Source organism: Liolophura sinensis, chromosome 8 (assembly GCF_032854445.1).
Source record: "Liolophura sinensis isolate JHLJ2023 chromosome 8, CUHK_Ljap_v2, whole genome shotgun sequence".
In the NCBI taxonomy this organism is placed as follows: Eukaryota; Metazoa; Mollusca; class Polyplacophora; order Chitonida; family Chitonidae; genus Liolophura; species Liolophura sinensis.
Genome location: NC_088302.1, coordinates 27,084,665 through 27,303,390, shown reverse-complemented (window position 1 = coordinate 27,303,390; position 218,726 = coordinate 27,084,665). Strand labels below are relative to the sequence as shown.

The 218,726-nt window shown below is 40.5% G+C and overlaps 6 protein-coding genes across 8 annotated transcripts; 4 read left to right on the top strand and 2 right to left on the bottom strand.

Moving 5' to 3' along the window:
- Positions 1–3,853: 3,853 nt before the first annotated feature.
- On the bottom strand, positions 3,854–31,477 carry LOC135472949 (tRNA modification GTPase GTPBP3, mitochondrial-like). 2 transcript variants are annotated; one of them, XM_064752693.1, is made up of 10 exons: positions 31,241–31,477; positions 18,025–18,378; positions 15,608–15,743; positions 12,835–12,988; positions 8,172–8,244; positions 7,744–7,887; positions 6,887–7,052; positions 5,635–5,755; positions 5,390–5,430; positions 3,854–4,286 (listed from the first exon to the last, which is right to left on the bottom strand). In XM_064752693.1, the coding sequence occupies exons 2-10, from the start codon at positions 18,362–18,364 to the stop codon at positions 4,055–4,057; spliced, it is 1,407 nt and encodes a 468-aa protein (XP_064608763.1). In that variant the 5' UTR covers positions 18,365–18,378; positions 31,241–31,477; the 3' UTR covers positions 3,854–4,054. The 2 variants fall into 2 exon arrangements, with proteins under 2 accessions (XP_064608763.1, XP_064608762.1); XM_064752692.1 differs by having other exon boundaries at positions 3,855–4,286; positions 5,390–5,755; positions 31,241–31,476.
- Positions 31,478–42,152: 10,675 nt separating this feature from the next.
- LOC135473373 (uncharacterized) lies at positions 42,153–58,970 on the top strand. Its single transcript, XM_064753222.1, has 9 exons — positions 42,153–42,277; positions 45,200–45,298; positions 48,169–48,274; positions 51,740–52,115; positions 52,972–53,045; positions 53,557–53,682; positions 54,587–55,138; positions 55,506–55,642; positions 56,339–58,970. The coding sequence occupies exons 2-9, from the start codon at positions 45,227–45,229 to the stop codon at positions 58,370–58,372; spliced, it is 3,477 nt and encodes a 1,158-aa protein (XP_064609292.1). The 5' UTR covers positions 42,153–42,277; positions 45,200–45,226; the 3' UTR covers positions 58,373–58,970.
- Positions 58,971–68,836: 9,866 nt separating this feature from the next.
- LOC135472924 (calcium/calmodulin-dependent protein kinase type IV-like) lies at positions 68,837–93,627 on the top strand. The gene is made up of 12 exons (XM_064752656.1): positions 68,837–68,996; positions 70,569–70,647; positions 72,672–72,734; positions 74,767–74,849; positions 76,921–76,993; positions 79,096–79,134; positions 80,920–80,971; positions 81,836–81,910; positions 84,512–84,587; positions 88,390–88,507; positions 90,829–90,987; positions 93,399–93,627. The coding sequence occupies exons 1-12, from the start codon at positions 68,899–68,901 to the stop codon at positions 93,516–93,518; spliced, it is 1,035 nt and encodes a 344-aa protein (XP_064608726.1). The 5' UTR covers positions 68,837–68,898; the 3' UTR covers positions 93,519–93,627.
- Positions 93,628–102,264: 8,637 nt separating this feature from the next.
- Positions 102,265–115,117, top strand: LOC135472335 (TIMELESS-interacting protein-like). The gene is made up of 9 exons (XM_064751797.1): positions 102,265–102,344; positions 103,614–103,796; positions 105,836–105,929; positions 106,712–106,787; positions 107,356–107,478; positions 107,885–107,992; positions 109,519–109,695; positions 112,045–112,135; positions 114,643–115,117. Exons 2-9 carry the CDS (start codon positions 103,655–103,657, stop codon positions 115,107–115,109), a joined length of 1,278 nt encoding a protein of 425 aa, XP_064607867.1. The 5' UTR covers positions 102,265–102,344; positions 103,614–103,654; the 3' UTR covers positions 115,110–115,117.
- Positions 115,118–118,951: 3,834 nt separating this feature from the next.
- On the bottom strand, positions 118,952–134,031 carry LOC135472336 (alpha- and gamma-adaptin-binding protein p34-like). The gene is made up of 9 exons (XM_064751798.1): positions 133,968–134,031; positions 132,668–132,858; positions 131,766–131,865; positions 131,106–131,204; positions 128,374–128,454; positions 127,039–127,437; positions 121,393–121,500; positions 120,302–120,351; positions 118,952–119,090 (listed from the first exon to the last, which is right to left on the bottom strand). The coding sequence occupies exons 1-9, from the start codon at positions 134,029–134,031 to the stop codon at positions 119,019–119,021; spliced, it is 1,164 nt and encodes a 387-aa protein (XP_064607868.1). The 3' UTR covers positions 118,952–119,018.
- A 99-nt stretch (positions 134,032–134,130) lies between these two features.
- On the top strand, positions 134,131–187,759 carry LOC135472424 (IQ domain-containing protein H-like). 2 transcript variants are annotated; one of them, XM_064751920.1, is made up of 24 exons: positions 134,131–134,322; positions 135,851–135,964; positions 138,281–138,459; positions 139,390–139,477; positions 139,766–139,885; positions 140,479–140,556; positions 142,825–143,002; positions 143,809–144,023; positions 149,701–149,733; positions 153,645–153,781; positions 154,959–155,036; positions 155,734–155,842; positions 156,999–157,226; positions 172,381–172,531; positions 173,123–173,298; positions 175,067–175,339; positions 176,127–176,315; positions 177,780–177,900; positions 179,907–180,181; positions 181,231–181,413; positions 182,272–182,397; positions 183,971–184,032; positions 184,311–184,419; positions 186,727–187,759. In XM_064751920.1, the coding sequence occupies exons 1-24, from the start codon at positions 134,269–134,271 to the stop codon at positions 186,865–186,867; spliced, it is 3,417 nt and encodes a 1,138-aa protein (XP_064607990.1). In that variant the 5' UTR covers positions 134,131–134,268; the 3' UTR covers positions 186,868–187,759. The 2 variants fall into 2 exon arrangements, with proteins under 2 accessions (XP_064607990.1, XP_064607991.1); XM_064751921.1 differs by lacking the exon at positions 186,727–187,759 and having other exon boundaries at positions 183,971–184,036; positions 184,311–184,397.
- Positions 187,760–218,726: the final 30,967 nt, after the last annotated feature.

Genomic DNA, 218,726 nt, shown 5'->3' with positions numbered 1-218,726 from the left:
ATTCATCCACAGCGTGGGGTAAGTTGAGCCGCCACATAAAAAGCCTCTATGTCCTCTATGTATTACTAAATATGCTGTTTTATTTCAGCAGTGTTACATTTACTAAACTGCAAGTATTTCCGTTTGGTTCTTTTAGTGTCAGACTAGACTGGCATTGTTATGCATAGTTTGTAATGTCGTCAAAATGACAGATAAGCAATAATTAAAAAGGAAATGCCTTGAAGGGCATAACAGAAAATCAGACTTCCAAGCACATGTTTTACGAAGATTGAGTTATTCGCATACAGTTAAAGGTGCCTAGTATATTCTGTACTTCACAGGGAATTTGTGCAGAGTAGATCTTCGGGCAGATTCCTTAAGTATGGTAGGCTGGGGGAGTATTTGAACAACCTTACCAGTTGTGAAACAGGTTACCTGATGACAAACAAAACCACGCTCATTTGCTCAGATGCTTGTGAAAGATCGCACATTTATAAGCACATTTTCAGTTTGCGTGTTTCACACTTATACTAACCAGTGTTGATCTGAAATAATTTATATTCACTCTGTTAATAACTAGGATATTTCTAGGCCTATATGACTGACAACACCAAAAATGTGCTGTATGAAGAAGTTCCACAAATAACAGATATCAACATCAGAATATGTCATAAATAGCCTATGGGGTACGTTGATCCATGGCTTATCTTACCCCGTGATGAATGGCTCATCATACCCCACCTTGGCACACAACTACTTTTTTCTTGTCGCCCACCTCACCAGTGCACCTCTGTTTCAAGTTTTGATCATTTGAGGTGCATGTAATTGTGAGTTTTTACGATCTGGAACACAGTTCTGGCTGTACGCACGGTGATGGAAGTTGTCGACAAATTACGGTATTTATCAAGATGCCTTATCAGATTTTAACACGGTCAGAAAAATTTAACTTGATTTTAATACTTGTGACTGAAAAGTGAAAATGGTGCGCCGTTGTCTGGATGCATGTTTTGAGCTGACAGATGCTTGCCATTATTGAACCATTTTGTAATATGATATCATGTTTAGTGTAGTGCATGTAATAATGGTTTAGATTTAAATATTGAGAGATGTGAAGGTGCAAAAGAAGAACTGATGGTTGGAAATTGACCTTTCTATGTTGGAGAATAAACCTCACCCACGAGAGAGATCTTGGCTGATATTTCGGCACCAGTGTTCAGGAAGCCAGCGCAGTCGTCTCCACATGCACATCGTGAATTTTTCCAGGTTGGCCTAGATTTTGAAACTGAACAGATGATTATGGGTTTACAAATTTTTCCATTCGTGTTATGTAAAAATATGTCTTTTGAAATGTGAGCAAAGTGTTGTCAACTCGTACACGAAATGTCGCGCATTGACATAGGTTGAAGAGAACTTTCATTGTTGCACTTGGTACTGTTACATGTAGCTCTAACCATGCAACATCTTCAGGGCGCATGTGTTGCTAGTTGCACATCAGTACAAGTTGTACAAAAGTACCGATAACTTTGCTGCTGTTGATTGACTTTTTATTCTGATGAAGAGGTCCACCCTGTGTAACTGCGTTCGTCATGTAAAATACATTTTATTAACTTGACAACTGAAATGTCATGAATTTTATGCAAGATACAATGTTATGTAGAAAAAAATTCGTGGGAAATTCATAATAAAAGGTAAAATAAAAATTCGCCTTTGATTGGCCTTTTGTGTTTTGTGATGCCAGTTGATACGCTTGTCTAGTGATCATTGAACATACAAGACACTGAGGGGGAAAAAAAGGTATATACATATACACATTGGACAGTTAAAAATGGGAGCATAATGCGCCATGTTTCTGTCCTAACGCTGGTGGTTTACTCCGGGCACTTTATCCTGCTTCCATTGAATATGCTCATATTGTGTTTGTCCCCTGTCTGGGACACGAATATTTTAAAAGTATACATGCCACGTTATGTAAGCTCATGTACATGTTACATCAGGAAAAGCAGTGTCAGAAAAAATCATGTCTTAAATGAAGGGTATTTCGTGTACTGGTAACTTTCAATTATTCAACATAAAACGTGAAAAAACTGAAGAAAAGTCAGGCGTCTAATGCACCATAAGCTGGATTTTAACTCTGATATGTAGTAAAATGGATACAACAGACTAAATTGATTTTATTTGATATATTGATGTTTTACACCATCCTTAAGAATATTTCACTAATATGACGGCGGCGAGCCCTAGGAAATCGGGCAGACCCCAAGGGAAACCAGGACCATCCACAGGTTACTGGCAAACCTTTCCACGTACGGCCGGTGTGGCGTTGACCCATAATTATCCATTCATTCACGTACGACCGGAGGTGAAGCCAACATGAGCTGGACTTGCACAGCACAGCGACCTTACAGGTGAGAGTCGTATATGTTCATCGCCGACCAGAGTCTTTGCTTGAGTCACTCCAAAGGTCGTTTTGCACTCGGCACATCCAAGGCCGTTTTAGACACGACTCGATTAAACACAACTCTCGTCGAACGCACCATAATCCTGGTCGCCATGGTATGAGTGAAATATACTCGAGGAAGACGTAAAACACCAATCAAATAAATGAATGAACAAAGAATTAGAATATCAACAACTATAGATCGAAAACTGCATGACAATCCTGGATAAGCGTCTGACACACAGGAACAGCCAAAGCGGACATCATGCGCTGATGAAGTCACAAATAGTAGTGTAAACATGTATCTTAACACCTTTCCTTTTAAAACAAAAAAACAAGAATTCAGCTGAAATAGAGAACTGTTCACGTCAAAGTCTGCATTCATACATCCACTCAAGGTCACTGTCTGTGGGCTTGGCGTCTGCATAAGTTGGTTTGGGATCGCTTTTTCCGGAGTTTCAGGTACTTTCGCCAAGTTTAATCGTTGTTACAGCTTCTGGCAGAGCTTAAATGTTGGTTAGTGATTTTAGCAGGCTCCGTGGATTTCGTCATAGGCGCTCGAAGTTATCTCCCTTTATTAGTCAGTCAAACATTAATATAAATATGAAGAGGCGCGAAATACCGTGGGCAAGAAATCACGAAAGGACAATAAAAAAAACCCCTTTGTTTCTCAATTGTAATCGCACGTGCTCGCACTGGACACACCTCTTTCCTCATCCCAGTCAATTTAACAGCTCAAATTCCGCGTGAATATCACTCCTTAAGGAAATGCCCACAGTCTATAAACTCCATTGTTTACCCGGGCTCTAAACCATTTATAGTCTCTTCAATAAATGGCGGAGCGCCGGAAAAAAAAACCCCATAGACTTGATAGATTTTGGACATTTCCTTCAAAGGTGTTATTCACTGGGAATTCGAGCCGTTTAATGCAATGGGATTAGGAAAGATGTGTCTAGTGCGAGCAGGTGCGATAACAATCGAGACACAAGGTTTTTTTGCAGAACGGTTGTAATACTTTACCTGTCTAACCAGTTTAAGGTTTGTCTGTTCCAGAGACTGTCCCAGAGACAGTGCCTCCAGTTGGCCGACCATTCTATAATTATTGCCACTTTACTTCAAAAGCACACATTAATAGCATTATGTTGTAGTGACGAGAAGGAAGAACTATTTTGCCATTTTTGCACTCTTAAGGTCGTCTTGTCATTGTTTTACACACAAACCTATTTACGTACATTTAATCAAAATGGTTCGTCAAATCGAATTGAAATTCGGTGTGTCGTTTCACATCTATGAGTTGCAGTTAGTTCGAGTTTCGTACTGTTTCGTTTATTTTTCACCTACATGTAGGCTACATATACTTACGACATTTTTCTTTCAGTTTAGGAAGTCTCTGAAACCGATGGGCACATGTATAGGGACAGTAATATATCCAGACTGATTGTTTATTTTGATTATACATTGCAATCCAGAATATTTCCCTCCTAATGACAGTGATCAGGTTTATGGGTGGAGAAATTCAGGCAGAGCACAGGAGAAGTCAACAGCAACTTTCTTTCAAACCGTTACATGTAGACTTGCTTCACAACTCCTGGTCTAACCAGCATAGAATACTAAGAATTATTCATAAGTGTAAACAATTTATTTTCCGATGCAAAAATCTCGAAAAATGACATCAAGGATATCCTCAGGGCTAATCTTGCCAATCACTTTGCCCAACTCCTGGGCTGCTTTCTTCAAATTTTCCGCGGCGAGAACAACATCATCGTCTTGACTCTCCAGGTAACCTGTCAGGTGACGGGAACAAAGCGTCAGATGCGTTCTGTGGCGGGCCTGTGTTAGCCTGGGGCCTCCTGACAGCGGGTTACCACACCTGACGAATACAAATGATTTATAGTTGATGAAATATCCTTTATTTTTTAACATTTAAGGGATGAAATATTATAGAGTTGAAGTACATACGTTAAAGTAAGACTTCAGGGAAAACTACTGGTAAACTACAAAAGACACACAAATGCATGTACAGTCAAACCTCACTATAACGTCCTTTAATATCACGCCACAAAGTCTTATCATCATGACCATCAACGGCCTGGTACATGTAAAACAAATCTCATAATGCTTCGCAGAAGCTTCTACACTGGGTTAACGCCATCCGCAAGACTCATTCATGAAACATTTATCCCCCCATGCCCTTCCTCCATTATACAGCCAGCAACAAATGCCAGTGATCCAGAATGCTGATCAGTGCAAACAACGCATTCGGTCATTGTAGCCGAGTAGTTTCCAAAATTGTCCACACTAGCCTATATAGGACCAAATAATGTACACGGCAATGATATTTTTTTTCAATGCCCAAAGCTTTGCGCACAGCCAGACCACTGTGGCAACCAAACTAATTTATAACTTTAACTGGTACAGATTGGTCAGTGTGCATGTGGAATAAGTTTGATAAACCTTTGTACAACGGTACCAGACACAGTATGCACAAAGAAAATGCCAGTCAATGTAGTACGGGCAACATACAGGCACTTACCACTACTGCAATATCGGTATCATTAAAAAATTAAAAAATCCCGATTTTAATGCATTATTTGGGAATAAGTTAGTGTAAACAAAGTTCGGAAATCATGTGTTAAAACCATATGGCCTGAATCATAGTATGCAATCCCCAGTATTCATTACACGTTTCACAGTAAGTTGTAGCTGGGGGTGTAAGGACGGGAAAACTAATTGTCGTAATGCATTTGTTCAGGTGTGACAGACGGCGCCGAGTCTGTCAGTGTAGCGGAAGCTAGTGACAATGGATTAGGAATATTTCTACCAAGTGGTGGTGCGGGGCAATAGCAAAGGATGGCTGTCTTTACAGCATCTCGGGTCACAGAAACTTACCCTCGACAGAAATTTAATTAACTATCGTACTGTATTGAAGCTAAACAAAAATCTATATCTTTATCAGTCATAAAATGTACTCACAATTCTTTCACTCGAAGAAGCAACATCTGTAAAAATGTGTCCAAGCCTTGCCCAGTAACACAGGACACCACACAAACAGGAAAGCTTTCAAACTGAACGTGTAGCTGCTCAAGCCTTTTCACGTCATCGATGGAAAGCAGGTCACATTTATTAATCACAAGAATTAAATCTTTCAGATTAGGATTGCTTTCCTTAAGATGTTCTTCAGTCCCCGAAGCACAAGTCTTGGACAGCATTTTTGTGTCGCTGAGGCCTAGGGTATTAAGATACGTCTGAACATGATAGTCCAATGTGTTGCTTGTAAGAGTACAAGGTAGACTTGAGTCCGCATCCACCACAAGTATCTTCAGGTCTGACTGTTCAGCTCTAGGAAAGAAAGTGTTCAGAAAAAGCAGCATGTTAAGATGTGTTATTAGTGCATCTATTACAACAAAAATGGTCATTTATTTTATCTGAACGTGGCCTCAGCGCCGTACTGCAGATTCTTTCACTTCTACGATGGTCAGTTTTATGAGTGAAGGACAGGATGATCGGTACAAACCACCGATCTTCGGCAAGGTACTGACGAACTCTTGAGAATCTGTGATGTACAGAAATGCAAGCCATATTGGTAAAACTGCAGAAACGGCCACACGATCTTAGTTCGCCACTTATTATCTCCAGGGTCCCCGGACAGTGACAGTGAGGGAACTTACAATTCCCTGTTCAATGTAACGCCCGGTTTGAAGTAGATGGTCGTTAAATACTGGTCATTCACTCCGGTTCCATTTACCAGTGTACATGTCCCATTTCCTTTTGAACATGACCACAACCTTAGAATTGACATGAACCTATATGTATGTTTTATTTTGTTACATTTGATAGACATTAATGAGCAGAGGCTGTGTCAAGCAAGTCATCCTATTATTGGAGAGAGTGAAAACAAAGACTTATGAAAGATGCTAGCGTCCACTGGACATTTCGCTACGTATACATCGAACGCTTGAGTTTTTTAACACGCGTTTAGAACAAAACGGACAATAGGGTGCGGAAATGGGGCTCATGTCGTATGCGCACCAACGACGGCAATTTCCACACGACAAGACAAAACAAAAACAAAGGCGAATGTACAAAAGCTCCCGCGGGTATGTGCAGTTTGCAAGTTGTACCCGCAAGACTTGTCTACATCCTCGCGCGCATGGGCGGACAGCACATACCCGCGTGAGTTTTTATACAATTGCGCTAGTTTTATCTCTTTTACAGACGTGTGAACGTCATGTTCTTGCGCGAGTTTTGGTTCATTTCCACGAAATTTTTTAACTTTTATTCTTTTGCGAGTATGCGACATTTCGTAAGCAGGTACATGTGGAAAATGTATCACTACCAAATTAGAGAAACGTTCCACAAGGGGGACATTGTGTATACATTGTAAATGAAATGTAGGAGACAATGTGCATGACGTTTCGACGGGTGATGTAATGGAACATTATTCATGCAGGCATAGTACACGAAGCTCACCTGTTCAATGCCCTTCTCACTCCTTCCTTCTCAATGGAATCTTCCGTGTCCCGTAACCCTGCGGTGTCACCGATCACTACAGGGTATCCACCTATGTTGAGGGAGGTCTCGATCACATCTCTTGTTGTCCCTGCTATTGGTGATACAATTGCTGCCGGCCTTCGACCTGTTTATCAAAAAGAGCATTATAATGCGTTCTTAATATTCAATTATGCATTCAAACATCTTAGCGGTGAAATTTCTGTTGATGATAACTATTTTCTTACGGCGTTTTCATTCCACAGGCATATCATGTCGAAGGGATATAATACTGTCACGGTGTCCATCTTGTCCATCAGCTTGATTAGAAATATTCTGGCCCTTGGGTGTTGACTGTACACCAGTTTGATAAAAACTGGACGTTTAAGGGCAACTGTATGTGAACAAAAATGTATTATCCAGACAGGAACACAAATGTTTTCACATTCAAGATAGTGTATTCAAAAAGCAGGCATTGCTCGGTAGTCTAACTGTCCCACTTCATACCTGAAGCCCTTAGCCAATACAGCTTTGGTTACAAATCAGGTTCCAACCGGGTCAGCTTATTTATTTATTTCTTTGATTGTCTTCCGCCACACTCAAGAATATTTAACTTTTACGATGGCAACGAGTATTATGCAGGGAGGAAACCTGTCAGATCTCACTGAAAGCCCACGACAATCCGCAAGCTACACTGTCAACAAAAAAGAGAAGTAGCTGCCATGAGTTGGACTTGAACTCATATGCAGCGACCGCATTGGTCGTCAGTTTTAAATGCTGTTTTAATAGCTCTCATTTAGAATGGGACAGTGGGTCTCTTTGAGTGCACATGTACTTACATATAGCATTTAGAAGAGAACTCTTGCCCACATTTGGCTGCCCCAGGATTGCCACGTGAACACCTGAGCGAAGTCGTTCCCCTTGCTGACTGTCTGACAGATGGGCATCAATGCTGGCTTTCAGATCATGGATATCTTTCTCAGCTTGAATTCACAAAACACAAACATTACTCTGATGTATTTCTCAAAGAAACCAAAATTCATGAACACTCATTAACATTTCCTTTCACAAAATACAGAAAATGGTCTTCACACTTACACACATACCAAACACTGTACTCAAATGGTCAAAGTTTAAAACACAATAATTAAGGTTCGGTACAAACCGCTACAAGTCAAAGCATTTGTGTTCACGCATGTAAGGAGATATTTATTTTCATAACTGATATATTGGGTTTCTCTAAATGGAAGTCACCTCGCTCTATTACCTTGAACCATGACATTATGTTCAATGTTGTCTTCTTCTTCAAAATCAATGAAAGCTTCAACATTTGCCAAAGACTGAAATGACACATAAAACTCATGAGTAAAATTAGAACACGTATGTACATGTGGTACGTGTAAATGACAATTAAACTAGCTGGATGAAAAAAAAAGCAACGGAAAATATACAAAAGGAAAGGTTTAAGAAACGTAGGGCGTGAAGTTGAATTTGACAATCTGTTTTGCGTCAGAAAATTCGTGCCCATGAGTATTCCATGATGTGTTTGTCCATGCACACCATTCGCCATTACAGAAAATTACCACAGGAAAGGTTTAAGAAACATAGGGCGTGAAGTTGAATTTGACAATCTGTTTTGCGTCATAAAATTCGTGCCCAAGAGTATTCCATGATGTGTTTGTCCATGCACACCATTCGCCATTACAGAAAATTCCCACAGGAAAGGTTTAAGAAACGTAGGGCGTGAAGTTGAATTTGACAATCTGTTGTACGTCATAAAATTCGTACCCATGAGTATTCCATGATGTGTTTGTCCATGCAGACCATTCGCCATTACAGACAATTACCACAGGCAATTACATGTCTTATGTTTGTCCCCTGACGACGGTAATTCACAGCATATACATGTGTAAGTGTAAGCCTTCAGTTCACTGCTGTTAAGGGTGACCAGAATTTGTTATCTATAGGCATAAAGGTCAAAGCCAGTATTTTATGACCCTTCTGGGTCATCGACTCCTCCCCCCTCCCCCTGTTTTCCACTCGGGCTCTGAGGCCCCCATCAAAGCCAGTACATCTATCCATGACTATACCGTATTTCAAGGATACACCTTGCCTACTGTCGTCATTTACTATTTCGTTGTTCCTGAAGTAGTTGCCATAGGAACAACATCTAGTTATGGTTGTCACGACATCTCAGAATTTGCAATATGAGTGAATTTGATATACAGTCAAACCTGTTGTATGCGGCCAGTGAAGGGACACGTGAAAAGTGGCCGCATATGACAGTTGGCAACATAAGACAGGTTGTGAAGACCAAGCCAAATCACAACTGAGTTAAGTTTCAGGAAATCTACACATGTAGGCCTACATAATAATCTTATACACAATTGTTAAAGCACTAATCTGGTCAGCTACACAAATTTCATAGAAATATAACAATTGTAGTAAAATAATAACTCAATAGTTTCAAGTTTTGTGGGGTAGACCTATGGATTTCACGCATTTAACAGCCGATTACAAAAAGAGTTTCAGGTGAGGGCACGCATGACAGGAGAACTTTCTTCCCGTCATTGACAAGCCCTAAACAGCCATGTACTAGTTTGGCCTACGTAGCTATAAATGACAATTCTAACAAAGTTTTGGACTGTAAATGGCAGACTGCTGAGATGTTCAATCATACTTGCCATTACCGGTGAAACAACAACATGTATAAGTGAAGGAAGATCAATTTCTCCATGTGTTCAGTACAGGCAATATTTTGGCCACGCGAATTGAAAACACAACACCATTTGCCTGCAAAGATAATGGCCAAGTAAGCCAGACAATTTGTCAAAGATACCATTCATGGGAGGAACCACAGGAGGTCAGATTATATCCGATTATGTCCGAGTCTGCCCGCTGTTTATGGCATTCATAGCGCGGACCTCAGCATGGAGCTAATCCACTGCCACAGTGCAGGGGTGTCCGGACAACAACCAGCTAGGCCTGATTAAAGAAAAATAGTGTTCACTGCTATTGAGCAATAATGTTCACACTTCACTTCTCATCACAAAGTGGTAGGTTGTAACTTTCAATCACTACAAAAACTATTGAAGTCAGGTGGTCGCGATTTTGAAATTTTTGAATGTCCGATGCAGCAATCATCATTACTGTTGAAAGTCCCGGCCGCTCAGGACAGGCTGATATAGAATTTGGTGGCAAAATATATTGGCCGCTGGACGCGTTGGACAGGTGCCCGCATATTACAGGTCATTTAACATGGAAAATTGTTTGGTCGCGGCACAGAGTAGCCGCTTACGGCAGTTGGACGCTGATTAGGTACAGGTGGCCGAAGGTACAGGTTTGACTGTATTTGATAATGATGTGAATAAGCATAGTGCTAGTACTGATAGTGTTCAGAGTACTCAGGCTCATGGAGAGATAAAAGCTGGCGATAGGCGTCGAAGTAAACCTACCAAAATATACTTGCCCGCTTAAAAAACGCACCAACATGAATCCATGAAAATACCATGATAGTTTGAGAATAACAACAGAATGTCCATGGTTACGAGTTAGGGGAGCTGCGAAGGTGTTGTCAGGTTTGACAGCCTTTGTGTGAGTCGTCACCAAAACGCAACAGAGAAGAGTACTGGGAAACATGTTTTTACATCTAAAAAGCACAAAAAATTTAAAAACGTAACTTTTGGGCGCACAAATGGGATATAAATGGAAGCCTTTCAAAGGCTATCCGCATATTCGCTGTAGCAGCGGATTAGCACTGAGGACGCAATGACGCGATTTACACCCGAGGAACGGGAGCGCGACGTTGCTTGGACTGAAGTTGGCTTGAGCAGCAAGGTTTGGATATCACGACAGTACCATCACAAGACTGAACCAGCGATTTCAGCAGGCGGAACGTACCACAAACGTCTACACTGCTCGCTGAGGCACAGACAATGGTTAATTCAATGGTGTCATGGCGTTCCCTTCTCAGGAACCTCAGGAACGCCGACAGATGTACACGTATATGTGTCGGGCGATGGAGCGGCGGAGGTGTGATGGTTTCGGGCGGTATCACTTTTCATCACACCGTTCTATGTATGCACTGGTTGTGTTAATGCAGTTTACGTTAGGGACGCCACTTTGAGACGTTACGCTGTCCCGTTTTTGTCAACACCAAAGAGTAGCATACTTTCCAATAGGACCAAGCCAGAGGACACCTAGACATCTTCGCACAGAATAATGTACCTGTTGCCATGACCTCCCTTACCTCCAGATCTATCCCCTTTTGAACACCAGTGGAACTACCTGGGACACCGCAATGTTAAAATCGCCAACGTAAGAGAACTCGCAATTATCCTACAATGTGAATGTCGTAGGATACCACAAGCTGATGGGCTCCATGTGAAGGCGTTGTGTGGCATGTAATGCAAACAGAGGTGGTCATACCCGGTCTTTGGACCTTTTGTGTGTTCCATATTCTACTGTGGTGTGTTCAGTCTAGAGGCAAACGTGTCCATGTCTGATGTACCAAAAATTTCTGTTATACTGTTAAACAAAGATGTGTTTAGCATCCATTCCTTACTATCATCAAATACTCAAAACTTTGTGTCAGTCTCAACATTCTTTACCCCAGGAATATGACTGGCACTTAGCCATAAATCCTTCCGAAAGAAAATTTTTCAGAATACCAGCTATCGCCAGTGAAATATAAGTTTGACTTACAGCAGCTACAGCTTCTTTTATCAGCATTTGTCCACTCCTCTGATGGCAGGTCACACTAATGGCCTCTGTAATGTCCGCCTAAAAAGGACGGCGTCTCAAGGGTGTGTAACCTCGGCCCTTCAACTGAACCCAGCTAAATCCATGAAAGGGTTCTGAAGCTTCGACGGAATCCACGACCAATGTTGGGATGAACCAGCTTTCCCCACACTTTGTTCACTTCAGTCATCTCATGTACAGTACAGCCGGATCCTAGCCGAATATCCTAAGCCCATCGTCACTGGACCATACACGGACGGTCCGGCCATCATACGCGGACACCTGATACACTCCCTGCTGCCATCCGAATGTTCATGGTGGGCCCGTCATGGTACCATCCAGAGGGTATCATCCTGCTGTCCTGATCAGAACTTGCCAGTGTTCATGCTGTGTTTGCACCTTGGTTTGTACTTGTTTGGATACATCTGATCCAAACAGTTGGTCTGTGGCTGGTAAGGATGAAGCGCACAAATGGCTGCACTTCGAACGAAGGTCTGGCTTTATGAATTCCCTTCTACACATATTCATTTCTATGTTGGCGTACATTAAAAGGCTGATGTCTTCCATAACCGTTGCAATTAACTTGCTATTGTCCACTTGAGTGCCACCTGTTGCTGTGGTTTCAACTGATTCTGAATTTGTGCGAGACCAATAGTTCCTTTCACAAGATGGCCTTGAACTTTAAGCAGTTTGTTATCCTGTGACCGATTGACAGGTTTCAAATTGTCACACAGGAGAATTTATCTAGATAACAGAAATTAATGCGGAAGATTAATGCGGTCGTGTAACAATAAACTACAACGTGGAAGTAACGGCCATTTTGAAACGGTGCGCGGAAAATCCAGATTCGCGTGTCATATGAGAGCGGAAATACGCATACCGAAAAATTTCTGATTCGCCGGTATGGATAATGAGTTCAAAAGCTAGTCCTCAAGATTAAACCCACAGTCTGCAGGGGAATGACCTTTGAAGACTAGTGCCACTAGTATCCTTTGACGTGGAGTTCTGAGAGTTGCAGCGACTTCTTTGAGAGGCGGATATGAACTGAGTGTGTTGGAGTCTGACAAGACTGTCAGAATTTTGAAATAGCACACTGAGTGTTAAACAGTAGAACCAGAGGCTGACTCATACCTTCACGTAATTAAATTAACTAGTCCTTTTCTTAACTGCACACATATTACAGAAACTACCTTGATTAATACTTCTCTCCACTCATTGTACATCTGGCCAAGTTCTCCTTCCACGAGTCTCAGTGCTTGCTTACGCTGGCTCTCTGTCTCAGCTTCAATCAGATCAGCTAACCCCTCTACCTCCGTCAAATCCAGCTTCCCATTCAAAAAGGCCCTACACAAATGACAAGCAACAGGTACATTACACTCATGTATCGATGCGCATTGTACTAAAGGAAGAATTTTGAATATACAGTTTCACAACAGCACCGCCGCCATCTATGGGATCTTTGTTCATTCGAAGAGGAAAGAAAAATAAAGGGTACAGGGTACTGCATTACAAGGGATAGGGGGCATTTCCGTTCGTCTTGTGCATAGTAATTGGATGTTGCTCAGTTGATTCCAAATTGCCATCTAGCATGCAATTGTCACTGAGGATTTTATTGCCCACAAAATTGGATGATTCTCCCAGCGTTCACTGTTAAGTGATTTTCTGACATCAGTGCTGATTCACTTGCATCACTGAGCAATTTGATTTCTTGACCCTAATGGCCTTTGGTTACAGCTACATGTAATGTAGACATGTAATTACGAGATTCGTAATGCATTTGCCGCGATGTATTACGATAGCACAATAATAGTACACTATGCTACCCAAACCAATGTTGAACCCCTTACACAAAAGATGGAAAAATTAACAACACACCATGTCATTAAATAAAACTCAAGAAGATATGGTAGTAATCATCTCAATTTCACACAAACATATTCCGCAGCAATCCGTGTGCAGTCAAATGTGACAACTCAAATTTTGTCTTACCGAGTTCTTTCTCTTGGCCTAATTTTTGCATTTATGACCACTTTTATTACAGTAATCTACAGTAGTCATGATCGGCATTCAAATCTCTTTGTTATACATGTAGCCCGAATTCTTGTGGTGTCGTTCTAAATTTTCCCATTCATCTCACCACGTTGGCGAAAAAAGGTTTTCTTCGGTGACCAGCGCTCGTGGAAATAAGCAGAGTTTGTAGTTATGATAAGCGTTTTGCCTCTACGTATTCTCTATATGCTCATGAAGAGTGCTCATGTTCTCAGACATCAGTATACATCCTTATGTATTATCTTTAGTGGTATTATTTAAGCATCAATTTTAACACTGCGTGGAGCTACAGCCAGACAGGAAGGCCCAATATATGTTTAAGCCTTGCCTTCTCCAAAGCTGTTTCGGGACACTGAACCCAGCCATCCCATTGGAGGCGCTACCTCACTGAACCCAGCCATCCCATTGGGGGCGCTACCTCACACCTCACTGAACCCAACCATCCCATTGGGGGCGCTACATCACACCTCACTGAACCCAACCATCCCATTGGGGGCGCTACATCACACCTCACTGAACCCAACCATCCCAATGAGGGCGCTACCTCACACCTTTTGTTTTGATAAAAGATTACTCTGGCATGTAATCCTCTAATATTTTAAATAGTTGGCATAAGTGGAATAAACATGAGGTCTATACATATTTTTCCCTCAAAGATTTAACATATCTGGTAGTAATTTCCAGAAAACTGAGAAAAATTTTCGGTACATTCATCAGTAATTATTTGAAGATTATATCAATTAAAGCTTAAAGAAAAGAAAAACAGTTGCAGCGCTTGCATCACAGAACAGTTATCTGGGAAATATTTCGAAGGATGACTGCATTTCGGACATTTATTTTAGCAGCAAATAAATATTTGTAGAGCTAAATATCTCGGTGAGATATTCAATTATTATCACACATCAGAGAAAATACTCTGCTTTTCATTGGACAACAACAGTCAAGTGGGGGTACAGATATACTCTCGAGTCCTTCAAACGACGTCAAATGTGTCTGCTGAGTAGGTTATCTCCCTTCGTCGGGTTGTGATAACAAAGGTCACATCGCTGAAGCGATTCACCTATACATCGGTCTTTTGCACTGCACTGATGGGACTTTGCAGGATAAATTCGTTACATAGTTACTTGGTGATAGGATATGGAAATATATGGTGTCAGTAACCTTCATATTGGGGTGATTACTGACACTATATATTTCCGTATCCTATCACTGATGTGGAGGTGTCCAAATGGAAACCATTCCTCAAAAACTAGATGATCTCCAAAACTAGTTTTGTGAAACTCCAAACTGAGCGATCATCCATTTCCAGTTTTGGATTTCCAAACAGAAGGTCTTCAAAAACTAAGAATGATCATAGGCAAGGTACAGGTGCAGTGAAACAAGTTTAGATTTCCGATCATTGAAACTGAGCGAGGAATCATTTGCTTGCTATCTGAAATGACCCTCAGTTCAAAGACTTCCAAACGCACATCTACATGTAGACTTGCTATACCTTCTAGAGTTTAACCTCCCTTTGGGTGTCTTGGGTTTTGGATCTGCGTAGGCTTCACCGTCCCACTGGACCAATATCTACTGTAATGAATGTCGTCAGCGCCTTTTATACCTTCCGAGCCGAACACAGACAGATTTGATGGGTTGACAGTCAAGGAGCCCCGACCTGATTGGTCTGACAGCAACCTGCGGATAATCGTGGGTTTTCCTCGGGCTCGGCCCGGTTTTCTCCCACCATAATGCTGGCCACCATTGTATAAATGAATTATTCTTGAGCACGACGTAAAATACCAACGAAATCAAATAAATCATAGGTGGTAAACATGCTTCAACAGTTCCCAACCTTAAATTATTATAACTGGAACGCAGATATAAATATTCCAGCTCATCCAACAACAAATCTGTCATCGTTTTGACTCTCACCGTTTAGTAAACTCTCCTTGTTCAGCATGACGAAATTCCTGTAACTCTCCAAGAGCTTCTAGCATGGCTGCCACAACTGCAGGTCCGCCGTGCACATGAAATTCTACACAGTCTTCTCCTGTATAACTACGAGGACCTGTGTACACGAACGGAACAGTTAATTATCACCTTTCTTCACCAGATACAGCACCAGATACAGCTCATGGCAGCTCTGATATGACGATTTCAAATTGCTTTCTCTTTAACCAATATAATAAAACTTTTGTTCTTTTTTTTTTTGTTGAACATTTAAATTATAGTGATGAGCAATAAAAAAGGCTTTCTTAAAAGAAAATGCATTTATCCAAGAACAAGCATTAGTAACTCGGGGAAACAACATTTCTTGTATCTGTATCTGGCATATACCCCAAAGGCAAGTGATACAACAAATCACCAGATTAACGCACCAGTCCTATTATCACAGTGTTTCAAATCAATTTTAGCTGCCAGTTATCTGCTCCATACGACACACTTCCGGTTAGTTTAATTCTTTCATTGCTTTGAAATACTAAATAGTATTACTACAACGCCTGAAGTAAATCTTACACGCCTCAGGTAAATCTTACATGCCTCTGGCTAATATTACGAAGGAGATGTGATCACTTCAGATTTTGATAATATCATCTCCGGTTTGTTCAACTTGATCTTCGGCCCTTAGGTCTAGCGTATCTTGATAAGTGTATGTCTTTTCATTGTAACATCAATTCTATAATGCAAGGTCGAGGTAAAAATATGTTCTACAATGATATTGACGGAATAGACTTCCATCCCCTCAGTCAGTGCCATTTAAAAATCTTAAAAAAAAAAAAAAGGTGTTGGTCGTAAATCAAATCCCGTAAGCACGTCTACGAATGGCCAGGCCACGGGCTATAATTTGACAAATGTCTCATCATTCCGGCTTGTATGGTTTTCATTCTACAGGTGAAATATCATTAAGACGTACAACATACAGAGTAAAACCAGAGCTGCGACGACAGTATGATAGCTGGCAAATGGTCACGTAACAGATGAAATATGGCCTCTTGGCAATTCATCTCAGTAAAAAAAATTTTTCTAACTGTTCATGTAAATGCATAAATACTAGCAATTACCGCACGCTCGAGCACTGAAGCCCTCTTTAAGTCCAAATCCTTTTTCTAAACTGAAACCGGAGTCATATGACAAGACCAGAGTACTGCATCGAAATAATGATGCCTTCATTTGGAGTCTTTCAGAGAAGACAACAGGATACTAGGAAACGACCGACAACTAGTATCAACTAACCTCGCTCAGATCATTTCGAATGAAGAAGGCCTCACCATGACCGATACTAGACGTTGTCGTGGAAGCTTGTGAAGAGCCGTATCCACATAACCGTACAGCGTTTTCTCACGCGCCATCGTGTTTTCTGCCAACACGAAACAATTTGACTGACTTCGTATTCGCGTCTGTGTAAAGGTATACTCTCTTTCCAACCACTGGAGTAAACATGGAAGGTTGTGGGCCAATCGATGTTAGACCAGGTGACCTTAGCTCGTTTCAAAGGCAGGCAACCTTAGCTCCTTTCAAGGGCAGGTGACCATATCTTCTTTCAAAAGCACAATCCCGTGAAGTGATCAAAGTTGGTGTAAAGCGCACTGAAAGCCCATCGAAATAGTTTTGAAATTTTGTGTGAATGGGTCTTCCAAAAGACACTGAATTGCATTCCGCTGAACCATCTGGGGAATTCCACTTGCAGCTGACTTCAGTGTAAACACAAGTTTGAGTTCACTTCAATGAAACAAAATGATGATCAATTCAAAATGAATAAGAATTTGAAATAAAATAAGACTGTAAAAATGTCATGGTTTTTTTAGCACAGACTTTATGCATCGGTATGGGTTTGATGGCGAGCCGTTTCCATTTCAGTAGAGCTACATGTAGGCCTACAGTGAGTGAGTGAATGCTTAGGGTTTACCGTCGTACTTAACAATTTTTCAGTCACATGACCACAAAGGAGTCCTTAGAGTGCATGCAATGTGCCTCCTTGTTGCAGGATGGATTTCCACCGCTCTTTTATCTAGTGCTGTTCACTGAGACGACTTGCCGAAGTCGTTGCACTGCATCCTTAATGCTGAACACCAAGCGAGGAAGCTACAACTTCCTTTTTTTTTAAGGTCCTAGGTGTGACCCGCTTAAAGAACATTGGGGCCGATCAGGCCTACGAAGGAAAAAACAGACTTATCAAACCACACCTTGCTGTACCTCCCCGATCATGAGAAGCAAATAATTACTAGAAACCGTAACCCATCAGGTAAATTATAGAGTGAACAAGTCCTTTTGTCGTTGACGTCTATTTAGTGTTTGTAGTGCCAATAGCTAATGCCAAACTTCTAACTAAAAGAATCATATTGTCTCACCTGGGAACCACAGCATCAGGCCTCTGTCTATTGCTTCTTGGGTCTGTGGTCTGTACAGCAGTCTAAGTGTTGCTTTTCGTTCAGGTGGTAATTTTTTCAGCCTTCCTAACTGCCTAATTGCCTCAGCAGCTTTGCTGCCTGATATCCTAAGAACAGCCAATCCAGCCTTACCAGGGGCAGAAGATACAGCAAAAATAGTACACATCCTAGCGTCATGGTGACTCAAAGCAGCACAGGTTTGAAATAGCTGTCTAAGTTTGTTGCGGGCCAAGAATGAAGATCCAAATGTCCTTTGTGCGAACATCATGGCTTCAGTTGGATGTTTTATTCCAGTCTTCATTCAAACCACAGGCACTGTAATACATGAACAAACGTACATGTGTGAAATGATAGTAAAGGCTGAGTCGGCATATACAGTAAATTTAAAAGCTAATAACTCACAAATGAATAATAAAAATTTAACACACTCATTTATGACAATTATGATATCGTGTCATTTCAGTGCCATTTAATGCTTATACTTTGTAAGAATTCTCAAGGCTGTGCAGAAACTAAAAGTTTACAGTCCATCTTGCATGGTTCCAAAATGGTTATCGTCAAAATCATATTTCCACCTTAAATAAGAAACCTCACACATATTTGTACTCTTACATCTATGGAGAGAGCGGGTCGTAAGGCGCTGGTGGTTTTAAAACGCGCTGGCCTTTCAGTCCCTAGGACACACACGGTGCAGGTTAAAATCTGACCTTGGACAGTAAATTTGTTGATTACTTATACACTGCCCTCAGTGAGCACTTCGGTTTCCTTCACACAATAAACTGACAAATATATAACAAGGGGAAAATTCTAGAATGACAGCGGCAATATTTCAACTATACTGTGGTGAGAAGAATGAGAACCATCCAAAATCGGATGAAATAGTAAACTGGCGCTTTTTCATTCAGCTAAAATGGAACAAAAATCAACTTTGTTAAGTCACATTATATGTATAAAATAATAAAAGGCTTTCTCAACTTTCTACATTCTGTTATATTCCAACTGTAAACTTCATGTTATTTTCAAGGGAAATCATCATTTCATCAGCTTATCATAAGGCGCGCGCACGCGCGCACACACACACACACACACACACACACACACACACGGTTTACGGACTGGATTCGAGCGCCTGTAATTATGTGGTAACTCCGTAAACACAGCTTTAAGCTACAAATAACAAATGCGCTGAATACAGAAAATACAATAAAAATATAGACCATATGTACTGATTTTGAATCGACATCTGTCATTTTGATGGAATGTCAATTTCAGACCTTAAATCAGAATGTCTCCCGATCATACTAGCTTTAGCCATCATACCTGACAAATGTCACCAAAACGTCATTTTCGCATTTCGCATTTTCTTAAAACAGAAATGTCGTGAGATTTCGCAGTAAACGGGTGCTCGGTACTAACTTTCGCTCAACAGCCTATGCTTTAGCCTGGCGTTAGTGCATTGTTACATCAGATGTCAGATCTGTGACGATACGCCTGTATTGTACAGAAAAAGTTGTCTCCCATGAAAGGCGCTGTATCAGTGTTTACTTATTTGATTGGTGTTTTACCCCGTGCTCAAGAATATTTCACTTATATGGCCTCAGACCCCCATTAATTTTCCATAAGCAACAATGTTAACGTCTAGCGCTGTAGCTCAGTCCCAAACATTCCGGGGACAATAAGCTTTGGTGCATACCTGGCCCAGCCTGTGAGAAAGAAGCCATAAAAATCTTAACATAGGTTGACCGTCAAAATCTGGACCTTTCCATGCCGGCAGCTGGTAGGCGTGTCTAGCAACGCCAAGGGGACGTCACTCGCAGCCTCATCACTACCTCACACCTTGTGTCCTCTCACCCAGAATTTCAAACTTTCATCAATAAAGCTCATACCTCCTCAAAGTTTAGACAGTTTCCAGCATTTTAATACCAAGCATGCACCTGTGCACCAAAAATGGACGACTGGGAGCAAAAAAAAGACTTTATACCCTAAAATTCACAGAACTGCAATCGTCCCTACCGAAAAACGGAAGTTGTAATGGGGGTCTGTGTCCATATGACGGCGGCCAGCATTATGGTGGAAGGAAACCGGGCAGAGCCCGGGGAAAACCCACGACCACTGCTGATCCGCAGGTTGCTTGCAGACTTTCCGGAGAGGAAGCCAGCATGAACTGGACTTGAACTCACAACGGCCGCATTGGTGAGAGGCTCCTGGGTAATTACGCTGCGCTGGCGCGCTAACCAAATGAGCCACGGAGGCCCCCCGCTGTATCAGTGATGTGCGTCTGCAGTAAAAGTTGGTGAGTCTGTTTAATTGTTATTGCGTTGATTCTTGAGCAAATAACAAACGAAGCTAATGAAACATGGCGACAGAAGTCGGTGGACATTAATCAGTGACAAACCCACAACATTCCTCATACAGAATTGTCCGTTGTCACTTTAACAACGTCTGAAAGACCGGGAGCAGCGATCGGACATGTGTTGTTGTTGTGACTCTGAGTACGCTACACACTGCTGTGATGTACATACTAAATAATTTGGACAAAAATAGCTACTCTTGTGATAAACTGTGTCTGAACTTTTTGCAACAGAACTTGTTATAATCCGCATGTGCTTTAGTGACTGTGTTCATACGTATGTTAGCGTAAAACAGCTGTTTTCACTGCGTTTGTGACTACGACCCGAAATGTATGGAAGCCGGTAACGACCATAACAATCCGGGTGCATTGTTCAGACACCAATAAACCTTCCGTTCCCGCCTAAACTGGATCTGAAAGATAATCTAGCAACCAACCGGAAGCTTTTCAAGAGGATCTGGGAAAATCAGGAAATGAATCAGGGAACAGCTACCTTTCTGACATGTATTGGACCACACGCTTTGAATGTCTTTGATGGACTGACCCCGATGGATGACGAGGATTCTGAAAATGTTACTTTTTGTTACACGAAAGCTTGACATTTTGCATGGGGCAAACCAATGAAACTGACAAGCGCTACTGTTTCCAGAAAAGAGCTCACGAATCTACTGAAAACACTGACAGTTATGCAGCTTTGCGTACAATAGCTAGAGCCTGCAACTATAGTGCCCTGGAAGATGATTTAATCGGAGATAGAATTGTCGTTAGTATTGTGGATAATACTACCAGTCGAAAACTGCATCAGCAAGCAAATCTCACACTATAAAAGTGCATAGACATATGACGGGCACGTGAAACAACAAGTCTTCCAGGTTAGCGAAATGACACAAGAGGGGTTAGAGTTTGTTATCAAGAAAAATAAAGCCCAACCAGCACAAAAATAATCTGGCTCAACAAATAAACAAGGACAAAGGAAACTGCTGGCATGCAAGTTTTGTGGATTGAAACATATCTGCAAAAAGAAATCCTGTCCAGCCTGGGTGAAAAACTGTGAGAATTGTGCAGGTGAAAATCACTTTAGCGCAAAATGCCCTCAGAAAACTAGCCAAAAGAAGTCGTGGAAACTGATGTCGTAAAGTCTACACTGCAGACGATGAGTATTCTACAGATGAAGAATTTGTTCTTACAGTGGAACAAGTTAAGGTACTGGGTGAAAGAAAAGCCCAGAGGAATATTATTGCTGTCATGAAAGCTGAAAAGGAAAACACTGTAAATATTCTGCCACTAGCAGTCTACTGTACATTAATGTCTTCCCTCACTCAAGTCTTCAACATCTTGAGACAACAAATATAACGTTGTTGATGCACAACAAAACAACAACCAAGCCAGCCGGTTAAAGACGTGTCAGTCTACGAAACCCCAAGACTCAGAAGAAGTACAGCTCTGAGTTTCCTGTGGTTGATGGAGATGTCGAGCTGATTCTCAGATCGAGTGCCATTCTGCAGATGGGGTTAGTGACTGTGATCACTGAAAACATTCCAGCAAAGCCTGTTTCTGATGCAAACGCAGACCGGGTATGTGATCTAAAAAAAATATCCTTCAAACCAGTTTTGACATGGGACAGAATCGAGACTGATTTAACTGATCTGTTTGAGGGAGAAGGCGAGCTGTGTGATAAACTTGACCTGAATGTAGACCCTGACTGCCATTCTTACTGCCATTAAGAATAAAGTGACAGCTGAATTGGACAGGCATACTGAACTTGATATTGTTGCTCCAAAAGATATTCTTACCGAATTCATCTCTGGTGTCTGTCACCAAGCCATGTGGTAAATTGGGCCTCTGCATTGACACTAGACCCCTGAATAAAGCTCTTAAGCAATGGACGATCTACTACCAGACCTGGCCAAAGCCAAAGTGTTCTCGACAGTAAATGCCAAAAATGGATTTTGACATATAAAGCTAACCGAGGACAGCAGCTACTTGACTACGCTTGACCATGGAGTCGCTACAGATGGAAACGCATTCCCTTTGGAATCTCTCCAGCACCAGAGGGATTCCAACGTCGAATGGACCTTAAAGGCACGAAACCTCCCCACAATGATGTTCTTATTTATGGAGTCGGAGATAGAGATGAATAGGCCAATTGAGATTATGACGAGAAATCCCTTGCAGTGTTGAATAGCTGCTGAGAGAAAAACATCAAACTCAATTAATCCAAGGCTGAGTTCAACAAGAAACAAATCAAGTACATGGGTCGTATGATTACGTCTGATGGACTGCGAATATATCCAGACAAAGTCAGTTCTATAACATACATGCCAACTCCTACAGACAAGGTTACTTGGCATTATTAATTACGTCCAGAAGTTTGATCCAGTGCAAAAGTGATCCTCTGCCAGAACTACTCAGATCTGAAACTGTATTTCACTGGGATGATCAGTACAGGGACTTGCTTTGTAAAATATCAGGGACATATACTTGGAGATCTCTTAAAAATCTCAAATCGAGAAGGAGTTACTTGCTGTTCTGTTTGGAATGACGAGATTTGAGAATTACATCTATTGCCGGATTGTCCATGTAGAGAGTGACCAGAAACCTTTGGAAATCATACGCTAGAAACGTGTATTGAGCGCACCGAAAAGACTACAGCGTATGCCACTCACACTACAGAAATATGACCCTGAAGCGGTGTACAACAAAGGTGTGGAGATGTATGTTGCAGACACCCTTAGCAGAGCATTCTTAACTCACAATGTACAGACTGAACAGAAAGAAGACATCTTTCTTTTGGAGAGTGGACCATCAGCTGAGGAGACATGCTACAGATATAAGCGTCATGTGTGACATTCATATACCATTCGTAGTCCTTTCCGTCAGAAAGAGGACACTGAAACAGATTCAGCAAGCCACTAACCCCGACACCACACCTGTGAAGCTAATTCAAGTTATCCTTCGTGAATGGCCTGAACCAAAGGGCCCCTTGAATCCTGTTGCACAAGTGTATTTTCTTTCAGAGAGGGCTGTCTGTACAAAATGATGTCATCTTTACGGATGAACGAGTGGTTATTCTCTTTTCACTGTGTTGTGACCTCATTTCGAGAATTCACTCGAGTCTTATTGGTCTTCAAGGATGCTTAAGAAGAGTACGAGAAATTTACATGAATCGAGACACTGATGAATTTGCTGCCAAACGCAGTGTTTGCAGCCCGCAGCCCAACGGTATAGTGGAAAGCTCTGTCAAGATAGCTAAGCGGATTATGAAGAACGCCTTACTGGATGAAAAGAACGTCTATCTTGGACTTTTAGACTGACACAATCTGAATATCCCCAGCTCAACGACTGGAGGAAGAACTAGAACTTCGTTGCTAATAGCAACTAGGCTGCTTGAACCTAAGATTCCAGAACCAGCACCCGAGAGACTTGAATATCTTAAAGGAAAGCTGAGAACCTGTCTCTTCTCAAGGATAGAGATGTGGTGCCAGTCAAGCCAGAGGGACGTGGAAAAAAATGAGTGAAGCAAGGGTTGAAGGTCAAGTCGAGGTAAGATCCTACCACGTGCAAACAGAGGACGGACGTGTTTACAGAAAGAACAGAAAACACCTAAGAAACTGCCTGACATACCGAGAATACATCTTCCTACACAGAATAGAAGTCCCGAGTGCTTCAAACGCCAGATCGTAACTTGAACACCAACACAAGTCCATTCAGCACCGGTTAAAAGTCCACCTGCTTCCGACATCGTAACAAACCGAGGCACGCCAGCACAGTGCCTATGTGGAACACTTGTGGTGGTTAACAACATTTAATGTTAACTTCTGAACTTTCAGTGTTACGTTATGCTCTGTGGACCTGGACTTTTAATTTCACGTTATCTTCAGAGTTGAATTTGTTTAATCGCAAAACTTTGTGAGAATAATTTTAATGGAAGGACAAAAGTCAAACTTGTTTTGTTATGAAAAGAGGGATGTAACGATGTGCCGGTATTGTAAAGAAAGAGTAGTCTCCCCTGAGTGGTGCTGTATCATTATGCGAGTCTGCAGTAAAAGTTAGCTAGTCTGTTTGATAGGTCTTGGGTTGGTTCTTAAGCAAACAACAAACAAAGTTAACCAAATAATCTTCACTCGTGAAGCTAACCTAGTGGAGCAGTTTTACCATCGGTTTCACTGAAATTCTGCATTGAAAATCATGTCTCCATTCACAGTAACCAAAAGTAAAAACAATATTAAAATTGAAAATGCGAAATAGAAAATGTCACTTCAAAATGTTGCCGTTTTATTCGCCGTGAAAAGCAGCTGCAAAAAACCATAACTTCATGTAAGGGTATATTATGTGACACATATATTCAATCTTCATGACATTTTTGATGAAAAGAAAATATTGCAATTAATTTAACTGACTTGTATTATAATTCAAATAATTATTGCTGTTAAATTTTAAATCATATATGTACATTTTCAATGTATAATGTACATAAATGATCATTTAAACTTATCGTCAGCTTTTCAAAAATTTAATTTCAATAGAAAGCGCTCAGAACAACTCTTGAATTGTGTTCCATAGTTGGCTAAGAGATGTCTTTTGATGTGCCAAAAAATTCAGAGCTGTCTATCTGTCAACATGGTGAACTGTACCGCTAGTACTTTTTTAAGATATCACCCCTAATGTTTTGCTTAACACTGCTTTCCCTGTTATTGGATACTGACTCCTCAGAGTACAAAATAAGCTACACCTGTACTTTGTACAGGCAAGTTAATGACCATTTTCAATATCATTTGCTACATAAGACCCCTAGACTTCAGAGCAGAAATTCAAATACACGTAACATATATGTATGTATCACAGAAGCACAACTGCGCAGCCACATTGAGTTCATATTACTTTGAGGAATTCAACAGTCCAAGCAATGACTTTCTACCTAACCTCTGATATGAATATCTTATTAGACAATTAGACAATTACTTTAAAAAACAAAGCAAAACATGGAAAACTCCTTAGCCGTGCTCTGCATGGGGACCGGAATTAGGGGCAAAACAATCTTCATCTATCAGAACAGAGTCACCTTGAGCCAACCTGTATGAACACAGTACAAATCTACCACACAAGTGCTTGTGATACCTTTTAAAGTACCGTTAAATATTCGTGGCATCAAGACTGACAATTTCCACTTTAACAAGTCAGACTAAGATGCAAAAAAAGCATTTTGTAATCCTCAAAGGTGCTCTACCCATATTGTTGGAAAATTCTGACAACAGAAATGTCAAATCAATCATTTAAAGTTTATTGTTTATGTTCGTTGTATCTTTAAAAAGACAGGTTTGAGAAATTTAGAAATAAATGCTTGTACTGGTCCATGTCAATGTAATTAGCATACGATTAGGTGAATCTAATAATAATCTATTGATCATTAATACACATGTACGCTGTGTACACTCACTGTCTGATGGGGATTATCTTGATTTTTTTTTTTTTTTTTTTTTTTTTTGATTGGTGTTTTACGCCGTACTCAAGAATATTTCACTTATACGACGGCGGCCAGCATTATAGTGGGTGGAAAACAGGCAGAACCCGGGGGAAACCCACAACCATCCGCAGGTAGCTGACAGACCTTCCCACATACGGCCGGAGAGAAAGCCAGCATGAGCTGGACTTGAGCTCACAGCGACGGGGATTATCTTGAGGTCTTTGTTGTGGCATGTTTAAACCAAGATATTCCAGACCATGGACATCCTGGCACCTTGCCCATACGATAACGAGGTGAAAGATAACCTGGGAAGGTATAGGGAAATGAACAACACTGGACGATATTCTGAGAAGCACGGCTGATAACAACCAAGAAATTATATCACGTATATAAGACAACGGAACAAAGTGCACATAGTATATAAAATTGTCAACATCAACAAAACCTGGTTTTGGACTTAAGAGACCGTGAAGCCGAGTTTTGCATCAACTCCCATGTTATTTATACAATGTTTTCATAAAACCGTGTGTGAGCGGGTATGCATGTTGGCGCGATTAAAATGGCAAATGCCTGGATGTCCGCTGTTTCAAATACATGTATGATGTCTATTCTACCACGCTGACCAGCCTGGATAGCACAGTTGTTAGAGCATCCGCTTCAGGACCAGTAGATCCAGGATCAACCCTTGATCGAGTCACACCTAAGTTGTAACTTCCTCACTTGGCGTTCAGCAGGAAGGGGATAGTGCAACCACTGGTTGACCTGTATCAGTATAATGGCTCGGGCGGGGCGGCTTACTTGCCTTCGGTAAGTTATCTCAGTGAAGCAGCACTAAATAAAAGAGCGGTGGAAATCCGTCCTGCAACAAGGAGGCACATTACACGTACATGCACCCTAAGGATTCCTTCGTCGTCATATGACTGAAAAATTGTTGAGTACGACGTTAAACCCCAAGCACTCACTCTACCACGCTGTTTATTGTGGGCCGTGCGCAAATATTCTGTAAGGCGGATCGGATGATAGAGACCACGTGATCTCCTTAGTAACAAACAACGTGGGTCAAATGCTTTAACATTGGGCGGCAATTTTGTTTTAGACGTGAAAGGGTGGTCACGTGACCTCCAACTTCCGACCCGTCTTACAGAATACATACTAAACAGAGATGACCTTTCAAACAACACCCAGTGTGTCACGCAATAATATCATTTCATGCTGTTTATGTCTATAAATAAAAGAATATGAGTTTGTTTACTTGTTAGATTTGCCTTTTTATGATTTATATAAAGGTGAACTACTGAAATTTCCTCCAGCGATAAAAGTGTTATTTCGCACACTTTGTATATATCACTACTGTTTTTACATTTCTGATATTATGCATCTAGACGCCATAACGTGGGAAAAGAAACATTTGTTTCATGACGTTCGAATCTGAGCTCAGAGGTATGATGTCATAATACATGTACAGTGCATTTTTACATTCCTACGGCACACGACAATAAGATACAACGTCATACATACATAGCTTTGAAATATCTAGGTCAACTGCAATGGACTAAGCTTGCCGCTGACTGGTCTAAAATGCACGACCTCTGCGAGGACATGGAAAGAGAACGGGAGCAAAAAAATATACCGTTTTTGTCACATTTTCTTTATTTTTAGGGGATAGAATAGACTTTAACACCTTTGACTCGTCAAATTTCTCGACTGGTGCACATTCTCAGGATTTGACTCCATTACAAAACAAGCATCGCTAATAAACCCTTAAACATATGGAGACCCTTAAGAGTACTTGTACTATGCATGTTACATTTGGCTGAAAATGCCCAGATCTGTTCACGTTTTGCCTCTACATTAAACGTACAGCTCAAAAACCAACCTATCAGAAAACGAGGAACATACACAAACTTTCTAGCCCTGGATAACTATGTTTGCTTCCTTACGTTTGGTTTTCACATTGTCATGGTTTTCTCCCATTGACTCGTGTAGGATGGCCAGTAAAATGTTGAAAAATAGTCTATTACCAACTGCTGCCCCACCACCTCCAACTCTACAAGTAATATTAATGACACTGATATCACCTGTTATTCCACACCTCAACACATTCTGGTGAACATATAAAATGACATTGAAATCACACAAAATGACACTGATATCACATGAAATGACACTCATGTCACATGTCATTCCACAAGTGCTACATGTACAACATACCCTAGGGAACAAGGCTCCATTGGGCATAAAAATGAATATAACACTGATATCACATGTAATAACACTGATGTCACATGTAATAACACTGAAGTCACATGTAATAACACTGAAGTCACATGTAATAACACTGATGTCACATGTAATAACACTGATGTCACATGTAATAACACTGATATCACATGTAATGACAGTGATAATGTTTTATCACTTGTCACTCTACTCTACAACACACCCTAACATACAAATATTGCTTCTTTATAGATACAGACTGACAGTGATTTCACATGGATTGACACTGACATTACCTGTCATTCCACCCTACAGCACACCCTAGAAACCAATCCTATGCTAGAGATATGAATGAATGAATGAATGAATAAATGTTTGGTGTTTATAACATCATACTTAACAATTTTTCAGTCATATTATAATGTCAAGGAGTCATTACAGGTTAGGTGTGTGTACATACTGCGTCTTCTTGTGGCAGGGCAGGGCAGGCCAACATGCTGCCACCACTGAAGTATCATGCCAAAGACACCAGGCATCACCCAGTCACATTATACTGACACCGGGTCATCCAGTCCTGCCTAACCTATCAGTGCTTAGCACCAACTGAGGCCACAACAAGTACAACTTTGAAAGTCTGTGGTATGACCCAACATGGGTTTGATCCTAGGTCTCCCGACTTTGAGGTTGATGCGCTAACTGTTAGGCCACTGAAGCGATCTAGGGATATGGAATGACGGTGCTATATCATATAGAATGACAAATATATCACCTAGCTGTCATTCCACTCTATTACACACCATAGCAGCAAATGTTACTCTTGGGATGTGGAATGCCACAGATATCACCAAGTTGTCATTTCACCGTACACAAAGCTCTAGGAACCAATTCTATTCCATGGATATGGAATGACAGTCGCATGACGTTGATCACCTGTCATTCCACACTATAACACCATAGCAACAAATACTATTCTAGGGATATATAATAACAGTGATATCACAGGGAATGATAGTGATATCACATGAAATGACACTGATATCACATGGCATGACACCGGTATCACTTGCTACTCTACTTATATCTGTGGATATATGAAATGACACTGATACCACCTGTTACTTTATAATATGTACACTCCCACGGTTGTTCACGAATTTCTCACTGTATTAAGTGACTTCATGCTTTTACATTCAATTTCTTCGTGCACATCACCACTAGGCATTTAATCACCAGCCATTCTGCTAGGAAATGCATACTCAACGATAAAGGGCTGACATAAAAAGAGGGAATAAATGGGTCACCATTCGGAAACCTTTTGCACACTACATTTTATAAGCTATATTAATTCGCAAGTGGAGAGTTTCCTACTAAATCCTTGCTGTAATATCAATGCTAGAATAGTGGACCTTATACTAAAATTGGAAAATCAGACTTTGGATTTTATTTTCTTCCATGCATGGCGTCTAAGCACATTTATACTTTTTTTGGCATACAGTCATATTTTCTGCATGCTTGGCATACAAAAACCATACAAGCAGGCAGGGCTGCCCACCGCTGGAACTAATATTATTCTGGGGATAAGGAATGACACCAATATCACATGGAATGTCACTGATATCACATGGAATGACACTGATATCACATGGAAAGACACTGGTATCACCTGTCAATCCACATTATAACACACCATAGCAGCAAATGTTACTCTAAGAACATGGAATGATATTGACATCACCTGTCATACCACACTTCAAAACACAAACAATATGTTTGTATGTTACCTGTTAATAATGATTACTTTGAACCTTTCACTGGTGTGCTGTATGTTCAGGTGTTATGTGGCCTGTATCTAACATCAGTAGACTCTCAATTCCCACTGTAACAAGGGATACGGAGGTGTGTTGAAGCACCAGCTGAGTTTTCAGATCATTAAGGGTATCCTGATGTCAGATATCAACAAATTTACTTTTGACCATAACTTGCCAAAGGTTTATAATATACTAAAGATTGCCCAACAATAAAAGGCCAGCTCAAAATAACTATTATCAAACAGTGAGTATATATACAATATATATAAAACCACCAGAAATTAAAGTATAAGAAATTTAAAATATGAAGTAAGGTTCATCTCACAAACAAGCGAAAATTATGCGTAAAAATACTTGCATTTATGTTTACAGATTTTTTTAAGAGAGTTAAAAGGCATTCAAATATCTGAATACTATGGTGGGCTTTATGAGCCATACTAGCAGCGTCTACATGTAGGAACTCTTACGTAACATCACGTTTTGTTACAGGTGTTCACCAGAATGAAGGACTTTTGGGGAACATTACTTTACTTCAGTAATCTTTTACTCATGGGTACAAAGAATTTAAAAAAGCTTTTTTAAAAAAGGCTGAAACTTATTTCATTTTTGCAAAACAAAAAGCATCTGTCATTTTGTATAAAGTAAAAGGTCTCAATCAGATCTCTCATTTTAAAAGTTTAAAAAAGTGGCTGAGGTGTACCTGTGGTACATGCTCACTTAATTATATTTAAAAACTATCAAAGTTTCTAAGGTACATCATTAACTTTTTTTAAGTTTCAAAGTTTCTGAGGTGAAGCCTACCTGAGATACAATCTTCTAAGAACTGATTTTCTTTTCAAGGTTACTGTAGTGCATTTGAGGTATCGGTACATTTTCTCATATTGAAAAACTGCTCTAAGTTCCTGAGGTATATGGCTGGGGTGTATTTGAGATACAGTGCACATCAGATACAGTGCACCTCAGATGACACTGATGGGGAGTACACCTCATCTGCACCTCATACTAAGGTGTACACCTCATGTCGACTGGGAGGGAGCTGCGTCATTAAGTTTAAAACTTAAAAACTTCTGCATATTTTCGTCCATGCCATTTTTTTTACAAGTAATGTTATACAATTAAAAAGGATTTAACAAGCGTATAGTCTTGATATGATCTGTGTACTCTATATATTCTGAGGAGTATTTTGATGAGTTGGTTAATTGTTGTGCTGCCTAAAACAAGAGACAAAGATACAAATGGCACCAAAGGATACCCTCAGCGTCATTATTATAAATTATATCAAGACCTATGCCAGGTGCATGAGTAATAGTTTTCGTTGTGCCTCATACAACTTACCATGTTGTCAGCTCTGGGCTACCACAGAAAATAAAAGTACGTTTGCACGCTGCATCAGATGGTGGACTTCCATGTCAGGGAATTCTCACGATCTCTGGTTGGTCAATAAGGGGAATTCCCTGTTAGTTGATTTGCCACTTTTGAAGAGACGATCGAGGCTACCAGCGGAAAGTCAAGGATTGGGCCCCTGTTTCTGAATCAGTCGATATCTGGGTCCCTTAAACAACAACTCCATTTTCTTAGCCGCTGTTTCGACACAAATTAAAAGGCCAAAATACACAAATAAAAATAGCAAATACAAACTGTAATATCGTCTATAAGCGTATACAGATGGCAGCCATCTTCGAGTTAAGTTTTTGTATTACCCACTGGGTCTCATATTAGAGGTGTCATAAGCTGGGCAGAGGCCCTTGGCTGGTAAGGGTATACAACGGGCGATATACACAAACTTACGTCAATGATGGCTGCCATTGCAAACCATCTATATCTACGCGCCACAACTGTTTATGTGCACATCTAATAGCTGCGCCCATGTAGCACAACACTAGACAGATGTTCAACACCAATACAAAGTTCACTCTGCCTTTGACACACGAAGCCTTGTGTGACTAATATGAAACAGACAAAGCCTGACCGAAAGTAGTTTGTAGACCTACATATACATCTAGAAAGTTTTAGGCAAATTAAAATAAAATATTGTCTACATTTACAGGAACTGAAATAGTGAACAAAGAATTTGTCAATATATATTAGTGTTGTTGCTTGTGATGTATCTCTCTATTCTTTAATTTGTATGTTCTTTAGACTATTGTCAAGGAAAACTCTTTCGCTTATGACTGGCTGTTCCATCAGCCTCACACCTTCCTGCAGCATGGATAATTAAAATTGGGCCGACAGGGTAAAAAAATAATAATTTGAAAAAGTCATTTGATGTATTTATTTATTTATTTGATTAATGCTCTACGCCGTACTTAAGAATATTTCCATTTATACTACGGCTGGTTTCATTTACCCGTAAAATTGACCGACACCATGTAAGAGAGCAATTTTTATGTACGGCATTAAAACAACTGCACAATTAGTTAAATAAGAATATAACAAGGTACCACATAAATTCGCTGCATGTGCAAAATACATGCATTTAACAAAGGAGTTTATAGTGAGAACATTACAACCTCCGATCCTGCTAATCATGTTGCATACACCAGAGAAACATGTATACACCTCAAACAGATTTTATTAAGTCTAACTACTTATAATATATAATCATTTATTACTTGATTTCAAAATCTCTATAATGTGTATGAAGACATACGAAGTAGTAGATGAAAACAAGTTTGTAATAAAATTAAATACATCCATATTACTTGTACTGGTTATATAATGTGTGTATCTGATTTATTTATTTATTTGATTGGAGTTTTATGCTGTACCATGTTTGTTTAACCATGATAGTAGCCAACATTATGTCTGGAAAAAAAAAACAGGGACGTTTGTCTGAATTATATTGAAATTCAGACAGTATTCTATTATATAAAAAAAAAACAACTGTAATCTAAGTATTCAATATAAAAACAATAAAAAACTTAAACACAGTATGATTGACATATACATGTAGAAATGCCGACAATAAAAAGACATCATCTGATGGCATTTACACTTAACTTGCTGCACCATGCATTTTTCGTCTCTGCGTCTTTCAACATGGTAAAAGTAACTAAACATTATGTTTTTTGTACCCTTTTTTTTTGTTGCCTGTGGCCGTAGATGAGATTTAAGGCCTATATGAAGATCTACGTTTTATGGCGTAAGTTATAGTGTGTACTGTTTTCACCTTAACAGAAAAAATAATAATAATAAAAAAAGCAGTAACTTTGTGACTAATACTGAGTGGAAATGTCTAGTCAAACTTTCCATTCCAAAAACATCAATTAACTTTGAACTTAAGTTATGTTAAACTCCGTGACTGAGCCGATTTGCACGTGATTTGCCAGGATACCTCGACGCTGACGGGTATGTGAATTGAACTTACACGGTACATATAGGTCTCTCTTAGCTGGGCTGGGCCTTCGGCATCGCCTCACCACGTTCGGTATATAAAAATAGGCAAAGCCCAGCTCCACCAGTGAAGATGACACCTGATTTCACAATGTACTAACGTATTGCTTGGTATGTTTATTCTGTGATTAAGATGGACGTTTCTTATTTATTTATGCGTTTTTTGTTTGTTTGTTTGTTCGTTTGTTTTTTGTTGTTTTGTTTTTTTTGTTGTTTTTTTGTTTGTTTCTTTCTTCCTTTTTGGGGCTTTTTTTCTTTCTTTTTTGTTGTATGTTTTTTTTTGTTTTGTCTCTTTATGTATGTATGTATTTTGATACCGCTCAGATATGTGAATTCATGCCAGATCTGAGTACAATACTTTACACAGGAAACATGATTACTTCACCATTATTGTGCATAGTGAAGCATACAAAGTATGTTTTGACCTTGTGCATAAATTTATATTAATACAGTGGGACTTGATGATCATGATTTGCATGTTTCTTTTGTCTACAAAGATGCAGGCACCCAATGTGGGGCATTTTTGTAGGCGCATTTTGATCATAGTTCACCTCTGAGGTACATGTAGTTATACTAGAAATCATCTGATCATCTTTCTGATATATTCTCATCTGATTCACGGAATTCCTCATCTAGTCCTATCCATATAGACAGACCTTAACCCAGTTTTCTACAGGATCAAGCCATTGTCCTGGGGGATTCCCTGTCAAAAATGGAGAGAAGCCAGTTTTGCAGAATGGTCTATCTAGATGCATTTACAAGATAACCCTCTCATTCCCGTGGTAAACACCAGAGATTGTTGGGAAGTCTAAATTCCCAGCTCTTAAAATGGCACTGGGCCCTGGCCCAGAAGTATCTGCGGAGACCATGATAGAACTCCTAAGATAAGACTTTGACTCAGCTTGTTGTATCCCCCATAACTTCTTTCTGAATACACCCCAACCGAAGGAAAAGTCATTGGAGTACCTGGTCAGACTCGATTTGGAACTGTGTAAAAAGGTAATAATAGAGGTGGCATATTCAGGGTGATGCGAAAAAACACCCGTTTACACCAGTTTCTTGTGTTCAACAAAAGTTTCAGTGTTCACAATATGTCTGTAGTCCGTTTCCTAAAGAGCTCATATCCCTCCTTCTGTGAGCTTTTGGAAAGGTGTGATGGAGGTGGAGAATGATGACTCCAGGTTCCAGTCACGCCCAGAGGTCCTCGGTGGAACGGGCAACACCTGAGTTACCTAGTGACCTTGTAAATTGAAGCAATCCCACAGAAAGTATTAGGGGCGTGTACGATGCTGTTGAACACCTTTGCTCTGATAGTACCCTGTGCTTAGCACGTCAACGGTTCTATTGCTCATTTGTGGCGTCTGCCGTCTTGAAAGACAGCAAACAAAATGGGCGATGTAAGTCGAAAAGGCAGAAAAGGCTCCTCTGGATCCATTCTCCCATCTGCTCCCACTCGAGCTTGTTTGTATAGACTATTTATCTGTAGAACCAGATGATGGTGGTGTTTTAGAAGGTTCTTGCCATCAAGGACCATTTCCCCAAATATTCGATCGTTGTCCCAACAAAAGACTAGGAGGCCAACACAGTTGCCAAGGCTTTATAGGAAAATCTTATTCGTTATTATGGTTACACGCAAATATCTGTTGACTGATCAGGGTTCAGGACTTCGAATCCAAAGTCATCGAAAATGTGTGCAACATGGCTGGGATGATGAAGATTAGAACATGACCATATAATCCTCAAGGGGCCTCCGTGGCTCAGTTGGTTAGCGCGCTAGCGCAGCGTAATGACCCAGGAGTCCTCTCACCAATGCGGACGCTGTGAGTTCAAGTCAAGCTCATGCTGGCTTCCTCTCCGAACGTACGTGGGAAGGTCTGCCAGCAACCTGCGGATGGTCGTGGGTTTCCCGCCGTCGTATAAGTGAAATATTCTTGAGTACGGCGGAAACACCAGTCAAATAATAAATAAATAAATAAGTAAAATATAATCCTCAATGTAGTGGGGTAACAGACAGGTTAAAGCTATTAGACGGGCTGGAAGTAATAACAAATAGCCAAAAATGCTGGGGTGAATTTGTGGGTCCAATTGCTCATGCACAGAATAGTATTGTGCATAGCACTTCAGGCTACATCCCATGTTACCTCATGTTCGGACGTCACGCTTGACTGCCTATTGATCTCCTGTTTGGCACGGTCTCTGACAAGCGTAGCCCATATTCGCTTCAGAAGTGTGTAACGAATATTTTTCCAGGAATTTTTGTCATCTTCAGACAACCATCCGATCTCCCGATCTAACTGGTCAAACCCCACAAGGAGGATGCGCCCCAATAAACATACGATCGCAACCTCCTCTTGTCAATTGGTTTATTAACGCTGGATACCACAACAGATGAGCCTGACATGTATCGGTGCCTCGTCAACCTAAAACAAGAATCATTACACGGGTTTTATCTTGACAGTGGGGCGCGCTGGGTATTTGTGGCTCACAGTTTACATACAAATGTTAAAGGGAGGCATTAAACATTTAGCCCAGGTGTGTGTATTCACAACAGCTAATCCCCATTAGTGAGTTAATAGCCCTAGTCTGTGTGAACTAAGGAAAATATGACAGTGGTTCAAACCACTGTGTCACTGTAACTCACAATCATCTGTCCCGACCGCATGAATTCTCGTGTCGCAGCCGGTTGGCCTATCAGTCGACTTGGCTATGCTGTACACGCTTGTCCAGGACCTAATACAACTCAGGTATCTTTCAAAATATTTGTTGTGAAACTGTTTATATTGTATATGGTTTCCAGAGTGCTAATTAAGAGGTGTACACATAGGGGTAAGAATAGATTTAGTCATACGATAGCTTCAGGAAAGCACACAGTGGGTAGGACCCAATGCTTAGAGTTGTCAATGCTCTGCAGGGCACAATCCCGGCAGGTCTTCACATGATGGCGTCACTCGACCAGGCCTCTGCGGCCGACAAAATAGGTAGACGGTTTTTTTTAATGGGTTTTTTTTTTAAGTGGAATTAGTTAAATTAATATTTTTTAAAATGCAGTTTGCATTCTAACATAGCAAAAATATTCTGTCTAGGGACATTTAGTATGCAAAAAAATAAATTCGTCGGGGTTCTCCTTTATGAGAGGCCAGGGATACATCGGATATATATGAACAGCTTCATCTTGTCTCTTCAGTATTTTTTCTTAATGCAGCATCTCCTACACTTTTTGTATTGTTCTGAAACTCAAGAGGTATAAGTGTCCACGGCATACCCCTTGGAGATGTGCAAATGCATTTATATTAGCACTCACCTGATTATTTTCAGGTATCCCAACAGAATCTGAATAGACTGCATATTCAACTGCTCATACAGTTTACTGGAACACGAATATTTTGCAAGTGTTGGGGGTGGATATCTGATATGGAGTGTGCATGTGTGTTTTTCCAGTTAAGTAATTATTTGGATCATACCTGTACATGTATACAAATTTCAATAGTGTTGAATAGTCGGGGAGTTATGTCTGGATCGCTGGAATAAGCGGTTATTTTCCATTAACAACATTGTTCATATTGTATATTTATGTACAATGTTTCATAGTGCACCGCTTATGGCTATTTTCGGAAGTCTTAGGTCAGTCATCATGACGTCATCGAACTTTGTGGCAACCTGGTTTCAAACCTGAGGGAAAAACCTCCACCTCTCGGTAATCTTTGTCTAACTGTGGGCTCTAGTTTGGTTCCCTTACGTATTCTGGGTACTTTGTAAGTGACATCTGAAGCGATTAGTGCCATCTGATGGCGGATCAGGTGCAGGGAACCAGCCAAACTGTGGATCCAGCATTCGCCCAGACAGGTCCCGACATGACGTCGGCATATCGTACGATATGTTTACGTCACAATCACGTCACGTGATGCTACATGCGGCGCAGGGGCCTTACTAGCATGACTAGACAGGCGTCGATGGACGTCAGTCATACTCGATCTGTTAAACCAAGTCTGAATCAGTACGTGTACATACGGTTATGCATGCTGCTTGTGGTGGACGAGGGAAACGGGTTAAGTAACATACAATGTAGGTAGGCTAATGATCAGTGTAATAGGTACCTCTTCTGATGAAGAGAAGGGGCAACAGTAATCAACCATCAAGTATAGGGCCTAAGCTCCTATACTGCTTTATAAAGATATAAATCATTCAACATCGTTAAATTGCGCTATGTAGACTGTTCAGTCATGGCTTTTATAGTGTTCCATGCATGGTTGATGATGACGGGATATGGAAAGAACTAGAGTCTTATGTAGACATTTCTGAGGTGGTGAAAAATGTCACAGATTTAACGAAGTAGTTCCAGTTTCAGAGTGTACTGCCGCAATGTTTTTTAGCATGTCCGTATGGTTTTCTTATATCTGGGTATGAAAAATCCGCCTAAAATAATTAAACAATATCGTTATTGTGAAGAAATACTTAGTTCATAAAATACCGGACAAATGTTTTTTTTTGTTTTTTTTTTTACAAAATTTATTGAGTGTTGTCTCTTCGCACTCTGTAGCTGCCTGATACATAACCGTCTTTTTCAACTCTCAGAACTGCCTGGTATACACTTAATTTGATAGACCTAAACGTGATGGTCATGTACTCGGTAGTAAGCGTCAGTACTGCGCAGTACGTAAGTGCATCGTAAATATTGAGCCTCATTCGTGTGGCTAATAACTTATAATCCACTGAACAATAACCGTACAGACACCCTTTAAAACCCATAGACGTCGCAATCCAAACAGAATTAACACTAACAGAAATAGGTAATGTGCTGTATAGCTACAAACCGCGAACTTTTTGCGCCCCCGCGAAAGGCGCCAGTCGCGAGTCGAATGGCGCGAATCTTCGAATGGCGGTTTAATTCCGCGGCCTGGGTGAGCTTCGCGCCCCCTCCTTATTTGCCGGAGGCCCGACGGCCGTGGGGATTGCAGAGTCGCTGTATATGCCACAACAGCATGCGCTCATAATATCCGCGGGAAAACCTCACTATGCTGCATTTCCTTCTCGAGTGATGGTGTGGTATTGCTTCTGATGTCATGAGCGTACCATAGTCAGACTGTCTTGTGTTGTTAGATTTAGTTGTGTGTGAAAGTAAACCTCTGTACCAAAAAAATACAACTATCTGTATGGAGTCCCAGATGTGTAGTTGTCTCAAGGAACAGGTTTGGTTGGCGTCAGTCAACGTTGATAAATCTGGACGCATTTTAACTACAGATATATTTCGGAAACCAGCCGACTGTCTTTATTTAAGCCCTAATCACTCCAGGCACGCACTGGAAAGTATCCCTTTTCTACTGGTTAAAGGGATGTGCACTATTGCCATCAATCCATCTATTCGGAATGAGCGAAAGTGGAAGGGATTAACTGACCCAATATCCCCCACCCACTTTACCCACCTCTAACGCTCAAAACCCCAACCCCGCCAGGTTCTTTCGGATTATAATCAAATAAAACTGACTGTTCATTTTCCATGAGAAGGTTTCATCATTCCGCCCCGAATCACCTTTTAGTTTCCGTGCAGGCTGCGTGCAGGCTAGTTCTTGTGTAGGCCCATGGAAGGCCCGGATGGCCTACGTACAGCATATAATTACACTTCGCATCATTGTGTCATCCGACCTTAAGACAAGTGACTAAAGATGTGCTTACGGTACATACATTTTATTACTTTAGCCTATTTCTGTAAGTGGGGGCCTCTGTGGCTCAGTTGGTTAAGCGCGCTAGCGCAGCGTATAATGACCTAGGAGCCTCTCACCAATGCGGTCGCTTTGAGTTCAAGTCCAGCTCATGCTGGGTTCCTCTCCAGCCGTACGTAGGAAGGTCCGACAGCAACCTGCGGATGGTCGTGGGTTTCCCTCGGGCTCTGCCCGGTTTCCTCCCACCACAATGCTGGCCGCCGTCGATCGTATAAGTGAAATATTCTTGAGTACGGTGTAAAACACCAATCAAATAAATAAATAAAAAAAACCATTTCTTTTAGCCATTCGCCTGTCATACTCGCTACCAACATTGCCTTTACCCAATCAACATTTTCAAAATGGGCCGATGCGGGGCCAAATGTTTTTTTCTATTGGGCCGTTACGGCGACGTACCGGCATGAACACTGGTTTCAAATTGGGCCTGTATGTATATAAAAAAAAACCCGAACGGGACACACGTAGGCCTACAAACATACGATTCTTGACTGATGATAAGTCAATGACTATATATATTCCGGAACACATATGACTTTGGATGAATACAGTGATTCACATTTGAACACTAATCAAATACAAAAAATAAACAATACTAGATTTGGGTTTATGGTGTTAGGCCATTCTTTTGTAGATGTATGTGTTGCACATTATATTATTCAAGAGAAAATAACAATGAAATATTAAAACAAAAGTGTTCTGGAAGATTGCACTGCAAGCCGATGATTTTTTTTAATTCGAAACAATACGCACATTTCAGAAAAATACATTGACCAATACCCTATTATAACCACTAGGGCCTATAAAGCATGAACTACATGCATATCACAAAAAAAGGGAAATAATGATGTGATAGTAATTTATTTATTCCAGTTGAATGGATATTAGATAGCTTGTTATTTTTCATGGCTTTCTTCCTTCCTGTCCTGGTTTGCATTTCCCAAGTCTGTTATCTTCAATTTGTCTGTCTGTCTTCTCCCTCCAAGGCTTATGGAGTACGTTCATTTTCTTCTATATAGATCCTAAAATAAAGAAATAAACAAAAAACTGCACTCATATAAAGAGTTCTCACATCCCTATTTTTAGTGAACGTTAATTTGTGTTTCTTCGTCTGTGCTTCTGAAATTTCAACTTGTGTCTCGGTTTATATACAAGCCAATAGAGATGGTAAACTACTTCTGAGTCATGGTCTTCTTTTGAGACAGGAATTTCACAAGGTGCATGTACATACTCGCCTTACTGGCGCAGTTAAATTGAACATTTGACTTCATGTGAGATTAATTTGGTCTTGTCATCGCCAATATTTAATAGATGCTTGTTAATTTTACTAATTTATTTTCCATCTATTATAACATCAACAGTAATTTACACATTCTATATTTCAGCTTAATCTATATGTGGATACTCGCTAGCACATGGACGTTGGTGTTGTTTTAATGAAAGATATCCTTACGTCTAACACTTTTCTGCAAAATACACCAGATGTGAAGGGGGCATTTCACTACCAATTTATATATGTGCAAAAAATGGCCATAGACATGGGAAGGGGGGGGGGGCGGCATGGGGGCCTATAGCCCTCCCAATATTTGGCTAGCCTTTGTGGAGGTCTGGAGAAAATATTTATGACGTGACTAAACAGGACTTTAACGCAGGTTCAGACAAACCAAAACTTTTAATTTTAGTCAAGGTGACAAGAACATGTGATTAGGAGATGAAGTTATTCCACATGCTTTAAAAAGCAGTGTATAATAATAGCAAGTGTCCAAATAACGACTTTTATTTCTCTGATACGGCTTTCCAAACTTTTCCTTGTCATGCCGGTAACCAACGCTGTGAGCGAAAGATCATTCAGTGCTCTTCGTCGCCTGAAAACATGGCTGCGGGATACATTGACACAATACAGGCTGAACTGGTGGCTGTTATTACATGTCCACTGGGACGTTATCTATGAGCTGGATCTGAAACAAATAGCCAATGAATTCATTGGTAGAAACACAAGTCGGCAGTCAGTGTTTACCAGACGATCCTAATCTGTGCAGTTGATACCTGATGTTCGCTCACTTGTACACCTAAATTTTAATTATTTGTAACAACTGCAAAACAAAAAAAGAAAAAGAAAATGCTTAGTTGACTTAGTACAACGTTAATTACAAAAAGTCCACTGAACTTGTTGACTTTTTTTTCCAGGAGAAAACACATGCACGGTGTGAGAAAAGATGCCTTTTGACAATAGAATTTTTGTCGCTGTGCAAGTGCGAGGTTGCATCTCCAGCCGTCTGGGACCCTGGAGCTTCCGGGGCCTAGACGCGGCCCCTGGACCCTCGCATAGTTTTGACAGTCAATCCGCCATTAGCCCCCCCCCCCCGCGATTACCCCCCCCCCCCCCCCCCCCCCGCAACATGAAAATTGGACTACGGCCTTGCAGAAATGACAAAATTATGTCAGGAAAGTCAGCCCACTATAGAGCCGATATGACGGTCTGTCCAATACTGGGAGACTTATCTCATGTTTATAGGCCTTCTGGCCCATATTTGCTTTAAAACGGCGTTTTTGCTACAAAAGTTCTTTCGTCCTTGACGGTATAGCCTTTATATGTCTGATATTGGCCTGTAGAAACCACCGGCCCTGTAAGATGATGTTTAATGTGCGGAGACCACTGCCTGAATTAGAACTATACTTTATACCCAATATTAAAAAGCTCAAAGCCGATTTCTTGCCTGTATAAATATTATATCATAAGCATCTGATATAGCCTACACAGGGCTCGTGTCTATGTCATGACTTGACATTGCACAGAGAACATTTGAGGCTGCAAAACACGTGACCGTTTGCGCTGACTTGTCATCTTTTGTGCTAAAGATCCATTATATGCCTCAGCCACTGAAAAGTTGTTGAATTTGGAACTTGGTGATAAGTCATGTGTTTATTGGTTATTCTCTGTCCAATGACGTCATGAAAGTTTCGTACTCAAGCTGCGTCATTTTATCTCGTTGACTTTCTGTAGGCAAAACAAAAATATATGAATAAGTTAAATAGTTTGATTATAACTGAAAAAGATGAAATTTTGTTGTAGTTATGTTGCCTTGGCCTCAGCGAAGGAGTACATGTATACATGTACGAAAGTACGGATAACCAAACTGTACCTGACAAAAACAAACGGGGATAGAAAGGTCAGCTCAGCTTGTGAAGTTTTACAGCCACCTCTAATTTCAGGCGTACGTAGGGAATTTCTCGGACTGTTATCATTCTTGCGAGAAAGACAAAGGTATTCCAAGATTCTCTTTATGTAAATGTAGTGACTGTCATGCTATTTACTTACGCATTTGCTGGGGGGGGGGGGGGGATTATATTAACTCTATTTTTATGTATACTGTGTTATGTTTACTGTCTTATGTATACTTACTTAACCCTAGCTGTTGACTATTTCAGCTACCCTATTTCTTGTAATTTTTGGGACACCACGTCTGTGCTTTATAGCCAGTATATATGTAACTGTAGCAGGAATATTTAGGTTTGACCATCTAATGAACCACATGCTCATATCTTAACTTTTCCAAAAAGCTGGAAAACGTGATATTCTGCTTTCAGCACTACTAATATCTGTCCCCAAAAAATTAGAGGATACTCTCTTTAGACTGGGCTGACGGAGTATGATAGCCACAGAGGCAAGCAATGGTAAAGCATACACCATTTCACGCCATGTCAGATAAGTCCAGTCAGGGGCCTCCGTGGCTCAGTCGGTTAGCGCGCTAGCGCAGCGTAATGACCCAGGAGCCTCTCACCAATGCGGTCGCTGTGAGTTCAAGTCCAACTCATGCTGGCTTCCTCTCCGGCCGTAAGTGGGAAGGTCTGCCAGCAACCTGCGGATGGTCGTGGGTTTCCCCCGGGCTCTGCCTGGTTTCCACCCACCATAATGTTGGCCGCCGTCGTATAAGTGAAATATTCTTGAGTACGGCGTAAAACACCAATCAAAAAAAAAAAAAAAGATAAGTCCAGTCTAAACAATGTCTGCAGTCCAAAACAGGTGTTAACTGTAGTTGCTGAATTTAACTCTCACATTAAGCAACACCAAGTGTTGGAAGAGTTATGGAGAGAAACTGCTTGTAATGTATTGAATTGATAAATGAATTGATGAAGATGCGGTATAGAACATTTACCGCATCTTCACACGTGCATTAAAATTTCCCTAGCATAAATCGATGTCAAACAAGTGGTCACCATAATCAGCTAACCTGTTCTAAGTCTCGCTGAAACAAAAATGATTCATGACAACCCCACAAATTCTGCAACTAGTGTCAACTGGGGTTCTTACAAGTACCTCTCAGCTTGCCCGCACACGCAACATCCCAAGTATATTCCACTTGATAATGACACACCAGCCCCGTATTCACAACAATGTAACCTGTTTCAAAGACTGCCATTAGGCTTGTCTTCTCAGGGTGAATGCACATGCGCCATCCAGGAAAGAGAACTTTTTCAAGACCTAGAACTGTGTTGAAGGCAAAATGGCTGCTACTTCAGCAGTGACCGTCATGTGATTTTGGAGCTGATGTGTCATTACCGAGTGGAGTATACCTGAAATTTTGCTGGTGAGGGCAAGCTGAGAGAAAAAGGCCACACATGGCACATGTTTTGGACTGCATGTATCATTTAGAAAGGACTGATTGGACATGGCGTGAATTGGTACACGGTTAACTAACTCTGTGGCTAGCTCAGTATATTTGAGAGGAGTCGAAATAGCCACCTGGGGCTACTGTACACTGTAATTACGTCAGATTACAGAGCTAGGGGTTTATTTAGCTCCATGAGCTGACACCTGATTTAACATTGTACTAACATAACAAGCAGGTCAGCTTCAACCAATTCTCAAATGAAATATATGGTGTTGGAAGCAGAAAAACTTGCTTCCTGCCCAAAAGCTTTGGAAATACAAGCGCTGATCTACATGTAGCCCTAGGTTTATGTAGAAACATAGCCCTATATGCAAGCATAGTGTTGTCATCCGCTGCATGATGTGGTTGTCCGTAATCCCTGTCCATCCCTGTCCACGTGAGAAGTAGAGAAGGTTACGAAAATTCCAAACATGGCATGTGAGTGACAGATGGTGCTTGTAGGTCATGTACACTAAGAAGTTTTTGCATGTCACAAGGTGAAGCATGTCACTAAACTGACATACAGAAATGGACAGAGGTTACGGATAGCCATGTAATGCAGTGGACAATAACAGTATGTTGAGAACAGCACACTATATTTCAACATAAACATAGCCCCTTAGCAGTGATCTGGTATACGGTATTTATATGCTAATGGCGAGTTCAAACCCATCTAAACATGTCTGCATCTACATTTTGTAGGGTCTGGTCAATATATGGAGTAAATCCATTGTGTTTTAACTGCCAGGCTCCCGTCCTCATGGGGAAATGAAAGCCTTGTTTCTATTCTACAATCGCCTGTAAAAACATGTCATGTTACGTGCTCGCAGGTCATCCAGGCAGTGGAGTCAAATTTTGCCTTGTTGCCTTGGCAGGAGGAGTTGGGGCGGGGGGGGGGGTGGGGGGGGGTGTAGTGCTTGGTGTATTGAACACACAACATTTGGATGAAATGAGCATGATTGATATAGGGACAGTAGGAGAATAATTGGAAGTGAGACACCATGATTTTAAAATCTGGTTTAATCTACAGTTGATTAAACTGAGTGATGTGTTAATGTACATTTTAATAAATAGGCACCTTAATTTTCATTCTTAAATCATAAACGTGCTTTAAGCAGTTCATTATGCAATGTTTTATAATTTGTATAATTTGAGCATATTATCATCCTCTGAAAATGTCTATTTATATATATATATATATATATATATATGTGTGTGTGTGTGTGTGTATATAGGGGCCTCCGTGGCTCAGGTTGTTAGCGCGCTAGTGCAGGGTAATGACCCAGCAGCCTCTCACCAATGCGGTTGCTTTGAGTTCAAGTCCAGCTCATGCTGGCTTCCTCTCAGGCCGTACATGGGATTAAGGTCTGCAAGCAATCTGCAGATGGTCGTGGGTTTCCCCTGGGCTCTGCCCGGTTTCCTCCCACCATAATGCTGGCCGCCGTCGTATAAATGAAATATTCTTGAGTACGGCATAAAACACCAATCAAGTAAATAAATAAATCTGTATATATATATATGTATATCATATGCAGATACTGTACCTTTCATGATGTGATAAAATGGCATCTCCTGAGCCCCGCAATTCAGCCCGAGGAAAATGGACATTCGTGAACAGGCAAGGGGAGGAAGAGGTGAGTTGGACTGCCATCTTGGACATGTCTGATGAGTAAGTTGAGCGTTTGCAGGTAAATTAAGGGGGGCTTTATAGAAAATGCCACATGTGTTGGGTGTTCCATGTGTTGATTTTCAAATTTGAGTATTTTCACATGTGAGTAAGAGTAATTATGCAATTTAATGAAACCATTTAAAATATTTAATATTAGGTTGTGGAATCTATCTGCCTGAAGAGAAAGAATGACAAAAATAATAATTAATAATAATATAATATAATAATATTAATAAATTAATAACTGAAGTAATCATCCCTTCAAAGACTACTGAAAACTAAATTTAAAACTGCCTGTAAACTACTTATTATTTTAGATTGTAAAATTATTTAGATTGTTTTATTTACTAAATAAAACGCAGTTAAATCCTTGAATTCTATGGTGGGAATTATTGACCATATTTATCAAGTTGGACCCTGTGCGTCAGCATCCAATGACCGGGAAAGCAATGTTAAACAGAATGTTAGGGGTGATATGTTGAAAAACAATGCAGGTATTGAGATCAAGGTGTGCAAATCATATAGAACACAATAACACAAGGGGAATGTTCCATCGTTGATTCGGTGTGTAAATAGGCCCTATATGATATTAAATACCGTAATTTACTGAATTTCTCACTCAGTGTAGTGTGTATTAGAATAGATGTCAAACAAAATGTTAGGGATGGTATCTCAAAAAGGACAACACGTATTTAGCTCAGAGTTTGTTCGTGTATAGAGCGCAATAGCACGAGGGGGATATTCCATCCTTGATTCAGTGTGTGCCAGGGTTCGCACAGTCCTCGAAACTACATGTACTTGAATTCCAGGAAAATCGAAATTCCGTTTAAAGTAGGCTACCAAGTACTTGAAAATCCTGGAAAAAAAATTCCTGGGAACTCCTTGAAAACTCCGATTTGGGGTGGAAAGAAATGTTTGTTGTGTACATCATTCGTTCAAAACGAGAGAAAACTGAATTCGTAGAGTAAATTTTTCTAAATTAAATTAAGACGTTTCTGAGCCGATTGGCCGTTGCAGCATTACCCATGGTCCAATTTCCGTTACCTAGCCACTGCACGTCCACAAGTGTTACTTGGGCTCTAAGCAATAAAATGGGTCATTATGTATCGAACAGAGATGGTGTCTTGATTTTTATTCGTTATCCTAGTAGCATGCACTATTTTACTTATCCTGTTAAAAACAAAACCAGGTCAAAATAAAGGTGATCTAAGTACTTGGAGGTGACATAAGTGCGCTGTTCGTAGTTTTTCTCCTTATACTATGCATGCTTGGTTGGTCGGTCGGTCAGTGATAACATCTGGCTGTGTCACGAAGACCTAATACTGTAAGAAAAAAAATAAACAAAAGTCAAATCAGCAGAATCTTAAGAACTTCCATGCAGAGAGAAATTTAGAAGTTTATTTGATTGTGGAAAAAAAAGGAAGGCAAGAAGTCTATTAAAGTAAAGATATTATTATAGATTTCTACAATTTTGTCTGTCAAATAAGCAACCCCACTTTAAAGGTGGAGAAAACATGAAAAATGACAAAGTTCAGATGAAAGAGTGTGAAAAGTTATTTCCAAATGTGGTCTTCAATATATTTTTTTATTTTTCCTTCAGGATGAAAAGACACTTGAAAATAATTTTTGTATGGTGGGTATTTGGGACCACCTTTTGGTATTTATAGCCTTTGTTTAGTAATGTCATAAATGAGATTGTAACACAGGTTTAATAAATATTTTGCACTAGAATTTGTTCTTTTCAGCTAACAAATGTATTAAACCTCAATTTGGATCATATATATATATTTTTTCATGTGTTCATAAATATTATCATAATTTAGGTTAAATGCATATGTTTTGATATAAACAACAAATTTACATTCAAATAAATTTATTAGACAAACATCACATTGCATTACTTTTAGAATATTATAATGCAACAACGATAAATGCCAAAAGTTGGTCCCAAATACCCACCATACAAAAATATTTTCAAATACCCTTTTCTCTTGACAAAAAAAATCCCCCAAAATATTAAAGATAATATTTGCAAATAAGTTTTGACGCTTTTTTCTCTGATTTGGCAACATTTTTATGTTTTGTTCTCCTTTAAAGGTACCAGCACCAGCATCCACATGTAATGTGACAGCATGCATATCAAATTGGGCAAGAAATAACTCAAAAGGTTAAATTTAAAAAAAAAAAAAAAAGCCTTTTCTCATGGAAAATAACATAGAAAAGGTATATTTAAAAGAAAACTGCATTATTAAATAAACAGTATGTGTGTGTAAGGTTATTATTTGAGATATGCAAAACTTTGACTAGATGTGCACTGGTCATTTTTTTATAGAAAATCTCTTGTATAACCTCTTTAAAACCTACGTAAAATCTCTTCTTGAAAATTGCAAGTTGGTCCTGAAGGTCAAAGTTTGACAAAACGTTAGGGGTGGTATCTAATTGGAGAGCAACAGGCAAGCTCTTTGGTAACCTTGCTACCAAATCTAAGCTTTTTACTTTCATTGTCACCAGAAATTCTTATGATGTTTGAAACCTATGCTAGACTAAGCATGCTAAGTGTAATATATGTATATCTATTTGTGTGAAAAGAGCTATTTCAACATTAAATGTGGTTTATAATTAAAGACGAAGTGGCCAAAGATGCATGTAGCTCTCCATAGAATTAAAACATTTGCAGTGTTTACATTGGAAAGTTAGCTCTGAATGTACATGTATTGTAAATGTACATGTTTTTTTCAGTAGTTTTTTTTTTTCACTAATGCTTATCTTTTCCTGACTTTTTTGTTATTTTTTTTAATTTCTTTTTTATTCTTATAGAAACTGTATTTTCTGCAGGTTGTAGAGGATGACACATCAAGCACAAGCTCCGCTTCTTCTGCGGAGTTTGTGAAGGTGGATGGGGAGGAAGTGTCTTATCATCAGAAGGCTTACAACACCACTGGTAAGTTTATATCTCCAGTAGTTCTTTATATGTGTATATTATATACATATAGTATAATTCCGTATTGGACCATGTGCCTCAAAGCTGTATGTAAATGGGTTCACATTTGTAACCGCATGTGCATCGAGGATATTGCACGGTAAAGGTTGAATACCAGAAATATTTTTCAAGTGAAAGGTGCAAATCATAACTGATAGGACAAGTAGCCTGTAATGGATTATCAAGCTACCTTTCCGAAAAAAAATATGTATGGTATTCAACTTTCATTGTGCAATATTCAGTGTATCATTTATATGTGTAATGTTTTTTAGATGTAGGCTGCCACAGGATGTGTTAACTTGTCAGTAGGTGGCCCATGACTCATTTCTTTTGCTGCTGTGAGACCTGCGTGGTTGGTTGGATATAGTGGTGTCAACAGCACGGTGTATGTGAAGCATTCAGGGAATAAATGAACTGACAGTTGTTGTGGTAACCAGTCATGTGGGTAAATTGAATGCATGGTACTATGTCATGAATATGGAATATACATCCCAGAGTTCACTCCAGGGAACAGTTCTGGGTAGACTTATAGCAAGTGACAAATTCAGAGCCTAAGACTAGATCCCTGTAGAGAGTATGACTGATATTGTTTTGGTGTGGTGGTACATGAACGAGATAATCTGTGGGATGAGACCAAGATCTGAGAACGTGAAAGTTGGACACATGATTCTCTATACACAGCTTTACCAGGTATCTGCCAGGCAACATGTATCTCCATGAGGTTGGTGTGTAGCATGAAGAAGTCTCTCAATGGCTTGGTACCTAAAGCCAGACGTATAGCCAGAATGTTTAGAAGATGCCGACAATGAGGCTGTTCCCAAGGGCTCACCCATATGTCGTAAAGAGGATTCACTAGTCGGTCAAAAATTTTAGCATTTAGGAAATAGCAAACTGTCACTCACTGTGTTTATTAGTAGTGCCTCCATGGGTAATCTTCCTGGTGGTCCGACACAAGGAGGCTACCTTATTCTGGTGACATAAGGCTAGAGGAACTTTTCCCCATCATCCCCATTGCCTGAAACTCCATACGTGCACGGTAGGTGGTCAGGAATACCCTTGTGAATGAGATGTCAGCCATGACTGATGCCATTTACACTGCCATTCACCTGTCAGTGTTGTTGTCTGAATTCTGGACTGATAATCGCAACCAACGAATACATGTAATACCCCTGACCTTTGATTACTGTTTCAGTGGTCCAAAACTCCCACCCAGTTACATGTAACAGACTGCCCAACAAAGCATGGGTCATTTGAGGAAAGATTATTCAGTAAAGATCATTGTGTAGTTCCATAAAATGGAAGTTACCTTAAAAGAATTAAAGTCATCTTACCCCATCTGCCATTGCAGGAACAGTAGGCTAGCACTATTAGGATATGCTACTGCACCCAGTCCACCGCATCTGTATGAAACACTAGTGCCAAGACCAGACACTTGTTCATCAACAGATGAAAGTAGTCATTTGTAGTGAAAGTAACAGTCAGTAGATAACATGTGAACAGTCACTGGTGTGCCTTATAAGTAGTACAGACCTACCTCTGAACCATAATAATAAAACTATTATTTCACATCGCTATAAAGTTTGTCAGAAATAAACAATAAATTTTGCATTCCTAACATTTATATCATCTGCCGGTCTTAAGGAAACAGTATCAGTGTAGACAACATAACAGTACATATACATGTGGCGCTAAGTCTTTTCCACCAATTATGCAAGTGGAGGTAACTCCATATACTACAAGTATATACTACAAGTGCGGGTAAAGAAAAAAGGTACACATTGACAAAGCCAACGCGTCACTCTGTGACAGGTTTCAACACTGAGTTTTATGAAAAATAATACTGCATCTATGTTATAACTACCTTATAAACTAAATAGCCAAGTATGGCAGTTACATGTAGTCAGAATGAAAAAATTTACAACACATGTGTTATGAGGTCATCGCAGGTAAACCAGGTATGGCTCCATGACACTGGCTATACCACTGTCCTTTGCCAGTTTGTTTGCGTGACAGACCTATTCATCTGCAATTGATGTAGATATATATATCATGGCAACACACACACACACACACACACACACACACACACACACACACACACACACACACACACACACACACACACACATATATATGCTCCTCTAATTTTGCAACTTTGAGTTTCTGCGAAACTTCTGTCAGGACTGTACAAGGCTCCAAAAGTTAGGAAAACAGGCAAAAACTGTCATGGCTGTAGGCAATATGTCTATCTCGTGATGTTTAATTGTGAACAAACATGTATATATGCACTAATATCTGTGGTCCATTAACTAATGCCATGGGTGTGGTGTGGTGTAGTGGTGAGAGGAGCTTGCCTTTCAACTGCCAGGACACACAAGGTGTGGGGTTGAATCCGACCTTGAATAGGAAATTTTTAGATTCCTCCCATCTCATGGGTTGTGAGGCCATGGTGACATGTTCGTTTATGTCTGCTTAATTACCTTCCATCAATATGGTGTGCATATCTGTATGTCACACATGGGTAAGTTTGTCAGTAACTTGTTACAGGTCAGTAGTTTACACTGGGCACTTCAGTTTCCTCCACCCATAAAAGATTTGTGAGCCTGGCAAACTCCGATCAGATAGCTATATAGGTTCAGGTACAGTAGTAGACATGGTAAGTCAACAAGAAGATTGGGGCCTCCGTGGCTCAGTTGGTTAGCGTGCTGGCGCAGCGTAATGACCCAGGAGTCTCTCACCAATGTGGTCACTGTGAGTTCAAGTTCAGCTCATGCTGGCTTCCTCTCCGGCCGTACGTGGGAAGGTCTTCCAGCAGCCTGTGGATGGTCATGGGTTTCCCCCGGGCTGTGCCCGGTTTCCACCCACTATAATGCTGACTGCCGTCGTATAAGTGAAATATTCTTGAGTACGGTGTAAAACACCAATCAAATAAAAAAATAAATCAGCAAGATCTCATGAAGGCTATACATTATTACTTCCCAGGACAGAAAAGCTCAGGGTCCATTTACTATATACATGAAAGTAGTTTGTGTTTTTCATGCCAAACATGCCAGCACCAATATACATGTATTAGTAAACTGTTACATTTTTGTTCTTGCTTAAAAAAAATCGTAGAGTAAACATGTGATCACCTGTACAGGTTACATGTGAAGTGAGAACTAATGTCATTCCCAGAGATGCCAGAACTAGGAGTCAGAAATGTTATGTCAGTAACATTGAAAACAGTGTTAACTATTGCATATGTATCTTTAGAAAGTCCTGCTGTGTTGAGCCCAGGTTTAACATGTATGTAAAGCATAATAAACTTGAGGTGGATATTCCTTATGTACGTGTACATGTAGTTTGTTTACTAGTTAGTGTCTCCTCATCTTGTACTTCACTTGAGTTGACTCTTTGTTTGTTAGTTTGTTTTTTTCTCCCTAAAAGATGTGTCTAGTCCTAATGGTGATAAGACATGTGAGCCAGTGTCTAACATACCTCATCACACAGACCTTGGTAGTTGTGGAGAGACAGGTGTGTCAGAAGTCAGACAAGGCAACCTGGGCGCCATCATTTTTCCTGCCTCTTCGATGGAGGATGCATCCACAGCTCCAGGATATGTGTCAGAGCTTTGTTCCAGTGCTAATCTGTCGTTATCTGAGGAGGAATCTGATGTGGAAATCCTCACAAAGGAGCCAAATCAGGAGGCTGCAGGGAGTGGTAGCGAGGAGATATGTAGTGAGGACATTAAGCATGGGGAGGTGAGAAGTGGGGGCCTGCTCCTGCAGCCTCTGCAGATGTCTCAACCAGCCTCCCATGTGAGGTAAGCCTGAATTTGTAATTTTGTATAAAGATAAAGATATATAGGCAGTTTCATTTTTGAGGAACCCCAAATCTCAGGCAGGGAGTGGGGGGGGGGTGGGGGAGGGAGAAGTTTTCCATGGTGGATGGGGTTAGCACGCCAGGGCGGCCCGATGACTCAGGAACCTCTCTCCAAAGCGGTCACTGAGTTCACGTCCAGTTCATGCTGGTCTTCCAACAACCTGATGATGGTCGTGGGGTCTCCCTGGGCTCTGCCCGGTTTCCTCCCACCATAATGCTGGCCGCTGTTGTATAAGTGATATATTCTTGAGTAGAGCATAAAACACCAATCAAATCAATAAATAAATAAATCAAACCAAGTCTTAGGATGAAAGTACATGTATATCAGTTTCTAGATAAAAGGTCTGTACTGCGGGAGTTTTGTCAAATTTTCTCTGACATGTAAGTAGTGTAAATGTGATAATGTATAAATCAGTTAATTCCCCACTTAGCTGCATGTAAAGTGGTCTTATAGAGAAACATATCATATGTGTTGTTCAGCTTAGGCTTTAGCTCCTCTGGGGTGCCTGATAATCTACTTGATGAGGTATCTGATAAAATGGCTGCCTGAAAAGCTTCAGTTTTATTCTCACACTAAAGGGCAAGGTTTCTTACTCCATTTTAATCTGCAATTTTATTTGTGAAATATTCTTTATTACAACAGATGCCAGTGAAATTGAAACATTATTCAAAAGGTTTAATGGAAATGAATGCTGTAAATGTTATCTTCTTGCCAGTCACATACACATACAGCTGTACCTTCACTGACAAATTTTTATAGGTAGAGAATTTAGGTAAATATATCTGATCTGTTAAAGTGCTCCATTGTGTGAGGATTTGCCACAGTTCCGTTTAGTCCTCGTGCCCAGTTCTTTCTCGTTCACAGATTCAGGTAAGCCTTAGCCTCAACATAAACCGTAAGCATTAAAGATATTAGAAATAAAGCTTCAGTATAGGTGATTTGTGAACTAGTATTTTACTGAACATGCAATCTGTCTGAGCAGTGTAGAATGCCACAGTTCACAGCAGTGGCCCTTAACCATTGACCAAGTTGTGCTACACTGCCCTCTTACACACAGCAGTGGTCCTTAACCATTGACCAAGTTGTGCTACACTGCCCTCTTACACACAGCAGTGGCCCTTAACCATTGACCAAGCTGTGCTACAGTGCCCTTTTAACACACAGCAGTAGCCCTTATCCATTGACCAGGTTGTCACAATTGTGCCACACTGTCCCATGAGGCACAGCTGTAGTCCTTAACCAATGACCAGGTTGTGCACACTGCTCCCTTTAATCACAGCAGTAGCCCTTAACCACTGGCCCTTATCCACATTTTCAAAAGACACATTGCACATTGCCTGTCTTTGACTGAGTGTGACATGTAAGCTGTGTAACTTTACAGATTCTGACTTTTCCAACCTGGATTCCCATCCCAGCTCTGAGGTGTCCGAATCAGAGGAGCTGTCCCATCCAACAGATGTCAACTCTTGTCCCCCTGTTCACCCAGGCTGTTGTTTTGGCGACCATGGTTAGTGAAATCAGTAAAAATTTTGCTTAAATCAGTAACATGTCTTTAGCTGTTTGGCAGCATAACTGTAATGTTTTCAAAAAATGCAGATGGCGTACCCTAGATGGTCACATAAGAACTGTTCTAAAGAATTTATTTATTTATTTATTTGATTGGTGTTTTACGCCTTACTGAAGAGTATTTCGCTTATACCACAAAGGCCAGCATTATTCTAGATAATATGTACATACAAGACATAGAAAGAGATTTGCGTGCTGTGGTTGATGTCATTGTCTGGGCCATACTATTATGTCACCCTTAATTTCTGGTAGGTTTATCAGAATATTATATATAACATAAGGTAATACTTTCTGCTTGATGCCGAATCCGATTCGACCTTTTTCGATTTCGATTTCAGTGGTCTCATCAGGGTAATTTTAATATTACTTCATACGCACAGAGGTACATATATATGTATTTAAGCTAACTGTTCGTGCAAAAGAAATGAAGTGATGTTAATCGCAATTTATTAGGCATCACTGGTGTGGATCTACTCAAAATGCTGTGTTGTCATCACATTTAGCATACAATCACATTGAAACAATGCAAAGGGACCAGACCTGGGGATGCTTAGGTCACCAGCAGAATCCTGGTTTATGCAGGAATACAATTACAGTATATTAAAGACGTACAGCGTACAGCGTAACCAGATGTGGTTATCAGATCTTGTTAATTTACCTCAGTCAGGGTTATATTCTGTTGATGTAAATGTATAAATAGTAGCAATCTCACACCTCCAAGCACTCCCTGTGTGTACCCACTAGATTACTGATCATTGTGCAGTGGTGTCCTTTGTATTATGGGATATATTAATTTTGAAAGTTAAAAGGACCTCTCTGTATTCTGTGTTTGTTTTTTCGTATAGGTTATGTTGCTGACACAGAAGAGAGACAAGGCCCTCTCAGGACGTTGCAGGATGATGAGGATGGTGGACAAGAGGATTCAGGCAGGATTAATCCTCATCTGAACAGTGCTCCTGATACTGGCCAGGATGATATCAGCAATGACACTGATCGTGGGGAACATAATGGTGGTGGAAATCACAATGAAGCAGGTGTTAACGAAGAAGTTGGTAATGATGGTTTTCAAGTCATTGATGACAATGGTAATGATGTAGCTGACCCCATCGAAGATGACAGTATAAACCATGAGATTGCTGATGATGCAGACACTGGGACTGAGTCAGGTGTTGAAGATGACCGGATTGAGTCTGACCAGAGCGATGGCCTTCCTGCTGATGAGGATGAGGATGACCTGTCCTTCTCTAACATTGGTCTTGAGAATCTGTCTCTTCATGAGGTTAACTACACTCGTCACTACATCCACCAGCCTAACAAATACCTGAGCGGTACCCTCAGTCTGGTTGTCATCATGGCAGGCTGGATGGCACTTGGGCTTGGCATTGGGCACTTATTAGGTATGCTTGGAACATTTTCATTGGATATTTTGTTGACCCTTGTATCGGTGAAGCTTTGAGCCTCTTGTGTCATTAGACCCTGTTAAATTATCTACATGTACTAACGTTCGAAACACTCTTAAAGGTGAACTGTAAAAGTTTTTAATCTGAATGTGAAAGTTCTTATTTACTTCATCTAACTTTATTTGAAGACCATAGCCTTCTACCAATTATGAATATGGCACTCTGGTTTAAATAAGGCACCCTGGTTTCCTCCACCCCCACTGCCATCCTCTAAGTGAAAAGTGTTGGGTCCAGCAGATGTGTTTAACCAATTCCAGGTCTATAATAGTCCTCAACGCACATGCTGTGTTTTGTACTGTTCCAGGTTCCTCAAAACAGAAAGCAAACCACAGCCTAAACCAAGTGTCTGATGCTCACATCAATGAACTCCATCAAACTCAGGACAATCTGTTTTTGTGCCTTCACAAAAAGGGTGACATCCTCAACACACTGCGAAGAGAGGTGGGTTTACTACTTAAAGATGCCTAGTAGTTATTACTTCTCGAGGACCTTTGACTAAAGGGTGTTGTGGTAGTCGAGTGTGCCATTCATTATCAAAATATCTAGAGAAAATGGGCAATACTCCTGATGACAAACAATATCAGTGCGGTCCATAAAGCCCATCATACAATCAAAACTCAGTAAGGAAAAAGCCCCCAAAAAGAAAAAAAAATAAAGGTATTTTCGGACAGAATTTGCAGTGGTCTTTTTACTGGTACTTAAATCAATGTATGAAAATAGCAAACATGTCATATCTCTTGTGGTGAGTAGGGAGCACGCTTCAGTTACTTTGTTTAAATGGGAGTGGGTTGGCGGTGACCAAGTGCTTAAGCTGTTTCCTTTCCAGAGGCAAGTACAAAGGATGTGCTGCTTCAAACCTGGCCTTGGACAGGGATTTTGTTCTTCCGCTGATTAAGTAAATAAAAAAATTCTAAGGAACATCTAAAGAGCATGGGCGAAACATTTTATACATGGTTTACGCCAAATTTACTGTACCAGCTGTTGCATGTACCTTGGCTTTAAAGTGGATCTATGCCAGGTAAAAAGACTTCTTTCAAAAATACAGTAATGTTTACCATACCATTTGGATAAAAATTCGTTCACAGAACTTTATTGTAACATGCATTTTATTTGATGTTATGTAAATGTCTCTGACAGAGGCGTGAATGGGACTCCCTGGAAACTGAACTCACCAGCATGTGGGAGGCAAGCGGGGAAGCCATCAGCCAGCTGAGTAATGAAGTGAAAAACTGGAAGATCAAGGTGAACGAATTACAACAAGCAAAGGTGGATCTAGAGTCAGAGATTGTGCGTTTGAGGTACCAGAAACACCCAGGCAATAGGGAAATTAACACGGATAGGGCAGAATTGGCGGGAGACGAAGAAGTTAAAGACAAACGGGATGTTCTTAGGAGCAAAGGCTATGCCCCTGAGACTCTCACGAATCAAGAGAAGCTTAGTTCTATACCCAAGGCGACAAAAGAATGGGAGAACGAGACTGCTAAGCTGAAGCAAGACCTTTTCCTAGCTCAGGGCAGGGCAGCCATGTGGCAGCAGTTGTACCTCACAGAGCGAAACAGAAAGCCACCAATGGTGACAACACCAGACGTGTTCTCTTGTCTCATGATGCTCACGCCTCGTATTAATTTCTCTGATGTTGTACAGACCCTCAACAACTCAGTTGTCAAAAATTTCATGGAATTTCCAAACATCTCACTGGTTAAAAGCTATCTTAATGATTCTTTTGAAAGTAAGAGGATTTTTTCCAAAATAACAGAGTTTCAAGCTTTATTTAAAGAACTGTCTAAACTGTGGATAAAATGGAGCTCACCACAAACTGGGAGTGATTTTGAAAAAAAGGCAAAACGAGAAAGGAACATTTATGAAAGTAAATGGAAGAAGGAAGAGTCCGAACACCAACAGCACACATGGGTAGAGAATATCAGGCAGTTCCTCAACGAAACGCAGAAGTCTGTAGCAGAAGTGAGCCATGAAATTGAGAAAAAATGGAAGCGAATGAAAGACTTGTCGAGGGATTTGTGGAAAAAGCACCAGCCAGCATTCAGCAAGTGGCAGAAAAAACTTAGTCATCGAATATCATACATAGGAGAAAAAATCAGAGAAAAGTTGGAAAAGAAGTCACGCGCCTGGTTCAAGAGAAGGACAACGCACCATAAAGGGACTAAACACAATCCTAGTAACAAAAATGACCAGCAACATCGAAAAAGGCAGAAAGGGAAAACGCACAAAAACGGCTCAAGTGAGAAACAAGATAAAAGATTGATTAGGAATCAGCGTCGAGTCCTGCAAAAAGCTTTTAAGATGTTGGTAAAAAAGATTAAGAGGCTAAATATGAAGTCTTATACACGCCAAGGAATCAATGGTGTAGGACGTATGGTTGCTGAGATTAATACTTTCCGAGTTACCCATGGGCACAGTTATCAAAATAATCCAAGGATGGAGCTGTGGATAAACTGCCAGTTAAAATGGTGGGAATCAAAAGTACTAATGGAGAAGTTTGCTTACAGTGACTGCGGGAAGGCCTTGTTTAAGTGGCAGATAAAGGTTGAGAAAATGGATGGGAAGAGGCGGAAAGAGGAGATGTGGAGAAAGACTAACCAAAAAGGTTTCAGCAAGAGATGCCGCAACAAAGGTACAGGTTGTGACAAGGGGTGGCAACATAAACGAGACAAGAATGTACCGAGGCATGGGGAATGGAGAGAGGACCATAACGATAGGGGTTTTGAAGGAAGAAAACGTCAAAGGGACCAGGAAGAGCATCTGAAAAGGCAATACACAGACAAAAAGTCAGAACATACTGGGAAAAAACAGGGCGCACCGACACGTAACGTAACAGAAGGAAACTACCTTACCAAGTCAAGTAGCTGGTACTTTAAGCAAAAGCGCCATAAGATGCATGGTGTCGAGGACTCTTGGTACGTCCGGAAAATGCAACACCAAAAGAAGCTGAGAGAGAGAGAAAGCCCAGACGGATCATGGATGTTTCGTCGAGCGGATGACCGAGACTTCCATCGGAAGCGTCCGGATGACTGGTACTTTCGGCGATCGGAGAGAGGGCGAAGGAAGACTGTCTACAGGGACAACTTGGGAGAATCATTTTACGGGACCAACTATGACACTGGCGAGAGTTACGAGTATTATAACGGTTACGGCTTTACTATTTGCTATTAGTGCTTAGGTGGTGGGGCTGATCCGACATATACAAGCCCTATTAAACTGTTTCAGAAGTCTTCTTTGCACATAATCTTCCGAGACTATCGGTAGAAAGCCTGTACTCAATTTCACTAAGTAAATCTGCTTTCTAGTACATGCCTGAAAGTTTTCCAAAGGTTACACATTTGTAAATATAGATGCGATTTTTTCCTGCTTAAGCTAACACTTCATGTTTTGTTTTGCTTCAAGTTTGTTGTTTTACCGGAGTGATTTTATTTTCGTATTTTCTGTTCTATTGAGTGTGATTTTTCCACATGTATGAATACTTAAGAGTTGTGGAATACTATTTAATGATTGAAATTCTGTTGTTTTGTTTTTTTTTTGTGATGTTAAAGACGTTTTAATTTAGTGCTTACTCGACGGGTGTTGTTAACTTTCTGGGTTATTATGGAATTTCTTGTTTCCGAACGACCACTGATCTGGTGTTTTTTTCTATATGAAGTAGCATTTTGTTTGAGTATAGTTTATTTTTATGATTTAATTGTTGCTTAAAAAAACAATTGGATTATATATATATATATATAAAAACTGAGACAGGAGGGTGAGGTTAGGGGTAGCAGTCGATATATTAAGCTTTTTATTTCTCGAATGGCTACGGTGTAATAAGTATCAGGAAATTATGTCATTAATGTTGTACTTCTATATATATATATATATATATATATATATATATATATATATAAAGAAATGGAGAAAGATCCCCCCTGGTGAGGACAATTTACATAGGAAAAATAATAATAAAACGCCTTCTCAACTTTCTACATTCTGTTATATTCCTGAGAAGGCGTTTTATTATTTTTTTTTTCTATATAAATTCTCCTTACCGGGAATATAACAGAATGTAGAAAGTTGAGAAGGAGTTTTATTATTTTTTATATATATCTATATATATATATATATATATATATATATATATATATGTATTCGTTATTGGTATTAAAGGAACAGCTTTTCATTTGACCATAACTGATTGTAATTCAACGTTCTCTACGTCATCGTATTGATTTTCTTTGTTACTGTATTCCATAGTGTGTCCATTTATGATGTAAAGATCAGCAGTCTTAAAGTAAACAATCAAGAATATGTTTATTGTATTTCACAGTGTCAACTTATGATGTAAAGACCAGCGGTCTTAAAATAAACAGTCAAGAATGTGTTAATTTTTTCCCATAGGCTGCCTATTTATGACGTAAAGATCAGCGGTCTTAAAGTGAACAATCAAGAATGTGTTTATTGTATTCCATAGAGTGCGTACGATGTAAAGATCAGCAGTCTTAAAATAAACAATGAAAAATGCATTACTGTATTCCATAAAGTGTCAATTCATTAGGTAAAGATCAATAATCTTAAAATAAACAACCAAGAATGTGTTACTGTATTCTATAAAGTGTCATTTTATGATGTAAAGATCAGCAGTCAAGCACAATCAAGAATGAAGATGATGTAAATAATCACCAACATGTGCGTGGTATCGTGTATGACAACGACACGATTAGATACAGTGTTGGGTTTCTGGCAATACTGGTACAGTTTACCCGAAATATCCCCTGCTGGTACCCGTTCGACCTTTAGTTAAAAGTTACCAGATGAAACTTGTAGTTTAACGTATTAGTTTACCTATTCAAATTTGAAGATACAAGTCACTTCTGGCTTCTGCCTTCTAACTAAAAGTCTCTAGTAAGAGTTATGTATAACCGAATTATTCTCACAGTGATAACTAAAAGTCTCTAGTTATCGTCACGGCCGAGACGGTGTCCAAAAGAAAATTCATGTCAAGTAAGTCGGCGGAACGAAAAGACCACCTGCCAAAACTTAGATGCCATTTTAACAGTTTCATTCCAAGGTGAACAGAAATTTTTTCTATCATTACCATCTGGCCACCTGCTTGACGCGTGAACTCGTCTGTGCTTGTTCTATTCATTCCTTCAAGAGTCTCCTTTACAACAGAGTAGTTTTGTAACACAGAATCTAGCGACCCTGTCATGACTGTCTATCCTGTAGGGCAGACTTCTCTCCGGTTCAGATTCTCAGCTGTATGGAGCGGGATGTCCTCCAAAAATTCCATTATGCTATTTGCTGCTATGCTTTATGGCAAAATGCCTGATGCCCCGTGCTTAGTGTGATTCATTCTTCATGTGCTTTATACTTCGTGCGGAAATGCATGTGGCCTTGTGTCACCTGGATACCAAATGTGATACCTTGTGATACATGCTTGTTTTAGGTAAACTAATTCTAAAATGCTCCCTTCTTCGTACTCTGAGGGTGAGCATTTGGTTCTCTACTATGAAAATACGATGGAGCCGGAAATGATGTCAAAAAGCAACAAGGAGGGCTGTCAAACAACTACTTCATCCTGGACTAGTAGCTAGAGATATAGTTTGATCTGCTATATTCATGGCTGTTCAAATTTGAGTTCTACATCATAATGATTCAGACCGACACCGATAGCACAGTTTGTAGAGCGTCCGCTTCGGAAGGTAGACCCAGGGTCAATCCTGGGTCGAGTCACACCTAAGACCGTGAAAAGGAAGGTAACTTCCTGGCTTGGCGTTCAGCATGAAGTGGGGTAGTGCAACGACTGGTTGAACCGTATCAGTATAACGAATCGGTTTACCTGGCTTCGGTAAAATAAAAGAGCAGTGTAAATCCGTCCTGCAACATGGACGCACATTGCATGCTCTGTCGTTGTATCACTGGAAATGTTAAGTACGACGTTAACCCCCAAGCACTCACATAATGATTCAGCAGCAGTCAACAACATTTAAAAAAATGTTCGTAACATCCTTTTGAGGTAATTACATTGCACATCTTTGCAAACCCATTCGAAAAGTACTAGCTAAATGTTTATTTCAGGCAAGTATTTGTACTTCAAGTTAATTTTGGGGCGATTGTAGATATTTACAACATGGTCGACCCGATTGTAATTTCTGATTGTGAGTTACTACTGCCGTAGCTTACAATAAGAGGGTGTCGATTGTAAGCTATGGCTATACGAACGAGATCTTGGTGATTTACAGTCAACTTAGGCCTACGATCCCTTTGTACAAGCCTTTGGTAACACCTGAGAGGAAATATGGCATCGCTATCAGGAAGTACTTGTCATTGTCCAAACTGTTGAGCCTCTTCTAACAGTCCATCAACGGAGCGGTTCCTTCTGAAATCTCAGCCTGTTTCAGTGACCTGTATGGAAACGACATTGACACCAATAAGCTGCCCGTTCTGTTGTAGATGCTGTCATAGCTTTTTGTTGCCAGAAGAAAGATGAAGTATTTTTCACGCCTGAAACAGTTACAAGGATAACCGCTTTAGCAGAGCTTCTGACAATGACCTGAAAGGGTCAGGGACATGTTTAACTACTTTACATTACCAATAATGTCCGCTAGGTACTACAGAACGATCCTTCTCTGCCCTCAGAAGAATTCACTCCTACCTGGGAAATATTCAGATACAGGAAAGACAGAACAATGTTCTTCTGCATGCGCACAAGCATCTCTGACAGAAGTGGCAAGGCGCCATGAGTCGTCAAATTCTCGTACAGAGCTATTTTTCGAAACATTTTAAAGTGTTTGGAAGTACTTTAACTGATAACCAACTAAATGTACCGACTGCGGCTTTTTAGTACCGGCAAACCCTTTATAATTATTAAGGCTGTAGTACATCACGAAAGCTCCATAACTGTTAAAAATACATCTCGAAAAAAATGCAGATATCCTTGTATATGATAAATAAAATACCGCTGGAACTTTATCTTATCTGTTCTTAGGTTGGCCAAACCAAAAATAGTCGATGGCAATAACATAAATTGACCAAAAAAGGGACGTTTTCAGGATCTCCTCTACTGCGCGCGCCATGTGGTTAACTCACAAACTGCTATGGTATAGGCTCAAAAAATGTAATTATTTTTGATGTACAGCCGTGATTGCCATGGACCCTTTGGGTGCTGCGAGTCTCACAAACAGGTTAGTTAATTACATAGACCACCCGGTTGACGTTGATTTATGCCAGAGAAGATTTAATGCTCGTGTGAACAGCGGTAAATGTTCCATACCGCCATTGCGACCCATTTAGGCCTGTTTCTCCTTAATTCACGCAAATGAGTTGGTCAATAAGGGTTATACCACTCCTCAACCAACATGTCTTGGGCAAAAAGTCAGGTGAATAACATTAGCCGACGGCTTCGTGGTTGTCTTTACAATCTTTTTATTTCATTCCGTTAATTCCATGAAGTCGCTTTTGTGGCCTACTCGCAAATATCACGACGTCGTTATTTTACACGAACAGCTTTTGTTTTCGTGCGCGGCGCATGTGCACCTGTGGTTGACCTTTCGTGCAACGGTACATTAACTCCCTCACAAAACTTCAATTTCTTTTAACACAACTGGCACTTCATACTTCTACTTCATTCTACAATAAGTTTTCTATACTATCTCCCTTGTCCTGAAACGCAGATTACAGCCAGCCAGCCAGCCAGCCAGCCGTAACCGTAGTGTCAGGAATTCCACCGAAAACCCTGAGGTAAGCATCTGAATTCCTTTAATACTGCGTCAGTAAACGTGCGGTAGAGGTTGAAACAAACGTAAATACTTTGTTCAGGTGACATAGAATAAATGATGGTTAGATATCAAGATAGTGAGGGTCAAGAAAACAAAGGGTCGAGGGAGACTACTTTGGTGAGCAAACATCTGTCCTTATCCTTACTTTGCGGAGTTACTTCCGTTGAATTAAATTTTTGGGTAACATTTTGTTACAATCGATCTATATGATCAGCTTCTTAAATTATACATAAACCAAAGGTTAAACTCACTTCAAAACTGAGAGAAAAACCCTATTTGTACTTTTGTTACAAACAGAGGGCAAGAAGCCTCTTTAACAAGTTTACGGGGGAATGTTCGTATGCAGAATTCTACACGTGTTGTTGTTGTAATTTCGAAAAAACTATAAAGTCATAGTAAATCAATAAACATAGTTTAGCGAACGAGACAAAGTCGTTTGTCTCGTTGTGTCCATGTCATTTATCAAGTTTTCGCTGTGTTACTGTAAGAGAGTGGTACTCGATATTTTCTCTTTTAATTATCCGGAATCACAGCTACTTACTTCTACTTGGAGTTATGCCTAGGATTGCTGTAGATGTTTATCCAGCACAGAATTATGGGTCAATCACGCTATCCCATCCGGCAGATTGCCGATGTCGGCCATGTTTGTTAAATCCACAACGAGGTAGATTTACCTCGACTACTTTGATGAAGTGTGGTAAACGACTGAGATAGCCTTTCGCATTTTATTGTTCACATGTTAAATTAATTATCTGAAATGGGAAGAAAGATAATCTCGCGAGTGAAATTACCTTTTGTAAAGGCATTTCTGGTAACAGGATAAATACCACAGTTGTGACCGAACAGAGCTAGTTGTGTCATGAGTGTTGATGGGTTGATTTTCAGCTACTAGAGGGCGCCGATGTTCGGAGCCCACCAAGTATGAATTGGGCTGCAGACGGAAGATCGGCACTCGGGACTTCGCCTGAGTCAACTGCTCAACCGAAGCTGCGAGTATGGAACTTTTCCCCGTAGAGAAGACTCGGGGTGCTATCGGTAGGCCTACATTATAATCGGGGTGTTACCCGGACGTTATTCTCGGGGTAGACGATTGACTGTCCTTACCAGTAACGTAGTTGAGGTTCCATAGAATATATCCAGAAGTTTGCCTAAAATCCCGGATATGGTTGACGTTCCTGGATATATCCAGAAATTTGCCTAAGATTCCGGATATGGTTGACGGATATATCCAGAAGTTTGCCTAAAATACCGGATATGGCTGACGTTTCTGGATATGTCCAGAAGTTTGCTTAAAATCCCGGATATGGTAGACGTTTCTGGATATATACGGAAATTTGGCTAAAATCCCGAATATGGTTAATATTTTTGGATATATCCAGAAATTTGCCTAAAGTCCCGGAGTACACAATCGACTGAACATGTTCACTGTACAAACAGATTGGATAGAAATTAACTGGATATGAATGACATGAGCAAGCGGACGTGCACATGGACGGGGTCCAGATACACGGTTTAAAAAGACGGGAAAATTATTGTCATTTACCAGAAGTCACACATATTACGAGTTGCTCTGCTGTACATTACCCGGATTATACATTATAAATGGAGTTATAATTGGACCTACATCTGGTGTCTGTTCATTGCTCCATTCCGGTTATAGGAACTGGTGATGCCAGAAGTGAATTATACAGTATTTCACGATTTGTCATAATCGTCACCTCGACCCGGTCAACCTTATATATTCCATCTACTGAAACATATACTTGGAGTATAGGTTGACCTAGCTCTGAGATCGGTTAGACATCTTCACAGCTGAGCTTCCACATTATCTCTGAAAGCTAACCTGGAAAGCATGAAACAGATTTCAGGTTTAAGGTTGACCGTAACAATATACAAAACACAGTTCAGTTATTAATTGGGGTTAAAATGTCATGGTTTGTGTCAGTAACCTACACTGTTGTTAGCCCCAGGCTCGACGGGAGCGGAAACATCGGTTCAGCCTACAAGCCGGTCCGAGATCTGGTCTGGGCATTGTTGATAAACGGTAATGGGTATCGACTCAAAACCGATATAGATCGCATGCTATTGATTTTCTCTATTCAGCGGCTATAATATGTCAAGACTGAATCAACATGGCACAAATCAGAGATCTCCGCTCGATTGCCGGCTCAAAAGGGGGGAAGTAGTTCAAAGCAAAAGCATTTGGGGTTGGACATAATGATAAGCAACTTCTGCCTGCTAAATACTTCTCTTGATTGAGTTCTGGGAGCTTTAAGAGATGCTCTCAAGTCAAAAATCCCAAAATCCCATAAATCTTTCAATGATTACCGTAACTTCTCCCATAAATCATTCAAAAATTCTGAAACCAGCTACCATGCGCAAAGTAATGTCCAAATTGAAACCATTTGCTTAATCACTAGTAATCCACGTGAAAAGAAAGTGACACAGTCCCTCAGCCAATAAATAATTTAAAACTCAACAACCCAATTGTGTTGATTACACCGACAAAATTCTTCAACGAAAAGGCATCCCATTAATATTTGGGTTACCATCTTGTTTAGATTACACTACAGTTTACAAAAGGAATTATTCATCATAGACACAGATGTCAACGAGGTCCCTTGTTACGTGAATGTCAGGACGCTTGCTTTAAACAGAACATGTGATACACACTATTACAACACTGAATCCTTTGTTTTATACACATTTATACAAAAGTTGGTAACTGTACAGAACTCTCAATATTATCCTTGAACATCTTCTCTATTTCATCAGCTTTACCAACGCCATCAATCAACTGGTGGGCTACAATTGTAGCACCATTTAACAAAAATCTCCTGCTGTAGTATTCTGCCATTTTACAACTAGACCAACCAACGCGTTTTATGTTGTCGTCACACCTATAGCGAACGTCAGAGCACAAACCGCCCGTAAACTGTGGTGAGTTTCACCCTCATAAATTCCTAAAACTGCCAAATATGTTCCTAACCTGTTATGGATAACTGAATAGGTAATGGGCTGGCAAAAAACACGCCCATTTTCCGATATACGTCTAAAGAGGAAATCTACTTCCCCAGACTTTCTGACATACTTATCAAGGACGACAACTAGTCTGGTAATCTCCTGTGTTAAAAATCAAGGATACATCGCTGGAATTTCAAACTATCTGTGAGCATGCAGACGTGTATCCTTCACCTCATCGCCGAACGACGACGGCAATCGACGGTAGAGAGTTGATAGTTTCAGATATCATCTCTTTCCCCTTTCTTAAATACTGTGACATGAGAGAGTTTCCGTGAAGTCGGTAATACTCCAGATTGCAGAGAAAACTATAAAAGTTTAGTCAGAGATGGGGCAATATTTCAGCACTGTATTTGAGAATAGAGTTACTTGTACAATCACAACCAGACGCTTTTCTTGTGCTTAAATTTTTAAATAAATAAGTTATCTCCTTTTCATAGGTTTGTATGCAATGAAGTCGTGAGTTTGTAACGCATGTAATAGGGGGAAGATCTGGGAATGTTTGCGGTAGAATGGAATGGAAGGCAAAGGAGCTGCAGAATTCATTAGCTTTGTCGGTGTTTTTCGACACATTTTTACCGTTAAGATTAAAAGGAGAAATTGGGGGCTTTGCTTTTAGGGCCTAATAAAGATTTCATCACTGACCAATACGTTTTTATTTATCTAGTTGGGGGTTGGATAATTTAAGTTTTAAATTTTCGGAGTAACGCAATATTGTTTTACGTTTAGCAGTATTATAGCTTCACGTCTGGCAATATACAGGGTGTCCCAGAAGTCGAGCACCATTTAGGTTGAGGTTGAATGCTTGAGCTACAGAGCGGTGTGTTGCCCCATCTCTTCCAAACATAAACACCAATTCAACTTTTCTTGCACTGTTAGTTTATTAGCCATAACTAACTGTGAAAGAGGGAAAAAAATCGGGTAGCTTCATGAAAGCCTGCGGGACTTGAAGGCAAAGCTGTCGGGTAGCCCCATGAAAGCGTGCAAGACTTGAAGGCAAAGCTGTCTGGTAGCTCCATAAAAGCGTGCGGGACTTGGAAAGCATGGCTGTCGGGAAGCTCCATGAAGGCGTACGGGAATCGAGCAGAATGTTGTTTTAGAAACTGAGAAAGTCATTAATATTTTGGTCAGTTCTGGCGAGTTTCCTGTCTGGACTTTCTGTCACACGAAAGAATACATTGCCATCATGGGTCCAAGCGCTATGAACCTTGTCTTACTTTTTCAGGCTAAGTAAAGTTTTAAATGAAGAAAAGCGGAACTTCGTTATACCCTCGTTGACATACACATTTGAAAAGAAGGGCGTCATGAGCAGAGATTTTTATGATTGCAATAACTCTGTTGGTTTGCGATATGATGTAAATTTCGCAATGATTTGCGTTTTCTGTTTGCCAATAAAATCTGATCTTGAAATGTCACTTTTGGAGATGGTTACATTTACGGGTCTGGCTAATCTACAAATTTCATCATCTGTAGTTTCATGTTCCAGTAGAGTGAGTCTGCTGTCTGTTCAACATTCACGGTCAAAAGACAAAGCATTTGCTTCTTTAAGCACTTTTAATTCCGGTGTGGTTTCATCTAGAGCAGTTTTCAAACAGGGCACTTTCGCAGCAAGTTTCACTATTTGGCCGTGGTATTTTTCTATAAGCTTATCTCTATCACATAATTTCTCAACAGAAGTCTTTAAATCAGTAGGGAGAAAGGATATTTTTGAGTCACTTTCTTTCTTAACTTCCATGACTTGATTCATTTTTGAATTTACAAGGCCTGTCGGATTGGACTAATGTTAGGATTGGACTGATAAGCAGACTTTTCAAAATCTCGCTAGTCATCTTTTTAAAATCCCCCACAATATCACAGCCTTGCAATAGAACAACTATCCCACCTCATCGAAAATATAGCAGAGCTCAAACCGACACGTCTGCTCTTCTGGTCATCTTGACTTCATACGCCGCTGCGTATGGTGCATGATGGTGCAAAACTCACAGTGCAATTTAAGGACATTTTTAATTTGATTTTGGAGACAAAACTACATTGGTTGGATTGGCCAGTTTCAGGGATTCACAAAAAAGTGAAAAATTGTATCAGTCAAAACATAAGAATGCCTTCGGAATATGCTCGAATGAACGCTTTGTAAACATACGAAAAGGTTGAAGAATTACTATACCGGTGTTGAAAGCTATGCTTATTTTAAACTGATTTAAGAGCAAATATATACAGGAAACATTTAACAAATAATGCATGATGCAAATATATTATATGATGTATATAAGAGACACTAGGTATACAATACAAACTTGGATGTTGGTGTTAGTATAAAAAGAGGCCATACGAAAATGCACACAAAAATGAACTAATGTATACATTGAAGAGTTAAAAAAGTTAAATAATAATGTTAAATAGTTAAAAATAAAACACCTTTTACGCTTATTTTAAAAACTTTTTTAGTTTTAATTATACTATGATTTACTTACACTGCATAAATGTACTGTACACATAGGCCTATGTATAACCTGTTCCAGGAGCGTATAGGCATACGTAAATTGAAGTTCTGTAAATTTCATTTTAAAAATTTATCAGAAAACATGTGTAGGTTGTAATACAGTCAGCTTGACACTGCATTTTGTAGCAGTTATTTTCCAGTAACAACATTGTGTACATTGTATATTTATGTGCAATGTTCCATAGCATAGACCTAATAGTTATGTTTAGAATTCGCAAGTCAACTATCTTGACGTACCCGAACTTTGCAGCATGGTTTAAACCTGGGGAAAAAAACCTCCACCTCCTTCACGAAGAAAGTACGCATGGTTTGATGACGTCACATTGCCAAGCGCTTGGGCGACAACGAACGGTAGCAACGAGTTTACGGCGTTTGAGAGTAAACAGCGAAACGACAAAACTTAGAGCAACATGCCTCGAAATCAAGCTCCGGGTGGCTACTGGATATATGAGAGCATTAAAGACGTCTTTTTCGAAGAGAGATACAACCTTGGAGTGGAGCTTGGCAAGTGAGTGAAAAACATTGGTGTCTTAGCCTTCGCTTAGTAATCGCACGCAGTTCGTTATGTCCTGCCGGCTTAGTTACGCCGCCACTCAGCACTATAACCAATGCAGGTGGGGAGTCCCTAATCCGAATGATGAATAGGTCTGCGCGAGCGCATTGATTTCCATTACTATTTATGCTGTAAAATTGTCAACTTCCGCCACAACATGCAGCTTGCACTTTTGTCTTCATCATATTAAGAAGAATAGATTATGGCCAAATACGCACTCCACTTACATGTACATGTACCTTCAGTTGGTCAAATCCATGCTACATGTATAACATCTCCCCTTCCAATTGCCACACACGATTTTGTGATGGTAATCGGACTAACCAACAACCTATAATATCTGTGAGGCAGTATTATCCAATCAGTGCTCTGTGATTGCTCTCTGGTACAAAGTACAGGGCCTGGCATAGATTACAGGTACAGTTCATGTCATACCTCAAGACCGGCCCGGATAGCACAGTTGGTAGAGCGTCCGCTTCAGGACCGGTAGATCCAGGATCAATCCTTGATCGAGTCACACCTAAGACTTTAAAAGAGGAAGTTGTAACTTCATCGCTTGGCGTTCAGCATGAAGGGGATAGTGCAACGACTGGTTGACCCGTATCAGTATAATGGCTCGGGCGGGGCGGCTTACTTGCCTTCGGTAAGTCGTCTCAGTGAAGCAGCACTAAATAAAAGAGCGGTGGAAATCCGTCCTGCATCAAGGAGGCACATTACACGTACATGCACCCTAATGATTCCTTCGTCGTCATATGACTGAAAAATTGTTGAGTACGACTCCAAGCACTCACTCACTCACTCACTCATACCTCAAGCGTGGGAGTCCAATCACACCGAAAACAATGATGAGTGGTGCTATGTTAAAATGTGCTGAATTTATCAAGCTTAGGTTTTGCACACATTAATAAAGCACAATATTAAACACAAGAGGAATGCTCCATTGTTGATTCACTGTGTGCATATTAAATACATTGAAGTACAAATGTCATGACTTAATGTATTGTGTATTACATGTAGAGTACAAAGCACATTGGCAATAGGGGGAAATGTTTTGTTGCTGGTACTCTGGAGATATTTATTACCGTAAATTACCAAATTCATAATGTCAGTACTTTACTTACATGTATATATTGAGCAGGAGTTTTGCATTCATATGTCTTCTACAGGTGAGCTCTTTAGTTGCCTTGCAACCAAATATACCTGTTAGTTTTCTTGAGACTTTTTGTATTGAAAGGCATGTCACAGCAATAACATGTCAATACTTTGTTTTGATCACACAAAGCACTCATCGTTTGCAAACTGCTATGCTGTTCACCCAGCTTCCACCACATGGAATTTATTATAGTGAACTTCAGCTGCCCTACTGTAGGCCCATTTTAGTGGGAATTAAATGAATGCAAATACATTTCAGACTGGTTTGTCACTTGATGTGGACAGTTTCCTTCACTACGTCTTACTAGACCCTTATTTCTTGTCTCAGTCTTGTGTGTTTGTAATCATTCTGATATCATATGTATATGATTTCAGGGGTGGGACTGCCAAGGTGTTCATATGTCAAAACAAAGCAAGTGGTGAAAACTGGGCGGTGAAAATCATTGAGAAAAAGGTAACAAACGTGAACATTTAAGTTACTTACCTGCCTCTGACTGTTAAGGCCAGTATCCACTGCACGCCTCGTTGTACGATGCACGATGCGTGCTGCAATATTACAAAATAGAACAGTACTTTGTTATGTATAACCATTTTGCACTCGGTGTATGAAGTGCCGCTTGATAGCTTTGCTCCTATTTTAAACCAATCATTTTTTGCCAGTACAATTGTTTGTCCCTTTGTGGTCTGTTTGTTGCTATGGTTGGCGAAGGCAGCCATCTTGTATCAACAACCTGCTAGTTTGTCATTGGAAACGTTCAGCAAACATCTTGCAACGTTCTGCAAATTGGCATTAAAGGAAATTAATTGTGAATCTTTTTGGTTCACATTTCATTCATCTCACTGACTCTCACACTAGCACCGTACAACTCCAACTTTTCTTATACTGGATGAGTATTATTTCTTTCTGGACGCTTATAAAGATAGGTCATATAATCATTTTATTTGATCAGTGTAAGAATGACATTGGTTCAGATTTCAGGCTCATTCATTAACAGATGTGTCCTGGAATGACACCATAAACAGGATCCACCCTTCTGCTGACATCTGGAGATTATGACTATCCATGTACCGGCTCTTCTGGCTTTACTGGTGAACTTAACTCTGAGATCGGTTAGCCATGTTCCCAGCTTAGCTTCCACATTAACTGTGCAGAACTGTTACATTCACTAACCTGGAAGTTGGTCCTGTCATCTGCCCGATCTTCAAAGTGCCAATGCTGTACGCCACAAAATACATCATACATCGTTAAATGTCCTTTTTATCTACCATTGTATGTTGACATGGCATGCTATGTGTGGTGTCTCTAGTAGTTATGGTTAAAGCACCATTTACAGTAATTGGCAGTAATTACAGATATTCAGACTTCATATGTTTTGACACGAAAACATACCTTATTCAAAATAAGGTATGAAGTAGGGCGTCTCTAAATCTGACTTAATGCATAGATGGAAATATTAATTGCATTTAACTTTGTTGGCATGTCCGTTTGTGTGGGAGATCTTTATCTTTTTTACAGTGCATTATTTGAAAGGGCCCAAGAACGCCCCATGACTGATACAAATTATTGATTTAAAAATTCATGTATTCATTTTTTTATATAGCTTTTCTGAATAAGTAGGCCAATGTTTTGTTTGTTTGATAATCTAATTAGCAAGTCTTCGGTTTCCATATGTCTTTTAGCCAGCTATGAACTAGCCTGAAATTCATCTCCACCTGATAGTCCCAGTAGTATGATATTTTCACCGGTCATATTATGTCACAAGTTTAATGGTGGTGGCTTAAAAACAGAAGCACCAGTACTGTTCTTATGCAATGTCCCATACAATAAGGTCATTATCCAAAGAGTCAATATTAATATTAGACTCAAAGATAAGAGTCCATCATAACTTTTTGCTGAAGTATTTATTATCGCTATCTACTCGATTGTCACATGGTGGAAATGAAAGTTTTCAATTTTAAATGGATTGCACAATAGCACCAGGGAGATGTTCCATCATGGATGCTCTCCATGCATATTAATTACTATAAATTACCGACTTCGTGGCTTCAGTCACTGGCGAGCTCTTTGATGAATGAGTGAGTGAGTGCTTGGGGTTTAACGTCGTACTCAACAATTTTTCAGTCATATGACGACGAAGGAATCCTTACGGTGCATGTACGTGTGATGTGCCTCCTTGTTGCAGGACGGATTTCCACCGCTCTTTTATTTAAGTAAGCGGCCCCGCCCGAGCCATTATACTGATACGGGTCAACCAGTTGTTGCACTATCCCCTTCATGCTAAAAGCCAAGCGAGGAAGTTACAACTTCCTCTTTTAAAGTCTTAGGTGTGACTCGATCAAGGATTGATCCTGGATCTACCTGTTCCAAAGGGGACGCTCTACCAACTGTGCTATCCGGGCCGGTAGCTCTTTGGTAGCCTTGCTAGTAAATTTAAGGTAAACTTGTTAATGGGATTGTTTTCATTTTGCCTTTTTCAGATTGATAAGAAAATTGTTAGAACAGAAACCGGAATTTTGCTTAAGCTTAACCATCCAAATGTGGTAAGTACAAGAATAGGCTTTTCAGAAATACATGTACATGTATGTAGAGAATCTTCAATGAGTGACCCTTTAGTGTCAAACTTATTAAACGAAAGGATAAAAATTTTGTTTTGCTCGAAAAAGTAAATTTTTGACTCGAGTCAAATTTATTAAACTAGAGTTAAAAATTTAATTTGTTTTGAGCCACTGGTGTGAAACAGATGAAAGTTTTGGCTCGAGCTAAATAAATTTAATATTTCAGGGTCACAAGTTGAAAAGTCTGTTTATCCCATGAATGTAACATTGAAAAAAAAAAACATAAAAAATTATACCTTGAATCAGCTAGATTATTTTTTGTCTTACATCTCTGTTACAAAAACGGGCAGAAGCGCAAATTAACTTAAATATGTGAGGTCAGTCATTCGTCCTCACACCAAAGCACATTTGTGCACAGGATGAAAAATACACGTTCACCACACAGAGTTCAACTTCGGGACTGCCCTTACAGCCCAAAAGTTGGGGCATTTTTTACATTACGTAAATTTTCGTCTGTCGGTTACTGTTGTTTACTTTCGCACGGGCTAAGTCAACACCAAGATGACAGAAGAGGGTGATGACCTTTTTGCCGTTTCATTACCCTATGGGGTAATGGTCTTAATGCACTTCATGTGGGGTGAAGTCACAGGCAGCAAGGTGTGCATGTCTCCCGACTAGCCCATGTACATTTCAAATTACACCCATGAATTAAACCAAAGAAAGTATCAAGTCAGACGAGCAAATTCGAAACACTGTGTTGATCCGTGACCATGACAAAAAAACTATGTGCAAATTCTACAATCTGCACTGCAGACCTCAAAACGGCGAATGCATGATTGTTTGGATAGCGTGAAAGTGATGTCGCAGCATTATGTTGTGAACGGTTGTCTATTCAGAGCCATGGTATACAACAAATAGTTGTACACGTGTATTTCATGGATTTTCTCTTGACATCATTGTAACCAAAGCAGATAAAAATAATTGTCTAGAACCACTCTTCCGACATCAAAGAAGCTCAAAGGTATATATCAAGAAATTAAAAACATTGACATCAAGGCAATGCACCGACTGGCTCTTAACCTCATCAATAAACTACCGTGCACCACAAAGGAGTTGTCAGCCGCAATACACTCAAATACAATATATGATGCCTGCAAGGAGAAGACAAAGTCAAAAATTTGAACATTCCAAGGGATACAGCACTCCCGTCATATCACGTTACTGCCCTCCACACCAGTCTACCTTATGATGAAATACTACACGCCTTAAAACTAGACTTGGGGGTCTCTCACCAGTGCAGTCGCTGTGAGTTCAAGTCCAGCTCATGTTGGCTTCCTCTCCGGCCGTAACTGGGAAGGTCTGCAGCAGCCTGCGGATGGTCATGGGTTTCCCCCGGGCTCTGTCCGGTTTCCTCCCACCATAATGCTGGCCACCGTCATATAAGTGAAATATTCTTGAGTACGGCGTAAAACACCAGTCAAATAAATAAATCCTGGCAGACAGCATTATGTTGGATGGAAACCGGGCAGCGCCCGGGGGGAAACCCACGGCCATCCGCAGGCAAACCTTCCCACATACGGCCGGAGAGGAACCCAGCATGAGCTGGACTTGAACTCACAGCGACCTAATTGGTGAGGTGCACCTGGGTCATTACACTGCGCCAGCATGCTAACCAACTGAGCCACGGAGGCCCCAGGTGAATATTGATACATCCATGCATACATACATACTTTCATCCATGCATACATGTACATACATACATACATACATACATACCTGCATACATATATACTCACATCCATGCATACATTCCATGCATACATACATACATCCATGCATACATGTGTACATGCATGTATTTTAAGAGATATTAAAATGGACACGTTAAAAAAAAATTTATATTGCAGTTTATGGCTCAGTACAGATGACAGTTTTGATCACAACAACTTTATGTCCCTGAAGGGAGAATTGTTTGAATGAACAGATTAACATGGTGAGAATTTTGCTGTCATTACAGATCCGTTTGAAGGAAATCTATGAAACTCATTCTACAATCTACTTGGTGTTGGAGCTGGTAACAGGTGGGGAACTGTTTGACAGGTACATTTGTATTCTTACATGTACAGATGAGGTAAAGAATGAATGAATGATTATGGCTTAACGCCACATCGTCAATATTTCAGCCATGAGATGAGGTAAAGAGAGAATCTGTGTGTTCACATGGTATCATAATTGACACCAATCTGGGATAATTGGTGCTTATTATACCCTCCATAACAAAGTTAAAGGAGGGGTGGGGGTGGGGTGGGGGAGTGTGTACTGGAATCACCCAGTCTGCATGTAGACACGATTTTGCACATGCATCTCCTCCCAAACTGCTCCACCGATATTGATGAATCATATCATACATGTTGCCAGTCATTTGATTCAGGGTCACATAATCTGGAAGATGGTGGTCCACGGTGACATGCTAGCAGACGTTGTATTAGAAGATAAGTTGTATTATGGCCAAACTCTCTGTGTTTATAATATGATGTTCGCTCAGGTTTCAGTGATCGGGATAAGAGGACTTCAGCAAGCTTGGTCAAACTGGTAATGTTTGCACTTCTATATCAATAACACACAGATGTCCGCTTTGATCGGTAGTCTGCAATTATCATGTCGTCTATCGCCATCTTGCAGATCATGTGATCTGGAAACGCATGCTTGCGCATTGGTGACTACTTGAAAGGAGATAGCTTTCGTTCGCCGCACACAGCAAGGCATCATGCATGAATGAAAGAAGTCATGAAACACTTCAGATATTTGGCCACCAAAGGCAAAAGCTTACAGAGAAGTTTTTTTTTTTTTTTTTTTTTTTTTGATTGGTGTTTTACGCCGTACTCAAGAATATTTCACTTATAGGACGGCGGCCAGCATTATGGTGGGTGGAATCCGCAGGTTGCTGGCAGACCTTCTCACGTACGGCCGACAGCATGAGCTGGACTTGAACTCATAGCGACCGCATTGGTGAGAGACTCCTGGGTCATTACGCTGCGCTAGCGCTTTAACCGACTGAGCCACGGGGGCCCCTACAGAGAAGTTCACCGTAGATGAGAGTTACGTGTTTAAGACAAGTGCCATGAATGAATTTTTCCTAAGCGCATAGCTCTTGTATGCGAAGTGCTTTAGGATTTAGCGTAATACCGATTCCATGTATCCCATCCCATGCGACTCTTACTGAACTACTGAACCTATTTTCATAAAACTTCGTTTACATCTAAGATCTTCCCTATAATCTAAATCTGTGCATGCTTAAATTTAATTACCATCTCGTAATTATTTTCATAATGATATTCAGCATATCACAGTATTCAATGTTATTTTCATAATTACTCTCATTCAGGTACTTAGTGCATAATAGATTTTCATGTACTCATGTATTTTCTTCTGACTGCTACATTTCTCCATTCAAACTGAATGTACCAGGAGTGCAGTCAACACGAGTGGCCCATGAAGCAATCTATATGAAGCCAAACTAAGAAACATGAGTTCCTGTCATTTCTTCTAAGGTTTTCTTAATTTTTTCCCCCTCTATTTTGGAAATGTTGGCAGATGGAAGGGGGCATGCTTGGGGTGTTTCGGACATACAAATTCTAGTATTTGAAATTGCTGAAGGCAACATTTTGGTGTTCGCAAAATTTCTAGAACGTAACCTTGGATGTTACGCTATATTCAGTTTTCATCCAAATATACATGTATGCACTTGACTTGCCAGTAGTTGTATATTACTAATTAATGAGAATTTGACATGGGCAGAAGTGGTCATTTTTTGGTTGGAGGTCAGTTAAAAGGTCAGCTACAAAGGTTTTGATCTGAAACTGAAAGTTATTCATTGTGATAATTACATTATTAGACAATTGCACAGATTCACATTTAAAATAGTTAAGGAGATTTCTTGCCACAATATGGCTGCAATATTGACAAACTGGTGATGAGGAATAATCCTTCATTCATTAACATTGCGTTGATTTGAGCATAAATTGGAAACGTTGCCGTTCACCTTTTAATATGAATGCTCATTTTTTTTCATATTGACTGAAACCAATATATGAATGTATTGTTAAATAATACAAACATATTCGAATAGAAAATTGTAACGTTTAGTTCTGTTTATTGTTTCCTCTTGTAGAATTGTCAGCAGAGGACATTATTCAGAGAAAGATGCGGCTCTCTGCGTAAAGGAAATGTTAACAGGTGTAAAGGTAAATTAGGATTGTGGCATGTAGAGTGGAAAAATCATATAGTAAATGACTGATTCTTAACAATTTAGCTATTTGGGAATGTATATGTGTATGCAAGTCAAGTTTTCATATACGATAAAAGTTTCAAGAGCCTCACTCCCACTGACAGTAAGCTACACAGAAAATTGAAATCTGATGAGGGACCTACCTTTCACTGTCTCTGATGTCAACCCTGGCCTCTTTCCTTTCTGCATAGATTTTGTTGGTACTGTAACCAGTTCCATTTGTATGGTTTGAGGAGATCAAGTTACCCCTTTAGCACAGGCTTTATGGTTTCCTTGTTGATTAACTTGCAGCAGTTTAGAATCAGTGTAGTATGCTGAACCATTGTGCAAGAGTGTGTGTGTTTTGGCTGGCTTCAGCGTTTGTTTATACTAAGATCATAGCCCTATTCTTCACGTTTAATACTGATTGAGGCAGTCAGTCAGTGGATACATGTTTTGCTCTCATTGATTTAAGCACTTCTGGCAAGCATACTCTGCCTAAAGGCCTTGCACCTACTGCAAACCAGTCTCATCAAGTTTGAAGTTGGACTTGATGGTAACTGGATTACATGCAAGTTGGTCTTGCTTGTTTTGTTACCACTACACTGTCAGGAATTCTGATGCTCCAGCCCCGTGAAACTGACCACCATCATATAAGTGAAAAAAATCTTTATATGACATTTATCTATCAACATTCAACATTCATAGATAGGTACATGTAAATACACGGTGGACTAGGTGTTGTATCAGTGATTGTAGGGATAAACACACTATAGGTTTGGCATCTGCATGTAGTATCCCCCTCCCTGCCCCTGGGAATTTGCAATCTTCTCATCAGGGAAATACATGTAACTTGACATAAAAAAAATTTTAGCCACTCTTCAACAGTGAACTCCGCAAATTAAGCAAAGCATGAGTTCTTGTAGAAATTTTTACAAACGTGACTGTGAAATCTGGAATTGCATTTTGTTTTTCAGCGACTTTTTGGGGATTAATCACATGCTACAAGGTTTGGAAATGATGTTTACCAGAAATCATTACATGTTTAACTGAAAGGCAGTGACAGGCATATGAAGGCATTCAACTTAAAAGAAGGTGGTTTTCTACAGATGCAAGCAGTAGAATACAGTGTAGATTGATTCTGAGAAAACTAAGTTGTGGATCCTCCACATATTGACCTTTGAAAAGGAGTATTGGTGCCATTTTACAAGTCCTCCACATTATATATTCATCATATGTAGTGTGTACGTTTATATCATTGCAGTACATTTGTGGAGGGTGGTCTGACTTTTAATAAGGGATTCCCAGGGTCACTGAAGTCATGGCAAAAATCTTTGTGACTGATGAACAAAAATTATTTTACTCTCAATTTTATGGTATGTGTCCTGTATAATGTCTTGGCTGTAACTTTATTGTTGGTTTTGTACATGTACTTTTATATCCCTAACCTACTTCTGCAAAAAAATTCTGCACATTGCTGATGAATTGCCTGTGAGTCTTTGTCGATCTCCATTCCATATTCCCTGAGTAGGCGGTGGCTTTTGGAATTTTTGCATCAATCTGACTTATCCATTTCCTAAATGCAGCAACATTGGATCTGTTTTTGGGTGTTACACTTGTTTGCATACATGTAACCTGCTTGCACATGTATGCCTATTTACACTTCACATTTCTGTACCAGCGCTTGTTGCTCAGCACGTGTTGGTTCTAGGCCCTATCCTTCCCGTTCGACTTCGGCTCTTGCATTTTGCAATCCATTCTTAGGTCGTGCATGTAGCTTATGTCATTAAACCCCAGCATATAAATCTGTGTTGACGTTCAACTAGAGGGAAAACGATGTTAAACCAAATGTTAGAGGCGGTATCATAAAAAGCACAGCGTGTATTTACCTCAGGATTTCCAGACATGTGGAGCACAGTACAACACCTACATTTCTAGGTGTGTTTTAATATACATGTATAGCGTGCGAAATGCTGGCAACAAGTGCCTCACTTTTGTACAGTTATTAGTAATTTTATTTCTTTTAGCAATCCCATCTGTATTCATGTATCACAGGTTTTCTGTTCTTATCCATTACAGTATCTACATGATAATGGAGTAGTACATCGAGATCTCAAGGTAAGTTATGGTTAGTATGGACATTAATACCTGGGGTTTAATTGAAGGTTATCCCCAAAGCATTTTAAATATTTTTTTTATTATTAAAGAACCAAATACATGTATGTTATTTGCTTAATGAAGACAACATTACAATGTTATAAAGGAATCCAGGATAAAAGCTCCTTTTTTCTGGGTGTGTTGGGGACAGTATGTATACATGTTGATACATGTAATGCTGGCAGCTGTCGTTTAAGTGGATATTCTTGAGTAGGGCGCAAACACCAATGAAATAAGTAAATAAATAAATTTGTGATTGTTAGAAAAACATGTCGTTGCTATTACCCGACTGACCCATTAAAAATGTGTAGGCCCAAACTATTCACAGTTATGGATTTTTTTCTTTTCTATCATTAAAAACACTAAAGAAAAAGTGATCAAAGTCGATCATTCAACATCCTAAAATTTAGGGGAGACAAGGATCCAGGGGCTGCCTATAGACCCCAAGCAAATGGCCTGGCCTTTCAGATAAATGTTTGAGGTGATTTTTTGGTAACTAAAGTCATAGTAAGAAGGTAGTATAAACTGATCTTTCGGTGGCATGTCATACTGTAGTTATTAGGGTCATGAGGCAGAGAAACTATTATCCCAGTCAAATAGTCAAGGGTTTAGGTGCCAGAGTTTTGGCCTTTCACATAGGCGGAGATGTGTACTTTTGGATAGGGCATGATCTTCAGAACCATACTCCTTACAAGCGCATACGTCACTCCCTAAGTTCACTTTACACGATCACTGCCACCACTAGCAAATTTTAAGCAGCAATATTGACCAGTACAGATGTCACTGGGGCACGTGGGGATGTGGTAGGAAGTGAAATGTAAAATCTCTTTCTCAACTTGTTTCTGTTCATACTTGATGCACATGCATTTCTCTTTATCTAAATTATGTTCAAAATGATTCTAATTGACTACCTGACACAGTTTTATTGGTGAGGGCTGAATACAGGTGGGCGCAAGGAAAGCAATGATTTTTATAATAAAGCTTATTTGAGCCCACGTGCATTGCACAGGCTCTAAAGTTCAAGTTTGTCTAATGGTGGCTGTGATGTAAACGAGCATAGTTAGCGGCACTGTGAGGAGTATGCTACAAGACTGGCGGGCTGCTAATGAATAAACATGAGGCTACTGAAATTGTAGTGCGCTTATTTGGGTAGGTCTGTACTTTCACAGGGGACACACTATAAGTGACCAAGGTGCAAGGTGGCAAACCTCTGGCATTACTCCAAGAAAAGTAAATACCAGGATACATGCCTCAGCCATAGTATCATGCAGGACTATTGGTTTCTTAAGTCTTGTATAAACAGTACTTGTATAGACAGTTATGTTGTCAGTTTTAAACAAAATAAGCCACATCAGGATTCTGGGGTCAACAGTGGAGCCAAGTGAGATTTGTACAAAAATTTATGAAATTTGTCTATAAATAACCTGAAGTGAATATCAGGTGAAGCAATTTTTTTTGTTCTCTACTCCAGGAAAATGAAAAAATAAGGTGCATAGCACTATTTGTGGAAAGTTACAGTCACAGAATACGTTAAATGTACAGTATCAGAAATAAGAATTTATCTCCCACAAGAACTACATTTTAGGAAAATGAGTAACCTCCACTTTCAGAGAGCACAAAAACGAGAAGTAATTTAAAACCTGATGTTTGATAGCGTGAATATTAAGCAGCCCTTTCAAAACCTCAAACATTGACTTAAAAGTGTTAATTGATATGCATTTAATATTTTTCTGTCTTCAATTTCAGCCTGAAAATTTTCTGTATGAAAAACCAACAGCTGAATCCAAGTTGAAAGTAGGTGCGTTATATAAAGCCATTGAGCAGCTTGAAATATTGTGAAATGCATATGTTAGAGGTGGTGGTTTTGTATCTTATTTCCTCTGCAAAGAGGGTTAAGATTTTGCTTGCTTTTATTTGTTTGTCTGCAACTTTACAGAAAGAGCTATGCATGGATTTGATAAACTTTCCTCTGTATCATTACGTAAAAATACCTGAAAAGGGTACATTGTTTTCATTGCAGGATTTAAATGGTCTTTCTATTGACGTTCATTGTTACCATTCGTTGTTCGTTCGTTGTTCATTGTCACCCATTAAGGTTTTGCGTCATTGGTCATATTAAGCATATTAGGGTTAGCATTGAGTAAAGTTTAAGTTTTTTTGTTCATCTGATTACAGTTTTTTGTTTATATTGAGCATTACCTCTCATGCATTGGAAGTAGCATACACTTTTTAAGCTTTTCTCTTTGACTCAAATTTATCAAGTTTCCCTGTTCGACCACACAGGTATAGGGATAGCATATGCATGGTGAATTTTTGTAAGCTTTACTGTTCATCTCCTTGGAACACATGTACGTGAACTTAAGAAAAGTGACTTACATACAGGAGGCAAGGTTAAGCTTTTATCTTTTGGTGCTATGTATTTTTGATAGTATCCAAAAAGACATGTATAATCTACATGAGGGTGCAAGTTGCTGGTGAACAGATGGCATTAGGGCACTTCAGAGGGTTGAAAGAGCTTTTGTTAATAGTTTTCTTTCTCTTTAAGCTTTTTGCTTTAGCACTGCACATGTAATAGTAGTGAAATGTCTTACCAGTGCAAAGATTAACACACATGTAATCTTTGACAAAAATTACACATAGCGTGGGTTGCTCTCTATTACAGCGGACTTTGGACTCTCTACCATAATTCGACCTCAGGTGGACCTGAAGACTGTGTGTGGTACACCAGGATACTGTGGTAAGTAAAAGTAGACAAAAACCATTTTAGCAATGGTGGTTTGCAGGCTGATTTTTTTAATAACCTGGTTTCATCAACGCATCTTGTTTATTTTAGTTAAAATGTCTGAAGTACTTTTCAAGTTAAGTTTCATGGAGCTGATGTCATCAGATATCTGGTTGCTACAGAACACAGGGTGCGTTCCAATACAGCAATCTGATTATTCTATGTTTTTCAAGTATAGACGTCAACCAATGTGGTCGCTGTGAGTTCAAATCCAGCTCTTGCTGGCTTCCACTTCGGGCGTACATGGGAAAGTCTTCCTGCAACCTGTGGATGGTCATGGGTTTCCCCCGGGCTCTGCCCATTGTCCTCCCACCACAATGCTGGCCGCCATCGTATAAGTGAAATATTCTTGGTATGGCGTATAACACCAGTCAATCAAAATAAATAAATAAATAAATGTATAGAGAGATGATATCTGGTGGTATTGTGTGTGTCAGCTAGACCCAGTTCTTGATTTGTACAGAACTTGGTAACCACATGTATTTTGATAAAATACAACAATTTGATAGACAGTGATCTAGTTTGATTCAATACAAAAGGATTTTAATTATTATTATAATTTGATTAATTGTAAAAGTGTAGATTTTGTTAGAGATGTACAATACAGCCGGATCCTAACCATCAATCCTACATCCATTGTGACGAGAGGAAATGCTGGTGGGCGGCCCATGGTCACCGAACAATACTCCATGACGCAATCCTTCGCCGAGCATGACGGCTCTATACAACCTTGGCAGTGTTTCACAATTTGACAACAGACTTGGCTTATCAGTTGATAAATTTACCACAGTTTCATTTTAGATACAAAATTAAGCAGGAATATTTTACTTTGGTCTGTGTGATGTGTCAGCCTGCGCGTTTATATACAACAAAAGGCGCTTTGAAAAACCTATATGTAATGAGTCATATCGGTGCATCACACAAGGCCTGCAATATGCAAAATTCAAACCACTGATATTTGTTAATGTTTTTCCTTTTAATCTCGAGTCCATGAAATTTCACAAGTGTCAATCCTACTGTTTATTAATTTTATAAGTTTGCGCAAGACAAGCTCAATCATATGTAGCCTTTATATACATGTACGCATGAACACATGCAATGTAAACCCTAGATACATATACATGTATCTTTTGAGCTATTAAATGTATTACATATTTTAAGAATATTCCTCTACCTATCAATGTATAAATTATGAAAATACACCTAAGAAAGTAAAAATCAAAATGGAGATTTAGAATAGCTCAAATAATCACCTTTCACCACACATCAGCCTTGTCTCTGCAGTTGTTACCTTCTATAATTTATAGAGCAAGTCGCATTATTTATAACTTTAAAATCATTTTAACAATTTAAGTAGTACTGGCATTAACTGTCTGGCATTAACTGTTTAAAACTTGATTGTGCAATAATACAAAGCCTAGAGTATAAGTGAGATATAAACTTGCAAATGAATGAATGTCATAAAATGATACACTGCGTTGTTGCCACCATGCACAGACTGTTGGCGGATCGTGTGCCGACCCTACCCCTATGGTAAGCAGAGGATGACGGGGTGTTTGATCAGAGACGGGCCAGGGTGGGCGTATGCTATGTATAGTGGCCATATGATACTTGGACTATCCGGTCACAATGGGTGTATATAGGATTGATGGTTAAGATCCAGCTGTACTGTATTTTCATGAACTGACATGGAAATAAGTTCAATTGAGGTGAATGCAATATAAGTCTAACTGCAGCAGATTAAATTTCATATTTGGTATGGAGGCTCATATTGAGGTGAACAGGATTCCTATTTAAATTGGGGCTATTTCAGTCAAATTTCCATGACGAAATAAAAGTATACATTTTCAAATTTAAAACAGTGAAATAGACGTTAAACAGGTTTGGAAAAAGATTTCATATTTGGTATGGACTTTGTAGATTCATATTGAAATTGGCGCTGTTTCAGTCAGATTTTCCTGGCAATGGACTGGAAGTATGATAGGTTTGGAAGTACGACATATAACAAAAACTAACCTGGAAACTGTGCAAGGGGAGCTCGAGAGTCCACTAGCAGAATTATGGCAATTGGCCCTATATATGGTCACCTAAGAGTGTGCAAAGAGTGCCTCTCTGGTGTTGACAAAATAATGTCTGCATATGTTTAAAAATGAATATATCATTAAAATATCACCATTCCAACTCTCAAATATATGTCATGATATATTTGGTGGATAAAACATTAAATATTTTTTAAGCTTTTTAAAAACATTAAGACCCAATTACCCTTTTTTGAACATGGCTGTCACAATCATTTTTTAAAATTATTTATTGTCTTTCTTAAACCAATTATTGTTCTTTTTGGTGGTAAGCTGGTTCTTGTCAGATGTCATTTCTGGTGGAAATTTACAAGACGACATGAAGTGGTCGTTTGAAATTGTGGCTTGTTGCATTGCATGTTGTGGTATAGGAATCAGCCAAGGAAGTAGTTTACTTGTAATCTTTACTCATCAGACAATGTCAGAAAATTTAGCCTTTATGTAGAAATACATGTATATGTATTGATTTTTTTTTCAGCTCCAGAAGTTCTCAGTGGTACAACCTATGGCCAGGCAGTGGACATGTGGAGCATTGGAGTGATTACCTACATCTTGTAAGCTAAGCTCTCTTATAGATCTGCCAATAAACTCAGGATGTAGAATTCCTGTAAATTTGCAGTTAACCGGGCTTCATCTACATGTACATGTGTCAATTTCCCAGGTAAAAAGTACATAGAGCCGAAGACATGTTTTCTGGCAATTCTGAAGTCCTCGTGTCTGTTACGAGAGGATATAGCATGTACATTGTAAAGCTTAAGTGATATCAATATCCCTATCGAAATATCCTGTTAATATCCTGAAAGATCCGTGTTTACAGGTATAGTGACATATAGCTTTTCATGTTTCTTAGATACCTGACAGGGTCAAAAAAACACACATACACAATTTGGGTGCATTTGCGAAACAGGTAAACAGTTGTAACAGGGGATGTACCCACTTAAAAAAGTGGGTGCATATTGTGCAAGAGACATTCAACAAACATCACCGTGGGTTTCACATTGCAACATCCCTTTGTTCCTTTGTATATTTCTTTAGTAGCAGAGTTGGACGACTTGATGTATTTCGCCTGAAAGTTTGGTACTGGTATATTCTTTGTGGACAGCTGTTTTGAAATATTTGTTCCGTAAAGGATTAGTGTCCGGATTTAGCTACTGGTCCTAATGATAACAAGTATAACCTGTTTAAACAGTATGTTATCTACAGGGCCTGTGAAAAACTTTGTACTGCCCTGTGTGGGTGATGTCATAGATGGCAAACCCAAATCTAGCTGGCCCAAATAATCAAAGAATTGGTATTAGAACAATATTAGAACAACATAGTGGACGACATAGTAATTCTGGTTTATGACCCTGACATCTCTGGCCAGACTTCAGATTCCAAGTTTTCAGATGTTGAATTTGATCTTTGTTCAAGCATGTCCAAATGCACTGGCAATGTGGACTTGTTAGCTATAGCTTTATCCTGTGTTACACTGTGCATTTCGTGTGTTTATCTCAGTTAGATATTTATATTAATACTTATTTACTATTCTTTCCCTCTGTCCGCTTCACAATAAATTTCATTCTATTTCTCCAGAGGGATTCGAAGTTAATACCTATATGTAATAACAACTACTGGTATATGTTATTGTCAGCATTCCGAATGACCTATGCCTACAATAAGTCAGTTTTCAGTTCAGTAGTATTTTATTGTACACATGTAAAGTTGTTTTTATATATATGTGTGGAAATCTTTTGTACTTATGTAGAAATGTTTTGGCTGCACACGCAAATAAAAATTGATTTTACGCTTGTATGCAAGATTTGTACATATGTACAGAAGTTTCCACATACCGAGACTATAGATACAGTTGCCCACACGTACAAAAGGATTGGATACATACAAGTTTGTGTATGGGAACAACTTAAGCAGTGTTTTCAGGCCTTGGATTTGTACTTGTTGTACTTGTACTTGATGTCTTGTATAACATTGCATAACACATGTGTAGGAATGTTTCAAGTTAGAAGGTGTTAAAGGAGATGTGATGTCATCCTGCTGTGTCATCTGAAAATGTTTCTTTTTGACATAATTGGGGCATAGGTGTGACGTAACAAAATGTAATTATAGCTGTTATCCAGCAATGTTGTCAAGGTCCGCGCTACTAGTCCTTTACCACTTCTGGTTATTTATTTATTTATTTGATTGGTGTTTTACGCCGTAGTCAAGAATATTTTTACTTAAACGACGGCAGCCAGCATTATGGTGGGAGGAAACCGGGCAGAGCCCAGGGGAAGCCCACAACCATCCACAAGTTGCTGGCAGACCTTTTCACATATTGCTGGCACTTCTGGTAGCCTGATATCTATAAAGTTGAAGATAATGGGAAAATCAGCAAAAAAAGATTGGCAGGAATTAACTGGATTTGAACTTAAGGCAGCTAGATACATTGTCCATTGGGGCTTGGGTGGAGACCAGTGCAATGAAAACAAACAATGCTCTCACATATCAGTGCTGGGCTGTGTGTATAGAGACTGATCCTTTGATCTCTGAACTGATACGGTTGATACCAAAAATAATTCTTGCAGATTTGTAATCTTGAGGTTGTGGATTGCCAGATAGTATGTTTGTTTAATCCTTTTAAGCAGTTTTTAGAGTTGACCTATTTTTGAGCTAATTTCATTGGTTAGTTACAGCCCGATTTAAATAGCTATAAGCAATGTTTTTTTGGAATGGTGGTATGGTGATTCACATAGAAACTGTAAACGAAAATTTATCTTGAAATAGCAGTGAAGGAAATGCTGACATTTCACCGATACGTAAATGATAAATACAAATTATTTTATTTCACTATTTACTAGGTTTTGATAGCCAATTTCAGTCCATGCAACCCTCTAGATTAAAGTTTTATTTTAAGGTCAACTAGTCTCAGTTTTCCCCACATCTTCAGGAGATTTTATGGGCATGATGAATATGGCTTGAAGATGTACATGTATTAACCTCTTAATTCTGGGATAATATATGATTTTTTTTATTCTTAAAAATTATCAGGTCTTGAATTTGCAAGATTACCAGGTTTTTGACTTGACCAATTTTGTACAGGTATCAGATTCAATAAGTTTTTCATGAAGCCACCACAGTAAGATTTGATATTTGGGTCAACTGACTTTAGTTTTCACTACTTCCTCATTAAACAAAATGGGCTTGATGAACATTGTTTGGAGATGTAGGTGTGGAAGTGTTTTTTCTTCAAAATTGTCAGGTTTGGGATTAAGTCAATGTCTATATAATTGTATTCATTGCCTCATACAGACGAGAATTCCCATAGTATATGTAGGCTAAGTTTTTATGTTTAGGTGAACTAGTCTTGTAGGTTTCGCTACATCTTAAGCTTAAATATGAAGATGCTTTGAAGATGTGCACTTTTTAAATCTGAAATAATACATGAATTTGGGCAAAAATACCACAATGTTGTCTTCTAAATTTCTTTTTGAGTTAGACATCCAGTTATTCAGCTGCTTTTCAAACTGAAACACTGATAGGTAAGCTGCCTTGTTTCTGGTAACCCTTATTTGTTTACTTCTGTTGGAATGCACTGTCCATGTTGATTTTACTGACTCAGTTGTACTGATAAATGATACAGATTTGTTGTTATTGTTAAAGTTAGGAACCCCATGGTCATACTTCATCTGAAGTCACTTAGACTCCGCTTTTACCTGATATTGGATTGCACGCTCAAACTGTGTTCCTGTTGCCTGTGACTTTTTATAGGGAGACATGTTACTCAGGAGAGGTTTTCGTGGTCTTTTAATATATACATATATGGATATGGACATTTATATGGACATAAAACAAATTTGAGGAGGGCACTTGGCTGATTTAGCTAAAGTGCTGTACGTTTTTGTCCCAGCAGTTTGATCCCAATACAAATAGGGTGTGATCGATTGGGGCATCGAGTTGTGTATTTAGGATAGTTTTTTACACACAAGGCTTGTATCCAGCTATGACCGGTTTGGTTTCAACTTTGTCAGAGCAACTGTTAGTTACCTCACAAAGGGAAGTGTTCCACTTAAGGCTGCTGTAGTTTTCATGTCATAAAAATCAAAATGCATCAAAAATTCAATTATTTTTTTATAGGAGTTAACCCATCATGGAAGTACATAAAGTAATTATGAAACACAATTTACCAAAACTATCCCATGAAAGTATATTACCCTGGCAAGAATGCTTGTTTACCATTCGTAGGTGTATCTCAGTATTTCTTTGTTTCTGTTTGAATTGTATAAAGTTTTCACGAACTGTGATGTTTAATATGTGTTTTCGAAGTGTGGTAGTATATATTATGAAGTTCAGTTTAAGTGTGTATTGTGTTTGTTACAGATTATGTGGCTATGAACCATTCTTTGGGGAGACAGAGCGTGAACTGTTTAGAAATATTCGTAAATGTAATTACAAGTTTGATTCCCCTTGGTGGAGTGGAGTGTCTATTAATGCTCGGGTAAGTTTTCAAAGTAAAACCAACAATTTTAGTTGAAATATACTAAAAGTCAATTGGAATTACAAAATAGTCCCAAGACTTTCACTTGTTTTATTTCAGCTTTTTTTTTTATCCATTGGATAATGCATGTTAAAAAGACACTTCATATATCTTGTACTAAAAATGTCTGTTCAATAATGAATACATACATGCAGTTTTATTTTTCATACCATTTATGGTTAGTGTTTTGTTAAGGAGTGTTTTCCAATACGTTCATGACATTGATTGTTAGTCTATCTTTAAGGAGTGTTTTCCAATACGTTCATGACATTGAAGGTTAGTCTGTCATTAAGGAGTGTTTTCCAATACATTCATGACATTGAGGGTTAGTCTGTTGTTATGGTGTGTTTTCCAATACATTCATGACATTGAGGGTTAGTCTATCGTTTAGGAGTGTTTTCCAATACGTTCATGACATTGATTGTTAGTCTATCTTTAAGGAGTGTTTTCCAATACGTTCATGACATTGAAGGTTAGTCTGTCATTAAGGAGTGTTTTCCAATACATTCATGACATTGAGGGTTATTCTGTTAAGGAGTGTTTTCAATTCATTCATGACATTGAGGGTTAGCCTATCGTTAAGGAGTGTTTTCCAGTACGTTCAGGACATTGCGGGTTAGTCTATCGTTAAGGAGTGTTTTCCAATACATTCATGACATTGAGGGTTAGTCTGTCGCTAAGGAGTGTTTTCCAATACGTTCATGACATTGAGGATTAGCCTATCGTTAAGGAGTGTTTTCCAATACATTCATGACATTGAGGGTTATTCTGTTAAGGAGTGTTTTCCAATACATTCATGACATTGAGGGTTAGTCTATCGTTAAGGAGTGTTTTCCAATACATTCATGACATTGAGGGTTATTCTGTTAAGGAGTGTTTTCCAATACATTCATGACATTGAGGGTTAGTCTATTGTTAAGGAGTGTTTTCCAATACATTCATGACATTGAGGGTTATTCTGTTAAGGAGTGTTTTCCAATATGTTCATGACATTGAGGGTTAGTCTATTGTTAAGGAGTGTTTTCCAATACATTCATGACATTGAGGGTAAGTCTATCGTTTAGGAGTGTTTTCCAATACATTCATGACATTGAGGGTTAGCCTGTCGTTAAGGTGTGTTTTCCAGTACATTCATGACATTGAGGGTTAGTCTATCGTTAAGGAGTGTTTTCCAATACATTCATGACATTGAGGGTTAGCCTATCGTTAAGGAGTGTTTTCCAATACGTTCAGGACATTGATTGTTAGTCTATCGTTAAGGAGTGTTTTCCAATACATTCATGACATTGAGGGTTAGTCTGTCGTTAAGGAGTGTTTTCCAATATGTTCAGGACATTGAGGGTTAGTCTTTTGTTAAGGAGTGTTTTCCAATATGTTCAGGACATTGATTGTTAGTCTGTTGTTAAGGAGTGTTTTCCAATACATTCAGGACATTGATGGTTAGTCTGTTGTTAAGGAGTGTTTTCCAATACATTCATGACATTGATTGTTAGTCTGTTGTTAAGGTGTGTTTTCCAATACATTCATGACATTGAAGGTTAGTCTATCGTTTAGGAGTGTTTTCCAATACATTCATGACATTGAGGGTTAGTCTATCGTTAAGGTGTGTTTTCCAATACATTCATGACATTGAGGGTTAGTCTATCGTTAAGGAGTGTTTTCCAATACATTCAGGACATTGAGGGTTAGTCTATCGTTAAGGAGTGTTTTCCAATACATTCATGACATTGAGGGTTAGTCTGTTGTTAAGGAGTGTTTTCCAATATGTTCAGGACATTGATTGTTAGTCTGTTGTTAAGGAGTGTTTTCCAATACATTCATGACATTGAGGATTAGTCTGTTGTTAAGGAGTGTTTTCCAATACATTCATGACATTGATGGTTAGTCTGTTGTTAAGGAGTGTTTTCCAGTACCTTCAGGACATTGAGAGTTAGTCTGTTGTTAAGGAGTGTTTTCCAATACCTTCAGGACATTGAGGGTTAGTCTGTTAGCAAATACTGATATTAAGTCATATTTTATATTTAAGATTTTAGCTAAATTCAGCAGCCAATGCAGTTCTCCAAAGTCAAAGTGTGACAGCAACAGTTTTAATATTATGTTGCTAGGCCAAGTACAAAATTGAAGACTTGGTTTAAAGTTTAATCAGAACAGTTGTTCAAAACTGTTTTAAAATTTAATACCAGATTAAACTTTAAACCAATTTTGAACAACCATGCCCAGGAGACTAGGGGTCTATTTGTTTTTTTTGTCTCTATAAAGACTAATACTAGATGCCTTTACAGGACTTGATAGAGAGACTGTTAGTAGTCGACCCAAAGAAGAGATTGACAGCTGATCAGGCTCTACTTCATCCCTGGGTCAAGGGTGTGGCTGCCAAGAGTGAACACATGAAACTGGCTCATCATCAACTCAAGGAGTTCAATGCAAAACGAAAACTTAAGGTATTCTTTTTCCAGATATGTAGTCTACAGATTCATCTGTGAAATTTGAACCTTTTTACTCCTCAGTGTCCTACCTAAGGCAAAGAGTATTGACCCTATCTATCCTCATTTTTACAACGCCCGTATCTCTGAACCAACATGTATTGAAAGGAAATTCATGAACTTTTGCTGAAATGACAGTTATGACCATTCATGTGCCTCTTGGCCTTTCCAGGTCTGTCCTTGCATTGATTTGCACATTTGTGTAGATGTAACTCATGCATGTATTTCAATTAAATTAAACATTAAGGTCTATTTTCAGCAATTTTTGATATTTACCTTCCTCAATGTGAACTGCTGAACCGCTGAACTGCAAAATCCAGTTGGCCCATTCTACAGGGCACATTGTGGAACGAAGTAGAGCTTTAAATCTTCTTTAAACCAGTTACACATGGCAAATTCTGGTGTGCGTTAAAAGAGAATAGGACCTTTATTACCTTTCCTGCACTCTTACCACTCCCGATGCATCGTGTGTGCACACCACGATTTTGAAGAGAGAAGAGTCAACACTATATCAGATTTACTGCATTTAGCTAGTCTGAAATGGATTTTAAACATGTATGAGTGATTGAAAGCATCCTTTTCTCTTCAGTTCTCAACAGTTGGCATGTGCTGCTGTGTCATAGTGGATTTAAAGACACACTTCGTTTTGCAATGCTTTGCCGAATGGACCGACTGGTGTTTTTATTTATTTGTTTATTTCACTTATACAATGGAGGTCAGCATTAGGGTGGGAGGAAATTGGGCAGAGCCCAGGGGAAATGCACAACAATCTGCAGGTTGTTGGCAGACATTCCTACGTGTGGCCAGAGAAGAAGTCAGCATGAACTAGACTTGAACTCACAGCGACCACATTGGTGGGAGGTTCCTGTGTCAGTGTGCCATGCTGGCGTGCTAACCCCATCGGCCATGGAGGCCCCTGGATTTTTAGCTAGCCTGTACAAACTTTGGTGTCAAATAATGGAGAAAACAATGTTAAACAAAATGTTAGGGGTGGTATCTTGAAAAGTACTGCAGGTATTGAGCTCAGGGTTTACACACATGTAGAGCAGAATAGCACGAGGGGGATATTCCATTCGGTGTGCACTTATTAAGTACCGTAAATTACTGAATTCCTGACTTAGTGCATTGTGTATTAGAGTCACTGGTAAACAAAATGTTAGGGTTGGTGTATTAGTACAGTAACTTAAAAAGTATTGTATGTATTGACCTGAAGTTTTACATGCCTATAAAGCATACTGACATAACAGGGATATTCCATCTTTGATGCTCTGTGAGCATATTATTCACGACTTCAGTTCTTTATGCATTGAGCTGAAGTTTTGCATTCATGTGTCTCATGCAGGCGAGCTCTTTGGTAGCCTTGCTACCAGTTCTATGTTTAATTTATTGATTAAACGTTGAAGCAGATAAATACATCTCAGTGTTTAATTTAACTGAAATACCCTTGCTCTTGTTGTCTTCTGGAGCCAAATGGAATATGCTGGGCTGAGAAATGCTGAAGATGAAAACAATCACATTTTCTGAAGGTGAAAAAGTTTAAGATCCCAAACATTGGTGAAACTAGTGACCACTATTTTGATAGAATGATAAACAATATAATAGGATAAATGACATTAGACATCAAAATTATTTGATATGAAATATCCTAAAATTTTCAGCTATAAAGAGTTAAGTATTGTTTGGTTGCCTGGCACCATGATCACGAGGCTGTCTTAGACATAATTCAGACAGTATTCAGTATTCAAGACAAAATTAAAAGATAAAATGTAAATTCGTAAATAATGCTGCAAATCTGACAGAAGTCTTAGAAACTACAAAGTCTTGATCGTGTGACCCAATTTCCATAAAAACCAATGAACTTGAGTATGACCTATAAAATCCATCAAGTAAATACTACAGAATGAAGAAGAAACCCGGAGACATGTATATACATATATAATATTGGCATATGATATCCAGTTAATTAAAAGGTGGGTATGCCTCAACAGGATTTGTTTACTTATTTATTTATTTAATCATTGTTTTCTGCCCTACTCAAGCACCTATACAACAGCGGCAACAGGGTTTGGGCATGGTTCAGCATAACATGGGGAGCAACTTGCTCTGGGTGTAAATTCCTGTTTTGCATTCTTTTGTCTGGAAAATATCTATTACCACAGAAAAATAACCTACGAACCGTTTGCTCAATGAGAAGAGATGTCACTTAGGTTAGAATCGAGCATCAGAAACGTGTCTCCTGTTACATCAGAGAGCAGCTGTAGTGTAACAAGGGAGGTAATTTAGTGGCAACCCATAGTCGTGTATAAAAGCTCCATTTCAGACCTATAATCCTGCTGTAAATTGTATGTGTTTGTTTGCTTGTTTTTCAGGCTGCAACTGGGAGTGCGCTGGTAGCTGCCCGTGTTGCTCAGAAGATCAATGTTACAGATATTTTCAGTGTGCCAGAGAAGGATAAAAATACCCCTGTATCTAAACTCCTGTCAGCATGACATCTCACTGGAACACATAGGTGGGACAATGAAGTAGAGCAGTATGACATTTCACGAAATATGTACGTGTATAAAAGGATAAGCTCAGAGTTCTTCTTTTAATGTGCTTTAAATTTTAAGAAAGACATTCACTGTCAATGAGATATTTTTTTAAATATGTTTGATCTGTGCTGAAATATGTATATATATGTATTTACCCTACCTTTTCAGACAGGTAGGGTAAATATATGTGTATTTTCAGACACTGTATAGTGTAATGAGTTGCCAGGGCTGTTGACATTAAACCCCAAGCATACATACATGTACACTCGATTAGGTGTATATTCCGTGTATCTTTCAACAAACACTTTCAGCATTCCACTGGGTTCCCCTGACTTTTGACATGCTTTGTAAGGAATTAACTCATTTGGATAAAAATAGACATTGCCCCTTACCCACCTGTGATATCATAAAATAAGCAGAGAGCGGAGGACTGGGAGAATTGATTCTATTTTAGAATGATCTGAAGGGACTGAATGAGAGCAGTCTGAAAGTAGTTTTATCACTGTGTATAGCTTTAGAAGGTAACATTTGTCCTGAATAGCAGCCAGACACATGGTTTCCCATTTCTTAATGTTGTAAAATATTCAGTTTGTTTTGGATGGAATTTTATGTCTTGACATGAAATATTTTGTTTTGAATGAAATTTAGAAATTATTTTGCACCTGGGATTAAGATGTGTCGAGGTGCGAAATGTTCTCTTTTTTTTCTCTTTTTATATATTTTGACTGCTTTTGTCATACTGTGAGCTTGGGGCCCAAAAACAGAGAAAGCAATGTTAAAGTAAACATTGGGGGTGGGTATGTGAACAAGTGCTCCATGTAATGAGCACAGGTTTTGGATGCATGTAGAGTGCATTAACACTAACATTCAGGAGGATATTTTGTCTTTGATGCTCTTTGTGCATGACAATAAATGACAAAATTCACGACTTCTGGTTTTGCATTCATGTATCTCTTGCTACCATATCTAAATTTTTGCATCAAGTTGAACTGAAAGGCATTTTTAGAGTTAATATTTGTTGTTTTGAATTTTTTTTCACTTTGGCAATCCATTGTCGTGGACAAAAGAACATGATATCATTATCATACAGAAGTTTTATTTTGTGGGTGTGTCTTTCCACAGATAACATGTACTGTATGTGCACTGTATATATTATTGCACAATTCATTCACTCAGTTGTAAATTTTTTTTTTTATTATTATTTTTTTTTAATGAATTCTCTGGTATAAATATCATTTCTGTCATTACATTTATGTCACCAAAGGAGGCTAATTACTAGACCGACCACTGGGGCCTTATGAAAACTGTACTTTAAAGCCATTTTAGCTCCCAAGAATAAAGCTGAGAAGCTTTTATGTTCTTTTTTATGTTAGGCCAGACCATATATCATTTAAATGATTACTTGGAGTTTGATGTTTACACAAGATTATAGATTTTTTGTTAAGGTTTTGTTTTTTCATGCTACATTGTTTCTGAATGTTATTTACACTGTAGTATTTGTAGTTTTATCAACTGTGATATTTAAATTTGCTGATGTCGGAAGTACATAAAGCTAGGTATATGGAAGATCCATGTTATGTTTGATTTCTCTATGAATATTCTCAACAACCAGGAATCCAGGATTTGACTATGGAAGCTCCTATAAGTTTTATGTAAAGGAGTGTTTTTTGCAGTATATAAGATATATACTGGGATGTGACATTATGGGCATTTGGACAAAGTGTGAGTGGGTAGACCATTGATAACTATATATACAAAACTAATTTGATTTTTTTTTTTTACATATTTTTGTTAGAAAATAAATGGTGGTTAAATTTTGAATTATGTGATGAATTTCATGAGCCATAGATTTATCTGTTGTGTCAAACAAAGTTCTTGTGCTCTTGGATGGAATTATTGCCACATTTCTACACTCCTCTGTTCTCAGTGTGCTGTCCTCAACATAATGTTGATGTCCGCTGCATGACGTTGTCCATAACACCTGTCCATTTCTCTGTCAGATGTATGTCAGTTTAGTGCTATGCTACACCTTTCAAACGTGCACTGGACCAAAACTTCTCCGTGTCCTTGGCTAAACAGATCATGCGCCATGTTTTACATGTCACAGTTACTTATACCTTATTACAGGTACACAAACAATTCCGGTAAAAGAAAATATAGTGATCATCGCTCATGTTACATGGCGTTTGCGATAAAATAAAAATACAAACGACGCTGCACTAAGAACTTGTACATTTGCATGGTCTGCAACAGTTATACCATGTTCATGCAGAGACTCGTACCCTTCCTTCCACTACATCTGCTGAAAGTTTCTCAGTTCTTATACATAAGGCAAATGAACATATTCCAGGATAACATATGGAAACAACCGCAGCGCCGTGAGCTTGGACATGCTGTTGTTGTAAACCTGTTAAACAAACCATGAAGATTTACCTCAGAGTTTCATTCTGTGTGTATGAAGACACCCCTCCACTTCCACCAAACAAACTGTATTTTACTTGTCTTACTGGGATTACGCCACTTTTTACTCGTATCAGAAAACCTACGTTCTTTCAACGATCATACAACTGATAGATTCGAATGGTAACTACTGAAAGTTAACTACTGTTGCATAAAGCCTAGGCTTGTTCATGACTTCAAGATTGCTATTGGATGAAAATGCCATGTGACCAAAAAAACTGTTTTTTTTTGTTTTGTTTTTTTTTTGCCAATAATTTCTGCACTATAAAAAGTTTTTATGTGGGAAAGAGCCCTATGTGATGCAGTTGTGAACGCTGACAGTTTTGGGAAAACCGGAAGTGGGGAGGCCTATATCTGCTTAACAAATGAAGCTGGAGACTTACAATATCATCATAACTGGGCAACAAAGGAGACAAATTTCACATAACCAGAAGTGACGTTAGCAAAACCAGAAGTAGGGCTTGAAGAAATGAAATGGCCATTATTGCATGTTTCAAAACTCAACATTTTTGAAGCGAAAACACGGTTGAATTATGTCAAGCTGAAAATCGCTGAGTGAAAAGGGCTAACTGTACTGTAGTCCGAAAATCGTTGAGCTGGCTTGATGTGGCTATATAAAATCGTAAAAAGCCTGTTTAATATATTTGGGTTATTTCCTTTCATATGCTGTATAGTACATTTGAAATGCATTCACGTCTAGGGTGAAACTACTAATATTGTAATTAGGCTACCTGACGTGGGTTGACATCTGCATCACACACCCAGTCCTTTTTCTTCCCTGCAATGTATATTTTTGTCGCAAAGTACTGCAATTTTCCCATAGAAATAGTGGTAACGCTGAAAATTGCTGCGTGCCAAGCGCAATTTATCCTGTGTCTGCATGTGTGAAATTACGTTGAGCTGTGTTAATAAATGCAAGGTTTGTTGGGTTTCAGTAATTGTCAAAAGACAGAATTACTCAGTAAATTTGACGCATGGACATGTTACGTTCTAGAAATTAATCCGGTCCCCGTAAGTTCAGGTCCAGCCTATTCTGGCTTCATCTCTGGCCATCACGTGGGAAGGGCTGTCACAACCTGTGGATGGTCGTGTGTTTCCCCCGGGCTGGGCACGGTTTCCTATGCTGGCCGCCGTCGTATAGATGAAATATTCTTGAATATGGCGCAAAAAAAAAAAACAAAAAAAAAAAAAAAACGATCAAATAAATAAATACACTGTTCATGTATAATGTACGCTTTCTATTAAATGTACTAAACCTTTGCTGTGACGTCACGCTATTGTCTGCGCAGTTGATTATGCAAAGACAATAGCGCAGACAATTATGCTTTCCGTTTTCCTGTCAGATGGCGTTTTGTTTGCGTTTGTTGCGACGTCAATCCATTGTCTAACTGATCATAAGAATGTCACATGAAAAAGTCGTTTCTGATCAACATGAGATTTATTCTATTCTTCGCCTTCATTTCAAATACACCAAATGTTGCCAGTGTGAGAAAAGGCAGAGTGGCGTCATCAATTCTCTTATGTACAGCAAATATGTACAGCATAGGTGAGTTTGTACTAAGGTGAACTGGTGGATTTTATTTGTGGCATTCTGATTACGAACATTTTGAATATCTCGAGGCCTGGTTATTTCAATGTGATTGTATAATCTACCATCAGACTTCCCCAGATTATATATAAGGTTCAATCTGTTCAGATTTACTTTCCCACAACACTGATCATAGACATAGTCACTGTCCATAATCTTACACATCCAGTGTATGCTGGTGTAATAATCTATATAGAGTACAACCGACTGGAATCCCACTGGCTAAAAGCTCTAACGCTCTTGTATTAAAACTTTTAACATCGTCACGAAAGATCAACCATGCCACGTATTATATTCCACCACATAAATTCACTATAAACCAATACAAAAAAAGTACCCGTGCCATTTTGACCCGGGGGATGTTAGGCCTACAGTGCATCCGACGAACCTCATACACCGGCTTTTAATTTCACTTGGGACGCCGAAATATATACCATGAATTCCTCGAAATTAGTAATCTTTGCCCAATGTTGAATCTCTCGTTATGTACATGTATGTATTACATACCATTTTTTTGGTTGAAAGGCCCTCTTTTTGATTTTGTATTTTATGTTGACTGCAGTGAAACTGATGACGTTTAACTGCTTTATGGTGTCGGTTGCCCTGAAAGACGCTTACTATTCAATGCCTGTTTCACCAAAACTTAGAAATTACCACCGATTCCAATGGAAAGGAGATAATTTCCAATATACCTGCTTTCCTAATGTAGTAGCAAGTTGTCCGAGAATGTTAACGGCCTCTCACCAATGCGGTCGCTGTGAGTTCAAGTCCAGCTTATGCTGGCTTCCTCTGGCCGTAAGTGGGAAGGTCTGACAGCAACCTGCAGATGGTCGTGGGTTTTCCCACCGGGCTCTGCCCGGTTTCCTCACACCATAATGCTGGCCGCCGTCGTATAAGAGAAATATTCTTGAGTACGGCGTAAAACACCAATCAAATAAATAAATAGAATGTTAACGAAATTGTTAAAAGTGTATTCTACTTTCAGAAAAAATGGACAGGTAATGTGGAATACATGTATATTGACCCGTATAACTGGGAGGGTTAACACTGCATAATTGAAAAGTTGATCCAGCATAATTGTTCAACTTCCTGGGGAAGGTAGACCCCTAAAACGGAGTATGTTAATCCAGGATAATTGCCCAACCGTATGGGGAAGGTAGATCCCTGTACCTGGGAGAGATGAGCCAGTACAATTACCCCCCTGGCCACTTATTTTATATACGGAGTAGGAATGTAGGGTTAATGTACATGCGTATAGGCTGTTCGGGGGACTGTATACACTACACTCGACAGTGTACTTTGGTAGACATGATTTAATGAAACATAACTTTATCAAAGCATATGACAGCCACACAACAACAATAATATGCACAGCAACATTTGTTTTGTAAGTGTACACAGAATTCAGGAAAAATCATTTTATTAGCGTGCATATCTGAGATGTCCTGTTAATTTGCGACCACTTTCGTGAACCTCTAGCCATGATCTTTGTATAAACCACAACCCTCCGGTTGTGCCGACCCGCTTCGAAGAACACGATGTAAAACACGATGAAGAAAGTAACACTCGGAAAACCGCGACGTCATCATATGCATATTCATTAGTCTGGAGAAGTGGCCGTGCATTTTCGACCAGGCGTATCCTTTGGCGCTTAAATCAAGTGGGGGCTACCAGCTGCAGGTCTGTCAATGGGACTCTGTCGAGGGAAGCCCCTGTCTCACAGGAAGTGTATTCTAAGCCGCACGTTACGTACGTGTATGTGATGTTGTCCATGTGACGAGGCTATGTTATTTCCTGACAGGCGACCTGTATTAAAGCTCAAGACACTGTGCATACAGTTCAGAAGAGAATGTCTGGATCATATTGGGCGTATCAGCAATATCATCACTACACCAGTCTGTACTTGCAAAATTTGGTTGTAGACGTAGATAATTGTAATTGCACATTATCAAACAGGGGCCATTATCACCATGCACCATGCACCATGCACCATCAAGAAATTGTGAACACACAGACAAATCAAGCAACTCATTCTCTCTCCCCCTTTTATACTCAAATTTATCGCACTGATTCAACATTCTCATTCTGTTTTATCTAAATAATAATGTGGTTTGCTTGTTGTCTTCACTGACACTATAAATCCGCCAAATGTCCATTTTTACTGGAACTTCATGAAATATATTTTACTCCGCGGACATGTTACATTTCATGTAAACGCCCCACAGTAATGCCTTAATTTTTAAACACTGCGGTGAGCAGTGTAAAGATGTAAACATATAGGGTATCACAAAGTGCAAACTTGAATTTCATTTCTAATAAATAAATACATCTTGTGACAGTATAATTTTGGCACAATTACTTAAACGTATATATAATATACATATATATATATATATATATATATATATATATATATATATATATATATCCAAAATATTACCATTAAATTCTCACCATTACCCTTTTTAAAATTATTTTCTCAGGATAATACGAAACGCATTCATGCATAACAGTACTTCATTGGAAATGCAAGCCCGAAATTAACAGCTAGGTTTCATTGAAGTTGCAGTTTCTACATGCATTTATGATAAAGGGCTTGAAAGCTTGGACAGAAAATTGGACTGAAGTATTACAACATTTACATTTGTCGTGGCATTACCTGACAGGCATTTCGCCTCGGTTAATAGTTGTTTCAAGTTCTTAGATTTCTGATTGCTTTAAAAAATTTTAACCGAGTTAAAATTTTTAAAGGTGGTGTTATGATGGCTGTTAGCCGCAATCTAGACCGCGACCTTCGTTCCCCCACAGAACACGCGGTGTGCAATACGAGAATTCACAATGTCACACACCTCTGCCATAAACGTGACAAGGACGTCGTAAGTCAGGTTTTTGGCAGCTACCTATGTGAGGATGGAATTAAAACGTCTTGTGATGCCTACCATGCGTCCACAGCTGTCGTTCACGTGCGACGAGTGTGGCGGATTGAAAACCCATTCCACTCGAGTGTGGTACAGACATCCGCTCACCTTATCTTCCACATTGATGGGATCAGCTTCGAGATAGGCCCCACCGAAATTTGTGCCACTATCAGACCGGAACTGCTTGACCTTACCTCGAACAGCCAGAAATCTTCGAAGCGCGTTAATGAATGCCGAGGACAACTTGAATGTGTATTGCTCTCGTGACCAAATATGAGAACATGATTGCCCAGCGTTTGCTGCTTGACCTCTTGTACGTGTGGAGACTATATGTTCCACTGACCTAACATGTCAACACCAACATACATGTATATAAAAGGAGGTGCTGGCGTCAGGCGCTCTGGGGGTAAATCCGCCATTTTCTGCGCCGAAACGTTCATCAATTCCTCGATGCGGATTACTGGTGTTCGGCGCTATTTCTCTAAGAGCATATACTTGACAGAGATCGGCCCCAAAGTCAATCTCTTTCGTGACAGAGACGCTTAGTTCTCTAACAACACTTAGAAATCCTGCTCTCAAGCTCGTTTCAGACTTGCTGTTATTCACTCTCTTGAGCAGTTAACTCTTTCTTCAGTAGGAATTGTTGTCACCACAGGGGTATTGGATACAGGGCTGAAATGTTTGTCTGAGGCCCGCTATACACATTTGCTTTTTGTGGATTGTATGTCGGAGCTGTAGGGGTTAACACTGTTCTTTAGAACGGAAAAATGTCTAAAGGCACGCTGGTTGTGGAAACGTCTTTTCTCAGTACTGGTTGATACAGACATGTAAGTGCCCTTGGCGTTTCCATATCGTATGTTGAGTCATCAACATGTGTGTGTATATACATTCATGTTTACAACTGCTGATGTGTTTGCGTGAATAACTTCACTGCCTATATTGTCTGACTTGTGGTGCTTGCCCACATATTCACGTGTGTGCTCCACAAGACTCTTCAGTCAGCCTTTCCAAAGAGTCGCCTTTGTTAATTTCCTTGTAAGGATAGAACCAATATCTGATGCGCTACTGCTTCGACTTCCGTAAGATTTGGCTTCTTACTGCCCTGCGAAACAGTTTCCAAGTTCACTCCCTCTCTCATTTCTATTTTCATTAATTTCATCTAGGCCTAATAGGAAAAGTGCAGAAGATGAACCTAAGTGCTCCTCAGAGAAATCTTCTCCAGGTTATCCCCGCATACTATTTATGAATTTGTTTACTCATACAAATGTTTTGCACATTGAAGTCGGTTGTTTATTAGCGATTAAGCAGACCGACAATGCAAAGAAAGGACTGGCTGCATGCATGGCGTCTTGATCTTGGAATCATACGAAGAAAGCAGAAAATACACGTACATGTGTAATATTAAATTTTCTATGAAAATCATGTGAGTTGTTCATGATTCTTAACAAGCATCCTTTATGTCCTCCATGCAATAATAAACGAAATCTCCAGGAATTACACATTTTTACAAATGTTGAGCAAAGGGTAATGAATTTAATGGATTTATCGGCTTATTGCATGAGAAATTCTCCTTCTATCTCTTACCTCCACGGTATATCATGATTATGGCGATTTAATTTATGTCGAAACAGCGGCTAGGAAAATGTCGTTTATCAAGGGCCGAGGCAGTCACGGGGCTCATTTACGGAAAGGGGCCCATTCGCATACCTGTCGCTGGTAGCCTCGTTAGCTTAAATCTACAAATGTTTCGCCGCGAAACAAAGCTGGCTGATATGTTCGTTGGAGTGGGGCGAACACGGCACGGTTGTGTCAGAAATGGTAAGCACCGAACGTAAGGTTAAGTCATTTTCTATCTTACCTGGAGCTCAAATATTGATATTAACCCAAAATACGCCGGGTATCAGTGAGTACGACGAGCGCGCTGTTGAGGGCTGCGTGATGTCTTTGTTTTGTACCAGGCGATGACTCACCGCTCCACTGCATCTCGCTCCAAGTTGTGCAAGTTCACTTGCACAACATCATATTTTTTGAAACTGATAATTCGCATATTTGCTGTACGAATGTGTAGAGTAAGTCAAGTGCCAGCAAATGTTCATATTTCAGCCTGAAATTCAGGCCTCGAATTCAAAGTTTGGCCTTGGCAGCTTGTCATTTTTCTAGGGTATCAAGGTCTGTCGATAAGACGGCAAGTAGTAGCCCCAGATGGCTGTTTGATCTCTTTACGTATACTGGGCTGGCGGGGTATTATAGCCACAGTGGCAACCCATGGTAAACCATACACCGATTCACGTCATGTCTGATGAGGCCTTCTTAAACGATGGCTGCAATACAAAACGGGACTGTTTTTCAAAAAGGGCGTAGAATGGCTGCAATACGCACCTGTCAAAACATTATGCACGTTTCAGTAACCCGCTACAGAAAATGGATCAGAGAAGTATTCACATGCATAACTGCCTTTCGTCAAAAACTTATGTTACTGTTGTTGTTTTCTCTACATCAGAGTGTGTACATTTGTGACTTTTTTGATTGAAGAGTTTCAGTTCCTGTCCAAAATTAGGTCGCTTATTAGATCAGAAGTTAAAAAAAGATAGTCCATCGTAAACACCCCAAGTCTTACTACCATTATTTACTACAAAGCAAACATTTTTAGCGTAACATAATTTTGTTTACGCACACATCAAGAAAAATCGTGTAATTTCTATCAAATTGTATTAAAAATTAATTTGAAGAACAAAGATACTTTAAAATCTGCTATAAAGTCATCAGCTCAAGAAATGGGAACAAGGTTACCGCTACAGTTTGTAAACCTATAATGCGTGTTGTGGAATAAACACAGTAAACCTAGCATGCCACATGATCGCAAGTCCAGGAAGGCATGCCATTGGAATGGCATAAAGTATAGCTGTTTGGAATGCTGTTCTTTCAAGATCTTTGAAATCTGGCTGTGCACACACAGTGTTAGTGTTTGCAGATTTGTTAGCACATCTCATCTGGATCCATCTTCACTAAGTTTGTTTAAATCTGCTTAGGATGAGAGGATTTGTCCTTTGAGAGGCTATTGGCACTTTACACTATCCTTTCTTGCAGAGGCCATGTCATAGGTGAAAAGGCTTTGTTACAAGAGTATCATGGAGTCTGTAGATCTGCAAATGGAGGATATATTTGAGGTGGGTGAGGCAGACGAGGATCTTTTCACCAATCATACTTCCATCCCTGATCTGCCGCCAGCAGTGGGCCTGGGGGATGCCACTGATGCCGTACCTAATATTGGTGAGTCCTTTCCACAGCACATGTAAGCTGTAGTGGATACATGTCTATATACATATACCTGTATGCTATTTGAAAGCACTTTCATACGCCTTTAATCATTTTGTACTTTTTTTTGTACTTTTGTAAATATTGAAATTGTCCCTAACAGGAACTTGTGGATGGGTGCGGGTTTCTCGTGGGGTCAGTTTCCTTAGATTAGTAATATTCATTGCTGGCGGCTGTAGTGTAAAACACCAATCAAACTAGAACTACCTGCAGTTGCCCAGTTTCCAAGCAGTCTTTCAACTTCTTCAGTAGAGATCAGTTTGTGGCATTGTAAGAGTCGATCAGCAATGAAGTGATGCTGATTTAGTATAACACACAGCCCCTTTTGGGAAGTCACGCAGAGTTGGCCAGGTAGTTAAAGGATGTATGATTGTCCAGTTACCCTCTAAGCCGAGATTAATTAAAGCGGCTTAAATAAAGTTCAGTACTTCTAAAAAAGGATGTGATAGAGGTTCATAAAAGTCATTTTTCCATGTACTGATTAACTCTCCCTGGAGGCAATTGGGGGTTTTTTTGTGTGCTTTTACCATCCACTGATTAACTTATTTATTTATTTAAATGGTGTTTTACACCTTACTCAAGAATATTTCACTTACACGATGGCGGCCAGCATTATGGTGGGTGGAAACCAGGCAGAGCCCGGATGAAACCGACGACCATTCGCAGGTTGCTGGAAGACCTTCCCACGTACGACCGGAGAGGATCACTGATTAAAGTAATTATCTCTGCCTATATGAACTCAATTGAAGCTGACCTATATGATATTGCAAACTGACAATCAGCACAAATTACTGTTGTTAAATGTGTTTAAGGATGCCTGGCAAAAACTGTGTCCAGTGAAGTGAGGATGCCCAGAAAACTTACAACTAGGAGCATTAATCTAGACACCTCAAAATATGTGCAATTAGTCTTGACATCATTTTGAAACTACAAATATATTCATATTCATGAATCAATATACAGTGGTCATGCGTAAATTACTATAAAAGGACATGTCAACAATGATGCAGGTAGAAAGGTAAAGAAAAAAATATGGAACTATTTTAATTATTTAAAGTCATTAAACACCTATATACAGAGAAACTAGATGAATGAAACCGTGCTTTATTGAAATTATCGTGACATATTATTCCAAACATGTCCAAAAAAAAAAAAAAAAAAAAAAAATTTCATTGCATAAAAACAGTTCAAGACAAAAGTCTGATAAGCGAAATCACTCTAATGACCAGGGTAGGAGTTACGCAGAATTTACAGCAAAAATCAGCTAATGAGAAGATGAAGAGACCCTTAAATAGTGAATTACCTGATGGAATGTTAGCTTTGATAATCATAAAATAGAGAGGCCACATATTTATAGAGATTCACCAATGCAGTCGCTGTGAGTTCAAGTCCAGCTCATGCTGGCTTCCTCTCTGGCCGTATGTGAGTAGGTCTGGCAACAACCTGAAAATGGTTGTGGGTTTCCCCTCGGGCTGTGCCTGGTTTCCTCCCACCGTAATGCTGGCCGTCATCGTATTAGTGAAATATTCTTGAGTATGGCGTAAAACACCAGTCAAATAAATAAATAAATATTTATAGAGATGAAATACACGGCATAGTGCTACCTTTTATGTATTAATGACAATGGCTTATCACTTGTTCCACAACGATTAGGGCTGGATCTCAACGGCCTGAAGTCCTGTATGTGGTAACCACACATCAGAAATTACAGAGACGAAATTACACACTATGTGCTAAGCCCAGGTTCACTGTTCAGCATATTCTGCTTGCCTTAAAAGGGCTGAAGCTATCAACACCACCTAAAATCAGAGGGAAAGTATTTTGGACATTCAGATTCCAGTTTCCTTTTTGAAGGTACATCTCCTGAGAACCAGTGATGCGCTGATTGTTCCCATCAACAATGTCACACAGTAAACCCATGTCGTGTAAATAAATAAATATCACTTTGTAGATGTCATGTGAATAAATACGAGTATACACGTTGTCCTTTACAGAGAATGATGCGGTGTTGGCTAGGTTACGGGATTTGTCTAAAGGAGCCGCAAAACGAACTGTCCAGCGAGTTCAGCCAAAACTGGATGCTGCAAGGTGAGTTCAGTTACCAGGGGTATGCCTTTGATAACCATTCTTTCAGTTTTTAGAAATACGCTTTTATATATGGAGACATGGATGCGCTTCAGTGGCCTAATGCTTTTTGGTTTTGAACAAAATCCAATATGGCTGCCAAGTTACGCGACCAAATCTTTCCAGAGAGAATAGTAGCACAACTTCAGATTGTTTCGCAAAAGCAGTTTTATCACCAAAACCCATTCAAAGGTATGGCAGACATTAGAGACTTGGAATAGAACCTAAGTAAGTTCACATGCTGGCTTCCTCTCTGGTCTTCTGTGGGAAGGTCTCTCCAGGGCTCTACCCACTTTCTTCTTCTCACCATAACGCTGTCTGCCTTCCTCTCTGGTCTTCTGTGGGAAGGTCTCTCCAGGGCTCTACCCACTTTCTTCTTCTCACCATAACGCTGTCTGCCTTCCTCTCTGGTCTTCTGTGGGAAGGTCTCTCCAGGGCTCTACCCACTTTCTTCTTCTCACCATAACGCTGTCTGCCTTCCTCTCTGGTCTTCTGTGGGAAGGTCTCTCCAGGGCTCTACCCACTTTCTTCTTCTCACCATAATGCTGTCTGCCATTGAATAAGTGAAATATTCTTGAGTATGGTATAAAACACAAATCAAATAAAAAAATACACAAGCTCAAGATGTGTTTCATTATTATAGTGAAATCCCACGTACTTAGCATCTCCGTTAGTTGCAAGGACTGCTGATACACATATAAATTAACTTAATTGCGTGTCTTAATGTCTTTCATGTACATTTGTAGATTGACGGGAGACAGAGGTATTGGTGTTCTACCCAAGGTTTTCAGAGATGTGAGGCTCAAAGGAAAAGGTCATGAGGTAAGAGAATTCTTGTGAGCAAGGCCATCATTAAAAAGTTGTTTGTTGTGGGTGACAAGGCATTGTTCTGATAAAGGTTGGGCTGGTAAATTTTTTTGTTCCATGTTGGAAAACTTTCGGTAAATGCCTGTACGTTACTTGTGATGCAATAAATTTGTCTGTCTGTCAGGACTTTGTGCTCTACATTTGACCCAAAATATGTCACCAGGCTGTGGTAGCAGAGTTCGTTCACGCTAGGAAGTCTACCGGATTTTCATAAGCTACAGGAAGTTGAGACGGAGGTTTAAACAACGGCTGAAAGCGAAGCGCAAATGTTGCTCATGGTGTAATTCATTTCCTTTTTTTAACAGGCCGCTTCGGCAGCCTAAAGGTTATAGTGTCTGCCTAGAAATCGAGAGACTGTGGATCAAAAGCGGATTGGGTCAAATCAAAGACTTAAAGAATGGTATTTGTTGCTGACTACATGTGATTTGATGTCTGACAATATCCTTGTCAGGTTTTAATAAGATTTATTTGCACCTCAGCCCAAAAGCTGAGAAGTTAAAATTGTTTTCATCTGTTTATGTAGGCAGAAGATGTACAGAAGGTGATGAGGTATTTGGAACATTGGACACACCGACTATTCCCAAAAATGCCCTTTGATGAAGTTTTGGAACGAATCGAAAAACTAGGTACCAAGAGAGAAGTTCAGGTAATGTTAAGAACTGAGGTGCCAATTCCATGATTTAGTGAAGTTGAGAAATACTTTCAGTGACACAACCATTTCCACTACATGGCCCTGGTGCCATTAGGGGCTATGTTACAAAAGTGTATTGTTTAGTTTATATGCCTAACTGCACTGTCTGCAGAATTGGGACCACTTTCACAGAGTCGTACATATACAGTAATAATCAGACGTACAGGACAGTGGTACAGTAATAGTGACGTACAACATACTGTACGACAATGGTACGATAAAAAATATGTCGCTTTGTGAATCTGGGCCGAACACTGTTTTGTAATCTGCAGAACTGCACATTTAGCTAAATCTTCAGTAATTGGTCTGCATACCTTTGTAGTCATAATCTCCAGACCTGCATTACTCTGTTAAACTGCAGACATACATTAAAAGGATGAGGCTCGACATCCCAGTTGAGAACGAAGAGAATGCTGTAATAGATGAAACTGAGGACATCTTCAATTCAAGTAATAGTAACCAGAAACAGGTGAGAATTCAGTGTGTTGATAAGCTTCGTATTTTACAAGACGAGTGCCTATTTTCATCCTGTGGTTAAACCAGAAGTCAGTTACCTAAAAGTATGCAACTTCCATGTGGCTGGTCCCTGCGGCACAATACACTTGTTACGTCGTCTTAGAAGCTCGCGCCACCTGGTGGAGAAAAATGCCAACCTCGTGGGCGGAAATTGTGAACTGAATCATGTGAAATCTAATCGTAAACGTCTGATACAAGAACTGGCTGCACCTTGAAACCGAAACTCCATATTTAACAACTACAATTTCGATAATCATTGTTGGCATGCAGTTGTAAACCCGTTGACTATTTTTGTATTTCCAAGCAACTCTGTAACAATTACTATCGAAGACCTTACCCTTTTACAAAACTTTCTGTTATCGTAATTTTTTTAAGTCTTTCAACACAGTCGCGTTTGGATCCCATCATGCATCAGCTCCACAGTAGAGAGAGAAAAAATGCGTGGCTGCGCAGATACGTCACCTAATGTATTAGAGATGGAAGAAAAGTAAAGTGTTTTGGCGACTAGATATAGGGAAGTTGTATACTTCTGGGTAATGGTCCCAATCACTCACTCACTCACTCTAGGTAATGGACTCCTTTTTAAACATACATGTACATCCTTAAAATGAGATTTATCATATAGTTTAGTATAATGGGATGTTTAGTTCACTTCCATCATTTTCATTTTACCATTCATTAACTGATTTCCCTATAAATGGTTGTTAAGACCAGTGTGGTTTCCTACCCATAGCTGCTGAATAAACAATTCCCAAAACTAATAGCAGTATGGATGAGATGCCCATTGTAATATATTCATGATGTTGAAATCAAAAGAGTGGACTAAAAAATATCTTCATATGTGTTTCAGCTTATATCACTCTTAGTGTGGAAGAACAGCAACATGTGGATGGTCATGGGTTTCCCCCAGGTCCTGCTCGGTTTCCTCCCACCATAATGCTGGCCGGCGTCATATAAGCGAAATGTTCTTGATTGTGGCGTAAAACGCCAATCAAATAGATAAATAAAATGGTGTGGAATAAATACAACAGTTCAACGCTTCACTGATTAAAAATGTCCTCAAACAGGCTAGTATGTTTTCAAAAGCTTTCTATAAATATTGCATTTCAAACTGTAAAATGACCTTGAAAGATAAGTTTTTAAAAAGAGGGTGGTGTGTATGCACGCTCTTGTCACCTTGTCGTTTTTGATTCAGCAGAATCTTGTGTGAAAGTTAGCTGTCAATATTGTTACGATATTGATCAACGCTCTGTTGATCTTGCTGTCATGTCAAAGAGGGCAAAGCCTGTTGATAAGACTTGACTAGAGAGTTCACTCATTGTTTTTAGAAGACACTGATTTGCAGAAAATCTCAAATGTCTGTGTAAAGAAAGCTGCGCAAGAGAAAAACGGTAGGTGGCAAAGCTTCTTTTCCAAAGACTGGTGGTTTATTCAGGCAATGCAGTTTCCTAAGCTTTCAACTGTTTTGATATGTTGCAGACTGAGAATGTGGGAAATATTGGGGAGGATGAGGAAGAGGTCTTAGATGAACTGATGAGGGAGGAGGATGGACAGAGGAATCAATCACAGCTAAACCCGCTCACCTCTCTCAGCACACACTCAACCTGCCAATCCACTCCACTTGCCTCAGCAGCTCTCGGTGATACTTCTTCAGGGGTAAGCTGTCGAACATATTGTGGCTTTATTTGATGTTGATTCTGATTCCCCCCCCTCCCCCCGCCCCCCGCTAACCCCCGCAGTATAACTGAAAATTTAGAACACTATTGCTCTATATTTTTATAGTGGAAATATAAAGCCGTGAACTGTCAGATGGTTGTAGTGTTATGCAGGCCTCCGTGTTCCAATACTTACTATATTTTTCAGATCCTTCCATATTTTCCTATATTTGCTGAAGACTTCTTAAATTTCCACCAAAAGCAGCTCAGGTTTCATTGTTAACCCTCTTGCCGCTTTATAACTCCCTGTGGGCTACACCAGGCACCTAATTCTTATTGTATATCATACTTGTAATATCTGCATCAAATTACAGTTATTGCAAATGAAAGGGGTACTTCTACTGCAATAGGTAAGTGGGAAGGTCTGTAGCAGCCTGCGGATCGTCGTTGGTTTCCCCCGGGCTCTGCACGGTTTCCTCCCACCATAATGCTGGCCGCCGTCGTATAAGTGAAATATTCTTGAGTACGGCGTAAAACACGAATCAACTAAATAAAATAAATCTGCTGTAATAGTACTGTATTAATCTGAATCTTGACGTAACCTCTAACGTTGTTCACTCAAAGTCAGATATACGTCAGCAGACATCTGGAAGTAGTCTTCATGTAGTCTAAAATAACAGCACAATTTTTTCGAGTTCAAAATAGGAGCCAATAAATGTTTTTCGATAGGATGAGAAGCTTACTCTATAGATTTGAACCTGAATTCAAGATGAAATAGCTGATTGAGTTGTTGAACTGTAATGGATTGACTACATTGCTGTGACATTTGACATTAGCATGCCACAATAAAATCTTTCCTTTAATTCCAGAACTCTGTTGTTGTTGCTCAAATTTACAAGCAAACTGATTCCCGTGCTTCCGGCATTTCATCGGTCCAAAAGAGGCAGCAAAATATTTTTACAAAAATGTCTTCACATTAGCAATCTTTTCATTAGTTTTGGATGTGTTTCAGTTTAATCATCCTCTGTAGATGCTCAGAACAGCTACCTCTGCTTTGGCTGTCAAACAGCCATTGCCTTGTTATGAACAGGTGGCATTTTCGAGAGTTTGCTAGCTCACTCATTGGTCCACAGGAGAGACACAGCCAATGAGATAGCCTGTATCTTAGTGAGATTCACTAGAAACCAGCACATGCTGTTGTTTACTTTTGTTTCGCTTTTACGTGCATGCCGAAGATCGATTAAACTAAAGACTAATGAACTCCCACTATGTTAACATATCACGCCTTAATTCACCAGATTTGTGTACACATGTAAAGCCCCTGTTGTCCCTCCCTGCTGTTAAAAGCTTTAGCTTGGCCTGCCACCTTTTCTTATTCCAACTCAAGCTATCACATCAAAGATTTCATTATCAGCAGGCCAGCGATTATTTCGACCACTGCTGTATTTCATTATTTGTCAGTCAGTTTATGCGGAAGAGTTTGTTTGCAATGTCAGATAAAACCAGCAGTTAAGTAATTCATTTCAAAATTAGAAAACTAGTCCACAGTTTATTTTGATCTCATCATTATAGAGATTCTAGTGTTCATATGTTTTCAAAGTTATCATGACGAACAACAACAATGCCCATTTGAAATACCGTGTAAAGAGTCGAACAGAACATGCATTATGGCCATGCTTATGATCGTACTCTCTTAATGAGAGGAGGCATAGTTATGAAATTTGAGAACAGTTGGTCATTTTGAAATTTATTTTTGTGTCTTTCTGACGGGAACCCAAGCAGATTCCCGTAAATTTGGTTTATGGGAGTCATGACAATAATCGGATTCACCGTCGGAAGTTAAGTCCTGTATGTTTAATAAATTGATGTGATTTTTGTCTGGGATTCGTTTTCTGGGATAAATATTTCATTTTTGGTACAGTTGTCCTGGTAACCACATACCTATCATCAAAACCCATCAAGATTCTCTTCATTACTGATCAGAGTGCTGCTGGTATTCTTTTATACATTTCAAACAAATGCTTTTGTTGAGACGTATGTTGTTCACCAGAACCCTTGTTGAGAATGTTTTCAGAAAAACGCAAAGAGGTCATTTGCATGGATTTGACGTGAAATGACCGTATAATAAAATCCTGCTCTAATACTACATGGTCTACCAGTTAAATAATGGGTGATAGGTTCTGTTTTATGGGTGCCGTGGTTCACATCTTGTGATATGGACATGAGAATTGCTCTTGTTTACACGGTCTCCCAGTCTGCTGGGTCAAAATACATGTAGATTTATGTCTGTTTATCTAGGTATTTTTTCTTTTTTTTTTTTCAATTGAAACTGTTTTTTAACGTTTTTCAGGGACTCACGGCAAAGCAGCTTGAAAGAATTGAAGCAAACAAGCGCAGAGCCCAAGAGCGTCGCCAAGCCAAACTGGGGCAAAAACCACCAGGTACACATATACGGTTTAAAGGTGAAACATCCAGGATTCCCTGGGACGTTCCATGTGTGATGCCCTGCATGTGTGTTAATTAACCATAAATTACAAAATTCATGACCTGGTCTCATTTATTTACATGTTACAAGGATCAGTGACAAGGTAAATGTCAAGGTTGTTGTCACAAAAAGCACAGTTGTCGTCATATGGCACTTTTCAGGAATGCATGTTCAAACTGAAGAGGAGTTAATCCTCTGAGGTTGTGATGTGCTGTGTTCCAGCATCTGATCTGTAGCTGGCGGACACGAGCGACATGCTAAATCATACTTTGGCATCACAGGTCCGGCTGTCATAAGTCTTGGCAGACTGGTAGTATCGATGCCATACAAGTTTAGTAATCCATTACTATTCAAGTTTTTTTTCCCGGACCACTTTGTGGAAAGAAGGGAAACTTTGAAATCTTGGTTCATGCAACATTCCATCTGGTGCTCCACCTGCTATATAAGTGTGATAACTAAAATGCGCTTAAAGGAATTACTTTTAGACTGCTTTTATGCCCCACTGTTGTTGAAACGATTGTTGGAATTGCTTTTGGTCAAAGTTCTGTGATTTAAGATTTCTGCCATTGGCCATGTTAAATCTGATTCATGTGTCTATGACTTACCAATACTGTGAGTGCAATATCAACCCTCTCAATTCACAGTTCTTCCTAAGCCCAAATAGCCCCAAGAAAAGTCTGAAGAGTATCTATAAGCTGGATAGCTGTTTCCAGCGCACATTATCATGATTTCATAGCTGCGGGATGGACAAATCCATGTGACCGTGTTAAAGCATTATGACCCTCAGCCGTTACACACAGTTCAACAAAATCAGATCTTTCATGTAGAAGCATTCAGCTTCTTTCTCTGTCATAGTGTGTGAAATTCTTGTAAAAATGTTTACAAAGTTTTTCATGGCACTTATAGCTTCTGTGGGTGCAACCCTTTCACTTTCCTACATCTGGGAAAACGGTGTCAAATAATTAAGTGTGTCCTATTTAGCAGTACCAAACAGAAGAAACTCTAAATTTGACACACTTTACAAGAATAGAAAATCTGGCTGATTGGATCAGTTCAGAGTAAATTATTGCTTAGTGATAAGGTTGTTCAGTAAAACTTACAATCCCTGGACTACTTCAAGAGAAATACCTTAGATTCCTATCTATGTTAGTCTTTATGACATATACCTCGTTTTGAAATTTTTTTCTACAAATTGCTCAGAGTGACTGTTGTTGGATTTATGGACTTCTGGCTTCCCCAGAAGTTTTGCTCTATGACATGGGTACCCACAAGATGATGATGGGTTTACAGTGTGGACACATGGGTCATTCAAATTACACTTCTTGATAACAAGGATACCTCAAACCAAATTGTTGGAAATTTGTGAAACAAAATTTCCTGAATTCAACAAAAAATTCTTAGAGTGGAAGCCCTCACAAATTTTGCATTTTGCAACTTCTCTGGGAACTTGCACCAAGTGACATTTCTTCATTTGGTTTGTCCCTGTACAAAGCCTTGTTCTATTTTTAGACTATCACTGATGAATGCCACCCCCTACTGTGAAAGTGTAGGCATTTAGGCCTAAATGACAACAAATTTAGACACCTTAAACCACATTTTATACTTGAATTAAGTTCAATTATATTTACATCACAAGAGTCATGATCTTGCTCACAAGATTTTCTTTGCTGTGGCGAATTTTTGGCATTTACATTGGCAATTGCTGATTGCCAAGGTGAATTAAGTGGCTTGGATAAATTGAAACGGAATCTTAGAATTGTTTTCCAATCTTATCATTGTTGTGATGAATTTGGGATTGCTTTTAATCCCTGATTAAACATTGAACAAAGTATTTTGATGTTGTCTGTCAATATTTCAGTCCATCTGTAGGTTACCAAAGTATATTCAGAACTGCTGCATGTATTGTTTTAACAATTTATTGAATATACAATGAAAGTTGTATATTCAGTTAAGGTAGCTTGCTATATTTAACTTGAAATGCTTCGATTTTTTGAAGATTGTGTAATGATAGAAGTTATAAGAGAAAGTAATAATATGGAGGGAAAAAATGGGGATCACAGAAATACCCTTCATGTGGGTTGTTTACTCCTGCATGCTACGTACAGCAATACGACATACATGCACACTGTATTTCCCAGATATATGTATACAAATATGTATTCAGTACCTGAATGAAAAAAATCCAAGAAAAAATGGATAATGGAACTACATTTTTTGTCTTAACCGAGTGCAAAATGCCTTTCTATTGGCATAATGGTATACCTGAAGAAGTGCAAATTGGACATACTACGTTGCCTTAGTGACCTCTTCAGTTTCCATTTGGGCAGAAAGTATATATTTGAACTGTAAAGAGCTACTTCAAAGTGATTGTTGCAAGATTGAAGGTAACTGTAATAGGTCCTAGAGGATAATTTGGCTTTTGTGCCAATTTTCTCAGCTTTCTGTTTATTATATATTGTGTAGGTCCCAACGTTGCTCAGGTCAACTCCTTCCTGGTGGATCCCTGTCCAGTATCAAACACAGGCAGTCCGGTTCTGCCAGCAAGTCCTAGAGGGAGTCCTGACAAAGACAGTTCAGGATGTCTCAACGGTGATGGAGTAACAGGTACGGAGCGACCAGGATCTATCAAGGCTGATGAAGTGGCCCCTATAGATCAACCAGGATCTCTCAAGGCCAATGAACTGACGAGTACGGATCAGCCAGGATATATCAAGGCTGATGAACTCGCCAGTACGGATCAGCCAGGATATATCAAGGCTGATGAACTGGTCAGTACAGATCAACCAGGATGTATCAAGGCTGATGTACTGGTCAGTACAGATCAACCAGGATCTCTCTGTGCCGATGAACTGACCAGTACAGATCAACCAGGATCTCTCAAGGCTGATGAACTGGCCAGTAAGGATCAACCAGGATCTTTTCAAGGCTGATGAATTGGCCAGTGCACACCAGCTAATGGGCAGTTTTTGGCTGACATAAAAGATAATGGTGTAGAGAATGTAAAAAATAAGTGTCCCATCACTCAACAAATCCATGATAATCGCATCTAACGACAACACATAGTAAGGAGTTCTCTCTGCTGATCATAGTGCAAACAAGTGTGGCAGATCCAGCGGAAAAGCGGAGATGGATTAAAATGAGGCAACAGTCGACAGTAGACCTCCAATTTTGCCTGTTTGAGCATTCTTGGTTGAGTCACACTATGTTTAGTGTAGGAGTTCCTCTCTTGTTTAATTTGGAAACTCATGTTTTTAATTTGTGAAAATAGTGCTGGTAATTTCCACCAATTTTATCCTGAAGGCCAACTTTGGCCAAAGGGTCATTGTGCATGTATGTCCATTCGTTCTCCAAAATATGTTCAAGACTGATTAAGGTATCATAAAATTTATTAAACTTATTTATCTTTGCACCGGTAGAGAGCCTATTGCAGTTGTAACGTATTTTACATGTACTTTCTTTCTTGTGGTTCAGTGTACATCTAGCTAGAGCCGTGTCTTCAGCTCATTTGGACAGGTGGTATCAGATTTCAGTGGGTAAAAATTTACTTGAAATTGTGTAACACATGCATTTGAAAATTTCTAAAGTGTTAATGCTATTGGCTTGGCATGATAAAAGTTCGAATAAGTGCATGTGTTTCTTTCATATGCCTCTAGATCGTCAGAAAGGCCGCATTTAAACTGTTTAACTCCATAATCACTGCACTAGAAGTTGACGCACAAGTTTGTTGTGCCAATGTTTGCAAATTGTTCTGGAATTCACCTATGGTGTATAATTTTTTAGTGCTGTAACCAAGGTGACCTGGGAGCTAGGTAAACTGGACATTAGACCATAATGTTGTAATTATCACAAATGTACCTGGCCCATCGGCAGTAAGCCAAACTCTGCAAATTGGCAGCACATGGCATTATTCAGAAAAAGATAAAACTTATTGAATGATTGGATTGAAATCAAATGAGATACACAATTGAAAGAGTGATTGACAAAATGTTTCACAGTCTTTTCTTTAATTTTTGTGTTAGTAATAAACAGAAAGGAAGTGTAATGAACTATTCTTTAAAAAGGCACTCTTAATTTTGGGAAGAGCAGTTGAGTCCACCATAGAAATGGAGTCACGATTCAAAAATCGTGGTTTGCGCAGTTTTGATGCTATACGAGTATATGCAGGGATTTCATTTGTGTTAATTGCGATGTTACGGTCTTTGTTATTCCTGCATGATGACGTGATATAATTTCTTTAGTAAGTGTTACGATTCAGAGCGGTTAATATGGAAAGCTAAGCTAGGAACATGGACAACTGATCTCAGAGCTAGCTGCACATCTGCTTCTTTGCAGCAGCTGTCCGGAATTTGTGTTTGTGCCGTCCTGTCACAACAGTCAAGCCAGAAGACGGCCACTTCACTAGTTTATGGCTGCATACATAGTCAAGGTTATGTGCAACTGAGGTTGAATCTTTCTTGTGTGACATGTTACATGATTCAGACGTTGTAGCTTGAACATTCTGCTGGTTTTGGTATGGTTGCTGTCGGAGTTGTTTCCGCATTAGGAGTTCGCACAACACTGACAATGAGGTCACTGGCTATATATCAAAATAAAGTGCATGTTTCATGATTGCCAGTATGCAAATTTGCCCAGTCGTGATATATGTGTCAACAGTGACAGGTAAGATTATTTTTTGCCTTTTGTCTGCAAAAATCACAGCATGGACAGGTATAATATACATGGAAATTTAGAACCCTTTGATTGTAAGTTTTCACTTTAAACGCAATTTGAGGTTATCTGCTGGTGAGTTGGAAGTAGGGATTCGCCGGATGTTAAATGCAGTCTTAGTTTTGTAGATGACTGGCGATGTATTTTAAGGGATACTTTTTTTTTTAAAGCACCATAAGAATGATCTCGTGTGTTAATGTGGTCTTGTCATGGTGTCTTTTGAGCTGGGTAGCTTAAGTTTGCATAGGGAAATACATGGATACACCCTTTTGCTCTCATTGTTCGGTGCTGCATAAAGGGTTCAGCACTCGTGTGGCCGTTCAGAGTCTAATATTCGTGAAAGTCAACTTGTCTTAAGTATTGTATATACTTGTAGGGCAGTTTGTCAACTTGCCAAAGGTGTGTGGTTTACACAGGGCCCTCTGGTTTCGTACACCCATAAAATTGATAGCAAAAATTCTTGTGTGGTGTTGAACAACAATTAAATACTTTGATACCATTGCTGTAAATTTCCATATATGTTAGAGATGGGTGGAAGACTTGCCAAATAGACCCTGCAAGGCATGGTGGGAAAAACAGATTTCAAATTTCTATCTTGAGTTCTAGCCTTGAATGTTAAAAACACAAAGTGCTTTTGTGGGTCAATCCTTGAAGACCCACACAAATCTGTATGTACCATTTTTGCAACAATTCTTAGCATAGGGCTGTCTGCTTTAAATATCTTGAAGAATCGGAATGCTCTGGATAGAAAATTTAATGTTTTCACATTTTATTTCATAGTTTTTTTTTTTCTTCATACATAGTATCGTGTGTAGGTTAAGGAATTTATCTGATATCTTAAAGTCACCTTTTGTTTGCCAAGACTGTAATAACTTTTGTTTGTATTGCATACATGTTCATTCGTGACCAATTCAGTTACAAATGCGAATCAATACACCTCGTTCCTACATCATAAGTTCACTTTATGACCATTTAGATTTTGTAAAGATATTGTAAGCAGAGAAATGGCCAACCGCTGTTGTGATATGTGGGAGTCTGGCAGTATGTGAACAAGGATGGAAGAGTGATGGATTGTAGAAAGGATGTGAATGGAGATTTTTCTTGTCATTAAACAGAAAAAAAAAGACAACTGCTGTTTTTTTATCTTGGATATTTTATTTGTCGAAAGGGGAGTGGTTTGTTTCTCAGTGGGTAGGGCATACAAGGTGTGGGTTCAAACCTGTCCATGGACAAGCAATTTATGCACCCCCTCACGTCTACAGAGTTTGGTGAACATACATGTTGATGTTCATGCGGTTATTTGGGCAATCCAACATGTCAAGCACCACTTGTCTTCCACCAGTAAGTTTGTCAGTGACTTGGCCAAAACGGACTGCCATCATGCAGCAGTATTTAGGATACCGTCATGACACTAAGCATATTTCGCTTATATTAGAAAAATCAAGTGTCTTTACAGCACAGATTCAAATGAAGAGTAAACAGGAGTGGAATTTATGGTCTTCGGCCGCTTCGATACACCAAACGGGAACCTTGGTTCTACAAGACAACAGAATACAGGAATGTTCAATAATCTTCCCTCACAATGTTGTGTACATGGAGTTTCTGATAACATCAACACTAAGCGAGATTCGCCATGCTTATCTCTGGGTTTTCATACTTCTAATCCTCTTCACTACTGCAGGTCACCTAGTCCCTGGCACTGATGGACTCTGCAGAATCAAAGTAGTAGCATGAAAGATGAATGAACAGTCTTCTGTAGAGTTTGACATGCTTTTATAGTTATTACTGTTCCCTCTCACAAGGTTAGAAAAGCTGCTATAAATACAGCTAGGCATGATGGTCTGTTTGTTTGGCGTTTCCTGGGCATGATGGTGTAACGATGTTTGTTAACTGCTGGAGTCATAAAAGCTTAGAGCACTTCAACTCTAAATGCGAACATTCTTCGCAAAGCTGTTAAACATGCTATTTGACATATATTAGAGCGACGTAGTTCAAAAATTTGAGATGATGATTGGCTTGTCCCATTTAAATACATCATTCATTTTTTGTCTCCAGCTATGTGTATACTCCAATGAATGAGAATTTTTATGGAAATTCCCGTAGATACAGGCCAACAGTCCTTCAAAGCTGTGTTAATCACTGTCAACAAGTCCATCAATTTCATCTTCATCACCACCAATAGCCTTCCAGAATGACACGGCCACCTGTGAAAACAATTGGATTTTTATACAGAATGAAAAACTTTGGGAAATCCCTTCAAAGAATTTCCATTGATAACTTGATAATACATTAAAACTGGTCATGGATGCATTCAACTATACAATTTTGTCACTCCACATGCACACACACATGCATTTGCTAAGCTGGTACGGCACAACAGCACAGTGCAAACGTGGACTTTCACTCTAATCTGCAGTGTCATGTACAAACACAATTCACACACAGTACCAGTTTATAGATGTAGACATACTGATCTGATCTGACTTTTCATCAAATTTTTATTTCATTCCCAATACACACCCGTCACTCTGTCTTCAACTACATTTCTATTTTTCACAGTATTAATTCATGCAATGCCTCTTGTACCAGCTTGCTATAATGTAATTCCTGCCTTTCTGCTGAATTATCATGCTTAGATTTTTTTATTAACTACCTACATGCATTTTAAACCTACAAAACTACACGTACATAAGCATATGTATTCTTTACTGTTCACATTTTCTGTTGATGGCGCAAACATAAAAGCCCAAATATAGATAGACAACTATGACTTCAATACTCAGAGTTACTTTTCTTGTACTTTATGCAGAACAGATATGTTGAACCACTACATGTATTTACTAAAAATGCTGTGTGTTTCCCAAAACGTTACAGAAGTTGTTACAGCTTTTGTGTTGACACCTGCTAGGCGACCCAGTTTCAACTCCTTATGTCCACAAATCAGAGTTAAAATATAACTGAAAAAATTGACACTTTATGCAATTCAGAGTCAGCTGTGGGGCATTGGTCCCTGGTCCTATGGTCTTACCCAAATCAGTTCTAGGCTAGTCTGTTGACAAAATAAATGTATTTAGCAAGCACCCGTACCCCTGTATAACACACACAGATGTTGAGAACGGAAGCTGTTACTGAATGTCAGTCATGTTAAAAAAACATTTAGGTTTCCTTGTGACAAAACTTGTACAAGACACTGTTTTGTAGACCACAACTTTCTGTTTTGTTTAGATTCAGTTATTACATGGGTAAATATCACAGCAGCACATTTAAACAACAGAAAATGTATGAGAGTGAGGGCAGTGGGGATGGAAAGAGGGGATGAAAATAGAGTGAGTCAGTGAGTGCTCGGGGTTTAACATCGTACTTAATAATTTTTCAGTTGTATGACGATGAATGAAAATAGATGATAGAGATTTACCTTTTCAGCATAAGCTTTCCTTTGCTCAGGGGGCAGGCCTTCTGCTTTCTCTGAATGATAAAATCAGACTGTACATGAACTTTGCCAATAAAAATTTTACCGACTGAATTATTACCAATTAAAATACAACATCACTTCAAGTCTCGGAAGACAAGAAATGAATAGGCTATTCACCTTCCTCTTTATTATACCAACATGGTTGTTCGCAGTGTTTTAGATAATTACACAAGGAGACAACAAATCTTCTGTGGCTCAGACAACTCATTTTCTTCATCTACATGCATATGCAGGTATGTGTATGTCAGGTGGGTGACATAGACCTCAACAGTTTATTTTCATAAAATTTTATGCTAGAACAGTCAATGTACAGATAAAATGTCCATTGAAAGTGAGATCCAAGACTCCATCTGTGACATCTACTTGATTGTGGATGCCGAGCGAAATGGCACAATGAAAGCTATCAAATGCATGCCTTTTCAATAAATAATCAATGGTGTCTAGATTTTCTGAAAGGCAATGAGGTCAACAAATAAAGGTATGACTCGATTCAGTATTGAACCCTAGATCTATACATGTACTGTTTACAAGGCAGATGCCCTAGCCCAGCCACTGCAGCCCAGCATTGTAATTGCGGCTTGTTCAGCCAGGCAAGGAAGGAGAATTTGGATACGCGCACATTAGAGAAATCATACATTTGTTTTATACAGGGACATCAGGGCAGTGTTGTATGACCAGTGAGAACAAGATCACTGCCCACGAACCCTTTATTTGATTTTTTTTTTTTTTTTTTTGATTGGTGTTTTACGCCGTACTCAAGAATATTTCACTTATACGACGGCGGCCAGCATTATGGTGGGTGGAAACCGGGCAGAGCCCGGGGGAAACCCACGACCATCCGCAGGTTCCCTTTATTTGAGTTCAACTTTATCTTTATCACCTTGCAGGAAAAAAAAAATGTCCTAAAATGCACATGTTGTAAAATATATGAAATATAATTGTAAAATCCAGCCTCCCACTTCTGATTTCTGCCAGTATCTCATTGAAAGGCCTGCATGCACCATGCCCTTGATATTTGGTTAACACTTAATTACCTTTCATAATTCTGAGTTTCTCAAACAATTGTTCAAAAGATTCTTTCCCTGGATCCTCATTTCCCAGAGCAGCCAAGAACGTCATATCATCGTTGTCCACTAAGGAATCTGCAAAGACAAGTATTTCCACAAGCAGTAGAATATGTGAGTGTGCAAATCAGTAATAAGAAAAGACATGCACTGTCTGATAGCGGTAAGGGTACAGAAGAGAGCTGAAACTCTGGTGTTACATGAAAGTATAATCGATAGTGACTAAATAACTGTTTCACTGACGCACAAAACCAGAAACAACCTCACTCCCAATTACTTAAAAGAACTCTTTTATGTCCAAGACAAATGTACATAGCATGTAACTGTAAGCTATTAAACTGATACTATCCAACTCCCCACAGGGGCCTCCGTGGCTCAGTCGGTTAAAGCGCTAGCGCAGCGTAATGACCCAGGAGTCTCTCACCAATGCGGTCGCTGTGAGTTCAAGTCCAGCTCATGCTGGCTTCCTCTCCGGCCGTACGTGAGAAGGTCTGTCAGCAACCTGCGGATGGTCGTGGGTTTCCCCCGGGCTCTGCCCGGTTTCCACCCACCATAATGCTGGCCGCCGTCGTATAAGTGAAATATTCTTGAGTACGGCGTAAAACACCAATCAAAAAAAAAAAAAAAAAAAAAAAAAAAAATCCAACTCCCCACAGTGATGACTTATTATTCGATTACACGTACTTCAGAGACAGGCATCCATTAAAAGCAGTCACCCTCTACATAGACCTCTCTCTATGATAGATCATTTGAATCTATTGACCTGATTCTCAATCAAAAGACACCTGGTTGTCTGATGCGAGAGAAAAGAGACATAATCAATGTCATCATATGAATGCAAAATACCTTGGCAGATGAAAAGAAGAATTTTCATTGGTTGAACTGGAGGTATGTCTTCATTCAAATATGCATAACTTTACCAGAGGCATTGTAGTAGTATTGACTACTGGGTCCCATATTTCCAACAAAATAAAAACTACTTCAGCAATGCCTGATATCACCAACTGCCCACAAGTGAACCACAAATGGTTTCCACACTTAAAACTGGTCTCCATCAACAAATTAGGTAACATTTGGCTCCGTGTTCAGCCAATCTGTTTAGCATGTTATTGCTTGCGATGGTAAGGTCATTTCCATAAAGTTAATTAGCCATTTGAATCAGATTTGTTAGCTCTTTCAGCAGAGGTTGTTCACTACAAGCCTCTGCATGAGGAGAGTAACAGAGACCTTATTTTTTTCAAAATCCGGCATCAATGGAGCAGCGTTCCTGTAAAAATCTGTCAACAAAAAGAAGCCGTCCTATTATGTACAGAATCTCTGTGTAATCCATCAGATACACGTACATGATAAGGTCGCACACAAAATTCATTGAAACTGGTGATAGCTGTGTCATATTAAACATTTTCTGTATAAAATACATGACCAAATTCACAATCATGACATCAGAATACAGATAAACTTTTCCTAGGACCGACAGACTGCAAGTAGCATAAATATCAAGCCTGGCTGCACTTTGTACAGCGTAACCTGGTCATCATTCTTGTGAAAACTGCATAACCACACTTTTATTGTCGCAAAAAAACATAAGGCCTGCCTTGTGTGTATTTTAAACTGTACAAACATTAAATGCTAACTGCAGGCAAACTAGTTCTAACTCCATTCATGTCATTATGACTACCCCGACATGCTTTTTAACAGACAGGTCAGCTGGTGATGTGTCTTGGATGGTTTGGTTTGCAGCAAGCAGAAAAAACTTCCACAGTTTGTCAGTAGGAAGGCATTTACCCTACCAACATTTTCACGATTCTGTTAGTCTGTGATTACTGGCTGTTCTCAACATACGGATTCCTTGTGATGCCCACTCGGCTAGCCCTTTACAGTTGGCTCTTAATACATATGCTACAAAGACTCTCCAATACTGGTCAGGACACCAGATTTCTTTTCTGAGACGTAAGTTCCCATGAAAAAGTTGCTGGGTATGCATGCCTCTCTATGTAACTGAAAAAAAAATGGCCATCTGTGTCTGACAGGCAATATACAGCCTCTAACACAAACCAGTCGTTCTTCAAAGACTTAATATCCACACTCCATCTGTCTTTTCAGGGTTCTCTTCGAGGTGACTGACTGAACATCAGGATTTTATGAATCTTGACCGGATCAGAAATCATTACAGTCTCTCGCTTACTCACACTGGCTTGTTCTTAATTCTGACTTTCCTCTACCTCATGAACTACATCTAACATCCCAGCTTGCTAAGTCACTTATTTCCTGTCCAGAGTGACCATCTTCTTGTTTTCCCTTGTAAATGGCTTACCCATGAATTCTGTCACCTGGACAAATGCTCTGACCTATCAATAATATGGTGTGTACATTTTCAGAATACTCAAAAATCCTTGTCTTTTGGTACAACTTGGTTAAATCTAACTTCGAGACCATGTTAAACCCGGAGCACCACCAGTTCCCGTCACAATTGTCATCAGTACCAGTACACCAGAAAAGTGATCTCAATGCAGCCTACTAGAATACAAGATGGAACTGTCCTCCTTCCTCATGGTACATTTTTAGGAAGGGTTCTGCCGTGTCCAGAAAAGCTGCTTTTACCTGAACTAGGGTTTCTTCTCAACCACTGTCCTGTAATCATCAATGATCTATTAAATACACATCTACACACTGTATCTCCATTGGCCAAGGTGTGAAGAGACTGATCAAGGGCAAGCGCTACCTTTGAGAAAGTCATAGAGGATTTTACTTTCCAATGAATTTAGCCACGTGATTCACATGGTTTAACACCTTTATGGCAGAAATTCCATTTTTTATTCACTGTGTTTAAAGGCAGTGATGTGAGTGATTAGCATTCATTTTACAGTGTCCAAACTGTCTACATTTGTTAGCCTACCCATAAAAAGAGACATTGTCACACAAGTGCTATATTATCCTACATACTGTGTTACAAATATATTGAGTTTAACAGGTTTGTCTATAATGATGGCCCTAATTTACATATATTACAGAGCATCACGTGTAAGAACATCTAGTACATCTAAATATGGACCATCAAATTATGGCACAGAGTCTGTATTTGTCACCAAATCTTGTCCACATACAGTAAATAAAATAAGTGAGTACAGGAAATGAAGAAAATACATTTCTTTATAATGGTGGAAACAAAATGGCTGCCTTTGTTGAAGGAAATCATTTTAGCAATAACTCCACATCTGAAAATGTTCAGAAGTACTTGGAAGTTTACCAAGTTTCATGCTTTTAAGATAAAATGCACAATTGGCTTCATATTTTGCCCACATCACCTTGACTAGACGGATTATACATGTACATATCCACATACATGTACCATCAAAACATCTCAATGTGTCACAGGCCATGATGGATTACCAAGTCATATACATGCACAGATCTGGATGGATTCTCACCACCTGAAGTCACCTCCATCATCAATACATGTACATCAGAATGTGACATGGGCCTTGATGGATCATTAACACCAAGTCAGATATACATGTAATACCATCAATATGTCAGAAGTGTTGAAGGCCATTATGGATCATTACCGACAAGCCAAATATACCATCAATACATCAGAAGTGTCAAAGGCCATGATGGATCATTAACACCAAGTCAGATATACATGTAATACCATCAATACGTCAGAAGTGTCGAAGACCATGATGGATCATTACCGACAAGCCAAATATACCATCAATACATCAGAAGTGTCAAAGGCCATGATGGGTCACCATGTCAGATATACATGTAATACCATCAATACGTCAGAAGTGTCGAAGACCATGATGGATCATTACCGACAAGCCAAATATACCATCAACACATCAGAAGTGTCAAAGGCCATGATGGATCATTACCGACAAGCCAAATATACCATCAATACATCAGAAGTGTCAAAGGCCATGATGGATCATTACCGACAAGCCAAATATACCATCAATACATCAGAAGTGTCAAAGGCCATGATGGATCATTAACACCAAGTCAGATATACATGTAATACCATCAATACGTCAGAAGTGTCGAAGACCATGATGGATCATTACCGACAAGCCAAATATACCATCAATACATCAGAAGTGTCAAAGGCCATGATGGGTCACCATGTCAGATATACATGTAATACCATCAATACGTCAGAAGTGTCGAAGACCATGATGGATCATTACCGACAAGCCAAATATACCATCAATACATCAGAAGTGTCAAAGGCCATGATGGATCATTACCGACAAGCCAAATATACCATCAATACATCAGAAGTGTCAAAGGCCATGATGGATCATTACCGACAAGCCAAATATACCATCAATACATCAGAAGTGTCAAAGGCCATGATGGATCATTACCGACAAGCCAAATATACCATCAATACATCAGAAGTGTCAAAGGCCATGATGGATCATTACCGACAAGCCAAATATACCATCAATACATCAGAAGTGTCAAAGGCCATGTTGAATCATTACCGACAAGCCAAATATACCATCAATACATCAGAAGTGTCAAAGGCCATGATGGATCATTACTGACAAGCCAAATATACCATCAATACATCAGAAGTGTCAAAGGCCATGATGGATCATTACCGACAAGCCAAATATACCATCAATACATCAGAAGTGTCAAAGGCCATGATGGATCATTACCGACAAGCCACATATACCATCAATACATCAGAAGTGTCAAAAGGCCATGTTGAATCATTACCGACAAGCCAAATATACCATCAATACATCAGAAGTGTCAAAGGCCATGATGGATCATTACCGACAAGCCAAATATACCATCAATACATCAGAAGTGTCAAAGGCCATGATGGATCATTACCGACAAGCCAAATATACCATCAATACATCAGAAGTGTCAAAGGCCATGATGGATCATTACCGACAAGCCAAATATACCATCAATACATCAGAAGTGTCAAAGGCCATGATGGATCATTACCGACAAGCCAAATATACCATCAATACATCAGAAGTGTCAAAGGCCATGATGGATCATTACCGACAAGCCAAATATACCATCAATACATCAGAAGTGTCAAAAGGCCATGTTGAATCATTACCGACTAGTTAGATATGCCAGTCAGATTATAATATGTAAATGAATTCAAGACGTGGATTAGTGATTATACCAGGATATGATGTACTGTTAAACTATTCCTTGGTGTGTTATATTGCAACATGTATCAGGACTACAGACATGGCAGAAGGCAAAAAAAGTCTGTATATTTAATGGACTCTCCACAAGTTGATAAATACTACTGTATTTCACCTAACTAGTTTGGCCAATAGTTCAAATACAAACAGTCTGGAACTGAAAAAAAAAAACATATTAAAGACAACAAAACCCCCTCCATCTGAATGTGTTACATGCCATCTTACACATTCATTGAATGTTGTTTCTTCCCATTAGATCTCATGGCAATAAAACTGGTTATATACACATACATCACATCATCTTGACTGATTGCAGCCTGGAGGTGATATCGTGATTTAGAACTAAATGGCACACATCTAAATATGTAAATGTACATGTAGATGTCACCTTTACTTTCAGGTTTGAAGGTATTTAATATTTAACACCTACCTATTATTTGCTCACTTGAAGGTCCCTCACATGCCTTCCTATCTTTTTCAAAGTCATTTTTCTTCTGTCCATCTCTTAAGAAATCACTTCCCACAAGCAGATCATTTCCAGTTGCTGAGGAAGTCACACTGTCCTCATTCAATTCTGTGGACCCTGAACATACATGTACAGGCGTTTTACCTTCACCAATGCTGCTAACACAGGTAAAAGATCTCTCTTCTGTATATGTGTTAGTATTGTGGGAATCTGTGGCTTGTGAGTGTCGCACTGGTTCACAGCTCACAAAATCCTGAAAGTCTTCTTCAGATGGGCTGGAATTGTCAGCAGTACTATTTGACTTTGAACTGAACTCCTCTTGCATAAGCTGTTTGAAATAAGCACTTCTCACATCAGGTCTGTCTGAAAGTACATGTACACAAACATAATGAGGCCATCATAAACCTTGGCACATAGACACGCAGATAACTACAGGCGTCTTCATGCCATGGGTATAGTGAAAACATGTGTTGTCAGAATGTCAATGGTACACTTAGTTTTGAGCAATTGAGCAATCTGCTAACTGCTGGTTGCGTGCAAACACACATAAATCTTGTAGATTTTGGCCCAGGTAGTAAGTACTAAACTACTCCGTTTCAGTGAGTGTTAAAACCAGTCTGATTTTCCCAGTACAAGCACTTTGTATCGCTGAATCCTATAAAAATTGAAATGATTTGGATGTTCTGATTGTTCAACTTGGTTGTGTGTGACAAGTTGGTACTACAATTCCCATCGTGGGAATACTCCTTAACCAGTGCTAACCCGATAATGACGAGCCTTGTTTCGTACCTCTTTAAAAACCTTTAAATGCTGTGCTTTTCAGGACTTCAAAACATGTCAAAGACAAGGCTCAGTGGTATCAGGGTGTTACATAACAACCACCTCTACATTGATGTTAAACCCTTCAATACATGTACACCACACTCATGCAAACTCAACATATTGATGCATGCCTGATTGACAAGCACAACATGGTATTAGAAGACAAAATCTGAAAATAGGAAAAACTACATATAGTGTGTCTACATATAGTATATATACTATAGAGTTTTGATGAAAAATGGCAAGAAGTGGTACCACTTCACTCACCTTTCATGACAAGATTTGGCCAGGTACACATAGTGTGTCTACATATAGTATATATACTATAGAGTTTTGACGAAAAATGGCATGAAGTGGTACCACTTCACTCACCTTTCAAGACAAGATTTGGCCAGGTACATATAGTGTGTCTACATCTAGTATATATACTATAGAGCTTTGATGAAAAATGGCATGAAGTGGTACCACTTCACTCACCTTTCATGACAAGATTTGGCCAGGTGTGAGCGTGTAGAGCCTGGACAACCCTCTTGATCCCTGTGGTTTCCTTAAAGTCATCTGGAAAAAGATCCCATGTGAATAATCATACATATATTAGAACAGCATCCAGTGTTTTCATACTGCCTCTGTCAAGCCAGTATTGGCCTAGGGGGTACCGTATTGGACTGAGGCTGAAGGTCAGTATGGTGACCCTAAGGCGACGCAATACCAGGGCAATGTGAAAATTTCAAGAGTAACGGAATTTATACAGCAAAAGCAATGCCTAAAACAGTTGCAATTTGCGACAGGGTTCAGCCCCCAAAATTCGCCCCAAACTGTAGATTTTTGAGACAAATAAGTGTAATAAAATATTGCTTTTGGCACTTTAACTTACAAACCTCAAAACAACTATATACAGACAATATATCTTTCAGAATCGGGCAAAGTGAGTAACAGTACGCTATCGGTGTTCTCCTTGGGCTGATTTTAATCTTACATCACAATCATATTTTGCAGTTTTCTGTTAAATTTCAGAAGTTTTTGGACTCATGACTATCATGTAAAGCTGTGCATTTTTTCAGTTTTCAAGGGAACTTTTTAAATCAAAATTTCAACGTCTTGGTGCCAGTCACGAAAAAGATTATACCAGTAACATCGACTCCAATTGTAGCACTTTTAAGATCAAGATAAAATTGTCCCCAAAGTATACAAGATAGGAACAGGTTCATGATCTGAAGGCCAAGCAAACCAGATAAGGCAAATCTGGTAAAACCGCCAGAGAAACCAGGTCATTGCTCTCCTACATGCAGGTAGGCCTGCTCACAAAAATTGTAGCCCTAAATAAAAGTTTTCTTATTACAAGAAATAGGTAAAGCTCTTGAAAAGCACAGTCACAGAGATGCTATGTACAAGAAACTGTAGCCCTGCATGGAAGCTTTCCAAAGAAGATGCGTTTATCAGAGAAAAGAAAGTGAAGTTTATATAACTGGTAATTTTTTTCACTGAAAGTCTATCAATCAAAATGACTAAAAAACACTCACAAAGCCAATAAAACTGAAACCAATAAAAAAAGTTTAACCTTCCATCATTAGGCCCTATGCAGACACCATCCATGATGCCTTAAACATGAAGGCAAAACCAATATATAAAAAAAAAACCCATAGCTTTCTATTGCTGTATGTTGGAGCTAAAAAAAAAAAAGCTTAACCTTCAATCCGGGTATGGACATACATGTACCACAAAATGAAATTCAGGGTTTTTGAGTTGATTCAGCTCATGGAGAACATAGATGGTTCACCTAATTGAGAAGTTCGTAAAACTGCATTACGTTCAAGAGAGGTGACACATTCAAACACAGACCTCTAAACTAAAATAAAGTACAATGGCACTGTCATACACAGATATCACATTCAACTTAGATTGTGCTAACATCTTAACCATTAATGCATTGAGACAGGTCAAAATTATTATTCTGTCACAAATATGACCGTTTATGATATGCATATATATTGCAGAGCAGTGAACTTCATATGTTGTATAGTGGTAAATCATTGTGATTGTAACAGACGTCACTGTGGGCAGTGGTCTTTATATGCAAATCACAAATTGGCAATCCATGTACAATGGGTGGGAACTGCAACCCTGTGAATGCCTAATTTTGTTGACAAGGGCATAATAAAAAAGGTTCAACCTTCTCATCAGTACGTCCTATGTACACATCATCCATGATCCCTTAAACATGAGAGCAAAAAAAAAAAATATATATGTACATGTATCCATCATTGCTTGTTTGAGCTAAAAAAAAAAAGCTTAGCCATCCATAGGAAACTATACATTTACACACCATACCTTAGACCAGGGGCCTTAAGAAAAAGATTAACCCTCAATCCATGTATGACAACCCAATATACAGGAGCTAAAAAAAAAGCTTAACCTTCAATCCATGTATAAGAGTCTTTTATACATGATTTTTAAAAATAGCTCAACCTTCAATCAATGTATTAGTCCATTATACAGGAGCTACTGCTAACACTGCCACTTTTGCCCCCTCTCACAATATCTCTCCTTATTTTGTACAGGTGAGCTGAAAATGACCTCATCAGTCTATATTTTCTGCAAAATGTCAGTTAAGAGAATTATGAGGGAAAATATGTCACTGGTCCAAACTGTTTTGCCATACAAGATAACATATGAGGCTGAGCTTAATTACAACACAATACAGTGTCTTACATCTCAAACTTTGCCTTGTCTATCAGTGAAATATTCTTGAGTACGGCATGAAACACCAATCAAATAAATAAATAGATCTAGAAAACAAGGGGAGGTAATCCAGTGAAAAAAGTCAGCCATGTTTCTAACCGACTTAGGAACTGACGAGTGGGTTGATGTTCGAAGGGAAACCCCACATAAAATTGAATATTCGATTGTTCAATCAGCCACATACATGTGCCTGTCAGTAGACATCTGAAAGTCTCAACTTTATTTAAACGTCTAAAATAACAGCATAATTTTTTTCGATGTTCACGATATGTCTCTTTAAATGAAAAGAAAACTCCCAAATGATCTTCACACTCAAAATAATTAAAATTTAAACAGATTCTGTTGACCAAATTACGGATTTTTGTAAATGGGCATGAAATTCTTATGCATGGTCACTGCTTTAATTATCTAAAACAACATCATTTAATTAATATGTGTACAGTCAATCTGAAGTTTTTCTAGACTGGTACCTTCCTCCTCACTGTCGCTGTTCGTTCCCTCTGGGCTCAACTCAACTAGCTCAAAGGAATGCTGAATACAAAACTTCTGAGCAGTTAATCTGTCTACAGCTGCAAAATACATGAACAATGTATACACTCACATGTAATTTTTGGGCAATGATTTGGCCTAAAGCTTCAAACACATGCACATTTATACATTGTATGTAGGCAACTGCTTGACCTCATAATGCATAGTGCATTACGGTGAACAAGTCCTTAGCTGCACAAGACATACACATTACCACTTGCGTTATTAACATGATTAAGTTTGGAATTTTGTACTTTTTAACTTGGATCTGGATTAGGACTTCACAGCAGGAAGAATTCACCGTAGGAGGCTACACTGCACTTGGTTTAATCACTGTTTGACTGTATATCGCGTTCCTAAGTGGCACAATGACCCAGGAACTTCTCACCGATGCGGTCCTCGTGAGATCAAGTCCAGCTCATGCTCAGATCTGCCTGGCTTCCGCCCACCATAATTCTACCTGCCATTGTATAATTGAAATATTCTTGAGTACGGCATAAAACACAAATCAAATAAATAAATAAAATACTATGTATCAATTAGCGCATATAACAATAAAGACTTTCCTCCGCCCAGCATTCACTGTAGGTGTGGTGTCTTACCATCAGTGCTCGAACTAGTGTCACAGATAAGCATCCGTATATCCGGATCTAGCTCCTTCACGTAAGGCATCCAGGCTTGGACCCTTTCAAAACTTGACAGCTGAAATGGAATGTATAAATCAGAATCAACTTTTAAATTTCCTTGAAAGCTTCCTTTATGAATTTATTTGTGTCATTTGTCCAAAAAACCATAAGGGCCTGATCTAGGGTAAAAGTAGAAGACACTTACACAAAACTCAGTTTGCTAGAACAATCAATAAAAAAACAGAATTGTTAAATACCCCATGAAGCCTATCAGGAACAATTTTCCACATGCAACCTCTAAGGTCCTGAACTTATACCCTTGATTAAGAACAAAGCAAGCTATTTATTTGGCTTTCCTCAATTATACTGTATACAGTTTGGGAGAATGTGATAAAGATAAACATAACAGGGTAAAATAAAAGACTGGACCAGCTACTCCGAAAGCAAACAATGTTGTGCATTAAAATTTCACTACTATTATTATTAACCAGTTTAAAGGCACTGCCCTAATACCATTTACAACTTTATGTTTATTTTCCTTCACAATCACCCAAAATTCACAATGACTTTGGACATCTGGGTTCTTTACTTTATTCTGTTTCCACACCTCTCCTTGTAAGTGGGGCCTTGCTGACAATAAGCTATCCTTGACACTTGTACATGACCATATGCAGTCAAAGGCCAAGTCTTCCACCAATATGGTGTGTATATCTGTACATCACAAGTGAGAAAATTTGTCCGTAACTTGCCAAAAGATTTGTGGTTTTGCTTTCATAAGTGAAAAATTCTTCAGAACTGCGCTGAGCAACAATCCAGTAAATAAATATTTCATTGTGTTTATGAACATGAAATTTATACATCCACAAGTGTACACTTACCTCCTTCGAATCAAAATGAACCACAAATGCTTGCACAGAGTCAGCAAATGCAGTGTTTCCAATGGTTCTGGTTTCTGTCGTACATAACCTGACCTCAGCTGTGTAGTACTTATTTTCTATGTGCCACTTGTAAGCAAATATATCTTCTACCACTTTGTCACTTTGTGGCAACTCTGTAGCTCCAAGAACCACTTGAAAAAAAAAATAGACAGAAAGGTAGAAGAGAACCTATTTCTTCTAAAATCTGGGACACCTAATCTGCTCATTTTAGCCAATACATGTATATATATATATATATATCTTTACTTTTCCAAAAGGCTGGTAAAAAAAATGTAACATTCTTCTTTCAACACGATTAATATCTGTCCTAAATTTTAGAAGAATTAGGGTAAACAAACTGATTACTGTAATTTACTATCACACTGTTTACATTTACCTTTAAATCTCAAATAAAGCATCAGTAAATCTATGTTAGATCCCCTAAAAATGTTATTTGTCATGAAATGGGTGGTGTACATTACAGATGACTTTAAAAGTTAAGAAGAGTCACCAGAATTATTCAGTACTCATGTACATGATATATCTCACCCTAAACACACATTCTTGAAAATCTTTCAAATAAAACATGCTCGGCTTTAACTGGATTTTACATGTAAACAGCTCATTAAGGCATATAATCTATCTATTTTATGCATGCTATCCCCTTCTTTGCATGTTGGAAGAGCTTTCAGCCAACACTGTGGATATAATATTAGGCCAGTGGATTAGACTTAAAGAATCACAAATCACTTAATTATCTCATTTTACTATGTAACAAAATACACCACAACAAATGCATTTGTTTGAAATGCATAAAAAAGTATAAGCCCTGAGGGGAATTTTCATGGGCGTTAATGATAAGTACGTGGTTACTATGACAACCGCGCAAGTGGACTTATATGTCCACCAAAAATGAACACTTTATCCCGAAAACAGTTGGAGTTTGAGCAGATACACAGATGACGATCTGTCACGACTCAAATTATCCATTACCGCCATTACACCAAATCATTCCTACATCTATGTAGTATATAAAAGGAAAATTGCTATCTGGTTAGGTAAAAATATCAAAATTTGTTGAAAATAGACCTCAACGTTTAATTTAATTGAACTACTGTGTACGAAGACAAGGCATAGCTTATTAACATACAAGTGAAGTAATCAGCAACGTCACCTGAATCTGAAATTATAGTTATTACGGGTCGTTTTTCAAAACCCTTAGGGTAAAAATTTGTATTTTTACTACAAGTTAGCAACTTACACTTCACAAGATCCTTTGGTTTTATCTGAGAGCATGATGCGATTAAAACGCAAGGATCAGACATGTTTACAGAGGTTGTACAAAACGTCATAACATTTTGTGCTGACGTCGGCGAATATTGCTGTTTGAGTCGTTGCCGAGGGAAACCCAGAAGCCACGATAGCCGAGGGATTGCCTGGATGTTGAGTTACTGAGTAAAAGTAGAAAAAAGTTCATTTTATGTTTTCACAAAAAGAAAATGAATTAAAGGGTGTTAATTTCCCTGGATTCTTGTTGTTTTACGTAAATCAGTGCAACGCCAATGATGATGGATTGTGAGCCGAGGCCGCAGCAAGTTGGCGAAATTCTTGTCCAGGTAAACACCAGAATACTTGAATCGAAGTTGATAGGCCTTCAACCCCATATAGACACAGGAATGTGTCAGTTAAAAATATACAGAAGGTTAAGGTGGTGACGGAATGTTAATTTTGTGATAAAGTCAAAGATAAGGAAAAGGCAAATATGCAGTTTATCGTGACCTATTTACGTACATGTTGTGTTGGTGATCAGAAATTACTTAATAATAAATCATATGAGCCTCTCATTATTTGAAGTTTAGCTTCTGGGCCTTAGCCTAGTAGCTGTGATGATAGTACATGGTACATATGTACATATAGTACATGTAGCGCTGTATTCTCAGGTTATTCTCAGATTGATATTGACTCTGATCAGTTTAAGACTCCTTATAATTTTCATACAAAATTTACTGCTACCTGCATGCAGACGATCAAAGGACATACAACAGCATCTTTGATATTTTAGCACTATAATCCCCCCCCACCCCGACTCCCCTCCAAAAATGCAACCTTTAATGCATAAATTATATTAGTTTATGATGATTATGTGACCAACATATAACCAACATTATTTTCAGTGAATGGGTGGCATACATTAAACAATTAACTATATAGTAATAATTTAATATATAATTGGTCGTTAGTGATGGATATCCTATTCTCATATTGAATGAGGGAATGTTGAACGGACTAAAGGCTTGATGTGCAAATTTCAATGTACAGTACATGCCTTCCATTTGGGATGTCCCTAAACAGAATTATGTCGCAAATTAGAAGGTATGTCATATTTATGTGGCAACCTCCATTGATAACACTATAATTAAAGTGGCAATCACTCCTTTAACATGTTCTGTCAAGCCATGACAAACACAAAATCCAGACTGTTCAGCAAAATGGTGAACTTACTTAGTTCAAAGCTAGGTCTTTCTTTGATCTACCCCAGTAAAATCATTAAAATATTATGGACTACCAAGTACATGAAATTCCCAGCTACTAGAATACGTACACATGATTGTGTGACTTATAACAAAGCCAAAATGAAAAGGGTTTTATTAACATCCATGCACCACAACAAGATGAACTTTTACACCATTATCTTGATATGAGGGGGCCTCCATGGATGAGTTGGTTAGCGTGCCTGTGCAGCGCTATAACCCAGGAGCTTCTCACCTCTTACTGTGAGTTCAAGTCCAGCTCATGCTGGCTTTCTCTCCAAACGTATGTGGAATGGCCTAACAGCAACCTCAACCTGCAGATGACTGGACTCTGCTTGGTTTCCTCCCACCATAATGCTGGCTGCCATCGTTAAAGTATGTACAAGTATTCTTGAGTATGGTGTAAAACACCCATCAGATAAATAAATAAATTAATATCTTGGTTCGCTGTTTGATCGTTATTATTTTGAGGCTTTAATTGTTGTATATTTTGTACATAAACAATGATATGGCCAAATTCAAATTGTTGCAGATATCTGACAGCTTCAGGTTTATAAAAATACAGTGGTTATATTTCATATTTGTTTATTGATGTCTTGAATTTGTTTTATAGGTTCAGGAGGATTTGCACCACTTGAAGGAGAAATTGTTAGCCCAGGGAGATGGGAAAGAGGTGGACTTAGCCCAGCTTCAGAATGCCATCAGTAAAACAGAGGATGGCATCCGGGTGAGAAAAATATGTGTACTTCACACAACACTCTATCCTCCTATTTGGAGTTTCCTATTTTCTAAATTCCCATGCATTTTTATTCCCTTGGCATATCATGCCTAAGGGATTGTATCCTTATTGTGTCTGTAAAAATTTGATCACAGTGCAACTCATACTGCTTCAAATAAAGATTTCATATTTGGTATGAAGGTTGAGGTGAACTAGGTTCCTATTTAAAGTGGGACTGTGGTGATCAAATTTCTGGTTTCCTTGGGAGTCAGCTTGAAATAGCAAATTCCAGTCGTGTGAATGCAATGGAGGTGTTTCACATAAAAACTTTGTATGGGATCACATTGACATGAAATTGGTTTCCATTTATACCATTTAATCAAACATCTGGTTTCAATGGCAATAGGCTAGAAATAAAAAGTTTGATGTGAACGTAGCATGTGCAGTGTATAGTATAGTATGATATTCATACATGCATGTTCATGTAGTTGTACATGTATTTCTAATTTAAATTATGAATGAATAAATCAGATTTCTCATTTCTGAAACAACTAACTAAAACATTAAGCAAGTTCTGAATGTCACACATACTGTGTAATGGAGTTAAAAATATGGGATGGTGTGTGTCACACATATTTGTTGTCTAATACATAGTTATGAAAATCTACTTAACTGTAAAATCTGCATGATTAACACATATTAATTAATCCAGCATTGACATTGTGGTACCTGGAATATGTGTAACGCTTATTGGAGAGAGGGAACAGGTTCTAGCTATCATTTATGTAAGTAAGTGGAGTTCAGTGTTAGATCAAGCGTAAATTGATTTGCTCTCCAGGTCCTGTCCTAATGTCATGCCATTGTATTAAAATGATGAACCATATGATATGGTATAATGATTACATTTAGTTGCATGCTTGCTTCCTCTCTGGCCGTATGTGGGAAGGTCTGCCAGCAACCTGCGGATGGTCGTGGTTTTCCCCTGGGCTCTGCCCGGTTTCCACCCACCATAATGCTGGCATGCTGTCGTATAAGGGAAATATTCTTGAGTACATTTAGTCGTTATTTGTGGAAGTACATGATGTAGGCTAGTCACATCCATACGACCCTAACCCACAACTCCTGAGGGCAGTATAACTGTAGTTTACAATCCTGCATCTTGCAGAACTTACATGTGGGTGATGGGTCATTCCCTTTTTTTTTTCCAATCTGTTGGTACATATTATACCAATTTTTTTGGAGTTTTTGGGTATGTTCTCACACTCTATGGTATGGTTCCATCTGCTAATATTATATTGTTGTTGTTATCACTTGTATTTTCATAAGATATCAGAATTAAAGTATGTCAAATTGTGAAAAGTAGTTTAGCATTTTTATTCAACATCTCAAGTTTCACCAAATGATGGACAATATTTATTTATTTATGTGATTGGTGTTTTACGCCGTACTCAACCCTATTTCACTTACACAACGGCGGCCAGCATAATGGTGGGAAGAAACCGGGCAAAGCCTGGGGGAAAATCACAACCATCTGCAGGGGCTGGACTTCAACTCACAGCAACGGCAATTGTGAGAGGCTCCCGGGTCATTACGCTGCGCTAGCGCACTGACCAACTGAGCCACGGAGGCCCCTGATGGACAGTAAGGCAAGATTATCTACCTATGGGATCTAGAGCTTTAGAAATGGGACTTTCAGCTCAGCAGATACCTCTTGTGGGCAGCAGACTTTAGGCTTCTTACACTCCTTGAAGTTCAGGGCCTGCTTGCACGAATACCCTCTTCATATTAAGAGCACACTAACTGCATGTGGGCCCAGGCGATCAGGAAATTCTGTTGTCAAGATATGTCAACGGTCGGCGGTGAAGGATATAAACAGATGTATTCTGACTTCGCTACATATTAATATCCATATTTCTAAACTCTGACAGTGAATGGTTGAAAAGACCAGTTAATTAACGTTTCAAAACATCTCAGGGTAAATAATTTTTTTTTTGCCATTTAACCCGACTACCTCTCTTTAATCATCTAGTTATACTCTAACGGCGTGCAAATTGCTATGAAACCACACTATCCCATTTAAGTTTACTTCAAATTTTAAATTACTTTTAAATATCATGCGACATGCAAAGCTAGTGACAACCATGTTACAGTGCAAGTTAATATGAACATAGTCATATGCGACATCCCTAACCAGTGTTAATTGTTGACTAACAGTGAATTTTCACTTCAAAAGGTTGGGCACTAACACAACATAATGTTCCTGTAATACACATGCTTATAATGCTGCATTTTAGTGATGTGTAATTTCTTCGTTTTGTTGTCTAGAAAAGGACAGAAATTGTTTTGAACCAGATCAACAGACAGGTTATTACATTGCCGTCTTTAGAAGCCCAGCAACAGCAGTATCATCAGCGGACTCATGAGAACCCCCCAGTTACCATGGAATCAACATTTGACCTGAAGGCTGGAATGGGGCTAAAGAAACCTACATCATACGACACAAGGTGCATGTATAAAAATTATCCAAAATATTGTTTGAATTCAGACCATCTGAAGACGGATACTCCTTGCTTGTATGAAAAGTTCTAATAATGCATAAAACAAAGTAAGGATGACATTTTCCACCCAAAGCTAACGTGAAATATATGAGTGAGAAAAACACTAAAATTCCAAGTCTTTAATTATTATGGGAGCTGCCATTATACGCATTGGTTGGAGGACAGAACTCTTTTAGGCTATAGTTAAACGAATGAGTTCAACAAACATATTCAAAACAGAAAAAGTGTATTTTCAAAAAAGTGAAGACATTGATTATGCAAAAAACAATTACAAAATACACTTATTAATTGCATGTACATGGAATGTTTGAGATGTTTAATATATGTATACATATCCAATGTAATTCTAATAGAAAAGGTTAGGTTTGGTGGAGGAGCCGATGGAGCCTCTACTGTAGCTGCTTTGTAAGCTGATAAAGCCCTACCTTAATGGTAATTTTACCCAATCAGATGAACACTGAAACATTATGTTTTATGAATAATTAAGTCATACCTATATGACTTGACCATGTTTAATGCCATTATGTCATAATTTTTGAGAGTATGAACTAAAATAATTTTAATAGTTATTCATTATAAGAAAGGATTCAATCATGTCAGTTGGCAAATCCTGGTTTGATGGTTAAATGGACAATATCCTTCCTCCCTGGATGATGTCCTGATTGATCTCATTTCTGATGTTGTGCCCAACCACCTAAGCCCATAAATGTTGTCCTACATGCACATGTACCTTAATTATCATCTTGTGGAGGAACTTTGTTGGATTATAAAGTTTTCTTATCTGTCTTTGTTATCATTTTGAAACTGTTGGCACAAACTGTTAAAATTCTGTTTTCCTTGCCTACCTTCAATATGGGACAATGGTTTGTATTTCAGAAATGTGCCTTTGTCTTTGGGATTGAATAGGGTACCCTCAAAACAGCAGCAATCGATACAGATGACTGGTTTAACTCCAGGTCAAATGGTAGGTGCAGCAAACGCTGGCTGATTTGTTTTTTGTATTTTATACCCACTCGTAAATTTCAAAATGACTCCCTTCAGAAGAAATGTCTCTTTTGGGGGGTGCGTAGGGATGAGGGTACAAGGTAATGGTCATCTCCAGTTGATATCTTTTGGATTCATTACCTCCAGTTGAACATTTATTTTTATTACAAAGACTCAGATTTTATCATTTATTAAAGTTTTATTCTATGAACTTGGGGAATAGGTATGTGAATTTGAAAACTTGTTTGTATGCGTATCTTTGTCTCAGGCTCGTCATTTATGGAGTATAAGAGCGATTGGTAACCCCCAGAATGTCTGCAATAGACAGGTTCTCAATGATCAGTATGGCATCCAGCTTCCTTTGCTTCCACAGAAGACCCAATCTAAGGTAACTTCAACATTTTTTTGAGAAACAATATTTAATAGCTTTTTAAACTCTAAAATATTCAAAATGGAAGGACTAAACTCATCTGGTCTCTGTTCATACATGTACTCAAGGTAAGCAAAGTATTGTGGCCATGCAGTGTTACTTTGGTGTAAACTTATTTGGATAATCTGATAATGATAAAAAAAATTATGGATAACTGGGTGTATGTATCTGTTACCAGAAAGATTTTGGGGAAGCATATACATGTATATAATTTGCACATCTGTGCACCATTTTTGAGCATCAGTTGTGGCAGGGACTGGCCTTTGTTGCGGGACAGAGTGGCCATGCCAATCAAGACAGTCAGAAGCAAATGGCTTCTTTATCTTTATGATACGTTCTACACTCAACGCACTCATACATGTACATGTATATTGCTGTCTGGGGTAAACAATTACGTAACTAACTGAGTTTTTGAAGGAGAGTTTAATATTTGTGGTGGAGAGATCCATCAGTGTTATTAATTTGCAAATTAACTAATTTGTTTGTGTACTCTAGCTATTGTGGTTGACAAGTGTTAATACTTAATATTTTGTTCTTGTCTGTTTTTTCAGCACTCCCAGAAAGTAGTGCTTGGCACAACAGTGGAGCCCCTCACAGTACTTCCAAAGGCCAACAGAGTGGATAACCAGGTAATAATGCTATGCTGTGTACACATGGACATTTGTGTGACATCCAACTGTCACTCTGTATCTGAGTGCATTGGATTTTAATCACATGCTACAAATTGTTTGGAAAAGAGCGTGTCTCATTTTCAATGTGATGCGACTAGGAGACACCTTACGAACTTGCCTTTCAATAATAACCCTGATGAGTGAGCTACATTTAGCTACTGTACAGTAGAAAATCATTTTCAAGAACATGATATTATCCTATTATGAATTCTGAATACTGTTTTATCAGTTGAATGTAGCTGTATCCTTCCAGGGTCCTGGCATTTGCATTTATAGGATCTGCTTGCAGAACGTATATAGAATCCCTCGAGCCTGAGCCGATGTGACGCAGCAGTTTAAATATGTCCTTCGTTTTTGAATTTGCAAATTGCAGTCTTTATATACCACCAAGAGATCTAGTATATACATACTATATATGGAAGTGGGGTTTGGGGGGGGGGGGGGGGGGGGAGATGTCTAGTTAGACGTCTATTGCACAGGAGGTGGAAGCAGGCCTATAGCATTGTTTCTTTTTTTGAACAGCCCTGTCGGCCGGGCCATGCCCCCTTCACCCCCCCTTGAATTCACCACTCTGACATATTGAGATATGAATGGCTTCACAGTATCTCACCCCATTTATGTCCACCGAATTAGTAATTCAATTATCTGTAACATTCTTCTCTGCCAAAACATAATCTGATATCTGATTTTTCACTTGTTCTTAGTGTGATATTTGTTTGTCATGCTGAACAACAGTGTACCTGCATGCCCATTTTGTTTGTGTACAGGCTTTATCAAATAAACAACACTTAATTGTGTACAGATAATATCTTAATATTTTACTACAAGTCAATAGTTTCAAACATTTCTGATATCCCTTGTACTTTTGTCAATGACCTGAAGAAAGCTCATTTAAGAAAAAAAAAAACCATCATCAACTGTCATTTTATCTGCTGCATGTCAGAATACTTAGCACAAGTAGGGGTTTGAGGCCCCAGAGGTTTTACTTACGCTTATGATGGCGTGCTGGTTATTGGTGGAGAAAATCTGAGTGTGTCGGGTAAACAATTGGCCTTGACAAACATGTACGAGGAAGATTTCTCCGTGTATAAGCATTAGTCTAATCAACAGTGTAAAAATGTCCCGCTTGTTGTCATGCACTGAACCAAATTCCTGAAGCGGTGAACTGTGAAAAAAAAAATTTGGGAAACAAGAAAAAAACATCAACCATTTTGCACAGGATCTATCACAGGGCTACTGTGGCTAAAGTCCATACAAGGCAGGAAAGGAAAGCAGAAACTTTTGCTTCTAGTATTTTCTTATTGTGTCACATTGTTGTTGTCTGTTTTTTTTGGGGGGTTTTTTTTGGTTTTTCAACCTGTTCAATGTAAATGTAATGAATAAAAAATTAATTGGTGCCTTGATTGGTGTTTCACTGGCATGCTGTAAAACACAAATGGTTGAATGTAGAGTATTTAGATCTAGTTCCTTCTGGGTTTAGTTGCCTCTTCATTTCAAAAAGGGTTTCTTCTGAGATGTGGTTATTTTGTTGTCAGCATTCCTGTATTTATTTTATATGTCAGTGACACTCTTACAGAACTCAAGGGGGAAGTATTGTGGTGCTTTAAAATTCTACACAAATTGTTGTCTAGAGGTTACTGCTTTTGCTGTATGAGGTAAATTTTTTTTTTTTTTAAAAAGTATTTTAATATATATTGTGGGTTTCCCCAGCTGCCCTGCAAGTGAAATTTTCTTGAATACGGCTTAAAACACCAATCAAATAAATAAAAATAATACATGTTGTAAATCTTTACAGTTGTGAAATGTCACGTACAGAAAATGTTCATAGCCCAGTGTCTTTTTTTGTTTTTAGAATGTCTTGACATCATGGGTTGAAAAATGTAGCATGTTTTGTGATGTTCCTTATAGGCAGATGAAAAAATCATTAAACCACTGACAAAAACCCAGCTGGAACAAGCAGTGGTGTTTTTAAAAGTTTTACACTAGTGGCCAGATTTGTTTGGTGTATTTCTGGCCACTGACCTGCATATGGGTTACTTTGAATCAGTAACCTATGAAGTTCACCTTTATGTTTAACAACCACAAGACTGCATGCAAAAAGTAGTTTGTTGCAAAAATCATGAGTGACAGTCATTTTTGTGATAATGATCATGATTTTTAGTCTATTTTTTAGGGTGATGTTCATGCCTTTTGTGTGAGTCTAATTTTGTTCTAATTACTATGCAGTTGGAACCTCCTCCAATCAGCGAGGAAGATGCAAGACGGGGTATCTTAAGCCTGCTGGAGCGTGGGTTAATTCCTCCTGCCTCAGAGTTGACCCTTGACCCCTCACCTGTAGGGCACAAATTGGTCAAGCTTCATGAACCACAGGAGAAAGAGTTTAACAGATTTAAGCCAATTACTGGTTTGTGACACCCATAAATGTTAAACACATTACGAAATCTTACTAGTAAATGAGTGAATGAATGCTTGGGGTTTAACGTCGTACTTAAATCTTCCTAGTAGATTCCTTCCATACTGTACCAGCAGATATATATACATATAGATGTTGCTTATGATCTGTAGAGAGGTCACAAGTAGATATATATATATGAACATACATCTTTTTCTGGCTGTTCCTCCCTTGAAAGTGTGAAACTGTGAAATAACAGCTTAAATGTAACTGAGTTCTGAGAAAGCATCGGACACTGTAACTTACATGCAGAGTTCACCTGTATAATATTTCATTTCATTTCCTCTTTTCTTTTTTTTTTTTTTGTCTTAAAGGGGAACATAATCATTATTTCCAAAACTGTAAATACATAGCCTGGTAATTTAGTATTACTATCGTGATTACATGTTAGAACTTTCCCTGACTAATTCTGACTTCTCTCCAAAATAAGAATGCAGCTTCCAAAGTATGCAGTTGCCACATTTAGCCAGTTCCCCTGCTGCTGATCTATTTTTGACTGGATATGTCATGTAATGTCACAACTTTTGGTGACATTACCTCAGCAGACACACGGTGTCAAGATCTGCATGACTGTCACTGTGACATCAAACATTGTCTTGGTCACTGCTTGAAAGAGTGAATGGTTAAACATACTTCAAACATCCCTTTTGACCTCAAATTTTGCAAAAAAGATGTTTCACCATTGTTTATGGGTATCCTGTGTTATACTTTTACAAAAGCATGAGCACAATCAAAATTTAGACTTGTATATTTTATAGATATGGCTAACAATCTGGCGGGTGTAAAGTTGGATGTGAGTTCTAGACCTGGCCAAAAGGAAGACTATGGAGACATTGTGAGGATACCTGTGGTGCCGCCTCGTCTCACGCCCACTCCTGAGACCAGGGCCATGTCGGGCAGAACTAATTGCTCTTCTAAAACCGCCAAGACCTCTGCAACATTGAAAACTTTTGACATGCCTCTGCAACCTGTGGTGAGTTCACTTGTACCAATGTTTGCCAAAGGTTTAACTCTGCTTTACTCGTAAATTTCTTAATGTGGATTAAATTCAGACTTAAGACTGTTGATTAAGTACTCTCATTTGTGTAAGCACTTAACTGTAAACAGTACTAGGAATGTAATACATGTGAAAGAAATCTGACTGTTATACCAGTCATATAACAAAAGTTATAGTCACAATATGCTTAATGAGTATAATTAATATGCGCCAGTCACTATTGGCTATGCCCATGATGACCACAAAAACAGATCTCTATTAACAGACGGACAACTGACCCTTCATGAAATATATGTGAAGCACTGCTTTATATTGGATTTTCAGACAGTAAAATCAAGAAAGCTCTTGCTGATTCTGTAGCTTTTGCATGGTTCAGGATGCATTTTTGTTGTTGACATTCCCAGTTTTCTTTCGTTCATTACTGTAGTCTTGTTCACTTCAATGAGCTAATGTGTAAAATAATTTTTTCGTTTCTTTTCCCACATGATGTAAAGAGTCTCTGATACGTTACATAAACAACAAGAAGAAAAATAAAACTGCCTGCAGTTTCAAAGCTTTCAAGTAATCTTCAGCTTTTTAGGTTCTTCTAGGTGACACTACAATGTTTTTAACAGCCCGTTTCAGGTGGTTAAACGACATTTAATTGCCCAGTTACCCTCTAAATCTAGGTTAAATGAATGAGCAATTTCTATTTCTGATATAGGGTAACATCATTTAAAAACTTGGAGAGAAAACTATTGACAGTAGAATCTTGGGCGGATTTTTGCAGATTTTGATGCCTTTCCAAACTTTGTGACAATTATTGTTTTACATGTATATCAAATTTTATAGGAATCCATCTGTTGCTTCTTGAAAGGATGTTTAAGGGATTTGCTCAAAATCCGAGTCTAATATGGCTGCCAAAAGTTACCTAGAAGAAGAAACCTCAGAACAGACAATATGTGCAAGAATTTGGCTACTACATTTAAAACAGCTGCAATTTACAGTTTTCAAGAAAAGTAACAAAAAGAATGATATTAATGTTCTGAGCAGGAACAATTACCGTAAATGACCTAAAGTTTCGCACATCAGTTTACTGTCTTTTACTTTCTTGCCATTTGAGTTGGTGGCAGAATGACAGAAGAGGGTGAGTAGCCCCACATGTATGTTTCATTAGCCTGCATGGTAGCTAACCTGCACCTTCTGGGGTCAAGTCACTGACAACGAGGTGTGCAGATCTCCCAACTAGTCCACCTGAATATGTAATTATACCTATGAATTAAACTGAAGAATTACTAAAGTGTCATGTCTGGCGATCAATATTACAAACTTGTATGTTGTCTGAATGCATGGCCATGCCAAACAAGCTTTCTAAAATGTACTAAAAAAATGTGTTCCGAAACCTCATGATGCAGCAAATATGTGTACAGTTGTAATTCAGGTACAAATGAATTTCACTGAGAAATCTCAGTCACCAGCTTACCGCATAATTTGAATGGAGTATGTCACTCTACACGCACATTTCGTTTCATTACAATTGAAACTGTCCTCCTACAGTAGCTGAAGAATTCTCTGTTAAAAAGAGCAGGAACCTTCCATTTAACATGGAAAACATACTTAAAGCAATGTTGCCGAAAATTATAACTTTTCACTTTGACCCCTTTTTGTAGCACAGAAGGTCTTCACAGCACCAGTCAGGCATACTGAGAGTGAGACAGGATCTTTGTTGTTGCCGCATTGGGGGCTCATTCAAATCGTTGTTGTTGTATTCACCTCACACAAGAACAACGTTTTGAATGCCACAAGATTAAGAGTAACACAAGATCACTGTTTAGGAACAAGATTTTCACTAGATTGGGGTGTAATAAGAGCTTATTGTATTCTTTTTGCATTTTACACACGCGTATCAGCGAGAAGACTGCTCTTAGGTTGCGCAATTACTTGGATTCGAATTGAGCCTAGGAATTCACACAACACAGACATAACTAGACATATATCAAAATAAAGGGCATGTTTTATGATTTCCTGTAATATGTCCTAGCGACATGTAACATGATTTTTTTTTTACCCTTTGCCGGCAAAAATCGTGTCAAGGACAGGTAGAAATGTGCGAATTTTTATCCTTGTGGTTGTATTTGGCTCGTACCAAGACAAAACCAATCTGTATGAACTATGATTTCATCTGAAGGAACTCAATCAACGGTGAATTAAGTATTCATGTTTACGAAATCCTATAAGCGGAAGTTGACGGGGAATCTTACAAATTACACCAGAATGACCAGGGAATTTTTGACAGCAGTGTGGCAAATGCATGTGTGTAGTTGGCACTATTAAATTCAGTTTGGCATCATCTGCTGGTAATTTGCAAGTAAGGATTTGAAGTTTGCTAAATTCTGTTATAGGTTTGTACATGAAGAGCATTTTAGCAGGTATCTGACATGCCACTCTACAGTTGATCAAGTTTTCTGTTAAATTCCCCTTTATTGCAAAATGGTGATCATAAAACAGTCAACGGGCACTTGTTTTGAAGTACAAGTACTATAAAGGTCATTAAATTGTGATTAAAGCTAAGGAAAACATGGAATCTTTGTAGTATAGACTGACTGCTCAGTTTTTCCATGCCTTTACACATTATTCATTATTTGCATCTACTTCAATTCTTGATCTGTCCAAGGATCCCAGGTTTTTCTGATGTAAGTGAAAATGTAATCTATATTAGACAATATCTGTACAAGCAGTCTGGTAACCATGACAACCACAGAAATGGACAAATGTGAGTCGCAACACATCATCAGTTATGTATGTATGTATTCACCACAAATTAAAACTCTCTGTGGAAAGCAAGTGGAGATATGGCCTGGACACGATTATGGATGAACAGATGAACAAAATCACTATAACATAATATGCTTCGCCTAATGGCAGGGGCATATAAAAAGCACTGCATGTAACAAGTTTTTAAACGGTTTTCTGACAAAACTGTCACGGTAGAGAAGTAGTTCCATATTTCCAGTGATCTACTGACCAATTTTCAGAATCCCAGCACCAGGCCCTGTGGTTTCTGGTCATATGCTACATGAAATCCACGTCGGTAAGCATTAATTGCAATTTACAGGAAAACTGCATGGTAGGAATAAAAAAAAAAATCGTCTTCAACATGCCAAACTGCATCTAAATTCTATCGTATTTTTTCAATATTCAAAAATAGGTTAACACATGACTTTTTACATAGATAAAAAATTTTACATAGAAAAGATATTTACATAGAAGTTATTATTCCTTTAAGAACGGCATGAGTCAAATGAACCACATCCTCCAACTATACTCACCAAAAATTGTTTTCAATTCAATAAATAGATTAAGTGTTGTGAACGTGAATAAAATACACCTACTAGTGCATGACTTTATGTTGGTTTACTAACAGTCGTAAGAAGATGTAGAGATTTCAGTCGGCACGTGACGGTGTGTAAAATTATTCCAAGGGGCGGGTCAGTGAAAATAAATTCATCTAATTGGTCAATGTTGAATTCTGTAAGCTGCCAGTTACCTGTAATGGCATTTACGCACACGCGTCTGAGTTATCAGAAAATTAAGATACCCTTCCATTTATAAAATGTTTTAAAATTGTCGCAGTGTGAAGCTGATAATATGTATCAGTGTACAAATATGCAAATACAATGTTTTACCGGTGCCTGTTGAGTTCATGATCGCTATTTTATGAAAACTGGATTTAAAACTGTCTAGAGATTATTGTAGGCTACCTGGAACAGAGTGGGGTGTCCAGGGATGCATTTTAACTGCAAAACCCCATGTTAAAAGCTCTAACAGAAAAATTTAACACACAGAAAATTTTTGACATAAGTACCGACCTACTTGTAAATTACCGAGTTGATTAAATTGATTTGAAGTCAAAACTTACACACTTGCCTTAGCCAAGCTGCCGCTAAAATAATTTTTCCGGTCATCTTGTTGTAATCTGATTTTCTGTGAATCCCTGCCATAATTTTGTAAAATGAAATATCTCGTTCAGCATTGAGTTCCTTCCGAGGGAAATATATATATCCGTACAGTTTTGTTAAGATAAAAGTCATTTACATTGGATTTTACAGATGTACAGGCATGTCAATCAGCTGTCACAATGATGTGAGAAAGAGGTTTGAACATGTGATGGTTTCGAAAACCTTGGCACGGGGTATGCCTACTGTATGATACTGTGTATAACTGGTGGTCCCCGGCTTGAAATGGCGGGAAAATAGAACTCTTCTGTTTCGATCGTAACGAAACTGGTGCGTGAGGCTTGGAAAACTTTCCCCTTTATTTTACGGGAGATTGACGATATCCTTACCAGTCAAATATTTATCGCTGAAATACATTTGTGTGCCGATTTATTGGATTTATTTATGGGTCTGTGAGCGGACAAGACCGTTTCCGCGTATCGTGCGCTCGCTGATGCTGTCATGTAGCGGGTAAACTTTACACAACTGGAGAAGCAGTGGTTAGCATGCCTTTACGTGTGACGGGATCATGCTTTGAGACAGTTTTGAAATTTACAGGTTTGTAACAACTGTGGCTTGATACTTCCTTCATTTTAATTCAGGGATAAAAAAATATGGGTGCAACTTGTCGGGAAATCTCCAAGCCTCCCTGACTTAATAACACTTACTTGTTAAGTGTTATTGCGGATTAGCAACCCAAACCGCCTTGAAGCTTAATGAAATGAGTTTTTTTTTCTTTTTTGAGAGGGAAGGGGCGCTAATCTTTTCCTTTTCTGCCTTCTCGCCGCCAACTCCTGACTTTAAAAATAACTAACTTTATCTCAGTTGCTTTGAAAGAAATTCTAGGCCATTTGCTGTAATTTATCTCACATGATCAAAAAAAAATGTGCCGACTGAGCTACCCATCCTTAAAGACAATGGCTTGTTACCCACAATGGACAGTTATAAATGATGGCCTCACCTATGTCAAACTTCTGAAGAACGATTTCTCGGTAAACACTCTAATTTTTCCGTCGATGGTTGCACAAACATAATACCCCGCCATTGTCACAGCTCAATTGGACTTGTTTTCGCTGTCAGCTGTGAAGCTCATGTTAAACAAGTCACGTCGCCGTCTCCCGTGGCGCGACTAACGAGTTCTTTGTAGGCCACATTTGCTGACATTTGGGTCAAATATTTCGGGTCATTAGGATAGTTCAGTATTTTAAATGCATCCCATACATTATAGAATACTGCAACCAGTTGTTCGGTCAGATGATTTATCATCAGCATCAAAGACTGTTGTTGCTTACATCATTATATTGTGACTAAGTACCCCTGAAATTACAGAGTCACAGAGGAGTATCTCTTGATGTGGAGGTAATGATCAAACCATTCCTGAACTCAGGAAATCATTGTTGATCATTGTTGTTTATATTTTGATGTTTAACTCTGGTTTGATTACCACAAATGTCTTGTTGAAAAAAGTGAACATTATTTTGAAATTTTCAGATTTAATACTGATTTTTGTTTAACTCCAGTCTAGTATAACCAAGTTACATGTAATTGTGTGATAGCTTTCTGATAAGCATCAATTCACACTGGTAACACTGCTTTGTTTCCCACTGTGCTGTTGTCAGTATATGTAATACTATTGTTTTATGGGTGACTTGTGACTCTTTAACCATTGTGCCTTACAGATTTCTTTACCATGTCTCCCAGAGATAAAGCAGGTTAACACAGCTTACATAGTTATATGCATCTTCTGAATTATTTATACCCTGTTTTGTTTGGCCATTTTCTTTTGCAAGCTTAGGCCCTAATTGCTAAAGCCAAAGTTACATGCACATGTACATGTAGTTGACTTGCACAAACTTTCATAGTTTTTGAAACCCCTTTTTTGCATCATAACTCATCTTTTTCTCAGCTGGCCTTATATTATTACAAATTCCACTATTATAAAAACTTATATAAAGTGCTTATATCCTGTCTAACAATTAGATGTGTGCATGTAATGTGGTGTTATAGTGAAATTATATAGCAATACATGTACATGTATATCCAGTATGGCAGACATAAAAATGTTCTTCCAGATATGATGTGATGTGCAAGTTACGTATATGAAAGTGTACATATGATCATGGAAGTATTCGAGAAGGTGACACAACTCACAAACGCGTTGAGCACTGTGCTGATGTTTATGAAGATCACAAATCAGCTTCAAATGGGTAAAAATCAGCCCTTTTTAGCCCCCGCTGTACGAAGTAAGGTGAGGTATATTGTGAGAGCGGGTAAAAGTGGCGTCGTTGATGTTGGTGTCCGGTTAAGCTTTTTTTTTTTTTATTTAGCTCCTGTATATTGGGCTCTCATATATGGATTGAAGAGATAGGTTGCACTATCGGCTTTTTCTCTGCTGAACCGCCTTCTCCCCATTTGATCACCATAGTGCTAATTATCTTTCCAGCCAATAATTTACAGATATCTTGCTATTTTTCCTGTCCTGTTGTAATGATTACTGCTATGTAGTTGTTATTGGCGCTACAGTAGCATTGTTGATGCGCGTCTGTGCCATGTAGGGACACCAACTGCAGGTTTTGAGGACAGGAAAACATATGCTATAATTAATACAGCTGTAATAAAACCATTTAATGACAAACCATGAAAGGGACAATCTCTATGGATTTTCTGAAGGTGATATATTCACTATTTAGGGCAGCTATAATAGTGCTATGTATAAGAGAACTATCAAAGCAATCTTTGCATTCTGCTTTATTTTGTTTTAGAGCTCAGTATTTGAATGTCTCACTTTTACAAACTACTCAATTGGATGAGCTACACTTGCTCTCTGACATTCTGAATCCTTCTTTCTTGAATTTGATTATATTAACATGAGTTCATGTTTGTAATAAGGTTCTAAGTTGTTCTTAAAACTTTGTAATTATTTAAAATATTAATATTATTGAAGTATTGAAAAGATATTGTGTTTTGGACTTTTTTACAATTTTTGGTTAATGAGGATTTTATTATGACCACTTTAAAAATCACTCTTTCTAAACACATGCCATTTTGGCAGCTTATCTGATCATGTGTTGTTTCACAAAGTAGTCTTTCAATTTAGAATTTCATAATGATGTTCATGTAGAGGTATATGTATCGCAAACTAGAGAAAGAAAAAAATAACATGGCTAGTTTTCAAAGTGGAATGCAGTTGCTTGCTACTCTCCTACTAAACTTTGCACAAGACAACATAATTCATATCGGAGCATTTTAGCTATTGGACATCATACACTGAAGATGCTCGAGCCAGTGCCAACCTCTGTGCAAATGTGAATATTTAACTACATGTATGTGATTGTAGGGTTAGCAAGTGCGTTTGAGTGGGCAAGTTGTGTCTCCTTTTGCTTGTACCTCCAAGGTCGGCTTTGTTAACATCAATGGGAATGAAACATGAGCTATGAATCTATATATATTTCGTGATGAAAAGTGGCATGGTGTATATTTGTTATTGTGTGCATCTTTTTTGGCTAAGTTTTTGTTGCTCTTTTTTGTTTGTTTTTATATTAACATTTAACCCGTTTCATTGCTTGACTATGCCTTGTACTGTATTAACACGTGTGCAAGCTTAAGTGGTGATGGTGTAACTGATGAAGTTGTTGTTTGGTATTTTAATAGCCAAATCTTACTCTTGTTTTTTTTGTAATATTAAGGTTGCAGTATGTGCATATGTATATAAGAAAGAAAGATAGCTACAACAAATAGATTTCAAATGAAGTTTTGTTTTATAATCATTTGCTGGCAAATTTGCCCGTGGAATTTCTCCTGTACATTTATCCACTCTACTGTGTACTTGCTTATGTACAGAACTGGTTTAACCATGGAGGTATATATGGAAGGAGGAACAACTTAGGCTTTTCAAAGTGTTTGGTGTAAAATACGGACCCAGCAGGACTGGGGGCTTTGTTTAACAGGGGATTAGCCTGTCTGCCTTATGGCAGATGATCGCGCACCCACTCTCGAAATAAGCAGCTTGAAAACCTGTTGTGAAGGGTACTCAGCACCCAGTCATTCACCGATTCCTCACAACATAGTCCCGGTGTACAGGCTGCGAATAATGAAGATAGGATAACAGAATGGATGCCAGACCACTTTGATGCACTTATCGCAGCAGACAAACTTAGCAATTCCCTTGGGAATGTCATGCTTAAAAGCAAATGACATTATAAACAAAAACATGCTTGCAATGAATTTAAATGTGGTGCATTGTTTCACGATGACTATATAAAACTTATGTTCAGATTTCTTTTGTTTCATCTTCATTTTCACCAAAATTATGGCCAAAAGTTTTTTTCTTGTTTCAAGAGTTGTCCAAACTCTTTAGAAGTATTTGTCACATTGAATTACGACTTGTTTACTGATCGGCATGTCGCCAACTTACGCCTGTCATTTCTTCTTGTGCCCAGTCCAGTGTATGTTTGCCTTTGTATATGGCCTTTAGGTATTAACCAGTAAAGTGTGCCACAAGTAGCCCCCTGTATAGCCTACTCTCCAATATTTAACTTTTGATGGGTTCTTGTATTCTTGAAAACAGTAGGAATCTGTGTGCTTATAGAGTATGTATAAGGGTATGACACATTACAAGTGTGGACGGCATGCCTGGATCACAGTCGGATTTGGTCCCATTCCATTTCGACACCACAAGATGGTGCCCTATAATTAATGCTGCCTTTGTAAAAGTCTCCATAACCAGTGGTTGTTACATAGACAAACATAAGCGGGAATCTAATGAATAAAGCTAACAGAGGCAGGTAAATATCTTTGGTGAGTTAATTGGTGCATACCTATGTTGACCAGCAGTGCTTTGGCGAAATATAGTGTATAGTGTAAATATAGTGTTCACAAAAATCAGATTTGGTAAGAAATCGCTTGTGGAGTCCTAAATTATGACATGCACATTCATTTAAGTATTTCCCCGATCTTATTTTTATGAACAATACATCGTTAGTTGTGCTGAAATGTGATTTTACAGTACTGAAATATGACAGGTTTCGGATATTTTTGAAAAAGGCCTATGTTTTTCAAAAATACACAAGCTAATGCTAACTGGAAAAGATAATTTTATTGTACTAAGCCCGCTGGAAAGTAGTGAAAAATTAGAAAATGTTCCTGATAGCTGAATAAATATCAATGTCCTATGCAAACCATATTTTTCGATGAAAATAGTCTTATACATGTAGATGTCATTAAATTGATCACTAAGACGCAAAAATATGGCCTTAATTATTACACCTTTGTTGTGCGCAGAATTTGGAGTTGACGCTTTTTACTCAAAGTTAATGCACATGATGGAATGCTTTTCCTGGAAGTTCACCCTAAAGCCCCGCTCATGTATACACTGTGGGACGTGGTATCATATATTGAACATCAAAGGCTGCGTACAAAGCCAAGGGAGATTTCGTTCAGAGTAGAAACGCACAGCGGGTAGGTCTGGCCGGCTTGCTGGGCTGACTGTGTGAGTTGTTCCTCCTGCCATATATATGCCTCAATGGTTTAATGTAGTTGATTTATATATAGATGTTGACAGGCTTAAAGGTATCTTCATTTAGGTGAATGGAATCATGGTTGAGTTCTGCTTGGTTGCTTACAGCCACCTCCAACCACACCAGCTGTGGATGATGATTGCAAATCCGCCGCACACAGGTTTGCAATTCAACATGGACGAACACGGGACGAAGCAGCAGACTTCTTGGCATTTAAACAGCACTATTGTCTGACCTGGGGAAGGTACAAGTGTGAATTCAGTATGGGGTATTCATGTATTAGTGGGGGCCAATGTAGCACCAAACTCAATTAACACTCTGTGTGCTCAATAATACAGCATCAGGAAAACATGTAGTGCCTGTAGAAAGTGTAGTAAAAACTGGAATGATTTGCTCAATGAGTTTTTTCCTTGAAAGTTTGGTTAATATTATCAAATAGGTTTTCAGTTTTATATATACCTTAAGCAAAATGTTGGTGGCTTGTTCTGTGCATTCAGTTTTCTCCACTCATATACCTTAATGCTTTTATGTAATTAAAATTCATGTGTGGTTAAGCAGCATTTAACACCAATCTATTTGAGTATTTTATATGCGCGTCACATCCTGAGTGTAGGCTGTGTGATCTGTGTGAAGGAAATGTCAGATAATACAGTAGGCCTATTGTGTCACACAAGACAACTCTTTGGTGCTCTACGGAGTAGTAAGCTAAGTTTGTAGGTTTTTAATTTCGTGAAAATCTGCTACTGAGGCATGCTGCAGTTGACTGTAGTTGACTGTTGAACTTCATTTCATTGGTGGTGAGTACCTTGTTTAGGCTTATGGCGTCAAGTACTTCATTTCCTTTCACCAACCTCTGCTATTTCTCACAGTACATGAAGATAAATATTATGCCTAACCAGTGTCCAGATAACTTTTGGGACTAAGAAACGGCTGTTCCTATATAGTAATTGATGACTAGCTAGCCTGACTTTTTTCCCCATGGCAACAAACAATAGAAGTAGTCCGGTATGCAGTTGTACTTTTTCACTGAATAAGCTTGTCATTGAAAGTTCAGGTGACCAGTCAAAAGTTCAGGTTATTTATGTAATGGGTGGGATACTGAAAACTGACATCACTGTTATATCATTGACACAGGCAAATTATGGGATAAATAGCAAACAGGTAATTGTAAAGTGTTTTGTATATTATGGAGTTGTATTGTTTTCATCGATGTTGTGTTGGAAATGCATGGCATCTCCATCTAATACGGACTTCCAACATAATGTGGATGAGAACAGTACCACTCAATAATTATGCATAATAACAATATTATTGCATTGTAACATTTACACTGCTGGTACTGATTCTAATGAATTGGACACTAGCATCTGGCAGATCTTTTATATACTGATTCTAATTGTACATGTATTTGTTTTTTGCAGCATTGTCACAATGATCAAATACTTGGAGAGGATGTTGTCTAACTATGCAGTACCTGTTGCCTTTGTCAATGGAGACAGGTAAAAGTTATAGTGAATGCATGCTCTGTAATGGACCACAAAATCCCTACTGTGGCAGCTGGTGGATTAATAGCATGAGGAAAGAGTAAAGCCTTTGCTAGTGCCAACTGTATATAAGATTCCAGAATAGTTAGTCCAAGTTTTTTTGTTCTGTGTCTGCGCTCAAAAATTTTGCCTTAGACTTGTGTCAGATTTAGTCTTGACTTGTCTTATTCCTGAGGTTGTATCGAGTTTCATGGATGTGTATGATAACTATTAGTATTAAAGTAAAACTTTCTAACTAAAGTAAATGGCAATTTTAAAGGAAGTAAAATATTTTGAAGTTAAAGACTACTAGTATGTCTGATTGAAGTTGAAGGAGACTTTGTGATTATAGAACCTGAAATTGATAGATTCGTGTGGATAGAAAGATGGTAGAACAAGCATGAGCTGTTCTTCTCCAGGTTGTCCATATTGTAAACCTGCAATCAGATCTCTCTGTGGTCCAGTGGCCAGTGAGACCTGGCTGTTTGTTTACACCACTGCTTTGGTTGTGCAACTAAGAGTTTTAATGTATTAATTGCGGGTGAGCTCTGAAAATATGACATGAAATAAAAACATAAACTTTGTAGAGGTGAGCTTTTCTTTAAGTATGAACTGAACAACAGTTGTTAAATACATGAATGATAATTGTTGTGAATTTTCTGTTTATTAACAGACTGGCAGACCTAGCATTAGAGTTTGAGTTGGAGAATGCACCTGAAATCGACAACTTACTCACTGTGATTTTGAACAGAGAAGATGTGGAGGCAATGATCAGAAAACCGGTACTCAGAGTTTTGATTGCTTGTTATAAAGACCTACCTATGTACATTTTTGATTTTGTTTGTAAAAAGCCATGCAGCTTAATGACCGTTAGGCAAAATTTACACTGAAACATTTCGTGGAAGGTGGATAGTGTTTGTAGTGAAATAAACACACCTGAGGGACTTGGATGCTATATGCAGCTCATTTGAAAGCGTCCATTCTAGCCATCAGTGAGCAGGTAGATATCCTATATAACATGCACTTTCTTCAGCAGAAAAAATTCTCCTTTCACACACGGCAAGCCTGCAAATAACTATTTGAGAGGCACCTGGCAGTGTGTTAGATGCCAACCACTTTGTTCCTGACATTTATGATTTTGTGCCAAATAATTTTTTTCTGGTTTTCAGGGAGATATTAAAGACAGACCGCAGACAGACAAAGTAGTGGAAATGTATGATAAGACCTTTGCTTAACGTCTCATTTCTGCTCTGACACAACTAAATCTTATCACTGACTGACCAAGCCTTCATAATGTGGGAATCCCTGTTATGGGTTGTTACTGTTTTGGCTTCAGGTTAAGTCAGATTCCTCCACTCATAAAGGTGGCCTCTGTGGCTCAGTCGGTTAGAGCACTAGCGCAGCGTAATCACCCAGGAGCCCCACAACAATGCGGTCGGTATGAGTTTAAGCCCAGCTCATGCTGGCTTCGTCTCCGGCTGTAAGTGAGAAGGTCTGACAGCAACCTGCGGATAGTCGTGGGTTTCCGCTGGACTCTGCCCGTTTTCTGGCCGCCGTCATATAAGTGAAATATTCTTGAGTAGGGTGTAAAACACCAGTCAAATAAATAAATAAATAAATCCACACATAAACCTGACCCCCGTCATATTGTACATTGAATTATAGGATTTGATGCTGTGGTGACGAATTTTTTAATATACGATGGTGGTCATGTAAATGCATAGATGCAACCAAAGTGCCCAGAGTTAACTGACCTGGTACCTCTGTAAAGCTTCAGCCAAACCAATGACCTCAATAGTGAAGGGCCTGACAGTTCTGCGAGCAAACACTTTAAATATCTGACCCAGCGAGAACCCCTGTCATTGGGTTCTGAGTACATATATTAACAATGAATATGTTTAAAGCAGCATTTCACCAAACGGGTTTGTGATTCAATAGGGTCGACGGTTTAAAGGGACCAATGGGGTGTCTCTGGCAGCAGCACGCATTCAGAGCACATGGAGGAAGTATGTGGCGAGGAAGCAGTACCTGGAATACCGTAAAAAGAAGTGGGCAGCCGGTGTTATTGCTATTTCCTGGATCATGTCAATCAAAATGGCTAAGGTCAGGAAGCAGTTGAAAATTACCAGAGCTGATCAGCTGGAAGCCTTCAAATCTAGAACAAAGGTGAGACTGGTTTGATTTTCTGTACTATCTTCGGCACTGGATATAAGAAATGCTTCTATATGTAATTTGAAGGCAAAACACTGCCTTTGTGTAAAGCGCTATGTTCCTTTGTGAGATGGCTGGCTGCATGCTGAGGTGGCAATGTGTTCCTTTGTGAGATGGCTGGCTGCATGCTGAGGTGGCAATGTGTTTCTTTGTGAGATGGCTAGCTGCATGCTGAGGTGGCAATGTGTTCCTTTGGGAGATGGCTGGCTACATGCTAAGGTGGCAGTGTGTTTCTTTGGGAGATGGCTGGCTGCATGCTGATGTGGCAATGTTTTAGCATTTGAGGCGAGTCGTGCTGCACCAATTTCAGTCTCCTTCATGCAAGTTCAGTTGAGTCTTGACGTTGGCGTTTAATGACAGGCATGTCTGGTTTCTTCCACCTGTAAAGCTAACCACCAGCACACATGTAAAAAAATTCTTGAGTATGGCATTCAGCTATAATCAAATAAATGAAAGAACGTGGTTACAGTAAATCACCTAAAGTTTCGCCCTCAGACTTGATAAGTGTATCCCATGATTCATTGTGTTGATCATGGTTCTCACTGATTGGACGCCGTGTGACAGCATCATGGGTTGTCAGGGGAGTATGTGGACAGTTCATGAATGTAATAAACTCACAACTCATTGAGCAGTCAGTATATGCTCTTACAGCCAACAGTTTTCCTCAGTTTTGATCATAATGAATTTAGTAGTTGTACTTCACAACAGGTGCACCTTCATTGTTTTATGGCGCAGCGTAATGACCCAAGAGTCTTTCACCAGTGCTGTCGCTGTGAGTTTAAGTCCAGCTCATGCTGGCTTCCTCTCTGGCCGTACGTGGGAAGGTCTTCAGCAACCTGCAGATGGTCATGGGTTTTCCCCGGGCTCTGCCCGTTTTCCTCCCACCATAATGCAGGCCGCCGTCGTATAAGTGAAATATTCTTGAGTACGGCGTTAAACACCAATCAAATAAATAAATAAATCATTGTTTTATGATTGCCATTTAAAGATAAATGCGAATAGTAGTATAGGGAAGGAGGGTTCTGGCGCACGCCCCCTTTAGGGCCCTCCCCAGAACAAAATAGAGGCCCCCAGCCTCATTTCGTGAAAGATATAAGCATATTAGCGCACCCTCCCTATGGAGCCCTCCCCAGAACATCATTCGGAAAGAGCTTTTTTCAGCTCTTGCCGAGCTAGTTTTCGGCCGCGATCTATAAGCTGTTTTTTCGTGATTTCATCGATCTCTACGGCGTTGAATGCCTTACGAGACTTAGCGCGTATCTCCTGCTTCAGATCAGAGTAGTTATTGAGCTCCTGAACGACTTGCCTGTACTCTACGTCCGAAATAACACCATCAGATAATGCCGTAGATACCTGCGCACGGATGCTGTTAACTTTAGCCTCAGCCAACAGTCGTATATCGTTATGTTTCTTGGCCTTTGCGTGAAGTCGGCGGCTAACGAATTTTCCGGCGACATTTAAGACACTGCAAGCTAGGGCCGCAGCTTCCATGGCCAAGACAGCAGGGGCTGCAATTATTGTTGTGAGTAGTCCCACACGTGCAACTCCTAGTCCCAAACCGGTCGTGAGCATGGCCGAATCAAGGGCCTTGGCGGCTAAGACACCGCGCCGGCACTTTTTGTACAGGGCCCGGCGGAGATCTCGCTCAGATTCAAGCTGCCTCTGTATTTCGCTGATATACTGCAGGCGATGGGCGTGCGCCACGCCCTCCTAGGGGGTGGGGGGGGGGGGGGGTCAACCATAATCGTCGGGGCGGTCGGGGCCAAGCGGTGGTCATCCGTAATCGTCGGCTCTTCATCCGTGATCGTTGGGTACAGTCGCCCCATATTGTCTATCCTACGAATAAATAACGTCGGTTAGCTCTAAATTGTCATCGGGGCTACTAACACGAAAGCGGCGATGGATTGCATCGAGATTTAAAACGCCCGCTATGATGACTCGTATATCCTTGAGAGAGCTCCGAATGATTGGGTCGCCCTAGGCCTGTAATTTGATAATCAGTCTGAGATTCTTTGTATCGTGCTCCGCAGGCCACCTTATTTTCATCCCGGTAATCAAAGTGCAACGGCGTTGATCGGCCGTGCCAAGTATGAGGTCGAAGATAGGTATAGATCCAGGTTTTAGTAGTAGTGCGGACTTTTTAAAATCAGTTTGGGCGTTAAGACGCACTTCCCCTGCCAGCCCCGGCATTAGGGCGAAGCGGCCTCTTCTGTCCCGATCTATAAAACATCTGCTGTCTGGTACGTACGACACGAAAGTGTTTCCAGAGTTGAAAACTTTTTTCATATCGTCCCTAGTGGCCTGGACCGATATCGGGGTCACCTTCACATCTATCAACCAATCGGGGTCACGAGCTCTGGCAAGAACAAAGCGGTCTTCAAAGCGAATTGAAGAGAGTTTTTGTTCTTCAATCACCTCAGACGGCGACCTGCGCTCTTGCTCTACAGAGGATGAGACATCTTGAAGTGAAGCAAACTTGGCAGGTTCTGCTTGCCCCCCCCCCCCCCCCCCCCCGTAATCTTTTTGCGGCTGTACTTGCCACTTTGAAACTGGAAGGCGTAGATTTTACCTTCCTGGCCTTGAAGTTCGAACTCCGACACATCTGCCAAGTCGCTTAAAGACATACACACAGACCTGGGATCGGCTGCGTCCACCATACTCATTGTATTTCTAGGGTAGCTCTGAGGTACCCTACCTTCATATACTTGCCGTCTTTGTCTAAAAGCGCCACGGTCAAGTGCGTTATATAGTCGGCGCGCAAGGTTTTGTACTGTGGGTTGGGAAATGAAACCGTCTTCCTGCAGTTTATCCCTTCACCAGTCACGGCGATGACCTGAAGTAGTGTTGAACCGCCACCGAAATCTGAGGTTATTCTCACGTTTTCTGAGGTGCTCAGTTCATCCAAATGCTCAAAGACTTCTTTGTGTGAGACCAAGTTAGGTAGATTGTCACCCTCCACAGTCCCCCAGAAACCAGTCGTACTGCCCCAGAACCCTAAGATTGGGGCAAGCCGACCAAGTATTATGCCGGTATTTTCTGGGAGGGTAAGGACTAAGCGGCCCGTGGCTTCATTCAATCCCAGAGAAACCCCATGCGGGCGGAATATGTCCTTGTCCAGCATACAGACATTGTAGTAGCCCGTCGGCACTTCAACGCGTTTGCCCTCAAGCAAGAAGCCCACTCCGGTGGGGATATTCACCCAGGTCGGGTAGAATGTTATCTCGCGAAGGGCCGTTTTAAGGCGACCGTCGAGGTTGTTAAGGGCATGAGGCAGCGTGTGCTGTGCCCCATTTAGAATATCAGTCAGTGTGATGAACATCTTAGCCACGATGAACAGGGAGGCTTACAGGTTCAATAGAGAGGTCACTTACAAGGCCGGGGCATTTCATAGTATCCAAATCCATGCAGAGCAGCTCACGCGATTTGACATCTACATCGATGAAAAGAAGGCCTTTCCAGTCCAGTTCACAGATGTGTTGGCCAAGTACCGGCTGCCACAGATAACCAGCAAGGACATTGTTCAGGCCTGGAACACCAATCCTATGCAATTCTGCCAGAACCAAGTGAACTTCGCGGTCTGGTGCGCAACCACGGGCTGCGGCGTCTCTGTAAAAGACCATCTTCTCGCCCCCGACAAACAAATAAGGGCCCTGTACACCTTCCACGTATATTACCAAGTTAGGCGGATCTTGGAAGAGATCCAGGCCTCCCTGCCGCAAGACAGAGCGTGGGCGGAATTAAAAAAAACCCACGATGAGAGGGCCTATGAGAGGATTTGTAGGGAATTCCGCGTAGATGCGCACACAGACTGGAGGCGCAGTGGGGTGAATCATGGCCTTGGAGTGGCATATTACTATATCACGAGAACGGGCTACAGCCCCATTGGCGATGGGACCTTCGATCCGAGCAGGATATCGTTCTGTAGAAAGCCTACAGCGCTCCACGTCGACTACATCGAGCAGGACGCCGAGGAGGCTTGGGCGTCGTTCATTGCCGACAAATCCCAAGGATTCATGCAGCCAGGCGTAGAGCGCTTAAACGATTCCATCCGGACATACGTGTGGGCTATTCTAGGTGCCCAAGTGCAAACAAGGGCGCGTATTCTAGGCACGGGCACAGCCTTCGACGCGCAAAAACAGTTTGCCGCGAACGTTGAAGACGCTATTTCCTCTCTGATCGACCTTCCGTCTGCTATCAAACGCTACCAGGACGTGCTACAGTATGCCGGGAGCGCTGTAGACTTTGTGTATGGCATAGGCCTATATATGGCTCCCAGCGACATGCTTCTGCAGATCGGCTATGTGGCGAACTACAACAACAAAATCGTCGTGGCCACAGAGGACCAGAAGCTAGGCCCCAGTGAGGGTGTGAACGCTAAAGTGCCGCCCACTTTGCACAAGCACGCGCCTTCCCACGGGATCGTTGAGCCACAAGAAAGCGTCCCACCACCCACCGCGCGCGTTGCAGCGCGTCGCAAAGCGGCTGAAGAACCCCTATTTCCAAAGGAAAAGAATCATGATGCGGAGAAGACAGCCATCGGCGTCGCTGGGGTTGGTATCGGCTTACTGCTGCTGTGGACTATGCGTTAAATACTTGAGAACAGCCACGAGCATTAGGCCACCTACTGCAACGACTAGAGCCCAGGCATTATCGGCCAGCCACCCAGCCGCTTTCCCGAGAAGGTTCAGTAGCCAGGACACGATACTGCCAATAATACCCGGAATCGCAGCGGCAGCCTTCCCAGCCAGCTTGCCAAGGGCGCGCGCCAAGGACTGGAGATGCTTTTTCACCCATTCTTTAAGACCACGCCCGTCGGATGGAGGTGGTGTTGGCTGGATACCCCCGCCGGACCCGCCAGTCAGCGCCAACTTTATCGCTAGCCCCAGTGTCGAGATCGCCATCCCAATTGCCGTGAGAATGGAGACCACGGTTATTCCCTGCTCCCGGAAGAGGGTGCGGACGCGCTCGGCCAGAGTGGTATCCTTGTGTAGGATGCGATCGATCGTCTGCTTGATGCGGCGTATTTGCGTGCGCAGGGCTTCGCCCGTTAAAGAGGCTGCTTCGAGCCGGCCACCCTCTCGTCCTCGAGATTCCTTATCCGGTCTTCGATCCGGTTTCGGAAGAATTCATCAGTGGCCTCCCCCAGCTTGTGTGTTTCTTTTGCGATGTACTTATCGAGACTTGACAGCTTGGCGAGGTTATTCGCGTGTTCGCCCTCCGAGATCTGCAGTGCCTTGTCAAGCCCCAGAAGTTCTCGCATGGGAAGAGGAGGGTCGTTTATCGTTTCAAGAGCCCGCCCGACCTCACTCTCCGTCAAGCTTGTATCCAGTGTGTGGATAGCATCATGGACCTTTTTCACTGGTTGGTTTAAATCCTCCAGTGGTATGGTTTCTACCTCGCCGGCTGTGGCAGCGAGTTCTGAACTCGCTTTCCCCAGGGCTGCGACTGCTTTCGGAGGCAACAACACTGTCAGTTCTCTTCTATTCCAGTCTGTAAAGCCCAGCCCCAGTTTAATAGCAGCACCCCCTCCTTTTTGGCTGGCAGCTGTTGATAGGGCTTTCGGTCCACCTGTTTGTTTGTTGATAAGGTCCACCTCGGGGTAATCCACGTGTCGCACTTTCCCTTCGCTAATCTCAAAATTCATGTAATGGCGTCTGAGACTTTTGTGAGTGAGTTTATACATCTCCTTCAAGTTGTTGTAATAATCATTAACGGCTTGCACTAATAGCCTTTCTTCTGGGGTTTTGAGGAACTCATCATCAGAGCTTTGTTGCTCGGGAACCACCCCGATCTGGACATCACCTGCAAGGGGAGTGGTCTGCTCGTCGTAGGTTTTGTTGTCCTCTCTGACATCGTCTTGGGCGTTGTCCTTTTCGACGACGTCGAATGCCGGAATGTCAAAGTCTGCCATAATCCTCGTATTGAACATTGTAAGGTATACCTTCAATACACACAATGGATGCAAACGGACGCAGGCTAAACCCCTTCAGAACACTCCGTAAGCCTCGGGGGGGGGGGGGGGGGGAGGGGGTACAAGGTGTGCGACAGTCCTTGGTCGTCACCAACAACCCGAGTACGATTGACCAGAATCAACAACTCTTGGTCCGCTTCCCCAACCTCGGCGCAAATGACGTCATTGTGCCGGGTACCGTGCGCTTGGCCTTCTCGATCACGAACAATTCAACCGACCCGAATGCCACAGTGGTCGGGAATCTCGGACCCGCAGTAGTCAAGAAAACCACGATCAGAATCAATGGGAATGAGGTAATGTCCATCGACGACTCTGATGTGTTTCATTGCTACGGCGACTTATGGATGACCAAAAATGAACGGAGGAATGCAGCCTACCAAGGCATCGGCAGCGAACACATGCTTAAACTTTGAGTCGGAGCGGAGGACGCAAGTGACGACTATGCTGGAGAAAAAGCCATCGCTCGCGCCTTTGGCAGCTGGTTCCACATCCCGCTAGACTTTGAGCTTCTAGATAGCCACATGCCATTCTACCAGAGTGCCTTGGCCGACCGAATGGAGTACGAACTGACGTTCAACGATTACAGTCGGGTCATCCAGAAAACAGGCGATGACGACGCGACATACACCATCGACAACATCAGCCTGGAGTTCGATATGGTCACCGAAGAGGAGCTCGCTAGACAGATGCGCACCCAGTTTGCCGGGGGCGTCTCCATTCTGTATGATCGCGTCCTCCGCCACCGAAAGTTTGTGAAGGACAAGTCTGATACTCTTTGGAACATAAACCTGAAGTTGCCCGCAAGATCAATGAAGGGCACCCTCATGCTGTTCGATCAGCTGTACAGCCAGGGCATGCGGGCATACCAGCAATGGGAGGAGGTCCAGAGGTTTTTCGCCAGCTCACCCCTACGGATGCGGGAGGTGTCCTGGGTCGTTAAAGACTTAGGCCTGGCAGACGTCTCCCGGAAGAGTTCTTGACGCTCAATCACACCTTCTGGCTTGACCTTCGGCCAAGCGATGATGACGAGCTGCATGGCAGTGGGAGGCGCGTTCTGAACGCCAGTGAGGGGATTACGATACAGGTGACAAAAGAGAGAGAAGCTCCCGGCGTGTTGAACGTATATTACTATGTGATCATGGATGTAAAGCTGCACACCCAGAATGGTAGATTTGTTAGCGCGCTTTATTGATGACGCCCACTGCGCGATTATCTGTGGGCAGACGAACTGCGGCAAGACAGTCTTCGTGCTGGACCTGCTTGAGGGTCCTTTCCGCGGTTTCTTTCATCACATTGTGATCCTGTGCCCCACTCTTAAGCATAACGAGGCGTACCGGCGTCGATGGATACTGTCTGACCCTGAGGTCTATTGTTTTGATCCAGGCGAGCGGCTCAACGACTGTCTGAGAGCTTTCTACAGATTGTTCGAGGGGGAGCCCACCCTATACATCATCGATGATTTCTCGGGCCGTCATGCAAAGCAAAGCGTCTGGGTCCTCACTCAGAAATACAACGCCGTCCTCATAGACTTTCGCGAGCAGACAAGGTGGGTGGCTTTATTCCACTGCAAAGATCGGCACTCGCTCAACGAATGCCTGGAGGAGAACCACATCATCGAGGCCGAGAGCGAAAAGGCAGAGGTTCGACAGAAGCTCAAGAACAATCCGCATTCTAAGCTCCTGCTAATGACTGATACGCCCACCACATCTAAGATTATATATTAGACGTAGTCGCCCCTACGTATTAATCATGGATACCGACGAGCTTATAGACGAAATTCTGGGCGCAGAGGAGGAGCCCGGCCCAAGCCAACAGCCCGGCCCAAGCCAACAGCCCGACCCCAGCCAACAAGATGACGCACGGCAGCTCAGAGATAGGCTGGCGGCACTTGCGGTGGGTGGGCAGGCCAAGCGATATCTGGGAAAAGACGTAACAGCCGCTGAGATCGACGCCATGAGCAACGAAGACGTTGAAAGGCTGCACTCCCGGTTCGACGCTAAGCTCGGTGCGCAGATGGTTAACGGTCTTGGAGGTATGTTCTTGAGATCATATGTAAGGGTGGCCAGCTGGCTCCTACCAATCCCAACCGAGAATCGACCAATGCTCATGGCACAGCTCGCCACCGGCCCATTTGTTGAACAGCCGCTTAGCAGTGCCAGCTGCTGGCTATACTACTGCTATGGTAAGTACTTGGCACCTCTAACCCTGGCGCTGACCACTGCTGAGCACTGCTCATTTGAACACCACTGCTGCTCTAGAAATGAGCCATATGATCCAGGGAACATGAGTACAATGAATCCGGAAGGCCCGAAGGAAGCGGAGAGGGTGACAGCGGATTCTACGAATGACGGCCCTGCGAAGAATCCCCAAAAAGTCGCTGCGGGTGGAGCGGGTGCTGCAGCGAGAAAGCCCAAGGCTGAAAAGCTCAAAACGATCTTCGCGAGGCAAAGGCTGCTTTGCTTGGCGCAGCTGATTTCACCAAGAAACAGCCGAAGGAGGCCGTGAAGGAACCGAAATCTACGAAGGTACACCAGCTACGAAGGCGTTATTAGGCGTTGGCAGCCTTGCAGTGCTAGTATTGCTACGCGTGTGGCGCAGCCGCTATACATCACATGGACGAGGTGCAGATATTACACCGCGTGCAGATATTAAGCCGCAAGAAAAGAATCTCCATTTGAATACGCATCACGATCCTTTCTATATAGAGCAGCATGTCTACTCCACCCATTGACGGAAAAGTGCTAGTCAACGCTGTCTACCACGCCACTGTGGTCTCTCTCCTGGCTACTGGGTACGCTCGTCTTGGCCAGATGTTCCTGAAAGGAACCCTCCCGAAGCTGGACTTAACACCCCGTGACGTCGGCATGGTCATTGCAGATGGAGGCCTCGCCATGTTTTCGAAGGACCTGCTAATTTAACAAGGGCTCCTTCCTCCCAATATAATCAAGTAGTTATGGCCTCCATAGCAATGATGATGGGCGGCGCCCTCGTAAACGCTTTGGCCTTCAGCGATAGCAGCTATATGTTTTCAATGCTGAGGAGTTCCGGTATCGACGAAGAGTGGAGGCGGCATGACTGCGCTGTAGAGCAGCTCCAAGCCACCCAGGAAAAATGGGCCCGAAAGCGCACTGAGCGCTTGGACTGGATCAATGATGAACTCCGCCGCCAGGACCACGCTATCCATACGTTCCGTGATGTTGACGGTGCAATCCGCGAGTATTCTAGGGTCACGAGCAAAACTCTTACACGCGCTGCTGGGCTCAGAGCCACAGCTCTCCGATTTCTATGTGCCTAATGAAGATCAAAAACACCGCGAGATGACCTTCGTCATCTTGGGAATGTGTGTGGTTGGGGGTGTGAGTTACGGAATCGCAAAACTCACCAAGTAATCAAAACTGACTGTGCCGCCATCGAGCTCCTCGCCGGGCACAATCTTAGTAGTGAGGTTGTTCTGCGCACGACGATTAACATCTTTTTCGTCGCAAATCTGTTAGAGGGCTGCTAGAATACCCTGATGACATGGCTAGTAAAGTGTCTGCTCGCCTGGCAAATATCTACTACAGCCCTCGTGGGTACTGGAAGGGCCGCGCGGCCATCCAGAAACTTGCCACTGCGGCTAAAGTCTCCGAAGATGTGGTCCGCGCCTGGCTGAACAAGCAGGCTATCTGGCAGATATACCTGCCTCGTCTCCGAAAAATACCGAGGCCTATGTTCGATGTTTCCACGCCGAATGACATCCACCAAGCTGATCTTCTATTTCTACCACATGATCGGCGAGGCCGGAAGCTGTATGAGTACGCGCTGACAGTTGTTGATGTCGCTTCTCGCTACAAGGAGGCGGAACCTCTGCCTACTAAAGATTCCAATGAAGTCGCTTATGCTCTCTCTCGCATTTACAAGAGGGGACCCCTTCGATGGCCAAAGCTTCTCCAAGTTGACCCTGGGCGCGAGTTTATGGGTGCAGTGAGCCAACTGCTGGCCAAACATGATGTCACAGTCCGCCAAGATATAGTGGAGCGTTTCAACTGTACTCTGGCTGAGCGGCTCTTTGGACATCAGTACGCCCAGGAGATGCGCTTCCCTCCCGAACACCGGTCTACTGAATGGGTGGCTCGTCTGCCCTCTGTTGTGGCCGCTCTGAATAACGAGACAACGAGACTGATCGGTAAAAAGCCGAAAGACGCCATCAAGGCAAAAAGGGTGCCCCATAAGCCTTCCTCGACGGATCCAGGTCGTCCCGTTGGACTTAATGAGCGGAAGATCCCCAAGGGTGTTGGCGTTCATTATCTCCACCAGCCTGGAGAGCTGGAGGGCGGCCACCGTCGCGCGACTGAACCTGTCTGGTCTCTAGAGATATATCGGCTTGGGCGCTCTGTCACAAAGCCTAATGAACCCGTGCTGTACTATCTAGACGATACGTTTTATGGCCCGCGACGGGAATTCGTTCGTAAGGAGTTGCTTATAGTGCCTCCCGATACTCAGCTTCCTGGATGTCCCATCCTGCTTCAATTAGGCGCATCTCTATGGCCATAAGCCAAGGTGTGGACACCATCTTCGGCGATCCAGCGCTTACTATTGAAGGGGGACAGTGAGACCTTATTCAGGTGCTGCCCATAGATATGGTGGCGCTCTGATCGCAGCACGTCCATACCGTGTCGGAAGATCTTTTTCTCGAAGAGGGCCTCTTTATACTGCTTATGGGGGATGTGCTTTTCCACAACTCCCTTTTTCACACCCTTGGCCTTCTTAATGTTGGCTCCACCTGCCTCCAGAATGGAGTACATCTTGGGGCGCAGACCAATGTTTTCGGCGATCTGCTGCCCCGCGCACTCGTCCTTCATTTTTCTCAAGACCTTCATATTTGCTACGCTGTGCAGGGGGTGGTCTTGTGGGTAATCTGAGGTGTCGTACAGGTTTGCATTCTCAGCTGTATCCCTATAAACATCCTCAGTCTGAATCTCGAGTAGCAGACTATCCGTGTCAGTGTAGAGGAGCTGGCATCGCTCTCCGTACTGGGCCCCCATGTGGTTGTAGTAGAAGTCGTACATCAGGTGCTTGGAGAGATCTAAAATGCTCATGCCCACGTAGATAGGTCGGTTTAGGACTAGACGGGTCTGAATCGCTGCGAGGTTATCATTAAATATGTTTGCCCGTACGAAGCTCGGGCTGGCTATCAAGCGTCGGAGCTTGTCGTCTTCTCCAGAGCGTACCAGCTTGACGTCCACACGCTTGTGAAGGTTCTCCATTGTTTTCCCGAAGACCGAGTTGATCATTAGCTTGCACAGGTCCTTCTCGAATTTACTCGCGGCCGTTTTTCGGAGCTCGGTGTTCATCCTGACATAGGGTTCCATCCATGGGCTCTGGGCGAATCTCAGGGCCCGGTGAACCTTTGTCAGGCGCATTCCCAGAGATAGATACAGCTGTAGGTTCCGGTAGTGCAGGACATACCATTCCTTGTTGCGGAGGTTGGGGACCAGCTTTTCGACCTCGGTAGGCACTTTCTTACCGAGAAGGTCGTGCTGATAGTCTGACATCCACTCCTTCTGGACCACCAGACGCTCCAGGGCTAAAGGGTAGCCGTTATGTGTGTTATGTAGGTCGGCCGGATACTCTAGGTCGACCTCGAGGATGTAACCAGAAGGACTATCGTGGGGGTGGGTAGCAATCGTTTCACCGAGACGCTGCGCGTCACCTATCCACTGAAAGCCGCCCGTTGGAAGGAACTGCCCAGCCATATAGATTATTGGCGTCTATGTATTGGATGTAGCTGTTTGGACTTTCGAGGTTGTATCCCTCCACCTGCGGATTATTGGCTTTGGCGTGTCGCTTACTTACCATAGAGATACCTCCTCGCATCCCCTTCTCAATGAAGAGATGTTGGTCATAGTCGGTCAACAGCTCCAGCTCTACCCCGGTCTTCTTGAACAGCGCATTCCACGAGAAACCTGGGTTCGTAAAGTAGTGAGCAGGGTCCAATCCATACTGCCGTGAACAAGTCTTCCGGAAGGCCTCAAACACATCTGCCAACAGGAGCACGTCTGTGCGGCAGTGGAGGTCTGTGCAGTCTCCCAGATTGGTGCAGTCAAATACCTTCCATACTTGTTGAGCGTGGATGTAGTCCTTATCGCTAATGCCTCCGACTTTGAGCTTACTGTAGAAAGCCTGTTTGGGTGGGAAGCTGGACTCGTCAAAGCTCCCCCAGGAGTCCATAGGGGTAGACACCTTTGCGCCTGAGTAGCTTTCGTTTTTCTTCGGTGGGCTCATACCGGGCTGTGATGTGGAAAGCCTCAGGTTTGTTGGCCTTTATCAGATTGTCAAGAGAAGTCGGTAAGAATTGAACGCTGTCGATGAAGCGGAGCTGCCCCAGCGAGAAGGAGATGTACTTTTCCGTGTTGTTGGGGATCCAGAAAATGAGGCCCTCCGCCTTACTTATGGCTTGCATCAGGAGGTGCCCGTCATAGCCCCGTAGGTTGTGGAAGACTACTGGTATGGCTGTCTTGGGACCCAGCCGCAACTTTAGGCTGCATACGTTATGGGCCGCGCCTCTGCACTTGCCGGTGATATGGCAGTGATCGTGCACAGAATCGGCGCCTAGAGGCTTCTCCCACACGTGGCAGGTTGCAGCGTTGTTGTGGGCCTGCCGGCATGGGGAGTCATATTCATGGCAATAGGGTTGGCTAGAACATTTTTGATTTCCTGCTTCTGCTGTTGGAGAGCTCTGAGGAAGTGTTCCGTAGCGTTAGGGCCTCTGTATTCCACGGGGCGTTTTGTGCGGCCGTCGCAACGCACCACAACATAGCAGTAACTGCAAGGCTCGTGGTGCTGAGTCTTTTGAGTGCTGCTCTCTGTGGGGCTGGGCGGCGGACCTTCAACCTTTTTGGTCAGAGCCTTGAAGTCGGCATTTATGATGAACGAAGCCGGTAGGTGTTTGTGGTGGTTTTGAAAGGTGAACTTGTTTTCCCCCCTCTTGGGACATTTTCACCCTCACCGCCGTCTGGCCAATCCCACAGCATTCCGGCATACGCCTCGAGCACATCCTCCCTTGTGTAACCGCGTAGACACCGCTCACAGAAGTGTTTGCGATTTCGTGTCTTACTTTCTTGGAACAGGAGACGATCGAGATCTTTTATCAGCAGCAGATTGATTCGGGGCGTGCCACTGGGCTGCTTGCTGAGACGATGCACGATCACACCCTTGTCCCACCCCAAACACGTTGATGGCGAGGTCGTTCTTTTCCTTGAAGACGCAGCCGTCTTCAAACATGCTGCGGGTGACTTCTTGGTAGCCTCGCAAGTCTTGCACCGTGCCGACTAACTTCGCCCAAAGAGGCCGGCCGTCCGCGGACGGTGGGTTGGACGTTTCCAGCGCCTGCACCGCCTGACCGGGAGATCCCATGATGATGATGATTTATTGTATGCGCTGTATACCTAATAAGAAATTTCGATAGCCGCCAGACCCTCCGCTGGGGGGTTGGGGGCCTCTATTTGTTATGGGGAGGGCCCCAAGTGGGGGGGGGGGGGGCGTGCGCCAGAACCCTCCTTCCCTATACTACTCGAATTTATGAGAAAACACTCAGAGATGAAACATGGCTACTCAAGACCTTTACACATGTGGGAATGTCATGTCAAGTATCAGTTTAACTGCAGAGCTCTTCATGTACAAAGTTGTAGGATAATTTAGCACACCTCAAATCCATACCTGCAAACTAAGCCTACCAGCAGATGTTAACCTGCGATTAAAGTGACATCTACACATGTGTGTTTGCCAAGCTGCAGCTGAAAATTTCTTAATCATTCAGGTGTAATTTGAAAGATGGTCGACCGTATTTCGTAAACATGAATATTTAACTTACCATTGATCGAGTTCCCTCAGATGAAATTATGGTCATCCAGATTGCTTTTATCTACTTGTAGGTACAAACCACTTACAATCACAGGACTCAGAATTTCCACATGTCTGTACATTTATCTTTAATTTTATAAAACAATAAAAACAATAAATATCTCACCTGTCTCTGCCAATACGTATCTCACGTCTGGGCAAATTTGCATACCGGTAATCATAAAATCGATCATGATAACAGATAACTTAGTGAAATTCATTTGCAGCTGAAATAGATTTGTACACAGACAACCGTTTAACAGATAATGCTGTAAGGTGATTTTCATGTTCCCAAGATAACACAAAAAATGGTTTTCTATTTAAATTCAGGCCTGCACTGTACATTGTGCATCTACATGACTCGTTTGGCATGACAGTGCTTTGAGAAATGATTTGAATTTAAAGGTTTGAAATATTGATTGCCTGACTTGATAATTTCTTTGATTTAATTCATGGATATGTGATGTACTTGTAAGGCCTACCATTCAGGAGACATGCACGCCTCAGTGTCATTGACTTGACCCCAAATGGCGCAGATTAGCAGCCAGAACTGCCATGCAGGGTAATGAAAGGGACAGGAGGCTAATGACCCACTTCTGTCGTCTTGCTGCCAGCTCAGAACATGTGAAAGTAAACAACAGTAACTTTTGTGCGAAACTTTAGGTCATGTACCGTAATCTCCAATATTTTAGATACAGTGACAGTTAAAAGAAAGGACTTCAAATAATTTATCACTATTTATTTCAGAAGATGTAAACGTCCACTGTATTAATCTGTCAATTTTAAATCGGGAATTCTTAAAAGTTCTTGGCAACGCTGGTACCCCTGATGCTCGTATGCCTAGAGGGCGAAACAGTGTTTGGGTGACGCCAGTGAAAAGAGCTGCCTTCTAGGGCTATAGAAAAAAACTTGTGCCTGATTGGCTTAAACTGATAACATGCCAGTATCTTTGATTTTGCGTACTGTGAACTGTGATATCTTAGTTATGCAACATCGCAGAAATAAAAAGATGCATATATACATTTAATCTAGCACTGTCTTCTTTTAGAACTAATCACTTTTCTCCTTCCTGACTAAAAGGAATGGAGACCATTTTGCATATCAGTGATTACAGAGCATATATTATGTATTGGCACAGCATGACTCACTTTGAGTCTTTCACTCCGCAGCCTGACTTTGCTTACATTTATTTCAACAGGCTTGTCTAGACTAGTGTTTTACTACTAAATTATATCTGTGCTCTTCTTTTGCTTTCAGAAATTGTCAGCTTCCTGGGACAGAATAAAGAACTCACGCCGTGTGATTATTCATATTCCGTCATTAGGCCTTAACCAGAGCATTCGGGACTCCATCAACGACTTCAATGTCAGGCAAAACACTCAGATGTCACGTCTTTGTGACATCAAAGGTAAGTGAAACATCTAGACCTTAAAAATGTCAAGTTTCTGTTATATGAAAACAATGTAATATGACAGAACACTGAGATATCATTGTTCTGACTTCTGAAGGCTTTAATTACAATCCAAAGTTGTATAGGTGTGATTAAAATGATTATTTAAATGCAGAAATATAACTACATCTTTGTTGTGCGCAGAATTTGGAGTGGATGCTTTTTACTCACAGTTAATGCGCGTGATGGAACATTTTTCCTGGCAGTTCACCCTCAGCATGGCTATCATATGATACGGTATCATACTTCGTTCATTTACAGCTTTTAAATGATTGAAACTTCACAAGGTTCTTTGGAAAATATTCAGCATGTAAATTCAAAAAAAGTAATGATGAAGAAGTAGAAGAAAGAGTGTATCTAAACCTGTTCAAGAATATACGTTGGGCGTTTTTGTTAAGCATTCTAACTAGAGAAAATAATGCACTAACCAAGCATAAGGAATAGAAATTTAATACTGTTAATATTTAATAATGTTAAATATTGTTATACTTTCACCAGCAAATTACATGTTGAAGGTAAAATGCTGATGAGTATGTCCATCGGTTTCAGATCCAAATGTAGATGTGATATTTATCTCCCCTGTGCCAATGAATGACGAGACTCTGCAATATTACAACAAGCTGATAGGACTTAAAACAGCCATTGATTCTGGCAACGTGGATGACCAATCAGACCTCAGCGACAGATATCGTATTATTGTCCCAGAAGCCATAAAGAGTTTTCCTGTAAGTAGAGGTGTCTATGCATAGATGTTGGTTAATTGTTAGACTCTGGACACTGGTTAAACATTAAGCATTTGTGTCATGTGTTTGGAGTTACATGGCCATGAGGAGAGATACATGTTTCTGGATGCTAATTTGTAGTCTTTTGTCATTTATTTTGTGAGTTTGGCTCAGTTAGTGGAATTGCTTTGGTTGTCACAAGTGAAGCTTCCACCAGGTCTTTGTAAGTGTATATGACCTGTATTTTAAGGCCTAACTACTGTAAAGCTACCCTACATTCTGGTATTTCCTTGAAATGCCAATACATCCATTTCTGATAACTTTATACATTTTGTCCTTCATGGAGCAAAAATGCTAATGAGAACCTGGGAAAGCAAATATCCATTGATCAACATGTCTGTTTTGTTCAATTTATTTGTGAATCTCTCAAGAGCTTGAATTAATATATTCGAGCAGTGTTGTATGTATTACAAAATTGAACAGTGAGTGACAGATCACTTGCTACTACTCCACACATTTGTTTCACACAGCGATACTTGGCTTAAATCATGGTGTAACAACAATTAAACACTAAGGAAAAGTTATGAATCTTGGCTATATTTTCATATTTTGACGTTTCAGTGTTTCAACATACGTAAGAAGTCACACAAGTAGCTAATATATAGGGTGGAGCAAAAGCCTGGACCCATAGGCAGTTGTGGTTTATGCTGACAAACCAAGAACATAACAAGCACTAAAAGATAACATCACACAAGAAACTGAGACCATAAGAGGGAATAACTCTATGCTTCGAAATCTGCAAAGATCATGTGTCTCCCGAGTAAGAAAGTGTTTGGGGGAAGGTGGAAGTCAGTTCGAACACTTATTGTAAACTGTAAATTGTTATATAGTAAATTGCCTATGTGTCCAGACTTCTGCTCCACCCTGTATATACACAGTTCAGTTTTGCAAACAAACAATAGAAAGTTCAGCAGGTTCAGCGGATGTAGCCAATGAAAAGAGTGATTGATTATATAGAAGGCTGTGAGGTTGGTGAATGGGAGGGGGGTGTTTGTGTGGGAGATGAGTCTCACAGCAGCAGGTAATCTATAGACACTGAAAAACTATATGGTTGCTAGAATAAACAGTCTTTCCTTGTAACAGTCAGTAAAACTGGCAGCAGGGTATACTAATGATATTAGAGGATGAGGACAGTAAAACATAAGTATACTTTAAACAACTTAATGACACCTAGCAATTGATAATACACAATTAAGAAAGGATTGAAGATAAGTACGGTAATGTCAGTTGAGTAAGCAGAAAATAATATACAAATACGCATGGCAAGTATAGACAAATAAAAAAAAATTTTTTTTTAGTAATATTACTGCTCTAATCACATTAGTAAAGTTGTTGTTGGTGGGGATATATGTAGTAGTTTTGTTTCCTAATACAGAAAAATTGCGAATCCTTTGTCTTAAAGGAAAGGGACAAACATGCACTTTATCCCCCCTCCATATCATAATTTTGATATCCAGAAATTGGCTAAAACATGTCTTGGTATTTGTAATCTTGTAAAGCTTTCTCTGCCCTACACACAGGCACAGAACCCCGGTCTGTTGGGCTGAAATTGTATTTTGGATACTCCTGTCTGCCCAAATTAAATACTTTTCTGCCATAACTGTTTGCACACGCTTAAAATATATGGCTTATATTCTGTTTGTTTGTCCTGTATTTTCCTGTATTTTACTCTATATATTTCTTTTGGTAACCAGTTGTTATTTTTGAACAGGCACATAGAATGTGTTTATCTACAATCTTGAAGTACAGCCCACGCACCCTAAAGCGTGTTAAGAACCTGATCCGTGGTCGGGATGCTTACATCGTGACAGGTGCTCCTCACAAGGATGACTTATACCTGTCTGACCACTTGGATGTCCCTCTTCTCTCTCCTGAGCCAGATATTGCACATCTGTACTCGACCAAGTCTGGCAGTAAGCGAATCTTTTCGAGTGCTAAAGCTGACATGCCTCCCAGCGAGTATGATGTGTACAGTTTACAGCAGGTGAGCTTCCTGTGTTTAATTTTGTGGCGGTGTTTGCCATTTTGTCTTGAGTAAATTATGCATTTATTATTCTCTAATGTGTAAGGATGATAAATTCCATGTATTACATAAAACTAGAAAGTGCTTTTCATTTTAATACATTCAATGCTTGTGGACTAACTGTATTCAATCTAGCTTTTTTGCAGGTAATATTATAAAGAATAACAATTTGATTTTGTGAGTTTTGTCATGTTTGTTCTTGAAACCACATAAGTACATATCTAAAGGTGTTTATTTATTTTATTTATTTAATTGATTGGTGTTTTACGCCGTACTCAAGGATATTATATATATATATATATATATATATATATATATATATATATATATATATATATATATATATATATAAAGGTAACAGGATACTTACATGTATGTCAAAGTTTTTACAGTGTACATGAATCAGTGCATACACATGTACAAGTGTGTTGGTGCACTGATGTATGCAACTTCTGTCATCATAATATGTGTTTGTCCTGAACTTATTTGAAAAGCAATATCCTGTACACCACCAAACTGGAAGTAAAAGTCCCTTACCCAAATCCCCAAAGCATTAATGTTTAATTATTGGTCAGAAACAATATTCCAAACATAGAAGAACTATAGCTCTATACATGTATATTAGATGAAGTTTCACATTCATGTGCTGGGTACAGGCAAACTCCTAGGTACACGTAGCTTTGATACCAATTTTTTGGTCAGTGTAAAAAAACAAGAAAGAAAATAAAGGACTCTTTTCTGGTCTCAGTTGGAGGAGTGCTTAGCTCAGTTGGTCACTGAAAACTTACTGGTTCACCGATGGCTGTTTAAACTGGACAATGAATTTGATGGGCGTGGCATAGCCTACTGTGACATCGCTGCCCACCTGCGGTGTTATAAGTGGGCACTGAAGGAATCAAGACGCTATGGAGAGAAGTGGAACAAGAAGTGGGCACAGGTAAGCATCTCTGGGTTTCCACAGGCATGGTATAAGTACATGTAAGTAAAAATCATGGGTTTTAAGAATTTATTCCCAGGTCTAGAAGGTTTTAATTTTGGTAACATTGTAATTTAATCTTATTTGAAAATTCGTTTTCCTTGATACAAATGAATGAACACCTGTTGGTTTTGACAGTATGGTGCATATAAAATATATACTCAATCACTCGGCACTCCATAACGTGGTTGTGATATGGATGATCTGCTTGTGGCTTAGCTATGCCATCTTGCACATACAGTAATTTCACGTCATAATACAAGATGATGATATGGATGTGGCATGTGTAATTTAGAACTTTATGGTGAACAGACAAAAATAAAGTCTTGTTAATCTGTGTTCTGTGTGGTGAAGGTCATTAAAGAATATACACATTGTATATATACGTTAATATATGTATTGCTGATGATTACTAGTCTTGCATGTCAGATGGATACTATGAATGCTACATGTACGTAGTTTTAAATTTACAGTTATATTTTATTTGATCAAATTGTAAACAAGGTTTTACATGTAACTTAATTTTGTACATGTACATGAGCCTAAACGCAGAAATGCTGGATGGCAGTACAGAGTAACAGCTAAAGAACTTGAACTGGTAACTGTAGCTTTTCCATCATTTGTCATAAATGATACCTTTCAAAGAAAAGGTCTGATTTTAGAAAATCTGTGCCATGTGGTATACAGCTGACATCCTGCTCATATTTCACTCCCTCTCCCTGCATGCCTAGTGTGCAGTCCACCATATTATCTGGATTATCACTTTAGCAACAATTGAGGCTTAGGGATATGCTGATCATGCTTACATGCCTTTGCTTTCCTGGCAGGAAACATTTGCTAAACGGAGCTAGACAGAATTATATGTATCATACATGTATGTAATCAAACAAACACACAGTCTCCATACTTCCTACAGATGATTTTTATTTAAGGTAAACAGGCTAACTTTAAATACAGCACATGTTGTCTTCCATATTTCAGTGTAATTTATACCATCGGCGGGTAATTTGCAAAGTGTAAGGCTTCGGATGGCTATACAGAGGCTATTGTATATACTTTACCCATTCAGCTTTGACAATGAGAAAGTCCATTGCAGTGTTTACTTTACAACAGAGTACTGAATTCACTTTAAAATATCAAACTCTTTTGATACTGTGATGCCTTGGATATTCGAAGAGCTACATGTGCTTGGGCCTCCATATTTCTTGTCAGAGGCGTAGTAGAATGCAAGTTTATCCCAGTGTTTGGCATCATTTTGAATGTTGAGCATCCAAAATGTTTACGGCTCCAAAAAGTTGCTTGGGCAACTTATGGCATACGTATGTAATGTGTGTATACATTTAGTACTGACACACAAATGCTGAATGGGTCTAGAGCTTCCCATATATGTATCTTCATGCAAATCTACTATTACCTCCTTTGTAGGAAGCCGCGTACATCAAGATTCATGCTGAGATTCCAGCCATCCTGAAGACATTTGCCAAGCCTGTGAATGATAAACTTTTCCCATCCTGGGAAAAATTTCTTGAGGCCTTCCTAGGACAAGGTAAAAAGCAGTCTGACAGAGATCTCATGTTCCAATTTGTAAGTGTATATGTATTTTTACAAAATAGCACACACTGATCAATTTCCTTTAGGAAACCCACAGCTTGAAACAATCAGGTCTCTGGAATTGTGGAAATAACCTAGATATGTATTGAAAAGTGTAACATCCTGTTTCTGACAGGTTTCTGGAAACTCAATGTAGTGTTCATATTTATAATAGGTTTCTGCTTGGCAGAAACTGAAAAGCATTTGTTACATTTCCGTGGTCAGAAACTCACTCAGAGCTTCAGTGAATTTTCTAGACCTCTGCTGTTGTCTGTTGCGTTTAAACCCTGAATGGTTTAATGAAGCCTGAAGATCATTTAAGCTCTCGTAGATGTCACGACTTTGGATTCTGCTCATACAGATTTATAGATCTGGCAAGTTCTGTGAACTTCAAAAGTGCACACAGCTGATCACATCCGCGACATGTCATCATAAGATAGAGAGGTTTTTTCATTGAACATGAAAATGAAATAAGGCACTGCACCTGGTAATTTTATTAGCTCACTTGTACGAAGTATAAGGGAGAGGTATTGTGAGAGGGGGCTCAGATGCTCGAGGTGGCAGTGTTCGTGTCCAGTTTGGTTGAAGTTTTTGATCAGTTGTAGGGTTGCAGTGGCCACCCATAGTACACAGATAACCAATCGTTGGTAGTGATGTGCATATCAAAGACCAATTTCCTCAGCCATTCACAGAGTTTCATTTGCCACCCACGGTACATGGATTGCCAAATGCAGTTCGTGATTTGCATATCAAAGACCCCTGTGATAAAGCTGTGCACTAACTCTCCAGTGGCTTTTGTCACCACAATGATTTTTACAACTCCGTACAATATGAAGTCAATGCTCTGCAATACTTATGCTTACAATAGACAGTGATAGTGTGACAGTATAATAATTTTGACCTTAATGGCAAGATTGTAATGCTATTTAACTAGAGAATAATATCTGTGTATGACAGTGTCAATGATTCCAGTTTATTTTGGTTTACTGGTCAATATTTTAACGTATCAGATGACTTGAACGTAATACATTTTAACGAACTGCTCAATCAGGCCTGATGAAGACCTCAGATATGCCAACGCCAGTTCAGGAAACTACTTGCATGTAAATGTATTCAAATGTGTGAAACATGTTTACATGGAGCACACTTTGTTTACATGGAGCACACTTTGTACTCCTTGTAAAACCGTGATAATTTCTTTAAGGACAGTTGAAGCTGTATGTAAAAATTTGAAAATCATAATGCTTAAAAAAAGCGTTTTTTTTAAAGTATTTTACTCTTGATAATTCCGAAAAGTAAAATTAAAAGTATTTTAAGCACTGAAAATGATGCACAAGTTATAGACAAATGTTAGCAGGAGGCTATACTCATTGATCAGAGGAATATGTGTTCAAAGCAGGTAATTATGCCAGTAACTTAATCGCCCAAATCATTGGGAGGTACACATACAGGTAAGAGAACAGAGCTGCTTTGGTGCACAAGTTCTATGTTTTGTTAAATTTCTGAATTTTGTTCAAGCGATAGGAAAGTTAAGAAAATGGAGAATCAAAATGTGAAGTAAAAAGTAAATGGGTAAATCCCATCCCTGACGGGCTCTGGTGTCCTTCAGTTTTTTACATTTAGCTGAGTAATGCCTCAAAAATAGTAGTAGAGAGGGACAACTCTGCTACCCTACAGGAATACCCTACCCTACCCTACCCTACCCTACCCTACAGGACATTCAGGGAGTTTTGTTGAGATGGTAATCTGAAGCTGTTTACCGTCCTGAGGTGTGCTGCAGTTGTACAGCTATTTTTATGTAATTGGAAATCAATTTTTCAGATGGATAAGTCAACTTCAGGGCTTATTAGTTTACACATAATGCATATCCGTATTGATTATCATACTGTAATAGACTAGTTTGAAAATACTGTTAGAGCTACCAGTTGGTAAGTACTGGCATTTGATTTATGTATTCCACAGGTGGTGTGATTGAGGCTTGCCCGCCAGCAGAAAGCATGACGGCCATCTCCGTAGACATGCTGATAGAGCCCAATGGGGAGATAACCATGGTGTGCTGTGGGGATCAGATACATGCAGAGACACCCTTTGCTTGCTGGGGGGTCTCAGTACCACAGGCATCTGTGGAACCTGATATTCTCAATGATACTTGCAAGAGGATTGGGATGGCCTGCAAGTCAAGGGGAGTTATGGGATACTTTTCTGTTGACTTTGTGACCTTCATTGACTCTCAGACGGTATGTTTTGAAAACTTGTATGATTTGTAAATACTTCTAATTGTAGTGCAGGTTAGATTAGCACTTGTCAGTGTATTTCTTAATATCTAAATACATAATGTCTAAAAAAACTATTGAGGACAGGGGTCCCAAGTTTGGTACACACATTCCCATCATAGATTAAGTTTTGAAGTTGTAGGCATTACAATAGAATTGCACATTTTTCTTCATTTTTCTTCCACACAGAGTTTTAATTTTTGGTGGATACATACATGATGATGTGTCGCAACTCACATTTGTCCATTTTCACAGTTGTCATGGTTTTATTTACCACAATACTGCTGGTATTCTTTTATACATTTTCAAATGTCATATTTTTTGTTAATTTTTGTAAGGATTAACTATTTACTCTTGTCATACATTTGTCTCAAACATTTAATAATACTTTGAAAGATCTGTATTTTTTTACATTCACAATCATACATATATCTCTGACTGCTTTCTTTCGATTCCATTTTACACAGGAGTTTCAAATTTCATATATATGTACAGTTTCGTATTGGGGTGAATTAGGTTCCTAATTAAACAGGGCCTGTTTCAGTCAAATTTGTGGTTCCTATGGCAGCAGACTGAAAATAGCAAGTTCCAAAAAATCAGACGATTTTACTCTGGGATTCTGAATGTGGTATATAGACTCATACAACTGGGAATGATGTACAACATGTCACCTAAAATTTCAACCAAGACTAAGTTACTCATTCTACCTGATTTGAGGAGTTCTGTTTAAACATATAAATATATTTTTAAGTTTTTTTAAAAGGTTCGTGTACTGGATTTACTGCTCAAAACACATTTTTTCGTTGATTTTTCTTTAGGTCAAATACAGTATGTATAAAACATGATATTTTTAAATTAAGTCTGGGTTGGTCAGATTTTTCGTGTCCAATGAAACCAACTGAAAAAACAATTCAATTTACAATTCAGGGTTTAACACCTAAATAGCGGTTAGCCAAAATGAATTCTGTGTACCACACTCACATCTATTTATTTTTGTTCTCTTGTTTGTCCAGATGGAACAAAAACTGTGGGCTATTGACCTGAGCTTGATGTACTCAGACAGCCTGGCCATGTTTAGACTGATGGAGTTTGTCAGCCAAGGTGTTCTGAACACTAAAACTCATGTGTTTGATGTGCCCACTCCCAAGGAGACCAAACCTAAGAAGAAGAGGATTTTGGAGGGAATGTGTGAGGAGGTGCGTTTCTATACTTCGACAGGCATGACACTTGTGCTGTGCCTATAATGAGCAATGAAAGTGTGTCACCTGTTTGGTTAATTATATGAAGGTTTGCCATCAATGGTCATTTTATACCTGTAAAATATGCAGATGCAGCATGGTTATTTCAATAACAATGCTGTTGTACCTTTTGGAGTGTCCCATCATGACATAATGGACATTGCAGTTTAGGTGCAGGAAACCTGGAGTGTTTTTGAGCATTTAACATCCAGGTTAGGAAACCTAATAAATCAAAAAGTCATGAATATCCATAATAATGCAGATAAAATGTTCCCTGTTCATTTATCATTTTCAATTTCATCATCACAGTGTCAGTCCCTGAATTAACATAGCAGTAGTTATTATCCAATTTTTAGTGCATTTCAGAGACTGAATAAATTTAGTCTAGATGCTTGGACAAGCTAAACATTGACAACTGGAGAGATTCTGCTAACTAGTGGTAAAAACTGGGCACCTTAGACAAGCTAAACATTGACAACTGGAGAGCTTGTGCTAGCTAGCAGGAACCTTGTGCTTAGTAGTGGGAAGTTTGTGCCAGTCAGTGGGAAGCTGAAGAAATCTAGCCGGGAGATTCGGCTAGCTCCTCCTGCCAATTTCTGCAAGGCAAATTTGGACAAGCTTGTGACAAGATTCAATTTTAGTAAGAGTTGAAAGTGGCTTTGAAAATATGTAATTGTTGGAACATAAACAGTCTTTGCCGTTTTCAGGTATATATTGTTAGTCCCTTTAAAAGTGGTTTCTTATCTTCATATTTTTATTTACAGTGAACTACTAGCAATCATCCATATTTTATCCAGTTAGTGTTGTTGGTTTCAGCCGCCCAAGAACACAAACCGCTATGGTGTGATGAGTGCTCGACTACTGCATACAAACCTGGCTGTTGTTCACTACAGTGTTTACTTCCAGATGTGCCGGGCACATGGCATTGGCTTTGATATACAGGTAAATGTCTGAATCTCTGGGATTTGTGGGTTACAGGACTTCTATACGTTGAGTACATATAAGGGGCACTACTGTACATATATTTGTAACAGTCATGGTATGGGTGGTGCATTTGTGTCAGTTTCGGCTTGTTTTAAACTACGTTTTTGTTCGTCAACCTGTTACCAGGCAATTGGCCATTTACACATGTAGCTTTTTGCCTATGCTGGTTTGAGTGTGTATGATGTACACACACATATACCTATATGTTGATGTACTAGCAAAAGTTTCAGAGTAATTTGTTGTGTTCATAGTTAGGTGTATATCTTGAGGGTGGTTTCACTTTTACGTTGATCAGCTTATAAACTGGCTGGCTTATATGATAGCGATCATCTTTTCTGTTTGTTGGTAAGCATTTCTTGTTAATGTATCTCCTGCATCACCTACTGGATTGTGCTGAAGCTGGATGTCTTCTCTCGTGATGTTCATGTACTTTTTTTTGGGTTATATTCCATGAATTTTTTCATCACATGTCCCTTTATGCAGAAGGAATGGGGACCTCATGAAAACTCCGTGTATAGCTTTCAACTGACTTTCCTAAAAGTTTTTTCAAATGTATTTGGGCTGGGAAGAGATGCACATGGACTTTTTTGTTAGCATTATTATGTTCCTCCCTCTTAGTGGGATTTGATTCGCTGTGTGGGTGTACATGTATAATTTCAAGGCCCTGGTGCAGTATAAAATACCAATCAAATCAATAAATAAATCAAGATTCTGAACAATACATTGATACTTTCATTCTTGCTTAATAAGACAGCCCTTTATCAAGTTTTACCAAAGACCCACAGCATGTATACTAGCAGTTTATTAGTCCTTCAGGGTGAAAATTATATTCGAGATAAGTTTAACATTATAGTTGAGATAAGTTAAGTGTTATAGTTGATATAAGAATTATATTTGAGATAAGTTAGGATAAAGAGCTTTTTGGGCCCTGAACTGGAAGCAAAGAATCCTATGAGGGCATTTCAGAGATTGTCACCAATTTGCCGAAGTAGTTGCAGTTTTAGTGTGCTACGGCAGTATGTTCTAGAATCTGCGTAAGGTTTTCTTCTATTTGGGTATGTAACCTTCCTGCTGACTCTCTTCTGCGCTGGTGGGCTGTACTGTCCTCAAAACAGCGCGTTTTTCAAGGTCTAAATCAAATGTGGCGTTTTATTTATTTAGAAAAGAATAGTATCGGTGAATGACCATGCCAATCTACAGATACTTTGGTTTAGAGGACAATATTTGAACGTACATATGTATGTATGTATGTATCACCTCACTTCAACAATATGCAGTTTTACGAATTTCTCACTGAATTAGGTAGTTAGCACCCTTGAAAATTTAAATAAAATCTTGAAGACCTTATTCACTGTTAACTTTCCACAGCCATTCATTTGACGTTTGCAACATTTTTATGTTTTCTTCCACTTTAACATTGGGCTCCAACATTGCAGTTTGTCTTGTAGATATTATTGTTTATCAGATGCTGTCATTTTCTGATATGCATGGAATAATTGACTCACAGTCAGATATATTATTTACTTTTCAGGAGAAGCAGGGAACAGTCTTCACCCTAGTAGATAGTTTTAATCGGGAAAAACTTGGCATGTTGTAAGTAAGCGCACTCCTAAAGTATACATGTACAGATTGTTAGTTGTAAAGAGACTTACAAGCATGTTCATTATGTGTACTCTGCATTGCAAAATGTTTTCTCCAGCATGGGCCCCTTTTGCCACCACAAATGTAAACTCTTCCGAAAATGTGAAATAATTGGCAGGATTTGTAAAATCCTCCGAAGTTGTAAAATCGACTCAATTTGTAAGAAACATTACCCGTTTTTTGACGTGTCAGTTGCTTTTTTGGTATATTTGCATTGATCTTGGTTGCAGAACTCTAGGGGACAATTTACAGGGTGCCCTGGCCACATTCGCGCGGAACATGTCTGTCATTCACCAGGAGATATCAGCACCCAACATGCAGGGAACAACAAATTTCAAGGTAACTAGCCCTTTCAAGATATAGACGAGATATGTCAGGAAGCCAGCATTAGCTGAACATGAACTCACAGCGACTGCATTGGTGGGACCCCAGGGTCATTGTACCTGCTGGTGTGCTAGCCCCCTCAGACAAGGAGGTCCCCAAACCAATTAATATTATGCATTTGTATCAATGTCTGTTCAGAGTCTGTAGCGAAAAGGTGATAACATTTGAATCTTAATGTGGTATAGTGCTTTCAGGTCGAGGAACGAAAATTAACGTTCATAAGATCTTTCATTGAAGTTTTATTGAAGATCTCAACAATAGCTTCTCAACAAGTGCATCTTTTGTCTAGGGACTTACGTTAACGCACTAAAATTTGATGTCCATGAAAATTATGATACTGCTTGTATGTGTAAATTTTCACATTAATATTACTCTGTCAAAGAGGGAAAGGGCGGTAAGTTCATATTATACTTTATTCTGCAGTGTTAGCTCGCTTGGCTGCATGGTGTCAGCGTCCAACAATATTCAAGAGAAAAAAATGTGTAGTAAATGTCAGGAACGCGCATGCATTGTATTGAACTGAAGTTTAGCATATGTGTAAAGCACAATAATATGAGGGGATGTTTCAACGTGATGCTGTGTTGAAACTTCAACGTTTACTTTTTTTTTAATTTTGAGCGTTGGTATTTACATATAGAGTTGATTCACAACTAGGGGTTGTGAAACGCTCAACATGCTTTCACTGTCTCGCCATGATTTTATCAACCAGGCGTCACTCCTGTCACGCTGGCAACCGTCCTATAAGTGAAATATTCTTGAGTACGGCGTAAAACACCAATTATATAAGTAAATCACTCTCGTCACTGTAAAATCCGATACGAGATATCAAATGACTGAATTGAACCTCCTTAGTGGCTGTTGAGGGCGAATCGCGGCGTAGCTCATTTCACATTCATGGACTCGACTGTCTGGTCGATCGTCATTTGTGTTCGCTTACGCGACTAGAATACGTATTAAGGATTAAAATGACATGGTCGCCCAAATATTAGGTATTTTCCCGTTATTACAGAATGGCATGAGTATCGCGTATTTTTCTCAAGAAGTAAGTCACAAGCTTTCGTTAATTCCACACCCAGCATTGTACGTTGAGTGAATGCTTAACCCCCCGCCCCTCCCTAGAAAACTGAAAATAGTGGGGTTGTACGTGACGTCGTTACCTTGCCAGAACAACATCCAGGTAGCCATATAGCCATGTCCTGTTAATGTGGACTGCTATAGCCACACTACTCCAATATGGCTACCAGAATTAGGTCATGCAACCCCTCTTTTCTGCCAGAATATTTAAATGAGGCGCTGTCAGTTCAGCGGAAATGGAGCTTGCGCACAGCGCTCGGTAAACTTCATATGTAAACAAACACAGCTGATTAGAAAAGAGCACGACCGGTTGACAAGCAAGTCTAGAATTCTTATTGGTGGTCAGTTTGAACGGTGGAGTACATTGAAGAAAGAAAAGGGTCTCACGCAGTTCGAAGATGTCGCAAAATTACTGCTTGATAGGTGAGTGCAAATTTTGTAAGACGCTAGAGACCACGTGATCTCCTTAGTATAACAAATGTAGTGGGTGAAGAAAACGGTCCTCCCAGCGTTATTGCATAGGAAAATGCCTATTTTTGAATCGCTGTCAGCAATCTTGTATCTGTTGGATTTGCATGATTTTCAGCTTTCAAGATAGTCTGAGTATTAGAGAGTTTTCGTGACGTTATTTTGTACAACTAGGTCTTACTCAAAAAGTGACCTTTTCCCCAATGCTTTAACATTGGGCGGCCATTTTGTTTTAGACACGAAAGGGTGGTCACATGCCACTCTACTTCCATCTTACAGTATCCGAGTTCGTCGACTGAAAGTCGGTATCACAGGGAACTTTCTCAGCGCTGCGCATATGCTTCAGGTCCTTCCGGTTGAATATTAATGAGGCAAAATGGCTCGCCTTTTTTGTGTCGGATTCGAACAACGGCAGTACTTCTCCGGGCTCGCACAGGCTATATACTCATTTTCATCGTGATGGATTTATGGTTTATGAACGAATTTTAAAACTTCGTTCAGACGTCGCACTCAAAAATCCAAATTTTGGGCGGCCATGTCACTTTAAATACATAGTCTTCCGGCACTGAGTGTTAGAATGGCCTCTGATGGCCGTCTTAAGACATCTCCCGAACCATTCAGGTGTCATCATTGAAAACCAATAGTAGTTCTGCCTTTCGTAATGTAAAGTCTAACTATGATATTGCTTTCAACCCTCATATTTTATTTTTCACTGAACAGGATGCAATAGAAGATATTGAAGGCATATTGGGCACAACTGTGCAAAATGCTGAAGATATAGAGAATAAACTCAAGCTAGATCCTAAAGATGAGAGGCGTTCTGATTCAACAACGCGGTCTCTGTCCGCTGACTGCCAATGAACATGTTGAGAACACTGAGTTGGATAATTGGCCAGGCAACCACAATAGAAGGCGGGAGAAGTTCGCTGATTGACAGCTATGACATGGAGTGGAAATTTTGAACATCTGTGCTCAGAAGGAACATCCTGCTAGCTGTCAAAAATCAGAACCTTTTACAAATACAAGTTTATTATAGGTAGTAATTTCAATCAAACCTGAATAGCATCACCCGCTAGATGAACGAAATATAAGAAAATGTTTTTTTCTTATTTTTTATATTACTCTTGTTAATATGTGGCCATGTAATATCCTAGATATGTTCCGTGTAAATAAGACAACTGAAACAAGTGTGGTATGTGCTGTCGTTTCAAAAGCATTCCCCTGCTCTTAATGTATTTGTGCTGCAACAGGCAATACCCATTATATTTTTGACGTGAAGTTTTGTTTGTAAAATCTGCATTTATGTGCCTGTACGCATTCATCTTCCAGCTTACAAACATAATGAAGGTAATCATGTATGTTTGCAATGTATATATGCATGTCAGAATGACATATATAACATAATGTATTCAATGGTAAAACATTTTTCATTAATGTTTGTGCATAAATATGTCCATTTGTTGACATCCTTCATTGATGCTTGTATATAATGGCTGGGTTTTTTTTTCTTCAACTGATTGAGAGGAAGTGCACCTGTGCAGAATATTTTATTACAACTCTGAGTGAATATTGTTTTTGTTTTTTACACACGGAATTTCAACATTTATATTTGAATAATCATTTTGTCTGGCGATATTTGTGAACATCAGTGGTCTTGTTGGCCTTATTCTGGCTAAATGCTGTCATGTGTATATTTAGCTGTGAGATTTTGTTCATCATTGGAAATTTTAATTAAACATATATGTATGTATAATTCGCAGCTATCCGTCCAGTGTACATCAGTATATCTAATTATTTTTGTTTGTTGTGTTATTAACTCAAGCTGTTTCTAATTTTAGTTAAAGTATTTCCTTCACAGCAATAATTCTTCATTAATTCTCCATATTTTTTCTTGATTGGTCTTTTGCGCTGTACTGAAGAATATTTCATTTATAGGACGGTGGCCAACATTATGGTGGGAGGAAAGCGGGCAGAGCCCGGACGAAACTCACAACCGTACGCAGGTTGGTAACAGACCTTCCCACTTACGGCGTTGAGGGCAAGCCAGCATGAGCTGGAACTCACAGCGACCGCATGGGTGAGAGGCTCCTGGGTCAGTGCACCGCGAGCACTCGGCCACGGAGACCCCTTCTCCATATTTAATGCTATCTTAAATTTCTACACATGACATCTGGATCAATTTTTTACCCCTTGCAGCCATTATTGGAACGACTTAGCTCAAATTCACCAAACTTACACCTTGGCATGAGGAAGAACCCTATTGATTTTCAGGGACTTTTATACCTTTTTCTTCAAGATCATTGGGGTCATTTAAATTAGATTTTATAAAAGACTTGCAAACATGATATCTCCAGAGCGGTTTATGCCAAATTCACCAAACTAACACCACACATACCCTTTGTCTTGAGGAAGAATTCTTTTGTTTTTGTGCAATGTTGACCTTTTCCTTCAAGGTCATTGGGTCATTTAAGTTAAATTTTATGAAAGACTTGTAAACATGTTATCTCGACAACGGTTTAACCCAAGTTCACCAAATTTACTCCATACGTACACCTCGGCACCAGGAAGAACCCTATTGATCTCCAGCGACCTTGACATTTCTCTTCAAGGTGTCTGGAACGGCAGTCTGAAATAAGCATAAAAGTTATCCTATACAGATATTCACCTGATTCATGTTTCACAACTTTCTAAATGCCACTCAAAGAAGATCGACACATTATAAACCACCGTTGGCATTGCACGGTATTTTTTAACTGGAACACGTTGACAATTCGGGCTTAATCAAATTGTTACATAATTTTTTGGACCAACTATTCAAATTCAAGACGAAGTCCTTGATAACACTTCGTAATGAATGACGTTTTGTGAGATTGCCGAGCACATTTAAGGTTTATAGTGAGCTCTCGATTTAGCTGTTTAAATACCGGTTTTGAATCGTGGCCATCCGCTGAACATTAACTGGTAATCTTATATTTTTATATTACAGACATAACTATAAACTTTAGATATTACTTAAAATCATATTTTTGGAGCAATTCTGAATCGTATATGAACAACCGGTATGATCTCTCCGAGGTAGTGTGAGAGAATTCTAATAGAACGACACCTAGCAAACAAGGCAAAATGAAAGGCAGTCTTGAATATCTGCTAATGACTATTCAAATGACAAAAGACATTTAAAAGACATAAGGCTCGATGTAAAATATGCTCGATCTGGCTGTTGAAGATCCGGTGGTGTCACCAATTTGCCGGAGAGCGGACCGAGGCAATGTTGAACCAGATGGACGATGTATCTCACCTTTCGGTCAATCATTTTGTCTTTTTTGGCCCTAATTATTGAGTAGATTTGTGTAAGAAACGTATTCACGAAAAGAGGGTCCGATGATGTGTTTCAGAAACCTGTCCCAAAAGGGACCATTCCTGTCTCCATTCCATGGCTAACCAGGACCGAAGCAGCCGCACAAACCGTGTCCTGTTTTTGAACATGAAATGACGTTGTGTATGGAGTGACCAGTTCATATATAGCAGATCTATAACTTTGTGAATTTCTAATATTGATCCATACGACTAGGACAAAGACATTCTGTCCCTTGTACTACTGAAAGAGTCTGAAAGCCGATGGTATCAAATGGCTAATGATTCCTTTATAAAAAATCTGTGTTTTGGTGGTTGATGTAGGTACCGGTACTGGGATTTACTTTAACTTGAGAATGACAAAATTGCTCTGTCTTTCAAATAGTTTCCGACCAAAGATGTTTTTCACATGTTTCCTGCTACTGAACGGCATATTACTTATAGAGGAACGTGTAACGTAGAAACGGCCAACTTCATCAATTCATTGTGGTAAAATTGTTAAGGTGCAATTTGGAAGGCGGTCATCCGACGTATTTTTTGACGAGATATTAAATGGCACAAACCGCTTAGCTCTCCGATGCACACTTTTAGCTGTAGCAAAAAACTACAACACGAATGACGTCAGTAGTAATATTACGTAAGTTTCGTGTCGTTTTGGGGAGGAGGAGGAGGAGGGAGTTGCTTTGGCTGTGTCTTGGCGGGCAGCAGGCACGAGATGAGCGAGGCGCGTGATGGGGCAATGAATGCGAAGGGGGCAAAACATCGCCTTGTAAAGTTGAGTGGAGCAGCTCCCTGGTGGCAAAACGGACCAATGAGGTGGTTGGGTTAAGTGTGTTTTTCCCACTCGGTTATTTCGTTGAAGTTCGCACTGGTGACGTCCAATGAGCGAGGGACGTGACGAACCAATGTGCGCGACAGGGAGCAAAACATCAGCTTGTAAAGTTTAGTGGAGCAGCTCCAACAGCTCCCTGGCGCCAAAAACGGGACCAATGCATGAGCGCCATTCGGCACCAAAACTGACCAATGAGCGGCTCGCGTGGGGTTTGGCGCCTGGATTTCGTTGAGGTACGCGGGCAGAGGATAAAAAATGGAGCGTGTGTCTGTGTGAGTCGTGACACAGAGCCAGGAGGACTACAGCCATCGGACCTGCCTACCCTACGCTGGTCTAACCAGAGACCGCTACGCTGCCATCAGTATGAAACGCTCCGCTTCTGCTAATCCTCTGCTACCCGAGCAGCCTGCCAAGGAGAACAAGAAGGTGTGCCTGCCATTGCCCGGCGAGGTTCGTGACCAAACTTCAGCTTGCCCCCTGGCTGTGGGTGGGGGTGTGTGACAAGACGATTGAGATTTGCCAATGTCCCATATACCCGGACGCTCCACCAAGCGTGTCGTGCTCAGCGGGGAGGGTTGGGCTCAGTTGAAGGGCCTGGGTGCTGATGTGCCCGAGGCGGGCTTGCCGGTGCGTCAGCCGTTATCCGACGGTTGGTATCTGTCCACCATGACTACCCTTGACGGCGTCATGTTCGTGCACGTGAAGAAATGGCGAGCTTACAGTCCGAACGGTCCGCTCTAGAAGGAGAGAAGGCTTCGGCTGTACTACAGGAGCCGACGGCGGCGGCAGAGACACCGTGTAGGTGGAGCAGCCTGTGATTCAGTCTGGGGCCACCGGAACCCACTCCGCTGAAGCCAGAGCTTGAGAACGGCGCTGACTAGCTTGCTGTGACATGCTTACGACGTGGCTATCCAACCCCACCTCTTACAGTTGCAGCGCAAAGCGTACGCTAAACACCCGGCCGCGAGCAACCCGACGACTCCCCTTCCCCCCTTGCTGCAGGACCGAGAGCTGGCGTGAGCATCATGGATGAGGCCCGTACCCGTTACCTGAAAGAGGGAGCCGTGCTGGTCAATTTCATACGCCAGGCTAAGGCACCATCCCTCTCGTGGGAGGTCTGGAAGGACGTGAAGCCTACCCAACAAGCCTACCACATCCGTCCAGGCCAAGCCTATGGACGCGTAAGTGTTTTTTTTTTAACCGCTCCACCCTCACCCCCACTTTCTTTTGGTTCGTGTTGATCCTACCCTTCATTCATGCATTTCTACCCATGTGTTTTACAGGGAGGTGACCAGGGTGCGAGTTCTGAACATAAACCATTGCCAAGACTTTCATATTGATGATTCATTCATCACCGTCACTATGAGACATGTCTTACCCTAAAAAAATAATTGACACTCACACACACATCATTCATTATTGGAGTTCACAGGCAATAAAAAATGTTTTAAGGTTGAATTTTCCCCGGTCTTTGTGTTGGTTATTTCTCACCTGTACCTCGGATTAGTTGAGCTAGGGGTTATTGATTCACCGTAATTGATATCCATATATATATATATTGATGGATGGTGACAGACATGGTTCGGTTGGTGACGAGACTAGAATGACGGTGTCTTCTTTGTGTCTTTATAGCCTGACTAAGCTGCGCACAACGCCCAAGTGAGAAGAATGGCTGGCTGCTGTCACTGACCTTCAAGGCTACATGGGTGTACTTCACAGTATGTTTGCGGATGGTATTGTCAATCAGGGACGGCTGCTGGTCGTGCGAGCGTACACTGAAGACGTCAGATGGTGACAGGGTTCGATCGGTGACGGCAACTAAAGGACGGTGTCTTCTTTGTGTCTGTCTAGCCCGACTAAGCTCCGCACGACGCCCAACATGCATCTGGATAATATATATATATATATATATATATATATATATATATATATATATATATATATATATATATATATATATATATATATATATATATATAGGCGGTCTGGACTAAGGTCTGTCGGCTTGGCTGGCTCAGCAGGACACGTACACGCTACACGGTCCCCGCGCGACTGCACTACCCCTGTAACCGAGTCGTGGTTGGGGATATAGTCAGTGGCAGGCGGACATGGTCGACATGACAGCGTTTGCCAAATAGAACGACGGCAACTGTTACCTACTGACCTGCATCGATGTCCTCTCCAAGTACGCTTGGGTGGTTCCACTGTGCGCCAAAACTGGTGCTCGTCTGATCGAGGCGTTTCAACGGGTTTTAAAGACGGGACGACCTGCAAAAGGACGAGGGCAAAGAGTTTCTAAACAGACCGTTCCAAGCCTTTTTAAAGGACAACGGGGTGTTTTTGTTTCACACGTTTAACGAAACCAAAGCCTCCGTGGTAGAACGGTTTAACCGTACTTTGAAAGGCCGCATGTACAAATATTTCACCGCTCACAACACTCGGCGGTACCCGGACGCCTTACCAGCGATGGTCCACGGTTACAATCGAGCATACCACAGGATTATACGGCGGGCCCCCATCGAAGTCACCACCCAGAATCAGAAAGAAGTGCGTCAAGCCTTGTACGGTCCACCCACATCCAAACGCTCGGTGTACCGTTATCGCGCCGGTGATCTCGTACGTATAAGTAAAGTGAAAGGGAAATTCGAAAAATCACACCTCCGGAATTGGAGCACGGAAATGTTCCGCATTGTCCGCACCCACCCTTGTCAACCTGTCGTTTACACACTGGAGGATTTGAACGGGGAACGGTTGCTCGGGACGTTTTACGAGACCGAACAGAAACCGGTGACGGCCACGGCAGACAAGTTTTATCAGGTGGAGAAGATCTTGAAAAGGGAACGGCGCCGAGGGAAACTGTACTATTGGGTGAAGTGGGTCGGTTATCCACCCAGCTTTAATTCTTGGGTGCCGACCACGGACGTTAAAAGCATTTAACCCCGAGGATACTGGGGGTAACTGTCACTCCCAAGCCACCCACCTTAAGGAATGGATCGGTATATACAAGGCTTGCGCGAGAATAAAGGCACCGTAGCAGCCGTGCTCGGAGTTCTCTTGTACATCGGAGTTTTAGTGGGTGGATTGGCCGCGGAACTCAGCGTGCAGCTCCTCCAAGACCAGTCGACCCTTTAATATCTACAAGGGCAATTGAACAAGACGCTCCTGCGTTGGACAGGGAAGCCTTTGTCCCCGCCGCCGGCGTCACCCCCACCACCGTCGTCCTCACCGAGCGACATCCCGCGTCGGCTTGACAGCACCGCCGCGGGCAAGGACCTGACTTCCACTCCGCAACCTACCACGGCGTTGACTCCTGAGCAGGACGCGACCATGGACCCCACCACCAGCACGCCCCGGTTGAAGTTGACGGAATTTCCCAGTTCACCTCAACTCTGCCGGCGTCACCGACCATTGCTCCCTAACACCACTTCGGTACCGAGCAATGGTTCCACACCCGTTTATTCTTCACCCAACACAGCGCGGCACGGCAGCAGCCTCAGTAGCAGCAGCAGCAGCAGCAGCTCGCCCGCGGCGACGGCGGTGGTGACCGCCGCGGCCTCTCGCACTTTCCCTCACCCGCACCCGTACGACCAGCCGAATCATATCGCCTAGACTCTCCATCCATGGATACTTGATGGGAGCATCCGTCTACCTGCATCGTCAGCGGACCGACGGGGTCTGGAAAGTCCGTGTTTGTGAACCTGTTGGTGGAGCACGCTCAAGCTCTCATTCACCCACCCTCACAACGCGTCGTCTGGTGTTACGGGGAGTGGCAGCCGTTGTACACCACGTTACCCAACGTTTGGTTTGAAGAAGCTGTGCCCAGCCTGTCAGCTTTCGACCCGGGGAAACAGACGTTAGTCGTCGTGGATGATTTGATGGCCGACGCTGACGAACGCGTGACAAAACTCTTTACCATAGGCAGCCACCACCGCAATATCAGCGTGGTGTACATCGTGCAGAACTTGTTCAACAAAACCAAAGATCATCGTACTATCAGTCTGAACGCACACTACTTGGTGTTGTTCAAAAACCCGCGAGACGTGTCTCAAACGTGTCTACCACTATCGCTAAACAGATGGCTCCGGGGCTGACGCAGTACGTGCGCGAGGCGTTTGAGGATGCCACCGCCGAACCTCACGGGTATTTGCTGGTGGATTTCAAGCAAGCCACACCCGACCACCTGCGACTTCGCACCCACATCTTCCCCGGGGAGATTCAGCAGGCCTACCTCCCCAAATCATAAAACTTCAGACGCGCGAGTTGTCGACTCAGTTGTTTCCACGGCCACCACCCGCGATGTCACGCCGGTTCCAACGTTACGGTCCCTTGCTGTCCCTGCTGGCTCGAGCCGCCGCCACCATTCGCCGCGCCGTGCTGCGCAGTAACGATACGGCGTTTGGTGTTTGTATGAATGTGCCAAGAATGTGGAAACATTCTGGAAACGTTCCACTATTGCCGGCTCAGAAGGTAGAGTTACAGCGGCACGAGACGGGTCTTCGCACCTTGGTCAAGAAAAGAGTTTCCCTGCATAAGAAAGGACGGATTGTTCAACGCGGCGGATTCCTCCCACTGCTGCTCGGCCCCCTCCTCTTCAAAGCCGTCGCACCAGCCATCATCGTTGGCGTCGTTAAGGATGCTATAGCTGGTGGAAGAAGGTAATGCAGCACGCCAAGAAAATGGCCTTTTGTCGAACCGCGGCTCTTAGAGACGCTCACGCTTCCACCACCCCCGTACCACGACTCCCCATACCCCGTGCCCAGTACTCTGACAGCCCTCAACGCGCTCGACCAAGTGATGGCATCGATCCTCCACGACAGGACTCTCTCGGATGATGAGAAACTACAGGGGTATCACCACACCCTTCAACGGTACCGGGCGTTTCAAGATCAAAACCAAGTCGTCCGACGACGAACCCACCCATCACCAAACCTCCCAGTCGTTTGAGTAGATGTAGAAGTAGAAGAAGGAGATGTTAGACAGCGTCCCCGCCCCTTCACGGCGAAAGGCTACTACTCCTCTCTGGGGCGGCGACACCAAGCGATCATACCGCGATCGCTGGACTGATTGGGTGCGGGAAAAGATCAGCACACCAGCCAAGATGAAAAAACCCTTACCACATCACGGTATCTCCCGCCCGGTCTCCCGCTCGTCTTTCTCCTCTCCCTCCGCCTACCAAAACCCCGGCCGACAAAACCCCGGCCAACAAGAAACTCACGCTCCCCACTATCACACCACACCGACCCAAGGGACGACGACAGCGGCGACCCGAACTGCGTCCCTCGCCAGCCATCATACCCCAGCTAAGGTGGAGTCCGTATTAAATACCCGCGCCAGATGGAAAAACGATCAGTCCGCCCGGAGAAATCATCTCACCAACATGTTTTACGTGACGCTGCTCAGTAACAGCTCACTCAACTACTTCCCCAGCAATACTTTGACGCATTTCACCACCCAACTACCGTGGTATACCTTAGACTCCGAAAAGGACTCACACCACGCTACGCATAAGATAACATTGCCAGCCGGCTATTACCCTTCACCCAGAGACCTCGCCCGGGTCCTGACCCGCTTGTTAACCGACAAACAGAACGTTGCACTCAAGGCTCACGCCGGTGATTTGGCGTTCGATTTCGATGATGTGCAGCGGAAATACAGCCTGCGGTTTCGGAAACAACTGACGCTCGGTTTCAGCCCGCGTCCGAAGCAGCTTATGAATTTACCGCACGATTGGCTCGTGGGGCCGGCGGATCTGTTGTATGTCGGTGCCGAGGATTTAAAGACCACCATACCCACGCTATACGTGTACACGGACATCGTCGAACCACGTTTGGTGGGAGACACGATCGACGAGCGCGTGGGGATCGCCGATAGAAATGAAGCACACGGGCTGGTCGTAGTCCGTTGCATTGGAGTTCACGTTGACACTTATGGGGATGTGTTGGGACGTCCATTCCGTTGAGCCGGTCACCACTTGGTTCACCGGGGCCAAGTAAGCCTCGAAGTCGTAACACGCTCGGTACGGGAATATTCCGTCATCACCTTCCCAGAGGTAAATCCCTATGTCCGCCAACATTTCGAAAATGATGGGTTGATTGTGGAATACACCCCCCGGGTACTTTTTGACGAACGTTTGACCGTGCCGTCGCAATTCCCATAACCTATTAAAACTCTTCGAACACACTCGGCAGGTGAAAGACTGGGCGTAACGGCTCATGTCCTTGATGTAGCTGAAATGCTGATTGTGCATATTTAACCGCAGGGTGGAGGAAGGATGGCGCTTGGCACTGCGATGGATGTTGCGCCGAGTACGCCTTGCCCATGGGAACGAGCTGGTACACTTGGATGTTCACGTTAATTCCACCGTGTTCAGCGCACTGAGATGTACCCCGCGGAAATCCCTCGGCTCCATCTCCGCCACCTCCAGATACCTACGGTGGTAATCCCGAGCCTGGTGTTCGGGTAGGGGGTCGGCCTGGTCCAGATGGACGGTCAGGCATCTAATCAAGCATAAATAGTCCCTGTAAGGTCCATTAGCTCCTCCCACCTACGTGTGCAGCCCCCTTGTTCCCCGCCAGGTAAGGCGGTAACGCTATCCCACCCTCACCTTTGAGTTGATGGGGAAGTTTGTGTACAAAAAACAACACGTTGGTGAGGAGGTCAACGAACCATTTCGTATCGGGTCCTTGTTTTTGTGCCCAGGTGAGTGGATCTTGGCTGGGGAGATGCTGGGTGCGGAGTTTCCGTAGGTCAGCCTGACTCGCCACGCGGTACGGCGCGTCGAGTACCCGGGCGTTGTTGGTGCTCGGGTAATAATATCGCACCTGCCCCGTCTCCCTGTGGCGCAGGATATACCCGAAGCTATAGTTGACGGTGAAGGCGATCGGCTGGTCCTGATAAATACCGTCCAGATAGGCCGGGATGGCTCCGAGATCGCTGTCGGTAATTGTGACAGTCTTGGACCGGCTTGTTGCGATGAAAATGGGTCCGGATCGACCGCCAATGCTGCCGATACAACTCCCGCAAATCAGTCTCACCGCTAGACAAGAGATCATTGTGGGGTTGGGTTGGGACGGGCTGGAACTGGCTCGCCGGGATCCGCCGCTTTTCTTTGAGCGATGCTTCCCATTCTACACTCGTTCCACTCGAGCTGGCTTTGTTTGCGGTGGTGGTGGTGGAAGAAGCGGGTCCCTGTAACACAGAAGCGTGTCGAATAATAGCCTAAGTAGATCGAGGGTAACTACAGTAGAGGCTAAACTATCGTAGAGGTTAAACGACAGTAGAGGCTAGTCGAGGGTAACTACCCTCGAGGCTCTCTATCGTACCGTAGAGGATAACTTCAGATAATGATACTATTGTATAGCTATACTATAGTAAAACTACAGTCGGGGAATAGCACGATCGGATAGCACGGTTTCTGGGTGTAAAGGGTCTGGGGCGTGTGATGCTGCGACACTCCAGGGACACAGTGTGTCAGCCAACGTCCGTGAGGCTTGCCGCTGACGTTATTGATTTTTTTTAACGGGCCGGGCGGCGGGTTTGCCGGATTTCCTGTCGGGGGAGACACCAGAAGAGGATATTCACACGGATATCCAGAGCGTGGCATTGGCGTATCATATACTGTTGGACAGTACAAGACAGCTACTATATAGCTATATATTATAAAACGGCTACATATATCATTGGACCATTGGACAGACGAGGTCTACAGGACCAATACTTAAGAAATAATGTTCGCGTCAGGGTAGTCTAATCAAATTGATGTGGAAGAGTTTATATTTTAGTAAAAAAATTGTAAACTCTTCCACATCGATTTGATGTAAAACTACCGTTAGACTACCCTGACGCGAACATTATTTCTATTCTATTACCTTGGTAGAAGCAAAATGTATTCGTAACTATAACAAAAACGCCATTGCGGTATAGATTAACAGCCTCCACTTTCCCTGACACGTTGTTTTCGTCCAACCGAACGTTCTAAAGGGGCGTGACCTAATTCTTGACGAAACCATGATGTGTTTTACAGGGGGTGTTAAAATGCGATGCTAAATACTACGGACGTGCTTCACTACTAGAATGGAATAATAAAAAGAATACGTTTGATTCTCGAAAACAATTCCGACTATAAAATATAGCACTATAAAGTAAAACATCTGCAGGGTTGCTTTCATATTGTCATGCTTTCAGCTAAGACGCTGTTGTCAGGGTGGGCTTCGGTAAGACAGGCACGGTGCCAAACAGCGACAAACACTGACAATAAGCCGGGGAGATCTCTTGTTGCTGGCAGCGAGAGTTTGGACAGGTCAAAAAACTCTGTCTGACAGAGCTAAAAGAGCTGGAAACCTCTGGCATCGGCAAAACGACAACAAATTCAACTGTTTAAACGTAATTAAAGTATGATTTACGTACGAAAAAGTAATAATTGAAACACACAAGATTAGGTTAGCAATAGTTTGATACTGAATTTTATTTGGTTTACTTGTGTAAATGCTTTGCGGTCGTGTTGTATTCTGTACCAAATTCGTAAACACTGGATAACGAATGTTGAAATAATGGAACACTTCAGTTTACATTTTCAATTCAATATTAATTTCTCAGCATATGTTGATAAATAACAAAACAATAAAACATCACCGATATGTGTTTATGCTTATTATAAGTAAGGAAATAAATACATTATAATTTATATGTTGAAGGTATCATGAAAATAAATATGATTTGCGTTTATTGTATTGTGAAATACAATGGATGGCTATCACAATTTAAATTTGTAATGACGCAATCTGTACAAAGTTATATGTACATTAAACCAGCCCCGTGCACATGTTTCACTCAGTGCGCCGTACCAGTTACGTAAAATATACACGTCACACTCATGCATAAAGGTCACATGATGTACCAAATTTGAGGATCTGGGTCAACGGCAATATCTTGGCGGCAGTCAGACAATAGCGTTCGCAGAGAGAAAACATGAGTAAACGGACTGACCATTGTGGATAAAAAAACAACATTTTAACTCGGATAAACATCAAACAAGGATTGGGAGTTGAAAAGGACGATCTGCAGCCTGTCTGCTATCCAGAGGATGTGAAGTTGATGTGAACTCTGCAGTTATTTATTGTCGCATTGTTGAACAGCCCTCCAAAACTTTGAGGCGTGACTGAAAACTGGAATTTTGCCATTTGGATTGTATTGCTATTGTTATGTGTAACATTACAGTCGACAGCGTCGGTCATTTGCACTAGGAGTGGCGTGACTGACATGGGAGTATTTTCACTCAACGGCATTTTCACTTTCACTGAGCATTTTCTGATAACACGCTTGAAGCATGCAGGATAATGCTGATTTCACGGCGTTTTGAAACGGACGGTTTCGTGACATAACTCCCTACACTGGATTCATTGCGGTGACCTGTCACAACATAACGTCCATCACACAAACCCCGGCATCAGCAAGAACTGTGGCTGTCGTACCCCGGACGCCGTGATTCATGTACCGGCGGCTAAGTTTTGCATCGCGGGAAATATCGGACATCATGGATCCGATCGTTTTTAGACCCATTGGTTGATTGCCATACCATGATTTGTGGTCAACTGGGACGTTTAGGAGAGGCCGCTGAAAGAAAGACTAGGAGGAAGAATTATCAGGTCCGTATGTAAAAAAAACTTTTCGTGAAACCATTATTATCTCTTTTGTGTAGCATTCAAACGTCCCTATGGGCTTTAAATTATCTGTAACCTGATACTTTTCTTCTTTAAAATAAACGTTCGCTCCGACAGAAAAATTAGCCATTTTGTTTCTTTGTTTATATTTTTGTCTGCTTTATTCAATGTAAACAACAACCTCTACCCACCCATAGAACTACAATAGACCCGTCCAGAATGTCTCGTGATGGGGGGTATCTAACGACTCAGATAATGTGCACTTGGCATAGCGCCAAGCAGTGCGTTGTATGTAATAAAAAGGAATCGAAGGGTAATAGAATAGTACTTACGGCGTGTGAGCCGTGTATGCTTTAAAATATTTAAGTGGACGTTGCAGATTGGGCAAAAATTGACACATCACAGACGGACCTCAGGCCCTACGGTGGGTAATGTTGAGGATGATTTTAGTGAGGAGGACAGCGACGTATCTTCTGAGTTGGTCTATTGGGACGCAGACCCTATAAAGGGGTACTCCACCGAGGTGATTGTGATCACCGATCCATCATCTCAGCGTGAATCTCGGCGCCGAGTTGTGACATTCGCTGATGACTCGCCAGAGCCATCCACATCGGTGGCCTGGCAAGGTGAACCTCGGCGCCGCAGAGTTGTGACATTTGCTGATGACTTGCCAGAGCCATCCACATCAGCCCGGCGAGTAGGAGCACGAGCTCCTATCTCCTCCCCAACTTCAACCCCATCTAGACCACCCCCAGAATACCGTGGTCGAGGCGGTGGGAGAAGAACAGAAGGACCACCAAGTGAACCACGGCGCAGATAGTCTCGGATGATGACTCGCCAGAGCCATCCACATCGACCCCAGAGCACCGGGGCCGAGGCCGTGGGGGAAGAGGTGGTGGTAGATTACATCCCAGACGGTTGTTGCCACACCTTAACCGTGGTGGTGTCGGGAGTGTTTGGGATGTGGAGGAGGAGGAGGAAGATGATGATGAGGGTCGGGGTGAGGTATGGGAGCGTGGTGGTGTGAATATGAACGACCGAGAATTCGACCGGGACTCGGACCTGGAGGCGGGATACACACCCTCACCCAGGAGGACCCACCCCCAGCGTTCACCCACCATAACCCCACCTGCACTACCTGCTCTACCAGGGAAGGCAAGGAGAACGACGGCTGGGTGGCCGGCACTCACCACGCGGGCGAGAGCGGTCGACGGGGGAAGGGCGACTGAGCAGGACCCGGGCGACAGCAGCCTCCGCCCACGAGAGTCGCTCGGGTTTCCCCACAACCACAACCCCTAACCGGTGTTGTAGGGAGAGGTCAGCGAGTCCCCGGCCGGGACGACTGCCTTAGAGAGATCTACGAACTCAGCGTCCGTAGGAACGCCGATGATGTGACGGGGAAGCTGTGCCTAAAGGGGGCCTTACTTCCCGGGGAGCGATGTTGAAGACACGAGCCGAGCGTCCGTAGTGGTGCGCCGATAAAAGGGTGTGCTTTTGTCTAACGGGCCAGACGCTAGGTTTGCAGGATCTCTTTATAGTTGGGGAACGGTATATGTTGGCATAGAGTGTGACAAGAAGCATGCAGACGGTACCCAACATATCGGTGAATGTGGTAGAACTCGGGGCGCTGTGCCTGAAGGGGTTAGGCTTCCCAGGGGAGAGATGTTGAAGACATGAGCCGAGCGTCCGTACTGGCGCGCCGATAAAAGGTTGTGGTTTTTCTAACAGGCCAGGCGGCGGATTTGCCGGATCTCTATATAGTTGGGGAATGGTATATGTTGGTATAGAGTGTGGCAAGAAGCATGGACACCATACCCAACATATCAGTGAATGTGGTAATACCCCCGTGGGCTGCCTGATATCAAGAATAGCAAGAATATCCTAGTGTGGTAACACAGTATCTTCCCGGTGGGGAGGTGTGAACTTTGTCACATGGAGGTCTAAGGCTCGTGCACCTGGTGGTTGTGGTCTGTGTGGTACTATGGCAGTCTCAGATCACTTCCTGGTGTGTCTGTGGTGAGGACTTGAGTAAGCCTTCGTCTACGGTAAACTGCACCAATCTGTACGGTTCTCGAAAACACGACTCTCCGCACCAAATGAATACTGAAGAGAAGAGAAAGAGAGAGAAGGAAAAACCTCTCTCTAAAAAAAGGTCCCGCTCTAGAGAGAATGCTTTTGATCACAAAGAACAGGCGAGGTGTCGTGTGGCATGGTATGGACCACATCTGTAACCCCATTTAGTAGTATACGGAATAGGGGTTCTGGCGTACCCCCCCCCCCCCCCCCAACCCCTATTGGGGCCCTCCCCATAACAAATAGAGGATCCCAACCACCCATTCTCCGCTTCTGGGGTTCTATTAGAGTAGTATACAGAGAATAGGTTCTGGCGCACGCCCCTCCCTTGGGGCCCTCGCCATAACAAATAGAGGCCTCCACCCCTCTTTCCCTGCTTCCCCAGCCAAGGCATACACGCTTATTTACAAGTCTAACCTACACACACACACACACACATTGATATGAGGCGACCTAGTTGGCATTAATACATAAGGCGTATAGTCTATATATAGACCGGCTGGGTTGCACAACAGGGTGATTCAGCTGATTTTCTCCCCATCATAGGGCTTAAACTACGGATTTGTATGAAAAATAAATGTGACAGCCTTTTTCAGCGTGTCTTGTTTGATAAGATCGAGTATTTTTAGGAGGATTGGAGATATTTTGTTTATGCTTTCCATTTTAGCCCATGTTCAAGTCCTTCCATTTTAGCCCATGTTTCGTGGGTCGTGGGATATAGCTCAGTCAGCTGACAGGTGGGAAAGGCGCTGTGTGTAAGGGGTGTATTCATATACTACATTTGTAAGGGGATGTTTGCTAGCTCAAATCCGGATTTGGTCTCCTGTATATGTAGCATATGAATGCGTTACCTGCATATGGCGCCGGGCTCTACGCACTTCTAAGGAATCTCTGCAACTTTCGACAGTTTAGGAGGCAGAGGTAGTGGGATGTGTCAGCGCCAATTAACCCCCCTAACGGTGGGTCGCAAAAAATCCGGAGCCCGCCGTTAGGGTGGTGATTAATTGGTAACAGGCTGAGCTATAAACCAGGCCTTTTGCTTTTTTGGGCCATGGGTTCGAGCCCCACACTGGGCAGATTTTTTTTACCCCCGGGCACCAGGCTAGCCAGGCACCCGTCCAACTGGACGGGCAATCCAGGCAAAAAGGGTATTTTTGACGGGCAAAATTTTGAATCAACATTTTTTTACGGCGAGTCCCAGCCCACAGACCAGTACACTGTTTCAAAGTGTATTAACATTATGTGTATGTATACTAGATTGTGAATATTTTTCTAACATGTAAGTTTTCAAAGTGTATTCATATATGTATTAGGATGACAGAAATGATGTTTGGCATGCACTACTGTGCCAAAAGTTAATTTCTCGACATAGATATGTGACTGATAGTATACTATCCAAAAAAAGAAACGCATAACCCGGTTTTTTGCGGAGGTGATGCAGTCTTTTCAATTATGCATAACTAAATAAGAATTGCTATTCTGCAAATATTTTTTTACACAGATTAAGGAAGGGTCCATATCTAGACAACAAGGCCATCAACTTGAGGTAAGACACTCACAATGAGTCTCCCACTTGAGTGGAATGTCAGTATCTGTTGTGACCACCACGGGCACGAATAACATTTCTGACACGCCTTGTCATGGACTGGATGAGACGCTGGATAGAGGACTGGGGAATGTTCTGCCACTCCTCCTGCAAACATGCAACTTGCTCTTGAAGCGTTTGGGGTTGAGGTTGACGTTGGCGTAGACGTCGATCAAGTTCATCCCACAGAAGCTCAATTGGTTAAGATCCGGGGAACGGGACGGCCAGGGTAGCACATTTACATTGTTTTCGGCGAGGAAGTCCCTTGTGACACGTGCCGTGTGCGGTCTGGCGTTGTCCTGCTGGAACAACTCCCGCTGAACGTCAATGACAGGTAAGAGGTGTGGCTGCAGGATGGTGTCTCGGTAGCGTACGGCCATAAGATTTCCCTGAACGTGGACAAGATTTGTACGACCAGTATACGATATTGCTGCCCACATCATCACACTCCCTCCACCAAATCTGTCCACTTGGCGTACGCAGTTAGGGGCATAACGTTCGTGAGCACGTCTGTAAACCCGGTTTCTACCATCACGTCTCTGCAATAGTAATCTGGACTCATCACTGAACCAAATGCGTCGCCAGTTGTGTAGATTCCATGCAGTCACGTTGTTACACCATCGGAGGCGATTGGCGCGATGGAGAGGACGCAGCACGATCCCAACATAGGGCCTCCTGGCTCTCAGTCCATGTTCCCTCAGCCTGTTCCGCACTGTCTGACCTGATATCCTCCTCAGTCCCGGTATGCTGGCTGCTGTGCTTTCAGCTGTAGCACAACGGCCACGCAAATGGAGGACCCTTATGTAGCGATCTTGGGCTGCTGTAGTGACACGTGGTCGACCTGAACGCCGACGGTCATTCGTTGTCCCAGTATTGTTATAGCGAGCAGCAAGCCGTGAAATCGTGCTCTGGCTGACGTGTAGACGCCTAGAAATGGACGATTGGGACTCTCCAGCTTCAAGTCTTCCAATGGCAATATTTCTTGTGACGGTGTCAAGACGTGGCATGTTGAATCAGCTTGAAAACACCACTTGAAAGACGCCGATTTCCGGCCCGAAGTTGCGGTTTTATAGTCACACACTGCATGCTTTCCATGCGTAAGTTGGGCGTGTAAGACTGTACGTGATGCAGTGTGGTGCTGTATTTTTTACTTCTTCCAAAAACGGCCTCTAAACTCAATATTTTCAACCAAGAAATGTTTTGAGGAATAAAATGTGTGCTAACTGTGACTATTAACAATATTAAAACACATTTTGCTCATGAAATGAAGACAAAATGTATTTATTTCATTTTAAAATAAAACAAAACACCTATGCGTTTCTTTTTTTGGATAGTATATATACATATATATATATATATATATATATATATATATATATATATATGTATATATATATATATATATATATATATATATATATATATATATATATATATATATATATATATATATATATATATATATATATACTTGAAAGATGGTGACTGGCGTCAAATGCAAACTGCGCTTTGAGCCTGCCAGATGTTTGGGGTGTTGTCAGGACAGATGTGATTGCCTTTTACCAAGCTTGCGTTATCCTGAATGCGAGTGTTGGTTATTTAAGGACTGCGATGTCCTCAATGCAAGTGTTGGTGCCGGCTGGCATCCAACCTTCAGCGTCCGATGTGAAAGGCGCACCCCTTACGCAGGAGCTAAGTCCGGCCGGTGGACTCGATGCTAACAACGGCGAGTGTCCGGGTATACCAATCTTGTCGCGGCCAATAAACCCATTAAAAATATACAAAGCCCTGAGAAAGAAAAGAGTCCTTTTTTGAGGTGATGTGTCCACAGTAGACGGGGGCATCACCGCCTAGCCAAATGGTACAAACCGTTCGGCTTTTGCCAAAGAGTCTATGTGGTGTCTTACCTTTCCGTTGATGAACACGCCAATCCCACAACCGGTAAAAGGACTTGTCGCAAGTCTTTACACTCCACTTCCGCGTCCTCTTGTGACGTCTGTTCATGACCCAACCAGTTGACCCGCCGGAAAAAAACCTCTGCCACACGTCTCGCAGGTAAACTTCCCCTCTCCTCCTTCTTCACTCACCCCCTCGGCGTGCTGCGTCTGTACATGACGCCGCCAGTTGTCCCGCCGGCAAAAGCCTCTCCCACACGTCCCGCAGGTAAACTCCTGCTCCTCACCCTCTCCTCCTTCTCCGTCATCCATGATGGTGGAAGTGTCGTTACTCTCAGGGTAATGTGGTATGCTGTTGGCCAGTCGGAATCAGTGTCACTCCTCTTGACACCCCTTTCGTTTTTTCTTAACACACCGTCTTTTTTTATCCTGTCAGCGCGTACCTCAACGAAATTCAGGCGCAACACAAAGCGATCACCCCATTGGTCCGTTCTGGTACAAATGCAGCTCACCCATTGGTCAGTGTCGGCGTGGAATGCGGCTCACCCATGGGTCCGTTTTGGCACGAAATGGAGCTGCAGGAGCTACTTCACCCAACTTTGCAAGCCGACGTTTTGCTTCCGTCGAGCTGATTGGTCCGTCAGCGCGGACGTCAACGAAAGCACGCTGGTGACGTCACGCGCACTCGACGACATGGCCGTTTTAGCGCCACACAACTCTTACACAGCGCACCACACTGTTGCTCTCACTCCTGACACCCAAAACAACTCCCTCCCCCTCCTGCTCTCCCTCCTCCTCCTCCGCAAAACGACACTTTGCCTAATTTCCCATCTTTTGGCACCATATGTATGTTCGTTAGTGTTCAGTTGTATATTTGAGAGCAGACTCCAACAAGTGCCTTGTGTTTTCTATATAAAAGTGGTCTTTTTTTTCAACATGTAGATAAAGACATTGGGGTTGTCCTCGACATAGCAGTAAAACAATTCCTGAACAAGTTAGATAAACTTGGCCTAAAGCTTTGACATCTTGTGGGCTAGCGAACGGCACATAACTTATAGCCAAAAGATTATTATAGTAATGACAAGTCGCGATGGTACATACTTCCGCAACAAATTTCAGTAAGGAATTTTTCAACACTTCCCAAAGCCTTGCCTAATTCCGCATCTTTAGGCACCTTATTGATGTGGATAAGTGTTCAACAGTATATTTTAGAGCAGACTGTATCAAGTACCTTGTGTTATCTTAATACCAATGGTGTTGTTTTTCTACATGTAGATATAGACATTAGGGTTGTTCTCGACATAGAAGTAAAATAAATCTGGACAATTAGATGGACTTGGCCTAAAGATTTGACATCTTGCGAGATACCGAATAGCACATAACTTATGGCCAAAAGTTTAATATAGCAATGACCAGTCGCAATGGTACATGCTGCAGTGGAGCTGATTTCAATAACGAAAGAGAACAGGCAGACCCCAAAGTTGAAAAATTGTTCTTACCTATTTTGGACGAATAATCGAATGGTGCAATCCTCATTGCTATGAGACAAACATTTAAAGCTGTAGCAAACGTTCAAAACATGATTAATGCCATAATTACGTGCCTGGCAACTGCTCTTACTCTTGGAAACTCTGAAAAAATTCTCAATTTTTTTAACACCTTTCCATGCCTCTCTTAATTCCGCATCTTTTGGCACCTTATGATGCGCGTGAGTGTTTAGGTGTACATTTTTGAGCAGATTGTATCAAGTTCCTTGTGTTTTCTATATACAAATTTTTTGTTTTTTTTTCTACATGTAGATATAAACAAAGGGTTTGATTTCGCCTTAGAACTGAAACAATTGCTGTATCAGTTAGATTGGCTTGGCCTAAAAAACTTGACATTTTTTGGGCTTCTAAAAAGCACATAATAGTTTAACATTTAGTCGCGATGGTAGTGTACAGTGTAGCTGATTTCAAAAAGAAAAGAGACCAGACAAAATTATTAAAGTTAAAAAAATCTTCCAGTGGCTTTGGAAAAACTAATCCCACGTACTTTATGTCGAGAAATGGGATGGTGCAAACCGGAGTGCTTATCCGACCAATTATTTTAAGCTGTTTCTACGTTTCAAAACATAATTGATGTCATAATTCTGTGCCTGGCAAGGGATCTTACTCTTGGAAACGAGAAAATCCCCTTATTTTTCAACACCTGCCAATGCCTTGCTTCAATCCGCATCTTTCGACACCTTTTTGATGCGGGTGAGTGTTTAGTTGTATATTTTAGAGCAAACCGAATTAAGTACCCTGTGTTTTCCATATACAGATTTTCTTGTTTTTCTACATGTAGATATAGACATTGGGTTTTCTCTTCGACTTAGAAGTAAAACAATTGCTGGATTAGCTAGATGAGCTTGGCCTAAAGATTTGACTTACAGATGAAACTTTAACATGGAAATGACCAGTGGTGAAAGTACATACCATAGTGTAGCTGATCAAGAAATCAAAATTGGCAAAAATTGATCAAATGCGCTTGCAAAAAAGCTCATCCGACGTATTTGGTAATAATAAATTGAATAGTGCACACCGCATTGCTATTTGACCAATGCTTGAAGATGTAGTGGCATTCAAATCATGGATGACGACATAATTGCGTCCAAAGCAAAATATTTACATCTCAGAAACCAGAGAAATTTGCAACTGTTTTAGGATTATTCGATTGGTGACATTATTCCACATCTTTCCGCATTTTTATTAAGTGAGTTATTGTTAAAATCTCTATTTTAGAACAGACTGTATCAAGTATTTTACATTTTCTATATAGAAATTATGTGGTTTTGTATTATATGTACATAATACAAATAGGCTCGTCTTCGACCCAGATGTAGGATAATTGCTGGGTCAGTTAAATAAACTTGGCTAACAAATTGGTCGTTTTTTATGGTAACAAATTCCATATTACTTACAGCTAAAAGTTTAATTCAGAAACGACCGATTGCGATGGCACAAAATACATTCTAGCTGATTTGACTAAGCAAAGTGGTCAGAAAAAAATTCAAAAGTGACAAATATTGTTTTAAAGAGTGTACAAAGTAGCTAATTTGCAGTGTTTTGTGTAGAGAAAAAGGTGCAAACCGCAATGCTATCCGAACAATATTTGAAGCTGTAGCGGCGTATAATTCATATCTAATTGGCATAATTCCGTCCAAAGCAACGGACGGACACCAGAGACACCAGGGAAATTTGCAACTTTTTTAACATTGTTCGATTGAAGACATTATTCTACATCTTTTGGCACCCTAATTATGTGGGTTAGTGTGAAAATGTTGTTTAAAGAACAGGACTCTATCAAGTGCCTTATTTTTTTATACACAAATGATGTGGTGTGGTGGAACATGTACCTCAAGACATTGAGTTTGTCATCGACGTAGAAGTAAGACAATTGTTGGATCAGTTAAATGAGCTTGGTCTAGAAATTGGACGTCTTCTGGACTACCGACATTCATGTTACTTTCTTTATTAATCCAATATACAAAAGAACGATCACAATGGCACATATTTCACTGCAGCTGATGTAATTAAGCAAAATAATCAAGCAAATATTCGAAAGTGGAAAAATTTGTTCAAATGGGTATGCAAATAGGCTAGTCGGACGTATTTTCTGACAAAAATTCAAATGGTGCAAACGGCACTGCTCTCCAATGCTAAAGCTATAGGGGCGTTCAAATCATTGCTGAGGACATAAAATTAGTAGAAACCTACGGATTTTACAAGTTGAAAAGCAAAGAAGTTTGCTACAGTTTTAAAACTTGTCGAATCCTGGCATTATCAAATCTTTAATTCAAGCCCATCTAACTAATCCAGCAACTGTTTTACTTCTATGTCGAAAACAAACCCATTGTCTATATCTACATGTTTAAAAAAATACACCATTTGCATATAAAAAAAACACAATGTACTTGACAGACTCGGCTCCAAAACATAGAACTGAACACGCACCCCCATCAATAAGGTGCTAAAAGATGATGAATTAGGCAAGGCATCGGCAGGTATTGAAGAATTACAAATTTTTCTGGTTTACCAGAAGTAAGTACTGTTGGAAAACACAATATTTTGACGTTAATCATGTTTTGAACGTCGCTACAGCTAAAAATATTGGTCGCAGAGCATTGCAGTTTGCACATTTCGATTTCTCGTCACAAAATACGTCGGATTAGTTTTTTCCAACAGCATTGGCAAAATTTTTTCCAATTTAGGAATTTTGCCTGGTCTATTTGCCTAGCTAATTCAGGTACACCGTAGTGTGCACCATCACAACTGGTCATTGCTATATAAAACTTTTGGCTAAAAGTTATGTGTCATTTGGTAGCCCAAAAAATGTCAAATCTTTAGGCCAAGGCCATCTAAATGAACCAGCTATTGTTTTAGCTTTAAGCCAAAGATAAACAGAATGTTTAATCTACATGTAGAAAAACAAGAGCATTTGAATATAGAAATCACAAGGTACTTGATAGAGTGTTCTAAAATATAAAATTGAAACTCCCCGCATCAATAAGGCGCCAAAAGATGTGAAATTAAGCAAGGCATCGGCAGGTTTTAAAAAATTAAAAATTTTCTCGGTTCCAAGGAGTAAAAGCCGTTGTCAGGCACGAGATTATGACTTCAATTATGATTTAAACGTCGCTACAGCTAAAAATATTGGTCGCGGAGCAATGCGGTTTGCGCCATTCCATTTCTCGCCACAAAATACGCTGGACTAGCGTTTTTGCATCAGCATAGGAACAAATTTTCCACTTTTGGATTTTGGCCTGGTCTCTTTGTTTATTTAATTCAGCTACACTGTAGAATTTACCATCGCGACTGGTCATTAATATCTTAAAGTTTTGGTTATAAGTAAGGTGCCGTTCGGTAGCCCACAAGATGTCAAATCTTTAGGCCAAGCCCATCTAACTGACCCAGAAACTGTTTTACTTAAAAGTCAAAGACAGTCCCAATGTGTATGTCTACATGAAGAATACTAGCACCATTTGTATATAGAAAACACAAGGTACTTGATACAGTTTGCTCTAAAATATATTATAAAACCCTCACCTGCATCAATAAGGTGCCAAAAGATGCGGAATTAGGCAAGGCATCAGAAGATGTTGAAAAATTGCAACTTTTTCTCGTTTCCAAGAAGAAAGAGTCGTGGGCAGGGACGTAATTATGATGTTAATCATGTTTTCAACTCCGCTTTAGCTAAAATTCTTTGTCGGAGAGAAATGCCGTTTGTACCATTCGATTTTTTCGTTAAACTTTACGTTGGATTAGATTCTTTCCAACAGAAAAGGAACAATATTTCCACTTTTGGATTTTGGCCTGGTCCCTTTGCTTTTTAAATTAGGTTACTCAGTAGTTTGTAGCATCGCAAATGGACATTTATATCTTAAGCCTTTGGCTATAAATTATGTACCCTTCGGTAGCCCACAACATGTCAAATCTATAGGCCAAGCCCGTCTAACTGAACCAGCAATTGTTTAACTTCTAAATCGAAGAGAGTCCCAATGTCTAAATCTTCATGTAAAACAACATGATCATTTGTATATAGAAAGCACAAGGTACTTGATACAGTCTGCTCTAAAATATACAATTGAAAACTCACCCGCATCAAATAGAAGTCAAAAGATGCAGAATTAAGCAAAGCATCGGCAGATATTGAAAAATTACAAGTTTATCTCGTTTTAAAGGAGTGAGAGGTGTTGTGAAGCACGAGATTATAATGTCAATCATGTTTTAATCGTCGATACAGCTACAAGTATTGCTCGCGGAGCAATGCAGTTTGCACCATTCGATTTTTCGCCACATAATAAGTCGGACTAGCTTTTTTCAATCAGCATTGGAACAAATTTTCCACTTTTGGATTTTTGCCTGGCCTCTTCGTTTATTTAATTCAGTTACACGGTAGTGTGTACCATCGCGACAATATTATCTTAATGTTTTGGATATAAGTAAGGTGCCGTTCAGTAGCCCACAAGATGTCAAATCTTTAGGCCAAGCCCATCTAAGTGACCCCGCAAATGTTTTACTTACAAGTCAAAGACAGTCCCAATGTGTATATCTACATGTAGAACAACAACACCATTTGTATATAGAAAACACAAGGTACTTAATAGTGTCTGCTCTAAAATATACAATTGAGAACTCACCCGCATCAATAAGGTACCAAAAGATCCGAAGAAAACGTAAGGCATCGGTAGGTGTTGAAAAATTGCAAATTTTTCAGGTTTTCAAGGAGTAAAGCCGTTGCCAAAGCACGTGATTATGACCTTAATCATATTTTGAACGTCGATACAGCTAAAAGTATGGGTCGCAGAGAAATACCGTTTGCACCATTCGACTTGTCGACACAAAATACGTCGGATTAGCTTTTCTTCAGCACCATTGAAACAATTTTTCCACTTTTTGATTTTTTGCCTGGTCTATCTGCTTTTTAAATTTAGGTCATAATTATCTTAAATTTTTGGATATAAATTATGTGCCCTTCGGTAGCCCACAAGATGTCAAATCTTTAGGCCAAGGCCATCTAACTGAACCAGTATTTGTTTTACTTCTAAATCGAAGACAATCCCAATGTCTATATCTACATGTAGAACAACAACACCATTTGTATATAGACAGCACAAGATACTTAATACAGTCTGCTCTAAAGTATACAATTGAACACTCACTTCCACAATAAAAGATTCCAAAAGATGCAAAAATAAGAAGGGCATCTGCAGGTTTATAAAAATTGCAACATTTTCTGGTTTCCAAGGAATAAGAATCGTTGGCAAGCAAGAAAATTATTATGTCAACTATGTTTTAAGCTTCGCTACAGCTAAAAAGATTTGTCGGAGAGCAATACAGTTTGCATCATTCGATTTCTTTTCAAAATATACGTCGGATTAGTTTCTTTCTGACATCATTGGTTCAATTTTTCCACTTTGGGATTTTGCCTGGTCTCCTTGCTTTTCAAATTGGGCTACACTGTAGTAAGTAGCATGGCGTCTGGTCAGTATTATATTAAACTTTTGGTTATAAGTTTTGTGTCGTTCTGTAGCCCCACAAGATGTCAAATGTTAAAGCCAAGCCTATTTAACTGACCGAGGAATTGTTTTACTGCTATCGCAAAGACAAACCCAATGTCAATCTCTACATGAAGAAGAACAACACCTTTTGTATATAGAAAGCACAAGGTACTTGATATAGTCTGCTCTAGAATATACAATCAAAAACTTACCCGCAGCAATAATATACCAAAAGATGCGGAATTAGGCAAGGCATCGGCAGGTGTTGAAAAATTACATTATTTTCTGGTTTCCAAGGAGTAAGAACCGTTGCCAGGCACGAGATTATGACGTGAATCATGTTTTTAACTGCGCTACAGCTAAAAATATTTGTCGGAAAGTATTGCGGTTTGCACCATTCATTCTGTCGACACATACGTTGCATTAGCCTCTTTGCAAAAGCATTGGAGCAATTTATCCACTTTGGGAATTTTACCCGGTCTCTTTGTTTTTTAAATTAGGTTACACTGTACCATCGCGACTGGTCATTATTATATTAAACTTTTGGCTATCAGTTAAATTCGCTTCGGTAGCCCACAAGATGTCAAATCTTTAGGCCCAGTCCATCTAACTGACCTAGCAATTGTTTTACTTTTAGATCGAAGACAACCCAAATAATTATATCTACATGTAGAAATACAATAGCATTTGTGTATATAAAACACAAGATATTTGATAGAGAATGCTCTAAAATATACAATTGAACGCTCACCCGCTTCAATAAGGTGCCAAAAAATGCGGAATTAGGCAAGGCATCGGAAGATGAAAAATTGGAAATTTTTCTGGTTTCCAAGTAGTAAGAGCCGTTGCCTAGCACGTGATTTTGACGTCAATCATATTTTGAACGTCGCTACAGCTAAAAGTATCGGTCACATAGAAATACCGTTCGCACCTTTCTATTTCTCGTCACAAAATATGTCGGATTAGCTTCATTTTTAGCAGCATTGGAACAATTTTTCCACTTTTTGATTTTTGCCTGGTCTCTCTGCTTTTTAAATTCAGCTACAATGTAGTGTGTACCATCGCGATTGGTCATTATTGTCTTAAAGTTTTGGTTATAAGTAAGGTGCCGTGCGGTAGCCAACAAGATGTCAAATCTTTAGGCTTTTCGTTTGCATCTTTTGGCACCTTATTGATGTGGGTCAGTGTTCAATTGTACTTTTTACAGCAGACTGTATCTAGTACTTTGTGTTTTTTATGTACAAATGGTGTGGTTTTTCTACACGTAGATAAAGACATTGAGATTGTCTTGGACTTAGAAGTAAGACAATTGCTGGATGAGTTGAATGGGCTTATCCCAAAGATTTGACGTCTTCTGGGCTACCAAAGGGCACATAACTTATAGTCAAAAGTTGAATATAGTAATGACCAGTCGCGATGGTACATAGTACAGTGTAGCCGATTTCAATTAAGAAAAAGACCAGGCAAAAATGCAAAAGTGGAAAAACTGTTCCAGTGCTGCTGGTAAGATGCTAATCCGACGTATTTTTTGACGAGAAATCGATTGGTGCAAACCGCGTTGCTCTCCGACCAATACTTTTGGCTGTAACGGACAATTGAATGATCATTGATGACAAAATCACGTGCCTAGCAACGGCTCTTACTCCATGGAAACCAGGGAAATTTGCAAATTTTTAAACAGCTGCCGATGCCTAGCCCAATTCCGCATCTTTTGGCACCTTATTGATGTGGGTCAGTGTTCAATTGTACTATTTTACAGCAGACTGTATCTAGTACTTTGTGTTTTTTATGTACAAATGGTGTGGTTTTTCTACACGTAGATAAAGACATTGAGATTGTCTTGGACTAGAAGAAGTAAGACAATTGCTGGATGAGTTAAATGGGCTTAGCCCAAAGATTTGACGTCTTCTGGGCTACCAAAAGGCACATAACTTATAGTCAAAAGTTGAATATAGTAATGACCAGTCGCGATGGTACATAGTACAGTGTAGCCGATTTCAATTAACAAAAAGACCAGACAAAAATGCAAAAGTGGAAAAACTGTTCCTGTGCTGCTGGTAAGAGGCTAATCTGACGTATTTTTTGACGAGAAATCGAATGTGCAAACCGCGTTGCTCTCCGACCAATACTTTTGGCTGTAGCGACAATTGAATGATCATTGATGACAACATCACGTGCCTAGCAACGGCTCTTACTCCATGGAAAACAGGGAAATTTGCAATTTTTTAAACAGCTGCCGATGCCTGCCCAATTCCGCAATCTTTTGGCACCTTATTGATATGGGTCAGTGTTCAATTGTACTTTTTACAGCAGGACTGTATCTAGTACTTTGTGTTTTTTATGTACAAATGGTGTGGTTTTTCTACACGTAGATAAAGACATTGAGATTGGTCTTGGACTTAGAGGTAAGACAATTGCTGAATGAGTTAAATGGGCTTATCCAAAGATTTGACGTCTTCTGGGCTGCAAAGGGCACATGACATATAGTCAAAAGTTGAATATAGTAATGACCAGTCGCGATGGTACATAGTACAGTGCAGCCGGTTTCAATTAACAAAAAGAATAGGCAAAAATGCTAAAGTGGAAAAAACTGGTTCCAGTGCTGCTGGTAAGAGACTAATCCGACGTATTTTGTGACGAGAAATCGAATGGTGCAAAACCGCGTTGCTCTCCGACCAATACTTTTGGCTGTAGCGACAATTGAATGATCATTGATGACAAAATCACGTGCCTAGCAGCAACGCTTACTCCATGGAAACCAGAGAAATTTGCAATTTTTTAAACAGCTGCCGATGCCTGGCCCCAATTCCGCATCTTTTGGCACTTATTGATGTGGTCAGTGTTCAATTGTACTTTTTACAGCACACTGTATCTAGTACTTTGTGTTTTTCTACATACAAATGGTGTGGTTTTTCTACAAGTAGATAAAGGACAATGAGATTGTCTTGGACTTAGAAGTAAGACAATTGCTGGATGAGTTAAATGGGGCTGAGCCCAAAGATTTGACGTCTTCTGGGCTACCAAAGGACACATAACTTATAGTCAAAAGTTGAATATAGTAATGACCAGTCGCGATGGTACATAGTACAGTGTAGCCGATTTCAATTAACAAAAAGACCAGGCAAAAATGCAAAAGTAAAAAACTGTTCCAGTCGTGGTGAAAAGAGGCTAATCCGACGTATTTTTTGACGAGAAATCGAATGGTGCAAACTTCTCTGCTCTCCGACCAATACTTTTGGCTGTAGCGACAACTGAATGATTATTGATGTCATAATCACGTGCCTAGCAACGGCTCTTACTCCATGGAAACCAGGGAAATTTGCAATTTTTTAAACAGCTGTCGAAGCCTGGCCCAATTCCGCATCTTTTGGCACCTTATTGATGTGGGTCAGTCTTCAATTGTAGTTTTTACAGCAGACTGTATCTAGTACTTTGTGTTTTTTTATGTACAAATGGTGTGGTTTTTCTACACGTAGATAAATACATTGAGATTGTCTTGGACTTAGAAGTAAGACAATTGCTGGATGAATTGAATGGGCTTAGCCCAAAGATTTGACGTCTTCTGGGCTACCAAAGGGCACATAGCTTATAGTCAAAAGTTGAATATAGTAATGACCAGTCGCGATGGTACATAGTACAGTGTAGCCGATTTCAATTAACAAAAAGACCAGGCAAAAATGCGAAAGTGGACAAACTGTTCCAGTGCTGCTGGTAAGAGGCTAATCCGACGTATTTTTTGACGAAAAATCGAATGGTGCAAACCGCGTTGCTCTCCGACCAATACTTTTAGCTGTAGCGACAACTGAATGATCAATGATATCATAATCACGTGCCTAGCAAGGGCTCTTACTAGATGGAAACCAGGGAAATTTGCAATTTTTTAAACAGCTGCCGATGCCTGGCCCAATTCCGCATCTTTTGGCACCTTATTGATGTGGGTCAGTGTTCAATTGGACTTTTAACAGCAGACTGTATTTAGTACTTTGTGTTTTTTTATGTACAAATGGTGTGGTTTTTCTACACGTAGATAAAGACATTGAGATTGTCTTGGACTTAGAAGTAAGACAATTGCTGGATGAGTTAAATGAGCTGAGCCCAAATATTTGACGTCTTCTGGGCTACCAAAGGGCACATAACTTATAGTCAAAAGTTGAATATAGTAATGACCAGTCGCGATGGTACATAGTACAGTGCAGACGATTTCAATTAACAAAAAGACCAGGCAAAAATGCTAAAGTGGAAAAACTGTTCCAGTGCTGCTGATAAGAGACTAATCCGACGTATTTTTTGACGAGAAATCGAATGGTGCAAACTACATTGCTCTCCAACCAATACATTTGGCTGTAGCGACAATTGAATGATCATTTATGACAACATCACGTGCCTAGCAGCGACGCTTACTCCAAGGAAACCAGAGAAATTTGCAATTTTTTTAAACAGCTGCCGATGCCTGGCCCAATTCCGCATCTTTTGGCACCTTATTGATGTGGGTCAGTGTTCAATTGTACTTTTTACAGCAGACTGTATCTAGTACTTTGTGTTTTTCTACATACAAATGGTGTGGTTTTTCTACACGTAGATAAAGACAATGAGATTGTCTTGGACTTAGAAGTAAGACAATTGCTGGATGAGTTAAATGGGCTGAGCCCAAAGATTTGACGTCTTCTGGGCTACCAAAGGGCACATAACTTATAGTCAAATGTTGAATATAGTAATGACCAGTCGCGATGGTACATAGTACAGTGTAGCCGATTTCAATTAACAAAAAGACCAGGCAAAAATGCAAAAGTAAAAAAAACTGTTCCAGTGGTGGTGAAAAGATGCTAATCTGACGTATTTTTTGACGAGAAATCGAAAGGTGCAAACCTCTTTGCTCTCCGACCAATACTTTTGGCTGTAGCGACATTTGAATGATCATTGATGACAAAATCACTTTCCTGGCAACGACTCTTACTCCATGGAAACCAGGGAAATTTGCAATTTTTTAAACAGCTGCCGATGCCTGGCCCAATTCCGCATCTTTTGGCACTTTATTGATGTGGGTCAGTGATCAGTTGTACTTTTTACAGCAGACTGTATCTAGTACATTGTGTTTTTCTATATACAAATTGTGTGGTTTTTCTACACGTAGATAAAGACATTGAGATTGTCTTGGACTTAGAAGTAAGACAATTGCTGGATGAGTTAAATGGGCTTAGCCCAAAGTTTTGACGTCTTCTGGGCTACCAAAGGGCACATAACTTATAGTCGAATGTCGAATATAGTAATGACCAGTCGCGATGGTAGATAGTACAGTGTAGCCGATTTCAATTAACAAAAAGACCAGGCAAAAATGCAAAAGTGGAAAAACTGTTCCAGTGCTGCTGATAAGAGAGTAATCCGACGTATCTTTTGACGAGAAATCGAATGGTGCAAGCCGCGTTGCTCTCCGAGTATCACTTTTGGCTGTAGCGACAACTGAATAATCAATGATATCAGAGTCACGTGGCTAGCAACGGCTCTTACTCCATGGAAACCAGGGAAATTTGCAATTTTTTAAACAGCTGCCGATGCCTGGCCCAATTTCGCATCTTTTGGTACCTTATTGATGTGGGTCAGTGTTCAATTGTACTTTTTACAGCAGACTGTATCTAGTACTTTGTGTTTTTTATGTACAAATGGTGTGGTTTTTCTACACGTAGATAAAAACATTGAGATTGTCTTGGACTTAGAAGTAAGACAATTGCTGGATGAGTTAAATGGGCTTAGCCCAAAGATTTGACGACTTCTGGGCTACCGAAGGGCACATAACATATAGTCAATAGTTAAATATAGTAATGACCAGTCGCCATGGTACATAGTACAGTGTAGCCGATTTCAATTAACAAAAAGACCAGGCAAAAATGCAAAAGTGGAAAAACTGTTCCAGTGCTGCTGGTAAGAGGCTAATCCGACGTATTTTGTGACGAGAAATCGAATGGTGCAAACCGCGTTGCTCTCCGACTAATACTTTTGGCTGTAGCCACAATTGATAGATCATTGATGACAACATCACGTGCCTAGCAACGGCTCTTACTCCATGGAAACCAGGGAAATTTACAATTTTTTAAACAGCTGCCGATGCCTGGCCCAATTCCGCATCTTTTGGCACCTTATTAATGTGGGTCATTGTTTAATTGTACTTTTTATAGCAGACTGTATCCAGTACTTTGTGTTTTTATGTACAAATGGTGTGGTTTTTCTACATGTAGATAAAAATATTGAGATTGTCTTGGACTTAGAAGTAAGACTATTGCTGGGTGAGTTAAATGGGCTTACC

What these genes read in the sequence shown, in the direction of transcription:
- LOC135472949 (XM_064752692.1), bottom strand. Translation starts at nt 18,364, where the DNA reads ATGAAGACTGGAATAAAACATCCAACTGAAGCCATGATGTTCGCACAA. An exon ending in ACATAATGTCATGGTTCAAG is followed by an intron (nt 7,888 to 8,171) that starts GTAATAGAGCGA and finishes TGTGAATTCAAG; the next exon opens with CTGAGAAAGATATCCATGAT. An exon ending in CTTCTTCGAGTGAAAGAATT is followed by an intron (nt 4,287 to 5,389) that starts GTGAGTACATTT and finishes TGTATTCGTCAG; the next exon opens with GTGTGGTAACCCGCTGTCAG.
- LOC135473373 (XM_064753222.1), top strand. Translation starts at nt 45,227, where the DNA reads ATGGCATCTCCTGAGCCCCGCAATTCAGCCCGAGGAAAATGGACATTC. An exon ending in ACAGGCAAGGGGAGGAAGAG is followed by an intron (nt 45,299 to 48,168) that starts GTGAGTTGGACT and finishes TATTTTCTGCAG; the next exon opens with GTTGTAGAGGATGACACATC. An exon ending in TTTCTCGTTCACAGATTCAG is followed by an intron (nt 53,046 to 53,556) that starts GTAAGCCTTAGC and finishes GTAACTTTACAG; the next exon opens with ATTCTGACTTTTCCAACCTG.
- LOC135472924 (XM_064752656.1), top strand. Translation starts at nt 68,899, where the DNA reads ATGCCTCGAAATCAAGCTCCGGGTGGCTACTGGATATATGAGAGCATT. An exon ending in CTTGGAGTGGAGCTTGGCAA is followed by an intron (nt 68,997 to 70,568) that starts GTGAGTGAAAAA and finishes ATATGATTTCAG; the next exon opens with GGGTGGGACTGCCAAGGTGT. An exon ending in GAGTGTCTATTAATGCTCGG is followed by an intron (nt 88,508 to 90,828) that starts GTAAGTTTTCAA and finishes ATGCCTTTACAG; the next exon opens with GACTTGATAGAGAGACTGTT.
- LOC135472335 (XM_064751797.1), top strand. Translation starts at nt 103,655, where the DNA reads ATGGAGTCTGTAGATCTGCAAATGGAGGATATATTTGAGGTGGGTGAG. An exon ending in CCAAAACTGGATGCTGCAAG is followed by an intron (nt 105,930 to 106,711) that starts GTGAGTTCAGTT and finishes GTACATTTGTAG; the next exon opens with ATTGACGGGAGACAGAGGTA. An exon ending in TCGGTGATACTTCTTCAGGG is followed by an intron (nt 109,696 to 112,044) that starts GTAAGCTGTCGA and finishes AACGTTTTTCAG; the next exon opens with GGACTCACGGCAAAGCAGCT.
- LOC135472336 (XM_064751798.1), bottom strand. Translation starts at nt 134,031, where the DNA reads ATGTCTGATCCTTGCGTTTTAATCGCATCATGCTCTCAGATAAAACCA. An exon ending in ACCAAAGGATCTTGTGAAGT is followed by an intron (nt 132,859 to 133,967) that starts GTAAGTTGCTAA and finishes TTTTTTTTCAAG; the next exon opens with TGGTTCTTGGAGCTACAGAG. An exon ending in TTCAAGTGAGCAAATAATAG is followed by an intron (nt 121,501 to 127,038) that starts GTAGGTGTTAAA and finishes TTGTCTTTGCAG; the next exon opens with ATTCCTTAGTGGACAACGAT.
- LOC135472424 (XM_064751920.1), top strand. Translation starts at nt 134,269, where the DNA reads ATGATGATGGATTGTGAGCCGAGGCCGCAGCAAGTTGGCGAAATTCTT. An exon ending in AGGCAATGATCAGAAAACCG is followed by an intron (nt 155,843 to 156,998) that starts GTACTCAGAGTT and finishes GTGATTCAATAG; the next exon opens with GGTCGACGGTTTAAAGGGAC. An exon ending in TGGAGGGAATGTGTGAGGAG is followed by an intron (nt 181,414 to 182,271) that starts GTGCGTTTCTAT and finishes TGTTGGTTTCAG; the next exon opens with CCGCCCAAGAACACAAACCG.